The sequence below is a fragment of the Equus quagga genome, chromosome 12 (assembly GCF_021613505.1).
Source record: "Equus quagga isolate Etosha38 chromosome 12, UCLA_HA_Equagga_1.0, whole genome shotgun sequence".
Taxonomy (NCBI): Eukaryota; Metazoa; Chordata; class Mammalia; order Perissodactyla; family Equidae; genus Equus; species Equus quagga.
This window is the reverse complement of record NC_060278.1, coordinates 5,349,427-5,593,219: the sequence shown is the minus strand read 5'-3', so window position 1 is coordinate 5,593,219 and position 243,793 is coordinate 5,349,427. Positions and strand designations below refer to the sequence as shown.

Sequence of the window (243,793 nt, the reverse complement as noted above, 5' to 3'; positions counted from 1 at the left end):
GGCTGTGAGAGGCCTGAGTTGCTTCCTCCTTTGGAGATGCTGTGGTCTGGGAACACATGATCAGCAAGACCAAGTACTTCTCAAGTACCTAGGGCAGCCTGGTACTTCCTTGACTTCTCTTCCCGGATCCCCCACACATGCCCTTCTGGTTGATGGGCAATGGTCTGTCCTCCTCCTGCCCCAGGCTATTGGTGGTACTGCAGTCTCAGTTCAGATGTCCAACCACGAGGGGACCACATTGCTGGGGTTGATCGCCACTGGAAAATTCTTACACCACAGCTCAGACATGGGGGGAGGATGGCACAGCCTGTCCAGCACCCTCAGGCTGGCCAGGAGGCCGGCAGCAACCTCCCATCTGACTCTGGGATGGTCCTGGTGCACATCTGGAACGCGATTCCCTTAAGAAGGATCATGACGTCAAACGAAATATCCCTTTGTCAATACAAAGGATGTGCTGTAGTGCTCTGCTTGGCTAATAATGAGACAGCATTAATGAGAAAGAATTGGCTAATTATTGCTCAAATCACATGTAAAAATAAAACACCACTCTTTGCTGGACTTTGGGGAAATGTCTAGAAGGATTTGGGCTCGTCTTAAAGATTTATTAATACCTGGACATATATTGATGTGAGGAGAAAAGAGAAGGAGCAGGTTATGTAGAGTTGATATTGGTAAACAGATCTCCTAGCAGGTGGGGGGCCCGGATGTCAAGACATTGGCGAGGGCTGGCGGGTTCCTTCACTACAATCGCCTGGCCTGTTTGGGCTCATTTCTGGTGCTATCGACCTAGTTGCTGACTGCTTTATAAATCAAGAGTGATAAAAGAGGCTGGCATCAATATTACATGTCAAAGACCGTGTACTTTAGGTCAAGAAAGAAATGCAAAACACAATCCCCTTTGTAAAAAAAATCAGAACATTCTGAGTAGCAAATTTGGGGTTGGCATTTATCGCTCAGCGCGGCAGAGCTGTTCAAAAACCCTCCAAAGCAGACAGTGGGCAGCAGTCCTCCCGGGAAGAGGAGGCCGTTTTCTTTTGACAGCTCATTTGCGAGATCTTAATTATCCTGGAGGTTTCCGGAGTCGTTTGTTTATTTAACAGCAAAGTCAGGGAAAAAGTCAGATGGAGCAAAATTACACAACATTCAAGTCCCTAGAGGAGAAAAGGCAAGACCTTTGCGTTGTTTCTATAAATTATCTGGGGAATCATTAAAACTAACTTTAAGAATAAGGAAGCTTGATCAGTGGCCCCTGCCTGCTCATTTCTTCTCTGACGGCTTACCTCAGCATTTGCTCCTGAGTTCTGTCAGCCCAAAGGCAAATTCTGTCGGAAGCCCCTTTTCCCTTCTGACAATTAATACAGAGGTTTCATTTTCTGCTCCGCAACTTCTTAGCTACCTACCTCTTTGTGACCATCAAAGCATCAAGCTCTTGTGCCAGGGAGCTGGGCTTCCCTACCATCAGCTAACCTGATGCTGAACAAGCACTGTGCCCCAAACCGCCCACGGTGGCCCCTGCTTCTGTGCGTTATCATTTTCCTTCCCCAAGATGCGACCATTCCCAGGGAATGCTTTTTCACAGCTGGCAGTAGACATGCAGAGCCTAGAGGCACTGAGCCCCAGAGACCTCACAAGTCTGCTTGCGCCATGCCTGAAAAGTGTGCTCATCTTACGCTGGACTGAGGGGAAATGCAAGGGTTTAATTGGTTCTGACTTCAGGATTCAGATCCTAATTTTCCCTGGAGGTGTGTATCACAGGAAACAATATCACAAAAGCCAGGGCCTTTCTAAGCCACTGAAATCAATCCAGTTTCACAATCATTTGTAATGGGACAATGTAAGAGGGCATTCAAACATTTAATTACAATATTTTGTAATTGTTAAATCACCAGTGACATTACAGAATGCTCTTGGTGACCAGATACTTGATATATTTCTGTGTAGAAGGCAGAAATGCTAGGGCAAAATGAAGTAATGGTAACACCTTTTCTCCTCCTTAATATTCCCCAAAAGGGACAAATTCAGATAGATAATTTGACTTGATTGTTTTTAATTACATTGTAAACATTTCAGAAAAAATCTAGGATAAAGGTGAACGCAAGTCAGTTGGTAATAAAAATGCAGGCTCCAATTCTTCTTGGATGACAGATTAAATGAGTTCAATATATTCTTGCTCTGTGGAAAACACGGAACGTTTAAAACTGCAAACAACTGAATTCAATTAGCAGACCTTGTTCAAAACGGCTTGGAGACGCAGAGGGCAAGGAAGCCATATTACCCCCACGGTTGAACGAGGAAAACCTCGCAGTTTGTGGCTGATGTGAAGTGGGGAGAAATGATGTAAAATTGGCCCCTGTGTTTTTCCATCCAGCCATGTCTGGCAAGCAGATCCACTAAGATATTCAGCTGCTAATGTTTTCAATCCCTCACCTTACATAACCCCTTAATTCATCAGAAAGATAGAAAAGTGGAGAAAATACATTCAGTGTTGAAAGATGGACTACTAACTGCATTGCTTTCAAATGCAAGTAAATCCCAATGGTGAAGTTCAATTCCAAATTTCCCTCCCTAGTAAATCGCGTCAGCAATTGTCAGTGGGCCTCGCTGGTGCCCTGCTCACCACCTCGGGAGAGCAGGTCCTGCGAGAACCCCAACCTGGGCTAACGTTCTGAGCTGGTGATGTCTTCTCCTGTGGTGAAGGGGACACCCATTTGTTTTAGGAAGAGTGGGCCTTTGCCTTGGTGTTCCAGGGACGGATTTTTGTTGCTTAGCACGGCCATTTCTTTTACAGCCCTGCAACTGCATAAATAGTGCCGTTCACACATTTAATTGCTTTGACTAGTCTGAGCCCGCTCAGACCCTGTTGGTCACCTGTACTGTGTACTGGTCCTTCCTTTGTCTAACTCGTTAATCAAGTTCCATGGAAGAAACAGCACGAGGTCCTTGAGACTGACGAGCACAAGTTACTTAGGAAACCAGAACCCTGAGCGCGTTTCCTCAACCTGGATAGTGGGATGATTCCAACAAAAACATTCAGTGGGGTCTCCTTGTGCCTGCATTTAATTTCCGAGAATTGAACCACCTGTGCTCCCAGATCAAGCGGGTGGGCAATCCAGGCATTGACAACATGGTTTCAATAGCATGGGCCCTGCTTCCACCCCATCCTATTCCGTGGGCACGCCGGCCAAGCCAGAGACCAGAGGCATGGCTGTGCGGTTTCCCACCTGTGAGTGGGAGCCCCCCACTTTCATCCTGGGAATGTGCAGGTTGGTTTCCTTTTTAAATTTCATTCTCCAGCCTCTCTCTCTTAATTGAAAGTACCGTAAACTTGCATTTACATATAATCTGTTAGATACCATGTCACTTGTACTTTGTAAACATCACTCGACAGCATTGTATTCACAAAACCCAGGGTAGTGTGCTTCATGGGTGGAGGTAAGTTGACAGTTTATGGCTTTCACCCTCCTTGCGGAGGTTGGAACTCGGGTCCTTGGAAGATATGACTCCACCCTATGCTCATTTGTGTGAATCATAACAAGAAACAGAACCATGCTCCCAAAAGGCGAAGGGAGCGGCTCCTGTGGGCATTCAGGGTGCTGGGCAGAGAAGGGGCTCATATCAGTGTGTGGGGCGGGGGGCTAGGGAGGTTTTGCCTGGGAGGGAAAACTGACACCCACTGCAGTGACAGCCCCAGGATGGAGCCCCCAGATGCAGAAAGCCCACCCAGAGGTGGTCGCGGCTGTCACAGAGCTTGCAGGCTGCTGGGAGGACTGAGTCCGGCATGGCACTGTGTGGCACAGCTCCCAGCGCCTTCCCATTGAGCTTGACTCAAGTTTGGGTAGAAAGAGGGTAAACAAGGAATAAAAGGTGACTGTAAGAAACTGAGGGCTAATCTCCCAGCTAGGGGCACAATAAAAATCTGCGTCCCTGCTTGAGGAGGAGGGCTCAGCCTCGGGTGGTTGACGTGGAAGCACAGCTGCGGCCTCCGAGGGAACGGTTCCATCATTGGCGACCACATGCAAGTGGTCAGATGAACAACTGGGCAGATGGAGAGGCGCGGCCAGAGCAGAGTCAGGGGAAGCCCCCAGGAGCAGAGGAGAAGGCAGGTTGCGCTGGGCTGGGAGTGGGAAGGAGGGTCGGCGCCAAGGTGGATCTCAGAGCCAGAGATGAGTTCTTTTCATCCCTGTTCCCTGGATGCTCAGGCCTGTGAAACCATGGTTGCACTATAAATATTGGTCTGAAAGGGGGAAATAAGATAGTCCATGGTATATGGGGGCGGTAATTTCTGCATGCTTCAGATCCAACAGACTTTTGAGGGGTTGTTGGTCTTTTCTGAGTCTTATTGTAATGGTCTTCTAGAAGAATCATCCATTTAAGACATTTTCTCAAAGCTGGTGCTGAATCTGACAGAAAATATTGGGATGACTTAAGAGCTTGCTGCTGGCTGCCTCACACCAACATCAGACCGCACTTAGTAGGAAATTGGCTGGCACTAGCTAATAATGAGATGAGTCAGCCTTCAGTGCTGCCCGAGTGTGAAAGCTTTAATTCAGACCTCACCGTGTGGCAGAGCCTACTCCCTCTCCCGAAGACTAATGTGGTCCATGCAAATAGCCTGCCAGCCACAATGCATAGAAAGAGAGCCATTAGCCTGTTTTCCTGAAATACGGTCAAACACACTTACTTCAGGAGAACTAGCTCTTTCATCTATCCCCTCTATCGGCCTTGCCACCAACTAAATTCAGTGGTTTCTTCCCTAAGTTAAAAGACTATTAATGCTGGAGTATGCTTAAGGTCTTCCTGAATCTATTTAAAGTTTCTTGTTACACTAGAAGGCCTTTTGCTATTTCTGAATGGATTACCTGTGACACTGACAGTCCTGCAGCCCCGGATACTCCCTTATCCCCAGAAGAGAGCAAATCTTGGGTTGCAACAGCATGATTTCCCACCTATTGTCTCAACTCTTTAGCAAATCACTAAGTCTTGGGGCCCAGAACTTTCTCTTCTGGGACTGTCAACAAGGAGGCCAATTACTGTCCATTATAGCAATAGATTTTATGATGTGGAAATTTTCCCAATTGTGACTGAACTGAAATCGCCAATTAATCCCACAGGACCCAGAAAAGCATGAGTCCTTTGTGAAACTGGAGTAATCTTGCCCTCTTCAACAATAAAGGCCCTCAGAGATAAAGCAATTCTTACTGTAATTATTATTTTCCATAAAGATGATGCACATGTTTGAAGCAGTATCTTAGTGCACTGATGAAAATCATAGCAAAATGAAAACATCCAATTGTTAGCTAATATCTGCGAAGTCTTTTCCTCTTAGTGGCTATTATCAATGGGAGAGCCAGACCCAGTTCTCCTATCCATGTGCAAGTGGAAAAGTACAGCTTAGAGGCCGCAGCTCCCCGATAAACCCATCCGACTGCAAGTTTGGAAGATGCCCCAACCGGAGCGGCTCTGGGCCGGGCTGGCTCTTCGGGCAGCATCCCGGAGCGGGTGTGCTGGCGGTGCAGTTCAGCGCGTGCGTGTGGGCTCGCAGGAGCTCTGCGTCGATTTGGAAATCTCCCTGGAGGAACTGTGCGTAGTTCCATAAACACTTTTTTGGCAACTTGGGACAGAATTAAGCTGCTATAAAAAGGGGAAACAGACCTATTTTCTTCAAGCCAACATAGCAAAATTGAAAAAGAGGGACCTCTGAGGAATGCATGCAGGAGAATGTGAATTAACTAGGTGTTGCCTTTGAATGGTTTGGGCCAAGTGACAGCTAAGTGAAAAGCAGAATTTCCTCTTCACAGAGGCCCTGGGTATCTCACATGGGGAGGGGGGCAGTAGCATTTGTCAGCATCAGTTAGAGACCTGGTCTAATTTCAGAGTCAGTCCCTAGAGAGATGAAGGAAGGACAGGATCCCTGAGAAGTCGGAGAGGCCCTTTCTCTGACTGTGCTCTACCCCTGTGACTCAGTTATCCTGAAGGCCTGGCGAAGGCAGGGCCTTCAACAGAAAAGTGAGGTGAGGTCACACCCATATACTCAGAAAACTGGCCAGATGTGGGCTTCATAGCAAGAAGAGGAGGATGGGTGGAGGGTGGAGGAAGGCCATTGCTTCCAACGCTGCCAGAACTTGCGTCTTCTTCAGAGGCCTCGATTTCTGCCATATCATTTTCCTTGAATTAGGATGAGAAATGAGAGTCAATTTGAAACCCAACCCAAATCCAATGAATTGGAAACTCTAGTCAAGTGAAACTTTGAAAAAGGGTCTCAAAACTTGGCAGTTGACTGGGGTGAGCCCCCAGCTGAGCAGCAGTGTCTCTTGGTTCCTAAGCAAGGGCCTTGCCCTTGTCCAAAGGGGCACTCAAGAGCCACCTAGGGCGTTTCTGGAGAGGCACCAAAGGGCCTTCCTATTGGCCACAGGGTGTCTAAAATTCCCAGCATTAGTCATCCCTTTGGCTTGAGGCTACCCTTCAAAAGGTCTATAAAATGCAAATTTGTGGGAAGAGATGCGAGTCACTCAGCAAGCCCCTGATGGCAGGGACCTGAGGGACTGGGTGACAGCCTAGGGAGGCCACAATGGGATAGGGGCAGGGTCAGAAAATCTAAAGTCTATAGCAGTATATTTCAGATTTGCTCATTAGAGGATCATGAAATCAACTTAGTGCAAGGTAGCCAGAATTTAAGAAAGAAATGAGAACATACCAAAATGCAGGGGGCATTATCATGTACACTGTATTGTTTTATGAAATCAAACTCTGGTCGTGATTGTAGGTACCTCTGTCTCTATATGTGTGCACGTGTGTACTGGGCCGAGAAGATGCCCTTCTCCCCGTGCATCACGGTCTGTGCAGTACGATCAGGCAGCAGCGGCTCAGGTGGGGACTTCGTGTGGGCCCCAAAGCTGAGGGGTAAGAGGCAGTTTCCCTCTTTCACGGTTTCGCTGAGAGACACAGCACAGCTGCAGCTTAATGCGGTGGGGACATCTTTTTCAATTGAAAAAAATAAGACACAGCAAAAACATTCCGATAATGTAAAACTGTGTCCCTCCTTCCCATGCCCCTACCCCTTTCCTGAAGTGACCTTCCAGAAGTTTTCTGTGCACACACAAGCATGTGTCTCTCCCTTCTCTCCCTCCCTCTCTTCCTTCTCTCAAAAAGCCAACGAGAGCACACTATCCTGGTTCTGTGCCTTGCTCCCTTCACACCATGCATCCCTCAGCACGTGAAGGACCATCTCGGTCTTCTGCGCTGCAGCACGGCAGGCCATCCTCTGGTGTATGGTAATTCTTTTACCAGCTCTGATGGACATTTGCGTCCAGTCTTTTGCTTCTTATAAACAACACTGCAGTGAACGCCCTCACACAGCTGTCTCTGCCTTTGTGCAGCAATATCTACATGATCTATCGGACAATTCCTAGAAGTGGAGTTCCAGGGTCAAAAGGTCTGCGCATTTTAGATTTTGATAGGCAATGTCAAATTTGGTTCAGTCTATTGAGGCCATACCAAAATATTAATGGCACTTTGCTGCCTGGACACTGGAGCCAGGACCTCTTCTACTTACCATGCCCCATTGGGCCGTCCCTCATCAAAAAGCTCCTCACGCCCTGTCTTGACATGGTACTCCTACCCTCCTGCTTCCTCCACCCCGCCCTTTATTTCAAGAAAGAATAAACACCATTCAACTGACTTAGTCTTCTTGGATAGTTTAACTTTCTTTGGGTGTAACCATTGTCAAAAAGTCTTGGTTCAATGAATGTCTTATGAAAAATGTAACGGTGCTGTAATTTGGATTAGACTAGGAAAAGGCATGTTTTAGTTTCCTCAGCACAGACTCTTAAATATTACTTCCAGATACAGCCAGAGCTATGGGATGGTTACACAGCTCCAATGTTGGAGCCACCTGGGTCTCTTCCATGGCCAAATTTTTGAAGTAAGATCTGCATTACAACTCAGGCAGTAATCAGATCAAGTTCAATGCTCTGTTTCTGCAAATGCCTACAGAACACCTGGTGGTCTCCTTGCAACTCCTGGGTGGAGATTAAATTCCTATTTAACAACAGAAGGTAAAATCTTTTATTTCTTTTGAGTTGTACTTAGTGGATGTTTGATTTATCAAAAAATGATCGATTATAATGCTAATTGCTTGCAATTTTGTTTTTGGAACATACTAAAAGAGGAAATATTGCCCTCTTATTAAGATGAATTCTTTACTGCTAAGCTAACCAAGGGGTGGGGGGCAATTTTGAAGATGGGAGCAAGTTTCACTAAAAAAAGAAAAAACCCTGCTTAGCTTCACATCAAAATTAGAGCAAGCAATCTTTGCTCCCCCTTTAGTTGTCACATTTGGTTTCCTTCAAAAGATGGCGATTTGTCCCAAGGTTAGGCAACACACTGAAACATTTTCACACTTGGGAGTTTGGAAAATGTGATGTTCTGCTAACATCTGCATACGAAACACAAATTGAAAATATGCTTGCAAAACTGTGGTTAGTGTTTTATTATGGGGATAACCATGACCGAATATGAGATACAATACATTTCACCTCCGAAAGGAACAATCCTGAAGAGGTGGATGTAGCTAAAATATATACTGGATTGCACCACAAGCCTAGATAAGCTGCTGGCTGTCCAGTGTCAGGGAAGCCAGCATCAAGTTGAAGCTAAAAACCTGTTCTGCTGAATCCCAGTTCATCCTGGCCAGGGCACTCTTCCTCAGAGCTCAGTGAAAAGGGGAGACTGTAAAAGACGTACCTAACAAAGCATGTCAGCAGCTTGAATGGAGCAAACCAGGCCAGATCTGAAAATTCCAATAAATAAATGAAGCTGAGCATTTATAGCCAACAATCATGTCACTGGAGCCACAGAAAACTGGAGCCGTGCAGCTGGGAGGGGGGAGTGTGGAGCCAGAGAAGGCAATGGAACGCGCCCAGGTTTGATTATTTATGGCGTGCTGATGAAGAGACAACTTTCCATATGAGGAACAGCTTAACAGAGGAACAGCCAGGCTAAACCAGGAAGAGGCCCAGAGAAGGAGAGACGCACAAGGGGACACGAGTAAAAATGACAGCTAATAAACCAATACAAATCTAAAATGCTGTAACTTTCAGAAATAATTTAGGGCCAAAAGAAAAGGAAAAAATCTCATTTTGCTGGCCTTGGGACAACTTTCCAAGAAGCAAAAGACATTAAGCAAAATGCTGCATTTAAGACCAAATTTGCCTTGATGCCTTCCTACCTATAAGTTTGGTTGCTCCTAGAGCTGGCTTTATTAATAAAAGGGAAGTAGCAATTCTGTTTGTATTTAGCTAATTTTTTTGACAAATATTTTTTTCAACAAATTTTTTTCCAACAAATATTTATTGTATTCTATCCCACATCAGGTGTTGGACCCTGTGGGGCTACATGCTGAACAAAGACACAGTCCCTGCCCTCAGGAGGCGTGTAGTCTAGCGTGGGAAGAGACAAGTCCATCGAGAAGGTCAGGACACGGGAGTGGGCACTGTGGGAGCGGCTATGTCAGGGTGAAGGAGGGGCAGAGGGGGGGCAGCCACAGGGAGGAATATGAAGCCCAAGGTGGAGCCTGGAATGGGAACAATTTAGTGAATTTTGCTTTTTCTCTATTGATTAAATAGACACTTACCAAACCTCCTTGTAATCCAAATCCCAGTTTATTTAAAAATGAAAATATACTTTTCATGCAGAGATGCAAATTTCTATGGTTCTCAGTAGTTTTCATCCTTGAATCCTGGATTTGAGGCTCCCTCAGCTGTTGTAAATGGTCTTTCCATGATAGCACACACCTCTTCTTCCAAGTCTGGCCGAAAGCATAGTAAATATCAGCCACCAGGTACTCCGTGGCCCAAGTGTGCCGGCCATTTTCTTTGTGTCTCGTCGGCTCTTACAACAATGCCTTGCGGTGGGATCCTCAGGCTCACTTCACAGATGAGGAACAGAGCCTTCGAAAGGTACTCTCTCAAGGTCCCATGGCGTAAGCATCACACCACTTCTGCACCTGCCTCTGGGTTAGGTAGTAGGTTGGGACTATGCCAACAACATGTCTACACCCAAAGGCGGCTCATCAACTAAGACCCACTGGCTTATCAATTCGAGCTGTTCTCAAAGTTATTTTAGCTATATACTCCCTCTTTTCTACTCGCTCCCCAACTGGAGTTCCTCTTCCCACCGTTCTCTCTGAAGAAGTGCTACTATTAAAGGCCAGAAACTCTTTATCTTAGGTGACATTGGGGCTGTTCAGCTGTAATGCAGGGAGTGTTTCTAGAAGCTAAGAACTGTAAGAAACATTTGATTCTCAACAATGCACACATACAGGCGTCCTGTGAGGCCTCTCTGCATTGCAAGTTTCCTTCTCGCTGAAAAAGGTTTCCTGCAGATGAGTGCCCGTGCCCCGCCCCCACAGATCATGCCCTGCTGCCAGGGGGATGCAGCCAGAGCACTTAGCCTTGAGCCAATCACATCTTCTCCCCACCTCTGCTCTCTGCCCCATTCCCGACTCGCTACTTTCCAGGCACTATCTGTCCTCACTGCAAGAATACGTGGTTAAACGCTGGCCACAGGTAGGTGTCTCCACAACCCTGGGGACTTGACACTTTCCTTTACACGCTGGGTGGAAGCATTCTGTCCCAACACCTTTGCCTCCATACAGACTCCAGAATGCTCCTCTGTCCTTGGCCAACTGGCCAGTATTTCAGAAATGCCGCTTAGCTTCTAAGGACTGAGTGGTCTGTGAACTATTTTGTAGTTTGAATTCAAGCAGTATTCTTGATAGGTCTCATTTTTTAACGTCCTCAAGGCCAATCTTCCCAAAACAAACTGGGTACTGCACTGAAGGGGAAAGCTGTTTTACTACTAACCCAGTTCTGAAAATACCAAACAGTGGAGGTCTGACGTTACCTCTTTGAAACAGGGTAAAATGCGATCAATCGATAAACCACGGCAAAATCTTTCAAAAATTTCTATCCTTACCCTCTTATTCTCAAATTTATAAAACTATTTGTAAAAAGCCAAGGATTGAGTTTTCTCTTTTTGTACTATTTGAGCCAGATCATGCCTATGAACACTTGCTTCTAAAACTAGATATTAAAAAGATGACTTAAAGGGCTGGCCCTGTGGCACAGTGGTCAAGTTTGGTGTGCTCTGTTTTGGCAGTCCAGGTTTGTGGGTTTGGTTCCCAGGCATGGACATAAACCACTCGTCAGCCATGCTGTGGCAGTGACCCACATACAAAATAGGGGAGGATTGGCTCAGATGTTAGCTCAGGGCTAATCATCCTCAAGCAAAAAGAGAGGAAGATCGGCAACAGATGTCAGCTCAGGGTGAATCTTCCTCAGCAAAAACACCAAAAAGACAAGACTCACTAGCCTATCAATTAGAATTTAGTTCTTCCTCTGTTTAGGTTAACTTCCTTTAGCACAGAAGAACGTTATGACGATGCCTGGGCCTAGCTTCGGGCAAACAGAGCTGGCTACATACACGGTGCTTTCATCCAAAGGCTGAAATTTTAGTAGGATGACTGTTTAACTCTCCTGTTCTAAGAAAACGATTTTGCAGCCAGGATGGCCAGAAACGTCAAATGGCAACTTTTCTGATTCGAGGTAATTTCACAGGAACTTAAGAGGCAATCATTTTACTCTTGAGTTTCAAAGAGAACCTGGACTTGAAAGGCACAGTTGCATCTAAAATTGATCAGCGAGCGACAACCCACTGAAGTTACCTGGGAGGGAGGGAAAGCAGCTGAGACACCTAGACATCTGGACTGAACTATCCAGTTCACTTTCCAGCTTGTAAATTTTCTGGCCCAAAAGACTATTTGAAAATAACCTTTAACCAAAAAAGTAGATTTTTTTATTAGCTGAAGTACTAAAACATTTTTGATTACTTTGATATGAAACACTATAGCTTTAAGACTTACCAATAGCTAATCTTCAAGGCAATGTGCATTTAAGAAAATAAAATTTTAAAAAAACTAAGTCCTGAAAACATGGATTTTAAATTTTGGTAGATGAGAGAACACTATTAAATATACTGCTCTACAGAGCATTCAAATAAGGCAGAGACTTTGATAAATATCAATAATACACTATGGTTGAGATGGAAATGGTTTTGTCACCTAGAAATTTATCACATTTGTTGATCTACTTAAACAGAAAACATATGAACAGAAAACACACACACTCAAACACATGTCTTTTTACTGAAAAGTGTATTTTAGGAACAGCCTATAATCTTTTATATTTCAATTTCCAAATTTTGATCTTTTTACATATTTATTCTGAAATAAAGTCTAAGACATTAACAGTACACAGAATTTTAAAATAAACTGCATATGGTTAGAAAAATATGCATCAAGGGCATAGATATATGTCATAAGAAAACAAACTATGTACAAACATCCCTTCTGCTCATTAGTGCTGATCCTAACTTGTTTGGTTTCTGTAATTAAGCACCACCATAAAACTCAAAGCTTCGAGAGAAAGGTGATAGCAAAACTCTCTTTAACCTCGCTCTCGCCCAGTGTTTCATTTCTCAGTTTTCGGGGACAGCTCCACCTCTCCCTGGCTGGAGAGCGCGTTTAAAATCGTCCAGAGTTTGGGAGGGTCCTGACAGCTGTGCTGCTGTTCCCAGTGCAGGAGGAGCTCCTCTTTCCTTCCCAGAGTCTGTGCACAAAGGACACAGTGGAAGCCCCGCTGGGACCGAAGGAGACCGGGGCGGGGGCTGGGACACCCAGGGCCCCGGGGCTCTTCTTCTGGCTCCCTCGGAACCGGCTGGCCTCCTTCACTTTTCATGAGCACGCCCACGTCATTCTGACGATGAACGCAGAGCTGCTTTTTCAATTTAGGAAACGCACGTACATCCTCGTCGGAGGGACAGTGTGCAGCGGGCTTTCTTCTTTCGGGACGATGTTTCCAGTAAGGAGCAGCCTGTTTAACCAGTTCCTCCTGAGCTCCCTTGTTTCCTGGTAAGATCTCCTCTTGTAGCCTGCCCTGAATTTCCTCTCCATGAACATAAAGTAAATGGAACTTTATTTCAGCGAAAGACTGAGCTGTGATTTGACAGCGGCCACATTTGATTTGTAATTTGACTTCGTCAGCCTGGTTCAGAAGGAGGTCTTCTTCCAGGTGAGACTTGTTTTCCCTGAAAAAGGGGAAAGAGTCCAGATAAGATTTTGTAGAAAAACACAACTGGAACTTTTCCTTCCAGCTCTTAGGCTTCAGGGACCTAGAATCCCCACAGTGATGGGAAGGACAAAGGACGGAGTAAACGGAGCACGGACAAGACAGGCCATGGTGAACACCAGCTGTCACTCCTGCGTGGGGCCACACATTTCTCAAGCTAGCAGGGTCATTTTAGTAAAAGACAGTTTCCCTTTCTGCATCTCCCCAGAGGAGCTAACTGTCCTTTGGTTACCGTAGGAACAGGTGCAATCACCATGGGAGTCGGGTAGGACCAACTGAAGCGCTACAGGAGCACACTTGGTCCGGTTGAAGGTAACTGTCCCACGCCACCACTGCCCACCCTACCCTTGAGCAGTGAATGCAGTTTGGACATCTTACCTAAAATAAAAATGCACTACAGGAAAACAATTAGGAAGTGAGGTTTCTTTAGAAAAATGGAGAAACTATAGAAAAGCCAGGAAGAAACAGGACAGGCAACCCTTATTTATTTATTTTTTGTGAGGAAGATTGTCACTGAGCTGACAGCTGTGCCAATCTTCCTCTATTTTATGAGGGACGCTGCTACAGCGTGGACTGACGAGAGGTGCTAGGTCTGTGCCTGGGACTCGAACCTGCGAACCTGGGGCCAACGAAGTGGAGCACACAAACTTAAGCACTATGCCACCAGACTGGCCCCAGAGCACTCCTTATTTTAATGATTAAGAGTAAGCCAAAATTGAATAGAAAGTATTTAGAACAATTTAGGACAATTAAGAATGACAAGGGACAGAGAATCCAAAGTGTTGGAAAATGCTTAATTTTCATGGTGCTGATGAGAATCCATTTCAGTGAAGCTCCCTCTGTCACCTGCTGAAAAGGACAGACTGAGGGCATTTCCCTGGTTTGCTTATTGCTCTAAGACCGCCTGCCAGGCTTTCAGAGTGCTTAGCTTGTTTATTTATTATGCTAGGAAGCAGTATCTGCACAAGGGAATGACACAGGAAAAAGTGAACCTTGCCTGAGAGGAAAAATAGGGCCAATGTAGAGGGTCAGGTCTGGGCACCTTAGGGTCTGGTCAATGCAGCAGACCTATGCTGCGTCCCCACCATGTGTCACGCCATGTTCCAGGGCAAACGATGCTGTTTAGACATAAATTCTGTGGACGTGCTTATGGGGAAAATTACTTGTAAAGAGTACCAGGAACTATACACAATATTTACTATTTCATACTTCCAATCCAAAAACAATCTCTCACCCAACTGTCCCCAGCATACCTCAAACTGGCTTGCAGGGGTTAGAGTAATTAAGATCATGACTGATCAGAACCGAGGTCATTCTTCACAGAACTAGGGGCAGGAGGAGCTACCTTATGACATCCTAACCTGAGGGATGCTTCCGCAAACCCCCCTTGCTGAATGCGAACCTCACCTGTCCCCAAATGCAAACAGCCTTCCTCCCAGGCTGTCACCCCGCCGGCACTCACCTCTCCACCGACCCTTCCAGCGCCCGTACGTTCACATCTTTGCTCTTTGCCATGTCCCCTGGCAGCAGGTCGCTGGGGGAGGGTTCGGTGCTGATGACAACCCTATGCACTTCTTTTAGATGGCCAAAATAGACTCTGACGTGACCAAACACTTTTGCACAAAACTCACAGCACACGAGCTTCTTCAGACGGTTCTCCCCGTGATGGAGTTTCATGTGTGTGCTCAGGCTGCCAGAGCGTACGTACGCCTTGCGACAGATCCGACAACTGTATGGCCGTCTGTTCGTGTGTGTATTCATGTGCTCTCGAAGGTGCTGTTTGAACTGGAAGTGGTGGTTACAGACGTGACATCTGTGCCAAGGCTTCTTAATGCCAGAGAATCCATTTCTGAATGCAGAGCTGGGCTTGGCGGAAGGGCTGTCATCCTGCTTACAGCCGAGATATTGAGGAGTGAGTGAATGGCTGAACAGAACGTCCTGTGCTATCCTGCCGAGCGTGTGGGACTGCACTGGGGCTGCAGGAGAAGCCAGGGGGGCCAAGGCTGGCATGACGAGGACAGGTTTAGGCATAATGCTACGGTATTTCTTCATAGCCCCAGGTTTTTGATCTCTGGATTCCTGGGGATCAGTTTTCACTCTTTCTTTACCATCTTTACACTTATTAATGACACATTTCCTCCTTTTTCCCTGAAGCGCCAAAATTTCATCTGGTACCTTCCGTTTTCTTCCTCTTCTCTTTGCTGCCCCACCACTGAGTTTTGGTTTGTGGCTGAGATCTAGCTTGGTGGCCGGACAAAAGGCACTTTCACAGGGACTCTGCTTTGACACCTGTGGGGCAGGGATCTTGTTGGCGATTTTGGGGACTGCATTCAAGCCTTCTGTGATGGAGGCTGTCTTATCACAGTCTGCCCTGAGCCCAGGTAAAGAAAACTCTGTGATGTTAGCATCTGATTCACTTCTGTAAGCCTCCGTGCTTTTTATTCTTGAGTAGGGGAAGATGGGCAGTTTCCCTTTGGGGACTGAGGAGATCAGCTGAACTGCATTGCCCAAAACGGCTGGTGCTGAATTGGTCACGGCTTTTGCAAGGTCCACTTGCTCATTCTGGTTTTCACTGGCCACAGCAGAAGGCTTACTGGGTATTTTCTTGCTTGCGAAGTTTGCCTTCCCTGAAATCTGCACGAGGCCCTGCTTGGCAGAGGGCTCCTCTGGTGTGGATGATGTTGGGGTGGCAGCAGGGTTTGGATCTCCGTGGTCGTTGGTCACTGGAGGGCGAGAGTCTCCGTGGCCACCTCCATTGGTCAGTGCAGCCGCGGTGATGCTGGCGGGGGCGTGGTCTAGAGCCAGCACGGGCTCGGATGGACTGGGTGTGTGTGGGGGCTCTGGACGGTCAGGTGGGCAAGGGGACGTTTGGGTCTGGGCAGGAGGTTTGATACAACCACTCTCAGAGGTGCTCAGAATGGGTTTCTTTCTTGATCCTTTGTTATTTCTCGGGGGTTGGTATCGAGGAATAGGCAGTTTAAGGTTTTCAGGCAGGGGCAGTCTGGGTTTCTGGACTGGCTGAGCTGAGGCAACATGCGGCAAAGCAACAAGAGAAAATGTCCCCTCCTGGCCAGAAACCTGCATCAGAGCATAATTCTGGGTGGGCATCCCCAGGGGCTTGGAGTTGATGGAAGGTCCTGGATTCACCTGATCAGAGAGTGACGGCGAATGGCATGATAACACTCTGGGTGTTAGCACTTTGGGCACAATTTTTGGTGCAATGGTCCTAAACTGACTCTTATTCTGCAAACCCTTACCACTCTGAATTGTTCCAGAAGGAATGTTTGATTCACCTGCAATGACAACACAATATAAAAAGTCACTGCAGTGTAACTGTCCTGTTGCTGAGAGCAGAAAGAAGCATCTTATCATTCACTCTGCCTACGAGGCACTCCGAGACTCAGCCCTCCCCCACCGGGCAAACGCCTGAGTTCCTCAAGATCTAGCCTGAAGGTCAGCCCCTGCCCCCTTCCAGGGACTGACTATTGCATAACATTGACCACGTGCCAGAATAATTTATCTGTTTGCGTATCTCTACTACTAAACACAGAGCTTCTGGAGAGCTGGGACTGTCTCTCCCCGCCTTGTATTCTGCAAGTCCATCCTCTCCATCTACCTAATGCCCACTCATCTTGACAGGCCAGTGCCACCCCACCTCCTTTCCTGATCTCCTGAGCTGCAGTCTCTCCTCTGGTCACCTCCTCTAGTATGTTCTACTGTGTATTTTATTTATTTTGCATAGATGTCTTGTTTTCCCTATTCAACTTAAGCTTTGTGAGTGTGAAGTCTGTATTTAATTCATCATGATATTTTCCACTGTATCTTCAGTGTGAAACAAATGTTTCTTGTATCAAACTCGTTTTTCACTCCATTTCGGGCTACACCATCTGACCCACTGGCAGTGGGATGTGTTTTACACAGTGGATGAATTCCAGACTGAACGCTAGCTTGGTTGCTGTTTCCCATGTGACTTGTGAATTTCTCCTCACACCTTTCAAACTGTTTATGTGCGTTTTTGCAATTAAGTCACCAGGATTAAAAAAGCTGAGGTGACACCTTAAAAAAATGTTGCAGAAAAACAAAAAGATACAATGTGATAAGTAAAGATACAGAGACAACAAATAAAAAAAATACATGAATCACACAAAAAGCACCTTCTATGAGGCTAACAGGCACAATTTAAACTGACAGAATAACACTTCATACACCCCAGATTTATTAGGCTGAATACAGACCAGTTACAAGGACTCTAAGAGAAGCATTAAGGACACATTTCATGCATTGCTTCTAAGGACAGAATCACCTATTTTATTCCGAGGCCTCTGGGTCAGAAGGCCTGGCTGCAGGAAAGTTTCCCATCTCTAAGTACCTCCTATTCGGCAAACTTCAGTTCCATGCCTGCTCACCAGGTACCTGCACTGTTCTAGGGACTGGCTATTGCAGGCTCACAATCCCCTTTCTGAAACCTTAAGGCCAGACACATTTTGGAATTTACACTTTCACATTTGAGAAAAGCAATAATAAGCAGCATACACCAAATGTTACGTGACACCCAGCAGAGTCTGCAGAGCACCCGTAACTAGGCCTGCTACACTTCTGCAGCAGCATATATGGCATCCACAACAAGCGGGACAAATGAAGACTTCCAAAGTCTTACTCCAGTTTAGGTTTTGCCTCTGAATGAGTTTTCATAGCCAGTGATAAAATTTTCTGTTTTCAGAGCTTTTTAGATTTTGGAGTTAAAGGTAGGGGACTGAAGAACTATTTGCTTAGGGGATACCAAGGACACAAAGATGAACAGACATGATTTCTGCCTCAGGTAGCTGACAAGCTGGTGAAACTGACAATTCACAAGATTTTTTTAACCAACCGCAAATTTTCTATCTACAGGTAGCAAACTAACATTTTAGCAGAAAGCTGATTCTTTCAGCAAAAATGACATTTTGCAAATATACAAATAAGTAGCATAGTAAGAATAAGGTTGAAATGTTTACTGACCAACTTATTTTAGAAAGCAACCATTGGTGGAAAAAAGATTGTTAAACACATTTCACATGGTAGCTTGCATTAGAGTAGGAAGAAAAAAGTCGAGTGCTATGATCTGGGAAAATCAGATGAGGATAACTATGTCATTTGTTATCTTCCTTTTCACTTTGCTATCGCGAAGTGCAAGGGTAAACTGACTGCTCAGCCACCTCGCGACAGTCGCCCACATGGGGCAACTACATTCGTTTCTTCTTCCTACATAATTTATTTTTTAGTTCTATTTTCACAGCCTTTAAATTGTCTATCATTTTAAGCCTCATCCTCTCTTCTTTTTGGAATAATACCGGAGTAAGTTGCGAATAAATATATTAAATCAGGATTGAGAGAGTTGCAGAAAGCTTAAAATTATGGATAGCTTTTGGTTACCTAGAGACAAGGCTTCTTAAATAATTATACTAACAAGAACAATGGTCTTTGTGTCTACACAACAGATTGGGTGTGAGGAAGGAAGAGAAGAGACAACAGTGGGTCATTTATCTCTAGTTCACACTCCTACTAATTGATTGAGCACAAAATATTTACCACAAGAAGAGCTAGAAGAAAGACTATTTTGTCCTTAATCAGTCATAAATCCTCTTGAAATAATATGTGACAACAAGACATCACAGCACAAGACATATCACCTCACTGGTCTGCTCAGACTGTCCAATTGCTGTTCATCTCACAGCCAAAGCCAGAGGCCCTGCAATGGCCTAAAAGGCCTCAGGACCGCCCCTGGGAACCTCTCTGCCTTGTTTCTTCACCCGCTCCCCTCCAGCCTCGGTGGCTCTCTCCTGTTCCTTAACTGTGCCACTCGCCCACTCCTGAGTCTCTGCACTTGCTGCTTTTACTGCCCGACGCTCCTCCTCCGGATTTATCTCGAGTACTTGCTGCAGCATTTTCTTCACGTTTTGCTCAAATGACCTCTTTCCAGGGAGCTCTTCTCTGACTGCCTTATTAAACTGTACGCCTGTTCTGAACGCCTGGGCCCTCTGTCCCATTTGAATTTTCTGTAGCACACTTGCTCCATCCTACAGCTTACATGATGGTCTGCTGTCTTCCCTCACTGGAGCGAAATCCTTCAAGGCAGGGAGTTTGTGTCGTCAGGACCCAGAATGGTGTTGGGCATGTGGTAGTGATGTGGATTAAGGCTGCCCCAGGGAGAGAAGCCCAAGGTGACCTGGCCTACATGCCGATCTATATGACCCAGTGGATTTTTATGGTATGAATTAGGGCTGCCCCAGGGAGAGAAGCCCAGGGCATCCTCACCTACATGCCAATCTATATGGCCAGATTCGTATCTAAAGTTATATGACCGCACAATAACCAGACCCCATCTGCACTGAAATCATTTAACGACTTTTTACATCATCTTTTCTTTTTCCAGTAAAAATAAGTCACGTACCCATGCCTTATAAATTTAGCCCTAACACTCAACTCAGGGCAGCAGCTCTTTACTGCCCATGGGTCCTGTCCCCATGCTATTCTATACTATTCTCTAAATAAAAGAGCACTACTGCCAGACCTTGAGAGTCCAAGAAATCTTTATTTTGACTCTTTAGCTCGCCGACGCCACATCATTTCGAATTCAATAATTATTTGTTGAATTTGTAAGTGGTAATAAAGTGATTAATGGCTGAAATAAGGCATTTACAGATTGCACTTAGAAAATTCTAAAAAATGAAAAAGAAAAAAGTACACAGTTTAAAAGCAAACTCAAACACTTCCATATTTTGAAAATTGAAAAAGAAATAGCAGATATATCTCTGGGACATTATTTTTTTTCAGTTATTTTGCCCACTGCCAGAATAAGGGAATGGGTTGGCACTATGATAAAACCCTTCAAGATAAAGGGGATAGGTGAGGCCAACTGACTGACCATCTGAGGAAAGAATAAGAGACAACAGTAAATCATGCTGTTGGGGGACAAACTAAAATAGTCAAAGAGATCAGGAAGCTCTGAAGAAGAAAGTGCTTTAAAGAAACCAGACTTACAGAGCAGAGAAAAGAGAGCAATTAGAGTGAAGAGGAGACGCACAGCCACAAAGGGAAAACTGGACCTCGCAGGCAGAGAATGGTCATGTCAACATGAAGAAGAGCAGAAATAACAAAGAACAGAAGATGCAGCTGAAGCAACAACCCGTGGTCAAGGTCACCTCACAGTCTCTAAAGACTTCAGTTGGGAAGGGGCTTCCTATTTTTTTATGACCGAGTGTAAGAAAACAACCCTGACAGTTAAGGTTTCCAGAAATGAGACTAAATATACTTTATAGAGCCATTCCAAAAGGGAATGGGCTAATTATGATGCATTTAAAGGTAACGTGCTTCGATTGATCTTCAAAAGTTTCTACGTTATAGTGGAAATAAAATCACACAGGAAGAGCAAAGATGTTCAAAGGAAACGGAGGCTGTGGTCTGGGACCAAGGGAATCTCGTTAGGGTAACTAGCTTCCCCAGCAGGGGAGAACACTGCTCAGTGAGCAGCCTTGGCAACCTGAAACCACAGACTCCCAGACGACAGGTGTGGAGGCTGCCACACCACTCCTTCTCCTCAAGTTCCCTGCCATTTAAAGAAGGGTATACTGGGGTAGAAGAGCTTATCAGTTGGCTTCATGACCAATAATCAAGAGCTAATCACAAGAAATCTGTGGGGTGAAAAGATAAGGCCTTTGAGGGTAAATTCAATGTACTCAGGCTCGCTTGGATCTACTGGGAAGTACATACAAGGGTGACAGTCTCCATGAGGGTGGTATTGAGTCCCATTTCCCAGGCAGAAGGGGGAGCTCTCATGCAGTACCACTGGAGGTCAATTACAGGAAAGACAGTCAATTATAGACCCAACAAAAAGAAGTCATCAACAGGAAGAATCATCAATTACAGACCCCAACAGGAAGAAATGTGCATTACATCCCAAATAGAAATGACGACCCCAGCAACTCAGCCAATGAGAAACCATTACCACCCTGAATTCTTGCTTTTCTCCAATGGATTTTCATTCAAAACAACCGTTCCCAATTTCCTCCTTTTTCCCTATAAAATAATGTTCTTCTCCTTTGATTGTTGGACTTGCCTATGGCAAGCATGCAGGTCCTGAATTGCAATTCTTTGGTTTTTCCCAAATAAACTCATTTTGCAGTTAAAATAATTGGCTGCTTTGGGTTCATTTTTAACAGAATGAAGTGATGGGGAATGATATTGATGTATTACAAGAAATGCAAGGTGGGAGAAAGAGGCAAGGCCACAAACACAGAAGAATAAAGTACCCCTAGGAATTATTTAAATGTCCTGCAACAGGGTACTAATAAAATAATCATCCAACCATCACATAATATCATGTAGCAGTAGAAAAGAAGAATGAGTTGGACTGATATGAAACACTCTCCAAGATGCGACACTTATAGTATGCTATCACTTGCATTTAACAAAAACACTGAGATATACACACAAATATATTCCTATGTATGCACAGAATATCTCTTAAAGGAAACAAAAGAAACTAGTATTAGTGGTGACCTTCAGGGTGAGGGCACTGAGGAGCACTAAAAGGTCAGGATGGGAAAAATCCTTACTTTCCACTCTCTGTGCCTGGCACACAGGATGTGTTTATAAATATTTGTTGAATGAATAAAAGGAAAACAAAAGTCTCCATTTTGAATCGATTTTAAAAAGGGGTTTCTTTTGGGATATCTGTGACGGGTAAGTGTGTCTGCATAAATGACTGTATCTAGATTACACACTGAGAGTGGCTCACGTTTTCTATTTTCTTTGCCTACTTAATGACAAGAATTGCTAATAATAAGGGAAGCAATCTAATAATCTGACAGGCAGTACATAACTAGCCCCCAAAGTTAAGCACTGAGAAGTATGAGAGCTCATTACCTCCTAAGGACAATTGAGTCCTGAGAATTATTCGTCCAAATATTTGGCTCTTTAGGATAAAACAAGGCAATTTGCAATAAAGGTCACTTATGTTAGAATAACTACAGGGTTTTTTTTTTTTTCTTTTTAAAATATTTTGAACAATAGGAGTCTTTAGAGAAGCTGAAAATGCCATTAAATTTTTAAAACGCTAAGATGGTAGGACTGTAGGAAGTCTTTCTTGGCAGTGTGGCTACAACAGCGGTTTATTCCACTACACATTTACAAGGCCTTTCAGACAGTGTGATCTAAACCCTCGCCTGTCACCTACTAAATTACGGATCTCATAGAACTGTGCACTAAATAGGAAGGAGAGATTTCCACTGACGTTCATAATTTCTGGAAATCCTGCAAAATCACCCATAACACAGTTAAAGAGACGGAAAGGACTCTCAGGCACTAAACGTGGATTTTTATTAACTGAAAACATAAAGGGCTCACTCTGTAAAATTAATTTTGCACAATTATACAATGCGAATACTTAGGATTTTAAATGTGGGCTGTTTTTAATATGTTAAGCATATTTAAAAAACTATTTTGAAAAGTGACATTTACAGTTGGTGATAAATTGATCTAACTGTGGATTAAAGGGAAATGAGGAGGATAGAGTCCATATTATGGTCTAGAATCCACGCTGGGTCTTTTCATTGAACTCTCACACAAACTCTGCAAATAAATATTATTTTTCTCCTTTCACAGATTAAGAAAAATGAGGCTTAAGGAAGTTAAGCTAAAGTCGACCCAACCTGGATCTGTCCCATTACAATTCGAAGCAATAACCTTCTCTTTCACACTCCCCTCAAAAGGAGGAAAATTATAATATAAAGTTGCCCTAATTAATTCCAAAGTATAATATTATTTCTGAATTTTAAGGAGAAAAAACAGAAAATTTGCAATAGAAATGGCTTGTCATATCCTAAAACTTTGATTACCATTAACTGATACTTTCTTTCTGAAAGCCTGCTTATTAGACAGAACTCATGAAAAATTAATAGTCATTCTAAGATGAAAGCAGATTTTTAGAGTTGAATTTGCCATTTACTATCCATAGGATTCTGACAAATCTAATAAGCTTGCCAGAGATTTGTTTAGAGAAAGTGCAATGTGGGTCCCCCTCCTCCATCACCACCAAAACACGTGATCTGATGGATATGGCTGCAGGGCAGAGGCCGCAGAAGGAAGAATGAGGGCTCAAGGGTACTAAGTGCCTACACCTATGCCAGCTTGATCAAACCGTTTCACAACACAGCTGGCATGGACAATATTAAGAGACAAGTACATTCGGCAGGCAATTCTCTAGACGGCCACAAACAACTCCCTTCCTGATTTCCACTGGCAGAACCAAGGCCTACTTCGTTGCTTTGAAACAAAGTTATTCCTGGTCGTCCCTTTGTTGGCTTGGGCAGAGTTCCTTTATTCCATCTGTTGGGATTCACAGGCCTACTGCTGAGCACGGAGAAGAGAGCAGGTAGGGCAGGAGACAGACTCCTTGCTCCTGAAACAGGCTTCCTGGATCCAGGCTCAGAACAAAAGTGCTGCCAAGTCTTAGCCACAAAAGAGCCAAAATTTTTAGGTGTTATTTAGGTTTTAATTTTATTCAACTGAAAAACTCTATTTTCAGTTTTATTTGTTGGCATCCCTGTTCTCCCTCCCACTTGGCTTTCAAATAATAAATTCCAGTTTGGGTTCAAACTGTTTCCCAAGATGGTCTCTGGTTAAAACAAATATGATAAACTCTGGAGAAGTCTGAGATAAAAGAAATGCCTCAAAACACAAGGGAGCTCAACTTAATCTTGCTGAAAAACCTATAAACACATTTAGCCACTGCCTACCCTCTCCCCAGGGCACTGTCCAGCCTCTGTGGCAACAGAGTCAACAGAATTTATTGAGCGTGGACCGTAGTGAGCGCCCTGTAAAATGTACTGGCAACAAGCACAAGTGTTCTTTTGTTTCTAAGGGCTCAGGATGCCAAATATCATTTCTAGTGCCCATATCTGTAGCACTAAGACCTCCAAGAGTCATTACATCTGGGGCACAAATTTCAGGAAATTTGACACTATATAAAGGAAATAAACACATTCCCAACTGGGTATCTTGTATTGCGAGTCTAGTTTTGCCCATTCTCCTTGGCATACTTGCTCTCCTCTGAGCTAGCTCCCTGCCCTTCCTCCTGTAAAAACACCAGTGATACCCAGGCACCTTCCATTCAGCACGGGCCTCTGAGAGCTGTCTTGCCAAACAGTGAAGTTACCTCCCGGTTTAGCAAGAAAGGGAATTCCTGCTTTCTGAGCACCAGGGTTTCTTTATTTCCTGGCACTTACCAATACTGTTTCTTAAACATGATTCCAATGATAGGGAATATTTTATGTGTCAGATGCTGAGCAAAATATTTTACATGCATTATCTCATTTAATCCTTACAATAACCTGAGTTAGGAATTACTGTTATGTACATTTTACAGATAAAGATTTTGGAGCTGGTAAGTAACAGCGCTGAAACTCAGACCTTGGCCCATGTGACTCCCAGGGCTCTTCCCACCTCTACATGCTGATGGTAAGCTACTATGCATCGTTATGGCCACTGTCACAGTCTCCAGTGGAAGGAGCATGGGTTTGGGGTTCAGACAGACGTGGTTTCAACTCCTGGCTCTGTCCTGTGGCTTGGGAAAGTCACTCTTTGAGCCTAAATGTTCTCATTTATGAAATGGGCATAAAAGTATCTGGCTACAAAGGTCACTGTCAGGATTAAATGGAAAAAGTACCCCTGAAGGTGCCAGGGTAGTGCCTACCACAAGTTGGTGCTCAGCAGACACTGGTTTTCCACTTTCTCTTGGCAAAAAGTATGAGGTTCCTGACATGGAATCATACGGAAATAGTACTGAATCCTTAAACTGGTGTTTCTTTTTTGAGAGGTAAATGAAGGTAAGAGGGAAGAAATGGCTATTGCTTGTGAATAACGCTCCTGATAAAATCATAAAGCATTTTTTCTTTCATGCCTCTCCCCTGCCATCCACTCTGGGAGTTCAACTTTCCCTACATCTGATCCATCCTATTAGGCTCTCTTACTCCCTGTCCCCAATTTTTGCAACTCAGTTGACAAGGTGCTAATCAGATGAACAATTCTAGTGAATAGGAGTTAACATGTGCATTTTAAAGAGCTGTTTTATGGGGACACTCTTCCCTCCTTTTCTTTATATTGAGTATTGATGCTAATTGTTGTTGCTCTCAAACCTAGCAGGAAAGAAGGCACCCACCCTCGTAGACAGTTCATGGAGTAGGAGTGAGCCCAGGTCTCAGTGGCCTTGTGAGGAATGGGGCCTAGAGTAGGACTAAGGATGCTGGTCACATCTCTGGAGGACGGTGAGAGCAATGGCTGTGTGATTTCTCCATTCAGAAGAGAAAACATGTGGACTCTCACAGAGGGTAGGGGCAAGACAACCTGAATTTTGAAAGCACTTTCTTGCAGATTTCAGTATTTTGTGGAGGAAATCAGGATAGCTTGAATATAGAAAGAAAAGTTTGGCACCAAAAGAGGTACTGCAGCCCATAAAGCTGAATAAATTAGATATGTAATATATTATAAAGCAAGAAGAAACAAGCATTCTTTATGGAAGAATTTAAAAGCTATTTACCTAAAATATAAATGGCAATAAAAGAAAAAAATAACATAATGTGGTTTGTTAAATCCAAGTAACTAATTATTCTTTTTGAGCCATACAATGTCCCAAATGAAAATAAAACTGAAAAAGCTCTATCATTTAAAATATATTTTCATAATTTTCAATTTCAATGAATTTCCCCTTCATTTTAATGAATCCCCCTTTTATCAGTCCTTATTTCTGGGAGGAATTGTTTTTAATTTCAAGTGCTTCTGATGAAAAAGAGTTGAAAGCTAGATGAAATATTTTTATTTTTAATACATTTAGAAAGATAAAGTTATCTTTTTGTAAAAACAAAATTGTTACATACACAAGATTTTATTCGTTATTATAAAACAATCAATCTTGTATTTTTACCCAAATCTACGAATGACTGAGTAACACAAAAATTTAACCAAGAGCTAATGATCTATGGGGAACACAAAGCAAGACAAAGAGAAACTTTTGAAATACTTTATTAACGCCATCCTCCCATTATTCATTTTGCTGTTAACATTACTAGAACTGTTAATATTCAGTTGAGTCAGAGAGCTGAAATTGAGAAGAGCTTGTTAACTGAACTTCATCAAGGTAAAAGCAGAGAATCACTTCATTTGACATGCTATCACCCATAACAAATACCTGTGCACACTGTCTTTCCAGGAGATTCTGACATTTTCTGTTTCAGCTGCTTCTCAGGCCTGGTGAGCATGGAAACATCTCCTGCAAAAGAGCTGCAGTAAGCTGCACAGATATCTCACAGCAAGAAATCTTCCACCAACAAATTACAAAGCAGCCCCTTCTTTTTTAATCTTCTATTTCAATATCAGTTGGAACAGTTAAGCATCTGGGATGACTAACAAAATGACAGTTGGTGAAGAAAACCTTTTCCTTCATGGGATAAACAGAAAGATAAGGTTTCAGCACCAGAATGTGTAGTCAGTTGGAACAATTAAACTAGGACACACACAGAAGGTTGGAAGGTTCTTGCCTTCGGTCAAAACACCAGGATTATGAAACTAAAGTGGGAAAGACCACAATGTTTCAAAAACAGCATAATTAAGAGCAAGGGACTAGAATCACAAAGATATTCTTATTTTTATACTGTAATTTCAAAAGTAGATTTACTTTATATACATACAACAGGCATTTTTGAGTGTGTAAAGTGCAACTTAAAAACTGAAATAATTGTTCCACTGCTTTATAGCATAGTTTTACAGATGCTTCATCTTCACTTCTGATTTATCTTCAACTCACAGTGATTTATAACATTTTTTGCTGCAAGTTTTCCTGTACCTCAGCTTTTATGTCAAATAATTCATGATTTGTAAGTATGACTTCAGACCATGTATTCCTTTGTTATATCAATAATTATTCCCTAAAACTCCTGCTTGGTAAGTCTTGACTGTTACTTCTTTAATCAAGGCACACCTTACCTTAACATAGAGAGACCCCCTACAATACTGACACTTTGAAGAAAGTAAAGAAAAAGACGATGAAGCACCAGGCACTGACTGGTGCTGAGGTAACTGGATTTGTGGTGGTTGCCTTTGTGAGGCTGTATGAGTTAACCGGCATACACAGATTCTGAGGTACAGCTCATGTAATCGATGCTGACCTGAGCTACTACAAAGAGCGAAGTCATCAGAGTTTGAAAGTTGTGGACCACTATGGACTCCTTTTCTTCTGAATTCTGCCTGGCTTCTCCTCCATTAATACCTTTATTGTTCTTAGGGTGACAACTTCAAAACCTGGTTGAAGGAAACATTTACTCTCATTTACAGGTTAGGAGCATGTAAGAGTTAACTCTCCATTTTCCTTTAGAGATGGAACGATTCGCAGTCCACCTGCCTGCCTTCTCTTTTCCTTGAAGCTGTGCACGTTTGTACACGTGCACATGGGGAGGTACTTCTGGTTCTGGAGCTGGCTTCATGGCTGATCATCCATGCACATCCCCAGAATATTGTGGGTTCACACCACTGCTGTCTTCCTACAGCACCTACCCTGAGCGGCTCCACCCTGTGCTTTCCACTCCTGCTGCCTGCTGCCTAGTGCTGGAGAAATCTAACCACTGTGAACACTGGACAGCATTACACATTTACGGTTTCCAGTCTCGAACTGCAGACCTACTCCACAATGTGCGTCTTCTCCCTAACAGGCTCCCCTCACTTCCTCACTGGAGCTAGCCCAGGTTTCTCCTTCTACCCGACCCCCACCTTACCCCACCGAGCCCCACAGCTCTTTCTCTTGCCATTGTTTTTTGGCATTGACTTTGCAATGGAATGAATATTTGTGTCCCCTCAACATTCATATGTTGAAATCCTAATCCCCAGTGTAATGGTATTTGGAGGTGAGGCCTTTGGGAGGTAATTAGATCATGAGGGTGGAGCCCTCATGAATGGGATTAGTATCCTTATAAAAAGACCCCAGAGAAGTCTCTCACCCTCTCTCCGCCATGTGAGGATACAAGGAGAGATGGCAGTCTGCAACCCAGAAGAGGGCTCTCACCAGAACCTGACCATGCCGCTACCCTGATCCTGGGCTTTTAGCCTCAAGAACAGGAGAAATAAGTTTTTGTTGTTTGTAAGCCACTGGCACTTTGTTACAGCAGCCTGAAGTGACTAAAACCTCATGGAGAACAGAGAGGTCCTCAAGTAGGAACTCATTCACCATGGCTTCTTTCTATTTCTACACTCTCTTCTTTAATTATACAACACAAATAAATTTACCTTTTCTGGGGTGGGGGAGGGTGAGGAGTGAGAAGCCCTATCATTCTATGCAACATCCACCTCAAGTCCTGAAACATTAAAATGTGCATCTCAGAGTAAGGAAATGGAGTATTCCCAACCCTGTTCTGGACCCCACACTTATCCGCAGGCCCTCGCACTGCCTCAGGGACCCTGTACCACCAGTGGGCTCCCCAGCGATTAGGGAGGCCGTCCCTGACCATCCTATCTAAAAGCAGCTGCTCAGCCCCCTGCAATCGCTTGCTCCTTTCTTTCTCTGCTTTAATTGTCCTCATGGCACTTATCCTTATAACGAGATTATATTCTCTGTCTCCTCCCACTGGAATGTAAGCTCCAAGAAAGCTGGGGCTTGTTCTGTCCACTGCCGGGTCCCCAGTCCCTAGATATGTGTCTGGTACATGCAGTTGCACAGTATATTAACTACTAAATGTGTGAACTCTCAACTGTATTGTCGTTTTCTTCTTTGTTTTAGCTGAACACACACACACACACACACACACAACACACGCAAAACAACAATAGAGTCCTTGGGCTTGATCTCCTCCTTAAGTTACTGTCCTATCTCCTTTTCCTCATGAGAAAATTTACTGTAGATAGTGTATATGTTCCTGTTTCTGCTCATCAACTCCTATTCTTTCCTCAACCTCTCAAACTCTAAACTCCATGATGAAGTACTGCAAGTCCCTGTGTCAGGAGTCAGACGCAGTGCTTAACGTAGTATCTCACTTAATCCTCTACCAGCTCCTGACATTAACATCTCCAGTCTACAGAGGTGGAAACTGAATTATTTCTTGCAAGGTCACAAAGCTGGTGAGAGTTGGATTTGAACCCAGGTCTCTCTGGCACCAAAGCTGTTCTCCTTCCATTCCAATACACTGAACTCTCAAAAGTGTTCTGCAGTTATTCCATTTATATGTCAATCTCCTCGAGTGGCTGGTGAGTGCCACATAAGCCATCTCTATGTGGAGAAAATAAAGATCTTTTTGACTAAGCTTTTCCAATCAGAGAGCCTAACTGTCCAGAGAGGGAGAGCTTCCTTTTTTAACAGGAATCTATAGCACGGTTGCTGGAGAGGCAGTTAATGAAATTTACACGGAGTGAGTCCCTTTGCAATGCCCTAGTGCTTAAAAGCCAGGCTCTCACATGAGCAGCCTTCTTTTACAGAGCTCCTGGTGAAGAAATCAGGCTTATGCCAAATGTAACTTTTTTAAAGGAACAATTACACAATAAATTTATTAACACTTTTTTTTAAGATTGGCACCCGAGCTAACGACTGTTGCCGATCTTTTTTTTTTTGCTTTCTCTCCCCAAATCCCCCCAGTACATAGCCATATATCTTAGTTGTGAGTCCTCTAGTTGTGGCATGTGGGAGGCTGCCTCAGCATGGCCTGATGAGCAGTGCCATGCCTGCGCCCAGGATCCGAACCAGCGAAAACACTGGGCCGCCGAAGCGGAGTGCGCAAACTTAACCACTTGGCCACGGGGCCGGCCCCTATTAACACTTTTAGGGACTGACAAAAAGTTCTTTTATGATAAGCAAAAATGATGGAAAAAAAATCATTACTCAGGTCTTTAATAATTCTGCATATAATATAAATTTCCTAGATATGTTCGAATCCTATCCCATTTGTTTCTAAAACTGGGGTCATTGGAGAACACTAGGACTGAATGAAAAAGTCTACAAATGCTGAAAGAATTTCTAAATTCTTTATGTGGCAAGTCCTGCCCCTTTAGTAAACTTGAAAAAACATGGGTGCTGTGGGATACTGTTCAGATCTGGGGAATTTTCCTTTTTTGAGGGGTGGGGCAGGCAGTTCCTCAGGGAAAACAAGACAAATTGCATTACCTGTAAGAAACAGAGCAGAGGCGGCTTTGGGTCTTCCATTTACTACTGGAATGAGCCTGAGCAAGATAATAATCCTTTTGGCCTTAGCTCCTCCACTTTAGTAAGAGAGGATCACACTAGATTGTTTCTCAAAGCATGGTCTGCAAACTCTGGGGAGGGTCCCAACACTCTATTTTTGTATGAATATTAAGACGTCATTTGCCTTCTCCATGGCGTTCACCTTTACACATGCAGTGATGGGCAAAAGAGACAAAGGGCACACGTGCTCTGGCACCTTAGCCTGAATGAAGGCAGTGACAGCAGCTGCGTTCTTCACCACCACACTCACTCAGCAGAACAACGAAAAAGCAGTATAAAGTTTTAGTTTTATTCCACCTTGATCCTCACATGCCTTTTTAAGATTCTGTGTGATGAAAAGGCTCCCACTCATCGAGCACTTCTGCCGTATGACGGTTGCCCTGAGGAAAAGCACTTGTGCAGTCAACTGTTTGAGCTGTGGAGCGGAATTAGCTGCTTTTTTCATGGAATACCATTCTTACTTGAAAGAACATCTGACAGACATATGTTGAAAGAACATAGACTTGGGTATTTGGCAGACATTTTCTCAAAAGTGAACGAATGGAGCCTGTTATTATGAGAAAAAACATCTGACAGTAACTTGCCAGGGATAAAAATCATTCTTTCAAGCCGCAGTTAGAATTTGGGAAAACTCGAATCTGTCACCAGGAGCTTAAAGCTTCCCAGTGCTTAATGGTTTTTCAGATGAGACTGGTGGTTACATTAACAAATATGATTTTAAAAATAGTGTCTAAAATGACACTTACAGAAGATCTGCATAACTCAGTGAACTAATGTTTTCTCAATGCCCAATGCCTGATTTTACATGGATGGGTAAAAGACTCATTCAAGCGTAAGACAGACCAAAATGTAACAGGACACAAGAAGTACAGTGACATAATTTCAAATTCCACATTACAACTCTAAGAAGTTACCTGATTCATTTAAAGTCAGCTATAGTTATCTGACATGTTTTGGTATAGTAGCAAAGAAAAATATCCACAATTATCTGAAAAGACTATTAATATAGTCCCTCCTTTCCCAGCTACTGTAAAGCTGGATTTTCTTCAAATACTTCAACATAAACAATGTATCACAACACACTGAATGCAGGACCAGATATGAGACTCCAATTGTTTTCATGAAGCCAGACTTTAAAGATACTTGTAAAAAACGTTAAGTCAATGCCATTCTCACTGGGTTTTCTTTTGGAAAATAGAGCCAATTACATTAAATATGTTATTTATGTTAAGCTTTAATAAGCTTATTATTATTTTAAAATGAATTCACAAATATATATTTTTTCAGTTTATAATCTTGAATATGGCAAATATCAAATAGATATAACTGACATAAACAAATGTTCTTTAGAGTCCTCAATAATTTTTTTGGAGGAAATACCTTATTTTCTATATTAATTGTGTTAGACAAAATCTCCACAGAAACTTAAAATCCTATTTTAAGTTTAATAATGTGTTGAAACGTGGTAGGAGAGTTCAATGTTTAAAGAAATCATGTTGTAAATCCTTTATATTCATGAAGAATACTTTTGCCTGATGATTGCCTATCTTTTTTTTACTTGATCGAAGGTAAGTTTTTATTTTTTTAAATTGAGGTAACTTTGGTTTATAACATTATATAAATTTCACATGTACATCATTTATTTTGACTTCTGTATGGAGGGCACTGTGTTCACCACCAAAAGCTTACTTGCCATCCATCACCATACATATGTGTCTCTATATCCCTTTTGCCCTACCCTCATCCCCCTTTCCCTCTGGTAACCACTACTCTGTTCTCTTTGTCTATATGTTTATCTTCCGCATATGCGTGAAATCACGTAGTTTGTCTTTCTCTATGTGACTTATTTTGCTTAGCATAATACCTTCAAGGTCTATCCATGTTGTCACAAATGTCTGGATTTTATCCTTTTTTATGGCTGAGTAGTATTCCACTGCATATATATATCTTCTTTATCCATTCATCTCTTGATGGGCACTTAGGTTGTTTCCAAGTCGTGGCTATTGTGAATAATGCTGCAATAAACATAGGGGTACATAATCTTTTTGAATTAGTTTTTTCGTGTTCTTTGGATAAACACCCAGAAGTGGAATAGCTGGATCATATGCTAGTTCTACTTTTAATTTTTTGAGGAATCTACATTTTGTTTTCCATATGGCTGCACTAATTTACATTCCCACCAGTAGAATATGAGGGATCCCTGTTCTCCACATCTTTTCCTACACTTGTTATTTCTTGACTTTTCAATAATAGCCATTCTGATAGGCATGAGGTGATATCTCATTGTGGTTTTGATTTGCATTTCCCTAATACTTAGTGATGCTGAACATCTTTTCATGTACCTGTTGGCCGTCTGTGTATCCTCTTTGGAAAAATGTCTATTCAGATTCCCTTCACATTTTTTTATTGGGTTGTCTGTTTGTTTTTTTTTTGTTGAGTTCTAGGAGTTCTTTGTATATTTTAGATATTAACCCTTTACTAGATATATGATTTGCAACTATTGTCTCCCAATTGGTAAGCTGTCTTTTCATTTTGTTGATGTTTTCCTCTTCTGTGCAGAAGCTTTTTAGTTTGATGTAGTCCCATTTACTTATTTTTTCTTTCATTCCCCTTGCCTGAGGAGACATATTCAAAAAGATATTGCTAAGATGGATGTCCAAGAGTGTACTGCCTATGTTTTCTTCTAGGAGTTTCATGGTTTCAGGTCTTACATTCAAGTCTTTAATCCATTTTGAGTTAATTTTTGTGTATGGTGTAAGACAGTGGTCTACTTTCATTCTTTTTTTTTTGGTGAGGAAGACTGGCCCCGAGCAAACATCTGTTGCCAATCCTCCTCTTTTTGCTTGAGGGACATCGTCCTTGAGCTAACATCTATGCCAATCTTCCTCCACTTTTTACATGGGATGCTGCCACAGCATGGTTTGATGAGCGGTGTGTAGGTCCACACTTTGGATATGAACTCACAAACCCCAGGCCGCTGAAGCGTAGTACATGAGCTTCACCACTATGCCACTGGACCAGCCCCTACTTTCACTCTTTTGTATGTGCCTGTCCAGTTTTCCCAACATCATTTATTGAAAACACTTTCCTTTCCCCATTGTATGTTCTTGATTCCTTTATTGAAAATTAGCTGTCCCTAAACGTGTGGGTTCATTTCTGGGCTCTCAATTCTGTTCCATTGATCTGTGTGTCTGTTTTTCTGTCAGTACTATGCTGTTTCAATTGCTCTAGCTTTGCAGTATACTTTGAAATCAGGGAATGTGATACCTTGAGCTTTGTTCTTTCTTCTCAGGATGGCTTTGGATATTCAGGATCTTTCGTTGTTTCATATAAATTTTAGGATTCTTCTATTTCCATGAAAAATATTGGGATTTTGATAGGGATTGCATTAATCTGCAGATTGCTTTAGGTAATAGGGACATTTTAACTATGTTTATTCTTCCAATCCATGAGCATGGGATATCTTTCCATTTCGTTGCGTCGTCTTCGATTTCTTTCAACGTCTTATACCTTTCAGTGTACAGGTCTTTTACCTCCTTGATTAAAATTTATTCCTAAGTATTTTATTCCTTTTGTTGCAATTGTAAATGGGATTGTATTTTTGATTTCTCTTTCTCCTAGTTTGTTGTTAGTGTATAGAAACATAACTAATTTTTGTATGTTGATTTTGTACCCTGCCACTTTACTGTGCTTGTTTATTATTTGTAATAGTTTTTTGGTAGATTCTTTAGGTTTTTCTACATATAAAATCATGTCATCTACGAATAGTGACAGTTCTACTTCTTCCTTTTCAATTTGGATATGTTTTATTTCTTTTTCTTGTCTAGGACTTCCAAAACTATGTTGAATAAGAGTGGCAAGAGTGGGCATCCTTGTCTTGTTCCTGTTCTTAGAGGGATAGCTTTCAATTTTTCATCATTGAGTATGATGTTAGCTGTGGGTTTGTTGTATATGGCCTTATTATGTTGAATTACTTTCCTTCCATACACAGTTTATCATAAATGGATGCTGAATCTTGTCAAATGGTGTCTCTGCATCTATTGAGGTGATCATGTAATTTTTATTCTTCATTTTGTTAATGTGGTGTATCAAGTTGATTGATTTGTGGATGGTGAACCATCCCTGTATCCCTGGAATAATCCCACTTGATCGTGGTGTATGATCCTTTTAATGTACTGTTATATTCAATTTGCTAAGATTTTGTTGAGGATTTTTGCATCTATGTTCTTCAGCGATGTTGGCCTGTAATTTTCTTTTTTTCTGTTATCCTTGTCTGATTTTGGTATCAAGGTAATGCTGGCCTCATAAAATGAGTTAGGAAGCATCTCCTCCTCTTCAAAGTTTTGGAAGAGTTTCTGAAGGATAGGTATTAAATCTTTGAATGTTTGGTAGGATTCACTGGGGAAGCTGACTGGTCCTGGACTTCAGTATTTTGGGAGGTTTTTGATTTTGTTTCCATCTCCTTACTAGTGATCAGTCTATTCAGATTCTCTATTTCTTCCAGATTCAGTTTTGAGAGATTGTATTATTCTAACAATTATCCATTCCACTTATCCATTCTAGGTTACTCAATTTGTTGGCATGTAGCTTTTCATAGTATTCTCTTATAATCCTTTGTATTTCTGTGGTACCCATTATAATTTCTCTTTTGTTTCTGATTTTATTTGAGGCTTCTCTCTTTTTTTCTTAGTGAGTCTAGCTAAAGGTTGTCAATTTTGCCTATCTTTTCAAACAACAGCTCTTAGTTTCATTGATCTTTCCTATTGTCTTTTTAGTCTCTATTTCCTTTATTTCTGCTCTGATTTTTATTGTTTCCTTCCTTCTACTGACTTTGGGCTTCATTTGTTCTTTTTTTCTAGTTCCTTTAGGTGTAATGTTAGATTGTTTATTTGAGACTTTTCTTATTTCTTGAGGTAGGCCTATATTGCTATAAACTTTACTTTTAGTACTACTTTTGCTGCATTTCATAGACTTTGGTATATTGCGTTTTCCTTCTCATTTGTCTCCATGTATTTTTTTATTTCTCTTTTGATTTCTTCACTGATCCAATACTTCTTCAGTAGCATATTCTTTAGTGATTTTTCCATCTTTCTTCTTCACAAAAATTTGTGATTTTTCCAGCTTTCTTCTTGTAGTTGATTTCTAGTTTCATAACATTGTGTTTGGAAAAGATGCTTGATATGATTTCAATCTTCTTAAATGTATTGAGACTTGTTTTGCTTCCCAACATAAGGTCTATCTTTGAGAATGTTCCATGTGCACTTGAGAAGAATGTGTATTCTGCTGCTTTTGGATGGAATCTTCTATATATATCTATTAAGTCCAACTGGTCTAATGTTTCATTTAAGGCCAAAGTTTCTTTGTTGACTTTGTCTATCCACTGATGTAAGTGGAGTATTAAAGTCTTCTATTGTTATTGTGTTGCTGTCAATTTCTCCCTTTAGATTTGTTAATAATTGCTTTATATACTTTGGTGCTGCTATGCTAGATACATATATATTAGTAAATCCTATGTCTTCTTGATGGATTGTCCCCTTTATCATTAAATATGGTCCATCTTTGTCTTTTCTTACCTTTTTAGGCTTGAAGTCTATTTTGTCTGAAATAAGTATGGCTATACCCACTTTCTTTTGGTTGCCATTTGCTTGGAAAGTCTTCTATCCCTTCACTTTGAGCCTATGTTTGTTTTTAGAGCTGAGACGGGTCTCCTGGAGGCAGCATATTGTTGGGTCTTGTTTTTTAATTCATCTAGCCATTCTGTGTCTCTTGATTGGTGAATTCTATTCATTTACATTTAGGGTGATTACTGATATATAACGACAGTACTGCCATTTTATCTTTTATTTTCTGGCTCTATATTTCTTGATCTATATTTTTATTGTTTCTTTTTCCTTATGTTCCTGTCTGACATTTCAGTTTGGTGGTTTTCTGTGATGTGTTTCTCAGTTTCCTCCTTTTTTATGTTTTGTAACTCTGTTCTGAGTTTTTCTTTTGTGGTTACCATCAGGTTTGTATAAAAGGTCTCATAGATGAGATAGTTCTTTTTCTGCTGATAGCAGCTTATCTTCATTTGCATATGCAGGTTCTGTCCTTTTACTCTTCCTCTTCCATGTCTTTTTTGTCACAAATTATCCCTTTTTGTGAGTTTGTTATCACATTGAACTGGTTATGGTTTTTAATACTTCCTTTCCCTTTAACCCTTATTGTTATAATTAAATATTTACTAACCTATTCTGATATAGAGCTTCAATTTTCTGATTCTGTATGTCTCTTTATCACCTTGCTTAAAACTTTGTACACCTTTGCCTTTTCATTCCAGGTATAAGAGCTCTTTTCAACATTTCTCATAAGACAGGTCTAGAGGCAATAAACTGCAGCAGCTTTTGTTTGTCCAGGAAAGCCTTTATTCCTCCTTTATATTGGAAAGATAACTTTCCTAGATTAAGTATTCTTGGCTGACAATTTTTATCCTTTAATATTTTGAACATATCATTCCACTCTCTACTGGCCTGTAGAGTTTCTGCTGAGAAATCTGCTGATAGCCTAATGGGGGTTCCCTGGTAGGTTAATGTTATTTTTACCCTGGCTGCTTTAATATTCTTCTTTTAATCATTGACCTTTGGGAGTTTTAATATAATGTGTCTTGGAGAGGTCTTTTTGCATTGAGATAATTAGGTGTTCTATTAGCTTCATGTCTTGTACATCCAGTTCCTTCCCCAGGTTTGGGAAGTTCTCAGCTATTATTTCTTTAAATAAGCTTTCTGCTCCCTTCTCCCTCTCTTTGTCTTCTGGGATACCCATTATCCTTTTGTTGCTTCTTCTAATGGAGTCAAATATTTCTTGTAGAATTTTTTCATTTTTTAAAAATCTTAATTCTGTCTCCCACCTGAATCGTTTTTAGATTTCTATCTTTGAGCTTGCTAATTCTCTCTTCCATATGGTCTGCTCTATTTCCAATGCTTTCTACCATTTTCTTCATTTCATTTATTGCGTTCTTCATCTCTAGAATTTCTGTTTGCTTCTTTTCAAGAGTTTCAATCTCTTTGACGAAGTACTCCTTCTGTTCACTAATTTTATTCCTGAGCTTGTTGGACTGTCTTTATGAGTTTTCTTGTAGCTCATTGAGTTTCTTCATGACAGCTATTTTGAATCCTCTATCAGATTGCAATGTTCCATGACTTCAAGTTTGGTTTCTGGAGATCTGTCATTTTCTTTTTGTGATACCATGTTACCATAATTTTTCATGGTACTTGATGAGTTGTTGACCTCTGCCAGCACATTTGTAGTAGTGAACTACAAATTTTTTATTTAGGTAAGCCTTTGTTTATTTTGATTCTGAGCTACTTCTGGTTGTATATGAGAGCCAGTGATTTCCACCCTCCACTGCCTCTGCTAGAGGTGTCATCAGTGCCCTCCGTTGTGCAGCTTGTGCCTCTGAGGTTGCTTACACCTTGTTGCTGCTGGTGTCGCCGCAGTCATTGCTTTTGGCACTGGGGTCAGCAGGCTGGGGAGGGCCTCTGCTGTTTCTGGGGTCACCTGGATCGTGGGTTTCCCCACCATGAGAAGGGGTGGGAGATGGTGAGATGGGAACTGGCGTCATGGGCACCAAATCTGGTGTTGGTGGGTTCATAGGTGATGCTATCATTTGGGGGGGAGCTGCTGCTACCAGGCTCTCTGCAGCTTTGGGTGCTACTCTGGCCAGGGGGCTGATGCTTCTGTTGCTGCTCCTGTTGCTGCTCTTGGGTTTTTTGGGGGTGCTGGAACCACGGCTGTTGGGGGTGCTGGGTTCACAGGTTTTGCCACCACTGCTGCTGGACAGGCTGGCAGTGCAGGTGCTGCCAGCACTGCCATGGAGTTGTCCCTGGGTCACAGGCACTACTGTGGTTCCTGAAGCCTCCAGTTGTAGATGCCACAGTGGTTCCTGGAAGCTCTGGTCTCAGGCACTGCTGCCACTGCTGAGATACCAGGGTCTTGGATGCAGACCCCGTTGCCAGGAGGGCCAGGGTTGCAGGTCCACTGCTGCTGCTGGAGGAGGGGGAGGGGGCTGGGTTGCAGATGCTGTAGTGGTTCATGATGCCTCCAGGTATGTGTGCTTCTTCAGTTCCTGAGGCCTCCATTCACAGGCATTGCTATGGTCCCTAAAGCCTCTGTTCATGGGCGCCACCACAGTTCCTGGAGCCTCCGGTCTTGGGGGCCACTGCCACAGCTCCCCTAGTTCCATTGCCTTCATGAGGTCCAGTCCACCCACCCTCAGATGTATCGATGTATGGATCTGTCAGGTGTTCTGCTGTGCTGTATAGAGGATCCTATCTTGGTCTACAGATGTCCTACTGGTTGTAATGGAGAGGAGAGAGACAAAAGGAGCAACTCATGCTGCCATGATGCTGTCACCGGTAGTGTCCTCAATAATTCTTAAGATTGTAGAGGGGTCATGAACCTAAAAAGTTTGAGAACTGTTGAACCAGATGAAATCTAAGGTCCCAGCTCTTTTGAGATTCTAAGATTTTTTTGTTGTTTAAAACAAATCTGGAAATGTCTTGCTTTTGGTTGATAAGTTTTTGTTTCCTTCACCTTTGTTTCCCATGAGAATATAATATGACAGATCCACAGGACAGAGTTTCCAAAATAAAGTATTTAAAGGCAGTTTATCTTAATGAAAATATCAATTATAATTAAAATATCACTAGTTGGAAATGTTAGAATACAGCTTACGTATAATAAAATCCTTGACAAAAATCTTAAAAATATTTAAGAAATATCATCATAAGATTCTCTTGGTAGTATACAGTCTTTTTTCAAAATAAAGCACTGTTTTTAAAGACCCTCCTTTCAACAAAATGCATTCAAAATCATTTTTAATTACCTTGTTAAAACCAAAATAATCATAAGCTGCTGTTTCTAGTGTAAGATGAATGTTGGAATTTCTATAAATGTTTTTAGGATTTTGGTGCCAATTAGTTTAAAGACAAGAACAATACGCTTACTCTATTAAAAGCATTACTGGATTTATGGATTTCTATTCCTATTAGTATTAGATCTTTATAAACAAAAAATGCTTAGCCTATATTTTTGGCTTGTGTAATATCTTAAATACTCCTGTCAAACTTCTTTGCTTTTATCCCTGCTCAACTCATCACACAAACCATCTGCATAAATAAAGATGTAAGCATCTGCTATATGGCAAATGGTCTCAGGGGCAGATGTTTTCATCCTTGTGTTCATGTCACTGGGGCTGGATACATTATTTGAACAGATGTACACAATCTGAAAGTGTTGTGTCCCACAGTGAAATGCCTCCAACTGCTTTCTATCAAAGTTCCTAAATGCTATTTGCACCTGCATTTATGTTAATGATATAAAGGCAGCACGGGTTCTGACAAAGTGAGATGTGATGCTATGAAATATATTTACATGGTTAATTGGAGTTTCTGAGAAACTGCTGCCAAATGGTCACACTGACATTGATATGTGCCCGAGAAGATTATATGATTAGTAGCCTGCTTTTTAAGCAGTGGAAATATGGCTATTTCAAACAACAAGAATACTCATAATCTGATTTTACTAATAAGAATATTCCAAACTCTAGTAGTTTATCTCAAAATAGGAAAATGACTTCCAGTATAAGGTCTACCTAAAAAGTTTTAGGCCACCCAGGTCATTTTCATTTTGTTCTACACATAAATTTCTATAGATACGTGCATGTTTTCCATTTGTACTTCTGTCAACAGCATAACGCACTAATATTCCACAGTGGTATTTTGTAGAGGTTATTACATTGGAAAGTTCCAATTTCCAACATTAAGGAGTTAACCAAAACCAGCTTGAAAATGTCAATTTGTACTTGGTCTGCAACATAAAATGGTACCCAAAGTCCAAGAACAGTATTTACACACTAGTTACGATCAAAATGTTTCCATATGAATGTCACATATTTGGAAACATAATATTTTGGTAATGCATAGGGAATGTTTTTTTTCTCCCAATAATGAGGTCACAAAGCCATGTTAACCACTAAAATGCAAAGTATCAAATTACAGTGGTTCTCCTTGCTACTGTGCATTCAATGTGAGGGTTGAAGAGCTAAAGAATTTGCAATAGCAGTTGTCTTTGCAGCTTACTGAGCTAAGAACTTGTGGTCACTTTTAAATAATAGACTACTTTATTAACTTGACACTGATAATATCAACTTTTTATAAAGTTATTATATCTGAGTTAAATGTTACCCCAAATAAGTTTTATTCTGCAAATTATTCTGAGATTTATATTGTGCTTTAAAAGAGTTTACAAGGTGTATTCATCAGTTAATCCTCATTATTCACAGATTCTGTATTTGTGAATTCACCTGCTTGCTAAAATTTACTTGTAATCCCCAAATCGATACTGGTGGCACTTTCGTGGTCATTTTTGGACATGCACAGGCAAAAAATCTGAGTCACTCGATGTGCATTTCTCAGCAGTGGCCAATGCTCTGCCTTGTTTCAGCTCTTCTACTATAAATAAGTGTCCTTTTTGTGGTCTATTTAGTGCCACATTTTTTGCATTTTTTTCCTTTTTGTTGCTGATTTCACCATTTAAAGTAGCCTTCAAGTATAGTGCTGACATGCTATCCCGTGTTCCTAAGCATAAGAAGACTATGATGTGCCTTATGGAAAAATATGTGTTCGACAAGCTCTGTTCAGGCTTGAGTTATAATGCTGTGTCTGTCGGGTTCAGTATTAAGGAATCGACAATATATATTAAATGAGGTGTCTTTAAACAGAAACACATATAAAGCTGGGTTCTGCATTGATAGTTGATGAAAATGTTGTGTTGTGATCAGAGGCTCACAGGAGCCTAACCGTGTATTTGCCCTAGAAGCGATGGGTCAGTGTTAGCTAATTCAGTGTTCACGGTGACTTTATAGGATGTAACTACTGTGAATGACAAGAATCGACTGTACTTATCTCATTTGACTATTTCAGGGCAAGAATAATTATCCCCATTTGAAAGAGAGAGGGACTGAGGCTCACTGATTTAGCCAAGATCACAGAGCCTAAAAAGAAGGGCAGAAGAATAACCAGTGCTCAAGCGTCCAGCTCTTAGCTTTGTGTTCTTTCATGGGACTGAGAGGAGAGTGGAGGAAACCAAGGGGGAGGACGAGAAGAGAAAATAGGAAAGGAGCTCAACAAACAGCTTGAATACCACGTTTGAAAGAGTGAAACTGTAGTTTGATAACAAGAGAAGCCATTTTTAGGTTAAATCCTCATAAAAAGTAAACTCCTGCTTGGACAGGCAGCCCGGCTTTATTAACTGAAGCTGAGCTGTAGGAGAGCAGAGCTTAGTTTGGTTTTCCCTTTTTCTCCTTTGCTCCTTGCTCACTGCCTCTCCAAAGACAATAAACATTTGTTAAATGAACACATACACCTGAGAACTCCAGCTTGGTGTTTCAGTAAAAAGCAAAGATTAAAATGTTTTCACAGCAACTAAGTAATATGATGTTTTTAAAAAAACATTTGAGAGTTTAAAGCATTTTCAACAAAATTTTATATGCATTTGAAAAACCACTACCAAAGACAGAAAATTCATCAGGAAGTTTATAAAGAACCTAACTGATACTCGGAGTGTAAATAAGTAAGATCATTTTTCTAAACTTTAAAAAAATATGAATATTAACTAGAAACCCCAAGTGTTCCTTATCTGAGTTCTAAAATGCTATATTCACTAATACCAAAACATTTATGTCTGAAAGATGTAAGTATATATTTTTACGTCTATAAGAAATGAGAATATATTTTTAGGCTGTGCCATAATTATTTTAAAAACATTTTATTGAATCAGAAAATCCAGGTTTTTTCTTTTTACAGATCCAACTCTGAATTCACATGATAGACAGTAATGGCCATGGCTTCACACTTAAATAATGTACAGGTTTAGAGAACTAGTAGGAGCTGTGCAGCGCATACTCACTAACTGCCATGGTTCCAAAGGGGTCACTCAGACCCACTGGGTCTTGCCTCAAAGCCTCTGCTGTCTTCTCACCCTCATTTATTATTAGTCTCATTGAATAAAAATAGCACTCACAATTTGAAAACTATGTTTAAACAATACCAATCAATACCAATATTAGAACGGAGCTGAGAAAAGTGTCAGAAGACTTGTATAGGAAGACCTTCGACTTGCAGCACACTTGCCGAGGAAACGGCACAACTGCATGGTGCACGGCTCGAGAACTCTGAACGCCTCCAGGAAAACACAGCCTCCCTGCACTTGAACGAAAACTCTTTCTTGAGCAATGAACTGGGACTTATCTTAACCAATTGTGTGGGGACTTAAAGTTCATCCTGCCCTTTTCAAGGTGCAAACTTCAATCCTTAATTGGCATCAACCACAGTGAACTTCTTTCTGGCACAAAAAAACATAAATTGTTCCTGTCAGAGAACTATTTGGCAAAATTGCTCACTTGTGTGTTTCCTTATCTGGCAGGTATATAAATTCACTTGCATTTCCAATCACTGTATCAGTTTTGTCTTTCCTTCAACAAATTTCAAGTGGAAGTTACAACAACTGTAGTTTACCTTATGATGTTGTTTTCATGCCTTTTTTTCAAAAACATGGTTTATCACTTGCTACAATTTGCTATTTTCCAACACAAAATATCCGTTCTTATATTTCTATTAGCTTATCATTTGGAAAACAACAAACAAAAAAATAAAGTTATGGGAAAACCATAAATCCCCAAATCCTGAATGCATGAGAAGATAGAAAATTGTACCAAAATAAGTCTAATGAAGTTCTGGAGATTCTAAATGTAATACTTTCACACAGACAGGAATAATGACAATACTAAATTATAATGAAAAGCTTTTAATATAGTACAAATTATCCTCAGAGTGATATTACAATATTAAATCTCTTCATCCAAAATTAGAAAACATTTAAATAGAAGGCACTAGAATTTCTAATTAGTTTCCTCTAGTTCTTTCCTAGCTTTAAACTCACATCTTGTGCTGAGCAAATGTCATCTCCTCTCTGTTGTGTTTCCTGACCAGCCTCAGAACTTCTGGCCTAACTAACTGTCCCGTCATCAGGTTCTCAAAGTACGTCCTACTCAATCCTAGCACAGAATTTATCATGCTTTATTCTAGTTAATTGCATATGTCTGTTGTTCTAATAGGACTTTGTTTCATAAAAGCACAAGCTCTGTCTGATTTACTTTTGGATCATTTATAGCATCCGACACAGTTCCTAGTAAGTATTACCTTGGTGATCATTAAATCTGCTTCTACCACATGAAATTTTGTTAAGAGATCATATGTTACGCAGAAGATTTTCCCTAAGCCTCGCATCTCTGCTGGTGATGTTCTACCTGAATTTCATACACAAATGTGTATAATACGTGTGTACGTGTTTACAAGTCTGAAATTCAAAAGTACCATAATTTATAGACAGCCATCAATGGTTTGTTAAATAAATCACGCACCATTTAATTAACAAATGGTATACACCCAGGAAACTTCTCACAAATGATTATGTTTGATGACAGAAATATAAACAGAATCATAATTAACAAATGGTATACACCCAGCAAACTTCTCACAAATGCTTATGTTTGATGACAGAAATATAAACAGAATCATAATTAACAAATCTGGTATTCTTCTTTGTTAAAATATATTAGTAGTAATCCAGGACATGCACAAAGCATTTGAATGGGTAAATGAGTAAATTAATAAAAAGTAGGCAACTCTTAGACCTCATATGTACCATGCTATTTTTCCTTACTGATGCAATTTCCCATGATATAAATTTAATTTCTGCCTACTTTGGTTTAAAATAGCTTTAAGTATTCATATATGTAATTAAGCTTAATATGTTTGATCAGATAGGAAAAAGGGAAATCATCTAAAAATAGATTAAAAACACTCTCTATAAATTTACGATGTGACACAATGGACAAATAGCGAATTTGGATTTTGATAGATGTGGGTTCCAATCCTGGCTCACTTAACTGGTTGGTGATCTTGGTAAAAGTACCTAATCTCCCTGAAGCTTTAAAATAAAGATGATATGGAACTTATCGTGAGGATTAAATAAAACAAAGCATGCAATGTTGTAGACAGAGTGACTATCACCCAGGAGGCACTTGATTGAGTTCTTTTAGCTATTATATCGCTTTCTCTGTCAAATTCCAGGTTTGGGCCTTAAGCATCTTTGGTCCCAGAAAAGACTGATGAGAAATTTACCAGAGGTATGAAATTTGTAGCTAGGCTTGAAGGCACCTTATTTTCTGGCCAAGTCAAGAGAGGTAACTAGGCTTATGTAACAGCCCAGAAATGTAGACACAAAAACAACACAAAGTAAACCTTGGTCACAAGCAAAGGAGGCAAGAGATGTGAGTGGTGACATGCTTTCCATCCCTCCATCAGCCAGAAACCAAGCGGCTCACTGCTCAGTCACTCGCACACACTCATACCCTTTTAGAGCTGGAAAAGAATGTCTAGAAATCCTGGGTTTATTATCAGGGAAACCGAGGCTTAGGGGCAAAATAACTTGTCTGAGCTTCCATAGCTGGCTGGAGGCAGATCTAGGAAAGGAGCCCAGCTTTTCCAACATTTGGTCCAATACTCTTTCTTCTAAGCAGTCATGCCTGTCCTTGCTTGCTCAGACGAACAAGGTGATACCAGCCAGGACAATGAATTTCCAAACTCTTGATCAGCTACCTACTGTACAAATCTTCCAAAGGATACACACCAGAAAACACTCACAGGAAATGTACACTTTTTCCTTCTAATTAGGGTTTGCTCTCCTCCCTCTCATTCCCATCTCCTTTCTTGCCCCAGCATTCGGGGCCGAATCTTGTGCAAGTCTCAAGGACTCTTACTCTCCCTTTGGCCCAAGGTCTGGATGAGAACCAAGCCAAGGAATGTGACCAGTGTTCACTTCCCATGGGTCCCTCTGATCATGCTTGGCTTTCTAAGACCAGTAGGTATCCCAAGCAGGAGGCAGCCATGCTCATTGTACCACCTTCACAGATGGAGAGAGCCCAGCTATTAAAAACAACCATTAAGAGCAACAGCAACTATCACCTTATAAACACTTACTACACAATTAGCAATATGCTGGGTGATTTAGATATATTATCTCCTTTAATCTCCACGTAACCTATAGGGTAGGACTTACTATCTTTATTTTATAGATTTATAGATAAGAACGCTGAGATCAAGTGACTTACCTAAGGTTATGCAATTCAGTGGTAGAGTTGAGTTTCTAACCCAGAGTTCTTACCAGTTACGATACTACCTCTCTTTTCTGTAGAGAGGAGAAAGAGTGTTTGCTCCAGTTAAACGTTCTTTATAGCAAATTCCCTCCATTCACTAAGTTACATCCTCCACTGAGGCAGCCCCATTTTACATCATTAAAGACATGATTTTCTCACACACACATCAAAACTTCCTTCTGTGCAGAAGAGAAGATGTAAGAGCAAGGGAAACACTTGAAATTCCTCCTAAACAGAGTTTGTTCTTTAGTGAGGAAGAGTTTAATTATTTTTTATTCAGAAGGGACTCTATCTCTACCTGTAAACTGCTTTTCTGAAAGTTCAGGGAGCTCCAATTAAAAAAATCATGATTTTCTTTCAATAAATCATACAGGGGGAAATGGTTTTCTTTAGGTTTCTTTTTAAATGGGTATGGGAAGAAACAGGTCAAATAAATACATAAGAAAATATGCATTTGCAATATCCTTTCTCTGTCTACATGTGTGTTGTATGTGCGTGTGTGTGTGCATGAATATGTATCCATACACATATTCTTCTCACTAAGACACACGTGTCATTCTGCGTCACTAAATCCAGTACTCCGTAGTTGCTCTTGATCTATCAGCGGCAGCAAAGCCAGCGACTGTGCTGGCTCTGGAAGTTCCGTGTGGAACGAGACAGCCCTGCTCTTAAGGAGCTCTCAGTAACAGAGACATGTCCTTATAACCCAGGAGCCATACATATTCAAGTAATTTACCAAAGGAAATCAACTTTCATATATAATTAGAATTTCTGTTCTTAGTTCCAAGAAATAAGTCACCCTATTGTTAGAAGATAGGGTCATAAAATTAACAATTAATTTATAACACACACATTACCATTTTCCTCAGCATGGCTTATCTTACCTTGATCTTTTGGTGAAACTGATAAAGAATTCTGCATTCTGATGTATTTCACTTGAATAGAACTTCCCTAAAAATAACCAAGCACAAATAATAATTAGAACATAATTGAGATGCCATGTTAATACATACAAAAAATATAAATTATAAGCTTTTTAAACAGTCTATTAATAACTATACCTTGTTTTATTGCACTTTGCAGATATTGTATTTTTACAAATTGAAGGTTTGTGGCAACTCTGCATCGAGCGAGTTTACTGGCACCATTTTTCTAACAGCATTTGCTCACTTCAACTTTCTGTGTCACATTTTGGTAATTCTCAAAATATTTCAAAATTTTTCATTATTATTATATTTGTTACTGCGATCTGTGATCACTGATCTCTGATGTTACTATTGTAATTGTTTCGGGGCTCCATGAACTGCACCCATATAAGATAGGGAACTTAATCGATAAATGTTGTGTGTTCTGACAGCTCCACTAACCAGCCGTCCGCCCATCTCTCTCCATCTCCTCAAGCCTCCCTATTCCCTGAGACACAACAATATTGAAATTAGGCCAATTAATAACCTTACAATGGCCTCTAAATGTTCAAGTGAAAGGAACAGTCGCATGTCTCTTACTTTAAATCAAAAGTTAGAGATGATTAAGCTTAGTGACGAAGGCATGCCAAAAGCTAGGCCTCTTACACCAGTTAGCCAAGCTGTGAATGCAAAGGAAAAGTTCTTGAAGGAAATTAAAAGTGAACTCCAGTGTACACACAAATGATAAAAAAGCAAAATCACCTTACTGCTGATACAGAGAAAGTTTTAGTGGTCTGAATAGAAGATCAAACCAACTACATCATTCCCTTAAGCCAAAGCCTAATCCAGAGAAAGGCCCTAACTCTCTTCAATTCTATGGAGGCTGAGAGAGGTGAGGAAGCTACAGAAGAAAAGGTTGAAGCTAGTAGAGGTTCGTTCATGAGGTTTAAGGAAAGATGCCATCTTCATAACACAAAAGTACAAGATGAAGCAGCAAGTGCTGATGCAGAAGCTGCAGCAGGTTGTCCAGAAGATCTAGCCAGGATAATTAATGAAGGGGGCTACACTGAACAACAGATTTTCAATGGAGATGAAACAGCCTTCTATTGGAAGAAGATGCCATCTAGGACTTGCATAGCTAGAGAGGAGAAGTCAATGCCTGCCTTCAAGGCTTCAAAGCACAGGCTGACTCTCTTGTTAAGGGCTAATGCAGCTGGTGACTTTAAGTTGAAGTCAGTGCTCATTCACTATTCTGAAAATCCTAGGGCCCTTAAGATTTGTGCTAAATATGCTCTGCCTGTGCTCTATAAATGCAACAACAAAGCCTGGATGACAGCACATCTGTTTACAACATGGTTTACTGAATATTTTAAGCCCACTGTTGAGACTTGTTCAGAAAAAAAGATTCCTTTCAAAATACTACCTGGTCACCCCAGAGCTCTGATGGAGATGTACAAGATTGATGTTGTTTTCATTCTGCTAATGCAACATCCATTCTGCAGCCCATGGATCAAGGAGTAATTTCAACTTTCAAGTCTTATGATTTAAGAAACACATTTCGTAAGGCTACAGCTGCCATAGATACTGATTCCTCTGATGGGTCTGGGCAAAGTCAACTGAAAATCGTCTGGAAAGGATTCACCATTCTAGATGCCAGTAAGAACACTTGTCATTCACGGGAAGAGGTCAATATCAATAACAGAAGTTTGGAAGAATTAACAGAAGAAGTTTGGAATAATTAACAGAAGTTTGGAAGAAGTTGATTCCAACCCTCATGGGTGACTTCGAGAGGTTCGAGACTTCAGTGGAGGAAGTAACTGCAGATGTGGTGGAAACAGCAAGAGAACTAGAACAAGAAGTGCAGCCTGAAGATGTGACTGAATTGCTGCAACGTATGATAAACTTCAACAGTTGAGGAGTTGCTTCTTATGGATAAGCAATGAAAAAGTGATTTCTTGAGATAGAATCTACTCCGGGTGAAGACACTGTGAAGACTGCTGAAATGAGAACAAAGGATTTAGAATATCACATAAACTTAGTTGATAAAGCAGCAGCAGGATTTGAGAGGATTTTGACTCCAATTCTGAAAGAAGTTCTACTGTGGGTAAAATGCTATTAAACAGCATCGCATGCTACAGAGAAATCATTCATGAAAGGAAGAGTCAACCAATGCAGCTAACTTCATTATTGTCTTATTTTAAGAAATTGCCACAGCCACCCCAACCTTCAGCAACCACCACCCTGATCAGTCATCAGTCAGCAGCCATCACATTAAGGCAAGACCCTCCACTAGCAAAAAGTTTATGACTCGCTGAAGGCTCAGATGATGGTTATTATTTTTTAGCAATAAAGTATTTTTAAATTAAGATATGCACATTGTTTTTTTAGACATAATGCTATTGCACACTTAACAGACTACAGTATAATGTAAACATAACTTTTCCATACACTGGGAAAGCAAAAAATTCGTGTGACTTGCTTTATTTTGATATTCACTTTATTGTGGTGGTCTAGAACTGAACCCACAATATCTCCAAGGTATGCCTATAATAAGAAACGAAATGAACTATTAAGAAACTGATGTTTTTATCTTCTTCTCATTTTTATACAGATAGGATTTTACTGAACGTATTGGTGTGGGCTTGGAGAGGAAAGCAATGGCACATTGAGAGATGGGTATTATCTGCATCTCTGCCCTCATGGAGTCAGGGAAATGTGCAAGCAGGCTAGGTTAAGGTTCTCTAAAAATGCTCTGCCTGATAATTTTGTTTCACATACTCTGTTTAAGAAGAAATAACTAAAATGTTTAACAATAGGGTAAAGGTCATATAATTGCAATATAATCCTTTGATGAAATATAATTCAGTCTTTAAAATGCAATTAGGAAGACTATGTAGCAACACAGAAAATGTTGATGATATAATGCATTGGATGAATATACTAAATGACATACACACTGGAATTACAACTATATAAAAAACAAAGGCACAGAAAATGCACGGCAGACAATAAGCTCATACATATATTGGCATTGTGTTTGGTCATGGAATTACAGGTGTTTTCCCCTACATTTTAGCTATTTTCCAAACTGTCTATAATATGAGGTTCCATATTAATAAACTATTTGAATATAAAAATAAGACAATTAGATTTATTGAAAAAATATAGGTAAATATTTTTATTAGCTTTCAAACTACAAGTGTTCCTAAGCATGACACCAAAGACAGAAGCCATCAAGGTAAAGACTGATGAATTTTTCCAATTAAAATTTTAAATGTTTTTTAAATAGAAAGTTAGGCAAAATTAAAAGGCACAACTTTTGCTTCCAGCCTACACTGAGTAATAAGAGACCAGATTTGCCCTCTTGCCTGAAATAACCAGTTTAGACTGTTAAAAGACTGTACTTGCCAATTTGAGGATCCAATTCTCTATGAAATTGCCTAAAAGCAAGTATAGTAAAAAAAAAAAAAAAAAAAAAACATAGATAAAGTATAGGAAACAATATTTCAAAACACTAGACATCAGGTCACAAGGAAATCTTTGAGAGACAGGAAACAAATGAGATGAGCCCTATGACTATGTTGTAGGAAGGGAGAACCCTAGTGGAGATTCACAGAGTAATGGAGAACAGAGAGCTAGAGAGAGAGAGAGAAATGAAGTATTCCCCATCAAGTATTCATTGTGTCTTGATCAGCACATCCAAGTAAGGAAACTACCCGAGGCCAGGGAAAGATCCAAGATGCTCAACACTCACAGAAGGACAGGAATACCGCCTGTTTCTGCCAGCCAGACTGAAAATTCACAGGAAATTGGGTAGTACAAAGAAGGGTCTTGCCTTAGCCATCAAGGGGAAAAATTAGTCCTAGACTGAGCATTTCTCTGGTTTCAAGATCTAAGGGATCGAACTGTTTCCAAGTGTCTTAACCGTGTATCAGAACAAAGCTCAAGAATATTTATAGAAATACAAAAATATCCATCACCCAACAAAGCAAATTCATAAGGCCTGACATCTAATAAAAAATCATCAAGCATACAAAGAAGCAGGAAAACATGAGCCATAAAGTAGAAAATAATTAAAAGTGACCCTGAACTGACACACATGTTAGAATTAGCAGACAAGGACATTAAGTCTACAATTGCATTTCACATGTTCAAAAAGTCAAGCATAGAGAGGAAAGATATAAAAAAAGACCCAAATAAAATTTCCATAAATGAAAACTATAATATATAAGATGAAAATAATCTTGATGGGATTAACAGCAGACATGTCAGAAGAAAATATTAGCAAACTTGAAGGTGTAGTAATAGAGATTATCCAAAATGAAACTCAGGAAGAACAGATTTTAAAAAATGAACAGATCATCAATGAACTATAGGACAACTTCAAGCAGGCTAATATATCAGTAATTGGAGAGAAGAGAGATGGAAGGACAGAAAAATTATTTTAAGAAATAATGCCAGAAAATTTTCCAAATTTGTGTAAAGCTATAAACACACATCCAAAAATCTCAAAAAACCTGAAGCACAATAAACATAAAAACTACACCAAAGCACATCATGACCAAATTGCTCAAAACTAGTGAAAAAAAGAACATTTTAAAGGCTGACAGAGGAAAAGACACATTACATATAGAGGAACAATGATAAGCATGACAGCAAATTTGTTGGAAACAACGCAACTGAGAAGACAGTGGAAAAACATCTTTAAAGTACTGGAAGAAAAAAATCTAGAATTTAGAATTCTATGGCCAGAGGAAGTATCTTTCAAAAATAAAGAAGAAACAAAGACATTTTTGTACATACAAAAGCTTGAGGAATTCATCACAAGCCCACTCACACTATAAGAAACACTAAGTAACGTTTTTTAGGCAGAAGGAACATGATACCAGATTAGAATATGGATCTACATACAGGAAAAAAGAATACCAGAAACGGGAACTACATGGTAACTATATAAGCCTTTTTTCTTAATATTTAAATCTCTTTAAAATATAACTAACTTAAATAAAAAAAAATGCAGTGTGGGGTTTATAACATATATAACAAAAAAATGTATGATAACAATAGGACAAAAGTTGAGAGGGGAGAAATGGAAGTACATTATCCTAAGGTTCTTATACTATTGGTGAAGTAGTATAATATCACTGGAAGGTAGATTATGATAAGTTAAACATGTATATTATACACCCAAAAGCAACAACTAAAACCACAAAGCAAAGAATTTTAGCTAATAAGGCAACAAAAAAAATGGAATCATAAAATACTACTTTTCAAGGGAAAATGAAAAATGAGAACAAAAAATGGATGGGACAAATAGCAAATGATAGATTAAATCTTAAATCATATCAATAATCATATTAAATATAAATTATCTAAATATCCCAATTAAAAGGTACAGATAGATTGGATAAAAAGCAAGACCCAACTATATGTTGGCTATAAGGAAGGCACTTTAAATATAAAGACATAAATAAGTTACAAAATAGTAAAAGCATGGAAAAAGATATATCATCACATAGCACTAGTCAAATGAAAGGTGGAGTGGTTATATTATTGTTAGGAAAAGTAGATTCTAGAGCAAAGAATATTACCAGGCATAAAGGAGGTGATTTCATAATTATAAAAAGGTCAATTCATCAAGAGGCTATCACGATCTTAAACATTTATACGTCCCTAATAACTGAGCTTCAAGATACATGAAGCAAGAACTTATAGAAGTGCAAGGAGAAACAGACAATAACTAATAATCAATAATCCATAAAAGAAGCAGACAGAAAATCACTAAAGATATTGGAGATTTGAACAACACTATAAACCAACGAGACCTATTGACATTTATAGAACATCCCACCTAACACAACAGAATATGCACCGTTTTCAAGTGAACATAAAATATTTATCAAGACAGATCATATTCTAGGCCATAAAACAGGTCTCAATACACTTAAGAGAATTCAAGGCATATAATGTATGTTCCCTGGACCACAATGGAATAAAAGTAGAAACCAAAAGAATACAAATATTACCTGGAAAAGTCTCCAAATACTGTTTAACTAAATCAAACACTTATAACATATGGGTCAAAGAAGAAATTAAAAAGAAAATTAGAAAGTGTTTTGAACTGAATGAAATGCAAACACAACATAACAACATTTGTGTGATTCCATTAAAGCAATACATTGGGTAAAATTTAAAGCACTAAGCATCTATATTAGAAAAGAAGATAGGTCTCAAACAAACAACCTCAATTTCTACCTTAAAAACTAGAAAAAGTAAATTTAACCCAAAGTAAGCAAAAGAAAGAAAATAAGAGGTCACAGAGGAAATATATGAAATGGTTAACAGAAAAATAGATAAAAATCAATTAAATCAAAAGCAGATTTTTTGAGACTATCAATAAAATTGATAAACTTTTAGCTCAATTGTTGAGGAGAAAGAAGACACAAATGGTCAATTTCAGGAATGAGAGAGAGGTGACATCACTACAGATACAATCGCTATTAAAAAGATGATAAGGGATAATTACAAACAACATTTTGGCAATAAATTTGATAATTTAAGTAAAATGGACAATTTCCCTGAAAGATACAAACTATCAAAGTTGACTCAAGAAGATAGCCCTTTATTTCCAAAGAAACTGAATTTTTAGTTAAAAATGTTCTCTCAAAGAAAACTCCAGGCCCAGATGGCTTCTTTGGTGAATTCCACTGAATATTTAAGGAAGAAATAAGATGAAATGTACAGTCATGCACTGCATAATGACTTTTCTATCAAGGATGGACTGCATATACAACGGTGGTCCCATAAGAATAGCACCATATAGCCTGGGTGTGTAGTAGGCCATACCTTCTAGGTTTGTGTAAGTCACTCTATGATGTTCACACAATGATGAAATCACATAACACATTTCTCAGATTATATCTTTGTTGTAAGCGATGCATGACTGTATACAAATTTTTACAGAAAACTGAAAAAGAGAGAATTCTAACTATCTAATTCTACGAGGCCAACATTATGCAGAAATCAAAACCAGACAAAAAATCATTAGAAGAAAAGAAACCTCTAGAGCAATATCCCTCATAACATAAATGCAAAAACTATAAGTAAAATTTTAGCAAATCAAATGCAACAAGAGAACACATCCTGACCATGTAGAGTTATCCCAGGAAAACACACTTGGCTTAACGTTCAATTCATTATAATTCACCATATTAATAAACTAAAAAAAGAAAAACTACGTATCATCTCAACAGATGTAGAAAACACACTTGACAAAATCCAACACGCATTCCTGATAAAAAAATAAAATTAAAAGAATAAAACTTTTAGAAAACTAAGAATAGAAGGGAACTTCCTCAACCTGGTAGAGGTTCTCATCTGTGAGAAATCTACAGCTAACACTGTGATAAACAGTGAAAGACTGAATGATTTCCCTTTACGTTTACAAACAAGAGAGGGATATCCACTCTCACCATTTCTGTTCACTATCGTATTGGAAGATCTAGTCAGTTCAATAAAGCAAAAACGAATAAAATCCATCTAGATTGGGAAACAAGATATGAAACTGTCTATATCGACAGATGGCGTGACTGTCCACACAGAAAATTCAATGGAATCTACAAAAAGGCTCCTCAAATTAACAAACGAGTTCAATAAAGTTGCAGAATACAAGATCAATGTACAAAAATCAATTATATTTCCTATGCTAGTAACAATCAGAAATTAAAATAAATCAGAAATTTAAATTTAAAATGCCATTTGTAACAGCATCAAAAATATTAAGTAATTAAGGGTAAATGTGATAAAAGATGTAAAAGAATTACACACTGAAAACTACAACCTTGCCTCCTGACTAACCCTTGGAACTTCCCCCTGTGGCCCTGAATGCATGCATGCCCCTCCTCTTGGGAACTGTAAGTAATAAATTCTTTTTTCAAAGGCAGTCTGTGTCTGTAACATTATCATATCTGATTAAAACAAATCCCAGACAAATTTCAAGAAAATACAGAACATTAACATCATCTCAAAAAGTTCCCTCATTACCTCAAAAAGTTCTCTGTGCTCTTTTATGGTCAATCCCCACCCCAATCCCTGGCCCTAGGCAATTACTGATGCTTTCTGTAATATAAACTAATTTTGCCTGTTCTAGAACTTCATATCATTTCACGTAAATCAAACGGTATGTATTCTTTTCTTGTGTGTATCATTAGATCATTCCTTTCTATTGCTGAATGATATTCCATCCTATAACCATAATACAATTTGTTTATCCATTCACCCATTGATGAGCATTTGAATTGTTGCCAGTTTTTGGCTCTCATGAATAAAACTGTTACAAATATTTGTGTCCAAGTGTTTGTGCAGATAAACACGTTCCTATCTCTTGGGTAAAAGGCTAGGAGTGAAACTGCTGGGTGATATATTAAGCGTGTTTAACTTTATAAGCAATTGTCTGTTTTCCAAAGTAGTCATACCATATATCATTGATTTTAGAAAACCATCTCTTCTAAGCAATGATGGAATTCATATTTCCAAGATCTTTACATAAATAAGAGGACCTAAACACCTTAACACTCAATACTGTCAAAATAATAAAAGCTTATAGTACATCAATTCTGACTAATAGTAGTATTTATCATTTGCTTAACTGTAATAAACACTTATTCCCATCTCAATCTGTCATATTTAAGAAACAAATAATAAAATTCTTAAATTGGAACTAAAGGATTACAAAAGTTGAAAGATAATCTACAGAATAAATTTTGATCCACTTAGAAAATTCTTAACTGCTTGCATTAATATTTGTATTAATATAATGTATTAATATTTGGCGATCTTCCTTTCCTAAATGGTTGTATACAGCTAATGAGTTCAATAAAAAAGCACTTCTTTAATTCAGATAGCTCTGAACGTCAGCCACTGACAGTAAAATTCTTCACAGAGTCTTCCTAGTGACTAGCTTAAGACCCTCCAAGGCAACTTCTTTTCTAGGTAGAGTCGGGGAAACTTTGGGAGTAATCCTATTTCCTCTAATTTTTTAGACCTGTTGTTAAGGTGGTCTCATCAAATGCTCACTACTGTTCCCCAAATGAAAAACCCTAAAAGACTAGACTGACTCAATTTTTAGGATTATGTTTCTGCCTAATTTCAAGTACACAAGAGTTAAAATGTTATGGAAGGATCAGTGAATTGAGTGGGGAGGTAGATGGTTTGACTGAAACATCTTACTTCTTACCTTGGACAAGTCATTTAATCTTTTCCTCCATTTCCCCAAACTAGAAAAGGAGAGATGATAACACTTAACCCATTTGGCTGAAGAAAAGATTAAAACTAGATGCTATGCGTTGAAAATACTTTGTAAAAAAAACTGTTCAAAAAAGCAGGATATTACATATGTTAATAAAGTTCTCCAGGATCGTTTCAAAAGAAAATAGTAACTACTATCTTTGGCATTTCCAAGAAAAAAAAAAGGGAATATACTAGGATATATTTAGAAATACAAACATTATTTCCAACTGTAAGATGTAATCAGTTATCCTCATAAAATGCTTGCACATACAGATTACTTGTGTTGTTAACATGTTACGCATACGGCTGGACTAGGCAGGTTACAGTGTTTGGGAGGGCATTTTTCTACCTCAGTAAAAATCTATGCAGGAAAGTATGTTCTCGCTTTAGACACTCATTTCTTTTCTCTTTACAGGTTTTCTGTAAAATTTCTTTCAACTCCTGTGCCTCTAATTACAACTCTATATTTCTAGTTCCCAGGTTCCAAGGTGAAATGTTCTCTGCTTACATTTCTCCAGTTGGCTACCTGCAAACTAAATGAAGCTCCTGCCTCCTCTGAAGTATTTTTCAAAGCTCTCACCTCCACTCCATCCCCATTACTGCCTTAGGTCAGGGCTTGCTGGTATCACAACAGCCTCTTAAACTGTCTTCCTGCCTCCCGTCTTGCCTCTTTCCAATCTATTCTCTATGATGCAGCCAGAACAATCTTTCCCTTTTTTTCAATTAAAAATTTTAACTTGTTTCTGATTTATTGAGGTATAAGTGACAAATAAAATTGTACATTTAAAGTGTACAATGTGATGATTTGACATATGTAAACTTTAAGAAATGATTACCACAATCAGGTTAATTAATATATCCATCAGCTCACATAGTTGCCCTTTTGTGTGTGTGGTAAGAACAGTTACGTTGTGGTGAGAACAGTTAAGGTCTACCCTCTTAGCAAACTTCAAGAACCCAACGTGGTACTACCAACTATAGTCACCACGCTCTACATTAGATCCCCAGACCTTACTCATCTTATCTTCCCCAGAGGCAAGCACTCTCAATTACTAGAGCTAATTCTTCTGGTATTTCTATCTCCATATCTGTCAATAATGTACTTATAATCTTACTGCTTGATTGTTCAGTTTTAGGCAGTATCTATTGATGTCCCACTGTGAAGGATGAAGATTTATCTCTATTTCTCTCTCAATCAACAAAAATCTTGCTTAATAATTTTTCTGAGTATAGGATTCCAAGTTGAAATTTAACAGCATTGTTCCACTCTCTTCTGGTTTCCAATGTTGGTGTTAAGAAATCCAAAACTATTTGTGATCCTTTGTATGCAATCTGTTTTTATTTTTTTCTCTATGGAAACGATGTTTAGAAATTTCACAATGAAGTGAGTCCATTGTCATCCATTTGTCAAGTGGGCCTTCTCAATCTGGAAACTTGTATTTCAGATCCTGGGCTATTTTCTTCAATTATTTTTCTGAGATTTCCTAACTTACTTTTCTCTGTTCTTTTTACCTTGAACTCTTATTATTCAAATGTTTACCCTCCCTAGATGGTTATACTTTTTTTTTCTTTTCCCATGTTTTATCTTTTATTTTTGTCTTTTCTGGAAAAATTCCTTATCTTCCAGTGTTTCAATTGAGTTCGACTGTCATCTTTACCCAATAGCCCACGAACGGTCTTTTTAATGCAAATCTAATCATGTTTTTCCCATGCTTCAAGTCCTTCAGTGGCTCCCTGTTGTCCACAAGATAAAGCCCAACCTCTTTTACACAGCACGGGAGGCCTTTCACACACTGGCCTGTGTAGTTATCACCACTACATTATTAAGAGCTGCTTCTCAGAAGTCGGCCAAATAGGCCAGCTCTCACACGCCTCCATGATTCTTCATGGAAAGGCCTTCTTCCCCTGTCTTGCTATATAATTCCTACTCAACTCCTTTGCAATGTCTGCCTGGCCAATTCAAGAAATTCCTATTGATCTGTCCATTATCTTCCAACACACTTTGCCTCATTCTTAGCATGTAGCATCTCTTTAAATCTGTCAGTTTTCCCTTTAAGTTTGTGAGTTTCTTGAGGGCAGGGACAATGCTATATTTATCTTTATATTTCCAAACCTAGAAGTGACTGGTACATAACAAAGTTTAATAAATGTTTATTGAATGAATAAATGTCAATAATCCTGTAAAAACAAGAGTGTGAGAAATTAACAATACCTGCACAGTTCCATAGAGTGCTTTTCATACCATTTAAATCTTTTATTTTCAATAGATAACTTCTAAAATTCTGAGTCATTTTTTTAATGAATAGTGATTTTTGAAATCTGAAGCAATGTCTTATTAATTTTGCCATTACTATACTTTTCCATAAAGTGACAGATAATTGACTAAGTTAATTTTTTCAGTAATAAATTTCCTTTGATCTCTACAGATTGCTTGGTTGTGTTAAGGACTGAACCACTCCTAAAATGATTTTAAAATAATCCTAAGTAAATGAAAAAATGTCCTGGTTTCTTCAGTTTCTCTAGTACCAGGCTTGGGGCTTTTCAGTACATCAACACTGTTTTAAGAATCATCAACCACAGATAACAAGTCTAAGGAAACAATGATTCCCAAGATTATCTATAAACAGAATATATTGACAATGCTGCTTTCCTGTTAAAAGGCCCTAGCACATTTTAGTTAAGTTTAAAAAGACCCAAGTTTTAGGCAAGTTTTAACAAACAGACATCCTTTCATTTCTCATTTATTCAAATATAAAAGATGCAGATATAAGAAAAATGTTTGGTTCTTTCTAAATCAAAGAGAGCATTTTTGGAATTTCTAGCCTGGCTTCTCAATGCTAAAAGAATGAAGAAGTTGTTCAGGCCAGTGAGGTGACCATGATAATGAAGATGAAAGCATTTCAAAAAAGAACTGAACCATCTGGTAATAAATGACACTCAGCAGTAAAACAAATACCATAAAATAAAGAGTCTGTCATTTACACATCCGTGATATAGATACCTATCATGAAACTGTTCATTATTTCATTCCCTTCAATCAGTCTGGCTGGTGGCGTTTCAATCAGTTTGGATTTAATTTATTACTTTGAAATGATCATATTTCTATCATTCTTACTCTTCTCTTGTCTACACTGACAAAATCATCTGTAAACTAAGCAGGTTTAAAGAAAATTGATAAAATTTTTTTTTTTTAAAGATTTTATTTTTTTCCTTTTTCTTCCCAAAGCCCCCTGGTACATAGTTGTATATTCCTCGCTGTGGGTCCTTCTAGTTGTGGCGTGTGGGACGCTGCCTCAGCATGGTTTGATGAGCAGTGCCACGTCCGCACCCAGCATTCGAACCAACGAAACACTGGGCCGCCTGCAGTGGAGCGCACGAACTTAACCACTTGGCCACGGGGTCAGCCCCAAAACTGATAAAATTTTAAGATCATTTTGGATTCCTCACATTCCTTTTCTCTCAAGTTTTAAATGATGAGTTTTGGGTTCATCACCATAGACCCATTGGCATACTCTGAACCAACTCTATTTCCACCTCCTGACTCTCATCCTCAACTACTCACAACACTGTCAGTATGGTCCATTTCTCTCTCAGCTCTGCTCCCATCTCTAGCTTTTTCTTTCTCTATAGTTCCTGCATTAAGTTAAAATCTGATCAATTAGCTAACAATAACTGTTCAATTAAAGGAATACCCACTTCTCTGCTCTATTTCCTGCTAACTTCATTCATGCTTTATATTTTTTGATGTTCTTGTGGGTGTGTGAACTGCTGCTTAACAAACGATTCTGGTGATTTTTTGTCCTCTTTTGAAATTATTCAAACTTGCATCTTCTCCTTGGAGCACTCTAGTCACAGATTTACCTTTTCAGCATCACCTAAATTTTTTTTATTCCCTGCCCCTGATGGCATTTTTCTAACACTTAGGTTAACACAAAATGATGACTTCCAACATGGAAAAAGCTAAATAAAAATGAACAAGCCTCCCTTTCATTTCATAATCCCAATTCCCCTCCTCAGAGGCAACAACTGTTAGCACCTTTGTGGGTACCCTTTCAGAAACAGTCTGTGTGTATATTACCTAACATGTGTAGAAATATGCTCTATCTCCTTTCTGCCCTCCTCAAATTAGAGCAGATTGTACATGCTACTCTTTTTTCATTTAATATATTTTCAAGAGCTTTCCATATCAGCACTTATGGATCCTCTTCATTCTTTTTAAAGACTGTATAGTATTCGTGCATGGAACCCCAATTTATTAACTAGTCACCCACTGACTGACAATGAGATTACTCTCGGCCTTCTGGTCTTAGGAACAAGGCTGCACTGTGCACTCTCATGCATATGTCTTTGCTAAATGTGCAAGTCTATCTGCAGGATGAAGTCAGAGTCAGAAATTTCTGGGCTGATTTAAAATTTTTATGGATATTGCCACATTGTCATTCAAAGAAGCTGTATTGATTTATCCAATAATGTATGAAAGTACCTCAAATCACTATTTGCAAAAACTGCCCCAGGAATTTTTCAATCAACTGTCTAAAAGCTTCCGAGACTCTAGCATGCCTAGATACTTTTTTCAACTCTAGCTGAAAACACAAACTCTGCTGTTTGTTGAAATACACAAACCCTGATAATAAAATGAAAACCAAGTTTCACATCTTAAAGATTTAGAAGGGTGACTGTTTATGGGAAGTCCCTGACAGACTAGAAAAGGGAAAAAGAGTGAGTTGTAAGAGTCCTGCTGCCCAGCATCCCCCAAAGGAGGCGGGCATTACTATCACAGAGCAGGGCCCATTCGCTGGTGTCAGCACATTCTTCCTATGGAAATGAAAAGACTAAGTGATTTCCTAATTGAAAAAGGCAAACCAGATAAAATAATATGAGGGAAAAAATCCTACATATATGAAAAACTAGCCTTTAAAAAATGTTTTTCTTTTCAAGACATTACAGGATGCACAGGTGTAGTTTAAAAAATAATTTCATGGTATAAAAATGGTGCTCCTTGGGGGCCGGCCCGGTGGCGCAGCGGTTAAGTGAGCACATTCCGCTTCGGTGGCCCAGGTTGGCCAGTTTGGATCCTAGATGCGTATGTGGCACCGCTTGGCAAGCCATGCTGTGGTAGGCATCCCACATATAAAGCAGAGGAAGATGGGCACGGATGTTAGCTCAGGGCCAGTCTTCCTCAGAAAAAAGAGGAGGATTGGCAGATGTTAGCTCAGGGCTAATCTTCCTCGAAAAAAAAAAAAAATGGTGCTCCTTTGTCTAATATGAAATGGTGTCTTGACTGAGGTGCTACCAGCTGAGGATCAGGTGAACCCAATTAACCCAATTTTTACTTGTCTGTCCTAAGTGGTTTATTTTAGATGTACACTACTCCCTCAATCCTTTAGGGTACACAACATGAAAAAACCATAAACAGGCTATAAAGGTCATGACATTAATTTTCCTGTCACTCTCATGCTTTAAATAGGCATCAAAAAAACTAAAAAATCTTGTCCTCTGGGAAGGAAGGCAAATCTGAAACTAATTATGGTAGTTATTATTGTAATACTATTAAATTAAACACTGTGACCCTAGCTAAATTTATTTTGGTACTTTTTGTTAACGAATAAAACTTTCCAAAGAAGATTACTGCATCCTCTCACAGAGCAAAATGACTCACTGGAGGACTAGTAGAACAAAGCAACCGCTCAAAATCCTAAATGTTTACTCACCTAAAGCTTAACTAAGAAGTTTAATAAACATATACGGAACCTTCTGCAGAAAATGCTCTATCTGTTATAAAGCTTTATTTAAGAAGAAAAACTCAACATGGGTGGAGCCAAGGGACTTAACTGTCACGGGCAGTTTTCATTTGTTTGTTGTTGTCCAACACTTCTCCTGTTTTGTGGTTCAGGTTCCCACCTCCTTATCAAGACCTGGCCTGGGCACCAGGTGGGACAGGAAGCTGCCTAACCTGGCACTTGGGATGTATTAGCTGTGTGTGTCCCCTAGTGCCCTAAAACTAGAACAATACCCACACTGACTCTGTTTGACTTGTTTCAATACTTACAAATGCTGGAGGAGAGATGAGGGCAGAGGACAGTGAGTGATGAGTTTGGGTGGGCGGAAAGGAAAATTAGGCAAGGAGAAGGACAATGTACCAACATCCGTGTGGGACTAATGAGCAGGGAAAAGATGAACAAGCAGCAATCACAAAAGGAAAAGAAAGTGGGAGGAAAAAGTACAATGGCAACATTATTTTAAAAGGAGAAATGGCATGTGAAGAAAAAATCACTTAAATTCCAGTTTGTTTAATATCTCAGAAGACACAGAAAACAACTGAAGAACTAGTTCTAGTTCTTGATGCACTCTATTGCAGTTAGAAAAGATACTTACAGGATATTTCGTGCCTTGTTGATAGTTTCAGTTTTTAATTGAAGTAAAGCTGATATATAATATTATGTTAGTTTCAGGTGTATAGCATAGTGATTTGACATTTACATACATTACAAAATGGTTCACCACTATAAGTCTGGCAACCATCTGTCACCCTACAAAGTTATTACAATATTATTGACTATATTCCCTATGTTGTATATTACATCCTTGTGACTTATTTATTTTATAACTTTGTTTGTACCTCTTAATCTACTTCACTTATTTTGCCCAACCCCACCCACTCCACTCAAGCAACCACCAATTTGTTCTCTGTGTCTCTGAGCCTGTTTCTGTTTTGTTTTGTTTTCCAAATTCCACATATAAGTGAAATCATATGGTATTTGTCTTTCTCTGTCTGACTTATTTCACGTAGCACAATACCCTCCAGGTCTAGCCATATTGTTACAAACGGCAGGATATCATTCTTTTTTTATGGCTAAGTAAAATCCATGTATATATACGTACCACGTCTTCTTTATCCACTCATCTATCAATGGACGCAGTATGGCAGTTCCTCAAAAAATTAAAAGTAGAATTATCATACGATCTAGCAATCCCACTTCTATATATATCCAAAAGAAACGAAAGCAAGATCTTAAAGAGATATATGCACACACACCTACATTCATAGCAGCACTAGTCACAATAGTCAGGAAGCAAGCCAAGCATCCATCGACGGATGAATGGATAAACAAAATGTGGTATACACATACAATGGAATATTATTCAGCCTTAAAAAGGAAGGAAATTTTGACACGTGCCACAACATGATGAACCTTGAGGAGATTATGCTAAGTGAAATAAGCCAGTCTCAAAAAGACAAATACTCTGTGATTATATTTATATGATGTATCAAGAGTAGTCAAATTCACAGAAACAGAAAGTATAACAGTGGCTGCCAGGAGTTACGGGGAGGGAAAAATTGGGATTTATTGTTAATGGGTATAGAGTTTCACTTTTGCAAGACAAAAAAATTCTAGAGATTGGTTGCATAACAATGTGAATATACTTAACACTAGTGAACTGTACAGTTAAAATAGTTAAGATGGTAAACTTTATGTTATACGTTGTTTACAATGTTTAAAAAGTAAATGTGATTATACTACTGATAAAAAGCATAGACCTTGTAAACAATTAAATTTAGGTGAAAATGGCAATCATTCAAGGTGTTGTAAGTGTGCAAATCTTTAACATTTATTGGAAGCACACTGGACTTTAGCCAGGCATATATTTTTTTAATTGTGAAGAAAAATAATAAAATTAAAGAATGTTTACAAAATATACAATATTTATACTAGACTTATATCTACGTGAAAGAAATGATGTATTAAGAGATTGTATAATGTTTTACTAGTCGTCTGATGATAGAATATCTTCGTATATAGCATTATACACGGGACTTCTGTGTGTTTTTTGAAGGAACATATTGTGTACAAAAGTAGTTACTGCCTGTAAACAGGAAGTACCAGCCCAGGGCTCCTCAGGCCATAAGCTTGTCAACACAGCCACTCTGAAGATTGGATCTGGTTCATTTCTTTTATTTCCCCAAAACATGTATCACCCCATGTTCTCTGTGAGTTTATCCGAGAGGCAGGGGGTTTCCAGGCAATCTTTGCTCATGAGGCTACCTTAATATTAGCAACTGGCAAAAGACCCAGTGTTAAGGAAAGTGCCTCAGTAAATAACATCTTCTCAGTTCCAGGTTGGCTCAGGTGAGGTCCCCTCTTCCACTTCAATCCACTGCCACCCTGGCCATCATCCCCGCTCCACTTCCCAGGCTCTGGCATGATGGAAATTGAGTGGAAGGAATCAAGTTAACCCAAGCGGTTCCAGATTAAATTAACTGTAGGCGTCTCAGAGATTAACCATAAATCCTTTTATCAGATTTGAGATAAAAGCAGCAAGGCCATTTACTCTTGGGCTCCCCAAGACCTAGGTCGGTATTTACAGCATCAACAGCAAAACAAGCAGACATGGGTGGGTGGAGGTGGGTGGGGGTGGGTGGGGGCGGGTGGGAGGCAGTGATCTGGGGTATGCAGGGCCTTGCTGGGCTTCTCCTGGGACCATTCAGTTTCACCTTAAGGATCTAGAACTCTGGAAAAGATTGCACATCTACAGATCATATCCTCTAACAATCACACAGCATGAAATCCAAAATTGAAATACAACTAATGGGAAATCTTTTCTCACTTTGGTACACAATCTTAAATACTTACATTACAAAATCAATTGGTTGACGCTGTAAATTCACTAAACATTCAGTTTCCCTACAAATGACTAGGTAGGGGGTTAATTTTAGTCTAAGTAAGTAAAGGCATATAAAAATAAAAGGATGATTTCAAAGGATAAGACACTGCAAAGGATGGCTGCCTCTGGAAAGAGAACTGGGAAGCACATTTGGGAGGGAGACCGACATACCACTGTCTTCTCTTTTGTAAGCCTTTTGAATATTTTGCCTTGTGGATGTAGTACTTAAAACAGCATTATCAACAATAAGAGAAACAAGAAGAATGAAGCAATCTAGAGAGACAGGTGGTTCTCAGCAAACACTGGCAGGGAAAGATGTCCATGAAATAATGTTAAGTGAAGCAAATTGTGGAACAGTGGGTATACTCTGATCCCATTTGTCTTAAAAAAAAAAAGTTGTATTCCCACAGAGAAACATCAGATTGTCAACAGTTACCTTTAGGACTTGGGTTGGTGGAACTTCCCCTTTCTCTTTGTAGAGTGTGTGTGTATGTGTGTGTGTACACACATACATATACACATAGTGTATATATATACATATATAACTACATAACTGTCTATCTTTATGTTAAAAACAATAACTGTTCTAAAAGAGAAAAAAAACCTAGTTAGAATCAACTCAAAAAACACCTTTCCGTTTAAGAAGGATAAATAGATATTTTGATTTTCAAGTGGTAATTAACAAACTAAACAGTAGTCTTTTTTCGCTTTGCATTTTCCTCATCCCAAATTCACAGTGACCATTACACTTAAGTAATTTTCTGTGAAAATCAAATGTACAAGGTTCATAATCAACCATCTAATATGTATCAATAAACAGCAATCAGTAGATTGCGCCTCTATCAGTTAAGAGGGACATTAGGTGTACTTTCTTAAACTTCTTGTTTCAATACTTTTGCTAAACTCAAAATAATTTCAGCTTAGTAACAGAAAATTAAAGATGGATTTTCAAAGTCAGCTTAAAACTAAAAAAAAAAATCCAAAGAAACAAATTCTCTCACTTCCCCTGATTAGTTTAGGTCTTCTTAGCCTATGACCTCATTGCACACTTTAATTCTTTCCCAACACTGATCATACCCATATTAATTTAATGTCTGTCTTTCCCAACAGACTCAAAACCCTACAAGGGCAAGTCCAAGTCTGTCTTGTTCCCATCAGCCCCAGAGCCTTGAAGGGGATAAGTCTTTTTTTAAAAGTATTTGATGAACATACTTTGAAAGATAGGAACCTAAACAAAATGAGTTGCAAGATTCACAGATACTCCAGGGCCAAATAGATCCTAAATAAAGATTATGTAACCAACCAAAGAAAAAAGATCCATATCATAGTGAAAAAGAGCATAACGACAGAAGAAAAGGTTATTTGCCTAAATGCTCAGTGTGACAAAATCAAAGCATATGTTCTCTGAGTACAACTGCCAAAAGCCTCCAGAGTTTTGGCTATCTTATAAATATTAGGCTCTGAGTCACAAAGCCAAAGCCTTGAAAAAAATAACCACAAATAACTTCTGAAATGGGATTATAATACTATACGCTTAAGGTATGTTATCTTTGAAAAATTCACCATATTAGCAGATTGTTTAAGAATTCACTATATTTCAATAATCTTTTAATAAGAATGATTGGATGGCAAATAGCCTTAAACACACGCATGCGCACACACATGCACGCACACACACAGTTGGGCTTTTGACAATTCTTGAGAGGAATCCAAATCTTAATAGTCTTTACTGAATATGTATGGTTTTTGGCATGTCTACACTTACGCAGTCTACTAGAGTTGAATTAAGTCTACTCATGAACTTGTATGCCAGTTTCAACAGACGTTTAACCAAGGTGGAAAGTTATACTTTTACTAAATCGAAACAAAACAAAAGTTTTTTGGCCACAAGAATAACTAATTAAAGTCATGTGCTTTCTTCTGTGAGCTTACATCCTTTGTCAAAGCAGGATAGTGTAGGCATGTGTTCATTCATTCACTCAACATAACTAATGACTAAGAACCTCATAAGCCAGGCATTAGAAAACGTTTTCTATCAAAGGCCATCTAGTAAATATTTTGAGTTTTGTGGGCCCTTAAGCCTCTGTGATGACTACTCCTTTCTGCTATTGTAGCTTGAAAGCAGTCAGACAATATAAATGAAGAAATGTGGCTGTGTACCAATAAATTTTCAAAAATTTATGGACATTGAGACTTGAATTTTATACAGTTTTCATGTGTCACAAAATATTATCTTCTTTTGATTTTTTTTCGGTAATTTAGAAATGTAGAAACCATTCTTACCTTGCAAGTCATACAAAAATAGGCTCACTTTGGCCTGTGAGCCATAGTTTGCTAACTCCTGACCTAAACCAACTCTTTAGTAACCTGGTTTAAACCACTTACTACCCATGTAACCTTGTCCTTACTCCACCAAAAAAGCCCAAACAACAAACAAAATTTTTTAAAGAGATCATAACTTAATTACAACATCTTAATTTTCAAGTGGGAGTTAGAGAGCCATTTTATTAGTATAACAATAGCGGCAGCAACTAATATTTATTTTGAGCTCACTACACCCCAAACAGTGTTCTAAGCATTTCAAATGCATGCTAATTTATTTAATTCTCACTACAGCCTTGGGATGGGTATTTTATGATCACCATTTTACACATAAGGAACCAGGCACAGAGACATTAAGTAACTTAGCAGCTAATAAATAGTGAAACTGAGGTCTGAGGACAGGCACTGGGTTCTGCTCTTAACCACAACTGCCTCTAACGTCAAAAATTTCCCCACTCTGTAGAGAAAAGGGAACCTTCATACACTGCTGGTGGGAATGAAAACTGGTGCAGCCACTGTGGAAAACAGTATGGAGATTTCCCGCAAAATTAAAAATAGAAATAGCATACAATCCAGCCATCCCACTACTGGGTATTTGTCCAAAGAACTTGAAATCAACAATTCAAAAAGATTTATGCACCCCTATGTTCACTGCAGCATTACTCACAATAGTCAAGATGTGTGAGCAACCCAAGTGCCCTTCCAATAGATGAATGGATAAAGAAGATATGGTGTGTATACACACACACACACACAATGGAACACTACTCTGCCATAAAAAAAGACAAAATTGCCCCATTTGCAACAACATGGATGGACCATGAGGGTATGATGTTAAGCGAAATAAGCCAGACAGAGAAGGACAAACACCACATGATTTCACTGCCATGTGGAAGATAAACAAATACATGGACAAAGAATAGATTAGTGGTTACCAGAGGGGAAGAGGGTTGGGGGAGGGTGAAAGGGGTAAAGGGGCACATATGTATGGTATGATGAAATCTAGAATATTAGGGATGAGCACAATGCATTCTATACAGAAACTGATATATGACAATGTACACCTGAAATTACACAATGAAATTACACATTATGACCTCAGCAAAATAACTGAAAAAAAAGAAGCCCCCATTCTTTTCTTAAAGGTCCCATTTCAAATGACAATTCTCAGAAATTAAAATGCACAGTAGAATAGGCAGGGAGACGCCTTTCTTGTAGCAGTTACAGTATAACTTAAATCACACCCAATTTGCACGATCTGTTTTCTTCACCAGGTCTTTACCTGTCAGTCAGGTCTGCATGCTGACATTCCAAATCGAAGTGGATGCCCAATAACTAACTCTTCAATGGTCATATGGAAAAACTTTTAGGTTACAGATTAAAATTTGTTTCAATGTAGTCTTAAATTGCCAAGGTGGCTTTCAGAAATTATAATAAAACACTTATCGTTCTACATAACTGCAGAATAAAAACATCTTTGAAAAACTTGACATTTTAAGACTTTGGCTGGCCAAGGAAATAAGAATTGCTAAAGCTGAATCCGTTCCAGTTATTCCTCATTGGAAGGCAGTTACTTGCCAGAAAATTATTTCAGAGTCTATTTTCATTACTTACATCAAAATGAGGACACTTAAATGACAGATGATCTCTACAGCATTGGGGATCATCAGCAAAGCCAAGTAAATTACAGTGAGACACTGAGGATGTAGGCTAGGACAAACGAGACTCCCTGAACAAAATTCATCTGGCAAATATAAAAAAAAAAATTGTCTAGTTTCCTCAACATCTTTTTTACTTTCCCCAAATATTTGCTGTCAGTAAACTGCATCATTCTATATTATGTGTGACTGTGTTAGTAGGAAAGAACTATTTCTCAACAGAAAAAAAAATCCACTCGTTACTTGAAGGTGTTCCTAACAAAGTGTATACTGAAGGGGAATCGCTGGCTTAGAAACGGACTTCCAACACTTTCACTTTCAAAAGTCCAACATCTAGGAGTCACGCCTTATACCTCTCTCCCTCACTTCTCATATCTAGGCTTTGACCAAATTGTGTCAATTTTACCTCCTAAAAAGCCCTCAGATACACCACTTTTCTCATCTTCACTGCCAACTACTTGGTGCCAGTTGCTCTATCATTCCCTGCCAGGACCACTGAATACTCTTTTAACTGCTTCCACTCCTGCTCCTTCTCCAACCAACACAGCCACAGTGATGTTTTCAAAACACTCATTAGAACATGCCATCCCAGAATGAAAACCATTAGAAGCCATAACATGTCCATGAGTTTTTGCCCAATCTAATCTGGGCCTGCTTCTCAGTTTCATTCTGGACTCCTTGCCCTCATTTCCTGTGTCCCAGCCACACTAGCCTTCCTTCAGTTTTCTGAACATACTGAGGCTGTTGACAGTCTCAATACGTGCTGGTTCCCCTCCCTGTAATGCTGCTTTTCTTCTTAATAACTTGGATTCATCCTTTGGCTCTCAAGACCATGTCACCCCCTTAGGAGAACTGTCTCTGACTAGTCTGGATCAGATACCCCTGGAATAAGTCTTTTCCCTCAGAGCACTTATCACAATTGTAATTTTAGTCAGATAATGCCTAGTACCCCCAACAGACAGGAAGCTCTGGAAGGTAGGGCTCACATCCCTTTATGTTCATATGGTTCATATGGCACAATAACAGAACACCTAGGAGGAGCTCAGTTAGTATTTATTTATATTTGTGATATAATTCACATACCATAAAATTCACCCTTTTAAAGTATACACAGTTTAGTGGTTTTTAGTATTTTCACAAAGTTGAACAACTATCACTACCATCTAATTTCAGAATATCCCATCACCCTAAAAAGAGAGCCAGCCCTGATGGCCTAGTGGTTAAAGTTCAGCACACTCTGCTTTGGCAGCCCACGTTCAGTTCCCAGGTGTGAAACCACAGCACCTGTCTGTCAGTAACCATGCTGTGGTGGTGGCTCACATAGAAGAACTACAAGGACTTACAACTAGAATATACCAACTATCTCCTGGGGTTTTGAGGAGGGAGAAAAAAAACCCAGGAAGATTGGCAACAGATGTTAGCTCAGGGCGAATCCTTCCCAGCCAAAAAAACCCCCTAAAAAACCATATCCAATCACCCTAAAAAGAAACCTCATACCCATACCCATTAGCAGTCACCCTGTCCCCTCTTCCTGGAAATCATTAATCTACTTTCTGTCTCTCTAGATTTGCCTATTCTTGAAATTTCATATAATGGAATCATACAATATGTGGCCTTTTGTGTCTGACTTCTTTAAACTTGGCATAATGTTTTCAAGGTTCACAAAAGTAGCAGCACTGAATGAATACACCACATTTTGTTTAGCTATTCATCAGTTAATGGACATTTGGTTTGTTTCCATCTTTTGGCCATTATGAATAATGCTGCTATGAACATTTGTGTACAAATTTTTGTGTAGATATACTCATCTCTTTTGGGTAATATACTTAGGAATGGAATAGGTACATTCATATAGGTTTAGGCCAGGTCATAGCATAACTCTATATTTAACCTTTTGAGGAACTGTCAGACTGTTTTCCAAAGCAGCTATCTATTTAATATTTCCACCAATAATTTATAGTGTCCAATTTCTATATTTCCTTACTAGTTAATGCTTATCAGTAAAGAGCTAATCCTTAGACTGAACCTATAGCGACAGTAATAAAAATGGAAACTTGATTCAAATGGATGTAAGCTTCAGTGTTCTTATGGGAAAATTAGGAAGAATAGTCCCTAACTCTTTGCTGTGTGTGCTGGCTTATGAGAACAAATATGAGTGAACATGTCCCAGAAGAGGCTTACAAAAAGGCAGGTCACTATGATTTTCTCTAAATGACTCTTGATTCTCCTAATTTAAATTTGCCTTGAGCCTTGCTCACACAAATGGCACTTACAGATTTATAATGTTTGTCTATTACTGGTACAGTCATCCTAATGGTTGTAACGTGGTATATCATTGTGGCTATTCTCTAATGACTAATGATGTCCAGCAATGTTCCACGTGCTCACTGGCAATCGGTGTATCATCTTTGGAGAAACACCTATTTAAATCCTTTCCCTGTTTTTAAATTGGGTTATATTTGTTGTTGAGTGGTAGGAGTTCTTTATATATTTTCGATACAAGTCCCTTAGCAGATAAACGATTTGCAAATATTTTCTCCCATTCTGTGGGTTGTCTTTTTACTTTCTTGATGGTGCCCTTTGAAGCACAAAAGTTAAATTTTGGTGAAGTCCAACTTATCTTTTCTTCTGTTGCTTGTACTTTTCATTTCAATCTAAGAAACCATTGCCTAATTCAAGGTCATAAAAATTTCAGCCTGTTTGCCTTTCAGAGTTTTATATCATTTTAGTTTTAGCTCTTATATTCAAGTCTTTGACCCATTTAAGTTAATTTTTGTATGCAGTGTGAGGTAGGGGTCCTCTTTCAATCTTTTGCATGTGGATATCCACATTGTTCTGAGACCACTGGCTGATAAGACTATTCTTTCCCCTGCTGAATTGTCTTGATACCCTTGTTGAAAATAAAATTACCATAACTGTAAGGGTTTATTTTGGACTCAATTCTACTCCATTGATCTATATGTCTATTCTTTCGTCAGTATCAACCTATCTTATTTCTTGTAGCTTTATAGGAAGTTTTGAAATTGAGAAGTATGAGTCTTCCTTTGTTTTCTTTTTTAAGATTGTTTTGGCTATTATGGATCCCTTGCATTTCCATATGCATTTTAGGATCAGCAGGTCAACTTCTGCAAAAAAAGGCAGCTGGGATTTTCATAGATTACATTGCATTTGTTGATCAATATGGGGGTACTGCCATCTTAACAATGTTAAGTCTTCAAATTCATGAACATAAAGTATCTTTCAAATTATTTGTCTTTATTTTCTATCAACGTTTTTATATTTTGCCGTACAAGTCTTGCACTTCTTTGTTAAACTTATTGCTAAGTATTTTATTCTTTCTGAAACTACTGTAAATGTAACTGTCTTCTTGATTTCATTTTTTGATTGTTCACTGCTATGGTACATAAATACAACTGATATTTATACTGATTTTCTATCTTTCAGCCTTGCTGAACTCATTTATTAATTCTAACAGTTTAATAGATTCCTTAAGGTTTTCTACATACAAGGTCATGTCATTTGCAAATAGAAAAAGGTTTACTTCTTTTCCAATTTGGATGTCTTTTATTTCTTTTTCTTGCCTAATTGCCCAGTCAGAACCTCCAATACAATGTTGAGCAGAAGTGGCAAGAGAATATATCCTTGTCTTATTACTCATCTTAGGAAGAAAGCTTTTAGTCTTTTACTGATAAGAATGATGTTAGCTGTGGGGTTTTGTGGATTCCCTTCATCAGGTTAAAGAAATTCCCTTCTGCTTCTAGGTTGTGAGTGTTTTCATCATAAAAGGGACTTGGATTTTGTCAAATGCCTTTTCTGTGTCTATTAAGATGATCACATGGCTTTTCTTTATTCTATTAATATGATATATTACATTGATTTTCATATGTTAAGCCAATCTTCGTTTCTGAGATATATCCTGCTTGGTCTTTGTTTATAATCCTTTTTATATGTTATTAGATTTGTTTTGCTCGTATTTTGTTGAGGACTTTTGCATCCATATTCGTAAGAGATATTGGGCTGTAGTTTTCTTGTGTTGTCTTTTTCTGGTTTTGGCATGAGGGTAACATTGACTTAATAGGATAAATTGGGAAGTATTTTCTCCTCTTCTAATTTTTAGAAGACTTCGTGAAAAACTGGTAGTAAGTCTTCTTTAAATCTTTAATAAAATTCACAAGTGAAGCCATCTGGGCCTGAGCTTTTCCCTGTGGGAACTTCTTTGGTTATAATTCAATCGCTTTACTGTTATAGGTTCAGATATTCTATTTCTTCTTGAGTTAGTTTTGGTAGTTTTTTTCTTTTAGGAATTTGTTCATTTGTTCACCTAATATTTTGGCATACAATTTTCCCTGGTATTCGTTTATAATCATTTTTCATTTCTGTAAGTTTGGTGGTAATGTTCTCTTTCATTGCTGATCTTAGTAACTTGAATGTTCTCTCTTGTTTTCTTGGTCAGTCTAAAGGCTTGTCAATTTCATAGATTTTTTTTTAAAGAACTTTTGCTTTCAATGATTTTGTTTATTCTTTTTCATTCTCTATTTATTTATGCTTTTTTTTTTTTTTTTTTTTTTGCAGGGAAGGATTCGCCCTGAGCTAACATCTGTTGCCAATGTTCCTCTTTTTTCTTTCCTCCTCAAAGCCCCAGTGCATGGTTGTATATCCTAGTTGTAGGTCCTTCTAGTTCTTCTATGTGAGCCACCACCACAGCATGGCAACTGACAGACGAGTGGTGTGGCTCTGCAACTTGGAACCAAACCTGGGCTGCCGAAGTGGTGAGAATGCCAAACTTTAACCACTAGGCCATCAGGGCTGGCTCCATTTATTTATGCTTTAACCTTTATTATTTTCTTTCTTCTGCTTGCTTTGGTTTAGTTTGCTCTTCTTTTTCTAAGTTTTTAAGGTGGAAGTTTCAGTTACTGATTTAAGATCTTTCCTTTTTTAAAAAAAATGTAGGCATCTAGAGCTATAAATTTCCCTCTCAACACTGATTTCTTTAGCTGCATCCTATAAATTTTGGTATGTTGTATTTTAGGTTCATCTACAACAAGGTATTTTCTAATTTCCCTTGTGATTTTTCTTTGACCCATTTCCTATTTAGGAGTGTGTTGTTTAATTTCCACATATTCATGCATTTTCCAAATTTCCTTCTGTTACTTACTTCTAATTGTATTCTGTTGTGGTCAGAGAACATACTTTGTATATTTTCAATCCTTTTCATGCTTACTGAGACTTGTTTTATGGCCTAAGACATTGTCTATCCTGGAGAATGATCCATATGCATTGGAAAGAATGTGTATACTGCTCCTGTTGAGTGGAGTGTTCTATACAGGTCACTTAGGTCCAGTTGGTTTACAGCGTTGGAATGAAACCTAAGCTGTTCTGGTGTACTTAAGAGGGTGCTCATCTTTTTAAGTGTTCACTATTCCATTTAATATCACCCTAATGAGAAGAAGTAGGTACAGTTAAGTCCTCACTCTGGATTTGCTCTTAAACACATCTATTCTGAAGAACTCTAAGGAGAGCAAAGTAGGAAATAAATATAGCTGTTCCACCTTTCCTGATTAATTTCGTATCTGTCTCATGGCTTTGCTGTTAGCGCCCATTGAGTTGATTCTGACTCCTAGCGACGCTGTGTACAGCAGAGCAGAACTCTTCCCAGTCTTATCTTACCATGCTATATCAGATAATGCTCCACTGCTATTCACAGGGTTTTCATGGCAAATTTTTTTGGAAGTGGGTTTCCAAGTCCTTCTTCCTAGTCTGTCTTAGTCTGGAAAATCCACTGAAACCTGTCCACCATAGGTGACCCTGCATAGCTTTTAGCATCACAACAATACACAGTTGTCAGCAGGAAAACTGACAGACAGGTAGTGTGGTTCCCTGGCTAGGAAATGAACCTGGGCTGCAGCCAGTGAGAGCACTGAATCTTAACACTAGACCACCAGGGCTGGCTTCTATCTCATGGGTATGGTGTAAATAAATTATTGCAAATAAAAAAAAATTATTATAAGTGCAAAGTGAAATGTGAAAATGTTATTTCAAACAGCTAATACTGAAATTTAATTTGCCCAAGCACCTTCTGAAAGGAAGATCATATCACTTGGTACCCAAAAATAAATTTTATGATTAAGAAACCTTGTATATGAAATATACTCTAGGAAGTAGTATCCACTGCAGACTTTTTTAAAAGTAGGCCTTAAGTGGCAAATCTGGAAATTATGACAACTATATCAGTGTGCAAAAATTATCTTATAAAACCTTTTCATTATTCTATGAGGTTTGTGGTTATTTCCTCAAAATGTGTAGAAGATAAAATTTGTTCATTTTCTTCAACATACTTAGAAAAGCTAATTAGATTTTCAAACTTAAGAGAAAAATACAAAACTATTATTTACATATCATGAAGGCCACATGTACATTTATTGGAAACAAAAGACACAGTATTTGGGATCTTAAGCAAAATCCATAAAGATATTTACCTTATTCTACTGTACGATACAAAAACTTACCACTTTAGTAAAGAACTAAGATTTCTCAAAGTATATGTACATGAATATGATTTAAATAGTGACTACCTAAATTATATGAAGTTATAAATCCAAAGACATACTTAACTTATGGTTTGGGTTTTTTTTGATGATTGGCCCTGAGCTAACATCTGTTGCCTATCTACGTCTTTTTTTTTCCCTCCCCAAAGCCCAGTACTTAGTTGTATATCCTAGTTGTAGGTTATTCTAGTTCCTCTATGTGGGATGCCACTGCAGCATGGCTTGATGAGAGGTGCATAGGTCTGCGCCCAGGATCCAGACCCACAAACACCAGGCTGCCCAAGTGCAGCACGTGATCTTAACCACTCAGCCACAGGGCCGGCCCCTTTTGGTTCTGATTATTATGTAATCAACACACAGTACTTCACATAATATCCATGAGCTGCTACTAAATCAGTGCCATCTCTACTTGGGCAACAGAAAAATTAGACTCCAAAAATACATCAAAAGTCTCCAACTGAACAAAATGCAGAGCTCCCGGTTCTGGGCTGAGATTTTATATTTCTAAAAAAAACCCCCCAAATTCCAAACATTATACCCGAAATGAGAAATCTCAGAAAATAACTTTGTACTTTAATTTTCTTTTCCCAGTCCTCATTCCTACTCACTCTTCTTCATTTTCACTCTGAACAGCTACCCTTATATCATGCATCCAGCTACTGAAAGAAATAAAATCATTTTACTTCTTAATACTGCATGGTGAATCATTTTCAAACTTGTAGGAGGTAGTGTTAGTGATGGAGGGGTGCTTTCCATCCCAAATTAATGACATTAACTACGTGATCTAACTAAGTGAGAAAAAGTTAAGTTCGGCAAAGGTATTTTAGAAGGAGCTGTGGCTTATCAGGTCATGATAACCACTATGGAGCACAGGCTTGAATCTAAAAATATATTTGTCATGCTGGTACATCATGCCTTCCTCCAATTTTGATAACCACATCACAATACATCCACACAACTATGGTACATATACATGGCAGGGAAAGCAACAGGGATGCAAAGAGATTCTGAAACTGTCTTCATGACCAAAGTAAAGGTAGTGGCAGGCACATTTATTTTTATTCATGGTATGCCCAGCTAGATCTTCTTTCACAATAGTTCCTGAGGCTCCCCGGGCACAGGGACTTCTGGAGAAGCAAGGTCTTAGAGGTCTCTGCATTCTACCCATGCCTGGGACGCAGTGGATGCAGAAGGACCGAACGCCTTCTTGAAGATCTAGAGCACAGTTACCAAGTGCAAGAGTAGGGAAGAAGACTCAACTGAGGCTACAGGGAAAGGAAAGAGGAAAGATCTTATTTACAGCAGTCATAGGTTCTAGACAGCAAGATTCTCCGGAGAGAAGGATGGAGAACATCAGGGTTAATGAAGACAAGAACTGACGGGTGCTTAGGAAGAGACGAGAGGGCTATGCTTCAGCAAATGCCCAGAACTCTGTAGCTCTCCAGTATATGTCTAGAAGAATCTGGTAATGACAAAACATCTTTTCCTCCACTCCCAGGAAAAAAAGCTTCCTACAATCACAGGTGGGCAAAGAGGCAAGATAGAGTAGCCGACGGCTGCAGGCACTTCCAAATCTGATTAGATTGAAAAAAATAAAAACCTATTCAGTATGAAAGATTCTCAGCAGGGCTTTGGTAGCACAGAGTATGAAGAATCTTAATCTTACAAAGGGAGCAAAGAAGGACTTTATCTGTTAGTCTTGACACACCACTCAATTTTGTGAATCATTGGTTTCAACAGAATCTTTATTTTTACTTTGGTAAAAAATACTTAGATCTACAAAAAACATTACCTTTTTACCTAGAATATTCTTCATAAAAATGATGAAAATAAAATATAATTTTTAAAGTATCTTTCTAAGAATTTTTATGTAAACGTTGTTTTTCCTAAGCTAATTCTAAATCAATAGTTAAAACTGAAGCTATTGTATTCAATGTATCTTTCCTATCAAAAATCAAGATTAAAATTTTGTATATTCTAGAATTGAAAACATTTAGGGGAATCACTACAAAAGTCTCAAAATCTTAGAGTAATGTGGTTCCAGTAAATAGAAATTTTCATAATTTAAAAAATATGAAAGAATAAATAAATATAATACATCAAGTATGATTCATACTTCTCAGTTAAACAAAAAGTTTAGTTGGGTAAAAGAAAGTAATTCTCTTGGCAGGTCACTATTATTTCAAATAAGAACACATGTATTTAGCAAAAGTTTTCAAAAAAGTATAAAGTTTTATTAAAAATCCTTGATCAAATAAAACGTGTCCCACAGTATCAGTAGAGCTGCAATATCTGGCACTTTTTTACTATTTATTTAGTGAGTACCTGCGGGGTACACACTCAGCAGATTGCTTAGATAGAAACAGGTCCTGTCTTTAAAAATCTAGTTGAAAAGTCTTGCTGGTGAAAAAAAGGTCTTCTACGATAAACAAAATGTGAGATAACACATGAAGCACCAGAAGACTCTTTTGATAAAAGAATTTAAATCACCACAAATGTTTCGGTTTTTTCAGTTGTATTGAAGTACAATAGACAAAGAAAATTGTAAGATATTTAAAGGGTACAACGTGCTGATTTCATATATGTATACATTGTGAAAGGATTCCCCCATCAAGTTAGTTAACACAACCGTCACCTCACATATGTACTCTTTCTCCCTTTTTGTTGGTGAGAACATTTAAGTTCCACTCTCTCAGCAAATTTCAATTAAACAATACAGTGTTATCCTCAGACCTTATTCATCTTATAACTGAACGTTTGTATCCTTTTACCGACCTCCCCCTATTCCCCGACACCCCAGACCCTTGGCAACCACTTTTCTACTCTGCTTCTGTGAGTTCAACTTTAAAAAGTTTTTTTTAGTTCCACACGTAAGTGATACCATGCAGTATTTGTCTTTCTCTCTCGGGCTTGCTTCACTTAGCACAACGTCCTCCGATTCATCCATGTAGCCAAAAATGACAGGATTTCCTCTTTTAAGGTTAAATAAAAATCATTGCATACATATACACCATATTTTCTTGATCTTTTCATCCCTTGATGGACACTTAGGTTATTTCCATACCTTGGCTATTGTGAATAATGCTGCAATGAACATGGGAATATAGATGTCTCTTCGAGATAACGGTTTCATTTCCTTTGGATATATTCCCAGAAGTGGGATCGCCAGATCATACGGTAGTTCTATTTTTAATTTCCTGAGGAATCTCCATATAGTTTTCTATAGTGGCTGTACCAGTTTACATTCCCACCAACCACATACAGATGTTCCATGTTCTCTACATCCTCACCAGCATTCGCTGTCGTTTGTCTTTTTGATAACAGCCATCCTTACAGGTGTGAGGTAATATCTCATTGTGGTTTCCATTTCCCTGATGATTAGTGACGCTGAGCACCTTTTCATGTATCTGCTGGCCACTTGTATGTCTTCTTTGGAAAACTGTCTATTCAGGTCCATTTTCCATTTTTTTTTTATTGAGTTATTGATAGGTTACAATCTTGTGAAATTTCAGTTGTACATTAATGTTTTTCAGTCATGTTGTAGGTGCACCACTTCACCCTTTGTGCCCACCCCCCACCCCACCTTTTCCCTGGTATCCACTAAACTGTTCTTGGTCCATAGTTTTAAATTCCTCATATGAGTCTAGTCATACACAGATTATCTTTCTCTCGCTGGCTTATTTCACTTAACATAATTCCCTCAAGGTCCATCCATGTTATTGCAAATGGAATGATTTTGTTCTGTTTTGCAGCTGAGTAGTATTCCATTGTATATATGTACCACATCTTTATCCATTTGTCTGTTGCTGGACACTTAGGTTGCTTCCACGTCTTGGCTATTGTAAACAGTGCTGCAATGAACATCGGGGTGCATAGGACTTTTGGGATTGCTGACTTCAAGCTCTTTGGATAAATACCCAGTAGTGGGATGGCTGGATCGTATGGTAGTTCTATTTTTAGTTTTTTGAGGAATCTCCATACTGTTTTCCATAGTGGCTGCACCAGTTTGCATTCCCACCAGCAGTGTATGAGGGTTCCTTTTTCTCTGCAACCTCTCCAACATTTGTTGCTATTAGTTTTAGATATTTTTGTCATTCTAACGGGTGTAAGGTGATATCTTAGTGTAGTTTTGATTTGCATTTCCCTGATGATCAGCGATGATGAGCATCTTTTCATGTGCCTATTGGCCATCAGTATATCTTCTTTGGAGAAATGTCTGTTCATGTCTCCAGCCCATTTTTTGATTGGGTTGTTTGATGTTTTGTGATTGAGTTGCGAGAGTTCTTTATATATTAAGGATATTAAGCCTTTGTCAGATATATGACTTGCAAATATTTTTTCCCAGTTAGTGGGTTGTTTTTTTGTTTCAATCCTGTTTTCATTTGCCTTGAAGAAGCTCTTTAATCTGATGAAGTCCCATTTGTTTATTCTTTCTATTGTTTCCCTTCTCTGAGAAGGCATGGTGTCCGAAAAGATCCTTTTAATACTGATGTCAAAGAGTGTACTGCCTACGTTTTCTTCCAGAAGACTTATGGTTTCAGGTCTCACCTTTAGGTCTTTAATCCATTTTGAGTTTATTTTGGTGAATGGTGAAAAAGAATGGTCAATTTTCATTCTTTTACATGTGGCTTTCCAGTTTTCCCAGCACCATTTGTTGAAAAGACTTTCTCTTCTCCATTGTATGCCCTCAGCTCCTTTGTCAAAGATAAGCTGTCCACAGATGTGTGGTTTTATTTCTGGGCTTTCAATTTTGTTCCATTGATCTGTGCACCTGTTTTTGTACCAGTACCATGCTGTTTTGATTACTGTACCTTTGTAGTATGTTTTGAAGTCAGGGATTGTGATGCCTCCCGTTTTGTTCTTTTTTCTCAGGATTGCTTTAGCAATTCGGGGTCTTTTGTTGCCCCATAGGAATTTTAGGATTCTTTCTTCTAATTATGTAAAGAATGTCATTGGGATTCTGATTGGGATGGCGTTGAATCTGTAGATTGCTTTAGGTAGAATGGACATTTTAACTATGTTCATTCTTCCAATCCATGTACATGGAATGTCTTTCCATCTCCTTATGTCGTCATCCAATTCTCTCAGAAAGGCCTTGTAATTTTCATTATATAGGTCCTTCACTTCCTTAGTTAAATTTACCCCAAGGTATTTTATTCTTTTTGTTGCGATTGTGAATGGTATTGTATTCTTGAGTTCTTTTTCTGTTGGTTCATTACTGGAGTATAGAAATGCTACTGATTTATGCAAATTGATTTTATACCCTGCAACTCTGCTGTAGTTGTTGATTACTTCTAACAGTTTTCCAATGGATTCTTTGGGGTTTTCTATATATAAGATCATGTCATCTGCAAACAGCGAGAGTTTCACTTCTTCCCTCCCTATTTGGATTCCTTTGATTCCTTTTTTCTTGCCTGATTGCTCTGGCCAGGACCTCCAGTACTATGTTAAATAAGAGTGGTGATAGAGGGCATCCTTGTCTTGTTCCTGTTTTCAGGGGGATGGGGTTCAGTTTTTGCCCATTGAGTATGATGTTGGCTATGGGTTTGTCGTATATGGCCTTTATTATGTTGAGGTAGTTTCCTTCTATGCCCATTTTGTTCAGAGTTTTTATCATAAATGGCTGTTGGATCTTGTCAAATGCCTTCTCTGCATCTATTGAGATGATCATGTGGTTTTTATTCCTCAGTTTGTTGATGTGCTGTATTACGTTGATTGATTTGCGGATGTTGAACCATCCCTGTGTCCCGGGTATGAATCCCACCTGATCCTGATGTATGATTCTTTTGATGAATTGCTGAATTCTGGTTGCCAAAATTTTGTTTAGAATTTTTGCATCTATGTTCCTCAGTGATATTGGCCTGTAGTTCTCTTTTTTCGTGGTGTCCTTGTCAGGTTTTGGTATCAGCGTGATGTTGGCCTCATAGAATGTGTTAGGAAGTGTTCCATCTTCCCTAATTTTTTGGAATAGCTTGAAAAGGATAGGTATTAAATCCTCTCTGAAAGTTTGGTAGAATTCCCCAGGAAAGCCATCTGGTCCTGGGGTTTTATTCTTTGGGATGTTTTTGATTGCTGTTTCAATCTCTTTCCTTGTGATTGGTCTGTTCAAATTGTCTGCCTCTTCTTGAGTGAGCTTTGGGAGATTGTAGGAGTCCAGGAATTTATCCATTTCCTCTAGGTTATCCATTCTGTTGGCATATAGTTTTTTGTAGTATTCTCTTATAATCTGTTGTATTTCTGCAGAGTCTGTTGTTATTTCTCTTCACTCATTTCTGATTTTGTTTATTTGAGCTTTCTCCCTTTTTTTCTTTGTAAGTCTGGCTAGTGGTTTGTCAATTTTATTTATCTTCTCAAAAAACCAGCTCTTTGTCTCATTGATCCTTTCTACTGCCTTTTTCGTTTCAATAGTATTTATTTCTGCTCTGATTTTTATTATTTTATTATTTTATTATTTCTCTCCTTCTGCTGACTTTGGGCTTCATTTGTTCTTTTTTCTCTAGTTCAGTTAGGTGTGCTTTAAGGTTGCTTATTTGGGATTTTTCTTGTTTGTTAAGATGTGCCTGTATTGCGATGAATTTTCCTCTTAATACAGCTTTTGCTGTATCCCATATGAGTTGGTATGGCATGCTATCATTTTCATTTGTTTCCAGGTATTTTTTTATTTCTTCTTTAATTTCTTCAATGATCCATTGCTTGTTCAGTAGTGTGTTGTTTAGTCTCCACATCTTTGTGCCTTTCTCAGCTTTTTTCTTGTAATTAATTTCTAGCCTTATACCACTATGATCCGAGAAGATGCTTGTTATTATTTCAATTTTTTTAAATTTGTAAATTTGTCTTGTTTCCCAACCATTTTCCGTTTTTTAATTGGGTTATTTGGTTTTCTGCTATTGAGTTATATGAGATCCTTGTATATCTTGGATATTAATCCCTTGTGGAACACGAGGTGTGCAAACATTTTCTCCCATTCTATGGGTTGCCTTTTCATTTTGTTGATGCTTGCCTTTCCTGTGCAGAAGGTTTTTAAGTTGATGTAGTCCCATTTGTTTATTTTTGCTTTTGTTGCCTTTGCTTTAGTTGTCATATATGAAAAATCATAGTCAAGACTAATTTTGAGGAGTTTACTATGTTTTTTCTAGGAGTTTTATGGTTCCAGGTCTTAATGTTCAAGTCTTTAATCCATTATGAGTTGATTTTTGTGTATGGTGGAACATTGGGGTTCAGCTTCATTCTTTTGAATGTGGCTATCTAGTTTTCCCAGCACCATTTATCAAAGAGACTATCCTTTCCCCATTGCATATTCTTGGCTACTTTTTCAAAAAATAATTGACCATATCTGTATGGGTTTATTTCTGGGCTCTCTATTCTGTTTCACTGATCTATGTGTCTGTTTTTATGCCAATATCGTACTGCCTGAATTACTACAGCTTTGTAATATAGTTTGAAAACAGGCAGTGTGATGCCTCCAGCTTTGTCCTTCTTTCTCAAGATTGCTTTGGCTATTCAGAATCTTTTTTGGTTCCATACAAATTTTAGGACTGTTTTCCCAATTTTCCTGAAAAATGCCATTGGAATTTTTATAGCGATTGCATTGAATCTGTAGATCACTTTGGGTAGTATGGACATTTTAACAATATTAATTCTTCCAATCCATGAACACAGAATATCTTCTTATTTATTTGTGTCTTCTTCAAGTTCTCTCACCAGTGTCTTAAGTTTTCAGTGTATAGCTCTTTCACCATCTTGGTTAAACTTATTCCTAAGTATTTTATTCTTTTTGATGTTATTGTAAATGAGATTGTTTTTCAATTTCCTTTTCTCATAGTTTATTATTAGCGTATAGAAATGGAACTAATTTTTCTTCATTGATTTTGTATGCTAAAACTTTATTGAATTTCTTAATTAGTTCTAACAGTTTTTTGATGGAGCATTTTGGGTTTTCTATATACAATATCATGTCATCTTCAAATAGAGACAATTTTAATTCTTCCTTTCTGATTTGGATGCCTTTTATTTCTTTTTCTTGCCTAATTACTCTGGCCAAGACTTTCAGTATTACGTTGAACAAAAACGGCAAGAGTGGGTATCCCCATCTTGTACCTGATCTCAGAGGAAAAGCTTTCAGCTTTTCACCATATAACGTTAGCTTTGGGCTTGTCATATTACGGCCCTTATTATGTTGAGGTACATTCCCCTTATATCCACTTCGTTGAGAGTTTTTATCACAAAAGGATGTTGAATTTTGTCAAATGCTTTTTCTGGATCTACTGAGATGATCACATGATATTTAGCCTTCATTTTGTTAATGTATATCACATGGACTGATCTGCAGTTGTTGAACCATCCTTGCATCCTTGGAATAAATCCCAGTTGATCATGACGTATGAACCTTTTAATGTACTGCTGGATTCAGTTTGCTAATATTTTATTGAGGATTTCTGTACCCATGTTCATCAGGGATATTGGCCTGTAATTTTCTTGACTCATAGTGTCCTTATCTAGCTTTGGTATCAGGGTAATGCTAGTCTCTTAAAACGAGATTGGAAGTGTTCCCTCCTGTTACATTTTTTGGAAGAGTTTGAGAAGGATTGGTACTAATAATTCTTTAAATGTTTGGGGGAATTCACCAGTCAAGACATCTGTCCTGGACTTTTTTTTGTTGGGAGGTTTTTAATTACTGATCCAATCTTCATACTAGTGATGGGTCTGTTGAGATTTTCAATTTCTTCATAATTCAGTCTTGGTAGGTTGTATGTTTCTGGGAATTTATGCATTTCTTCTAGGTTGTCCAATTTGTTGGTGTATAATTGTTCAGAACCAATAAAATATAACAAAACTTATGGGAGGCACCAAAAGCAGTTCTAAGAGGTAAGTTTGAGCAATAAACACCTATATTAAGAAAAAAGAAAGATCTCAAACAAACAAGCTAAGTTTATACCTCAAGGAACCAGAAAAAGAAGAACAAAGCCCAAAGTTAGTAGAAGGAAGTAAATAACAAAGATCAGAGTGGAAATAAATGAAATAGACTAAAAAGACAATAGGAAAGATCAATGAAACTAAGAGTTGGTTTTTTGAAGAGATAAACAAAATTGACGAAGCTGTAGCTAGACTTACCAAGAAAAAAACAAAGAGGACTCAAATCAATAAAATTTTAAATGAAAGAGGAGACATTACAACTCATACCATATAAATACAAAGAATCATAGGACTACTATGTACCAATGTTTGTTTTTAAAAAACGTGTTTAAAATTTTCCACAGTACAATACCTTACACCTTGCCTCTCTCTATGCTTTAATACTGACCTCATTCCCAGGAGAAACAGACGCACAACAGAAGAGCTGTAAGTAGAGCAGTCTAAATCTTTCTCTGTATCCTACATCCTCATCTCCTCAAACCCTGCAACAGTTCAGAAAAGAGTATTTGTGGTCAACTAGGAATCCCACTTTCCAGACATTTTGTAAACATAAGAGCAAGTATCCTTGATGACTAACACTAAACCTCTCCCATTAACAACTCAAACCTTCAGTACTACGCTCTTCTCTACTCCCTTTTTCTAGACCACTTCACCTCCTTTCCCAGAAACAGAAGTTATCTGATAAAGTCACTCACCCTTCTGGTATTACATACAACCTACTTACATGTGCTCTTGTCCCTCCTACATTTGATATGACACAATAGAGGGGATGCCCTTCCTCCTTCCCAAGGCCACGCCCTCTGCCTTTGCCTTGAATCCCATTCTCTCCTATTTTCCCAACAATGTGAAAATATTATTCCTTCTCTCGCTTGTATATTCCTCTTCTCCTTAACTGGATCATTTGTGTTGGTCTTTAAACAAACCCAAGTGTGCTCCATTAAAACAACAACAACACATACAAAACCATTTGGCACCACCTCTCCCTCCAACTATAGTCCAATGGCCTGTCTAGATACTCAGTGTCGCAAAGAAACTTCTCTAGAGTTGCCATTTCCACATCTCCCAACCTCCAAGACTACTTTTGCCAGTCATCAAGAGCTTCTCTTCAGCCCTCATCTTATTTCCTTATTCATACCCTCTTTTCTCTTGGCTTCCATGAACCAAAAGCCTCTGTTTTTTCCCTTCTGCCTTTCTGGCAATTCTTGGTCATTAAATCTTGCAGCTCCTCAAGGCAAACATCAGGTCTCACTTTATATTCTCTCCCTAGGAGACCTCATCCATATCTACAGCTTTATTTATCACACTTAAGAAACACAGGCATGGGGGCCTGCCCCATGGCTGAGTGGTTAAGTTCATGCACTCCGCTTTGGTGGCCTAGGGTTTCACTGGTTTGGATCCTGGGCGCAGACATGGCACTGTTCATCAGGCCATGCTGAGGTGGCATCCCACATGTTACAACTAGAAAGACCCACAACTAAAATATACAACTATATACTAGGGGAATTTGGGGAGAAAAAGTAGAAAAAAAAGATTGGTAACAGTTGTTGGCTCAGGTGCCAATCTTTAAAAAAAACAAAAAAGAAACACAGGCACAAGGGTAAGGAGACTTACTTGTGTAACAATATGCTGTATGAAAAGAATTAGTTGGGTAATCATATGCTGTTTGAAGGGAAAAAAAACTAAATAGCAAATCTGCTGGAATCAGAACAAGGACCTGTCTTGCATGGTATCAGCTACTGGTATTTTCTCCAATCTTGCCAGCTTTTATTTGAATGAGTTATTGTTACAGAATAGAATGATCTTTTCTTTTCCTACTAGAAATATACTTTCAGTATACAGGTGGCAAATTTATCTGGTCTTAGTATGTTAAGACATAGACAAATCCAATCTAAATGACTAAAAGGACACTTACACTTACTGTAATTTTAATTAAGAGGTTAATAGCAACAATGTCTTAAATACCTTTTAAACTGATATTTCAATTATCTCTTATCACTTTATGTGTAAGTACGTGTGTGAAAACTAAAAATCAAAATAGAGTTTGATGCAATACCACCCAATAAAAAGGAACAAACCACTGCCACACTCAACAACTTGGATGAATTCAAGGGAATTATACTGAATGAAAAAGTCAATCCCAAAAGTTTATACACTCTAAGATTCAATTTATATAGTATTATTGAATTGATAAAATTATAGAAATGGATAACTGGTTAGTGGTTGCCAGGGGTTAGGGATAGGAAGGTGGGGTAGGTGAATGTGGTTATAAAAGGGCAACACGAAAAATCCTTGACAACTGTTCTGTACTTTGACTGTGGTAGATACAAGAAGCTATACACATGATCAAAAGTAAACAGAAACTAAATATATACATACACAAATGAGTTCAAGTAAAACTAAGGAAATCTGAATAAGATCTGGATTGTATCAATGTTAATATCCTGGATATTACCATTTTGGGGAAACTGTGTAAAGGGTACATGGGGTGCATATTATTTTTTATAACTGCAAGTGAATTTACCATTATCTCAAATTTAAATGTTTAATAAAAACTAGCTTTAAGGTGCTTACAGCACATTCTCAAAGACAGTTATTAGATTATTCATCCATGACTACGGAATTCCAAATTTTTAAAGGAGTTTTCCTCCAGTATATCCACATTCCACCTTAGTAAGTGTCAGCCCACGAAGAAAGGCAGATTTAGGCAGACAAAAGGAGAAATATCTTGAGGTTGTAAAGAACACAGTCAAAACATACTAATATTTTAAAAAGTAGATCTTGAAGTGTACTTGGAAGTTTGAGATCATAATGACATAAACAAGTATTTATGACTTGAGAAAATCTGCCTCCTTTGGTACTTTGAAGTATTAAAAAAAAAATCACACAGAATTAAATTACAAAGCTCACACACTTGTTTATGCAGCTGGTCTCTTTTAAAATCGAGGAACTTTAAACCTACAATTCTAATAGGCTTACTGGTGACACCCCAATCCTTTGAAAAATAAATGAAATATCATAAATCATCTGACAGTTCTTAAGCTTAGATTTTTATCATCACTCAGATGCTTTAGAAATAAAAAGCAGTATGAAAGGATAGGATCTTGTTTGGTGCACTATAAAGTTTAAGATAGAAAATAAATCATACTATCAAATGTCATTTAGAACCCTAGGTTCAATATGTAGAATTGAATTGGCATGATATTCTTGGTCATTCTTATGAGAATTCATGTAAGTAGAATAGCTTTTCTTACAAAATATTTCAGAACTCTGGCACTTCCTGTGATAAATGAAGCAATAAGGCTTTGGAATTGTAATTGGGTATATTTAAGTACTTCATACAGGCAACCAGACTGTCAACTTGCTCGATGTCTAGCACCATGAATTTATTATTTGGCACCCAAATGAATGTTTTAATATTTATAAAGAGCAAAGGTTGGGGTAAGCCCTTTTAATTTTAAGCTACAAATTTAGGACCACATTATAGCTACAGAATTCAACCTTTATTTTCTGGCGAGTTGATTTAAGGAAAAATATTCACAGATATTGCAGAGAATGTTGAAATGAAAAATATATTAATACCCTCAAAATGTTTAAGATTCAATCAAAGAACAATAAGATCTAGGTGTTAGCTACAGCATCCTGAGAATTTTTATCATAGTTAAGTTTCAAGAAAATAAACTATCAGAGACATTCTCCATGACCTGATTGTAAAGCAAATTTAACAATTGGTCAATGATCAGTTCAAGTGACATTCCAAGTCATAAAAGTGTGCCTTCAGAAGTCCCACAGACTAGCATTCGGCGAGTGAGGTCAAAGCTGGGCCTATATAAGACTGTAAATATCCTGGGTTTAAGTAGTTTTTCCACTTAATTTTTAAGATAACAGTCATCAAAACAGTAGCCTCCAAGAAAGAGCTTAACCCATGTCCTATCCCCATCAGGCTGTGTACAGGCATTTGATAAGCATTTGAATAAATGACTAAACTAACGATGCGAGAAAGCCAATTTCTTATATCTTGCATATTATATTGTTGCTAATGAAGAATTCTTAAAGATTATTTAATTTTAAAAAGTACATTTTGTTTCCCATGAAGTTATTATTAAATATTGAATACATACCAAACAATATCTTAACATATGTGTAAGTTATAAAGAAAAATAATAAAATGAACACCTATTTTCCCACCAGCCAGTTTAGAGAATAGAACATTGCTGGTGACTTTGAAGTCACTTCTAGGCTTTTTCCATTCCAATTCCAATCCTCCTTGCTATGCCTTCTTCCTAACTACCCTGAATTATTGTTCTTTACTTTGCTTTACAGTGTTACTGTATGTATTCCTAGATTGCTTACTTTTCCAAGATTTTGGATGGAATTCCATTGGTTGGAAAAAGTATTCTTATATGTTATGAGATTCATCCATGACGTTATGTTTGAACATAGAACAACATATGCCTTCTCTTGTTGATGGGTGTCTGAGTTCCTTCCAGTTTTCTGGAATATTGCTATACATGTTTCTCTGTGTACATCTGCAAGTGTTTCTATGCCTCAGAGTGGAATTGTTGGGTTGGTATATGCACAAGTTATTAGATGACGACAAATTGTTTTATATGTTGATCCAATTTACATTACCACTAGCAAGGGTAAGAGAGGTCAGGATGCTCCACTTTCTTGCCAACATTTTTACCAATTTGGTGGATGAAAATAGTATCTCCTGGGGATATTTTTTAAAGCTCTTTTTTCTTTCTTTTTAAGTCAAATTTACACAAAATGAAAATCATAAATTTAAAGCGTACCATTCCATGAGTTTTTACGAATGTATATACTTTATAACCCAAACCATTACCATCACCTCAAAGAAAGTTCCTTCATAATCCTTCCTGGTCATTCCCTGCCCCATCCTCTAGAGCCGACCACTCTTGATTCTTTTCCCTGATAGGTGGTTTGCTTGTTCTAGAACTTCATAAAAATGGAGTAATATATTGTATGTACTCTTTTGTATATGCCTTCTTTCAGTTAGTATAATCCGTGTTGTTGTAGATATCGGTAGTTTGTTTCTTTTTATTGCTGAGTAGCATTCTATTTTATGAATACACCACAGTCTGTTTATCCATTCTCTTATTGCTGGACACCTAGGTTGTTTCTAGTTTTTGGCTATAATGAAGCTACATGTATACATACTATGTACTTCTCATGAACATCTTTTTTTGTAGACTTATATGTTCATTTTGTGGGCAAATACCTAGGAGTAGAATTGCTGGATCATCAGGTACATTTACGTTTAGCTTTATAAGAAAACTTCAGATGTTTTTCCTAAGAGGTTGTACCATTTAACTTTCCCACACAATGTATAAGAGTTTCAGTTGCTCAACATACTTACTAACATTTGATGTTATCAACCTGTTTAATTTCAGCCATTCTGGTAGGTATCTCACTAACGTTTTCACTTGCATTTCTCTGATGACTAACGATATTGAGGACATGCATATTGGCCATTTGAATATCTTTTGTTGTGGAGTGTTTATGCTATAAAGTGTCTTTTCAAATCATTTGTCCCCTATTCCCACTTTTTTGTTTATGATTGTGTTTTTATTATGGATTTGTATAAATTCTTTATCCATGTAGTCCTTTGACAAATATGTTTTGCAAATATGTTTTCCCAGTCTGTGGCTTGCCTTTTTGTTTTCTTAACAGTATCTTTTGATAAGCATACTTTTTTCTTATTTTGATAAAGCCTAATTTATAAATTTTTTTCTCTTATGGTTATTGCTTTCTGCATTTAAATCGTTACCTACTCCCAAGTCATGAAGGTATTCTCTGAATTTTTTTCTAAAAGCATTATGCTCAACTTTTACTTTTAGTAATATGATCCATCTCAAATTAATTTTGTACATAGTACAAAGTAGGAATTGAGGGTTTTTTTTCATATGGATATCCAGTTGTCCCAGTACCATTTATTAAAAAACTTTCCTTTCTTCACTGGGTTGCTTTGGATCTTTGTTGGAAATCAAACGACCAATAACTGTGGGTCTATCCTGGCCTCTCTATTCAGTTGCAATGATCTATTTGTTGATCCTTATGGCAGCACCACACTGTCTTAGTCATTGTAGTTTCACAGTTATGTTATGAGGTCAAGTCCTCCCAGTCAGGATTTTAAGATTGTTTTGGATATTCTCAGTCTTTTTCATTTCCATACAACTTTTAGAATCAGATTGTCAATTTTACCAAAAAAAGCCTGCGGGATTATGATAGGGCTTATGTTGACTCTATAGATCAATTTGGGGAGGACTGTCATCTAATTGAATCTTCCAATCCACGAATGTCTTCTCTCTTCATTTACTCAAGTCATCTTTAATTTTTCTCAGTAACGTTTTATTGTTTTCAATGTAGAAATTTTGCATATCTTTTGTTAAATTTACTCTTAAATGTTATACTTTAACTAAAAATGGGAAATAGGCTTATTATTGATAATCTTAATTCAAAAACATTCATTTATTAGGGCTGCTTCATCATATACTCTCTTTGGAAATATTAAATACATCAGAATTCTGAACAATTTTGTTTACCTGTACATAGTATATTCTGCAGAGTAAGCAAGATAAGAATTTCTAAAAATGAAACAAAGACTCTACAACTTGGTAGTAAAATAAAGGAAAGGATATAGTCTAAGAGCATATATGCTGAAAGTAGGATTGGGAAATTTGCTTAATTCACTCTCACTCTAAGTATATTCTGTGATGGGGTAAGAAGGGAGTTAGACATATGATCACTTCTATCTGGAGTTACACTGATCCTTTAAGCATGGAACTCTTGTTACCTAACTGTTCCAAAGCCAACTTTTCTTTTACTTCTGGCCCACATAATCATGACTAAGGGCTTCAAGAAGAGTAGAACAAGAGTATTTAGCTTTGACTTTTCTTTTACTTCTGGCCCACACAATCATGACTAAGGGCTTCAAGAAGAGTAAAACAAGAGTATTTAGCTTTGACTTTTGAGCAGACCTAACTCAAGCTCTTTGTCCTCTGCTAAAGACAGGCCTGTATCCAAAGGCTCTTAGGTTCCCCACCTGGCTTTCTCTCTACTACAACTTGTTTGTTTCACTTCTTCCACTTCACTGTTCTTCCTTTTCCTCATTCTCTGCTTCTTGTTGACATCATTAATTTATTTTCCAAATCTTCACTATCTGATTCTTCAGACTTCTGTATTTATCAGGATCTGAGAGTGAATAGATTAAATCCCTCATCATCACCACTCCAACCCTAAAAGGCATCCCTCCATTCATCTTTGGCCTTTGCTTGCCTCTTGCTGGCTTCTCTTTTGACTTCCCTTTTTAGAAGTCTTTTCTCCATATGCTTTGCCTAAACTTTCCTCCCATACACTTCTTGGTCAAATTTGTCCTCTTGCCTGAAGCCTTTCTTTTGTCTTATCAAGGTTGATACTACTATGATCCTCTTCCTTAATATCCTTCACAATGAATTTCCACATTGGTGGCCATTGGTGAACCAACTTTCCTTTATCACTAAACATTTTCTTATTCACTTAAAAAGTCTCATTACTTTTTTGTTTCTGTGACTTCCTTAATTTTCTGTGCCTCACCAGAACAGGCTGAGTTTGAGGGCCTTTTGTTTTTACCACTTTCTCTTCCATTCTCCCCCTCATCTGCCTCTCTTCCTCCACCACTTCCCCAGCTTGTACTCTTCCTCTTCTGCTTCTGGTCTCTTTCCACCTTACTAAAGGATGGACATTTTCTTATTGAAATAAGCTCTAAATTCTTCCAGTTAGTCACTGGTGAGGGACAGAGCCCTAGGCTCATTAACAATTCTTTGGTCAATTGTTTCCAGTTTCTGAAGAAATCTTATCCAAGGTGTCACAGCAAGACCAAGAGACATAGCATATTTGGATAAAGGTAACTTGTTCAACTCAAATACTTCTTAATTCTTAATCAGATATAGTAACATATGTAGGAAACAAACACACCTTTGAGTGCCTTCTTTTAATTGTTAATCTTGGGCTAAAAATGCCTTCAGTTTTTTTCTAGATGTCTCTAAGTTCTTCTGGATTAATTTTTATTCATAGGCACTTCTCAAGAAGTTGCTGTACTGTCCTTTTTTCTTCTGAGGGAAGCAAAATTAATAAAGCTTCATCATCTACTTGGCAGGTCTATCTGATCTGTGAATATGAGTTGGCTTCCTGTGGGCAATCAAACTGAAGAACCCAATTCATGGCCTGAATATCAAACATCCTGGCTGCAATACCAGCAGCAAAGAGCACTGTTAGCTCTCTGGCAGATAAACTTATAAAAGGCTTTCATTTTTCTCATCTGCTGCTGTCAACCACAGGCATCAAGAATAGAAATACCAGAGTATAGGCATTAGAAAACTCGGTTTAGATACAACTGGAAAAAAATTATAATACTCTTCTTCAGATGGCTTCTCAAAAAGGAATATAAGGTAGTTATTTTTTATTACAGCTCACAAACTACGCAGTTTTATTCCAAAGTGACAAGGGTGATATATCTTACTTTTCTAACCAACCCAAATACACTCAGTTTTTCCAATTCAAGCATTCAAGGTCTTTTACAGATTTTATTTGTTTTGCCTCAAAAAAAGCAAAGTAAATGTCTTTGGGGAAGATTTTTGATAACAGCATTCATAGTATTAGCAAAGTCCATGACCAAGATTCTCCTTCATCATGAACTAAACTTTGGAGATCTTTCATGAAAACTTACTGCTTCATCCTTGTGTTTAAGAAGTCAAACCGTACGCAAGCAAGTAGATTTATGTAGTTGATCTTCTTAAATATCTTATCTCAGATCCTTTCCACCAATGATGAGATTGTTGAAAAGTCATGATTCTTTCCTACTTCTCAGAAAACCCAAACACCTGAGAAATAGATCAGTTCTGTCATAGGTAATATTATCAGAACCCACACTCCACTTGTCAAAGACTATTACAGATGATAAAAAGTTTCCAGTACTGGGACAGAGAAAGTCAAAGTCGTGCCAGATCCCGTTCTGGCAACTCCCTACATCATTATCTTGCAAAACTAGGTTAAAAAAAAAAAAGTCTATCCTCTAGTGGTATATCAATAAAGTCTTAAAGGAATAATTTCTGAATTTTTTTAAGTTCAAAACTATTTGCCTGTTGACTTACACTTGAAGGATTATTTGGACAGATATAAAAATCTATGTTACCTATCCTTTTCTCAAAAATCTTTTAAGTATAGTCCATTTTCTTGCATCAAATGAAATCCGAAGTCAATGTAACTTCCTCCCTCATAAATAACTTGACCTATTTGCCTGGATCCCCAAAGGAATCTTTCTTTACCTCTGAGGTCCAGCAAATTTACTAGGCCCAGACACACAGTATGCCATTTCTATATTCTCTAGTTGTCTTTTATTTCAGAAAAGATTAATCTTTAAACATTAGTTTTCCTTCATTGGATTGGGTGTCTTGCTGTACCTATGATGGATCTGCTCTACCTGTCTTCTAAATCAGTAGTCTACAAATTGAGGTACATTTGGGACTACATAAAGACTTCCAAGAGATTATGTAGGCACAGGTAGTTTCAAGGCAATCAAATTCCAGATCCTCAACTTCCAACCTTCTTACTACTGATCTTTCTGGGAATGTACCTGCAGCTAAGGTATCCCACTAGCCTCTTTCTCATTCCCTCTTCTCCTTCACAATCACTCTTTTCCCACTTTACAAAAGAAATTCATACCACTCACTAATCCTGTCTAGTACATTTCCCTAGAATATAAAAACCCTCCACGATGCCAAATCTATAAATCTTCCTTTAATCAAAGCACTACAATAAGGATTTGTTCTTTACTCATCATATATATATGATATATATACACACACATATACATATAACATATATTTGATTAAGAAATGGAGTATGTGGGCCCACGTTAGTATATTATAAATTCAGATGTACAGCAGAATAAAGCAGTAGAGAGGGCTTTTTTACTTAACGATCTTACCTCTTCCATACCCTTATTATTGTAAAAGAATCATCTCAACTCTGGAGACTTTAGTGAGCACAAAGTAAAGAACAGTGAAGGCAGCAGTATCTTATTGTATCCAGGCAACACATGGTAAGGCTCTGTGCCATACCTATTTATCTGTATTAGAATGAGAATTCAGCTGTGTGATGGTTGTCATGGAGACATACATTAACATATTTACTTGAGTTGAAAAATCAAGTTGGACTTTTACTGACAGAAGGAAGCCTGACTTGGAAGAAAGGTTTGAAATTGAAGACTAGCTTTGTCAGTTAGATTAAATGGCAACTATTTTCCCTAAACTGAGTGATCTACGTTTATAGCTGCAGGTTTTGATAAAAATATGTTTCAGACATATGTTAAGACAAAAACTTTCTCTAAAAGCTCATTTTATATTGGCAAATACATATTAAAATTAATAAGTGTTCCCGCATAACCTTTTCTAAGTATATTGGGTTAAACAAGGTGCCTCTGAGTAAAATAGTAATAAGTATAACAGTAATTTGATAAACCTTAGTTAAGCCTTTTTGATAAACTTCCTCAAACTGAGAAAGCGATAATAAATCCCTCTGCAAGTCAGCTGGTTTCCAATTCTTAGCACTCTACAAATAATTGAGAAACTGAGTTGTCAGTAGATAGATCATTAAAATAATTTATAGATCACCTGATTTCCAGCACATAACTCAGAAGGATGAGAAAAGTTAATAAATGATACAGTTCTGGCATACTGAAAAAACTGGTATTTTAAAACTAAAGGTGTTACATCACTCTTTTAGTATATTTGACTTGGCTCACCTCTCTCATTTCTACTCTCCATGACCTCACTATTTTTCTGTACAATCCCTCTTCTCTTCTACTCCTTCCAATTTTGTTTTCATGGCTTCTGATTTTATAATTAAATTTAATTATAATGATTAATTTACAACTTATAATTTAGCCATTTCCCATTTTGTGTATGATATGAAATAGGAATCCAATATTATTCTCTTTCATATGAGCAACCTCTTGCCCCAGCACCATATATTGAAAACTCTATCCATCCTTTTCCTCATTGATCTACAATACCAGTTTTGTCATAAATTGAGGTTCCATACATAGATGGATCTGTTTCTAAATTCTCTATTCTTTCCATTGGCCAATTTGTCTATCCTACACCATACATTGGCTTAATTATTATAGTTTTATATTAAGTCACAATATAAGGCAGAAAAAAACACTTTGTTCTTCAGGAGTGTCTTTGTAATTTTTGGACCACTCCTCTTCCATTTAAATTCAGAATTATAATGTTAAGTATCACCAAAATAAAAATAAAAAAATAATAATAGAAGTAGTAATGTTAAAATCCCAAACTCTCTTAGACATGTGCTTCCAAGTGCATAGGAAATTACCATCTCTGCAACATTAAGTCTTCCAATCCATTAACACAGTGCTTCTCTCCATTCAACTGCATCATAGCTAATGCCTTTCAATAAAAGTTTAAAACTTTCCTAAGAAAGGTCATAGACATTATTTGTTAGATTTATTCAAATGTTATTTATATTATGTTGCTATTGTAAACTATATATTTTTAAAATTACATTTTCTACAGTAACTTCACTGTGGAGAAACCCAACGGACATCACCTAACCAAAAGATCATGGTTAACATTACCAGCAATGTCATGTTGATATGATGTGATATAATCATGAGAAAACATCAGACAAACCCAAACTGAGCTCCATTCTACAAAAGATCTGACCACTACTCTTGAAAAGTGTTAGGTCCCTGAAAGAAAAGGCCCCAAAATTGCTGCAAATTGGAGTAGACAAAAGAGATACAGCTACCTGGAATTGCTCCTGAAACAGAAAAAGGACATCAGTAGACAAACTGGGAAAATCCAAATAAAGACAGAGTTTAGTTAACATTAATATACCAATGTTAATTTCTTAGTTTTGAAAAAATATATCATGGCTATGTAGGATGTTATTATTTCAACATAAAATGTATTTTAAAATTACATTCTGTTTTGTGTTCTTGTTGCTGCCGGTCTATAGAAATGCAGTTGGTTTTCCTATATATATATATGTATATTTTTTATTGAGGTCATAATAGTTTATAACATTCTAAAATTTTAGGTGTACATTATTATTTGTCAGTCACCATATATATGTTCCCCCTTACCCCTTTTGTCTATACCCCAACCCCCTTCCTCTCTGGTAACCACTAATCTGTTCTCTTTGTCCATGTATTTGTTTATCTTCCAGATATGAGTGAAATCATGTGGTGTTTGTCTTTCTCTGTTTGGCTTATTTCGCTTCACATTATACCCTCAAGGTCCATCCATGTTGTTTCAAATGTGACAATTTTGTCTTTTTTATGGCCGAGTAGTATTCCATTCTATATATACCACATCTTCTTTATCCATTCATCAGTTGACAGGCTCTTGGGTTGCTTCCACTTCTTGGCTATTGTGAATAATATTGGAATGAACATAGGGGTGTATAAGTCTCTTTGAATTGTTGATTTCAAGTTCTTTGGGTAAATACCCAATAATGGGATAGCTGGGTTGTACGGTATTTTTAATTTTTTGAGAAATTTCCATACTGTTTTCCATAGTGGCTGCACCAGTATGCATTCTCACCAGTAGCATAAGAGCATTCCCTTTTTTCCACATCCTTTCCAACATTTGTTATTTTTTGTCTTGGTAATTATAGCCATTCTAACAGACATAAGGTGATATCTCATCGTAGTTTTGATTTGCATTTCCCTAATGATTAGTGATGTTGAACATCTTTTCATGTGCCTGTTGGCCACCTGTATATCCTTGGAAAAATATCTGTTCAGATCCTCTGCCCATTTTTTGATCGGGTTGTTTACATTTTTGTTGTTGAGTTGTATGAGTTCTTTATATATTTTGGCCACTAACCTCTTGTTGGATATATGATTTGCAAATATTTTCTCCCAGTTGGTGGGTTGTCTTTTCGGTTTGTTCATGGTTTCCTTTGCCTTGCAGAAGTTCTTTAGTCTGATGTAGTCCCATTTGTTCATATTTTCTTTTTTTCCCTTTGTCTGAGTAGATTTGTTATTTGAAAAGATACTTCTAAGACTGATGTCAAAGAGTGTACTGCCTATATTTTCTTCTAGGAGTTTTATGGCTTCATGTCTTACTTTCAAGTCTTTAATCCATTTTGAGTTATTTTTTGTGTATAGCAAAAGACAATGGTCTACTTTTATTCTTTTGCATGTGGCTGTCCAGTTTTCCCAGAACTATTTACTATTATTGTGTTGCTGTTAATTTCTCCCTTTAGGTCTATTAATAGTTGCTTTAAGTACTTTGGTGCTGCTGTGTTAGGCACATATATATTTATAAGTGCTACGCCCTCTTGGTGGAGTGTCCCTTTATCATTATATTCTGCCCCTCTGTCTCTCATTGTCTTTTTTATCCTGAAATCTACTTTGTCTGATGTAAGTATGGCAAGACCTGCTTTCTTTCTTTGGCCATCTGCTTGGAGTGTCATCTTCCCTCCCTTCACTCTGAGCCTGAGTTTGCCCTTCGAGCTGAAATGTGTTTTGTGGAGGCAGCATACTGTTAGGTCTTGTTTTTCAATCCATCTAGCCTCTCTGTCTTTTGATTGGAGAATTCAATACATTTACATTTAGAGTGATTACTGATATGAGGGCTTAATGCTGCCATTTTATCTTTTGTTTTTCACTTATTCTGTATATCCTTTATTTCTTGTCCCATGTATTTATGACTGCCAGCTCAGTTTTGTGCATTTTCTATGATGGTTTTCTCAGTGTTCTCTTTATTTATCATTTTGTGTCCTTGTTCTGATTTTTTATTTAGTATTTACCATAAGCTTAGTATAAAAGATCTCATAGATGAGACAGTCTATTTTCTGATAGCTTCTTCTCTCCTTAGTAGTTTCCATCCCTTTCCCCTTCCCCACATTGTTGTCACAAATTATTCCATTTTGTGTTGTGAGTTTGGGATTAAAATGAAGTGATTACAGTTACAGTTGTTGCTTTCCTTCCCTTTATCTTTAATGTTATAATTAAGTGTTTGCTAACCTGTTCTGAATAGAAGGCTGCAATTTTCTGATTTTGTCTGTTTTTCTCCTTGCTCAAGGCTTCAGGTGAAGGAGGAGAGAGAGCTAAGACTGAAAAGAAATGAAGAAATTCTTTGAGAAATATCCACCTCCATTAGGAAATGCAACATAAGGATTGTGGGTATTCCCTGTAAACCCTGTCTTTTCTTTTTTCAGGTATGAAGGCCTTCTTGATCATTTCTTGAGGTGGGTAGTCGTTTTGCAATGAACTCCCTCGGCTTTTGTTTATCTGGGAAAGTTTTTATTTCTCCATCGTATCTGAAGGATAGTTTTGTTGGATAGAGTACTCTTGGCTGAAAGTTTTTGTCTTTCAGTATTTTGAGTATATCATTCCACACTCTCCTAGCCTGTAAGCTTTCTGCTGAGAAATCTGCTGAAAGCTTGACAGGGGTTCTTTTGTAGATGAATCTCTTCTGGCTTGCTGCCCTTAATATTTTTTCTTTGTCATTGACTTCTGCCATTTTTAATAATATATGCCTTGGAGAAGGTCTTTTTACACTGATATAATTAGAAGTTCTATTAGCTTCATTTACATGTAATTCCAGTTCATTCCCCAAGTTTGGGAAGTTCTCAGCTATTATTTCTTTGAACATGCTCTCTTCTCCCTTCCCTCTCTTCTCCCTCTGGAATACCCACAATCCTTATGTTGCATTTCCTAATGGAGTTGGATATTTCTCAAAGAATTTCTTCATTTCTTTTCAGTCTTAGCTCTCTCTCCTCCTTCACCTGAAGCATTCTATATTTCTGTCCTCTATAATGTCAGTTCTGTTTTTAAGGATTCTATGTTTTTTATCTCATTCATTGTGTTATTCATCTCTAACATGTCTGTTTGGTTTATTTTTAGAGTTTCAATCTCTTTTGTGAAGCATTCCCTTTGCTCATTAATTTTATTCCTGAGTTCATAGAACTGTTTTTCTGTGTTTTCTTGTAATTCGTTGAGTTTATGATAACTATTATGAATTCTCTGTCATTTAAACTGTAAATTTCCATGACTTCAGGATTGGTTTTTGGATACTTATCACTTTCCTTCTTGTCCAGAGTATAATGTATTTCTCTATGCTTTTTGATGGGGTGGATCTTTGCCAGTGCACAGTTGTAGTATCTGGTCACAGATTTCACCTGCCACCACTGGGGTTTGCAGGAACTGTGTTTTCTGAGCCTGCTGCATCCCCTGACAGTTGTGCCTGTCTGTTGGAAGTTGTGCTGATAGGGCTCTCTGTGTCTGGCTGTCACTGCTTCACACACACAGGTGCAGGCACTCTGGTGGGGATTCCTTGCCCTTGCCAACTGGCCAAGCTTGTGCACCCAGCAGGATCAGGGAGCAGGGGGTGCTTTCTTTCCCACCTGTGCCCCCATTCTGCATTCAGTGGAAGCCTGCCTGGGCTGCTTGGCTTGGTGAGGGTGACCCTGCAGTCACTTAGTCGCTTCAGTGTGGAGTGTTCCCATAGGCTGGGAAGCAACTCCAAGAGCAAAAGCATTCCCATGGAGGGCTGCCTTTTTCTCTATCTCCTCTCAGAGTTGTGTACCAGCTGCTGTGTGAGGTCCTGCACCCTAGATTGCTGCCACTGGGGAGGGGGAGGAGATCCGCTTACCTCCTTCAACTGCTTCCCTAGGGATCCAGTGCTCCCACCTTCAGACATACAGCTGCGGGGATTTCTCAGACATCCTATTGTGCTGTGTGGGTGTCCTCTGTTCATTAATGAATGTCGTTTTCATTGTATCTTAGGGGGGAAGAGCCTAAGAGAACAGCTCACTCTGCCATGATGCTGACATCACTCTCTAGCTTTCCTATATTGATTTTATATTCGAAAACCTTGCTCAACTCACAAGTTAATCCTAAGAATTTAGCTGTAGAGTTCTGGAAATTTTCTATATAGACAATTATGTCATTTGCCAGTAATGAGAGTTTTTCTTCCTTTCCATTTCTACATCTTTTCTTTTTGGTTTTCTGCCCTCATCTTACTCTGCTGGCTAGGATCTCTGGTACAATACTGAATAGAATTAGTGATATCAGGGATTTTTACCTTTTAAGAGTTAAATTGTATCTATTGATGCCAAGAGATGATTTTAAGTTCATCAGAATAATCTAGGAAAATAAGTTGCTTCTGCTTTGACATGTCTACCATAGAGAAAGCAATACTATTCTTTTTTTTAGTTTCAAATATTAGTGTTTATTCAAAAAGCATAAAACAATATATAACACAGAAAAGGAAGCAATATGAAGACAAAACAGAAAAGCAATATGGCATTATGTTATTAAAACAAGATAAAAGCTGTGACATTAGCCTTGTTAACCTGTAGACAATTAAGATCATCCAAACTGTGCTTTTCTCCTGTCACAGTGTGGACCTGTCATTGAGGAGTGGCTGTCCAGCCATATTCTACATTTCCAAACCCTTCCCCCTTGTACCAGATGTGGCTTTGTAACAGTTCTCCTCAAAGGAATGTCAGTGGAAGTGACTGAATGTCAGTTCTCAGGTTGAGGCTTTTCAGAAGCAAGCAAGGTGTGTTCATGCTCTCTCTCCCCAGCTGCTGGAGGACTCAAAGGCCCAGTTTATAAGGCCACCTATTGATCAAGAATGCTTTCACTGCACTGTTTCATTAGCAATAAATACAGTTTAATTAGGTTTAAGCTATTGTGTTTTTGGAGTCCATTTATTACAGCAGTTAGCTTTCCCTAACTAACATAGAAAATGGTATCTTTAAGTGGGGTATATACCAAACAAAAAATCTAATATGTATGGCAACTTCTTTGCAGCTAGACAGCAGGAAATGAAGAAACTGAGTAAAGGATGGTAAGACAGTTATGCCATGCAGTCACAAAACACTTAATAAAAATATTGCTTGCCAAAAGGAATCCCTGGTGATAGAAGCCAAAAAGTGGTTGTCTTCAGGAGAACAGGCAGGGAATTAACTGGAAAAGGGCAACTATCTGGAGTAATAGAAATGTTCTATATCTTATTTGGGGTGGTGGCTTACACAGGTGTATACAATTGTCAAAACTCACTGAACTGAATGCTGAAGAACTGTGTTTTTACCGTATGTAAATTATACCTCAATTTTTCAAAATGCCTGAGATAGCTTCAGAGGCAGAATGAGTGTCTACCAAGTCTATGGCTATGGGGAAAAGAGATGGAAAACAGAATATTAGAATAACAATATCAGTTGCTGCATTTATGGAGAATTTACAAAAAAGAAATGTGCACAGGCAAGAACTGACAAGTCTGAGAGTAGAAACGAACAATACAGAATCCAGAAATTTGGGGGCTCCCAGGTTACAAAAGCTGACTGCTTCAGGATTTTACACAGTAAGAGAGAAGACTGAAAAAGGCTTTGAGCAAAAATGGCCTGTTACGTTTTCTCAGGTAAACAGAGGGAAGTCAGCCTCGCTGCAGATCAGGTGAAATATGTTAGCTTCCCATGAAGCCTATTTCAAATGGCCATACAACAGTGCTCAGTAGGTGGAGAGTGAGGAATAGGTGTAAGGAAGCAAAGGAATAAATTAGGTTTGGGATTTTTTTGTGTAGTTTTTGGCTAGAGTAACCATATAATTTACTGTCCAAACTGGGATAGTTATGAAAGTGAAAGAGGGCATTATTACTTAACACGCACAAGAGATACAAACCAAGACTGTCCCTGCCAGACTGGGACATGCACTCATTGTATTACTAGCAAATGGAATTAACTACAAGAAGATACATCAGGAGCCAGCTAAGTTTCTGAGGGAATAACACTGCCAAAAACCCCACAAGTCTTGCCTATAAGCTTTAACGGAACCTTAATATAATGCTCAAGTTGCCAAAATTGCATGGGCAGAAAGTAGGAAACAAAGGTTATATAGCCTCCAAGGAGGGGGAATTCCCCAATGTCCACATAAATGTCACAGTGGAGGAAAATGGGCAAGGAAAACCCTTCCAGAAGGCACAATCAGGTCCTGGAGAATAATGAACGATGGAGTTCCTTCTACAGAGCAGGATCAGAGTCCATCAAGGGACATCTTCTACTCCAGGCAACGATTCTTCAAAATGCTTCTTGCCATCCCATGTTTGTTGTCACTATCAATATTTCTAATTCTAAATGTTCCCTCAGCACTGGGAAATTAAACACAAACTTGCAATTTTCTAATTGGGCCTAATGCAATAAATTATAGACACTGCACGTAATGTGACGGTGGTGAGAATAAGCCCAAAGAGTCTTTGCAAAGATCACTGAACTGACTGCCAGGAGGCCACGATTCTCATCCAACCTTTGCTATTAACTGGGTGACCCTGGATAAATCATGATTTCTCAGACCGCAGTTCCTTCATTTGTAAATTGAGTGAGAGGATGCCTTCCAGCTCTATAATTCTAATTTAAAATTCTTGACCTCACTGAGCCAAAAGAACTACAAAAATCCTCTACAAAATGTCAATACCTGGAGAATCTGTAACAGACTAGATGGTCTGGTTTTTATAGCAAAAGCAACTCAGCACAACTCTAAAAAGTTATATTGGCAAGAAAAACTGGCACTCTTTCATTTCTTGATTTTTCTATATTATTTTGGTTTCATTATAGTACATTAAGCAGTAAAATATAACTTTTTTTAAGTGGGAAAAGACAATTGCCTTGCATTTCATTAGGCTTTAGAAACTAATCCAAAAAGAGGAGAATTCCACTCCTAACTAAAAATTTCAATTCTTATGTAATATTTACAGACTAAAATATAGAATGTTTTAAAAATCCAAAAGCAATTTGGAAAAGACTTTTAATATAAAAAAATACCATAATAACATTTTATTAGTTATACAGTCAATAATAATATTCACTGAATCCTAAAAATATTTTTCAAATAATTAAAATGTGCAAAATATGTCTGCTGAAATTCAAATTTTGATGTTCCCTCTAATTTTTACAAGAAAATAGTATTCAGGACTCTGTCTCCTTTACTGATAAAAGACAAAGCAAAAACTAATATTCTTATATTGATACTTTGTTACTCATAATTATTTACCTTTATACATGTAAAAAGTAAGAGCCAAACATTTTAAGATTTTCTCACTTCAAATCACTGAAGTTGAGACAAATAAAAAATGGCAAACATTCTGCAAGTCCTGCTATCACATACCCTAGTTTCATCCATGAGATTCTAAATGAAGCACATTTATTGATTGTCACTGACTACAAAACTATGGATAGATGTTGGACCACCATGTAAAACAAGAAACATCAACTCCACAGTACTTGAGAAAAGATCACTTTAATTATCTGTTGAGTGAATTAGTGAATCAAAAAAATGAGGAACCAGACAGAATAAGCACCATGAAAATACCCCAAATCTCTGAAACACAAATTTGCAGAGGTACCTCAGATTAAACAAAAATTTAAATAAATTTAAATAAGGGAAGACTTTTAAGTGAAATATTTCAAATGTGCTAAGGAAACTATTCAGAGATATTTGACAATAAATCTCAGATAAAGGAAGATTTTTTTATGATTAAAAAGGGAAGCTTTTTTACGATAAAAATTAGGCCTTTAGAGAACACTTCACAAATTTAGTTGTTTCCATATCAGTTCTAATGTTGAGACGTCTCTGGTTTGTATACGACATTTTTTTTTCTTCTTTGGCAACTTTAAGGTTTCTCTCTTCCTTCTGTTCTAGAGAAATGTCTTATATTATTTCTTTGATAGTTCTTTTCCATTTTCTCTTGTATTAATGAGTTACTGGACCGCCTGGATTATGTCTCTATTTCTTCCTCATATTTATCTTTCAACACATCTAATGAACTTATTCAGCAATCATATTTCTAAATTTTATGAGTTATTTCTAGTTCTCTAATTTTCCTTTCCTTTAATTCTTGTTTTTTAAAGATTTTATTTTTTTTCCTTTTGCTCCCAACCCCCCCCCCAGTAAACAGTTGTGTATTTTCAGTTGTGCGTCCTTCTAGTTGTGGCATGTGGGATGCCGTCTCAGCATGGCTTAACGAGCGGTGCCATGTCTGCGCCCAGGATTCAAACCAGCGAAACCCTGGGCCGCCAAAGCAGAGCGTGCAAACTTAACCACTTGGCCACAGGGCCGGCCCCCTAATTCTTGTTTTTAAAAAAGATGCTGTTTTCTATGCAAAATCTTCTCACATTTTCAAAGATAATAATTACAGTTTGTTTCCTAAGCTTTCTACTGCTGTCTCTATAGTTTTTGTCTCCTTAGAGTTCTTTGTTTCTTTACTTTCTCTCTGCTTTCATATTGGAGGCATTCCCGAATATCCGGTGATCCTTGGCTGACTATTCCTATTTAACTGTAAATATAAGTAAAGCAAGATGGCAGCTCTGTCTGCGGAGTTGAGCTTGTTGAAGGTGAGCTTCACCAAAGAGCAAGTGGACAGCAAGCTGACTTCTCTGTGGGGGAACCACTACAGGTCTTTCTCTGGGACCATTCAGTTTCTAGAGAGAAGCCTCCAACATCCTATTTGGGACTTAGAAGATTGATCCTGGTGCTCTAAGAAAAGCGCAGACTTTCATTTAACTCCATTCTCCACTCTTCTGGTGTCCTGAGCCTAGATTCTCTGTAGTTTCAACCTCTCCAGAGAATAAACCTTCCATCTTCTAGGGTGTGGGAAAAGTAGTTATCTGGCTGGGGTGAGATAAAGACCTGAGTGTCCAACTGGTCCTTTTACAGACTTGCAGCTGAACATCTGTTTCCAGCCCCAGGCCTTACCTCCTCCTTCAGCCTAACCGGACATCTCTAATCACAGAGCCTTCTAAGGTTCTGCAAGGCAAAACTTCCTGTCCCTGGTACTCTCCTCTGTAGAAGGTCTTAGGTTTTTGCATTCCTCTACTAAGTCAGTCTCATACTTTCTGCGTTCATATTCATGGATTAGAGTTACTGATGTCACCTACTTTTTATCAAAGAGTTGAAAGTTTTGCTTCTTATTTCCTTTGTTTTGGATGGATGTTTTAATAGGAGAAGGCAGAAAGTTCTTTATTTGCCATCTTAAAATCAGAAGTTACAGTCTCTAAATTATTCCACCTCTCATTTGTAACGGTTTGAACTCATTACAGTTTTGGTCTGTGGAGCACACATCCCCATCTCCCTTCTTCTAATTCCTTTGGAGAAAGCCTCCCTCACTCCATGAGGCCCCAGTGGGGCTTTCGATCGCTGGCCATGCCCCTCTACTGCAGCATAGGAAAATACACCTGAGGCTGGTCCACCAGAGTATCCCATTCCCTGGGCCACAGTGATTACTCCTCACATGTGGGGTTAGTCAATCCACATCTTCTGTGAGGCAGAAAGATGGATGTTGGGCCTGAAAAGTTCTCTTTCTGTTGGAATTACTAAACTAGGAAGATGATAGTCTCAAGCTGCTGGTGGTCACGTTACCGATCACATGCCTATCTGAAGGATGATGAATAAAGAAACCAGCAGAGCTGAAAAAGAGTCCAGATGAGATCATTTGAGTTCCTGGCTGCACCATGCCTGAAGCCAGATGCACCTCTGGAAACCATAATTACGTAAACAATGAAGTTCCTTTTATTTTCATAAGCTGGCTTGAGCTGGCTTTCTTTCACTTGCAATCAAAGAAGTCCTGATGAATTCATCATTTGATCAAAATGTTCTAAATTGCAAATACCTGAACTATAAAACACCACTTCTTTGCCAAAAATTAAATAGCCTAACTTCTTTTATTAAAATAAAATCACAAATCATAAATAGCATACATGTATGTACCTTCTACCATTTAGGTAAGATACTTTGATTTTATTTAAATATTCTCATGTTTTCAGGGTAACAGTACCTTTGAGAATGAGGCATATACATTCTGCAGTACTACAAACCAATGGCCACTAACCTACAGAACAATTTTCTTCTACATACTTCAAAAAGTCTTGTCATTTCTTTAAACCTTTTCTATCAGAGTTCCCAGTTTTTAATAAAACTCCAATTGTGTAGTTATCTTACATAAAGGCTATGTGGGGAAATGAAATAACATATCTCAAAATATTTGCTCTCTTAGGAGGAAAAGTACGACTTAAATTCAAAGAATTCGTCAGCCTCAATCTCTGACCCAGAAACTAGAAACCAGGATAATTTCAACCCAAGGATTTATGGGAAGGAGGTAGATGGTAACAACATGTTTCCAAGGAGACAGGCAGGAATGTTAAGAAGTCACGTGTTCCTTGGACGCTCTCACTGGAGTGACTTCCCCACTATTATCTACAGGCCACTGTGCTCGCCAACCCAACAGCCAATGTCTCAGCTTCTGGGACTGAAGTTCTCACGTGGGTCTTTATCAGTCTCACATGCATCTAGAGGCTAGGCAGGTAATCTAAAAGAGAGAGGAGGCTAAACATTTTTAATGTATTACAATTATTTTGTTTGCATTAAAAACTAAATCTTATTAAAATTCCAGTCTCTGTCCTTTTTATTGTTTCAAGGTTTGTTTTTTATGCACCATTTCTAGCTACTATTGTGCCATAAGGGTATCTTAAATGATAATTTTTTTGGCACTGATAGTCCTGTATGCACAGAAATTGTGTATGAGCAAGAGCTAATAACAATAATGATAATAATACTTCACTTTACTGAGCATTTAGTATGGGCCAGGCTCTGTTTGAAGTGCTTTATGTATATTTCCTCATTTCATCCTTACTTCAACCCTAGGTGGCGGGTACCATTATCCTCGTTTTATAGATGAGGGTGTGGAGGCACTGAGAGGGGGAAACAGCTTGTTCAAGATCACACAGCAAATAAGCTGAAAATAAGAATCCAGGCATTCTGTCTCAAGGATCCCTGCTCTTAAACTTTTACTCTGCACTCCACAAAGAAATACACCATCTGTTGTGAGTTGAGTTGTGTCCCTCAAAATGTTATGCTGAAGGCCTAACTTCACCTGTGAAGTCACCTGCGAATGTGACCTTACTTGGAAATAGGGTCTTTGTAGATGTAATCAGGTTAAAATGAAATTATACTGGATTAGGGTGGGCCATAGTGTAATATGCTGTCCTTATAAGAAGAGGAAAATCTGGACACAGAGGGAAGACAGTCACGAAAAGATGGGGTCAGAGAGTGGAGCTATGCTGCCACAAACCAAGGACACCTGGGGCTACAGGAAGCCTCGGATCCTCCCCTAGAGGCCTCTGAGGAAGCAGGGCCCTGCCAACGCCTTGATTTCAGACTCCTAGCCCACAGAAGAGAGAGAGAATAAACCCTGTCATTGAAAGTTCCCAGGTTTGTGGTACTTTGTTACAATAGCCCTAGGAAACAAACACACTGTCTTTCACTCACACTATCAAGCTGTGATTTCCAATTTTCAGAGAGATCAGTATAAGTAACATTTAACTTCTCTCTTAATTCTATTTAAAGAAAATCAACTGCCAGGGGTGGGGCTGTGCCTGAAAGGCAAAGCCACCCATCTAACAGAGGTAATTTCTATTCCGCTCTAGCTCATTACTGCCACATGGAAAGGCAGGACCAAAGTTGCCAGATCTTACAGGTTTTAAGAGAATCCAGAAATCTGGATTTGTACATTAAATTAGCTAACAACAAATCAAATTAGTAACTAGTTAAAATAACACTAATTAATAACTAATTTATGTTTAAAACAATTACGTTAAAACAAGTTAAAACTTGTGCAAGCCAAATGTGACATGGACTAGCCACAATCTCTGTTTTGTGTGTTTGCTTTGCTTTCTACGTCTATTTTTCCTTTCACATTACTTGACCAGCCCTAACCAGAGACCTCATCCGCCAGATCTAAAAGCAGGCACAGCGCAGGCACTAGGAGCCATGTGGAAGTTAGCATCTTAGGATGAGGGAACCCTCTGTGGATGTACTGAGTGCGGCAGATGCAGGGGAGTACCACACATTTATGAATCCAAGGCTGAACAGGTACATTCTTCTGGATCCACATCTGAAGTCTAACACTGTTCCTTTATTTTGTCAGCTGAGCTTCCTAAGGAATTTGTCTTCATCAGTCCAATGTATAAGAGATGTAGAGCTTTAACTGGGTAAAGGTTTTGGATAAGCTTAAGACATGACGTTGGTACTTCTCAGACTCAGGGCCACTTCATTCATAGCACCATCCTTATTGTTTAATGAGTTCCCTAAATCGTTTATCTCTTATATGTATATGTGAAAGAAGCATAGTGAATTACAATAGGTCACAAGTGACTTTCAGTGTTCACCATTCTCTAACTATAAAACTTGTCCAGAAACATGGAAACATTTTTGAAAAGCAGTTTTACAAAATGTGACTTTATTACTCAGGCTTATTCAAAAACCTCAAAAATATAAAGAATTGTTCTGAGAATGTTGACATCAACTCTAGTCCAGTAAGTCTCTACTGCAACTTAGCAGCATTAGAATCTTCTGAGTACTCACGAGCTATGAACATTTCTTCAGTATCTACTAGAGTTCAGACCTATTTGACACAGTATAGAAACTGATGATTGCTCTGGTAAGTGAAAGGAGGTACCTGATATGTTGCCAGGACTCTCTCTGCTACACTGAGATATTAAGTTCTGTGATGCAGTTTGGCACACCATGGCAATTAAGACTTGAAAAATTGATCAACATTATTTGTGGAATGTTTATAGAGCAACATTAAGGAAGTGAAATAACACAAAATCTGTCCAAATCATCTCATTTAATGCTTTGGGAGGTTTTTTGTTTGTTTTGTGATGGAATTAAAAATCTCTCAATCTTTCATTGGTTTTTATACCAATAAAATCATACAGAAATTTCCTAGCTCATTATGCTCAAAATAATCCCAAATGGTCAGTAGAGCAGGTTTTATCCCTGTATGACAGATGAGGAAACTGAAGCTGAGAATGTTAAATAACTTATTCAAGGTTGTTAGTGACAGAGGTAAAGCTTATACTCAAACCTCCTGATTGTGAGTTCACTGATCATTCCCAACAAATTAAGACTTATAAGACCAGGCTGTTTTAGACAGTTGGACAGCCAGACCTGGGATCAAAACCTAAGTTCTTTTGCTGACTGGACTTCTGACCTCAGATAAATTTTTTAAACCTCCCTAAATCCCAATTTCCTCATTTATAAAACGGAGCTGGAACGACAAAATTCATAGAAAGAACATGGCCCAGGGTAAGCACTCAACAAATGTTAGTTCTCTTCTTCTCCTCCCCTCTACAGGATCCTCAAATCTAGCAGATCATCCATTCTCTGGTTAAACATTTGGATGATTAGTGAAGAACTTAGTAGTCAAAGAAAAGTAACTCAAGGGATGTGTAGATATTGATAACACAAAAATAAATTCATTGTCACAGGCAAAGAAGACCATAACAGAAATTGTTGTCATGCACGTACTATTATAGAGTAGCCAAGAGAGTAGTGTTTTTGTTTTTGTTTGTGAGGAAGCTAACATCTGTTACCAATCTTTCTCTTTTTGCTTGAGGAAGATTGGCCTTGAGCTAACATCTGTGCCAATCTTCCTCCAGTTTGCATGTGGGACACTGACACAGCATGGCTTGATGAGCAGTGTGTAGGTCCAGACCAGGGATCTTAACTTGCAAACCCTGGGCCACCAAAGTGGAGCACACCAACTTAAACACTATGTCACCAGGCTGCCCTGAAAGTAGTTCTTTCGAAAAATCCATGACGTTGAGTCTTTTTTTAAAGGGACAGGTCACATCAAAACTTCCTGCCTTGAGCTTATTCTCTGCCATCTAATAAACAAGGCTCATTGTTTCCAAACATAAAATACTCAAAATACACCAAAAAGGTATGAAATGTTTCCAAACTATAGTGAGGCTGAGACTCCTGAGTGTGGGTACCTTAGCAGCTGTCATGTCCCACATCGGCCAGGAGTGAGAGTCACCAGGATCATCCAGCTTGTCAGTGTCACAAGAGAACTTAACTTCTGACTCCTTTACATCCACTCTGCTGGCTCACTTGGGTGAGGGTGGGGTGGGGGAGCTCATGGACCAACACTAGCAAGGGATCGGCCTGAACGGGAGGTCAGGGGCTGCACTCACTGCGGATGTGGGTAAGAGAGAAGCATAAGCTCAGAGGAAGCACAGATGCTGTTGTCAGGAGGCATGCATAGGACCGCTACCAGAAAAATTAAGCAATTATCAAATTTGATGCTAAAAATATTTAAATGAACAGCATGATTTAGAATATGTCTTCAAATTTCAACTTAATGCTCAAGAATTGTGTGCCAAGAACTATGGTATATATGTGACTCCAGCTCTTGGCACAACCCTGCAGAACTGAGGCTGTTATTGCATATGTGGGTGGTTATTAAATGCTTTATAATGATTATGTTAAAGGTCATATTCCTCATACATATAACTTCACTTATTATTATGAGTTAGATGTGTACATGAGTAGACAATGGTCTCCTTCCATTAAATGCAAACTGGCTGAAATTACTGTTTAAGTTGCCAGGTTGTAAGAGAAAAGAGATCAAATTAATGAGGGTGAAGTTGTATAATCAGTTTATAAAACAAATCATGTCGAGGTCAAGGCTGACATCATCAACTCCCACACATCTAAGTAAACTTAAAAATGTGACTCTTCTCTTTTTTCCCCACCACCTCTGCTCTAATTCAAGCTGTTTCTTATTTCTCTTCTATTCACATGCAGTTGATGAATTATTTATCTTGGCAAACACCAATTTGATCATGTCACCCATCTCAGAAACCTGTGAGAGCTTCCCACTGCTTGAGGGACAGAGGCCCAAGTCCCCAGCAAGGCATTCACGGCTCTCCGAAATCTGGCCCACCCTTCTAATTCAGTGGTTCTCAACCACTAGCAGAGCTTTAAAAGATAAACAGGCTTATGTCTCATGCTCCAGAAATTCTATTTATTAGTTCTGGGGTAAGATCCAGGGACTTTTATTTTTAAAAATATCTATGGATGACTCTTGTTCACTGCCAGGGTTCAACCACTGGTGTAATTTTCCCACCTATTATTTCACCCAACATGAACTAAACTTTCTGTTCCAGCCAGTAACGCTTTTGCCTTTGTTTGTGTGTTTCTAGTCCTCTGTTCATGCTGTTAATCCAACCTGGCATATCATTTCCTCTCCTGGCTCTTTATGTAAATCTTCACCATTCCTCTAAGACCATATGAAATCCCACCACTATCTGTACCACCAGGGTGAATCACAATGATATTGCCATTCTGATAATCCTAAGAGCATTTGTTACCTTCACGAAGTATATTATGGCAATTAATAACGTAGTGTTTGCACTGTGTTACTTTCATACTTCCCTCTCTATATTTCAGGCTCCTGGAGGGAAAGCAAACGTTTCATAATATCTTTGGTTCTCATTCCTTAGCCCTTGGCATTTACGACAGTACTAAGCATGAAGCAGACATTCACTAATGTGCTCAAAGCTTACGATGACTGAACAAATTAAATTCCCTAAAATTTATCAACTGTTTTTCTTATAGCCAGACAACATAAACTGTCAACCTCCAGGGTTGTTTATGCATACACTGACATGTTTTGCATGGGAAGCATTACTATGCCCATGTAGAAATGAGAGTCACTTAGTCAGAAAAACTGAGGTGATGTCAAATATAGGATTGATACCTATAGAAGTGTTTTTCCTATGTATAGAAGTATTTTCCATGTTTACATATTCAATTCTCATAAGTTGACAGAATAACAAAGTTGTAATAGTAAAACAGTTCCTAACCTGTCAATACCTGACTTAAAAATGACCCACCTTGGGGGCCGGCTCCGAGGCCAAGTGGTTAAAGTCCCACAGGCTCCCTCCGGTGCCCCAGGGTTCACGGGCTGAGACCCTGGGTGTGGACCTATTCTCCACTCCTCAGCCATGATGTGGAGGCATCCCAAGTACAAAGTTGAGGAAAACTGGCACAGATGTTAGCTCAGAGCTAATTTTCTTCAGGCAAAAAAAAAAAAAAGAGGACTGGCAATGGATGTTAGCTCAGGGTGAATCTTCCTCACACACACAAAAAATCATTAGAAGAGCACGTGTCCCCTTGCCATAATTTAGAACACATGAGTATAAGTAACCTAAAAGTAAATGCCTCTTATGCAAATATTGAACACTAAAAAGCTACTGGTGTGAGAGTGTCCACTATATTAGCCACTGCCAGAGCCCCAGCTCAGGCCCTCCTATGGCTCATGCTGCCCAGAAAGTTACTGTTCTACTTCTAGGGCATGGGAGATATGCTTCCATATCCACAGCTAGAATTTCTCTACAAAACAGTGGTATCCATGGTGGCCGCCTGTAGTTACAGCAGCAATGGGACTTATGAGTTAAACGGTCTTGGGAGGGCTGGCGGAGAACCTAACCACTATTTACAACATTGCTTTTGTGGAAAAATGCTTTCTGCATTCCAAACAACAGAATTAGACATGAACTGTTGGAATACAGTTTATTTCTTAGGGAACTGACTGTATCTTATTAATTACACTATGGTCAGCACTTTCCTAGGATAAGATGGCATCATGGAGGTCTGCCAGGAGTGCATAACAGGAATGAGTAGTTGCCATGCATATGGACTGTATGTGGCTATAAGGATGAAAGACAGAGGAGATGATGAGAGAAAGATCCAGGCACATTCTTAATTTATTAAACAAATATTTACTGAGCATTATTAAAGCCTATGCTGAATGCTGTGCGAGACAAAAATAAGTCAGCCAAGATCTTTGATTTTATAGTCCTTACAACCTAGGATGGGAGATAAGACAGACATACACACAAGTAACAAAGCTGCATGGTAAAATGTGCTATAATAGTAATAAAAATAAAATATTAGTTGAAGCCAGGAGAGAGAGGGAGAGCTAGTGCTTCTCGCTGGAGCTTCTAGGGAGAGGTTCACAGAGGAGTCTGCACCTGGGCTGAGCCTTGAGGGCTTGCACAAGGTTTCAACAGGCAGAGGAAACAGCAAGTGGGGAGCAGGGGACATCATAGAAAAACATCAAGAAAAACAGTACAAGTCAAGACACAGAGATGTGAAGAACACTGAGAGTTCAGAGAATAGGAAAGAGTCCAGTTGGCTAAAGTAGGGGATACTTTTAGGAGCTTGGGAGAGGGCTTTGAATGCTAGGCAAAGGAGCATAGATTCCATCCAACAGTGAATGGAGAGCCATTAAAGAGCTTTAAAATTCTTGAAGTGGTTCTACATGCAGATCTATCTGGCAGCAGAATACAAGATGGAAGAATAATAGTTGAAGTTGGTTGAGATGACGTTCAAAACTAGGTTTTTAAATAAATAAACATTTCTCTTTTTTTTTTTTTGAGGAAGATTAGCCCTGAGCTAACTGCTGCCAATCCTCCTCTTTTTGCTGAGGAAGACTGGCCCTGAGCTAACATCCATGCCCATCTTCCTCTACTTTATATATGGGATGTCTACCACAGCACAGCTTTTGCCAAGCGGTGCCATGTCCACACCCGGGATCCGAACTGGCGAAGCCCGGGCCACCGAGAAGCAGAACGTGTGCACTTAACCTCTGCGCCACCGGGCCGGCCCTAAACAGTTAAACATTTAGGGTTCAAGTGCTAGTTAATTACTGAGTATCTCCCTTTAACGACTGAGAACATATAAATCATTTAGAATAGTCATACAAAGACTTAAAAAACTGAAAAAAAAGAACATTAGCTACAATGGAAAAACTATTTTAAAAACATTAAGCGTAGCACATAGTCGGGACTTGATAGAAAATAAAGGATGATTTTGAGGTGTTAGTCTCACTTTAAAAATATCACATTTAAACATTATATTTTTGACAAGCAGATGAAAATTTCATAACAAATCATCGTTCCACTATTTTCCAAGAGCAGTGATTCAATACACAAGGTGACCATAAGATATCCTGAGAAATCTGAGAGCTGACAAAGCATCAAAGGCAGTGCACTTAATTCTTTACATTTTAAATCGATCTTGAGCTGATGCTAAGATGGATACGCGCAGACTTACTTGAAGTGATCTGACTTAGTAAATGTCTTCTAAACTTCAGATTTTCAGTACTGGATGAGACGTGGCATTCATCTTTATCTGAAAACAAATGTAACAGAAGTAGTCAAGTTGAAAGAATTGATAGGTAGCTTATAGAAGCCGATTACATGATTATACATTAAAAGACCATAAAAGAGTTATACGAAGTCCTATAAAATTGACATTACTTCTACTATGTATAATTTAAGAACCTAAGATGAAAATTTCAAGCCATGCTCAAAGATTTCCAAAATAGGAGATATAATACATCCCCTTCATATATTTAGACGTCAATCTCCTAAAATTCTGGAGAACATAGTATGAGATATTTAAGCCTGACTTACACTGAATTAAAATTTAGCCAATAATCAAGCCCTATTCACTACTACATCATGGAGAACAGGGAGAGATGAAGTTGAATAAGAGAGAGTTCCTGTACTCAAGGAACCCACAAACCCCAGGAGAGACAGACAAACATGAATAACTCCATATCAGTGCTGATATGGTAAGTGGTATAAGGTGCTACGGGATTTTGCGAAGGGTTAATTACTACAGGGAAAATATGGGAAGGCTCTGTGTTATGGACAGAATTAAGTCTCCCCCAAAATTCATGTGTTGAAGCCCTAATCCCAGTACCTCAGAACGTGACTGTATTTGGAGATAAGGCCCTGAAAGAGGTGATTAAGTTAAAATGAGGCCGCTAGGGTGGGCCTTAACTTAATATGCCTGGTGTCCTAATATGAAGAGATTAGGACACACAGAGAGACACCAGAGATGTGTGCACGCCATGGAAAGACACAGTGGAAAGTGAGAACACAACAAGAAAGCGCACATCTGCAAGCCAAGGAGAGAAGTCTCAGAAGAAATCAAACCTGCTGACACTTGTTCTTGGACTTCTGGCTTCCAAAACTGTGAGCAAATAAATTTATGTTGTTTAAGCCCCCTAGTCTGTGGTGTTTTGTTATGCAATCCTAGCGAAGTAACATACTCTGTAGAGGCGAAATTTAAATAGAGTTGTAAAGGAGATACAATTTTAACAATCAGATAAAGGTAAGGTTTAGAAATAAACAACATTCCAGGAAGAAACAAAAATGACTTTCTTTTAGGCATAGAGGCCACAATGTACAGTGCGAGCTCAGAACTAGTCAATACACTTCCATAATAAGAGTATAGTTTGCGGAGAAGGAAGTGAAGAGGTGAAGTAGGAAGCCGGGGAGGCAGGGAGGGAAGCAAGGAGGAGAGGAGGAAGAGGGACCAGGAGACTGACAGACCAACAGACAGAGAAGGACTGCGATCTGGAGTTCAGGTCATACTGTAAAAGGGGTTGAATACTACATTCAATATATAGGGTTTTATTTTACATATAAAAGGAGCCATCAAGGGTTTTCAGCAGAAAACCTTTCAAATCTGTATCTTGGAAAAATGACTCTGGTTTTGCAGTATGCATTACTGTGAGAAGACTCAGAAGGCAATGAGACCTGTTTCGTTACTGAAATAGTCAAGATAGGAAGAAACCAGGGCAAATGCAATGGAAATAAAAAGTTGAAACTTCAATGAAGATGTGCCTGAAAATGAGAACCAGAATAACCACCCCATCAGTTACATGAGACTGAGAAATAGAACAATTACCATCATTCAGTTATAGTTACAGTGGCAGAATGTCTCGGGCCTCAGCAGACCTTGCTCTTCAACCACAATCATGTGTTGTTTGCATCAACCATTACTTCAGTAAGTCAACCAATCCAAAGAGTCACCTCACTTCTGATATCTTACCCTAGAACTTCAGAGCCCTGCCTATACCCAACAAAAACCCTAAACTCATTTCTTCCACAGAGGCACCATGTCAGAGTCATCTGTGTGCCCTCTCTTGCTGCAGCAAGCCAACAGAACAGTTTGCTTATCTCCTAACATTATTTATTTGAGAAGGTGGCTTTCTACAAAATATTGATGTCCATCAATGGAGTCAAGGAAGAAGAGCAACAGCAGGGAATACCCTGTTCTGCCTTTTCAGGACAGAGGGAGGACTAAGAAGAACTTAACAGTTACTGGTGACCCTAGAAAGAAATTTCAGGAAGGCAATGACAGAGAACAAAAACTCCCAGCAACTGAGAGATTAAAGAACAAGGAGAAGAAGTGGAAGTAACTAGTAAATGTTACTCTTTTAAGAAGCCTGGCATTGTATAAAAGTGAAGCTGAATCTTTAACAAGATTTTTTGTTATTTCTATTGTTTCATTTTTAATGCTAGTAAAAGGAAGACATAAGAGTGATAAATAATGGAGCAAATTCAAGAGAAGATGGGGACAAGAACTCTGTTATGCCACGTTAACATGTTAAGCCATGTTAAAGAGAGAAACAGTTCTTTCTCTACATTTAGAAATGAAGGAAAGGTTGAGTGACGAATATAAATAAAAATTGTGTGTAAGGGGGTCAAGTTGAGGGAGTTAAGGTCCAATGGCAAGACCATCTATTCAAATAGAGAGGGAGAAGGAGGGAGGGAAGGAAAGAGAGAGAAGACAGTATTTGAATGAATACCTAAAGAAGAGAAAAAACATTGCTGGAGAAGAGGAGAAAGGAAAAGAGAGGCGGCTTTCAGTATTTGAGATCATGCAATGATTCTGGCTAATAGAACTGAGCAAGTTAAAAAATAATGACTTCTGAGTATCAGAAACTCAAAAACATGAATAAAGAGAAAAAGATCATAAGCACATAGTGTGGCATGGAGAGGACAGTCTCAAGTCTGATACCAACATGACTGAGGAAGCCGGCATGGGGTCCTGGAAGTCAACCAATAACATGAATTGGAAAGGGGAGATGACAGACTAAGATTTGGAAGAGAAGGAACTGATGAATAAAGGTGACACATGGATCACTGATTGACAGTGAAGAGCAAAAGAACACAGCAACCTTCCTTTAAAATCTAGAGTTAACAAAATTCAATACTTTTTCTTGAGATGGCTGTGAGAAAAGTGGCACTGTCTACGAAAACCAGGTTTACATTTCTAGGGAGGAGAATGAAGAAGAGTTCTGGGAAAATACCAAAGTTATAAAAACTGTTTCAAAATAGAGCAGGAGGTCCAGATGATATGAGGAAGTGGAGGTAGGTCAGCAGTGAAACTGTGGGTTCCACCTGAACTGGGTAGGTAAGAGAGCACAATAAAAGCAGGGCTTCACCTGGGTTGGTAATTAACAAAACAGCATTCCTTCTCTTTCTCTCTGCCTTATCTGTTTAGTAAGATAGGGCAAAAGGCCAGCCACATATGTCACCACTCTCTCACTCTCTCTTAACTTGTTCCCCCAAATGCACATACATTCTCCTCTCTTCCATACAGTAAACTCAACAGAGCCAGTTAAGTCAATCCAATTTGAATTGGTAGGAAGACCAGACCCAATTTCCCCATAAATAAAGTTGACATTTTTATTCTGAGTTATATCTACTTCTCAAACAGTTCAGATGTCGTAAGAAGAAAAACGTGGTTTAATTAATTGGTCCTCTCAAACTCCAACAACAGATGTGAATAAATGGAAATCAATCTGAAGGAAACTATATGGAAAGTGGATTGAGTGTAGAACTTGTCAGCCTCAGTGAAGTTTTAAATTTCCTAGAAACATTCAAAGACCTAATACTGAGACCCAATTCAGTTGAAGACTACTATTAGAGGTGAGGAGATTTCTAATTATGGATTCAACGCTTTTAAAAGATTAAGCACTACTCAAAATTGTTACTTCTTTTTGTGTCACTATGGTAAGCTGTATTTTTCAAGGAATTTGTCCATTTCATATAAGCTGTCAAACGTATTGACATAAAGTTGTTCATAATATTTTCTTATCCTTTAGATATTTCCTGGATCTACAGTAATGTTTCCTTTTCATTCTTATATCGCTAATTTGAGCTTTCTCTTTTTTTCTTATTAGGGATTTATCAACTTTACTAATCGTATCAAAGAAACAACTTTTGACTTTGTTATTTTCTCTATATCTTCGTTTATCATCAGTTTACTTCCAGTTTATTTGAATTTAATTTGCACTTCTTTTTGTAGCTTTTTGAGATGAAAGATTAGATCACTGATTTTCAAGCTTGCTAATAAGCATACGCATTTAAAGCTATACAGTTCTCTCTAAACACTACTTTAATTGTGTCGTAAGTTTTGACACTGATTCAATTCAAAATATTTTGTCATTTTTGTTGTGAGCATTTCTTTGACCCATGGGTTATTTAGAAGTGTGTTGCTTATTTTCCAAGCAAATTGAGGATTTTTTAATCTTTCTGTTATTTATTTCTAATTTAATTCCACTGTGGAATATATAGTGTATGATTTCAATCCTTTGAAATCTGTTGAGACTTGGTTTTTGGCTTGGCACATATTCTATTCTCACATAAGTTCCACGTACACTTGAAAAGATGTGCATTCTGCAGTCGTTGGGAATAATGTTCTATAAATAGCAATAGGTCAAGTTGGTTAAAAGTATTAGTTAAATATTCTATAACCTTACAGGTTTTCAAAAATCTGCTTGCTACATTAGTGGTTGAAAGAAGATTGTTAAATTCTCCAACTGTGATGTTGATTTGTCTACTTCCCCTTTGTGTCAATTTTACCTTTATATATTTTGAAGTTATATTGTTAGGAACATATAAATTTAGAATTATTTCGTCTTCTTATTGAATTAACACTTTTATCATTATAAAATGCTCCCTTTATCACTCATAATACTTCTTGCATTAAAGCCTACTTTATCTGATATGAATATATCAGATTATAGTGTTTGCACAGCATACCTTTTCTTTTCTCCCCATATCCTTTTACGAATGTATGTTTTGTGCAAACTATATATAGTTAGGTCTTTTTTCTAATCTAGTCCAAAAAAGTTTTTGGCTTTTAACTGGAGGACTAAGTCCATTTACATGTAATCAATTACTGATATTTAAGATATCAATTACCAATATTATTTACCAATATTACTGTTATTGGTTTTCTATTCATTCCATCTGTTTTTTCTTCTTTTCTTCTTCTCCTTTTGATTAATTCATTTTTTATTATTCCATTTTATCTCCTGTTTGTTAGCTTTTTGTTTAAACATTTTTGTAATTTTTTAGCAATTATTCTAAAGATTATAAATACTTCTTTGACTTATTGCAGTTGACTTTTACCACTTCCTGAACAAGACAAAAATATCAGTTTGAGGCCATTTACACCTACCCACCCTTTTTCTATTGTTTCCATATATTTTATGTCTATATATGTTTTAAGCCCCACAAGACAATGTCATGGCTGCTTTAAATACTCAGAAATCTTTTATATTTACTCACAGATTTATGCTTTCCTATGCTCTTCAATATATCCTGAGGTTTTATGGTTCCATTTGGGATCATTTTTCTTCAGACTGAGTAACTTCCTTTAGTATTATTGTAATATGGATCTACCTGTGACAAAGTCTCCAATCTTTGGTTTAAAAACATTTTTATTTTGCCTTCATTTAAAAAAAATTTTTATTGAGTATAGAGTTTCAAGTTGGCAGTATTTTTCTTTTCTGCATTTAAAATTTAAAGCTGTTATTCCACTGTGTTCTAATTTTAATAATTTATGTAGAACAGTCAGCCATCAATCTTATTGTTGCTCCTTTGAAGGCAGTGTGGTTTCTTTCGGTTGTTTGGTTTTAAGATTTTCTCTTTATATCTGGTTTTCACAAGTTTCACTATGTTGTACCTATGTGGTTTTCTTTACATTAATCTTCTTTGGGGGGGTCACTAAGATTTTTATGCTTCTTGAATCTGTGTATTGCTATCTTTCAACAGTTTGGGAAATCTTTGATCATATTTTCAAATATTGCTCTTGCTTATTCTCCCCTCCAGGGACTCCAATTACATACATGTTATAGGAAATGACTCAATCCCATATGTCTCCTATGCTGCTTTGTTCTTTCCATTCCTTTTTTTCTCCTGTGCTTTAGCTTGCACATTTTTCCATTGAACTGTCCTTGAGTTCACAGCTTCTAGTTATTTTTTGCAGTCCCAAGTAGGTGCTATTCAATTCAAATCTTAATTTCAGATATTATATTTTCAGCTGTAGAATATTCACTTGATTATTTTTCTATAGACTCAAACTTTCTGTTGACATTCCTCATCTTTTCATCCATTTTGTTAACCTCTTCCTTTGCTTCTTTTAATATATTTATAACAATTATATAATCCTTGTTTGGTAACTCCTGAATCTATATCATTGGTGGATCTGCTTCTGTTGTCTCTTCTTTGGACACGTTTTCTTTCTGACTTTTCACATGTCATATAATTTTTTAGTGCATTTTTAATATTGTGATGGTAACCACTATAAAACTGTAGTTGATGTTATTTTCTCCCAGTGAGGGCCCATCCTTCCCTCTATTAGACAGCTAGGGTGAGGAGCTGATCACTTCAACCTAATTAGTTTGCATCTGGTACAAAATATTTCAAAGGTGAGATCAGTTGTGTGTTTACTGCAGCTGCACTCTACCCCCATCCCATGGAGACTGTCTTCTAAACACTGCAAGATTGTAGACTTCATCATATATTTCCAGCTCAACTTCCTAGCTTCCCATTACTGCCTCAAGGCTCAGCAAACAACCTCATCAAAACTCCAACTTGTTTCTCTTTCCCCTAGTAGAGTCTCACTTCCAATAGCAAGCTTGATCCTTGGCCAGTATTCATTCTGGGAAAACACAATCAGGAAAGATGATTGCTAGCAATCTCAGCTCATATGGGCTCTTCTATTTCTGGAATTTCTATTCAGTTAGTCCTATTTGCTTTCATGGCTCTCTGAGGTGTCAAAAATATGACTGTCCTTAAGAGTGACAGAAATATTCTGAAACTTCTCCCATTGAGAAGTAGGCATATATGTCCCTCCCCCTCCTTGAATTTGGGTGACCTCTGTGGCTTCTCTGACCAATAAAATATGGTAGATATGGTTAATAAGAGTTAATAATATTGTATTGCATATTTAAAAGTTGGGAATTAGACATTAAATTCCTCCAGATTTTAAAGCAAGTTGTTTTAGCTACACTGTAAGGAAAAAAGAAAGATACATAAAAGGGCCTGAAACATGGCAGATACTCAAGAAATATTACTTCCTTCCTCCTTAAAACAATTCTGCAAGATGGTATTTATTGATTCATTCAAAAGTTATTTTTAGCACCCACATGTCAGTCTCTATTCTAGGACCTGGAGATAGATGCTGAATAAGGCAAACAAGGTCCTTAGGACATGGATAAGAGTGGGCTCTTATCTGTCTAGATTTCAATCCTCTCTTTACTAGGAAAAAAAGAAATAGTATGTTTGAATTGTCTCTTGATCACTATCCTAGAGTGTCTCTCTAGCAAGACTGCTTGGTTTGAACCCCTACTCCACCATTGTAACCTTAAACAAGTTACTTAGTGTCTTTGCCTCAATTTTCCTTACCTGTAAAATGGGGATAAGAAAACACTTCATTGCACTGCTTTATTGAGTTAAAAAATACAAAATACTTTGAATCATGCTTCGCATACAGTAAGCCGTCAATAAACATTAGCTATTTTGTTATCTGGCACATACCTAGATGTTCATTTACTAGTAATTATTGTTTTAAAGGTAATAAAGACTTGTTGAACTAAAAAAAATATGGTGGATATGACATGACACCAGTTTCTGTGCCAAGAACTTAAGACACTGACAACTTTAACTTCTTATATTGTGGAATACACTGAAAGCACTGAACTTCCATTAAATAAAGCCAATTAACTTGATATGTTAAAAAAATAAAACAGCTTTTGTTCTCACCAAGTTTTTCTATTATTTATCTGGTTTTATAATTTTCTATTTTATTGGTTTCTACTTCTTATATTCTACCTTTTACTTGCTTTGGGTTTATTTTGCTTTTATTTTCCAAGCTTCTTAAGGTGATAATTTTAGATCTTTCCTCTTTTCTAATGATAGTATTTTAAAGCTATACATTTTCCTCTAAGCACTGCTTTAGCTACATAAATATTGGTATGATGTGTTTTCACTTTCATTCAGTTCAAAGATAATTTTTAATATTCCTTTTGACTTCTCTTTGAACCATGTTTTATTTAAAAGTGTGTTAATTTCCAAATATTTGGGGGAGAAGTTGCAGATATTCTACTGTTACGTATTTCTAATTCAATTTAGTTATAGTGAGAGAACATACTCTGTATGATTTTAATCTTTTAAGTCCAACTGGTTAACAGTGTCATCCCAGATTTCTATTTTTTGTTTGTTTGTTTTTAAAGATTGGCAACTGAGCTAACAACTGTTGCCAATCTTTTTTTTCTCCCTTCTTCTTCTCCCCAAAGCCCACTAGTATATAGTTGTATATTCTAGTTATGAGTGCCCCTGGTTGTGCTATGTGGGACGCCACCTCAGTGTGGCCTGATGAGCAGTGCCATGTCTGTGCCCAGGATCCAAAGTGGTAAAACCCTGAGCTGTGGAAGCAGAGAGCACAAACTTAACCACTTGGCCATGGGGCCAGCCTCTCTATTTTTTTATTACTATTCTGCCTACTTATATATCAACTGCTGAGAGAAAAGTATTTGAAACTAACTGCAACAGTAGTTTTGTCTATTTCTCATTTCTGCTCTGTCAGATTTTACTTCAAGTATTCTGAAGCTCTGTTACTGGACTCACAGACATTTTGGATTGTTATGTCTTTTTGATGAATTGATTCTTTTATCATTACAAAGTCTCTCTCAACATCGCTAGTAATATTCCCTGTTCTGAAGGCTATTTTGCTGGATATTAATACACTCACTTCAGTTTTCTTAATGGTTAGTGTTTGCATTGTATGTATTTTTCGGTTCTTTAGCTTTTAAACTATGTGTTCATATTTGAAGAGGATTTGTTATAGACAGTATCTAGTTAGTAGGTCTTGCTTTTTTATCTAGCTTGATGATCTCTACCTGTCATAATTTATACAGTTGAATTTGTTATTTTCTATTTGTCCCAATCTGTTCTTTCCTTTTCCCATTTTTTCTTGCATTATTTGCAATTGAATAGTTTTCAGTATCTCATTGTACCTCCCCTATTGACTTATTAGACATACCTATTTCTTTTGTAGTTTTAGTGGTTGCACTGGTGTTTAAAATATGCACCTTTAACTTATCACAATCTAACTTCTAATGATATTATACCACTTCACATATAATATAAGAATTTTATAACAGAATCTACCTATTTCCTCCTTCCTGTCTTTTGTGCTACTGTCATCATAGTCTAACTACAGTAAGACTTCATATTGGAGAACGTAGGTGTAGGCACTCTGGTCGACAGTCCTAGCTAAGATTAGCTTTTGAGTTAACCTTGTCAAAGTACCAGAAATGTGATTAAAACTGTCTTGGATGCTCCAAACCAGCCCACCCTCTACCTGAATGCCACCAACTAACCTCAGCTAACGCTACATAAAGAATAACTACCAGCTGAGCCTACTCTTTTCACTGACCCACAAATTGTGAAGTACAATAAAATGGTCATTTCAAGATTATAAGTTTTTAGGTAATTGTTACAGAATTAGATAACCATAACAGAATTTGGTACATAGAAATGGAGTTTTGTAATAAAAATCTTAAAGCATGTGGCATTGGCTTTGGGGCCAGCTGGTAAGCAGAAGCTGCGAGGGCCTCAAGAAGACTATTAACGAAAGTTTGAAGGACATTAGTGAAAATGTTAACAGATGGAGAAATGACCACCTCTCTTACACGGTGGTGGAAAGTTTGCAACATGTGCCTTGCATAACACAGAAAAGAGAAAATATGCCCAGTAAAAAGCAGCTTGAACTAAGATTTCTAGGTAGAAGCCTGGGTTAGTCTCTTTCAGCCATATATAATAAGGTATGCACAGAGAAAGATGAGCTAACAAAAGAACTGTTTCATTTTTCAAGCAGAATTTAGAGGAAATATAAAGAATATAAAGGATCCAGGACTTGCTATTTTCAAAAATAAAACAGTTTCTTATCCCATTCTCTCCAGACAGAAAAGTAAGAAATAGCTTCACAATAAATATCAAGTCTAGGGCTGCACAAGCAAAGCATGGTTTCAGGCTAAAAATCTCTGGAGTGTGGCTGTAAAACACTGTGTTGAGACTGAAAAGTGATTTAAAGTTGTATGAGTTCAGTTCTAAGAATCTTAAGATTGTGCCTCTTAGACGCTCTCTTCTATATAAAAGCCCTCAAGGAATCTTGAGGGTGTGTCTTTTGGACTCTTTCAAGCAGACAAACCTCTAATAATCTTATGGATATTGTCTTATAATACCTTGACTCTGAGTTTAAAGTAGAAAAAAGCCTATCTCAGAAACAAACGTGGGGGTAATTTCTCTCTCATGGAGTGGATTATAATTTGATACACAGAAATCTCACAGTTTTTAAGGAATTCTGTCAGATTTGACTGAAAGGAGCAGCAAAGCACAAAATGAAAGTAGGCTTTTGGACTCTCAAACTTTTACAAGCAGGAAGAAACACTGGAAAGGATACCCAGGTGTAAACATGAACTGTTTCTTACAGAAAAGGAAAAATGACTCAGAATTGATAGGGTGAAGCTAGGAGCCATGAATAATCACTTACAGGGAGTAGAAAAAGCCCTAATAAAAGAACTGAGAACATCAGAATTTCAAAATTACTATGGGCCAATGAAAGCTACATGCCTCCTGTTTCCTCTCTTTTGAATGGAAGTATTTACTGCAGTTATTCTCTGCCTGCCTCTCCATTATATGTTGAGCAGATAACCTTCCTCTTCAGAGGATCTGCACCTGAGGAGCTTCCTGCACATCTGAACCTGATTTAAATGACAAGATCCTGGACCTTAAGATTGAGGCTAAAGCCACAGTGGGATGAGAATTTGGGGATTCTTGGAAGGGGGTGAGTGTATTTTGAATATAAGAGGAATGTAATCATTTGTGGCCAGAGAGCAGATTGTGGTAGATCAAAGACGGTCACAAATTCTCTGACACCTCTTCCATTGAAAGTGAGAGGGCTCTGGGACTGCTATGACCAACAAAATATAGTAGAAGTGATGCAGCGCCAGCTTCCAGTTTTAGCCATTAAGACACTGGCACTCTCCACTTCTTATCCCTTGCAAATCTCTCTAGGAGCCGCAAGCCACAATATTAGAAGTCTGACTACCCTGAGACTACCATGCTACAAAGGTCACGTAAACTTGGTCTTCCACCTCTGCCCAGGCACCACATACACGTGTAAAGATATCTTGTATCCTCCAGAGCAATCCATCCACCAGCTGAATATCATCCAATTATCTCAGTCAATGGAATATGGAAGAGAAAAATCACTCAGCTGAGACCTGCTTTAATTCTCAGCTCAGGGAATCATGAGCAATATAAAACAGCTGTTGTTTTAAAGCACTAAGTGTTGGGGCAGTTTATCATGAAATAACAGATCATTGCAACAGTGAGTTTTGTAAATTTATCTTTATTTAAGTTGTTGCAGGGGCTGCAATGTCCTGCCACCACCTTCTACAACCCAATTGGAAGTAGAAGCCTAAACCTAGATATCATTCAGAAGTAATGTGCAAAGTTATTATAAAGTAAAATTATTTCTTGGAGATAAAAAAGCCAACTTTCTCAGAGATATCATAAAACAAACAATTTTCTAAGCATCATAAATTTCAACTAAGTTATTGCAATTAAAACCAACCATTTTATTCTTACTAAACAAACTACTGTACATACATAAAGCCAAAAAATTCACACTCAGGTTGTCCTTTAGTTCATCTAACAAATGGTTATTTAGATATTTTCTTATGATTGAAGCAAGACTAGAATTATAAATATAAAATTAAGACTATTTGTAGTTGTCTAAAGCAGTGATTTTAAAACATAACATAAAGAAATAACTCACTGTTGAGATAAATTATGAAGTATAGAATAATAGCTGTTACTAAAATGATAATATACACATCTATATACATATATGAATGTATATGTGTGTGTGTGCACACTCATCTGTTTTTAAATGGAGGAGTGCCCTGTGCCAGTATGTTTACTGCAGTATTATAACAGCTAAAACCTGGAAACAATTTAATTATATATTAATTGGAACATAGCTAAGAAGGAGACAGAGAAAAGAAAGGAGATTTTTATTCTATATACTTTATACCTGACATATGAATTGAATTTTAGAAAATGTACAAGCATGTATCACCTGTGAAAATTTACCATGAAAAACACACCATTCGAAGCTAATGTCTATCGCCATGTTTTACTGTCTTTAGAGCCTGAATGATCCTTCAGTCTAAGCACTAGAGAACAGCCAAAAGAATTATTTCTCAGGGAGAATCATAACCCATTAACATATTTCTTTGGACTATTTCTATTCATAGGTGGTAGATAGTCTATTTGAATACTTTTCCTCCCAAGGCTTCCAAACTTTCATAAGAGGATGCCAATCCTACTCCTAACCTTGCTGGCTATTAGAGCAAATGGCTCCACATCTAACCTATAATTGAGAATAACTACAATCCAGGTACTTGCCAAGGAGTAAGGTGCTAAACTTACTGTTACTCGGTTTTTACCAAAACAGGACTGCTTCATGGCTATTTAGTCCATCCCTTCATTACTCTAAAACTGCTCGTCTAGATTAAGACATACCAGGAAAGAGCAGCATTCTTGACTTTGTCCTTTTACTGCTCTCTGTCCTATCCACCCAGCAGAACTGTGTTTAGTAAAGTGCTTTTGATGTTAAGCCACTAGACTGTGTGGAAGGGAGCTTTAAGAAACAGGTCTGGAGAAGAGGCTTCAGTTATTTACCACAAGGATGCTGTTGAGGACAGAGTTGAGTACATCGCACTATGACCAAAATGATACATTGTTCTTTGAATTTTAATTTTTAGGCTTCTTCTAAAATGCTGACAAATTTTGATCTTGTGAACACTAGAAAACATATCTTGTCTTATGAGAGGTCTCCCTAGAGAGCTTAGAGCAAAATTTGTGATCCACCTCAAGCAAATACAGGAGCGCTTATGGCATGTATTGTGTGTTCTATCCTTAGTCCATCTGGCTCATTTTTATCAGTCCTTTTTTTTTTTTACAGTATTAAGGTACAATTTACATACCATAAAATTTACCTGTTGTAAGGGTACAGTTCAATGGTGTTTTAGTCACTTTACAGAGGTGTGCAATCATCACAATCCAATTTTAGAACACTTCCATCACCCCCCAAAATTTCCTTGAGTCCATATGCAGTCAATCCCCTCTCCCACCCCCAAACGTCCTCTGATTTGCTCTATCTAGACAGTCTACAAGTGGAATCATACAATTTTTAGTCTTTTGAATTTGGCTTCTTTCATTTAGCATAATATTTTTGAGGTTCATCCATGTTGTAGCATGTATCAGTGTTTTCCTTTTTTCAATCCTGAATAGTATTCTAATGTATGGACATACCACATCTTATTTATTCATTTACTAGTTGGTGGACATTTGGACAGTTTCTCATTTTTGTCTATTATGAATAATGCTACTATAAACGATCACATACAAGTCTTTGTGTGGATATATGTTTTCATTTCTCTTGGGTAGATTCTGAGAAGCAGAGTTGCTGGGTTATATGGTGTGATGGTTAATTTTATGTGTCAATTTGGTTAGGCAAAGTAGCCAGATATTTGGTCAAACATTATTCTGGGAGAGTGTTTTCAGGTGAGATTCACATTTAAATTGGTGGACTCTGAGTAAAGCAGATTGCCCTCCACAATGTGGGTGGGCCTCATCCAATTAGCTGAAGGTCTGAACAGAACAAAAGCTGACCTCTCTGAGCAACAGGGAATTGCCCAGATGACTGCCTTCAGACTTCATTGGAGACATCCGTTCTTCCTAATCTTCCAGCAGACTGTCTTTGGACTCGAACTGCAACTCTTTCCTGAGTCCCCAGGCTGCCGGCCTTCCCTACCAGATTTTAGACTTGCCAAGCCTCCACAATCACATGAAGAAACTCCTTAAAATAAATCTCTTCCTATATATAGACACATCCTCTTGGTTCTGTTTCTCTGGAGAACTTAACACATATGGTAAGTTAGTTTAACTTTTAAACAAATGGCCAAACTGTTTTCCAAGGTGGGTGTAGCTTTTTACATTCCCACCAAGAATGCATGAGTTTGTGCTTCTCCACATCCTAGATACTAGATAGTGTCTGTCATTTTCACTCACAGCCATCTTAATGGGTATGGACTAGTATCTCACTGTGTTTTTATAATGTGTATTTTCCTAAAAACTAATGATGCTGAGCACATTTTCATGTGCTTATTAATCATTTGTATGTCTTTCTTGATGAAATGTCTATTCAGTTCTTTTGCTGTTTTTTTAATGGGGTTGTTTGTCTTCTTATTGAACTGCTGGAGTTCTTTGTAAGCTCTGGATACAGTCCTTTATCAGACATGATTTGCAAATATTTTCTCTGTGTCTTGTCTTTTCAGTTTCTTAACAGTGTCTTTTGAAGTACAAAAGTTTTAATGTTAATGAAGTCACATTTATCAATTTTTTCTCTTATGTGCCATGCTTTTGGTGTTATTTCTTACAACTCTTTGCCTAATCTGAGGTCACGAAGTTTCTTCTGTGCTTTCTTTTAGACATTTTATAGTTTTAGCTATTACACTTAGGTCTATAATTAATTTTTGTGTATGGTTGTTTTTTGTGAGGAAGTTCATTTTTTTGCATATGAATACTCAATTCTCCCAGAACTATTTGTTTAAAAGGTAATCCTTTGTCCATTGAATAGTCTTAGCAGCTTTGTGAAAAATCAATGGACCAGTAAGGGTTTATTTCTGGACCCTCAACTCCATTCTGCTGACCTGTATGCTTATCCTTATACCACTGCCATACTGTCTTTGTTACTGTCACTTCATAGTGAGTTTTGAAATTGGGAAGTAACAAAGTCCTCTCCAACTTTGTTATTTTATTCATTTATTTTAAATTTTACTTTATATTGTGAGTACTAATGAATATCATGTTAAATTCTTTCTGAGAGGATAGTTACAAATAAACACAGAAATAAAACTATATTTTAAAGGTATTTTCAAAAGAATGCATCCCTCTTTAAATTTGAAAGTGACAATCATTACTGTATTTCCTTAGGAGTAATTGTGAAGTTACGTCTCCCTCCTCCCCACAGCCATGTCAACAAACATTTACTGAATGCCTGCTAGATACGAGGCACTGTGCAAACTTAGGTGCTGAAGATACATAGACCCTCACTTAGCACATAAATAGAGAACGATGGTATTGCGTATTAATAGCCACAAAGAAATATGTACAAGATACAGTGGTAGCAAGGGAAAGGGATATTACTTTTATCTGGTCAGATTTACCTTACTTCATAAAATAAGCTTGTTTCTGAAAAAATGGTTGAAAATTTTTGGTTTCTTTTTTTTAAACAAACTGAGTTTTAAAACACCAGAGAAGCTAGTACTTACAAAAGCTTGGAGTTAGCAATCCTTTTATAAAGTAGAGGCTCTCTCAACTACTTAGGTCTTCTACTTCGTTCTTTCTTTTTAAGGTTACAGAAGGAATTTACACTAATGGAAAAATTCAAACAAAACAGAAGTATTTATAGTAAAAAGCGAAAGTCTCATTTTACTTCCAACTCACCCTACTCTTCCCCCTAGAGGTAAGTTCTGTTATGCTTGGTCACTTCTCGATGGCTCAGAGCTATAGAAGATGCAGAGAGTATGAACTCTTGAAATCCTGAGACAAATCTCACACCTTGTTTTAGATAGGAGCTTCAGCCTCTTTCCCACCAAACATGGCATCAGAATAGCCAGCAAGACTTGAAAATTATTCTTTTTCCTTCCATATCCCATCCTATACCTAGAAAAGGTGGGGCTTAAGAGAAAAGTAAACGTAAGCAATAGACCTAAATAACGTGTGTGTGTGTGTGTGTGTGTGTGTATAAACTTTCCAGTGACGATTCCTGAAACTTGTTCTACAGGAGATTTAAATAAGTGTTGTTAAAAACGAATGGAAGAAAAGAAGGAAGCTGGAGGGAAGGAAGGAAGACAGGCAGGCAGGGGCATTTCCAAAGTCAAATACACTTAGGAATTACTGGGTTAAGTAAAATAGCAATATCACTGAGAGGCTCTGACCTTTCATAAAATTAGCTGACCACCGAACTCTTTAATCATGGGTCACCAGGTAATATTTTGAGACTCTAGATCTTCACAAAAAATACAGTCTGGAAAACAAGCACTGGTTACAGCCCCCCTTCATTATCACACTGACAGCAATTCATACAATTGAACAAATGGGGATATTCAGAAATATGCACAGGGCCACACAAATTTGTTTGGCCAAAACACCAAAAAGACGAAGTCAGCAGACTGTCTTAAGGTTCCATCTTTACTATGTTGGAAAAACAGGTTTCATTTCTTTGCTACATTATTTTTCCTTTGGCTCTTTATACAATAAAAGAATAAAACTAGAGACAGAAGTTTGGCTCTGAAATTAAATGCACTAAAGTGTTTACTTTTAATAATAAGTAAATAAAATCAAAAGGTCTCAATACAAATTCTATCCATTTTTTAATTTGCTTTACAAAACCATATAGTTGGATTAAAGTAGTTTGGGATAGTAGTATAGTAATTGCTTTATTGAGAAGAACCTTTAAGAGGTTAATGAAAAATTGTTGTGAGATTATTTTTATCCATAGTGACAATAGCTCCCTATATTCGTGCAAGAAAATAGTAAATTTGGATCTATCTCCTTATATGTTAGACTTCAAATCAGGATATACTCAGTAGAGAGCACTGTTAAAACTTGCCACTGGGACTGGACGAGGCCTTGTTTACCCAAGTATAATCATGAACGATAACTTTTCAATAAATCTTATTCATGCCTTCCCGAATTTTAATTGGGTGAGAAATTTGGGAGGACTTCCTATTGAAGTGGATCCTTATGATAACTGAAAGAGCTGCTATATGTCCTTGGTAGAAGCTGTTCTGAAATTCCACTTCAGTAAAAAATGAGGAATAAATAATTCACCCATGGAGAAAAGTCTCTACCAGATACTTCAACTTTCTGTTGTTGTTGCTTCTTCTCTGCTGTTGGGAAAAGGAAGTGTGATAACTATCACCCATATTTATAAACGTCAAACTGCCTCACTCTATATCCAAACCCCAATCAATTCCTTGTTTAATGCCCGACTCTGGCTTCCTCTCTCAAATCTCTCACCACTCTCTAACTCAAGTCAAAATGATTTCTCCCTCCACTAAGCTACTTGATTCTTGTTCAGGCCTCTCACGTAGGATATAACCATATTTCATGTACCTTAAGTTGTTGTTTAACTTGACTACTGTACATGTCCTGTTCATTGAGAAATCTAAGGGACTTTAGGTGGCAGGACCAAGGCTGTACACAGATTTGGAGAACCCTCAATACCAGGCACCATGCTGTTTATATTAGCATTCTATAGGCATTTGTGGACTTACTGACCTTACTATTCAGTGCTTTACGATGATCCTAGGAATAGTTAATCCTTGGAAGAAAATAAAAGCATTTTTCCACTATGAGAATAATAAAAACTTATTGGTTTTAAGAAATGTTAATAGACTATTTATAATTTAAGTAACTTATGACTAAATGTCATTTTTTTTCTCTGACAGAGCAGTGTCATGGTTAGGCCAGCCAGGTGTAGCTCACTTAAGGACTCAGGCATAGAATGCTGTGAGGGAAGTAACTGTTTAATAATAAAGGACTTTGAACAGGATCCATCATGAGAGACTAGTAGGGTGACAGCAACATTATTACACATATATGGAACAATTAAGAACCTACAAAAGTAATTTCACAGTATAATTCATTCACTCAACAAACTGTTACTGAAAGCCTACTGTGTGACAGGCTCTGTTTTAGGCAATGGAGAACTAAAGGAGAGTGAGAAATATCAACCAGTCATGTTGGCTCTCTAAAGCAGAATCAAACAGAATCAGTCTAAAAATTCATCTACCCATCTCCATATAAAACCATATCACACATGGTTAAGGTCCATAAAAAAATACTTTATCTCACTGCTTTGAACAATGCAAATAGTTTACTTTGGCCTAAACACCAGCAAACTTAAATTATCCTGTAAATTCCTGCAAAGAGACATTGTTTCGTTTCTGTCCATCCTGTTGTTCCCAAGTTTTGCATGGGGACATAGAGATGTGCTACAAGCAATATGAGTAGACTTACCAGAGCTGTGTCCAAACAGAAGCTTGGTACCTGCAGTGAGGGCAGTGCTGGCACAGGTACTTCCTGTCCCTATCAATTCATCGGCAGCTGCTGACACATTCTTATGCTTCATAGGAGCATAACATTTTCTTCTAAAACTTAAGGGGGAAAGGCAAAAATAGAAAACCTTTGCCAACCACAAAAATGTATATTTAAAATATTGTGGAATAGAAATGAGCTGCTAGATACTTTTGAAACCAGAGGAAAAGTAGAAAATAACAAGTATCTCTGTATGCCCAACTACAGTCTTCTGAATTGACGTGAAGTAGAAATGCTGCTGCTTCAGCTAAGCCGGTTTACATCTGAGGCAACTTAAAACGATCTACCAATTGTGTAAGCTGAAAGTGAGATGGCAGGGTCAAAATTTATCCTTTTAGAATCAGAACCCGTTTTTCAACTGTGTTTTTAGAAGGAAGAATGCAATCTTTGCTAGAATGGGCTTTCATTCAACTAGAAATTCACTAAATCCAGAATCAGTAGATTCTAAAATCTATACAATTAACTTGACAACAAACTTGGATGCTAAATTTGAACTTTAATATGTTACTGCTCTGTTCTTGTTTTAAATCAAAACGATTTCTTCTGGGACTGCACAGGAATGAGCCTTTAGCCTACCTCATGGGGAAGGAACAATTTCTAGTCTTGAAAACAGGAGGTTCGCCTCCATGATCACCTGGGACAAACTTGGCCAGTGCAAGCAGGCTAGAAGGTTACAGGGGCCTGGGGATGTTTAACATCAAGAAAGGAATTACAGCTCAGCCAGATCAGAGGGAATTACACAGGAAATGCGAACAGTAACCCTTTCACATCTCAGTACCCGCTCCCACCGCCCATGATAAATGAAGTCCTGCTGGCGTCCAGCTATGCGAATATATAAGCCAACAGCAGAGGGAACTGGGAAAAAGGGAAAAAGCCATTTTATCCACACACACAGCACAACATAAATTCATAATGACATAAGATCATGTTGCTCCAGAAAACAGCCTTTAGCCTTTCTAATTGCCACGTGTGCACTGCAGCACTGCCTTATCCAACAGAGCCCTAAGTAAAAACGCCAAAGAAAGTTGAAGCATCAGGCGGGCGGGGGCGGGGGCGGGGGTGGGGGTAGAACAGTTGGCAGACTCGTCCTGAGCAGGGAAACGTGGCTCCTCTGAAGCTGACCAAACAAACAGGTCTCCACCCTGGCTTATGTTTAAACATCTTGTTCCTAGTCAGTCTGTAGGGAAAACATTCTTTCCACAATAAATAATATGCAATTGAATCAGAAATTCTTACTCCATTCCTTTATCTATTTTATGTAAAAGTTTCTTCAGTACTGTAAGGCAGGAAGTTAGAGAATTCAACTGCTTGTGAAATTTCTTTTAAAGAGTAGCTTAGGTATAGTCAAGGAAAGTTAAACTATTTCTCATAGCTAATTTGGAAAAGGAAATGTGACTGTACAGATCTCAGACTTCTTTAGAGACCCTTGGTTAGATCTCAAGAAAACCAACTACTCTTACATATCTGCCTCTCAGAGGAGGGGAAATACTCTGTTTCTATAAGCAGGTGAGTTTGAGAGAGATTAATTAAAAAACAAAAACCAAAAAAACCCCCAGAGTCCTCAGATAGTGAAGACATAGGTGGAGCAGCAAAATAAAATGAAGAAAAAGGTGGTATTTCCAATGGGCTAAATTTAAAATATTGTCTGGAGTTTCATTGGTCATTCTGACACAAGATTTAACTTTTTCCTTTGGTATAACTTCAGAATAGAGATGGTTTGCCACAAAGAGCAGGTCGAGAAATAAATGAAAGCGGGGGCCGGCCCAGTGGTACAGCAGTTAAGTTCGCACGTTCGGCTTCAGTGGCTCAGGGTTCGCCAGTTCCAATCCCCGGTGCGGACCCATGCACCGCTTGTCAAGCCACACTGGCAGGCGTCCGCGTGTAAAGTAGAGGAAGATGGGCAAGGATGTTAGCTCAGGGTCCATCTTCCTCAGCAGAAAAGGGGAGGATTGGTGGCAGATGTTAGCTCAGGGCTAATCTTCCTCAACAAAAAAAAAGAAAGAAATGAAAGTCAATATAGCGATAACAAAGCAAACCACCAACAAAAGCCAAAGGGTCAGCTTTTTAGAGCTATCCAGAATAGGAAACAATAAAACCAAAGGATTTTTTTTCCTAGTGAAGTGCCTCCTCCAAAGCACATACAATCTTCTTCAAGAAATAGTATATGCCAGTAGTGTTTTTGTACAATAAATGGCACATCACTCAAATGACAAATGAGATTTAAATTGCAGACTTCCTAGTTGTCTTAAAGTTAAACAACTGAGACCTAATTTCTCTAGCACTGACCCACAGATAGGCAGTCCCATCACTCTGCAACACACTAAAGGTGCCTGCTCTTTCCATGGCTTCTGAGTTACTATAACATTTATATTAGGAAAAACCTTAGCAGAATGACAGGGAACAAAATCACAAACTCCAAGTAATAAACCAGACTTATGATTGGGCTTCCAAGCAGGGATCAGTTCCTCACTATAGTGTGGACCCTGAAGGGCACCAAATGGAAATTCAATGGAGCTCTCTCTTCAGCTGGAAAGGGGAGCTTACTTTTAGTGCTTTCTAACCATTTTTAACACGTTTTTTTCTCATATACATAAAAACCTCATACCCTCATTGAATGTTATAGGAGATTTCAAAATAATTTAAGTATTATAAAAAGAAACCAAAGCAAGATAATTTCTGACTTTTTTTTCAAACACTGTCCCACTACAATAGAATTTATTAAAACATATTCTTAAATGGACAGATATTAATTAAAACTTCTTTACTTTTATCTTGAAGACAAAAAGGTCAAAAATGTCTATGAACACTAATGTACTAATGACAATGAAATGGTATGTATTGGTCCTTCAGCATATCTCCTCTCCTTGAGACTTACCATAGATGATCTTTTAGTTCTGACATTAGTCCCATAGAAATGCTGACTGATACATACAGGCCTTCAATATTTATTAAATGATTCAGCAACAAGGCTTCTTTTTCTATGCTAAAAATAACAGAGCCCTAATGTAGTACCCCCTTTCGAGTAATGAAGGATAGAAGCAAGCAGGTTAAGTCTTCAGTACAGAGGCAACAGTAGAAGAGGCAAACTGGAGAAGGCCTTGACAACAGTTCCGATAACGAAAGCAAGAGGAATATCCCCTAACGGGTGCATATTTGGACAGTACCCCACAACTTTACGAAGTGGAGGTTATCACTTGATTGAAACAGCATTCAGTGGCTTTTTCAAGGTCACACAGCTAGTCAAGCAGCAGAGTTGAGACTTAAACCCTTCTGACAGCTCTTCCATCCATTAAGAGCTCTTTACTTTGACATGAATTTTGAAAATATCTTCATCCAAACTCCATAATTGGGGTATATATAATAAGCACAACCTTTTTTCTCTCAACCCACCCAATATCACTCCCTTTCTACTAATTCCCATAAAAATTCTCAGAGTTCCCATTGCAGCAGCCTTTGTTTCCTCATACCACTATGACTAAGGGCACAATAAAAACCATCTTTCAAAAACAAACCTCCTTCCACCTAGCTCTTGTATCCTATAACTGTCCCCCCACATAAGGACATCATCACAGGCACAGGCTTTTAAAACCCTTAACTACTGAGGAAATGTCTGGGGTTGTCTGTTCTTCATTTAGAATGAGTCAAATGTGACACATACTACCTCTTCATTCCTAAAAGGTGAGCAGGAGTCACCCTCAGATTCCCAGCCTCTGGCTTAGAAAAGACTCCAGGGACTTGGTAGAGAAAGGCCAACTGCACAAGAATAACAAAACTAACGGAACTAAAAGTTACAGTCTTACCAATTTTTAAAAATGATTCTAGGGGCTGGCCCAGTGGTGCAGTAGTTAAGTTCGCGTGCTCCACTTCAGCAGCCTGGGGTTTGCAGGTTTGGATCCCGGGCACAGACCCACACACTGCTCATCAAGCCATGCTGTAGCGGTGACCCATATATAGAACAGAGGAGGATTGGCAACAGATGTAAGCTCAGGGCCAATTTTCCTCACACACACACAAAAAATTCTAAAGGTTTTATTTTTTAAGTCTTATTAAAGAATGATGAACTACTGGTATTAGTAATTTAATATAAATGTGGGGCATAATGAAGGTAGAATTTTATCCATACAAAATCAACTAGTTGTAGTCATATCTTATTAAGCTTATTATGAAGATTATGAGACTCAATTATATAAAAACTGCTATGAAAGTAGCACATGGTAACTACTAAATAAATGTTAGTTGCTATTAGTAACAACATTATTGAACTATTAAAAACAAAACATATATTGGAAGGCCATACTGAAAATGAACCAGGGGCTGGCACAGTGGCATAGCAGTTAAGTTCACACATTCTGCTTCAGCAGCCCGGGGTTTGCCGGTTCCAGTCCAGGGTGTGGACCTATGCACTGCTTGTCAAGCCATGCTGTGGCAGGCATCCCACATATAAAGTAGAGGAAGATGGGCATGGATCTTAGCTCAGGGCCGGTCTTCCTCAGCAAAAAGAGGAGGATTGACGACAGATGTTGGCTGAGGGCTAATCTTCCTCAAAAATAAAGAAACAGCAAACAATACATTCTTATTTTTATTTTATTTTTAACATCTTATTTTTAACATCTACACAAAACATAAATATCTGTTCTATGCACACAAATACATGTATATAAATATTCTGAATAAGATTTGAAAGAATAAATGGCAAAACGATGACCTCTGAAAAGACGGGATGGTGGTGGTCAAGGGAACTTTAATCGGATTTGTAATGCTTTTATTATTGGTTTTTTTTTTTGCTTGAGGAAGTTGTCCCTGAGCTAATACCTGTGCCAGTCTTCCTCTATTTTGCATGTGGGATGCCACCACAGCACAGCTTGATGAGTGTTGTATAGGTCCACACCCAGGAACCGACCCTGTGAAGCCCAGGCTGCTGAAGCAGAGCACGCAAACTTAACCACTACACCACTGGGCCAGCCCCTGTAATGCTTTCCTTTTTAAAACAAAAGGAAATATTTATGTATTGCCTTCTGTAAATAATATGAATTTTTTAAAAAGTAAAATAGAAAATATATTTTCTTATTAAGAATATATTATATTTAGATATATTAAGATAAAGTATTATCTTTGTCTCTTCAATTCCATAGTTGATTTCAGCATTACATAAAAAAGTTTTTTATTTGTAGTTAATGTGTTCAAATGAAGTTTAAAATCTCATTTTCATTATTTAGTAATACCATTCAAGCTTTATATTACACACTGCTTTCAATAATCTTCCTAATGATATTCCTAATTGCTACATTAAAAATACCTGCTTGTGAAAAAAGAAAAAAAAATGCCCTCCTTACAATTTTATTAAGTTTTAAAACTACTCAACATATTTAGTCAAGGTGCAAGGAGGCTTTCAAAGTCCGGGAAGCCATAAATCAAAACAGTTTTACATAAAAAGATAATCTTTCCCTCTTAATTTTTTATGTGTTTACATTTAATAAACCACATGCAGAAAGCAGAGTCCTTGATTCTTTTTAAGGCCAAAGGTTTGCCTATTTAAAAATCATCATAACAATTTCAGATGTCTTGAGGGTTGCCATAATTAAAAACCTCTCCTCCTAGGCTCTTCCTAACTTCTAATTCTTGTCTGTACCATACTGATGCTGGTTTTAAAATTCTAACTTTCCTTCTAGTTCATGACCATAACTTTGACTTTTTCATCCCATTCTTTTTTCCTTCAGATCATCTAGATTTGAGCCTATAAATAGTGGGCAAACCAGGTCATAAAAGCTCTCATTACCTCCCTCAGAGCAGCAAACTAGTGGGGCCTCCTGTGGTTCAGGCATGGAGGCAAGCCACATGCACCACAGGCCCAACCAGCCTGCACCCCTCAAATCTACAAATCCAGCTTATAAATTAAAGGCCCCAGTGTGAAAAGAGACCAACATTTCAACGGAGGAGAGATAAAACAGCCTCTTACTTGAGCAGGAGGACACTGGGCAGAATACGAAATCCCCACCTCAAAGAGCTGTGGGGTTCAGTGATTGTGGGAGGCTGTGTAATCTCTTTTAGAGATGTTTAAAATTCAAGAAAGCCCTTTTCTGAGAATTAATGGGGAACAGTGTTTGATCAAAAGGTATCTTCCTATAATTTCTAATAAAAAATTCTAGTTATGATTTATAGCTAGTACAGGGCAATTCCAACGTTAATAATAACATACAGCTTTATTTCTGGAAAATGAAAAGCACATGTATCGACAATGTTTTTCTCCCAGATGCTCAGCTGAGAACTCATTAATATTATAAAGTTGCTATACCTACAAAAATCTACAACAATGGTTCCTCCAGTAGTTGACTCCCTTAATTCTAGAAGTCTTAACGTAGCACCATGGTTAAGAAAATGAACTTTGAAGCCAATTCCCAGATCCACCACATGCTAGTTGTTACTAGTCAAGGTACTCGACTGCTCTGAGCCCCAGTTCCTGGGCTAATACTAACACCTACCTTACAGGATTGTTGCAAGGATTACATAACTTGTTAGACGTGAAACTCGAGCTGTGCCTGACACAGAATAAAGCATTGTAAAATTCTTGGCTATTACTATCCTTAACATCAGAAACGCATAGCTCTTGGAACAGACCTTTAAGCACAGCTTACCACAACCACGGAGGGGAGACCTTGAGACTGCTTAGTTCTATTCTTAGTACACACTTAAAGTGACCTGCATCCTTCTCTCCTGTGCATTCTAATTATTGACTCCTTCCTGTATGCCTCCACGTATCTGCTGCTAGATACCTGTTCACGCCTCTCACTCTGGACTATAATGCCTTGAGAAGAGGGACTCTCTCTTACCTTGTAGTCTCAACATCTAACATAGTGCCTCGCATTGAGCAGAGGCTCTATAAAAACCGAATGGAAACATAATAAAAACTAGCCCTTCATCTGTCTGTCTCCCTCAAGTTCCTGAGAACAGAGCTTACCGAACACTGATCTCTGTATTCCTAGAAGGGCCCACTAGACCGTGGCACTTCATAAAAACTTACAACCTACATTTTTTATCCAAGTTTCTAAGTTATTTTGAAATTTATTTGGACTTATTCACGGCATGTCTGTATTTTCTAAAACAAAATGCATTTCTGAAATGAAACAATTCTCTTTTTTACCCTAGAAGCTCTCGATAGAATGGGAAGTAAAACTTTTCAATGATTTTTTAAGTCCTTAAAGTGATGACTACAGAGAAGAGAAGCAACAAATGTCCTGTGCATGATGTTTTCCATGCCACTCTAGATGGAGCCTTGTCGGCGGCTCAGCCTCCAGAATCCAACCAGAACAAAGCCTTCCTTCAAGAGTCACCCTCTGACTGCTGTATAGATTTTATTCAGTCAGCACCATTTGCTAGCTGTCTCACAACTGTGACACGTTCATTATTTGAAAGCTCTCTCTGCCCACCACGCCTCTGACCATGCCCAGCTCAGCTTAGGACAAAAAGTCAGCTCGGGCAGCATCCGACTGCTGATCTTGTGAAACATGAATTCAGCGCTAGTAGCCTTTGTACCAGTCAGGAGCTCATCAATGAAAGATCTTCAGTGTGACCTTCAGTCTGATGCCTGACTGTCACCACACAGGGGGCCTACCTCCCAACATCCTCAATCTCAAGACACGCACATATCCTACTGGAAAAGGTAATAACCTTCTGGGAGTCTAGATAAATATCTTTCTCAGTTTTCTCAGGGAAAAGCAGTGATTTAACATTCCTCTGAGTCACTCTGTTACCAGATTACTTCCAGGTGTTATAATTGGGACACTCCACCACAACATGTGTCACTTACCTAATATTAGGTCAGAGCACAAATACACGAGTCACGTATGATCCCTTCTAATTCTCCAAACTCAAGGTAGTAAGATAAGTGATTTATTCCTCTTGACTTTACAAGATGAAATTCAGCTGACTTCTTTGCTTAATAAAATTAAAAATAAAAATGCTGTCAAATGGAAACTTCCTTGCTATCCCTGGTGCTGGTCAGTCATGGAGTTTTAAACTTAGAAAGGATCTCAGAGAGTCATCTTCCTCATTTAATAGATGTAGCCTGAGGCCCAGAAAAGTTAAGTGGTTTGCCATGGTCACAAAGAAAAACAGAGAACCACAGCTAGAACAAAGGTCTTCCTGCCTCGTCAGCCCATGTGCTTTCTACATAACACACTAAAATGAGCCTCTTGCCAAGAACTTCGCCCTGACCGCAATCCTGGAGAGGCTGTTCTCATCTCCACCTCACTCCTGACATCTTGGTAGTCCAGCTACACAATTATCTGCTAAAAAAATATGAGAAAGACAAGTCTTCCATCTCTAAAAATAACTTACAACATCACTGTTTTCTTAAAGCTATTACCCCGAGCAACTGCTACAGGCTTCTTCCTTCTACACTATTTCCAAGACAAGGCCAAGTGTCCTCTAAGACTCTGCTTCCCTAAATAGTCCTCAAGTATGTTTTGAAAAAACTGGGAAAGCCCCATACAAGCACTCCACTCATTTGAGAAGGTCACATGCCTCAGAGCATGTAGGGATAATGGCCTATCAGAGACTCAAGCAGCAAGAGGACAACTTCCGTCACTGAACAAGCATTACTGAAAATGCAAATGCCACACCCTTCCGGTGTCACTTGATACAGTGATTGACAGGGACATCTTAGAGGACAAGCTTACTAATAAATAACTGCTAATGTTCCCCCACCCACCACCATAAAATCCATTAAATCAATAATTCAAAACATATTCTGAATCTTATACTTTGCTATAGCAAATACCAAATACAAAACTTGATATTTTAATTTCAAATTTGACTTTTTCTGCTGCTTTTTTTCTTGGTCTAATGAGCAGGGAAATGGCCTGAAAGTGGGCAACAGGGAAAAGGAAAAGTGTGTCTTTTTAAGATATAATATAGAAATAGATCAAGAAAATAATGATAAGTAATGCAATATAACATAAGAATATATTTGTAATGAGTTTCTTAAAGTTCATTTCAATATATACTTGGAAAACACTGGTAATTTATTTAAAGTTGTGACAATCTTAGGGTTTTCATAATTTTTATGCCTATATAAAAATTAATGAAAGAAATATTTTACAAATTGTTTTAAATTACAATTTACTAATAGTCTGAGATAAAAATCTCAGATCATATTAATGAACACTGAGAAGAAGCTAAGCAAAACCCTATTAAATTTCTGATTTCATACTGAGGGAAAACAAAAGATCATCTCATTCTTGACTGTCAATTATAAATTCCATATAGATTTAAGTTTTCAAAAAACACTTAAAAATAATCCCTAGCAGATTTCAAAACAGGCTATATGCCTTTAAGATATATCATAAATTTTAAAAATCAAAACAAAATTAAACAAAGACAAAACTTTAAATCAAATAGCAAAAAGTTCAAAACACAATGGAAACAAAAAAGAAATTAAAACAGAAAGCTTAAAATAAGATCAATGAAGTAAAACCAATTAGATCAACTTTGACAATAAATACAAATGAGTTAAAATATCTATTAAAAGACAAAGGTTCTCATTAGGTTAAAAAATGCAATCCAATTGTACTCCACTTTTAGGAAACATATTTAAAATAAATAACAAAGAAAGGATTAATATAAGGAGAAGTACAAAGATGTACAGGGAGATATAAACTAAGGTAGCAATATTAATGTCAGCTAAACACAAAATACAAGGCATAAATTAGGAAGAAAGTCATGCTATTCTGATAAAATGTACAATCCTCAACTGAGACGTTGACAGTACATAATATATTAACAGAAATACCAAAACAAAAACTGACAGAAATGTAAAGAAAAATTAATCGAAGAAATCACTGATTTATATCTTTAAGCCTTCGATAGACCAGACAAAAAATAATTACAGAAAAGTTGAACAAAATATAGATAAATATTTAGGTATCTTATAAATAAGACAACTTCTTTAAAAAGCTGTGTGGAGCTTCACCAAAATTGATCATAAACTACTTTATAAAAACCTTAAAAAATTAGAAAAGCAGGGGTTGGCCCGGTGGCATAGTGGTTAAGTTCACATGCTCTGCTTTGGCAGCCTGGGGTTCATGGGTTCAGATCACAGGCAGGGACCTACACACCGCTCATCAAACCATGCTGTGGCAGTGTCCCACATACAAAATAGAGGAAGATTAGCACAGATGTTAGCTCTGTGACAATCTTTCTCAAGGAAAAAGAGGAAAATTGGCAACAGATGTTAGCTTAGGACCAATCTTTCTCACCAAAAAAGTAAAAAACTAGAAAAGCAGAATGCTGTATATCAATTTATCAATAATTAGTACCTAAAGTTTCAAAGTAACTTGTAAATTTGAGAAACATTCTCCTAAATAACTACTAGATCAAAGAAAGCTCTTGGCATGCAATCATACGCTATTTTAGAAATTATTTTAATTGGCAGGGGGAGGTGCGTTTCACTTGATCATTCAGGGACTCAGGCTGGCTCTATCATCCCCAACATGGCTTCCATCTCTGGACCTAAGGCAGTAGCTACACCTGATGTAACGTCCCAGCCAGCAGAAAGGGAGAAGAGAAAGTCTAGGGCAAGTGGCTTGTCTTTAAGGAGGTAACCTTATACACATCACCATCCAGCTCTCATTAGTCACAAAGCCATATCCAGCTTCAAGTGAAGCAGAGAAGGGAAGTTTCTCAACGGGCAGCCATGTACATACTTAGTAAAATCTATGGGTTCTATTCCTAAAAGGAAGAACAGACTCTAAGGGACATTGGTGTGTCTTCCACATATTCCTTCTAGTAAAAAAAAAATGCAAAGAACAATAAAACAAAACCAAAAATGGATTATTTGTAATTATTTTAGCTGGATTCTTCTTAGTGCCAAAGGCACCACCAAATATCAATTTAAAAAATTAGAAAGGCATATCAACCCATTCTAAGGATGCTAGGGTCCCATTCCATTACACTGAATCATAAACTAGAAAGCATATTAAGAATTCACCTACTCTTCTTTTTTAAGGATATTTAATTCAGGTATTATTGCTTATATTTTGCACATTGATTTATCCAAATGGATTTTTCAGGTCAACTCAATTTCAGCCCTACACAGAGGTCTTTTAACATTAGACACAAGTTAACCTTTTGCTAGCAAAATAACTTTCAGGGGCTGGCCCAGTGGCACAGCAGTTAAGTGCGCACGTTCCACTTCGGCAGCCTGGGGTTTGCTGGTTTGGATCCCAGGTGTGGACATGGCACCGCTTGACAAGCCATGCTGTGGCAGGCATCCCACATATAAAGTAGAGGAAGATGGGCACAGATGTGAGCTCAGGGCCAGTCTTCCTCAGCAAAACAAGGAGGACTGGCGAGAGATGTTAGCTCAGGGCTAATCTTCCTCAAAAAAAAAAAAACTTTCAAAATTTGTAGAGGGGCCAGCCCCACGGCAGAGTGGTTCAGTTTAGGGGCTCTGCTTCAGCAGCCCAGGGCTTGCTGGTTCGATCCCAGGTGCAACCTACACACTGCTCATCAGGCCATGCTGAGGTGGTGTCCCATATAGCACAACCACAAGGACCTATGACTAGAATATACAAGTACGTACCAGGGTTCTTTGGGGAGAAGAAGAAGAAAAGGAAAAGAAAAAGACTGGCAACAGATGTTGGCTCAGGTGCCAATCTTTTAAAAAAAATGTAGTATTTTTTTAAAAACAATGTTACTGAGGTAGAGTTTATACAGAATAAACTATGTACCTTTTAAGTGTACATTTCAATGGATTTTACAAACGTGTACATACATATAATCATGACCAGAGTCAAGATACAGAACACATTCAGCATCCCAAAAAGTTTCCTGGTGCCCCATCCTGGTTAATCACACTCCACTCTAAGCTGCAGCCAACAACTTGTCTGCTTTTTGTCACCATAAGACTAAATTTGTCTTTTCTAGCATTTCTGAGGTAATAATCCAGGGTGGTAAATGCAATCACACAGTTTGCATTCTTTTGTGTCTGGCTTACTTTACTCACTATAATGTTTTTGAGATTCATAAATGTTGTGTGTATCAGTACTTTATCCCCTTTTATTGCTGAGGAGTATTCCATTGCATGGACATGCCACACTATGTTTATCCATTCACTAGTTGATGGACATTTAAGTTCTTTCCAGCTTGGGGCTATTATGAATAAAGCTTCTATGAATATTCATGTACAAATGCGTGTGTGAACATATATTTTCACTTCTCTTGAGTAAATTTTTAGGAGTAGAATTGTTGGGTCCTATGGTAATAATATGTTTAACTTTATGACACATGCCAAACTGTTTTCTAAAATGGTTTTATCATTTTACTTTCCCACCAGCAATATATGAAAGTTCCATTTGGTCTACATCTCTAACATTTGCTCTTTTTTAATTTTTAATTTCAGCTCTTCTGATGAGCATACAATGGTATCTCATTATTGTATTGCTTTGCATTTTTCTGACATTTAGTGATGTTGAGCCTCCTTTCCTGTGCTGCATTGGCCATTCGTTATCTTCTTGTGCCTATTTTTTAAACTTGGTTGCCTTATTATTTAATAAGCTGTTAGAGTTCTTTATCTGTTCTGGCTACAAGTCATTCGTCATGTATATGTATTGCGAATATGTTCTCTCTGTTTAAGGATTGCCTTTTCATTTTCTTAACTATGTCTTTTGAAGAATAGAAGTTTTAAATTTTGATGAAGTCCCATTCATCAATTTTTTCTTTTACGGTTCATGCTTTTTGTGTCTTAAGAAATCTTTGCCTATCCCAAGTTTATCAATATTTTCTCCTGTGATTTTTTCTTACAGTTTTATAGTTTAGTCCTGTATATTTAGATCTATAACTCTTTTCAAGTTACGTTTGTACAGAAAGGAGGTAAGGGTTCAGGTTAATTTTTTTACATTTGGATTCCAGGTGTTATAGTACCATTTTATAAAAAGACTATTCTTTCTATATTAAATTACCTTGGCACCACTGTCAAAAAATCAATTGACCATATACATAGGGGCCTATTTCTGGATACTGTATCCTGTTCCATTGATATACATGTCTACCTTAGGCCAACACTGCCTTGATTACTGCAGCTTTAAAGGGGAAGTTTTAAAATGCAGAGAAAGTCTTGAAATCAGGTAGTGAAAACCTTCCACTACTGTTCGTTCTTTGTTAAATGTTTTTACTTTTCTAGGTTCTTTGTATTTCCATATAAATTTTCAATTTCCAATTGTTCACTGGTAGTATATATACATACAACTAATTTTGTGTATCTACCTTCTGTCCTGAAATCTTGCTAAATTCAATTACAAAATCTAGTTGCTTTTTGAAGATTTCTTAGCATTTTCTCCACAAATGATCACGTTTACTCCTATCTTGCTAATCTGCATGCCATTTGTTTCTTTTTATTGCCTATCACACTGGCTGGGCCTCCATTACAATGTTCAACAGACATAAGAAGGAGGTGGGTACACTTCCCTTGTTTCCTATCTTAGGGGGAAAGCATTCCATCTTTTGCCATTAAATGAGATTTTTAACTGGAGGTTAGGTGCAGATATCTTTTACTAGGTTGAGAAAGTTCTCTTCTGTTTCTAGTTTCCTGAGAGGTTTTATCATGAATGGCTGTTGAATTTAGTCCAATGCCTTTTCTGCAACTCTTGGCAGGATCATAAAGCTTTTTTCCCCCTTTTTTCCTGTGTGTGGGATCAGAATTGGCCACCCCAAAATGTGTCTCTTTGGCTTGATTTTTTTTTTTGAGGAAGATTAGCCCTGAGCTAACATCTGCCACCAATTCTCCTCTTTTTGCTGAGGAAGACTGGCCCTGAGCTAACATCTGTGCCCATTTTCCTCTACTTCCTATGTGGGATGCCTGCCACAGCATGGCTTGACAAGCAGTGCAGAGGTCTGCACCTGGGATCTGAACCAGCGAACCCTGAGCCGCCGAAGCTGAGCGTGTGAACTTAACCACTGCACTACCAGGCTGGCCCCTGGCTTGATTATTTTTAAGAACAAAAGACTCTGGAAGAAACTCTGACACCCTGCCCCAACAAACTGCCTAAAAGAATTTAAAATAGAAGGGCCTCTTCCAGGGAGGAACTAATACCATAAGATAACTATAACGTAACGTAAAACATGTCTCTCAGGTCACATAGTCTATAGTTGGCCCATTTACTTTTCCATCTCCATGTAAATTGCCTTCCTCCCCCTTGAAGTCCCAAACCACCTTCCCAACATCCTGCTTTGTCTTTAGCTGAAGATGATATTTAAGCTGGCAGCTCAGCCATTTTGTTGAGTTGCTCAGTTTTCCTGCGTTTCTCCCATGTATACATGTTACAAAGCTTTGTTTGATTTTCTCCTGTTATTCTGTCTCACATCAATTTAATTTCTAGGCCAGCTAGAAGGACCTAGAGCAGACAGAGGAATTCTCTTCCTCCCCTACACCTGTTAAAGTGATGACTTACGCTAGTGGATTTTCCAGTGTTAAACCACACTTGTATCCCTAGAATAAACCCACTTTTTATATACTGCTGGATTTGATACATTTTCATCTATAGTCACAAAGGACATTTGTTTGTAGTTTTCTTTTCCTGTAATGTCTTATTAGTTTTGATATTAGAATAATGCTGGTGTTCTAAAATGAGTTGGGAAGTGTTCCTTCTTTATGTTCTGAATTATTTCTTTAAATGTTTCAGACTTCATCAGTTAAAACATGTATGGGTCTGGGGGGCTTTTTTTGTTTTTTGTGGGAAAATTTTTAACTAGGAATATAACTTCTTTAATAGATATGGTGCTATTCTAGTTTTATATTTCTTTCTGAGTCAGTTTCAGTAATTTGTATCTTCCAAGGAATTTATCCATTCCATCAAAGTTGCCAAACTTATTTCCAAAAGATGTTTGTAATATTCCTTCTGTGGGTTTTAAATTTCTATAGACTCTGCAGTGACGTCCCTTCAATCCTGATATTTTAATTAGTAACATGTTTTCTCTCTCTTCATTTTTCTTGATTAGACTAGCTACAGGTTTATTCATCTTTTCAAGAGCCTGCTTTGGGTTTCATTCATTGTCTCTGTTGTTTATCCAATAAGTCATCAATTTCTGTTCTTCTCTTTATTATTTCCTTCCTTCTACTTACTTTGGCAGTATTAGTTTTCTCTTCTTTTCTAATATATGCATTTAAAGTTACATATTTGTCTAAGCATTGCTTCAGATATATCTATCTCACAAATTTTGATGTGATTTCATTCTGATTCGCTTCAAAAAATCATTTAATTTCCCCAGTTTTTTTTCCTTTAGCCAATGTGTTAATTAGAAGTGTGTGATGTATTGCAAACATTGAGGATTTTCAAGATATCTTACTAATATTAATCTCCAATTTAATTATGTTGTCATCAGAGGCCATACATACTCTGCATAGTTTCCATCATTTTAAATGTAATGAGACTTGTTTTATACACTAACTTATGGTGGTCTATCTTGGTGAATGTTACATCCGTACTTGAAAAGAATGTATATTCTGCTGTTGTTCAGTGGAATGTTCCATAAATGTCAATGAAGTCAAATTGGTTTATAGTGTTGTTAAAAACATCTATATTTCTCCTGATATTCTTTCTACTTATTCCATCAGTTACTGAGATGGGTGTTGAAATCTCCAACTATAATTGAATACTTGTCAATTTCTTCTTTCAGTTCTGTAACTTTCTGCTTCATGTATTTTGACAACGTGGTATTGGTTGCATTTAAATTTAAGGTTATTATTTCATCTTGATGAATTGACTCATTATCATTATGAATGTCCCTCTTTAACTCTATTAATACCACTTGTTCTGAAGCCCACTTTGATATTAATACAGCCAGTCCAGTTTTCTTATACTTAGTGCTTACAAGGTATATGTTTTTCCACCTCTTTTAGTGTTCTGACAACATTTCCAACATGGGGTGGGGGGGGCGTTCCCCCCACAACCAACAAAAAATTCTCAGACACAGGTAGGGTGTCTGAGAATTCAACTCAATTCTTACACTACCTACTTGGAGACAGCATCAGATTCCACAGGTTAACGGCTCAGTCCTACAAGACTGCCCCCCACTTCAGATGCCAGTGTAAGCCCCAGTTGTTAGGTGTGCTTCCCTATTCTCTGAGACACAACAGTATTGAAATTAGGCCAATCAATAACCCTATAAAGGCCTCTAAGTGAAAGGAAGAGTTGCACACCTCTCACTTTAAATCAAAAGCTAGAAATAATTAAGCTTAGTGAGGAAGGCCTGTTGAAAGCTAACACAGGCCAAAGGCTAGGCCTCTTGCATCAAACAGTTAGCCAAGTTGTGAATACAAAAGAAAAGTTCTTAAAAGAAATTAAAAGTGCTACTCCAGTAAACACATGAATAAGAAAGCAAGATAGTCTTATTGCTGACTCTATGGAGAAAATTTTAGCATTCTGGATAGGAGTCCAAACCAGCCACAACATAACCTTAAGCCAAAGCCTAATCCAGAGCAAAATCATAACTCTTCAATTCTATGGAGGCTGAGAGGAGAGGAAGCTACAGAAGAAAAGTTTGAAGCTAGTAGAGGTTCATTCATAAGGTTTAGAGAAAGAAGCTGTCTCCATAACATAAAAGTGCAAGGTGAAGCAGCAAGTGCTCATGCAAATACTAAAAAATGTCTTATTTTCATGGAATTTGTAGCATTTTAAAAACAAATCTATACTTTAAATGAATTAAGCTTTTCTGTCCTGTCTCCTTGCTCCTTCCTTCTCTGCTCCACAGTGAGAGTCAGGAACATCACTTACAGATTCAGGTTACTGACGTCTGAAGGCTGAGAAGACTGATCTTCCTCTAAAAACCTGCTGAGCACTCCTCACTGGGAGAGGAGGCGGCAAGGTAACGGGAAAGGGTATTTATTTTATGTAGATATATTTTTTTAGGTATTGAATACAAAAAAACAAAGATTTTGCCTCTCAAGAAACTTAAGCTGAATAGGTAATAATTATACCAGCAAATATTGAAAAGTAGGGTTTTCTACATGCATCCCATAATTACTCATAAAAAAGTATTTATTGATTACCCTTATTCTTAAAAATATTTGCCCTTTATTATTTGTGTAGATAGATGCACTAAACTGAAGCCCCACTAAACCATTAAACAGCTTATATATTTACTTCGAAAAAATGAGCAGATGTTTTGGGGGAGGTTGAAGAGAGGTATGTGGGTGGCAGGAAATAAATGTTTCCTCCAAGGCTAGGCTTTCATGAACAAGTTTGAGCATATAGTTATCTGAAAGTGTTAATAACTTTAATAATCATAATCTATATCTAAAAGTTATGCAGGGTTGGTAATGAAAATTGAAAAATGTCACATATATAAAGATAAAAATATATGCCATCTGTAAATCTATGACACAGAGGATAACAACTGTTAACATTTGGCATGTCTTCTTACAGAGTTTTGCTAAGCATACACATGCATACATGGATACATACATGCATACACTGATACATATATATACACACACACATATATATTTCCTAACTTAAATTGAGATAATGCAGACACCATTTTTGAATTTTCTTTTAATTATGTTATAAGCATAACTGAGAGTCACTGAATAGTCTTTAAAAACAAGATTCTTAACTAGGGACTGGACTAGGGTGAGATAAGTGGGGCCCCTAAGGTACCCCACTCACCTCTCCCTAGTCCCAGACCTGTTCTTTTCTTTTTTTTCGAGGAAGATTAGCCCTGAGCTAACATCTGCCGCTAATCCTCCTCTTTTTGCTGAGGAAGGCTGGCCCTGAGCTAACATCCGTGCCCATCTTCCTCTACTTTATATGTGGTACGCTTGCCGCAGCATGGCTTGACAAGCAGTGCATAGGGCCCCACCCGGGATCTGAATGGTCAACCCCATGTGCAAACTTAACCGCTGTGCCACTGGGCTGGCCCCCGGGACCTGTTGTTAACAAACATAAACGGATGGACTGAAATTCCTTGCTACTCAGTGTGGGATCCACAGGTCAGGAGCGTCAGCATTACCTGGGAACTTGTTAGAAATGTAGGATATGTTGGGCCCCACCACAGATTTAATCAAAATCTACATTTTAACAAGATATCCAGGTGATTCACAAGCACATTAAAATTTGGAAAGCAGTGCCCTAGTTTCACCATTTCTCCTATTATTAAACTTCTGTATTATTTTCAATTATTTTACTATGGTAACTAACACTATATAGGACTCCCATGCACATATATCTTTGTGTCCTTGAGTCATTATTTTATTAGGATGGACACATTAAAATGGGGATCCCAGGTCGCTATACTCTCTTTTAAATTTGTAACTTCTAACTTACAATGGTCTGAGAAACCAGTGAACCAGACTTCTTAGAATTAAGACTTGGAGAATTCAAGGATCAATATAACAAGTGATTATACACTTGGGTTTGAATCCCAGCTCTGACAACAAGCTGTGTAACTACAGACAATGATGCAACCTGTCCAAGACTTAGTTTCCTCATCTGTTAAACAGGGGTTATACTAGGATGTACCTCACAGGATTGCTGTGAGGATTAAATTAGCTAAAATATGTAAAGCACATAGAACACAGTAAGTGCTATCTATGTGTTTGCTATTACTATCAAGAGGAAAAATGAGTAAATAAAAAGGCTCTAAGTGAACCTAATATACCACTTTAAGGCCTGAACTTTGAAACATCATCTGTATGCGTCTTAAAAGCCTTTTTCATTTCATCCTTGATTCTTGGATCTGTCCTAAGCAGCTGGGTTTGACAAAAAGAAGTGTACTACATTTGAGAATTGTTTTTCCCTTTCTTTGTTCATTACTTCATTATTGGCTTTAAGAGGAGTATGGATATATTAGTCTTCTGCTAAAGCCAGGTGCAAAAATTGATCTCAATTGTCTAGAGCAAGAGAGGAAGAACCAGGACACATGTGCGATGCTCATGTTACCCTCCCAAGCAAGGAGATTCTGCTGTCCACTCTCCTCGTGGGAGGACGGTTGGCGCAAGTTAAGACAGGAATGTCAATACAGAGCAGCAGTTTTGTCTTAGTGAAATCAAAATAATAACCTGGAAGAAGGAGTCAAATCTAAAGGACAGAAATAGGTATTATGAGAAAGAGGGCAGCAAAGCCAGAAACACAGAGAAACAAGAAGAGGTTCAAGATGAAGGCATAGGAAGGAGTTCAAAGTCAGACCAGCACGTTCATCAGAATGCTGATTTTATCTGGTGTGCCAGGTGCACGCTGGGGTGGGGCAGGTCCGGCTGCTGAAAGAAGCTTCTCTGGCTGGAGGCAACTTTTAGATACATCATCCTATTATTTAGGTGCTAGCTACCAGAAGCAATCAAATATGAGACACTTGAGTATCACTGAGACCCTGAAAATCATTCTTTCCTATGTCATTAATTCCAAATTCCACAGTTCAGCAGTTAAGAGACATGAGTTTGCATAAACAGCCTTATTCAGGTCTAACTAAAAGCACTTATAACTTAAAGATCTCTATCACTTAAATCATATTTTTGCCTAAGAGAAGATAAGGGAATGGCTGGACCACCCTCCATGAAACACTCAAACACGGTCATTACCTCTCAAAAAAGCTTCTTGTATAAGAGTAAGGATAAGGTGAATTTTCCATTTCTAGCAAACTCTGACCAAAGGCTATTTTCAAATATTGTGCTCGTTACTTCTGAGACTCAGTGAATCTTTTTAAATAACTAAAATGTATTAGGGAAATTGTGTATGTATGTATTGTTTATTTTAGACCAAAGATCAATCAAAATAAATTTTAAATAAAAAATGAGAGAAAGAAAAACATCTCAAACTAAATTCCTTAGATGCGGACTTGGCCAATCTGACTGGAAATCAACCTTGCTAGTAGCTCTTCCTTCACCTGAAATATTGGAAGGTTCCACCTATAGGAGCTTTATGTTTTATTGGTGGAAGCTTCCCAATACAAATACAGGAGGAAGAATCTGAGGAGGACTCTGAGAAGACTTGCTCTGAAAAAAAGAAGACTCTAAAAATTGATAGGATCTGAGTTGGGAAGACCTTAGAAAACAACTCCCCTCCTCTACTTCAGCACATTTTCCCCACAACAGCCCGGGAGGTTGATCAGCCTCAACTTGCACACTGTCAGTGGTGGAGAACACACTGTCTTACTACGAAGCAGCCCGGTCTATTTTCATGCAGATGTAACTGTTATATCTAATCATTCCAGTGCTCACTAAACTGAGCAGAAATCTCGCGCTCTCTGTGACTTCTCCCCATTGTTTCTGGCTATGTCTTTCTGCAGCTCTCCATCTCTAGTCCCTCTGACACTGGAAAGCAATTCAAATTACAGAAACCTGGAATAAGAAAACTAACTGTAAAATTTCTAGTGCGACCTCTCCCCCTACAAGTGCTAGAGAGCCTTGGATATGCACTTTTCTTCTCTAAATCCACCTCCACTGGTACCACAGGCTGAACTGACTGGAACGAGGGTGTAGGGTGGGGGAGCTGGAGGGATTCAGCTGATTCCAAATGGACTTGGAGGATTTAAGAAACAGCAAGAAGGCAAGTCTGACCAGAGCAAAGTGAGCACGATGGAGAACGGCAGGAGATCAAGTCAGCAGGCTTTGCAGATAGAGTCATGACATACAGATAAAGTCATGCAGGGCCTGGTAGAACACGCTGAGACTTAGGGTTTTATCCTGAGTGTGCTGTGTAGCCCCTGAACGGTTCTGAACAGAGGAATGACAGGAACCATTTAACATGTAAAAAGCGAGACAAAACACTTCTCCCATCTGGAGAACTACTAGAGAGGGACAAGGAGGAGATAAGGCAGGCCCGTTAGAAGATTATTACTATCATCTTAGTAACTTACGACAGTGACTTATATTAGGGCAGTAGTGGGGAGAGGGGCAGCAAAGGGGGATTTGGGATATATTTTGAAAGGAGGGCATACAAGCCTTACTGATGGGCTGGATGTATGAAGGGTATGGAGGAAAGAGAAAAGTCAAAGACGACTTCTAGTTTTTGGTCCCAGCAACAGGGTGGGTCATTTACTGAGATGAAGAAGGAGGCAGGAATAGGTTTTAGCAGGAGAGTTCAAGAGTTCTATTTCAGACATGTTAAGTTTGAAATGTTGATTAGACTTTCCAATAGAGATGTTGAATAGGCAGACATAGATATGAGCCTGGAGCTCATGGGAGAGATCAGGTAAAGAAATAAATGTGGGAGGACAGACGGCATTTAAAGCAAGGGATCACGTGAGATTACACAGAGAATAAATGTGGAAGGTGGCCAAGGACTGAGCCCTGACGAATGCCAACTTTTGAAGACCGTGAAGAAGAGGAGGTAGCAAAGGAGACTTTGCAATTTTATGTGTATTTCACGCTTTAAAGCGTAAAAGGGTCTGAAGATGTAGAGCTACAGAAAGACACAGGCAGAACCGCTGGGGAAGAGTTACAGGAGAGAGGTTTCTGCTAAGTTTAATGAGCGCTATGGTAAGTTGGTAACATTATTATTCTTCCTCAAAAAGCAGTTGGAATTATTTTATGTCTACAAACTACAAAGTCCACAGCCAGCCATCATAATCTTCTTCAAAAATCACCTTTCAAAGTCATGTGCCTACTCTATTTCTGACTACTGACCTATTGACTGAGTCTGGATAGCTGTATTTCACGTCAGCTGCTCAACTGCCCCATCCCTGGCCTCTGGCATGCGTCCTAGATTCTGGATCCAAGTTCTCATCTCAACGAACAACTTCTAGTTGTCCAACACTGACCAGGAGGCATGTTGAGATCATGTTCCCAAGAGCTGCCAAAAGTTCTTGGCATAGGATCAATGAAGCATACAATGAGTGAGTGTTCAGCAGTTAATCAGGTGGCAGAGAACAAGTGACATGTTAGAGAACTGTAGAATGAGCCAGATCAAGGTTGGAACAGGGAACTGAAGACTATACTCCAGGATAGTCATCCCAGGAGAATCTGCTCTAGGTCACCCGGTGTGATCAGACACTCTTTTTACCCAGAAAAGTTGACGTAAGCTAAAGTTTACCGTGTGTCTGTGGATTCAGGATTTCCCAGAACCTGATAACATTGTAAACCAAACTGTAGGTACTGCACACCATGGGCACTCGTTCTTTCTGCCCCATACCGTCAGGGTTAGCCTGGAGACATCTGTTACTCTCCCAGCCTCTTCTGTAAAGGGAATTCCAGCCTATCTCATAGAAGTTTGTGAAGATTAAATGGGATCATTGTAAACAAAGTATCTGGCACATAGAAAATGCTCAATACATATAGCTGCTGTCATTTATACTTTAGATGACCACAAAATGACAGTCGGCCAGCTGAATGGTAAGCATATCTCTAAAAACAACACTTTTAATGCTCTTTTAGCACAGAAGAAAAATAAAAGGGCTCTTGTTTGATTTTTATGTGTGAACTATTATATATCAATGGAATTTAAACTTGTCCTGAAAAACTCTCCTCTATTTTTCCAAACTTCCTTACCAAGGTTAGCACAATCATGTTACACAACTAAAAAGTAAAGATGTAAATTCTCTTAATATGAGATTGATAACACAAATTCTGAATAAATATCGTCAAGCAAAACAGAACTCTCAAGTCTAATAATTATTCTGCAAGAGTCATTCAGGTCTGGGTCTGTTGTTTTAAATGTCTATATCCTTTAAGTATAACGTATTTCTATTTCCCTTTATGAAATTTAAGTTTAACTAAAATCACTGAAGTTGGCAACAGAAGCAGGAAACCATTTATAAGACCAGCATGGCTATTTTACTTTTATTAATGAAAAGTTATATAATAGTTTCAGCAAACTACAGAGTTTCCTTCTTATAGTCTTTTAATATTTATAGAAATTTAAAAGTTATACTGCTAGAGTTCATTTGGGAAACTGAGAATTTCTATTATCTGACAGTGATCAATTATTTTATCTCAATTACAGAGAGGCTATTTCAGAGCTATGCTCATCTTTACTCATCCTCTTTAACAACAGGTCAACTGTGTCTAGTACTTGACCTAGAAGCTCAAGTAGGTGTGACTGAGCAAAACTACACTTAAGAGGGTCTCAACTCCAAAACACTGAGCACATTACTAGCCTTTTTGCCTCTAACAGTACATTAAAGAAAAGAAAAAGAAAAAGAAAAAAAGTAGTATCCTGGGAATCACCTAAAGGGCCTGCTTGTGTTAATAGAAAATGCTGTATTAAACTACCGAAGAACACACAAATACCTCAAAGGAATCAAAAAGCAAGTCTGTAACCAAGTACAAGGAGAAGCTCACGGACACCATGCCAATGTAAAAGAAATTAAATTCCACACCTCTTATGAACTGAAAGATAAAATCTACAGTCGCATATTTCCCTGCATCTTTATTTCATGGAATATGGATTTTTTAAAGGTAATGAATAATTTTGATTTTTCAAACTATTACACAGAAAAGTTACCTCTAACTATAATTTTCAAATAAATAAACCTTGATTTTTTTCTGCTTTTAAATAAATCTTTATTTTCGAATAATTTTAGATTTACAGAAAAGTTGCAAAGATACTACAGAGTTCCTGTATACTCTTCACCCAGTTTCCCTTAAAGTTAACATCCTACATAACCATGGTTTTACAAAACTGAAAAACTGACGTTGGTACATTACTACTAATTAAGCTAGAGACTTTATTTGGATTTCATCTGCTTTTTCACTAATGTCTTTTTTCAGTTCTAAACCCAATCTAGGGTACCACATTGCATTTAACGATTTTTTTTTAGTGCTTTAAGTTTTGTAACATGGCAAACCCATGTGTCTTATTAACAATGTCCTCATTATAATTATTATAGAAAATAAACCTACAGCTTCCTGGAAAATATGATTTACTGATATTAGGGAAATGTTACATTAAAATTCATGTAAAGATGATATTTCTACTGTTTTATTGAGAAGAAAAAGAGGTAAATCACTGAAATAAGATATGCCCCATTGCCTACTTTGTCAGGAACCTATGAGATAAAATTATTTAATGCTTCAGAAATATCTTTTCAAAAAACACTTGTCACTTACCTATCTCCCACAGCTCCAGTAGAGTCATAAGACATATGGCAAATTCTTTTAATTAATCCTGCAATAGAATATAAAGTATTATTATAATCATATTCAGATAATCCATTTTTATCAAATATATGTAAAAACTGCCTTCCTTTCATTCCCAACTTTTATTGTTAATTGCTGTATGATATTTTTATTAAGATAACAAAAGAACTAATTTAAGGGAGAATAAGTCCATAAATTTATTATATGTCTTTAGTTTAAAAATGAAGACATGCAAAATTTAATAAAGGTTTTAAGATGAACAGAAAATGTTCTAGAAAAAAAGAAATGCCACAATGAATAAAACTGACTAAGAAGAATGCTTCACATTCTTTTCCACGTGCATAATGCTGCGGCAATTACTCAACAGTCACAAACAAGTGAATCATATTGACAGCACAGCCTTTTTGATGGGAAAATAGTAATCAAGACCTTGGGGTTAAGAGATTTTTAAAAAGACAAGTGTCTGGTAAAGTGTCCATGTGTGTCAGTTTGCCTGAGACAGTCCCAATTTATGTCTATTATCCCAATGTCCCACTCAATTTATTATTTGTCCCGGATTTTCCACTTTCTAGTGATTGTTTTTATGGTAGCATTAGTTAGCCAGGACTTTTACTGCCAGGCTCTGCCACGATCTCATCGAGCAGAGTCGATGCACGTGCAGTGACCCCAGCTGCCAATTTAACATGTGGTTAAATCTGAAAGACCCCGAGCAGTAAGCCATCTCTGGAGGGCCGTAACTGACACCTCTCTCAGACAGCACCCACGCCACTTGCAGGGAAAGAAAGTGCATTCAGACAGCAGCTGGGGACAGCTATTCCTTCAACTTGGTGGCAAAGAAATACTGGAGGAAATATTCAATGTCGCTGCCCCTGCTCAGACATCAATTTAAGAAAAGCAGATGAAAAAGATGTTTTATGTATTACTCTGTAAAGCATGACTTTTCATCTAGATCAAATGACTCTTCCTTAAGTTTATCTCACTCAGTTCTGAGCACAAATCTTGCTCACACAGACAAAGTTAAGTCAGAGCCGTTATTTTGTTGGCTCTATTAGCAGAAGAAATTCACACTTAAATGATGCCAGTTTTCTCTCAGTGTCAGGAGATACATCAAATAGAAAAATCAGTTAATTCCAATAATAGTTTGTTTTCATCCAATTTATGGAATCAAAAGTAAAGCTTTTGGAAGTTCATTTTGTAGAAGGTGAAACAACCGATGCTGTCATAACTACCATTTAAAGTCAGTCAAAAAGTTCAACAACAAAGATAAAATTAGTCAGTTTTCATTATTCACAGTAAATAAATCCTATAAAGTCACCATGAACCCTGAATTATCCAACAGTAAACCATTCTTCTTAGAGAAAATACCAAGTTAATTTCCTGTGAGCCTCTGGCCACAACATTTTCATCAACTGATCAAACATAACCTTGTTTTACGTGTGCTTCTGTCTAAAGACACTTTAAATTTAATATACATTGCTGATTCACCAACATTGAACTCAGTCAATAGTGCTACTCATGCCTGGATGACGCTTATTTAAAACATGTATTTTTCTCCACAAAATACATCACACCACAGCCTTCTTGCACTTAGAAACAACCTACAGCACTTCAGCACTATGCCTGGGAGCCATTTTAAACAGTGAAATCACCAACAAGAAGCACAAAAATGCAAAAACTGTGGCACCACGAAAAGGACACTTGTTTACTGTATAAGAGCTGACAGAAAAAGGAAAAGAAGTGCCTTGTTTTATCTCAGCTGGGAACATGTATGTTGAGCAATCCAAATTTTTTGTCACTATGCAAATGTCTGTGAATGCCTACAAAAGCGCCACGAGTGCAGAATTTGCAGTTACAAATAAATTTTTGTGAGTAGAATTCACAAAATGGAATCTGCGAATAATGAGGACAGACTGTATTTGTTTTTACAGTAATAACACAAATACAATTTGGTCAAGCACGGCATCACAGAGTAAAAAACAATGTTCCTATTTAGAAAATTATGGAACAGAAATAAACTTGGAGATGGTTGTGATTCACATATAATTCACAACTGTGCCATGTGAACTGCAATATACCACCAAGCAAAGGAGAAGCAAATACATTTCGCAACCACATCTACTACAGATGTGTAGTCTAGCAAGCACAATTTACAAATATTTAAACACGCACATCGTTAAAGAAACTGAACTAAAATATTTTTTGTGACAAAGATGATGTTGAATAAAAGTAAAATACATCAGCATGGCAGTACGTTTTCTCTGTTTTGCTACTTGTCTTAGAAATCTTTAGGGCTGTTAACATTTGCTTCGTAAAATCATCAACAGCACTGTGCTTTTTCCATCGAGCGCTCTATATCTTGGCTGCACTTTGTTCCGTCATTTGGACACTTTTAACGCAAGATGTAATTTATACAGAGAACCTACTTTTTTACTTAGATAAGGTTATACTATGTACCGGGATGAAATAAACTTCAAAATGCTTACAATGCAGCAGCATCTAAATTCAGTAGACTATTCAAAAGACTTATAAATAGATAGAAATTATTGGACAGGCTTTGTCTCATAAAAGTTTTACTGACTAAAGGTACTCTAAATAAAGTAAAAAGAAAAAACCAGTTACTTGGGAAAATTTGGGGGCTGGAATATTTTCATATTAAACTATTTAAAAAATCAAAACTCATAATAATCTAAATTTATTAGAATTTGTTTTGAACTTGGGTACCTCAGTACCGACAGAGATATTATATTCTCAAATTTAAAAATATGATTTACAGTGAATAGTAACTGTTGAAAATAATCAACAATTTCAAATTTAGTAACTATAAAATGAAACTTTGAAGACTATAATCTTATGAAACAATTAAAAATAGTACAACCATATTTCAAAACTACATTTCTTTCAGAAAAATACAGAGACCCACTATTAGATACAAATTATGACTAAGAAACCAAATAATGTATGTGAACTTTTACTGAGAATTCTATTTATGTTCTTTTTAATGTTGAGAAAATCAGTATGGAACAATTTTGTTTTGCTTAAATGTACATGGAAATATGTTAATATCTTTTAGAAATAAATTTATTTTTAAAATAACTTCTTAGAACTATTTTATACATTCACCAATAAAAACAACTTGCCAATCAACAAATAAAATTATATAATTTTATTATTTTTTAATACTCCTTATTGTCAAAAGAATCTCAGTTTGGCAATAAATCAAATGGTAACCTAAGTGTGATGGTTAACTTTATGTGTCGCCTTGGCTAGATTACGGTGCCTAGTTGTTTGGTCTAACACTAGTCTACACATTGCTGTGAAGGTCTTTGTGGATGTGACTAACATTTACAATTGATTGATTTTAAATATAACAGATTACTCTCCATAATTTAGTGGGCCTCATCTAATCAGTTGAAGGCCATAAGAGTAAAGACTGAACTTTCTCAATTCCCAGAAGCAATTCTGCCTCAAGACTGTAACATAAAAACCCAGTGTGAGTTTCCAGGCTGCTATGATGCCTTGCAAATTTTGGACTAAAGATTGCATCATCAACTCTTAGCTAAATTTCCTGCCTGCTGGCCCGCTCTACAAATTTCAGACTTGCCAGCTCCCACAATCATGTAAGCTAATTCCTTAAAATACACACACTCCTTCTCTCAATCTGTCTCTCTCTTTCTCTCTCTATATATATACATCGCATCCACAAAAGATGTGATAGTCTATAATCATATATATATATCCTATTAGTTCTATTTCTCTGGAATGTCTGACTAATACACTAGGTAAGGGAGATTAGAAGGCATTAAGGAACTCCACCCAATGGAAGGTGTCCCCTGATAAGAGCAGAAAGTGAAATGGCTTTATTTTAGGAAGCATGCAATTGAAATCACTACCATCACCTTTAAAGAAGAATAAAATCCAGATTCTAGGGCCACACATTCCTATACCAGAATGACACCAAATAATCCAACCACCCAGCTTTTAAAGAACAGGGTCCTGTCTTACTCCTCTTTGCACCTCCTTTCTAGTGGGAGTCTGAGATAGGGAAGGTGCTCTAAAATGTTGCTAAATAAACGGCATCTCAGAAGACATCGCTAGTCCTCAACGCTCTAAAGATGGTGAGGGTGTATACAAAACTATGTCTTTTAATGTTTTTGGTAATCATAATGGTTCTAGTAGCACTAGTGTCATCATTCTGAGATTGTTGCATGTGTAATATGGCATAAAAATGAATGAATAATTATGGGATTTTTCTAATTCTATAGTCACTTGTGGCATAGAGAAAAGGAGATACAGAAGGAAGATTTAAATGCAGTATAGTCTAGAGGTTTTTTTGTTTTCTTTTCTTTTATTTTGTCTCTGCTTTATCTCCCCAAATCCCCCTGGAACATAGTTGCACATCTTAGTTGCAGGTCCTTCTAGTTGTGGCATGTGGGATGCCACCTCAATGTGGCCTGACGAGCGGTGCCATGTCCACACCCAGGATCCGAACCGGAGAAACCCTGGGCCGCCGCAGCAGAGCACGCGAACTTAACCACTCGGCCACGGGGCTGGCCCCTAGTCTAGAGTTTTAATTGGAAGCATCAATATAAGTTTGTGAGGAACTTTCATTTTATCTCAAATATGAGCATAATTTCTGAGCTCTGTTTATAGAAAAGGCCTAGAAACACTGACCAACCCAGTATCAATGAGCATCCCTTAGAGACCAGGGCTTCGTAAAGAAACAGCTGATTCTAGGGCTCAGGAGCCAATTTTGAAAAGCTCCCACTGGCCAAAGATAGAATAATTTTAGCTTTATTAATGACACTAATTGAAACTGATTAAAATCCATCAAATATGTTTAATTCTAAGCGTCCATAATATTTTTTAAAACTTGGTCACTTTTAAGAGATAAAACAGTGCTAATTATCTTAAGAACCATTAAATCAAAGGAGAAAATCAAGAATTTATTCTGTCTTTCCTTTATGAACTGTATCACTGAGTAATACCTAAACTTCATCAACTATGGTAGCATTCTTCAAGCCACATACACATCTAACAGTAAAGAGTAAAAATCTAACTGGGCTAGGAGGGTATAAGCACTACCTTTGACCAATAAGTGGCTTATGCTGACCAAGGGGTAACCCTTAGGTAGTAAGGCTAAAAGAAAAAAACAAGAAAATAAATTTCAGCAGGGACATGAGAGGTTGTACACTATGGGGAAATATATACTTAATACAATCAGCTCAGGCAAGTCACTAAAAAATAAATAAATGATTAAGGAAACAACAACACTAACCCTCAGCCCTGAGGTTATCAGTACACAAAATACAATACATTATCTAAACCACAATATGTTATTTAAAACGTCCAGTTTTCAACAAATATTGCAAAATGTGCAAAGAAACAGCAAAGTATAACCCATTTGCAGGAAAAAAGGCAGGCAATATAAACTGATTTTAAAGAGACCCAGATGTTAGACTTCAAATCAGCTACTATAAATATGTTCACAGAACTAAAGGAAACCATGGATAGAGAATTAAAGACAAGTATGACGACAATATCTCATTAAACAGAGAATATCAATAAAGATATAGCAATGATTAAAAAAACAAATAGAAATTTTGGAATTGAAAAGTACAATAACTGAAATGGCAAATTCACTAGAGGAGCTCAGCAGTAGATTTGAACTGACAGAAGAAAGAATCAGAGAGCTTGAAGATACAGGCATACCTCATTTTAGTGTTCTTTGCTTTATGGTGCATCACAGATATCGCTTTTTTTTTTAAGATTTTATTTTTCCTTTTTCTCCCCAAAGCCCCCATGTACATAGTTGTGTATTTTTAGTTGTGGGTCCTTCTAGTTGTGGCATGTGAGATGCCGCCTCAGTGTAGCCTGATGAGTGGTGCCATGTCCGCGCACAGGATTTGAACCAGCGAAACCCCGGGCCGCCGCAGTGGAGCACGCAAACTTAACCACTTGGCCATGGGCTGGTACCCAGATATTGCATTTTTTACAAGACCTTCCACCAGCAAAAAGATTATGACTTACCAAAGACTCAGATGATAGTCAGCATTTTTTAGCAATAAAGTTATTTTTTAATTAAGGTATATACATTGTTCTGTTAGACATAATGTTACTGCATACTTAATAGACTACAGTATAGTGTAAACATAACATTTATATGTACTGGGAAGCCCAAAAATTCGCGTGACTCATTTTATTGTGGTGTTCACACTATTGCAGTGGTCTGGAACCAAACGTGCAATATCTCTGAGGTACGCCTCAGAGATAAACAGATTATGCAGTTTGAAGGAGAGGGAGAAAAAGAGAATGAAGAAAAATGAACAGAGTGCCAGAGAAAAAGAGAAAGGAGTAGCAAAAAGATTTAAAGAAATAATGGCTGAAATCTCCCCAAATTTGATTAAAACATTATGAATGTACACAACCAAGAAGCTCAATGAACTACAAACAAGATAAATACAAAGAGATCCACACCTAAACACATTATAGTCAAAATGCTGTGAAACAAAGACGAGAAAATCTTGAAAGCAGCAAGAGAAAAATGGCTCACCACCTACAAGGGAACCCCAGTAAGATTAAAAGCTGACTTTTCATCAGAAATAAAGGAGACCAGAAGGCAGTAGGATTAAATATTCAAACTGCTGAAAGTAAAAAACTTTGAAGGAACAATCTTATATCCAACAAAACTCTTTCAACAATAAAGGTGAAATCAAGACATTCCCAGAAAAAAAAAAGAACAGAGAATTTGTTGCTAAGAGATCTGCTTAATAAAAAATACTAAAGAGAATTTTACAGGCTGAAAGCAAATGACACAAAACAGTAACCTGAATCCACACAAAAAACAGAGTGAGAATAAAGGGAATTATGTATATAATTATAACAGACACTATAATTGCATATTTTTCCCTTTTCTTCTTGTAACTGACTTAAAGATTAACCCAATAAAATAATATGCATACAATTGTATTCTTGGGCTAATAACATATAGAAATTTTACATATTTGACAACAACAAAATAGAGGAGGCAGGTGAGAACGAGGGTGTATTGGAGTAAAGAAATAACACCAGATAGTAACTGAAACCCACAGGAACATATAAAAAGAATGAAAAACAGAAAAGTTAATATAACTAATTCTATAAATATGTACTTGCTTTCTTCTCTCAGCTTCTTTAAAAGACATAAGATTATATAAAGTAAAAATTATAATAATATATTGTTGGATTTTCTACAATATATAACATGTATAACAATAGTAGCAAAAAAAAAAAAGAGGGGGCAAGGGAAATGGAGCTAAACAGGAGGAAAGTTTATTTTGCTAAAAGTAAACAAAACTCAGAAGTAGATTATTGTAAGTTAAGATGTATATTATAAACCCAGGAGCAAACGCTAAAAAAAATGCAAAATATGTAAATTAAAAATTATTAAAGAAATTAAAATACCACATAGGAATATATTCACTTAATTCAAAAGAAGGCAGTAAAGAAGAAAAGAACAAAAAAGTCATGAGACCTATAGAAAACAAAATGCAAAATGGCAGATGTAAATCCAATCATATTAGTAACATTAAATGTGAATAGATTAAACAACCCAATCAAAAGGCAGGGATTATCAGGTTCTGTTTTTTTAAAAGCCAACTATATACTATAGACTGTATACCATCTACAGGAGATACATTTTAGGTTCAATGATACAAACAGGTAGAAAGTGAAATGATAGAAAAAGATAAACTACACAACAGCAACCATAAGAGAATCAGACAAAATAGGTTTAAAAAAAAGAAGAATTGAAGGAATAAATAGACCATTCAAAAATGATATGGGAGACTTCAATATCCCCTTTGAATATCAGATAGAACCACCTGGAAGAAAATCAACAAGGAAACAGAAGATTTGAACAAAGCTATAGACCAGCTAGACCTACAACACACCACCCATCAACACAATACACGTTCTCCTCAAGGGCACATGAAAACTTTCCTAAAATAGACCATATACTATGTCATAAACAACCCTCAATAATTTAAAGTGATTATAATCATGCAAAGAATGTTCTCTGACCATAATGGAATGCAATCAGAAATCAGTAATGAAAGGAAATTTTGGAAATACACAAATATGTGGAAATAAAACAATACACCGCTAAACAACTAATGAGTCAAAGAACAAATCATAAAGGAAATTTGGGAATTCCTTGAGATAAGTGAAAACTAAAACATAACATACCAAAACCTACAGGATGCAGCTAAAGAAAGCAGCACTTGGAGGGAAATTTAAAGCTGTTAATGCCTATATTAAAAATAAAGATCTCAAATAAATAAGCTAAACTTCCACCTTAAGAACTGAGAAAAAAAGAGCAAACTAGACCTAAGCAAGCAGAAGGAAGGAAGTAATAAAGTGCAAACGAAAAGGAGAACAGAAAAATAAGAAAGAAAATCAGTGAAAACAGAAGTTGTTTCTTTGAAAAGATCAACAAAATCAACAAACTTTTAGCTAGAGCAACCAAGAAAAAAGAGAGGGAACGCACAAATTACATAGCTATTGAACAAAAGGACATTACTACTGACCACACAGAAATAAAAAGTACTGTAAAGGAATACTATGAACAACCATACACCAACAAATTAGATAACTTAGATGAAAAGGACAAATTCCTAGAAAAAGACAAAGTACTGAAACTAACTCAAGAGGAAGTAAAAACTCTGAATAGACCTATAACAAGTAAAGAAATTGAATTAGTAATTAAAATGCTTACAACAAAGATTAAGCGCAGATCCAGAGGGCTTCACTGGTAAATTCTACTAATCATTTAAATAAGAATTAATATCAATCTTTAACAAAGTCTTCCAAAAAGAAAAAAGAAGAGAACACTTCTCAACTCATTCTACAAGGCCATTATTACCAAAACTACACAAAGTATCACCGGAAAACTACAGACCAATATTCTTCATGGATATAAATACAAAAATCCTCAATAAAATACTAGCAAACCAAATCCAGCAATATATAAAAAGTATTATACACCATGACCAAGTAGGATTTATCCTAGGAATGAAAGATTGGTTCAATATACAAAAAAGTAATTGATATAACACACCATATTAATAAAATTTTAAAAAATAATGAAAATCACATGATCATGTCAATAGACATAGAAAAAACATTTGCCAAAATCCAACATGATCTTATCATAAAAAGCATTCAACAAACTAGGAATAGAAGGGAACTTCCTCAATCAGATAAAGGACATCTATGAAAAACTCACAGCTAACATCATACTTAATAGTGAAAAATGGAATGCTTCCCTCCTAAAATTAGGACAAGAACATGATGTCCTATTTCTTACCACTTCTACTCAACATTTCACTGCAGGTTCTAGCCCATGCAATTAGACAAGAAAACAACAGAAAAACTAGCATCTAGACTGGAAAGGAATAAGTATAACTATTTCTATTCATAAATAACATAATTTTGTATATAGAAAATCCTAAGGAATCTGCTAAAAAAAAACTATTAGAATAACCAGTTTCAGCAAGGTTGGAGGATACAAGAATAATACACAAAATTCAATTTATTTCTATACAATTATAATGACCAACCCAAAAATGAAATAATGAAATTAAGAAACAATTCCATTTTCAATCACATCAAAAAAAAATACTTAAGAAGATGTTTAACAAAAATAGTATAAGACTTACACACTGGAAACTACAAAAAATTGTTTGGAGAAATTAAAGACAATCTAAACAAGTGGAAAAAAATGCCATGTTCACAGACTGTTAAGACTTAATGTTATTAGGATATCAATACTCCCCTTATTGTCTACATACTCAGCACAATTCCTATTATAAGCTGAGCTGCCTTTTTTGCAGAAATTGAAAAACTGATCCTAAAATTCATAAGGATATGCAAGGGACCCAGGATAGTCAAACAATCTTAAAAAAGAAAACAGAGTTGGAAGACTCACACATCCCAATTTCAGAACTTACCATACAGTCGCAGTATGCAACACAGTATGGTACTGGCTTAAAGATAAACATGCAAAACAATGGAATGGAATTGAGAGTTCAGAGACAAACTCGTACACTTATGGTAAAATCTCTACAAGAATGCCAGCTGAAACAATTTAATGGGAAAAGTAGTCTTTACAACAAATGTTCTAGTGGACAACTAGATATCCACATGCAAAAAATCAAGTTAGACCTCTTCCTTACACTATACACAAAAATTAACTAAAAATGGATCAAAGACTTCAATGTATGTGCTACAAGTATAAAACTCTTAGAAGAAAACATGGCAATAACTCTTTAAGACCTTAATTTGGATTAGGCAATGGTTTGTTAAACATGATACCAAAAGTACAGGCGACAAAAGAAAAAAAAGGTAAACTAGGCTACATCAAAATTAAAATCTTCTCAGCTATAAATAATGCTATCAAGAAAATGAAAAAAAATCCACAGAATGGGAGTAAATAATTGCAAATCATGTATCTTAAGAGGGACTGGTATTAGTCATAGAGAACTCTTGTAACTCATGAATAAAAAGATAAACAGTCATTTAATAAATTTAATAAAAATTAAATAATGGGCAAATGATTTGAAAAGATGTTTCTCCAAAGATTTACAAATGGCTAATAAGCACATGAGAAGATGCCCAACATCATTAGCTACCATGGAAATGCAAAGGAAAACAGTTCATTTACGTCAATTTGCTATTCAATGAGATACCATTTCACACCCATTAGGATGGCTATAATCAAAAAGAGAGATAATAACAAGTATTGATGAGAATGTGGAGAAAATGGAACACTATACATTGCTGGTGGGAATGCAAAATGGTGCAGCCACTTAGAAAAACAGTTTAGCAGTTCCAAAGGTTGTAACATAGAGTACCATTTCACCCAGCAATTCCACTACTAAGTACCTACTCAAGGGAAATGAAAACATAATCCACACAAAAACTTGTACACAAATGTTCATAGCAGCATTCTTCATAATAGCTGCTAAGTGGAAACAACCCAAGCGTCATCAATTGATGAATGGATAAACAAAATGTAGCATATCCACACAATGGAATAGTATTTGGCAATAAAAAGGACTGAAGTACTAATACAATCACTCTCCATATCCACAGATGCAGAACCCATGGATACACAACGTCAACTAAGGAACTTGAGCACCCTCGGATTTTGGTATTGGGTGGGGAGGTGGAGGAGGGGAGGTGGGGTCTTAGAAACAATCCCCCACAGATACTGAGGGACAACTGTATATGCTACATCATGGACGAACCTCAAAAAAAGTATACTAAGTGAAAGAAGTCAGACACAAAGACTATTTATTGTGTAATTCTATTTATATGAAAAATAAGAATAAGCCTATCTATAGAGACAGAAAGGAGACTAATGGCTGCCAGGGCTGGGGTGATTGGGAGGATGGGGATGAGGAGTGACTGCTAATGGGTATGGCTTTCTTTTTGGTGTGATGAAAATGTTCTAAACCTAGATTGTGATGATTGTACAACTCTGGGACTATACTAAAATCACTGAATTGTATACTTTAAATGAGTTAATTTATGACATGGGAATTATGTTTCAATAAAATGTTTTTATTTTGGTTAACACCAAACTATAGTGTCTAAGGAAGCAAACTGGATCTGCAAATTATAAAAAGAAAAATGCAAGTGATTAGTATGAAAGTTATGAGAATGGTTACTTATGGTAGAAGAGAGGGATATGATTGACACAGGACACATGGAAGTTTCAAAGGTAACAGACAAAGTGCTATTTCTTGACCTAGGTGTTACTGGCATTGTAATAATTCATTAAAGCATACATTTTATTTGGGTGGCTTTCTATATCTGTGTTTTACATTCTTTTCTTTTTTTTTCTTTTTTTGAGGAAGATTAGCCCTGAGCTAACTGCTGCCAATCCTCTTCTTTTCACTGAGGAAGACTGGCCCTGAGCTAACATCCACGAAGAGATGAAGAGCCATCTTCCTCTACTTTATATGTGGGATGGCTACCACAGCATGGCGTGCTGAGTGGTGCCACATCCGCACCCGGGATGTGAACCGGAGAACCCCAGGCGGCCAAAGCGGAATGTGCTCACTTAACCGCTGCGCCACCAGGCCGGCCCCAAGACTTTCTTTTCAAAAGAACATTTTTTGATTTTTTTAAAAATAGGAATTTGAGATTATATGCTAATTATCTGACTAAATTATTAAGACGATGAAAATATCCTATATCTGTACTGTCCAATATACAATTATCAAGCACTTGAAATGTGGCTAGCATGATTAAGGAACTGAATTTTTAATTTAATTCTAATTTAAATTCAAATTTAAATAGCCATATGCGGCTGGTGGCTACCACATGGACAATGCAAGTTTAGAGCATACAACTCTATTTTTGAAATTGAACTGAACAGAATCTATTTTGAAATTTTTGGCAGATATATATTTTCCAAGAACAATGGATGAATAAGCTAACCTTTAAAACATTAAAAATAAAATTTATATATCACAGAAATGGCAGTTTTGTGACAACTACCATTTGTTTTCAAGTCTGCATAAACTTCTCAAAGAGCAATGAAATAAATAGGGCCTAGCATCCTTTTACATATATATCAGAAAAGTTTGAAATCAGATGTTCTCCTCTTACTGGATAGAGTTCTTAACATGCCAAAGAACTGTAACAGCAGCCGTATTTCCAGACTTCATTCAAACTCTCAAGAAAATGAAAATAGCAACCTAATTTGAACATTACTCAAATGATTTCTACAACTTATCACCAACCCCGACCCCTGCCCTATAACAGACTCTAAGAACCACTAATTCCACCAGAATCTTGAACAAATCAAGTCTAAAGTGTTTCCGTTACCCTCCAAATTGTTTCCCAGTCCTAAATTCTCCAGATTCAGTTTTATGATCAGGTTCTCTCACTAAAGAGTGTCCTTGACATTCAATCACTCGACAAACAATTATTGACCAATTACTAAGTTATATCAGGAAAGAGATGAAAAGTAGAATCTTTTCCTCAAAGAAATCATAGTCTAGAGGGGGGCAAGCACTAAACAAACCTCTAGCATTGAGCAGTGTGTTTAAGTACCATTTGCATTTCTCTATGGTTGAACAGAAAAGGAGGATCTAATTCCCAGATACAGAAAAGGGGCCGGGGAAGCGGCATGACAGTAGAGGCCTCCCTGAGCTCAGTCTTGAAAGGTAAGCAGGAGCCACCAAAGCAGTGAAGGAGAGAGAGAAGTGTTTCAGGCAAGGAGAAAATGTACAAAGGCACCAAGGCCCAAGAGAACTCAGAACTGAGGCCAGGTCAGCAATGAAGCCCAGAGTGGCGGGGGCCGAGAGAAGCAAACGCTAGACAGATGGGAAGAGACCCAATCCTGAAGCCCTTCGTTTGCACTGGAGTCTGGATTTTATCTGGAAGGTGCAGGAGGCCAAAGAATTTTGAGCTCAGGAATAATGTGATCAGACTACCATTTAAAAGAACAAAAATCACTTTGCAACAGTATGAAGTATAAATAAGAGAAAGTCTGAGATCCGAGCAGGAAAAGCACTTTAGAGATCATTATAACAGCACAGGTGAAAAGAAATGAGGGTTCAAACTAAAGCAGAGACTGTAGTGATGGAGAGAAAATGATGCACTTGAGGGATACTTACAGTATGGAACATCAACTGACTGTATATGGGGGTAAGGAGTAAAGAACTAGGGGGAGTTCCAGATTTCTTACTGGAGAAAAAGAACACTGTCATTCACCAATAAGAAAAGAATACAGGCGGAACAAGAAGCATAGGCTTGAGAGGCAATTTTGAGTTTTGAAGCTCAGGAAGAAAGCAGTAATTAGTAAAATCAATAATATCAAATGTCTCCAGGGAGTTTAAGGAACCTCAAGTCTACAGGTCCCATGTCAGACTTACTGAATTAGAAACTCTGAGGATGAAACCCAGTGATCTGTATTTTAATCACCCTTTGGATAATTCTGGTGTATGCTAAACTTGGAGAACCACCGGTCTTGCCAAACGCTACAGATAAAACTGGCAAAGGATGAGGGAATCGGGTGAGCACTGATGATACGAGAAGGGGAAGTTTATTATTAGGAGGAGCAGAATCCAGACTACAAAAGATTTAAGAATAAAATGGAGGAAAAGAAAGAGAGACAGCACATGTAGACCACTAAGCTTGAAGATAAGGAATGAGAAGAGAGACAGACTGAACATAAAGGTGAGAGAAAATAATCAAGAAAATAAAGTCCTCCAAAAGGTAGGAAGGGATTGGGAGCCCAGGCAGAGGAACTGAGCTTGGAAGGGTAGGGCAGGCACTGCAGTTGCCTCCCGGTCTACTCTCCTTCCTGGATAACAGAATCCTAATTTTGTTCTTCTCCAGGAGAGCTGGAAGGCCATGACTCTTGACTAGTCTAAGCCAATCTTAGGACTTCTATACCTCTTGCCACTGACTGGTTTAGAAATGGCTTATATCATGTAAGTTGGCTAGTGAAGTCAAGTCTGCTGGGAGACTTCTGGGGAAGATATTTCACTCTTAAAAAAGACATAAGAGAGATGCTATAGCCTGAATGTTTGTGTTTCCCCCAAAATTCATATGGTGAAGCCTAATCCCCAATGTGATGCTATTTGGAGGTGGGGCCTTTGGGAGATAATTTGGGTTAGATGAGATTATGGGGGTAGTACCCCCATAATGGGATTAGTGTCCTTATAAAATGAGAAAGAGACTAGAGCTTTCTGTCTCTGCCATGTGAGGAAACAGCAAAAAGCTGGCTGTCCACAAGCTAGGAAGGGGCCCTCACCAAGAATCAAATCTTCAGGTACCTTGATCTTGGACTTACCAGACTCCAGAACCACAAGAAATAAATATTTGTTGTTTAAGCCACCCAGTCTACAGTATTTTGTTATAGCAGCCCAAACTATAAGAGACACCTTCTTTTCTTATAGTCTTGGATGCCTTGATATGAGGATGTAAATCTTGGAGCTAAAGCTGGCTGCCTTCTAGAGACCAGGAGGAGACAAGCCTGAGGACAAAAGCTAACTCATCTATGACAGCAGAATGGAAAGACAGAAAGATCCCAAGAGCCCAATGACAGCAGTTAGCTGACACCTGAACCAACTATAAAACCATCTTTCTTCCAGATTTCTAGTTATACGAGATCATAAAATTTACTTATTATTTAAGCCATTTTCAGTCGGGTCTTCTGTTACTTGCCAGCTAAAGGATTCTAACTGATATAGAAAGAAAGGTATGTTCACTGAGACAGGTGTGGATGAAATTAACTTTGCCTAGTGGAGACAGAGGAATTTGAGGGAGTTTCAGCCTGAAGTTTCACTTATTAAACAAAATGAAGCTCATATAGATCTATTTTATAAAAGGACTGGCCTTAACAGCTCTTTTCTGCTTTAAAAAATCTAGTGTTTCTAATGATAACAATAGCTATTAATGAAGAAGATGATGATGATAAGCTCATGGTTATTAAAGTATTTTTTAAAAGCAGGCATTTTATCCTTGTATTGTTTACCCTTTGCATTCCATTTGACTTCCATAGTGAAACCATACCAATCTCTTTTACTTTCTAACAATTTTCAAGTCCATTTCATCTTTCATACTTTCATAGTATATAACACTATACCAAAATATAGTTTACAGAAGGAATCTTTAACTTTGAAGAACAAATACTCTGAAAACCAAAAAATTTATGAAAAGATTTCTATTTTTATTTCCACACATTTTCTAAATCTGTTCAGGAAAAGAAAACATTTCAACCACATCTGCGGAATGATACCTTTGATTCATATCAGAGGGTGGAAAATCAACACTGTAGCCACATAGATAAACACCAGACAAAGCATGATTTGAGCACAAATAACAAAAAACACTACAATTGTGTGCCTTTCCAAGCAGTCCCCAAATGGTGAGAAAAATTTTTTGCAAGTTAACTTCTAAGACAGTTTTTGAAGCCCAAAACATTTTTCCTATAGAAACAATGTTACTATGAGTCATTCCATTACTAGGAATAATAAAAGCCTTATAAAACCATATCATAAGACTATTGTTTGAACTACACCCAAGCAGAATAATACTTTTTCCTTTGGAAAATACATCATTTTCTCCCTCCACCCTCTACCAAGTCCCAGGGGAACGGGCCTAGTCATGGATTCTGTTCACCTCTCCAACGCCCTCTCTCTTCACTCTCTACTCGCCACACTCTGCCACACTGTACTTCCTCAACCTGCAGGGCCTTCTCCTCTCCAAGTCACTGCTCTCATGCCCTTCCTGTCCGCTCCTTGGTCACCTCCACTCAGCCGTTTGGTCTCAGCTTAAATGCTCCTTCCTCAAGAAGGCTATCCCTTGTCCCCACACTAGTCATGTGTCTCTGCTACACTTCCCCACCACAGCATTTATCACACTTACTATAATCACTTAGCCTATCTCCCCTATAATCTTCATGTCGGGGTTACACTTTATTTGCCATTATTTTAACCCCAGAGCTTAGAAGAGTGGCTGGCATTTTGAAGATGCTTAATACATATTTGTTTGTATAATGAATTTTCACAAGAGAAGAGAATTTTCACAATGCATTTTTAACCTGATCTGTGGAATATTTAACCTGATCTTATGCTCATTACTAAGGAAAAAAGAGTCCAAAGAAGACGTCTCCACTTCTGAATACATACCTACAGATTGTTCATGGGGAGGAGGTTACTATCCAACTTCTTCCCCACTGCTGGTTTATAAAGCAACTTAAAGGGATCATCAAAATTCTAGCAAACAGGATTATTACCTTTTCAAATGCAGCTGAAATCACACTAAACCATCGTGTACTCAGTTACAAAATTTTGCCATAAATTACACTCATAATTACACTTTCAGTGATCATGTTATTCCATCACCTTGACATATTGTAGTTCATTAAAACATTCACCAAATTTCAATAATTTAGTTCAACATTGACTGAACAACTACTGTGTGCCAGGCCCTGAGGCACAACTGACCACCCCTAACCTCAAGAACAGCCCAGTCAAGGGGCAGGGTTTGACTCATACACCCAGGACTGCAGTGCAGGCCTAAGTGCAAATGAGCGGGCAGCTCACCAGCAGCGCTGAGTTGGTCAGGACGCCCCCTGCATCCCACTGCAGCTCTCAAGGGATGAGAAGTCAACAGGAGGTCAGATGGAAGAGGGAGAAAACACATACACATGGCCAAGGCATAAGAAGCTGAAATCATACATGTTCAGAGACAGGCAGTGGCTGGGAGTAGCTATAGCTCAAGAAACAAATAGGAGGGAATGACCGCAATACCTTAAAACCTCACCAGAACTGAGAGTTACTTTAAGTTTCAGTACTTTCGAGAGAAGAGAAGGGGTGACTCAAGATTGATTTAAAATGCATTTCTTTGATTACCATGATGATGAACATATTCCCACATTATTATTAAATGTATTACTCATTATCTGCTAAAATTCTCTGTCCACTTATGTACTAAATCTTGATTTTTTTTCCTCATTAAGTTTGAGAGAGTTCTTCAGGTATTACAGATATTAACCCTTAGTCATACTTGATATGAACATTTCCCCCAGTCTATTATTTTTTCACTGTGAATAAGTCTTAAATTTTATATATTCAAAACTGTTGTTCTTTTCCTTGGTGAGTTTTTCATTGCTCCGATACTGAGTTATTGATCTTTCACAAATCTGATAAATATTACATTCTATTTTCTACTTTTTCTGAAATTTGATTTTAAAACTACTTAGCTCTTTAATAAAAACAAATTTAGCTCTGGATAGCAGCTAGACCTGATCCAGGCACGATGTGCATAAACACGCATATATAACCGCTAACCGTCCTCTCCCAACCCTGCTCCCACTCCCTCTGCTAGAAGATAGCTGGGAACTCCCTTTCTTCCAAACGCATTCATTTTCATTCAAGTCCTCCTACATAACAATGCTGGGAAGAAGACAGCTGGAGTAGCTGTCCTTTGCACTGTCTTTAGAGATGGCCCTGAGACATCCACATACTCTATGAAAGAATTAAGAATTAATATTTTAAAGTACATATCAAGGTCAGAAAACACTTAAGGGATGCATCAGCAATAAAAAATCAATGCTGACTTTAAAGTGCTGGTGGCAATATTCACTGCTATATCTTCTAAGCCCCCCAAACTAGAAACAAATAATCTAAGGTTTCTTTCAGGGCCTGGCATGACATAGCCTTTTGACTTCATGTTATGGAAGGCAATTTTCAAATTAGAAAAGGGGTCCTAGTTGAGTGGTTTGCAGTTGAGCATGTCTGACTCCCATGGGGAGTTTGGAAATTGGAGGGGAGGGGCACTTTTCAGATGTCAAAATGAGGGAACACACATTGTTACCGGCAAGGAACCAGGCCTTGTGTTTCGCAACGTACGGGCAATCTTGTAAAACAAAAACTCGTCCCACCCCAAATGCCAACAGCCACCTCACTTCAGCTAAGAGCCTTACAGCCCAAAAGGACCTGTTTCCAATATCTAGTAAAGACAAGTCTCCCGACTTCCATTTATTCTATCTATCCTGCCATAGGTACATGTTGTCCAGTGGGAGGGCCAGCCCTGGGAAGACTGCGAGGTAGTCCTGGATATACGGATGTCTTGCTTACTCCTCCTGTGGGGTCTTACTTTACTTCCCATTCTGGCCTGAATTCAAGTAACATCCCTGCAAGTTAATGGCCTTTGATTACTCTCTTCTCACTCTGCTCAACCAACACCTGTTTCCTGCAAGTTTTCAAAAAATGTGTGATAAACAAATCACACTAAGATATTACTCTCATGACAATACATTGCTTCCTCTTCTCAGGGACATTTGAATTTAAGGCTTAAACCAAAATACCACGTCTTACCATTTCCTCTATTACCACCCTGGTCCAAGCTACTATCATCTTTTTACTTATTACCACAGTAGCTTCTTAACTAGTCTTCCTGCTTCAACTTTCCAACTCATAGTCTATTCTCAGCAAAGATCTGACCTAAGTGAGATCATATCATTTCTTAGCCCAAAATTCTCTGAGAGCCCCTAGTTCACTCAGAATAAAAGCCAAAGCATCTCCAACGGCCTGCAGGGTCACGAATGATCTGAAATGAGGAAAGCTGGAGGAAGAGCATATCAGGGAAAAGGAACAGTAGTCCATTTTGGTCATGTTAAGTTTGAGATGCCTAAGAGACATTCAAGTGGAGAGGCCGAAAAGGTGTCCTCCCTCAATTCTCAGAAGAGAGGTTTAGGCTAGATAAGCGGTTCTTGCCTATGGGTGATTTTGCACCCCAGGAGACATCTGGCAACATGCAGAGACATTTTTGGTTACATGCCTGGGGTAGAGGGGGTTCTACTGGCATCTGGTGGGTAGAGGCCAGAGATGCTGTTAAACATACTACAATGCATATGAAAGTCCCCACAACAAAAAACAATCCAGTCCAGGGCCAGCCCTGTGGCAGAGAGGTTAAGTTCGTGCGCTCCGCTTTGGCAGCCCTGGGTATCACCAGTTTGGATCCTGGGCCCAGACATGGGATCGCTCATCAAGCCATGCTCAGGTGGCATCCCATGTGCCACAACTAGAAGGACCTACAACTAGAATATACAACTATGTACTGGGGGGCTTTGGGGAGGAAAAGAAGGGAAAAAAAACAAAATAAGATTGGCAATAGATGTTAGCTCAAGTGCCAACCTTTAAAATAATGAGATAAAATAATCCAGCCCAAAATGTCACTAATGCCAAGGTTGAGAAACCCGTGCCTAGAATTATAAATATGAAAGATTTGTTCAAATAGATCATACACAAAACCAAAAATGCCAAGTAAGAAAAAAGAGGACTAAACTTTGAGGAACTCCTCTTTCAGAAGTCAGGTAAAAGTGGAAGAACCAACACAGAAGACTGAAAAGTGGTCATCCAGAATGGGAAAAGGAAAACCAGGAAAGGGTGTGTGACAAACACCAAGAGAAGAGTGTTTCTGAAAGGAAGCAATACTCAACTGTGGTCAGCCGCATGGAGAACCGCTAAGATCTTGGTCAGGTAACAGGGTAGGGGTAAGCAGTTTGAAAGAATGGAGGAGGTATGCTGTGGGGAGAGAGATAATAGAGGCACTCGGGGAGGCTGCAGGGCATTTTCCAGGCTGCTAAGTATATCACTAAAGTGAAACCAACAGGCAGGTAGTTCCCTCATCCAGTCCTGAAGCTTTGCCAGATAGAAGAGATCAAAGAGGTGCAAAGGAATTGAGGGAATTTGCAGGAGAGTAATTTAACTGAGGCAGCCAGGCTGATAAGGAAGGAATTGATGACAGAAGGGAACTGATGAATAGAGAGAAATGGAGGTTAATGAATGGGAAGTCTTGATAAAGTGATAAACATTTTCCCACATCAATAAATATACTTCTCTAACGTGCTTTCCATTGCTCCATAATAACAGCCTATTTCTTGATATTATGAAAGTAAATGTGATTTTACTTTAATAAGAAAGAACTATGGGGCTGGCCTCGTGGCCGAGTGGTTTAGTTCGCACGCTCTGCTTCGGCAGCCCAGTGTTTCGCTGGTTCGGATCCTGGGCGCGGACGTAGCACTGCTCATCAAGCCATGCTGAGGCAGCATCCCACACAGCAGAACCAGAAGGACCTACAACTAGAATATGCAACTATGTACTGGGGGAGAAGAAGAAAGAAAGAAAAAAATGATTGGCAAGAGATGTTAGCTCAGGTGCCAATCTTTAAACAAAAAGAAAGAACTATCTACTATCTGGACACTCTCGCCATCCTGTTTACTTTTCCAGATCAGGATCAAATGGCATTTATGGAAAAGGCCATCTTATTGTGAAAGATATACTAAGTAACAGACATGGGTTAAACTATCAGCTCCTTCATTTACTAATGCTGTGACCTTGAACAACTTACTTAACCTCTCTGAACCTAAATCTCTTACCTAATAGATTGTGGTTGGCCGAAAAATGCACCCTCCTAAGGACGTCCATGTCCCAATTCCTAGAATCTGCGAATATGTTATGTTACATGGCAAGGGGGAGTTAAAGCTGCTAATCAACTGACCTTAAAATAAGGAGAGTAACCTGCATTATCCAGGTGGTCCCAAAGTATCCACAAGGGTCCTTAAAGGCAGAAGAGGGAAGCAGAAGAGTTAGAACCAGAGAGACGGCATATGAGAAAGACTTAACCTGCCATTGCTGGTTTCAAGACAGATGGAGGCCGCAAGCCAAGGAACGTGGGCAGCCTCTAGAAGCTGGAAAAGACAAGAAAGCTGATGTCCCCTAAAGCCTCCAGAAAGGAACGAAGCCCTGCCGACACTCAGTAAGACCCACGGTGGGCTCCTAACCTCCAGAACTGTAAGATGATAAACTTGTGTTGTTTTAAGCCATGAAGTTTTGTTAATTTGTCACAGCAGCAATAGGAGACTAATACACAGGTAAAACGAATCATCTTCCCAAATTGTGCAGATTAACCAAGATAACGTATATATATATATAAAATGCCTAACAGAATGCCTAGCACATAGGAAGCTTTGAATAACTGCTATTGATATTATTAGTGTTAATACTATTAATAGCACCAAAACCAATAGGAGTCAACAGAAAGAATACTGTCTCAGTTCAAGAACTTACTCAACTCTGTGACCAAAGTTATCTTAGTTAACCTCTGTAGGACTCAGTTCTCTCACAAAACAAAATGAGAAGACCTCGAATAGATGACTTCTGAAGTTTCCGCCAGCTCTAAAATTTTATCATTCTAAAATTTAATTCTTTAATGACACATTCTATTTATTGTTAACTATTCAGAAAATCCTATTAAATAAAAAATAGTAAGCCAAGCAGTTTTCCTTTTATGTTTCAACATTTTCAGGATTTTATATTGCTGAGTTATAGCCTTATAAAGTTGAGTCACTGCATAAAAATCACAGACCGACAAGCAAGGAAAAATATCTGTCATCCTGCTACTATTTAAAGACCTTATAATCAAGCTACAACAATAATAGTATCTTCTTAAATACATTCCCATATATGACCTCGTTTATTCTTTTTTAACAGCTTTATTGAGATATAATTCATATACCATACATTCACCATTTTAAAGTATACAATTCATCGGTTTTAGTATATTCCCAGAGTCGTGCAACCATCACAACAATTTTAGACTGTTTTCATCATCCCAAAAAGAAACTCCCTACCCAGGAACAATCACCGCCCCCCATCCCATCCTCCAATCCCCACAAAACACTAATCTACTTTCTGTCCCTATGGATTAGCCTATTCTTGACATTTTACATAAGTGGAATCATATAATATAGGGCATTTTGTGTCTAGTATCTTTCACTTAAGCATAATGTTCTGAGATTCATCTGTGCTGTAGCATATATCAGTACTTCATTCCTCCTTACTGATGAGTAATATTCCATTGTACGGATACATCACATTTTGTTCATCCATTCACCTGTTGATGGACATTTGGGTTTTTTCTATTTTTTAACTAGCAGGAATAATGCTGCTATGAACATTCACATACAAGTGTTTGTGTGGATGTATGTTTCCATTTCTCTTGGGTATACACCTAGGAGCAGAACTGCTGGGTAACATATGGTAACTATGTTTTAACCTTTTAAAGAAGTGCCAAGCTGTTTTCCAAAGGCTGCTCACCTTTACATTCCCACTAGCAATGGATGAAGGTTTCAAGTTCTCCACATCATTACCAACACTTATTATCTGTCTTTGATTATAGCAAACTAATGGGTGTTAAGTGCTATCTTTTGTAGTTTTGATTTGCATACTTCTATGACTAATGATGTTGAGCATCTTTTCATGTGCTTGGTGGCCATTTATAAGTCTTCATTGGAGAAATGTCTATTCAGATCCTTTGCCCATTTTTTAATTGGGTTATTTGTCCTTTTTAATATTGAGTTGTAAGAGTTCATTATAAATTCTGGATACAAGTCCACTGTCATATATAATTTTCATGTATTTTCTCATATTCTGTGTATTTCATCTAATCTTAGTGCAGCTACTTACACTAAATAAACAGATTCTGCGCTGCTATCCCCATTTTACAGATAGAATTGGCATGTTACATGATTAAACAGACTTAACAACAGGGAAACTCAAAAAAAAACACTTACAGCTATGCTACTGTTTTTACTAATTTAAAGGGGCCATATATTCAGAACAATATTGTAACGGCAAACCCAGGAAGTCTTTCTCGTTCAAGCCAGATGCTGTCCTGTATCTACAACCAGACAATATTATTTCCACACTTCTATCAAAGACGGCTCATTCAGTCACTCAAAATACAGTTATTAAGTGTGACACTGCAGGTGCCATGCTACTTACTCCTAGCCCAGCATGCATCAGTGAAAGTGACCAAACCGATGCCCTCAATAGTCTTATAATTTGGTGGTGTTATGCAAAATCCCTAGCCCTAAATCAATTTCTTAATGACAAAGAAATTTTTTATCTTAGTACTTAAAGATCCACCTTCAACTCAGAGGAAACATTACAGATTTTAATGCAAGTGATATCCCTTTTGTTTTTAATCCAAAGTGTAAAACTTATTTTGTGGCCCAGGACAACCTTGTTTTGAGTATTGGCCTTAGTAGGCCATCTCCTTGTTCATATAAATCCTTTTTTAATGCAGCAATGCTTACTCTAATGACATTTGTCCAAATGAAACTTGACTAAAGGAAGAAAATACTCATATTTTTACCTTTAACCAGAAAAGCTTGACGGTTCAGAGTCTGTATTATGGCCAGTTCCTACTCCATGGTGAAGAAAAATGTTAGAGTAGCTCCATTAAACATAAAAAAAAGTAGAGAACTACATATCTGACAACCTAAAAAGGTAGTTCTAACCTTGTCTATCAAAGCATTCCCAACGCAGAGCAGAGGGATCGAACAATCCCCAGAAGACTGGAGGCATAGCCCTAAGTGGCCCAAGCAAACTTTTCATTTCTTGATCTTATGTTTTTTGTCCTTAAAGAGTTCAAACAAATGTTCCATTCTAAACTACAATAAGTCTTTTCTGTTGTTAAAAAAACATTTAACATCCTTAATTAGGGTCAATATAAGAATTTGCTGGGAAGGACAGACAGAACTTACAGCTTATAATTAGAACTACACTAATTTTTACTGTGCAAATTTAGTAAATTAAGTACCAGCCAGCAAGTAAAAGTACCACTTGGGAAGATGCACCATGCCCACCTCATGGCTGTGAGTGCCCTCAGCACACTGTTCTGTAACTGTGTGCATGCTGCCGTCTGGCCAGCTAGGTGACTAAGGATTAAGAAGGCACAGGCTGAGCTGGGACAGCATGACCCGAGGTGACCCCATGGACGCCTGCTGCAAGAGAGGCAGCATCACAGTTCAAGGCCAGGCTTTTCCCCACTGTGACTTGAGAGGCTGGGGCTTTTCTGGAGGTGTCTCGGGGTTGCTTAGAGGGGTCAGAGAACAGCTGTAAGTGGGCAGAGCACTTCTATTTCTCTATTCTATTTCTCTATTTCTATTTCTCGACTTCTATTTCTCTCATCTTCACCTGTCTTACATAGCAGACTTCCATGAAAGTTTTCTGAAGACTGAAATCAAACTGCGGAAAAAAGTCTGAAAACCTAAATTGAGAGGAAGTCTTGGCGCAGCACACAACAATGTGCATCAGATCTGAAAGACAAGGTGAGGACCAAATGGGAGAATGAATAATGAAACTGGTGAGGAGCAGAGTCAAAAACAGGAAAGGGTGCGGTATAAGGCAAGGGTCGGGGTCAGGCCTTCATCCACTGAAAAGAATGCCTATTGTGGAGTGGGTGCGTCTGCTTAAAGCAGCAGCAATGGGATCCGTCACCCAGAAGCACCCAGCTGCTGAAATCTCAAACTCCAAACGCTGCTTGCAGGCCACAATCTCTTATCCTTCTAGCTCTCTACACTCCTCACCTCCCACTGCCAATCAATTCTCCACAAAGCAGCTAACTCGAACCATAAGAAAAGACAGTTACTCCCCTGATTCGAATCTTCCAGTGACTTTCCCATGACACTTGAATAAAATCCTAAATCCTTCTGGCAGCCCTAATGTATCATGACTCTCATTAATCACCCCTCTCCTCTGGGCTCCTGCTCCCCAGTGCTCTGGCTGCTTCTCAGGCAAGCTCCCAGCCAGGGCTCGGCCAGGATGTTTCCTTACCCGGGATGCTCTTTGCAAGGCTACGTCCTGACTACATTCGACTCTCTGCTCAGAGGTCACCTCTTCCAAAGCCTCTTCCCGTTCACATTATCATAAAATAGCAGATGCATGACTCTCTACCCCCTTACTCCTCTTCATTTTAACATGTTTTTACCATGTGAAGTTATATATACAGATATGTTTGTTGTCTACCTCCCCACCAAAAGTAAGCTCTACCAGGGCAGGGACTTTGTTTTGATCTAGATAGCCACACCACTCAGAACAGTGTCTGGAAGACAAATGCTCAATATTTATTGAATGAATGAATAAGATAGATATACTTGATCTTAAGTATGTTTAAGCTTCCAGTTTTTCCCTGACTCCTTTCTCTACTTTTTTCCTAACCCATCAACCATGCTCCAAGCTTCATCTCTGTCCCCTATAACCAGGATCTAATTGCCCAACTTTGCCCACTCTCTTGCCTAAACTCTCAACTTTCTCGCTGGCTTGTCCTTCCCCTAAACCAATCTAAGAAGCTACTTCTTCAGTGCCACCCCCCAATCATCTAGAGATTACTGCTTTAAAAAGCCCCAACCATGAGGACCGGGGACTCTGCAAATGCACAGTCTCCCATCTCTGTAGGCCCTTACTCACTGCTGCCCATCAATCTTTTTTGTGCCCCCAACAGGCTCCCTCTCTCACGTCCCACAGAATTCATTCCAGACCTGCATCACTTTCTTCAAGCTTCCTACCCTCCCCTCCACTCAGCAAGTGACATCATTTCCACAGAAACAAAAGAGAGGTGATTAGGTCAGACTCCCTCAGTTTCCTCTTACCACCTTCCTGGCAGTGCAGAGGAAGGATGTCCCTCTTCCTGCCCAAAGCTAACCTTCAACCGGAACTCGAGCCATCCAGCCCACGTCCTTAGGGATCTGATGCCACGTCTATCCACTTTCCCCTCCACATCTTCAACTTCTCTTTCTCTTCTGACATTTCCCCCACTGCATATATATGCTTAAACCTCTCCTATCATAAAGCAAATAAAACTAATACATTTCCCTAGACATAATGTCTCTCTCTTGCCACTGTCCTATTTGTCCCTTGCCCTTCACAGCCAAGCGTCTTGAAGGATAGTTTAAACTATTTCTACCACCCCTCCAAATTCACTACTTAACCTTCTACAATCCAGATTTTGCCTGCAAACACAAAACTACTCTCTCGAAAATACAGATGACTTTTCAACCGAAAATTCATTCAGAATTTACTAGGCCTGTCAATTTAATATTGACATCCTTAATCTTAAAATGCTTGCCTCTTGGCTTCAGTAACGTTAGTCTTTCTTGGTGTTCTACGTTTCTGGACCTTTCTTCGCAGTCTGTGTGATGTGAGAAAAGCCTCTACACACGGTGTAGCAGTGCAAAGTACAGGCTCTGTCTTAGTCAGCTCAGGCTGCTGTAACAGAAATTTATTTTCTCACAGTTCTGGAAGCTGGCAGTCTGAGACCAGGGTGCCAGCACACTTGAGTTCCAGCAAGAGCCTCTCCCTGGACTACAGAAGACCGCCTTCTCACTGTGTCCCCACATGCAAGAGACACATGGTGTTTCTGCCTCTTCTCACAAGGGCACCAGGTCCATCGGATCAGGCATCTATCCTGATGACCCCACTTAACCTTGATCACCTCATTTAACCTTAATCACCTCCTTAAAAGTCTTACCAGTCCACAGCAGCAAAAAAAGTGAAATTTTAAGTATGATAAACTTGAATGTTATGTAACAACTGTGCAAGAATAAGAACTCTAAAGCGACAAAGAAAACGGATATCACAAGAAAATATCAGGATACAAAATTTTATATAAATATGTAAACATATGCATATGAAATAAAAAGGAATATATCATAATCATAACAGGAGTGATGTTCAAGTAAGAGTTTATTTCTAAACTCTTTGTTAGACAATTCGAAAAGTAAATTTTTAAAGAAAGAATATATAAACAAAAAGCTTCAATTGGAAAAAAATCACAAAGAACAATTCCAAATCTGACTTTCTACGTCTGTTTCCTGCTTACATCATTGCCATCTGTATTAACTAGGATATAGGCTAAACTGCTGTAACAAAACCGAGAATGCAGTGGCTCAAATAAAAGAGGTTTATTTCCCTCTCACGTAAGAGTCCAGGGGCAGACAAGTGGTCTCAGGAATGTGGACAACTCTCCTCAGTCCAGAGACTGAGGTTCTTCCTCTCTTGTCCCACCACTGGAGGGGGCGCTGTCCTTGTCTGTATGACAGAAGCTGGCTCACCAACACCTCATTCATGGGGATGGGGAAAAAAGAATATGACAAACAAGGAGCTTTTTAATACAAATGTAGTTTACAAGTTGCACACATCACTTCCACTCCCATCCACTGGTCTAAACTTAGACATACGGCCTCATCCGACTACAAGGAGCCTAAGAAATGCAGTTTCTATGTAGGGGTTATGTGCCTAGCTAAATGTGGGAGGTGGGAGTGCATCCTTCTTCCCACTCTGGAAGAGTTATCTCCTTTCTAAAGGGATAACGTAAAGCCCCATCCAGTTACTGGATTCAGCTCAAAGTCTAGGATTTCTGAGTGATGCACAACCTCTTCAACAGGTAACGATGTGGCTCTGTCCCAGCCCGGTGACCTACAAACTAACGGACAAGTAACCTTTGCTCTCCACCACCACCACCATCATACCCAATAGACAATGGAACGCAAATAAAATGAATTTAATTAAGTCTTCTATTCTGAAAAGAAAAGAATGGCAAATACATATTCTTAGCAATGATGAAATACTGCTGGACAGGAATGGCAAAGAATCCCCACTCTACCAGGGAAGCAAGTCCCTTGGTTAAACTTGTTCTGTTCTCTGGGGTGATCCCCTTTGTCAGTTCGTCTGATGGAGCGTGGTTCTGCCTCTGGAAGATGCTTTTTTTCCATTATCCTTTCTGGCCATATATGAAGTGGACACGAAAGAGTATGCACTCCAAAAAGGTAGCAAAGAGCTGGGGGTCAAGCAAATTTAGGGGTCAAGGGTTGCCTTAGGTGTCAAACAATGTCAAGCCATCCCAGGCTTTTGCAAGCCAAACTTATGGCATCTTTGACAACACAACCTTCTCAAAAATTCAATAGGTCTGTTTGCCTTCAGTCAGAGCCAAGTGAAAGTAACCACAACCAAATATTTAGTCTGGTCATAGATATAAACTTGTCATTTCTCCTCTTTTATTTGCTGGCCTCTGTGACAGATCTCTCTCTCTTTCCCTCGATTTAAGGTAGCTACCTTGAGGTCATCTGATTTACAGGAGGATTATATCATCACACCCCATTTACAACAGAGTAGGCCATGTGACTTGAGATAGTCCTTCCTGCCTTGACTGATTTCAGCCTCAACAATTTCATTTGCTTTGGCCAATAAAATATGAACAAAATACATGCCACTCCAAGCAGTTGGTTCTGCCATGTCTCTTTTCCGTCTGCCATGGAATAGCAATGTCCCCCAAAGGCCTATTCCTTTGGCTTGAATAACAGAGCATGTGGAACAGAGCTACAGACATGTCACAAGTAGGAAATAAACCTCTGTTGTAGGGAACTGAGACTTTGTAACCAGAGCTTCACCCAGCTTAACTGATCGGTTCAGGTGGGAAGCTAAATCCTTAATTTGATCCTTGCCTGGACTGGCTTCCACTGTCAGCCAAGAAATTCTAATGAGACATTCCTGAGGATGAATCTTACCTCTTGCTGTTTGAGAAGCAATTTTTCCAACCCTGTTAGTACTCCAAATTACTGTCCTTTCAGTCAATTCAGAGCACAAGCCATGGGCAGAGAGAAACTCCTTTAGCAAAACACACTCCCTTCCAACTCTTATTGCAAACTAGCTAACCGTTCCCTTATCTCACACCGTCTTGCAGCTCCTTGCTAGAGCAGCAAGGAGTAGTGAACTCATTTTAGCAGTCTTTCTAACCACTTCCCTGGAGGTACGAACTAGATAGGCACATTGACTGCCTTCCAAGTTATCAGAGGTGACAGTTTCCCCTAAGGTTTTGCTGCAGCATAGTACAGGTCACCAGTTTTCTAGCCTATAACATAGTGCCCACTGCCTGTCGACCAACCACTCAGCCAGTGCCCTGCATTTTATAGCTTTTCATTATGCAAACACCCCACTTCAAAACAACAGTTTCGGCATTATATGGGGTATGGGGTAAGCTGTTGTGACAAAATGATGTAAACTACAGTGGCTCAAAGAAGAAAGAAGTTGATTTTCTTCCTTAAAACAGTGGAGAGATAGGCAGGTGCTGGGAGGAGGAGGAGTAGTTGGTTCTGCTCCACAATGTCATCCAGGGACTAGGATGATGAGGGATGGCTCTACTCTACTCATCAAAGGACTCCTATCTCTGGGTTCAAGGCAGTGCTTGCCATTATACTTGTTGCCGTCTTCCAGTCAGTAGGAACAGGTCAAGCACCTTATCTTTAAGTAGATAAACCAGAAGTTGCACCTATCACTTTGGCTCACATCTAACTGGCCCAAACCTAACTGCATAGCCATACCTACAGGCAGGGGAAGTTGAAAAATACAGTCTCTAAGTGGGTAGCCACGTACTCAGCTAGACCAGAAGGGTCTGATACTACAAGACAGGAGGAAGAACTAGATACTGCACAATTATTAGCAGTCTGTGCCATACCTCACACAACCTATTCTCAATAGAGGATTTTTTTAAAAGCATATTTCAGACCGTGGCACTCTCTGTTCAAAACCTCTACTGGCTTCCTACTTCAATTAGCATAAAAACCAAAGTCTTCACCTGGCCTACAATCCCCATGCAATCTGCTCCCCTCACTACCTCCTCTCACCTCATCTCCTAACACACTTCCCATAAAATAAACATCAAATGGATTAAACATCTAAATATGAAAGGTAATACTATGAAACTAATGAAAGAAAAAGGATAATACATTTGTGACCTTGAGTAATGAAAGATCTCAAAAGTATAAACAACATGGGGGAATTCTGATGGAAGTGAGTCCATCAAAATTAAAGACTGGTTATTCAACAAAGGACACTACATACAAAGTTAACAGACAGACAAAAGACTGGAAGAAAATGTTTATAACAACAACAACAACAAAAAAAAGGGATGTAATAACTAGCATATGCCAAGAACTCTCTTGAAAAATAACAAGACAGAAAATTTGGTAAGAGACAGAAGTAGTCAATTCACAGAAGAAAAGATCAAGTTGTCAGATAAAAGTACAGGATGCCCCATGAAATTTGAATTAAAGATAAACAATGGAAAACATTTTAGTATAAGCATGTCCCAACTATTACATAGCATATACTTATACCATAAATTGTGGTGTTTATCTGAAATTCAAATTTAACAGTGTCCTGTATTTTTATTTGCTAAATCTGGCAACTGTAGGTGAAATCCATATGGCTAATAAGTAAATGAAAAGAAGCTCAGCCTCACTAGTAAATCACAGAATTGCAAATTAAACTATGAGGTACCATTTTATATCCATTATATCAGTAAAGCCTAGAAAATAAGGCTTTTACTGAAGAGTAGTATCTAACTCTTGTTTTTTTTCCATTTTACTACAAAAGACTACCTAACCCAAGACTCCTTCTTGATCATATCACTAGGTAATAAAAGCTCAACTATTCACTGCACAGCCAGAGAGAAAAAACACATTTCAAATCTATTATTTCATACTGTAGATAGCACAGAAATAATCCCAGTAACCATATGCAGGCATCAAAGACAACTTTTTCCTGGAAAATTCAAGTACCTATTTAGTATAAATTTATAAAATTTAAATGCTGAGGATAAAAGCACTTGAGGATCATTTAGTAGTTAAACAACCACTCTTTCATAAACAATATCATAATATTCATTTTAATACTGGGTTAGTCTTAACCTCTTACAGTTAACTATCATAGCAGGTCAGAAACTTGGACTATAAACCAAAACAAGAATCAGCTTCATGTCTTCAAAAAGCTCCGACATAAAAATGGTCTATCTAAAATGCAAATAAAGCTTTATCACTGAATAATAGCTATCTGGAAGTCAGCGAGGTGAGACACAAAAGCTCTGGGTTAAGAAATAGGGGCTGCATATAAACACAACAGCACCCACTCTTTTTTAAATATTATCAGCTTATTTCATATGTAAATAAAGTATATGGAGTATTTTAAATAAAATTTCAACACAAAAAATAAAGTATACTAAAACTCATTTTGCCTTCTCTAACTTCTAAGACAAAGAATGCCCTCTGAGCTTCTTCTAACATCTCCGTAGGAAAGTATTTTTAAAACTAAAATATTACTGTGAGAGATCAATTTAGAAAAGATCTACTTTTTGTCACAGTTCTGGTAAATAGTCATAAATAGTTCTTTATTTCATTCTAAAGAATAAAAATATTCTACAACAAATGTTAAACCAAAATACTTTATATAAATTGTACTATGATATAATAATTGTGGTAAAATGATTCACAGGTACTCAAATGATTCAGCCTACCTTATATAAAAGACATGCAATATAATCATTAAACTTCTAAAATGTTGGTAAGAATAATTGCTAGTTAATTTTCAAAAAGTAATCACTTCTAGATGTATCTCTAACTATAGCAAAAACAGCAAACTTTTAGATCTATAATTCAGTATTCATCAAGACTAATTTTGGCAGGCATGTGATACAACACACTCCGACAAGACAGAAAAATAGACATAAAAGTAACACAGCTTTCACCACAATGTTTAAAGCATTAAAGTATTTCCATAAATAACATATTACCTTTTTAACCACATATAAAAATAATCCTTGAAGCAGCCCGGGTCCCAAATATCATATAATCCTGAGACTGGTAGATAGAAAAAAAATGATATTCATTGCACTCATTTTTTTTTTAAGTTTCAGAAGAAAGGTAAAATCAAAACTGTTATATTAGCACAACTGCTAACATAAATGATTGACATAAATGTGGAAAATAAAAAGTACCTATTCTCCAACGTCAAGAAAGGAAAAGATTCTTCTTTGGCTCTTGTCCCAAGGTGGGAACAAGTAACCACAGAACTGGTTTTAAATATGCCCCAACCAATCAGCTTTACACTCTACTCAACTTTTCCACTTAAGTACACAGCTGAGAAAGTTGGCCAATGAGCCGCTGCCCCTCTTCAGTACCCTGGCTCCTCAAAGCTGGCCAGTGCCTAAACTCCAAGTTTAAAGTCGGCCAATCTGTAACTCTCTCTCTTTTGAAAGAAGCCAATCCTAAAACTTCATGCTTCCTCAAAATCCTATCAAAGTACATCCCTGCCTGTTAGGAGGACTATATTCTGCAAGTATAGTTCTCCCTTGCTTAGCAAGTATGAAATTCAGCTTTGTTCCAGCCACACTTGTATGGTGGCCTCTTCCCTCAATAATACAATAAATATTACGGTTACTTTGATATTAGCATTTTTCTTCATGGAGCGAAGAAAAATATTTTTGTAACAATAATTCAGTTTTATGGAAAGTTGGGAATCTTCACCTCTTAAGTCTAATTATATTCCTTCTTGCCCAATACACAATTGTACTAACAAAGGTGTCCTTTTCCTTCTCTCAATCCCAGACCCACAATTTCATACTATCAATGGTCCAAATTCAGCTAATGGATGTATTATATGAAACATTAAAATTCCCAACTACTGAAACTTACATCAAGAATTGAATATCATCAAATAATCTTCAAACAAAATGATAAGTGGTCAAATATCTAAGTAGATATTCTTTCTGATCTAATGGAAATGACAGTGTGGCTTGGTTTTATAAGATCTGAAAACCTAGATTCTAAATCCTATCTTTGAAACTGATTTATTGGGTAAACAGATAATCTCTTCTTAAATTTTCCAGTCTAGAAAATAAAGTGACTATCATCAGCTCTGACCACCTCACAAAAATGGTACACTCATTTAGAGTAAGACGAACTCTGTTTCAGAAAGGAAAATAAAAACCAACCATTATTTATCATTTTGTTTGTTGTTAAAGTCAATCAGTCAGGTTTAGGTCAGCATGGAGAAAAAGTAAGAGAAACAGCCTCACATTTGACATGAAAGATGGCTAAAGAGAGTAACATGGATTCTAATTAGAAAACTAGAATGAATGGGAGTCCTACCCCAAATGTAAATCCCTCTATTACGTTGGCAAAGTAATCACGCCAGGTGGGTGCCTCACCCAAGTACACTCAAACACAGCAGAGAGCCATCTCTCTGGACTGCTTTTGAACTTAGTGTTCTCAAAACATAAATTCTAAACAGCAAGTAATGCTACCTTATGGCTTATCAAAACTCAGTGAAGTTTCCACTCAAGTCCAATCAGAGTAGGATTACAAACACTGAATTATGAATTGATTCAAGCAACAACATGAACATTTGACTAGGTGTTGAAGGAAACCAGAATATCACCCCAAAATATGCCACTTTGACATACTGGTTATTTTGAATTAAAGGTACTTAAGAAATAGCAGGTGCAAGGACACTCTGACTCTCATTTTTTCTTCCTGAAAGCAAGAGATAAAACTCCCACAGGAAAGGTACCCTCCCTGTACCAGGAGGAAGAAAGACATTCTTACCGCCAGAGATGAGAACTGGGGACTGAGAAATCTTGTTAAACTAACCCTTATATTCCCAGTTCCTAGTTCCTTAACTTCATCATTTACTGCCCCTAGCCCAAACCCCTTTGTCTTGTCAAATCTTCACGAATTTGTTTCTTTGCCTAAAATGTATAAAAGCTTCCTGCTCTGGTCACTTCTTCGGCTCTTCATTCTCTTATGAAGGCTCCCATGTACATAAAAAAGTTTAATAAATGTGTATGTTTTTCTCCTGTTAATCTGTCCTATGTCACTTTAATTCTTAGGCCCAGCTAGAGAGTAAAGGAGGGGAGATGAGAATTTTCCCTCCCCTACAGTGTCAAGAGACCTACTTAGTTAGGTTAGGCATAGATTTGGTGAATTATCCAGAAACTGTCAAATTCACTAGAGAAGAATACCTGGAAAGGTAGCACAGCTCAGTGGCAATAATCAAAACTCTATTATGAATTGGGCGACCTTGAATAAGTTACTTAATATCTCTGAACCAGTTTCTTCATCTATAAAATAGAAATAATAACCCTATTTCATAGGACTGTCAGGAAGATTAAATGGGATAACAATAACCGATAACTTTAAAAATGTCCTAAGCATCAAAACCTGAGTCCTAGATTTGCTTTTGTCACCAATTTGCTATAATACATATGGCAAGTCATTTGATCTAAGTCTGTTTCCTCATCTGTCAAATAGTGAGGGTAATGCATGTCCTACACATTTCATGGGGTGTTTATGATAATCACATATGAAAATTAATGTGAAAAGGATTTCTGAAATACATAAACAACCATGTAACTATGAGATAGTTAATTCAATATGTACAAAACTGAAGGGGATTCATATACCAAACCTGTTACAATCCAGGATTATATAATGCCTGGATTAAATTAGTTTTACTAAGAAAAAAAAATTCCATGGCTAAAAACAAACTGAAAACCCTAGACACATTGGCAACCAAAAGAAATCAAGGCTATTAGTTACAAGAATTATTTTCCATGCAATTCTAAGCAAGGAACCAAATTAGCTCAGATTTCCAACATACTAAAAGCAGTTCAACACAATCCTTTGTACAAGTTAGGTGTTTGCCACATACAACTACCACCTCAACATCTAAAGTATCAAAAAAAAAAGAAAAAGAAATATATATTTCAAGGTTTCTCAACAACAGTAGCACTGACATTTTGCACTACTTTTTTTGTCAGGGTTGTCCTATGCATTGTAGGATACTGAGGAGCATCCCTGGCCTCCACCAACTAGATGCCAGGAGCAATGACCCCTAGATGGTTTTGACAACCAAAAATGTCTCCAGACATTGCCAAAGGTCCTCAGGGTGAGCTGGGGTAAGGGACACAATCATCTCCAGTGGAGATCCACTGAGCTAAATCCATAGTACTCCATCCCAGTGTTTAGCTCACATTTCTCTCTCTATAGCTTGGTGGCTTAGAACGCAGCTTGAAACCAGCAGTTTTACAATATAAGTTCTGCAAATAGAACGCTGCCTATAGGACAGCAATATCTTAAGAAGAATTATAGGTATGGTGGGGAGTTATGGTTAAATCACCCCTTCCACCAACATGCTGTTCTTGCTTAAGCTTCTCTAAGAATTTTCTTCTTGGGTGTTCCCCTGGGGCGACAACTTGGTTAACTTATCACTAAAGGTTAGTCTCCACCCAGACTTACTAATTATTACTCATTAGTTTTTATGTGGGGGAAAAAAAAAATCAAGCCTCATGATTTTAATTTCTAAGCAACTAATCTGAAATGAATCAAAATTAAGTGCTACATATCTATTTAAATATATTCAAACATTTACAATGTTAAGTAAAAGTACACAAACTAATATTCAGTTATTACTAATATATGATGTGTGTATATATGCGTGTATATATATATACATATATAGATATAAGTTGAAAGTAATATGCAAAAATAAAAGAAACTACAAGAAGCAGAATTTTAAGAATTATATTTAATGCCCACTACATTCCATCACTGGGCTAGACACATGGTTTTCCACAAGAAACAATTTCCATATATTTACATTTGTACTCTTAACATAAAGTAGTTTTTAAATTTGCTTATGTAAATACAAATTTTAAAAGGAATTTGGATTTTATAAGTTATATAGGATGCTATATTTCATCTGGTCAGTGTTAGAAAGAGTGGCTTCTGTTGTCTTTAAATAGGAGGTCTTACCGTTCTGGCTCTGCTGCGAGCTATCTGACACAACTGAAGAACCATCAACCTGCCTTGCTAAGCCTGAACTTAAAAAAGTGACAAAGCCCCAGCAATCAACAGGCCATTTAAGATGCAATTCTACTTTACAATATCTAATGTTCTTAAGGAAGCTAACTGCAATTGTAGTATAAAGAAATATTAATCATTTCAACTCCATTAAATTTAGGAATGCCACAAGAGCAGATTTAAAATTTGTGAACTGCAAAATGGGATGGCTCATCTCTACATTTATATTGGTGGAGGGTTCCTGTTTAGAGTTATAGTGGACTTGGTCTTCAGATCAACTCTCCCACTGAAAGCTAAAAAAGCTAAATAAAATATAATTTCATATATTGTAGGGGCTGGCCCCGTGGCCGAGTGGTTAAGTTCGCGAGCTCCGCTGCAGGCGGCCCAGTGTTTCGTTGGTTCGAATCCTGGGCGCGGACATGGCACTGCTCGTCAGACCACGCTGAGGCAGCGTCCCACATGCCACAACTAGAAGGACCCACAACGAAATATACAACTATGTACCGGGGGGCTTTGGGGAGAAAAAGGAGAAAAATAAAATCTTTAAAAATATATATATATATAATTTCATATATTGTAAGAAAAAAACTCAGAAATTAACCATAAAATCTACAATGGTGTAATTTTATACAATGTTTTAATGGTTCGAGTTTGAAACACTCATGATAGGAAGTAATAAAACTGTGACAAATGTGCTAAGGTTGTAGTACATCCTGAAAGCGATCTACAGAAATAAGACACTTACTTTTGTGTATATAGTTCTAGTTTCTATGTTCCACATATAAGAAATGTAATCTATAATTCCACCTATGCCTATCTCGTCAGATCCCCTTTCTATGACAAAAAATGTATCTCAAAGAGATGATCAGCAGCGAAACTCAAACTTATCCGAATATGTGGAACTTTGGCGTGATACACTTCAACTGGTGGAAACCTGCCGAAATACTTCACACAGCCCCTCCATCACTCTGTTATGCAAGCTGCAACATTCAAGCCAACTCCCTTATTTCACTAGTGAGCCCTGTCAACACTGAGGTAATAGAACTGGAAAAACTCATCACTCTACAATGATATTCCAGCATTAAAACATATTTCATTTGGTAAAACTTCTATCGTTGCCAAACAAAACTAATGCAAATATAGTAAAATATGCAAGATTTGGGGTAATTCTTTTGTTGAAAAGGACTCTTAGGGAGCCTCAAATTCAGCCTGCAATTGCTTAGGCATTCTTTAGCTCCTTTGACCCTTTCATGCCCTATCCCTCGAGTATATGGGTGCAGGGGGCTGCAGGAGGCCAGAAGGAACTAATCAGCATGCATTTATGCACTCAGTCTACTATGCTTTTATTCCCACAGGTTTTTCCTCATACTCTGCTCCTCCAGGAAGAGCACTATGTTTTATTCATCTCTGAACTCCCAAAACCTAACCAAATGTCCTGCATATAAAGTCATCCCTAACATCCACTACACAGCAGGCACTGGATTAGGGACAAGATACAGAGAAATAAAAGACATACAGACTTCATCCTCATGGAACCTCATGGAAGGGGAGATACTGAATATTGGCTGAGTGAACAGAGTCAAGCAATGGAAGGCCAGTTAGCACAGCCCCACTGCCTATGTTATTTTCTCCCACTGCCAACCAAGGGTTAGATGAGGAACAAAAGCAGGCTTTCTCTTCAGAACTATGAACGTGTCTCTCCAGCCCTGACCATTCCCCTGAGTTTCATATTCACCTATCCAACTGCCTACTCAACAAGTCCACTTGGAAGTAGTTACAGGGACTAATGCATGGACTCCAAAGCCAGACTGCTTGAGTCTGAAGCCCACTCACAAGTTGGAGGACTTCAGGTAAGTCACTTTTAACTTCTCTGTGCCTCCGTTGTCTCATTTGTGAAATGGGGACCATAACAGTTCCTAGCATATGCAACTGTTATATGGATTAGATGAATTAATATATGCAAAAGTGCCTAAAACCCTGCCTGGCACACAGTTTATGCTCACATAGTGCTTACTGTCATTACTAGCACTATCACTTCTGTTACTTTAACAGGCATCTAAACCTTGTCCACGACAGAATTTGTGATTTTCTTCCCAAACCTCTCTCTCCCTTCTCAGTAAACAGCACCACTATTCTCCCAGTTGTTCCAGCCCAAAACCTAAGAAGTCATCACTTCTCCCTTTTCCTCACATTCCACATTCGTAAGGCCACACCAGCAGCTCTACCATCAAAAGTATATCACGAATTCCACCACTTCCTATCATCTCTATCACTACCCCCGTTAGCTCAAGACCCTCCATTGCTCCCCAGGGAACAGCAACAGCCCTCCAGCTCCCCATTTTCAATACACCCCACGTCATGACCCTACAATTCTTCATCCAATAAAACTGAAATCAGATGCTCTTCCCCTGGTGTAAACCTTCAGAATATGCAGAATAGCATCTTTACTCACCACAGCCTACAAGGGCCCCCACGTCTGCCTGGCCCCCCGACATCACGCGCCACCACTCTCCCCCTTCCTCGCTGTGTTCTAGACACTCTCGCCCTGCGATGCCTTGGCCACCTCAGGCTTGTCTCCACCTCAAAGCATTGCTACATGCTGCTCCTGCTGCGAGGCGGTACCGTGTTGTCCTTTGGGGGCACTGACTGAAGTCAGACTGCCCAAATTCAAATACTGTCTCTACCACGTTTTAGCTGTGCAACCTTGAGCTAATTCTTAACCTTTCCGTTTGTCAGTTTCCTCATCAATAAAAATGGAGACTTTATACTTACCTCCTAGGGTGGCTGTAAAAATGTAATTTAGTGTTTAGAAGAGTGCATCACATACAGGAAGTTCCACTAGTGTCTACTGCTGTTACTATTCCTGCCTGAAATGTTCTCGCCGCAGGCTCTTCCTCTCACTTCAACCGATTCAGGTGTCAGCTCCTTAGGAAGGCCCTCCCTGGGGGACCCTATCCAAGCCCACCTGCCCTGTTGCCCCACTGTCAGTCTCCTACCTTCCTCCCCTTCACCGAGCTCATCACTATCTGAAATGATACCACCTACTCATTCTTTGTCGCCTATTTCCCCACAGGAACATGAGCTCCACTAGGCTGGAGACTGTCTTATTTGCTCTTCTCTTCTAGTTCTGACTCAGAACCTGACTTCTGAACCCACACGCCTCTTAGCCAGGCCAGGGGACCTACGCTAACTTCTCAAGAACAATCCCATAGACAGCCTTCCATTTTCACCCATGATCTCACTTGATCCTTGAAAAAGCAACAGCAGATATATCATCATCTCCCATTTGAGACGGAGAAAGTAAGTTCCAAGTTTGGGTGACTTGTCTTTGGACACAAAGCTACTAACAAGTGGAACAAAAATTAGAATCCCTGCTTTCTGACTCTAAGGTGCCTCAACCTAGGAAGGAAGGGTATTACGCCCCCGAACTGAATTTACAGAAATGTGCTCTCTCAATCTCCCGTATAAATACACCCTGGGGTGTGCACAACATTGTTCCCTTCAAAGTTTCTGACAAGTACTTGTCCCTGAATTTAAGAAGTATTCTAATACAGCACTAATCATCAATAATGTACTAACCCCTGGCAGGCCAAGAAATCCAAGCAGTCAGACTGATGATCGAATATCCAAGCTGACGCGCCCACAATCCCTAAAACTCAGTGTATCTCTGCTGAGTTTTATGTTCTAGTTCCAGCACGCTAAAAGTTTTCTCAGCAAAACCCACACGAGGGGGCCTGTAATTGCTAAGAACATTGTGATAACGTCACCAGTTATTTCTTGATCCCTGTTCCACCAAGTTCGTTGACAAGAGGTCAGATGCCCATCAGGCTCAAGCGCGCTGTCCATGATGAGATGGGGGATGGGGAGAAGGGGTGAGAAGGCAAAATCGGGAAAAACATCCCTCCCTACAAAACCTTTGTCAATGGCCACTGGCCACCACATTCTCAGAATACCGACTAAGTTTCCTCGTAGCAAATTTCCATGCTTGTGTCACCTCACGTGCTCTCACAATGTTCCCGGTCCCGTGGGAATAACAGGGAGGCCAACAGCGGCTTTACCTCCCTTTTACACAAAAAGGAAACTGAGGCAGCAAGTGGTTATCTTTACAAGTTGTCCTCAGCGATCTGGTCACTTGCGGGACCCCAAAGGAAGCCCGGATATGGAGTCTTGTAGAGAATCCTCCATCCTCGACTTAACGTGTCAAACTCTGGGGCTGGGGAAGCTAAGTCCCTTCATCAGGAAGGAAAAACCAGGCTTCCCCATTTGGACCTTGCGCGGCCGGCCTCGCCCGCCGGCTCCCAGGGGAGAAGGCGCGGGCCCGTGCGGGGCGCGGCCCCACCGCCTCGCACGCCGGGCCCCTCCCGCCGCAGAGGGCGCGCTCGCGCCCGGGCGGGCACCTGTCCCCTCCCCACCTTCGGCGGCTCCGCGGACCAAGCAAGGGTCCGACGCCCCACAGCCACTAACAGCTGGGGACCGCCGGCAGCAGGGCGAGCGCCGCAGGCCCAGTGGGCTGCAGGAATCCTCCGAAACTTACAGTTTTCCTACAGCGTGCGCGTCACGGCGAGGTGACGTCACGGGCCCCGGCGTTCCGGGAGGTCAGGCCGCAGGGCGCGGACCACTCGGCCCCACGGCTCCGCCCCAGCGCGCCGGCGGGAGGGACGCCCCTTTGCTCAGCGGCCCCGCCCCCGCCGTGGAGCGCTGGGCGCAGGCGCGGAAAGCGCGGCCGCCGCCTGGCGGGCTTCGCAGGCCGGGACGCTTCGGGCGGGGGCTGCTTTGCTGGAGCTTCGTTTAAAGCGTGTGGCGGGGGTTCAATAGAAGGGGACGAAGACCCCCGGGAACACAGCAAACAGGCTGTCGCCCAGGTGGTCGGAGTGGGACGCCAGAGTTGTGAGGTAGATTCTCCGCAGACATTGCCTGCCTTCCCTCACGTGTTCGTTAAAAGTTCTCCACGTGTGGAATCAGCCGTTTGTTCCCCATCAGGTGCCGACGGGTCGTCGGTCGGGGGGAGCCCCCTCTCCCACGAGCCCTCGCTCCGGCCCGGCCCCGCCCCGCGCGGAGCTGCCCCGGCTCGGCCCCGCCCCCTCGAGCCCGCCCTTCCGGCTCCCGCTCGGGACTCGGCTGGGTGCCACCTGCCCCGCCCTCTCCCGGCGCCGCCTCCAGCCCTTTCTGTTGAGAGTGTAGCCTCTCCCCTTCCTACTGGATTTCCCGTTTGGGCTCAATGAAGCTGCTTACAGACTACGGTTCACGTCTGTCAAATTTAGCAAACGGCGATGTGTATAAGCAGATAGGTACGCTTCTTCTCTGGAGCCAAGTTGCCGCCGCCCCCGCTCACGTGACGACCCCTTCCTGTGCCCGACTCCGGTCTCGGTTCTTCTGCGCTCTTAGGACCAGAGGAGCTCTGGTTAAAAGATGGCTCAGTGGAAGGAAAGACGAAGGCTCCAGGAACTGACAGTGTATTAGATTATTTCTGTCTTGTAGGATCCTTGTATTACCTTATAAGCAGAAAAAAAGTAAATGTTATCCTAAAGAGTAGCTCAGAAAAATCTCTTGGGGGAAAAAAATAAAGAATGGGAAAAACAGGCCTTGGAAATAGACCCTAAGGAGGAAGTATTGAAAATAGCAAGGATTAGTGTTAAAAACTTACTTGGAATCGTGACAAATGGCTAGGTCAGTCATGGCATTTTGCCAGGCAGCTCCAGTGTAAATAAAGCCTGAAACAATGGTTTGTTTACACACTCATTGAAAATATTGTAGTATTTTCATAGGAAAGAGTGATGACGGGGAATGTTAGCCTTTAACTCTTGACATCTGAGCAGGTTAAAAATAAACACCTGTATCATTCAGGAAATGTCTACTTAAGTTTTGAATAATTTCTGATTGGGGTAATATTTTTACATTTTATCTTACTATGACACCATACAAGGTTTTAAAGATCATTATCAAGTAATGTAAGAAATTTGTAAAGTCTGTACGTAATTTTAACTGTGATAAGGTTTTCATTCTCTGGAGCAGAGTTATAGAAAAATTAGCACTTTTCTAAAGTGCTGCACGTTTTTAAAATAACGATACAATCGTCCCCCCTTTTCCATGTTTTCGCTTTCCACGGTTTTGGTTATCTGAAGTCAACCACAGTTCAAAAATATTAAATGGAAAATTCCAGAATTAGATAATTCATAAGCTTTCAGTTGGAGCTGTTCTGAGTAGGGAGATGATATCTCGCACTGTCCTGCTCCTTCCCTTTGTCCAGCATAGCCACCCATTGGTCACTTAGCAGCTCTCAGTATTGCTGTGCCTGTGTTCAAGTAACCATTATTTTACTTTACTTGGGGCCGTAGCCCCAAAGTGCAAGAATAGTGATGCTGGCAATTTGGGTATGCCAAAGAGAAGCCATGAAGTACTTCTTTTAAATGGAAAGGTGAAAGTTCTCTACTTAATAAAGAAAATTGTACACTGAGGTTGCTGAGATTATAGTAACTTTTATTACAATATGTTGTTATAATTGTTCTATTTTATTATTAGGTATTGTTAATCTCTTTCTGTACATAATTTGTAAATTAAACTTTATCAGAGGTATTTGCATAGGAGAAAACATAGTATATATAGAGTTTGGTAATATCCACAGTTTCAGGCATTCCCTGGGGGTCTTGGAACATATCCTCCGAGGATAAGAGAGGACTACTGTATTTATATTTTTCCTTGCAAAACAATAATTTTAAGAAAACTTTAAATTGTTAATTTCATTATTTACATGTTATAAAGTGTTTTATGTATGTTATCTGAAAAATTGGAATTCTTTTTTAATGATATTCTGGGTACACATATGGGAGTGTCCCACGGATGAATGTCATCTGTCATTTTTTGGAGTGGAAACGGTTAAGGAGTATGCGTCAAACGCATTAAATGTTTTTAGTATAGAATAGTTTTGCTGCCACAAAATGGTGTGATAAAATACATTCTTTTATTCTCATCTTATTATTCAGTATTTTTTTTCTTGATACCTAAATTTTTTTTAAAAAATTAAAAAACCTCATATATTGCTAGATTCAGGAAGGAAGGAACTTGGCCAACAAGAGATTGACAAGCAGAAAGGGTACCTAAACAAGAAGAGGAACCCCAGGGAATGTCAAGTAGAAATTTGTGGGGAAATATACAATCAGCTTTAGTCAAGTTTCTGTAACAAATTGGAATCTGATCTACATGAAAAGCCAGGAGCTAGGGTCAAAAGTGTGTTGATATTAGAGAGAAGAACTCTAAGCGGAACTGCTTTCTTTAAGAAAATAAAACCCTGGACCTTCAAGAGTTAGCTCTGGAAGGACTGAGGACCTCCATTCGGACCCTTGGGATTTCAGTTTCTCCTTGTATTTCTTTCACTTTGATATCTGCTACCCTAAGCAATCTGGCTTCCAGAGCCTTCTACTTCCATGTGCATAACTCTTCCCTCAGTTCTACTTAGCAAGCTGAAAAAAGCTAAACCTTAACACTGGGGGAAAACAAGAGATCGAAATATAATGGCTAATATTTATTAAGTGTTTATTTGTGCCAGGCACTGCATCATCTCATTTAATCCTTGCAGCTGGTTGAGGTAAGTGCTGTTGTCATCTCCATTTTACACTCCAGGCAAGCAGGGTGCAGGAGACTAAGTCACATGTCCCATGTCACATAGCCTCTGAGTAGTGGAGTCAAGATTTGAACCTGTACTCCAGAACCCATAGCCATAACCACTCATCTGTATCGAGTTTCATATTACAACGTACAAATAATTCAAGAAGCAGAGACTTAGAAAATCCAAGATATGTAAATTCTAACTCCAAAGACTGACCACAATGTACAGATATCTTCTTCACTATTCCCAGCCTGTCCCTGAATGGATGCTTCTATTTCATTTTTTAAGGTGCTCATCATGCCCCTCTAAATTGATTTTGTGACCCATTAGTGGATTGCCACTCTGAAAAACACTAATCAGAATCCAAAATATAAAATATCACATTGTATCACATGTAGTAAGGGTAATTTTTCCTAAAACACAAATTTTGAGAAACTACTGTTTTGGTAAGATGTGTGTATTGAGTTGCTATCTTAATATATTTCTTACTATGGATCTCAATCAAAAAGTTTTAAAAAGTACAGTTATAACCACCAGTTGCCTAACTTTCATGCGTATTTCGCCTTTCAGAATCAAGACCAAGGGAAACAAAATCCCACTCGGCAACCCCCACGCATCCCTCTCAGCGCCCGGATCTGGTCTGAAAGATCTGTTCCCAGGTAATTGACATAATAATCAGGTCACTGTTACATCCAGAAAGGCTCTTGTCTCCAGCACAAACCCAAGAGAACTTAATATAAGAAACACTCATAAAACAAGACAGAATAAAAGAGGGGTTGTTCTGAGAAAGGAGCAGAAATAGTAAGCAGGTTGATGGAAGGACTATCTGGGACAGAGATTGGAGAACTATGGAGGGATGTATCTTTAATAACCACGCAGTCTTACACATGTCTGCTGTTACACATTTTGCAAAGTATTTCACATCTCATTTTAGCACCTCTTTCCCTCTATCCCTTTACTTAGCTAATTCTCCCCATCGTTTTGACCTCTCCTTGGCAGGAACTTCCTCAGAGAAGCTTTCCCTAAGCTGTCTTTGCTCTTAGCCTTGGAATTATTTTAATTTCCTCCTTTGCTGGACTGTAAGTTCTGTGAGAGAAGGGACCATGTTGGCCTCATTCAACCTCAAATCCTCTTCTTGTAGCTGAGTCCCCTACCCTCGGTAAGTGCTCAGGAAATATGTGTAGAGGAATGAATGGATGGATGAACTCAAATTCAAAGACTGGATAGGTTTCTTACTCAAGATACTAGTTGCCTTCTAAAACGGGGGCACTGCGTTAATAGAAATAATACTGAGAAGGAATATCCTTTAGGTGGAAAAACATTTTGAATGATGATGCAGCATAACATAGCTAAACACTGAACAGGGTCAGCTCTGTGATTATATGGGTACTTTAGTGCAAGTCCAATGACTTCTCCAAACCTCAAAGGGGTGAGGCTCACTAAATGTTATTCGTAGTGAATGTCCTAATAGGGTGTTACCCCTTGGGGACCTCTGGGAAATCAGGACAGGCCACCTGGAGCCTAATTTGCATGAAGTCCCCTGAAAGAAACTGTCAGGCACTGGGGGATAGCAATTAATCCTCTTAAACAAAGGATGTCAGACAAAGGCTGCCCCCAACGACAAGAGGGTGAGATCGGGGAGTGAGGAGGGAAATGGAAGACAAGTAACTAGTGTCATTGCTCTGAGGAGCTGAGTTCATGATTGAATACAGGGCCAGGTGCATGTTTCTGAGTATAAAGCTGAAAGAAGCAAGCTGCCTTTGTGGGTGTGTTGGGATCGGAGGGGAGGGGAGGAAGGAGCAAGAGAAAGAAGAGGGTGTCAAAAAGATTTACAATTCCTCAAGGGCAAAACCTTGCCTACTACAGCACAGCAGACAGGCTGTAGTAGATATTCCAGAACAAGGCCTCTAGGTCTTTGTGAATTCTGTTCTTGCTCCCTGGAATCTATTTTCTCCCTTATCTCTTGGAAAAGACGTACTCTTTCTTTAAGTTCAAGTTCTGTCATTAATTACCTCTGCTAATAATAGCCAACCTTTATTGAGCACTTACTTAGATCTAAAGCACTGGTGAGCATTTTATGTGAAATCCTTATTTAATCTTCACAGCTCTATGGGGTAGCTAATGTTATCACTTCATTTTCCAGATGAGGGAAAAAGTGAGGTTGAGGGACTTGCTCTGGATCACATGGCTTAAAGTAATCTGACTCCCCAGTTCACCCTTAAACGTGTGGGGTTAGATCCTCTCTTCTCTTTGCTCCTTAGCACAACTTCCATAGCACATGACATTTAAATCTCTCTGAAATCAGAATGCATCTTAAAATTGGAAGGATACCATAGTTTAATTTTTTCTTAGAGGTACAAAAGATAACGGTGTCTCTTATCACTGATAGCTTCTTCGATTTAATGACACATAGTATACTGTTTTATAATTACTTCTGCTTCTTTCTCTCCCACTAAGCTATGGATTCTTTGAAGACAGAGATGGATTTACTCAACTTTGTGTCCTTAGCACCTAACACAGTTCCTGGCACATAAAAGGCATTTGACAAATTCCTTGACTTCAGTTGAAGAAGGGATGTCATCTCCCTGACAGGGTGACAAGATGGGTACAATGGAGGAGGCAAAAGTCATGACTGTTGTCACCAAAACCCTTGGTTATCCCCAAGGCCCTGATGGCCTAGGAAAATAAAGTCACAACTTCTCTGAGCATTATCCCAGTTAAATTGTCTCTGGCTCTAAAGGAATGTAATAGAGCCCACTGGCAATTAATTCAGCATGCCTCTTTTCTACTTGACAAATCGTCATTTATTATTTTACCCTTCGTGTTGGGTTCAGGCAATTTTTAATCAATTAAAGCAGTTATATTAAGGCCAAATTAAAGCAAAATTTTAAAATCTGATTTTGCAAACTCAGATCCAGTTGCATTTAAACTTTAAACTGGAGATGGTACTCAGCTCACAGGGATGTTTGATTTGGTCGGTGTTGTGTTTTTAAATTTTTAGATTGAATATCGGAAGATACATTTAAAAACCGAGCATTTTGGCTTCTTCTAAAAGATCAGAAGCTCTGATGATATTAGCCCCCACTCACTCAGGGCATCATCGCTGAAGTGAAGTGGCCCATTCAGAAGCCCAGGTGTTCCCCATTTTCCCATCACCCCCACCTGGGGACTATTTAACCCACCCGCCTGGCCACTGAAGGCACTTGAGTTTATAATGGATCTTGACAAAGCAAAGGGCTTGATCATTTAAGCCTTTAGCTTACGAAGGATCATAAAACCTGCAAAATGAACAGCTTTGCCCAGAAATTCAGTAATGCTCTAAATGAATTAATGATTTTCAATATGCATATTTCCCCCTACAAATAGATTTTTCACAACTTTTATATCTGTCTTCTACAGAAGAAACTTTTTTATGCATTAGGGATTTCCCAATAAGATACTTCTTTAGGGTATTTAAACAAAAGAGAATAATACTTAAGAAAAAATGAATTGCAAAACACAAGATTGGGTTCACAGTATGGCCTGGTATATGGGGCTGTTGTGTTGATTACATTCACATGCACTCTTACCCAGGAGAGAGTCACAAAAGTTTCTTTCCTTCAGCCTCTCTCTTCTCGTGTAATACACAGGAGACGAGAGGTGAATGCTGATTAATTATCACGTTCATGTTTTCTATACTACAAATGGTAGTCACAATCCCTTTACATTATGTTGAAAAGTAAACTCTGAGGTGATATAGAATGTGGGTATTTAATATCTATTATTTTGGCGAGATTCTCTTGTCTGGTCATACAGTATGTACTGCTATTGACATTAGTCAGGAGAAGGTTTGCTTGCAAGTGACAGAAAAACCCCAAGATAATAGGCTTAAACAAGACTGAAGTTTCTTTCTTTTTTGTGTAAAGATGTCTGGACATAGGCGATCCAGGGCCAGTTTGCCCAGGGTTGTTTCAGGAATTCAGGCTCTTTCCATCTTGTTGCCCAGTCGTGCATGACTTACATTCCCAAAGCCAACTCACAGACCAAGATGGCAGCCTAGCTCCAGTAATTCCCCAGTGTACAGGAAGGAGAAGGTCCAGAATGTTCTGCAGCTTGTACACCTTAAATCCTACTTTTTTCCAGTAAGCTTTTTTTAGCTAATTAAGAGCCTACACTGGTAACTTCTCTTCTAAATTCACTTAAAACTTACTTGTACTAGACTTCAATCATTTAAGTATATTAACATGTATTTATATTATGCACAGTCTCATCATCTCTGTTATCATGATTGTTCTTAAATCTAGAACAATGATTCTCAACCTTGGCTACATGTTAAGAGTTGCCTGACAAACTTTAAAATGAAAAACAATTCTCAGGTGCTGCTGCTGGTCCGGGATCTGTGCTTGGAGAACAATGTCAGAGGTGAAAGAGGGACGGACAGTTGGGGAGTGGGGTGGGAAGGTGTGGAGGAGGGGGATTCACACCAATTGTAGGTTCTGTCAGCGGCTCATGTGTACACAGGGCCCTAAGGAGTATGAGTGCCCAGGGAAGCCAAATGATAGGAAGCCCAGCTTAGGATTCTGGAAAGATAGTCCTGAGGCCAGACTTGATCCAGAGGCGTGACGCTTCATATCTGTGAGTGGACTACACAGGCCCATGGGCAAGGCTGACCAGGAGTGGCAGTCACCAGGCTCTTCCCCATCGTTTTGGGGTTTGTGTACAACCCCAAGGGAGGGAATAGGAACCAGGAAAATGGTAGATGGATATATAGATAGATAATAGCATTTTCTGCCTCTCTAGCATGGAAGCCAAGTCAGATTGGATTTAATTTAGAAAAACTGACTTTTGACTCAGGTGTCGTGGAACAAAATTGGGGACATAACAAAAGCTGATATAAGTGCAGGGTATACCTCATATTTGATAATGCTTTATTGTTATATGTATGTTCTCAAGCTCTACTTTTTATCTGACTGTAGCTACAAAGCTTCCCTTTAGAGTGAGTGCAAAGCAGACAGGTAGAGTAATGTCAGTAGAAATTTAGGCTGATAGCAAGAGTCCAGACACAGATACAGTGCAACCCTCACTCAGAGATGTTTGTGTTTTCTGTCTCTTACAGTTGAGAGAAATGTCAAATATTTTCCTAGCTAGACATTTTCCTTGCTATTAGTATCTTCTTATTTATAGAAGCAAAAAATGGTTTTCTTCTCTTTAAAATTTTCATTCTTGCCATATGTGTTCAATTAAGTGGGCACTTATTACGTTTTTACTTATACTCACAAAAAAAATCCAGGAAAAGAGATGCCCATTTTGTATTAAGTTTCTTTGAGTTTTTCATTTCTCTCTTACTTTTAAGGGATACTTTTTATTTAAAATATTATATTATCCTTGTCACATAAAGTAGACCAGTTTCTTAATGTGGTCTTGGTGATCAATTTACTAGTAGCTAGGGCATTAAAACTATAGTTGTCGAATTCCTAGATTGCCCTCTCTTTGAATAAAATTCAGCCATTTGGAAAAAACACAGAACCTGGTACATTGTCAGTCTTCATTCAGTGAATGAATGCTGAAGGCTTTGCAAAAGGACTTTTTCTAAGAAACAGGAACTGAAGAAAATAAGGCCTGGTGGCCATTTAAATGCTACTCATTTATTTTTATATTTCATTTTTAGGGGTAACATAGAATAAAATTCAGAAATAATAAATGTACAACTCCATGAGTTTTAAAAATATATACAGCCGTATGCCAACTACACAATTATGATGTATATTGTAGAAAATTCCCATCACCCAGAAAGTTTCCTTGTACCACTTTGTGGTCAGTCCTCTCCTCGACTCTGGTGCCTGGTACCAGTGGTTCTTTTGCCTTTATAGAAATAAATTCATATAAATAGAATAATATAGTCTTTTGTGTCTGGCATCTTTTACTTAGTACATTGTCTTTGAGATTCATCCATATTATTCTATCAATAGCTCAAACCTTTTCTATTGCTGAGTAGTATACAATATTATAGATATATCACGATTTATTTATCCATTCACCTGTTGACGGGCATTTGAGTTGTTTCTGGTTTCTGTCCATTATTGATTAAATAGCTATAAACTTTGGAGTACAACTCTTATATTTTCATTTGTCTTGGATAAATACCTTGTAATGGGGTTGGATGTCCTGGTTAGTGTATCCTTAACTTTATAACAAACTGCCATGTTTGCTTTACAAAGTGGCTGTGCACTTCTACTTTCTTATCTGCAATGTATGAGAGTCCTAGTTCCTTCACATTCTCATCAACATTTGGTATTGTCAATCTTTCAGCCCTTGTATTATTTATTTTCTAGTGTTCTATCTAAGACAGCTTGGACTAACCCAAGGTCACAAAGATTTTTCTATTTTGATTCCTTGTAGAAGTTTTAAGGTTTTACCCTTTATATTTAGGACTATGATCCATTTTGAGTTAAACTGTTGTGTAGTGTGAGGCAAGAGTTGAGGTTCTTTTTTCTTCCATATGGATAGCCAATTGTTCCAGCAGCATTTGTGAAAAGACTGTCTTTCCCCCATGAATTACCATGGTACCTTTGACATCATCCTTTTTCACAAAATCCCATCTGATCCCCTTCTAACCAATCTTTCCTCACTCAAGACCATCCTTCTCACTATGGTCAGGTTTAAGCTGAAAAATAATAATAATAATAAAAACAATAAAACCCCTGTAGTAGATTATATGATGCATTCCTCAGATCCCTCTTCAGGATGGAGACACTGCTTCCAACTGCTGGATGTGTTGGTTGGTGATGGCTCACAGCTGTGTCCCTCTCCAGGAATTGCTCTCACCTACAGGAATCAAACTTGCCCAAGGTTACCCCTCCTCCCTGGGGTACAGCTTGCATCCAGTGACTTCTCAGTGTGGGTAAGAAGGCCTGGCTGCCTGGCCTCAAGATGGGACAAATCTGAAAAGCCATTTCAGCTTCAGAACTCCCCATGGGATCAGCTGCATCAGCTGCACCTGCGATGCATCTGCACCACGGTCTAACTTTCCCTCTTCCCACCCCTCCTTCCCTTCACTCCCTAACAGGTACTGTTCCCAAAACCATTCCCTGTATGAATTGCTGCATACAAATCACAGGGTTTCAGTGACTATTTCTTAGGGAGTCTGACCTTTGATAGTCTTAAAGCTGATTGTGTCATTTCTCTGCATAAAATCCATTGCCTACAGACTAAAATATTAACTCAATTTGGCATATGAAGGCTTTCATAGGCTAGCTCCAGTCCTTCTCTCTCTCCTTGGCACCTCTGTCACCATTGACTTTGTCCATCAGGCAACTTCATATATCTATATCCCAAAATTCCCCATATCCATTTCTTTGCATATGGTCTTCTCTCTGCCAAGGATAAATTTTCCACCTTCTGTTAACCTTCTGTTCTGCCTTGGATCAGGTGTCACCTCCCTGGGAAGACTTCTTGTTTTTTCCCCACAGTACCATACAGCCCTTTATATAAGAATTTACTGTCTAATATTGAAACTTTCTTGTTTACCTGTCTGACTTCCTACTAAACTGTGAGCTCCTCTTGGCAGAGACTGGATCCTGGCCCTGCGCTATCTTCAGTGAATTATAGCTTTTCAATACAGCTTTGGTGAATGAATGAATAATAAATACCAAGATAAGCAGGGCACTGTAAAAAAGTATTAAACATTTGGAAATTTTTGCTATCCTTAGTTTCTGGTATCTTATATCTACAATATCATGTATCTTTTGTAACAGACTGTAATTTTTTTTTAATCTTTTTTGAATTCTGGACTACCATGTTGACCAGCAACAAATCTAGACAAACACTGCAAGATGAAAGGAAATCCAAACCTCGGATCTTTAAAGTTAGTTCTGTTTATTAAGAAAAAAAAAGAAGACTGGAGAGGACTGGGGGTGGAAACACCAATGATTTCAGGAAAAAAGGGAGGGCGAGGCAGAGAGACCTGATTAAATTGAATTGGCTGGTGAGAGACTGGAAATTTTCCTGCCATTCCCAAGAGGCTTATTTTTTATCTTTCTTTTTCACACTGTAAAGTGTCAAATTAAATTGCAAAGTTAATTCTCATCACTGAGGAAGGGATTCTAAATGTATTAATTAAGGATTACTGGGCATTTTAATTTTATTCATGAGAATGAAAACTTTTTAATAATTAAACAATTATTTGTTCTCTTTCATGTGTTTATTTTATTGTAGACTATTACAGGTTAACATCAGTACTTTCGACTGTAGGTTCTAGAGACTTGGGTGACTATTTTAAAATAAGAGCTGTGCTTATTGATATATTTGATGTCATCAATTATGATACTGGAGTTCCCTTGAGAAATTAAGTTCTTCTTTATTCGAGGATGAAGTCCTTAACAGGATGAGGTCTCATCTTGCAGGAAACCATGAATTCACTGTGGAGAAGAATGATTTGGATTTTGTTCTGGTAGAACATGAAGTACCTTTTGAATTCTTTACTGTCTCTTTCAGTGATTTATCTTATGCATGAAAATAATCTTTAGCTTTTTGCAAAACAGATGAATCTATCTTTATAGAAATTGAACAGTTGTTCTGCAAGAAAATCTAAGAAGAACAAATTGATTTCTTTTTGGTGAGGTAACAATGTAAAAACAAGGTAAAATAAAAATACGTATCTTTGACTAAAACGTCAGGTATTTAAGGATTGTGTTAAAATTCTTATTTTCAACAGTGAGGCCTTCATTGAAAAAGTTGGAATTGTTGTCTTCTTTACAAATAAATGTTGAAGAGGTTGCAAATTCTAAATTATGAAAATGTAATCTGAAAATTAAATTATAACCAATTTAAAATTAAAGAATATGTTTATTTTTACAGATTTGCTTTGCCTTTTAACATTTAGTTTGGACCTCTCTGCTGCTTTCTCTCAGTAAATAAGCTACTCTAATTCATAGATAATATTTAAAAATATAACTGCATAGAAAGGAAACAACGTTGAAAATTATGGTGCTTCAAGCAAAACTAAATTATAGTGCTTCAAATGGCACCAACAATCAGAGATGTTTTTAATTAAATCATGGGTTTTTACTAACAAAATACAAGCTTTAGCTTTTTATGTATGGACAGAGAAAATATGTGTGTAGACTCACATTGTCCCCTTGTCACCTTGATGGACAGAGATTATTATTAACAATAGTGTAATACAGGCATCCAGAGAGTCTGGAATTCTGTCTCTGTTGAGATTTAGAGCCTGACAGTGGGGAGCAGCTGTTTCAAATTTAAGAGGACAGGAGTGAGTTAGCGACATTTTGTGAGAAATAAATGAGCCCTCAGCACACATCAATTGCTGGTAAATTCAGAAAATGATTCTTCCTTGAGCAAGAAAGCAAGATAGGAAACACACCTGCAAAGACTTATTTTCAAAACAGAAAAGATATTGCTCTGGAGTTGAGGCATTTGCTGAAGTTTCTCCATTATTTTCACCTTTTCCCCCCATTTTTTTTTCACTCAGAACTGTCTCCTGATTTCAACCATTTTCATAAAATCTTAGAGATTTTGATTTAAATAAAACAAGACCCAAAACTTCACAACTCAAAAATGTCAACTTCAATTTTAAAACCTAAGTAATTTTCCATGGAAATTTGCTCAACATAATTTTCTTCCTTTGGTCTGCTTTCTTTTTTTTCCTGTGAAAATAACACCATTTTAAAAATAGTGAGACAACAAAAATCCAACTAAAACCACCAAAAAACAATACAAAATTATAAGAAAACTGAACAGTCCTTAAGCCATACCCTAAACAGCTGCTAATACCAGATTAAAAATATAGTATGTTTTACGCTTTATCCTGTGGTTGGCATTCCAGAGAGTTGGTGAAAAGTTTTGAACAAACCTCTTCTTTAAGTCAATTGTGTGAAATGTTAAACTACAATGTTAAACTACTGTGATAGTTCTGGTATTTTTAAATATCACATAATTGATGTGAATGAGAAAATCTGTATTTTTTAATAAACCTAATTTAAAAGAAAAACAAATTTGTCCAAGTTGCCATTTTAATTTCCTGAAATAGATCCTTGTGTTGGTCACTTAACATCCTATAAACTGTTATTTCTTATTTTCTTGTCTTTAAATCATAATTCAAGAAAATTATAAAACAAAGAATCTATATTCAGAAATAAAGTAAAAACGCAGACAAAAATATAGGACAGTAATGTAGACTGTACTTAATATAATCAAAGATAGCTCTATGTCATAATTCACTTCTAAAATTAGATGACTGTCATCAAAACAGCTCCATGTATTTGTGATTTTCACCACTTTGTATAGGTTTTTGCCATCATCAGGAGTATGATACACACACACACAGAGAAACCACATAGGCTAAGGTAAGTAAACTGAATTGAACTGATAAAATGCATTTTAGGTCACTTTCAGGGCACATAATAAAATACAGTCTTTTCTCAGATAAATCCAGCCCAAGCCTTATAAAACTACTGTGTTTTAGTAAAAAATATATATGTCAATTATTCCTTATAATGAAAGTTAAAGTTATAAACTTTAGGGTAGTAGGGAAGGAAAAAAAATTAATAATATTAAAATAATTCTTATTACCATGGTTTGTATTACTGCTTCCAAACATGACATGAGGACGTGAGAAAAAGATCCTTTGTGATTATGATCATAAATGTCCAGTCGTTACCTCCTGACCACATAAAATAGAACCTAGAATTAAAACAACAACAAAAACAATAGGTAAAACCGCAGGGTGTCACTTCAGTTGTGTTGCCCTCATTTTGATGGGTTTTTCTTCCTATTGCTAATGGAATTGAAAGAAATTTGTCCTACACTATTATTTCTCTATAAAATTTTGGTCTGCCTATGGTCTCTACCTTCTATAGCAAGATCGTTGGTGGTAGAGGATACATTTTTACTTTATTTATCTGCCAGTATTTTGTTGGGGATATGGAAGATCTTTAAAATGCAATTTAAAAAACACACAAATAAATGATAACATGTCCTTATACTTAATCGCAAAGACATAGTAACAGCTGCTTTGAAGGGAAGGATTCAAGCAAAGCTAAATCATAGAAAATAGTTGCCAAATCCTTTAGCTGGTGCCTTGAAGGGTCAACATTATAACCTTTGATGTCTAGTTCAAGTTTTGAATCTGTGGGAGCAAAGCCTTAGAAGTCCTAAAACCCCAAACCATGGAAATCCAATTTTGACTTAAATAAAAAGCATTTTGTTGAAAATGGTTTCATACATTAGGAATCCTTGATGCATATCTTCTAGTAATTTGTCTTTAATCTTCTGGAAAAAGAAAGAATTTTGATATAATCTACATCACAAAACACAAAGTAACTCAAAAGTATACAAAAGTAATTATTGCTATTAACTAAATGTTGGAGAATTTTAAAACTCTACAAAGAGATGTTTAATGAGACAGGATCAGCAACAATTTAAAAATTGCCAGAGTTCTGAAATGAACACTTATGCCTAGAAAAATCTAGTTGAATTAATATTAAATTTACCTATTGTTATGTATTTTAACTTCTTACAAATATTTTTAAATGTGTGAAATTAGAATTTGTATTACAGAATAAATGTTAATTTTTCAAAAAGTAGACTTACTTTAGATCTGTTGTGTGTTTATTAATTTAACATACATCAATCACATATTCTTGCCAGATATTGTGATATTGACTATATAGGAGAAAAATATTAGTAAGGCATTGGTTTTCAAGGATCTTTCAGTTCAATAGAGGCAATAAGATAGTAGGAAACATAATAATAATGATACAAGATATAAAACTCTAAGTATTGCTCAGTTTCAGTTATGAATATAAGTTCTGAATAAACATTTGGCAATTCAAACTTGACCATGTAGTTATAAGCCACAACCAGGTAGGTTTAAGTGAGTTATTATATACAATAAAGTTCTTAGAACATATGTAGTAAGCACTACAGATGTATTAACTAAGTCCCTTCTTTCTTTTCCAGCCTGGGCCCTCTCTGCCCGTGAACTCTCTATCCACAGAGTTTAACAGGGAGCCAACTTGCAAAGCAAAAACATGGTTTTCAGAGTTTCAGCCCCAGCATCATAAGCAAAGCATCAAAGGGTAGGTTTGGAACTAAAGGATAATAGTTTAATAAATGGCATATTTACTATCATAATCATTACTATTCAACATTGTTTTGGAGGCTCTGGCTAATGCTGAAGGTAAGAAAACAAAATAATCAATATAAATACTGGGGGGAAAAGGAGACAATTCACTTTATTTGCAGATGATGGTATTATACCTAGAAAACCCAAGAAACTGTATTATTTTTTAAAATAAGAGAATTAGGTAAGGTGGCAGAATATAAGACAAATGTACAAATATCAATGGATCTTTCTTTCTCTGTATTTGCTGTATCAGTTACCTTTATGTAAAAAACAACCCTAATATTGCAGTGGCATAAAATAGCAAACATTTATTTCTCACTGACATTCCATGAGGGCTGAGGGTTGGTGTTGGGAGACGCTCTTCCATGAGTCTCTCATGTTCCTACATGTCTTGCTGGGTGTGCTAAGCCTTTAAGACCCTGATCATTTTTTACCCAGCCATTTCTCAGGGATGTGTCTGCAGTAAGCAACCTTCACAGAGGAGGTAATTTCTACCTTTGGGGCAAAGAGTAGGCTTGCTCACTGATTGCTATGAAATGATGGGATTTCAAGGTCAGTCTTCCTCTCCTAGAATGCAACCTACTATGTTTTCAGGCATCTACATGGGCCCCTTCACATGTGTGGGAATGTGGGAATGGAGACTCAGGGAACCCACACAAACATGCTGACACTCTGGCTACTGTCTTTTGTCTCTGACCCAGGAGTTAAGTGTTTTCTGTCAGCATCGATGAAACTGGCAAGTTAACATCTTAGCTTGAAAGTAAGGTAAAATATGAGACTCTTCACAATTCTTGACAGTTGGCTGCCGCTTTGCTCCAAGCTATAGGTTGGCCACAGGTCTGCTTCGCAAGCATTCTTGTTCCAGGATCTAGTCCAAAGGCGCAGCCTCTACTCGGACGCTTTAATGCCAGAGAACAGAAGCTTGAGAGGCCAAGTACATCACACAATTAAATTTAAAGCTTCTGTCTGGATGTGTTTATGTCATACCCACTCACATTCATTGGCCAACACAAGTGACATGGCCACCTCAAATGGGGATAGGAAGTATGCTTCGTTCTAAGAAGATATTGCAAATTATATCTAACATAGATGTATAATCCACTTACCATAGAGGGAGTAGATAATGATCAATAATACAACCTACCATCCCAGCAATAACCGGTTATATGTAACAGGAAAATAAACTCTTTTTCAAAACAGGAAAAATAACACCTATAAAGAGAATAAATTTAACAAAAAATCACAATATCTTTGTGAAAACCCTTTTTTCGTTTTTTTAAAGATTGGCGCCTGAGCTAGCAACTGTTGCCAATCTTCTGGGTTTTTGGGGGTTTTTTTCCTGCTTTTTCTCACCAAATCTCCCCAGAACATAGTTGCATATTTTAGTTGTGGGTCCTTCCAGTTGTGGCATGTGGGACACCGCCTCAGCATGGCCTAATGAGTGATGTCATGTCCGCGCCCAGGATCCGAACCGGCGAAACCCTGGGCCGCCGAAACGGAGCATGCGAACTTAACTACTCGGCCACGGGTGGGCCCCAAAAACCCTTTTTTCTTGAAAGACATAAAACCTCAATAAATGAATGTATGTCATGTTGCTAGATGGAAATATAGTATGATGAAACAATTCCTTCTCCATTTTAATGTAAATTGAATCAAAATCTTAGTTTTTGGTGTTCTTTAAAATGAAAATGAATTATATGGACCAAGGGATTAACCATAGAAACTAAATGATAAAGCAAGTTGCAGGAAAATGTGCAATATAATTCTATTTTTATAAAATAAAACACTACATAATCGTGTGTTAATATAAATATGAATCTATGTCTTTGTAGGAGCAGAAAGAATAGGGTAGATAGATAACTTGATCTACCTCAGTGGGATGAGTTTGTAAGCGACAAGGGGAATAATTCTTTTTTCTTTTTATATCTCTGTATTGTTTGACAACAGAGTTTAATCCAATAGCAAATAAGAACAGAGAATCATAAAACAAATATTTGGCTTATTGGCCTCATATGAGGGGAAACTAGGCAGTCACCTCTGCCATCAGCATCACTCTACTCTTCAAAACCAGCTTGGCACTCTTGAAAAATACTCCTCATTAAAGACAATTTTTGGAGGAGCCGGCCCCGTGGTCCAGTGGTTAAGCTCGCACGCTCCGCTTCCGGGACCCAGAGTTTCACTGGTTCGGATCCTGGGCAGGGACGTGGCACCACTCATCAGGCCACACTGAGGCGGCATCCCACACGCAACAACTAGAAGGACCCACAACTAAAATATACAACTATTACTAGGGGGATTTGGGGAGAAAAAAGCAGAAAGAAAACAAAGAGAAAATTGGCAACAGTTGTTAGCTCAGGTGCCAATCTTTAAAAAAAAAATTAAAAAACAAAACAAAACAATTTTTTCCTATAAGACAACTGAGGATGGCAGCTAAATACAAATGTGATGAGGCTCACTTATACGTCAAGGTTAGATCCAAGTGTATTCCAAACAACAAGGATTCAACTTAAAAACAATAATCAAAGGAACTCTATCTCAGCTTTAATAACATTTAAATCAGATTTACACAAATCTTTTTTCTTTCTTTCTTTTTTTTGAGGAAGATTGGCCCCGAGTGGACATCTGTTGCCAATCTTCCTGTTTTTGCTTGAGGAAAATTTTCCCTGAACTAACACCTGTGCCAATCTGCCTCTATTATGTGGGACACCACCACATCATGGCTTGATGAGCAGTCTATAGGTCTGTGCCTGGGATCCAAACCGTGAACCCCTGGCCACTGAACTGGAGTGTGCAAACCCAACCACTACACCACCAGGCCAGCCCCACATAACTTTATTTTTGTATAGGTAGATCTTATTATTAGAGTGCAATTCTCTGCAACCTATAGTATTAGATAGTATCGGAATGTATTAAGAAGAAACCATAATGGCTGTGAAGATTTTGCATAAAGTAATCCTTTTAATCACTGGAGGCCCCAACTTCACAACACTGGAGAAATTCTCAGGGAACTATGCATTGTGAGTACTGCTAGCAGTTTATCAGAGAGGATATTTTGAAGCTGTTCTGGAATCTTTCTTTCTCGCGTGCTGTAGTCAGACATTAGAATGTCTCACCTGGTGACACCACACTTTGAGTTTTGCAAAAGATCAAATCCTTGCTTTTTCTTACCATTAGTTTGATGCATCTTATGAGTGCCCCCAAGAACCATGTGCTAAACCGTGTGTTTCTGCGTGGTTTGTGGTTAAAGGTGGTGTGGAGGCAAGGAAGCTGTTTCTCAAGCCTTTGGGCCTACAACCAAACCTAATTGTGTCTCTGAAGCCCTGTTAAAATTCTTCTGAACAAATGAGATTAAAAAGAATTGGTAGAAATCTGCACTGATGATGCTCCAGCAGCATGGAATTCATAGTGAGGAGTTCAGCAGGGCAGGAAAATCAGTTATTCAGAGCCTGCCCAGGAATCCGTGGGAATTATTCCTACTATTACCAAAGGAGTCAACCCCATAAAAAGTGCTAGAGTATGTGCCTTACTGAGTGAATACTTGAATGTGCCTGATGAAGTTGTTGTGTCCTATCCTCAAGTTTATTAGTTATCAAAAGGAAAGATACTTAGCTGAAGACTGCAGGAGCCTTACTTTTAGAACATCAAGGAAGTTACCAATTACTTCAAAGGTTTGAAACTAACAACTTTCTTTAGTGCTTGGCGTATTTGGCAGCTTGGTTTGGAATTTTGTATATGGAACTTGGAATTTTAAGAGATAAACAGCAATATCAATGCATGTTAAGTATACTTCAGGCAATTATCACCAAAATCCAGCTACAGGGATAGCAAATTGATGTTAAAAAATGGTCCCTTCTCCTTCTCACTTAATTTTTGAAGCTGATTTCAGGGAAAAAATATAAAATATCAGCTAGTCTTGCTGCAAGATAAATTCAGGTAATATTTTCCTGATATTGTGGCAGAAAATTCCATTTGGAAGTTTGGGAGGAAATTTTTACTACTAACATTTCGTAATTGCCAAATGGTCCCCAAGAGGAGATTTGAGAAATCAAATTTGATTTCATTGTACCTTCCAGAAAATAATTTGGAACAATTTTGGATAAAACAGATTTTTATTTTACCCAAAATAAGTGAGCAGGCCTTGCAGCCCTCATCCGATTTTCATTGACTATGTTTGTGAAACTTTTTTCTTTAATTTTTGTATTTCTGGCTATGAAAACAAAGTAGCATGATAGGCTCGATGTTAAAAATGGCCTGTTTTGTGTTCTTGTTTCCAAACTCCCTTCCAAACTCTTGATGCCAAAGAAAGCTTAAGAGCAGGCTCAATATGCACGCAAAAAATTAAATCTTGCTTCTAAAATGCAATTGCTTTATGTATTTTAATTGTGATATTCAATTAATTCTAGAATTTATAGTGGAAGCAAAGGAAACCATGGTTTTGAATAAAGAGAGTAGGTTAAAATGGTTCCTGCCTCATTTTTTGCTACTTCAGGGAATATACCTTTCTCTGTGGCAATACAGAGCTAATTGCTAGTCCCTGTCTTCACTGGGTATTTTATGCTCATATGCCTTCTCAGATTATGCTTTCATCCCCTAAAATTCACTTTTCCTCAATTTATCTGCTAAGCTAATTCCTCTTTGTCTTTCAAATCTCAAATCAAGTAAGTCACTTGCTCTAAAGAGCCTGGTTCGAAGGGAATGGCCTTTCTTCCATCCTCCACAGCGCCCTACCCCACCTTCTGTCCCTGCATTTTCCACAAACTGTGTACTCCATGGTGCCCAGGAACATATTTTCTTTGATTTTATGTGTGCAGCACTTCTCAGAGTGTCTGCTGCATGCTAGTCTCTCAATATATGTTGGTTGTCCAATACTTGTAGATAAATATATGCAGGTATTCATGTCAGAGAGAATAGCTAGAGAAGCATCAATGATTAACTAGGTGGTAGTGATAGTGGGCAGTCAGGAAAACATTTACAGAAGAGGTCTCGCCAAACAGGATTCTAAAACTAAATAGGCTATGCCATATAGAGGGGTAAGGTGAAGGAAGCTTGAGGGGAGAGAATCTCAGATGAGGAAAGAGTGTGTATAGGAAGGAGAAAGGAAGGAAAAAAGGAGAGAAGGAATGAGGGAAAACGAGAGTGAAGGAATTAAGCAAAGAGACAAAGAAGAATGAGGAGGTTTCAGGCAATATGGAGCAGTGGGGACTGTGGTAAACTGGAGGGTACATGCCTCATTTAAAGAGGGGAGCCATTATCAGGCTTTGATAGATTCTTTTCATGTGGGAATTTGGAACCTAATGTTATCATTTTTTTAAGAGAAGCTAGAAATTGCATATGAAATCTCCCATTTTTTGGACACTGGTAAGTAACTTGGTCTTAACACAGGCTAGAAACACACATCCTTGAGCTGACTTTGTCTAACGACTTCTGTTTTGTGCCAGTAACAGGAAGCATGTAAACTGTGGAGGACAAGCTGTCTTGACACACCAGGTCCGTGGTCAGGTGGTGGTATGGGAATTACGTAGGAACATCCAATTTATCTCTGTGGCATTTCCTCATGAGCGCACTTTCTTATGAGAGTGTGTCCTCGTTGCTGTCATTCTCTATCAGTGTGAGAGCACTGCTGAATTTGTGGGGAACCCTGGGAAATTTCACACTCCTGAGTGAAATGGAAAGATCTGGAAAAAATCACTCTAGATAGTTTAATTTCACATTATAAATAAATCACTAAGGGAGAAGATGAAAGGGAAACAATAAAAGGCCCAAGGACAGAAGTTTTGGGGAACACTTACATTTAGAGCAGATAAAAAGGGAGAAAGGGAAGAAAAATAGAAAGAAAGGGAAGTTCTAGTGAGGCAGAATGAGGAGAGTTTGCCATGGAAGCTGAGGGAGTAAGGCCAATGAGATCATTTACTACAGTTATGCTGAGGTTATTTAGCACATTTGTTTTTATTAATAAAATGACATGAAAAGTAATTTTAATGACTATTAAATTATTTCTTCAGCGTTCTTTTGTGTGTAGGTTCAAGAGTTAACATTCCCTGACAACAGGGTCTGAGAAAAGAGATTTGAGGCCAGTTTCACATCTGCTTTACTTTAACCTTTCTCCACAGGAAAACGGTCCTGATGACTTTGCCCAGTTTTTAAACTTGGAATTGTCTTACATGGAACTGAAAAGCCCTCGCACACAAGGAGATTAATCTCACGGTGTTGAAACTTTTGGAAACCTGGCATGGAATTTTCTTCGTAGATTTGAAATTCAACTAAGAGAGATCTACAATTAGTAAACAAATATGGGGAAGTGTTCAACCTCATTAGCAATCCAAGATATACAAATCAGAGCAGCAATAAGATAACCTTAATAGTTTGGAATAGTGCTGGTTTCTAGTGCTGGCTGCCTTGCTGTTACTTCTACTTTGAAATGTTGCTGGAGGTAGTACAATTGAGACAAACCCTATAAAAAATAATTTGGCAATGCATTTCAAGAACCACAAAATATCCTGGATCTGTATTTTTTGAAAATGAAATTGGAATCTACAAAATAAGAAAAAAACTATATGCATAAGAGTTTTAGATAGTCAGTGTACCTGGAACTGCTGTTAATTAGTTCAGTAGATTGTCTGAGGTTTTGTGTCCCTTAGACGCAGAGCCTGCGATGGGGATCATTGTGCAGTGATTTCGTGAGAGTGCTTGCAGGTAAAACCTAGGAGTGAGTGAGGGGTCCAGGATGGGGCTGAGGAAGAAACGAGGTGAAAATGAGGGTTCAGATGAGATCTAGTTTCAGCCCAAGCCCAGGGGGAACTCTGGAGTGTGAAGAGCCCCATAACATTGTCCCACCTTGAACGAAGGGCCTGGCCTTTTGCACAGTGCCAGTCTTTGGAGGAGCATCATCTCTAGGGGGAGAGTGTAATCTTTCCTGCATTTCCAGGTGAGGCAGCTCCTGTCAACCCTGGAGAAGAGTTCAGTTCAGAGCACCTGGAGGATGGACCCACTGGCCTGGTAATGGAGGTCTGCACTCCTCACCTCACCGGATTGGAGAATATGATTGATGTGTAGAACCCAGTTCAATTTATGAAGTCTAGTGTTCACCCAGGGCAGATCTCCTGAACTTCAGTTAGGTTTACCAGCCTAACCTTATCCCTTCGTCTTCTGGGAACAGCGTGCCCCTTTATCTGAAAATTGCTTCTTCCAGCGGGAGCTGCTAGATTGTTTCTCCAATATATCCCATCTCCTTCTCTCCACTCTGCCTTCTACCACCACTTGGCCGTAGATGAAAACCAGAAACAAAAAGGAGACCTTGGTATGTGAAAGGCAGAAGTGTGGCTTTTATTGGTTCAAAAGTTGGGGAGTATGTCTGTTTTTCTTGTTAGTGCCAACCCAGTGTGTCACAGTAACAGACGGGTGAGTCAGCAGCTTGTCCAGTCTCCTTCAGGAGCATCTGTCCTGTTCTGCTTCAGGCTGTGGAGTGTGTGACTTTTAACCTAGAACCCTTTGAATGGCACGGGTGGTGGAGAATTAGGCTATTCTCCACATATGGTCTTCTCAGCTTTAGTTTCCACTTCTAATCTTTTTGTTTATCTTCCAGGGAATTTTGAAGAGAAATTGGGAGGAATCTTAAAGCTAGCAGGAGTGGCCAGTCTTCTGCCAAGTTCATTCAGAAGAGTTTTTAAGTGGAAAAAGAAAAAGTATTTGCCCATTTGAGAACTTTTTTTGAGAAGTCTTTTAAATTGATGTCTTTTTACTAAAGACTTCCTGTTTAAACCAGATACTCTTATTTCTACCTACACTTTAGAAATGAGTGATAAATATGCAAATTCAAAAGTAATAAATGAAAATCGCTGAGGTTTTTTCCACCTAAAGCCTTAAAAATATTCAAGAGATGAAGGCATTGAACACAGCCTGAGATGACAGAGAAGCACAAAAATTCAGGAAGACCTGATGTGGCCAAGTGCTTATGTTCTAGTTCAGATCCCTGTTCTACCACTGAACGTCTGTGACTTTGGATAAGATCTTCCCAAGCCTCAGTTTCTTCAACGATCTAATGGGAGTGGTATTTCTTTCCTCCCTGGGCAGCGTGGTGGTGCAGAGGGCAGGGAGGTCTGTCTTTTAGGTTCTCAAGTCCGACCGCCTGGCTTTCAACGTTGACTTCGCCTCACACTAGCTGTGTGACCTTAGGCAATTAGCCCCTCTGGCCTCAGTTTCCTTTCCTGAAAAAGGAACATAATAAGAGTACTTACCTTCCGGGGGTGACTGAGTCAATACCACTGAAATGCTTAGAAGAATACTTGACACACAGAAAGCATCAAAACAACATTGGCTGCTAATTTGTTGGAAATTTTTATGACTTTTAAATAATGTTTGCAAAGAAAGTAAATATGTTCAATAACTTCTCTAACAAGGATTTGATCTGCATGTATTTCATAGCATGGGGGGTTATTCTGTATGCACATCAGCTAAGTTTTCCAGTTTGATGTCATCATCATTTAGAACAAATGAATCACATATCACATGACAAGACAATGGAGGCCTTCTATGTGGAATATTGACAGATAGATCTCTCTAAGTTCGTATTATTAATATGGTGCATCTTCTTTCTTCATTTCTTTTTCAAGGAATATAAAATATTCTCCTATCTTAGCATGATGGGTCATACTGACACCACTGAAAACAAAACAGTCACTAAGAAACAGGTTTTAATAAAATTTGCTCTCCTCTTTAAGAATGACAAGAATGGAAGGAAGAGAGGGAGGGGAGAAGAGAGAGAGACTGTGAAAGTGAACAAATGGGGCATAAAAATAAAACAAAATAAAGTAGTTTCATAAAAATATTACCAATATGTGGCTCAGGGACTGAAGTCTAGATGGCGTCTCCAATTGAACTGAGAAACTCATAGACTCTGAATCACTGCGACCCAGGATGAAGGAGTATTAGAACTCCATCCCATCTCCAGTCAAATGAACATCTATGTTTTCTTTTTGGTAATTTCAAGACTTAAAGTGAGGACTTGAAATCCATTTACCAAGATAATGTAGACACATAGAAATTTAGTGTTGAAATGTGTCTTCAAGGTAATGATGATGATACAGGTGTTTCTGCTCTAATGTGTGATGTGTTCTCTTACAAGCCTTTGCGCTTTGCACAACCCCGGCTAAGGTAATTGAATTTATAAAGAAACAAGGTTGGAACAGGCTACTTGAAACTATGCAACTTTGTAACCAGAGCAGTATAAAAACAAAAATTGGTTCCTGGAACAGTAACTCAGGAGCCCAGTTAGGCAGCTCTCAGAGAGTCTAGAAGATGCCTCAGTGAACAGAACGGCAGTGCTGGCAACATTTCCATTAGAACAGAGCTGGCAGGGTTGCAACAGTGCAGGTAGGAGAGGCTGGGGGCTGCCATGAAGAAGGTGGCCCCCAGGGCCCAGCTACCTGGCCCGCCATGAGAGCCACAAAAGGCTAGGCTTTCCTTCCCGGGGAGGGTGCCCCAGAGGCTGGCGATGTTTATTTCTTTAAAAATACAGTTTATAGGTTCCTAGTGCCAGTGTGGTACTCAGGCTGTTTTCTTTCTCCTTTTATGCTGAAGGTTATAATTCTATCGCTGCTGTAACAGTGCCCCTTGCCCGGAAGAAGATGATGAACCAGTGCAATTTTCTGGTCCTGCTAACATCATTCCCTATTGATCAATTTCATTGTGAGTTAACTTATATTGTAGGTTATCAAATGTGACCATAATGGTGTTCAGAAATTTTATACATTTTTTAAAAAATTATGAAGCAACTAAGAAATACATTGGTTTTGGCTATCTGAAAGAGAGCTACAGTGTGAATTAAAGTGTTGAAGATCTTTGAGGGAATTGAGAAACACATGAATGAGAGAGCTGGAGGCAAAATAGTAATAGTAAGGCTTAATACTTAGACAATGTCTAATACATTCTGGCACATTCTAAATGCTTTTTATGGGTTAACTCAATCCACACAGCAGTCCTTATAAAGTAGATTTTTACTACCTCCCTTTTACAGATAAGGAAACTGAGGCACAGAAAGATTAAATCACTTGCCCAGGGTCATGTAAGTGGTAAATTGGGATTTGAATCCAGGCCTCCACTCCGGAGGCTGCACAGGTATCTGCCATACAGAACAGCCTTTCCAAAGGCTGCGATGGCTGCACTTGGACCTGGGGCTCTGCCTGCAGTCTCCGGGGGGGAAGTCTGAATTAGGCAGGCGAATTAGGCAGGCAAAGCTCCTCAGACGTGGGCAGAGACACAAATTAAGAGGGAGAAGCTGTGGGGAAGTTTTTGTCACCCGAAGAAGGAGGAATGGAGAGTGTGCTGGACAGACAAACACCACAGCTCCCTGGGCTGGTCCACTTGTGTGCTGTCCTCTACCGCTTCTTGTTCTTACAGATGTCAGCCCCTCAAGTCCTGTGCTTTTCCATACTTTCATATCAGCCCTGGCTCCTGGGAGGAGGAGAGTGTGGCCTGATTTTGGTTTAAAAAAAAAAAAGTAGACGCTGGAGGAACAGTTGGACTGTTTCTCTAAAATATAGAGATGGAGCTTTCTGGGCATCTTTGGGAGTCCTAAAATCCAGCATTAGCATTGTCCCAATTTCCTTTCTCCAGGGGAGGTGGGGCAGGGGGCATGAAATGGATAAATAACACACTGGAGGGGCCACCCGGTGACTCAGCAGTTAAGTTCACATGTTCCGCTTCCCGGAGGCCCAGGGTTCACCTGTTCGGATCCCGGGTGCAGACATGGCACCGCTTGGCAAAAGCCATGCTGTGGTAGGTGTCCCATGTAGAGAGTGGAGGAAGATGGACATGGATGTTGGCTCAGGGCCGGTCTTCCTTAGTAGAGAGAGGAGGTTTGGCGGGTAGTTGGCTCAGGGCTGATCGTCCTCAAAAAAAAGAAAAAAAAAAAAAACCACACTGGAAGGGGAAGAAGGACTGTCGAAGGGAGAGCCCAGGAGTGCCAAGGAGGGTCAGCCCTGGGATCGGAGCATCAAGGGTTTGGGAGGCCCCAGAAGATCCTGGAGCCTCCAGGTTGTCATCCAGGCCTGGCTCCAGTTACGGGCGGAGGAGCCTGAGGAACGCAGTGGCCTGGACCTGGGACTTAACATCCAAGGGTCTCTGTGTGCTCATTTTACCCTCAGCCTGCTTCCAGCTGTTTCCAACTTCAGAAAGATTAAAGGATTGTTGCTTGCTTCGGGAGCTGGAGAGTAGGAGGCGATTTATGGTTGATCCCAAGGCTTAGGAGCCAGAGAAGGAAGGAAACCTTCATCCCAAGAAACAGGTGGGTAACGTGGAAATCAAAACAATGGGACAAGCCCAATAATTCTTGGAAAAAATTACTTGACCCAAGGCAAAGCGGCAGCCCAGAGGACGGCCATCTGGAGGCAGAGCCCCCACAACTGGGGGAGTTCCTTCTCTAGGAGCCGCTCACCAGGTACTGGGAGTAGCAGATGAACTTCTGTCATCTCGGAACTGTGGGGAGACCCAGGAGCCCCTGGAGCCTTTGCTCCAGAAAAAGAAACTGGAATCCCATGTGAGAACTGGAAGGCATTTTCTAAAAGAAATACTAAAGTGTATAAACACAACATAACAAATTAGAAACATGCGAAGGACCAGTTTTAGTTCAATCCAGTTAAATGATGAGGCAAATGGGAAAGATAAAGGATGCAACAGGAAAGGTGAACTGACATGTGTTGGAGGTGATTCTTGAGCCGCCAGGGATGATGTTTGGCCATGAATTTAGGGCTGGTGCTCAGGAAGTCCGTGTTTAACATTCTCTCTCTCTTCTGAGACAGAGATGGGAGGTGGGAGAGAGTTTGGAGATAGAAGGGAAGAAGAACCCGCCACGGTCTAACCCGGGAGTTAGGTACTCAGGTAAACGAGTCGGCAGAGCAGGGTTACATGGATATCTCCCAGGTCGCGTCCCCTCCGACCATGAGCATCAGATTCACCCGGTGTCCCAGTTAACAGGGCAGACTCCCGGGCTGCTCCCCAGACCTGCTAACCCAGGACTTCTGGGGGTGAGACCCAGGAATCAGTATTTTAACAAACACTCCAAAACTTTGACGTTTTTCTATATATTAATACTGGAGAACCACTGGTTTAGGTTTTATTATTTATTATCTAGAAATTTGGATGCCTGGATGATAAATGAGAACAACAATCCAATTGTTTTCCAGAACTTTGAAGACTGAGTATCTGTGAGCAGGCCATAGTGTTATAATTGAATAAACCTCTTTACAATTCAGTGTCCCCAACTCCTATTATCGCTATTTTGCTGCATGGTAATTAGGCATAAACTTGCATCTGTTTTCCTAAATATTACTTTAAAACATTTCCAACCCAGCATTTCTGCAGTCAGCAGGAGACAGAGAAGCATGAGATGGAAGAAAGTTGTAAGGACACAGCTAGAGAACACCAGCTGTTGCTAGCACAGGTCCAGGAGGTTAGGTGTGCTGTTTCCTACAGCTGGGATGCCAGAGAAAGGAGAAGTCTTAACTAATGTCCGTCTCTCCTGGATAGAAGGTGGAGCCAGCCACAAGTTGGCTTTCCTGTCCTATAGGGGTGTCCCCTTAAAGCCCTAGCCCCCTGATTGCCTCCTGGAAGCTCAGCACACTCATCGTTGGACTTCTCAGGGCCCTGCTGCTCCCTTTCCATGGCCTCTCTGGAGAGGGGAGGATGGTGAGTCAGCCAGCATGAGAGTACAGCAGTGAAGAGATATGCAGGAGGAGTCACGTGCTAGGAGGGGAGAGCCAGATGCTGTCCAGTCTAGACCTCTCATTTTGCTGGAGACAAATGAGACTATGAGAATTGAAGTGACTTACCTGAGGGCTCAGGACTCATATGGGACAGCTCTGCACCTTGAACTTGAGTTTCCTAACTCCTACACGCTGCTCCTCCTTGTCCAGCGTATGTCTGAGTTGGTTTAGCTCTGGTTGGGCAGAATGCGAGTAGGTGACTCGGGGAGATTGTATGGCAGGCACAGCTGGGTCTGTCAATAGCCTCTTGCCCTTTCCCACTCCATGGGCACCAGATTGCCCCTCCTAGGGATCACACCATTTTATTGGCATAGTCAAATCGCAGCTCACTTAGACTCTGTATTGATGGAAGGATCTGAAGTGCTTGTGAAAGCAACATCTCTTACTCTCCATTAGCTGATTCTGGAACATCACTTTTTTGACCCCCATTTGTTGTTTTCTAGCAAATGTTCTTAACCACTGTGGCCAAGGGGACCAAAATTAAATTCCAACATTGCTTTTAGTAACTTGAAAGGCTGAGGTAATGTAGCTTGGAAATAAAGCGAGGTTCTGGGGACAGACGTGACTACACTCAGTCCAGCCAGGCTCAATTTCCATGTGCTGAGGTAATCTGCATGGGCTGGGAACTTCCTGGGAGACTAGACTCTCGGCCCCTGTCCATAAGGACTGTGTTTCCAGAGAAGTTTATGGGTTGTACCGGCGTGTCCTCAAGTCTGTCAGAACCTTTACACTTCAGAATAGCCCTGAAGAGTCTGACAGAGAAATTTGGGGAAAAATTAATCAAAGCCCTTGTTACTTCTCCACCCAGTTGCCAAGTGTCACAGGAAACCATGAGGGCACATGTTTAAAAAAGGCCCATCTGCTGTTCTCTATCGGTGACCTTCATTTCAGCATGACTAAGTGGATGTGAAGGTGTCTAGCTGTCAGTTGAAACTGGTCCTTTACAAGAGTTTATCCTCAGTCTGAAAACTCCCCAGGACGTCACAAGAGTGTGCTTAGCTCCTGTCAAGAGATACTCCATTGCTCTACACGGGAAAGAAAGGCCTTCGAGTGCAAGTGGTTTCTCGCCAAGTACGAGCAATTTGGCAAGTTTACCAGGGCAGACAATTCTTCTGAACGTTGTCCTGGAATGGTGAAAGCTTTGACTCTAACGGTCTTATCCAAGAAATCCCCAAAGGTCCCACACCATCGAGAACTCTACATTTTTCTTTTTGGAGCAGATAAATGATCCTGTCAAGAATAGACCCCAAGGTTGCTAGGAGAAGAGAACAAAATTTCTAGTAGGAATTTAGTCATCACTTCACTCCTTTGCAAGAATGAAGGGAGAAAAAGGTGTTAGTGGCATGTAACCAAATATAATAGCTTCAGCTATGTGAAACCCTTTATACATCTTGGAATTTTTGAAGCTAAAGTTGTCTATGCCAAGATACACTTGGGCAATACAACCTGAGAAAACAAAGTTTTAAATAAAGCCTTCTGACATCTTTTTCTAATGACACATGCAATTTTGTAATATACCCAGCTTACGTCTTTCCTTCCAGCTGGGGAGAGCACAACACCATACACGTCTGGCCCCAAACCAGGAGGAAAGTTGGGCTTGGCCTCACCCCTCGATTCTCCGTGGCAGCTGGTCCAAGAGGCCTAGACACAGACAGAGAATTAATACATCACCCCCTTAAGCCAGGAGGTTTGGGGGACTTGTTCCTGATCCCTTGGTTTCTAAATATAAATACATGCAAAGACGGGTTGGGAATGGCTGATGCTGTTGTGAAGTCATTCTGGACCCAAATGAAGGTAGGATGAGCTATCCTTCATGTTTCAGAATTTACCGAGGAAACCCAAAGTCGTCTTTCTGTGGGCTGATCACAGGAAGATCTCCATTTTAGCTACAAGAGCCAAACTCAAAGTTAATATGATTTTCTACAGTTTAAATCTTCTAATTAAATACCTGAATTTGTTTTTTGGAAGAAAGAAAGCAGAACATTTATTTCGGTCATAGAAATAACCATATCTTTGGCTTGTATTAAAGATTGTTGGTCTCCCAAGTTCTGTTTGAAATTCACAACATGGGAATTGACAGAATTTTCATAAAAGCAATTGAAATTACAGCATCTCCATGAACTCCCAGGGTGTACTTCTATTAACAAAAGATGTTTTGCTTTACTCACACCTGCTCGGCTCTCCGTGGGGGCTCAAGCAATACACATTCCAATCGAGCAGCGTCAATAAAATCAAATAAAAATTAAGTTCCAAGGAATGAAAGGGAGATATACAATATTACCACACAAAGTGCATTTGAAAAGGAGCTGAGCTATTGGAACTGGCTTTTTAACTAGAAAATTCTTATAGAAAAATAGATTTTTCAACCATAAATCATACGATTTTGACTGTTGAATTCTCTGACAGCTTTAACACAACTTCCCCATTTCTGTGTGTGTTTGTGTGTGTTCATGTGTTTGTGTGTGAGTTCGTGTGTGTTGTTCATGTGTGTGTGCATGTGTGTGAGTTCGTGTGTGTGTTGTTTGTGTGTGTGCGCGCGTGGGAGGGGAAGAGACAGGGATGGGGAATGTTTGGAAGAGGCAGGAGAAAGGATAAAATAGAAATTTCTTTTTTCTCTTCACGTGTTCCTGGAAAGAATTAGGGGGCTGTCACAAAGTCTGCCTGAAGTAATGTGTTTATGCTCATTAGATTATGGTCTTAAGAAAAGAAAACTCATGTTTCTTTACTCTGAGTTCATGAAATCCCACTTCTCTTAAGAGATGTTCTGTCTGTTGGGAAATAAGGTAAGAACTTAATTCCCTCTAATTGCCAACACATTCTTATTTATACACAATATCAGTATTTCTAAGGTTTTGTTATTGTTTTTGTTCTGAGAGTCACAAAACATCTAAGGAGCTCTCTCTATGCAGAGTCTTCCATTAACAGTCACCCTCCCTCCGTACACACAAACGCACAGTGGCCACATTGAATTACAAGTAAAAGGCAAGGTCCCTTGCCTTTAAAGAGATTACTCCTTTGGGGGAGCATACATAAGTGACAGGAAAATTTCGTTTGTGAGAGGGAGAAGTTCCTTGTTATTTACAATTTTCTGGCTGCTTTCAAAGGAAGGAGGATCTCAAAGGGGGCCCTTTGCAGAGAGAAGTGATGGGTGTGAGGATGGCAGATGGGGGAGCCTTTGGGGAGTGAGCACTACGTGGGAAAAGAGCACATGGGATGGTGGGGAGGGTTGGGGCACATCCTGGGAGCAAGAAAGGCTGGCTCAGAGCTGTAAAGGGGAAGGAAGGAGAGCCAGGTGAGGCCCCTGTGGCCGAAGAGAAGCTCTGGGAGGGGAACAGAGATGTCCAATGGGGACTTTTACTGATTTTTCATTCATTCACTTGTTCAAACATCTTTACTAAGCACCTACCATGTGCCAGGCTCTGGGCTGGATAGTGGAGATGAGGCAGACACTAACCCTCCAGAACCTGCAGTGAAGCATCTCTCTTCTCACTGAGGCCTCTTGCAGGGGATTTTCTCTTGGAGAAAGCAGGGAAGTGCTCCGAGATGTTGCCAAGACCAGCTTGGGGTGAGAATCCAGGAGGCTGCCAGGGAGGACAGCCACACCTGCCTTACTCACATTTCAGAGGGGGTGTCCGTAAAGGAAAAACCCAATGAGTTGGCTCTTACTTGTCCCAACTGACTTGGTGACCAAGAATTGTAAGTATCCAAGTGTTGGAAGAACATACACAGCTGCTCAGGAATGTGGAGGGAAGGAAAGCGTTTGCTTTGGACGGCGTTAGTCACTTCTCAGTGTGTTAAGGTGGTTTTATTTAGTTAGCTTTTTCTTTCCCCTTGGTCTGCAACAGTCTCTGGGGTTTAAACTCCAGAGCAACTTTTCTCAGTGGAGGTGTCCCAGCAAACTGGTGGGTTGGAATGAGTCGTGAGGGGTCCAATAATTTCTTACTAATAATAAAGTTCTGATAGTGTGCAAATGAAGCCATCATAATTTTTAAAGTAAATATTGTGGAAACTCGGATACTTAAAAAGGCTGCCCCCATAAAAGTCTCAGTCTTCTCCGTTGCAGTGACACATGTGACAGTTTGTGTTTTCAGGCATGACCCAATGGGTGTTCCCAGCTTGGTGGCTGCAATGCCACCCCTTTCCATCCCATTCAAGAAGGAAATGCAAGTTGAATGTAAGAGACATTATTATCCCTTAATTCTAGTTTTGGGCTCAGTGGAAAGAGCACTGTGATTGATTGATAATGTCTGCCATGGATATGGGAAAGTGCTGTGGCAGTGCTTTGCTGGGATTTGCCATTTCAGGGTTAGATCACTCCTGTGGGTTCCATGGAGTTGTAGCTCTTTAGTTTGTTTTATGTTGTAGTCACCTGTTCTAGTCATCAGAAAGGTTGTATCTTACATGGTTCTGATTCATTCCTATCACCTAGCCCAGCCACGTCTTGCACCAAAGGGGGCTCAGTAGACATTGTTAGAATTCAGTTGACCTTATATACCATTTAGCCAAGTGCTCAAAACCTGTGTGCTCTCTTAACAATTATGGAAGAGTTTCACAAGGGTGACACCCATGTCACCCATATCCATATAACACTCAACAGAGAGTAGGTACACAAAATATTTTTCTCATTAATTGTACTAATAAAATATAATAAGTTTTGATCAACAATAAAGCTGCATTCAACCAGAAATTTCAGGGAGTACAATGTTATTACTGATTTTTTTCAGAGCCAGTGCTTTTGGGGGCCCATCAAGCATACGTGTCCACTTTCCTGATTCAGTAAACATGGCCCAAGGGACAAAATGGAAGCTGTGGAAGCATCGCATAGTCCTCATCTAAAGGTCATTTAATTGGGGGGGATTTAGTCAAGATCATACAAACTCAAGGCAGCCGCTAGAACTTGCTCTAAAAATCAATAAATAACCTGGGCTCTCAGTATTTTGTTGATAGTGAACTCTTTATGAAAAGACCAGGTAAAGAAAAGAAGAACCCAGTAGTTTAGGGTTCTGGTAAGCCAGGCACAGATAATTTTAGGTTTCTCTATATCTAGTTGCCCAAACATGGATAAGAGGTTAGAACCCTGAATTATTGAACATTTGATATAACGTCTACTCTTTCTTGGCTTGCAAGTATTAAGCCTGGCTTAATTGATTTAAAAATCTCACTTCAGGGGCTGGCTCAGTGGTGTAGTGGTTAAGTTCCTGTGCTCTGCTTGGGTGGCTTGGGGTTCACAGGTTCGGATCCTGGGCATGGACCTGGCACTGCTGGTCAAGCCACACTGTGGTGGCATCCCACATAAAATAGAGGAAGATTGGCACAGATGTTAGCTCAGGGCCAATCTTCCTCAGAAGAAAAAAAAAAGACTCACTTCCTTGTATTTCTGCTTCCTTAGTGCTTCATTCTTTTAGCATCTGAAAACAGTCAGTAACCATCCTGAAGAAGGCAGCACCACCTGTCCAATAAACTCACCCCCGGCTTGAAAAGTCATATAAAGCAAGCAAATAAATAACGATAATTACTATTGCAAGACTTCTGAATGAAATAATTCTTTTGAGAGGTGGTGTAATGTAGGGGTTAAAATCGTGGAATTTGGAGCTAGATTATCTAGATTCAAATTCTGGCTCCAACGTTTACAGGCTGTGCCCTTGGTGAGTTTTTAACCCCTATGCTTCACTTTCCTCATCTGTAAAAAACAATGATGTTCAGAAAATCTTGCATATTCTCCAAAGTGGACAGGGTGCCTGGAAAGTCATTACAAAGCATGGCTGGAACACCATGTCACCTGACGTGAAGTCATTAAAATCATCTTTCTGTTGCCCTTTTGTAATCAGCCAATTACAATTACTTTCTCTCTGAATATTGGACTGACTACTGTACATGCAAAGCTCTACTATGTATGACTGTTTTTTAATGACATAGGAATGAGGTCTGGTTCTCACATGTGCACACCCAGAGAAGGTCAATTCTCATGTACATGTGGCCTTTCTTCCTACATGATCCATACTGATGGATCAAATAACCAAATTCTAAAGTCTTAATGTCAGCAGTTCTTTAAAGTGGCTCAAAACTAACTTCTTACAGGTTAAAAGGTGATGTGGGTCTGGGATCCATTCCTGGAGGCAGAGTGAACCTAGAGGGCAGGCACTCCGGCATGAGAACTGGTACCAGAGAGAGGCTGAACCCTGGTTTAGAGCAGCCATGAAGCAACGTGATAAAGGGGCAGGTGAAATGTAGAGCTAAGGGAGGAAGCCAGAGATCAGCCTGATGGAAACTATATCAGACCACAGGTCAGAGGAGCAGGAAACAGGTCTAGGGCCATGACCTGGAACAATCAGGACCAGGTGGGGAAGGGGTGTGGCCAGCAAGATGGACTGAGGCAGATACTTCAGGATGCAGCCTGGGAGCACAGAGAGGATGTGGGGTACCTTTTGGATAGGTGCCAACACTGTGATGTGAGGATGGGCCTTCTGGTTTCAAGGCTCTTGCAAGTGACTTCACTTTCGGGTCTTCTGAGGTGCAGTATTTATATAATTTAGTATCTGAGTTAACAGGGAATTCCATTTCTTCAGAAACTTCACGTAGACTTTTTGAAGTTTGAGACTGAAGTGAGCAGGCCAAGAACTTGAACTTCAACACTTTCCTTTCTCCAGGCCTCCATACATCAATTGAGGATGCCTCTGAGAAAAAACTCCTTTGAAATAAAATTATGCTCTTAAGTTACATGAGCAACACTTGTGGGCATCACATAGTGAATGACCCAAGTTTGCTACCATGACAAGGCTGTGGTCGTACAAAGCTAAAGCCGTGCAGGCCAACCTCCTGCCAGCCGGGGTCTTTATTTCTGTCCTTACCGCATTCCCCTCTTTGTGGTCAATGTCATCCTGCCTTCTAAACCACTCACCTCATGAGTGGTAATAGCAAAAGCTGGGCCCACGTATTGAATCAGAGGTTGTGCTAACTCGTTTACATATAAGAGATGCAACAATCCCAAGGGCAAGTATTATTATTATCCTCATTCTATAGATGAGGAAACTGAGGCTCATAAAGATTAAGCAACTTGTGGGGCTGGCCCCATGGTGTAGTGGTTAAGTCCAGTGTGCTCTGCTTCAGCAGCCCGGGCTTTTGGGTTCAGATCCTGGGCGCAGACCTACACGACTCATCAAGTCATGCTGTGGGGGTAACCCACCTAGAAAATAGAGGAAGACTGGCATGGATGGTAGCTCTGGGCAAATCTTCCTCAAGCGAAAAAAAAAAGAGGAAGATTGGTGACAGATGTTAGCTCAGAATGAATCTTCCTCACCAAAAAAAGAGAAAGATTAAGCAACTTGCACCAGGTCACTTAACTGGCAAGCAGCAGACCTGGGAATTAAATCCAAGTCTGTTTTACACAATAGCCAGGCTTTTCACCACCCTGCTGAGGTTCTAGTAAGAATGGATCACAGCTACTGGTGGATTAATCACACCCAGTGAACATAAGTTTTAGGCAAGATGTTACTACTCTCAGGATTTATATTTTAAGATTTATATTTATATTCAATCATGGAACAAAAGTCTGTGTCCCAAATTAAAGGAACTGGAGGCAGCAGGAAGGAGAGGGCTAGGTGGTAGAGTGGGTGAGACTGCATCAGGCCAGGTGTGCTCCAGTTGGATTGATTATCCCGTTAGTAGGACCACAGTGCATAACCTGGAAGGGTCAGTTGGCTCTGACCACTTCTTCCAGAGGCTGGAGGGAGGATCAGCTTACACCGCCTGGGCCCTGCCAAACCTATTTTCAGAACCTGCACTGATTTGGCCAACTTTCTTAGCAACCTGCCTGTGGCCTGGAAGCCCCGAGACCTGAGGCAGATGTGTTCTCGGACACGCTTCCTCCTGCTGTCCATCCTCTGCCCTCCTCTGAACCTTTCCCCTGCCTCGGGCCCTTCCTCATCTGGCCCATGTGATGCTGCTGGTCATAATAACAGCAAACACTCATTCCATTTACTATCCAAACACTCGACACATCTCAACTCAGTTGATTCTATTTTCTTGAGCATTGTAGAGTTTTTTTCTAAATAATCCCCTCTTCGCTCTTATCCCAAAGTGCAGTCTTCTGTTCCTTATATCATTTCTTACTTCCGATAACATTGTTTTTGACAAGGAAGCGTGTCACTGGACTACGTCCTCTTGGTCTCAACAGAGGTAGAGTGTTGAGCTGTCTCCCAAATTCCCCGCCATCCCTGCCTTGCCCCTCCGCACTCCCGCTCATCTCCACAGCACCTTGCTCTGTAGCATGTGCTGCGTTTTCTAGGCCTTTCCAGGTGCTCGCCTATTTACTTACTTCTGTTTTCTCCCACTACTCTTCTTTCTCCTCCACCGCAAATTTGCAGAGTTGTGACTGTCCATCAGAATTGGCTCCAAATGTTACTTCTTCTGTTTATTTATCTTAAAGCACTAAGGTCATCAGCCCTGAAACTCGATGCTGGCCACAGACAAGGTCTCCTCTGCCTTCTCCCGGCTCTGCTGTTGACGAACTCGGAAATTGGGAATGACCATAGAATGGTGACACCTGAGCCCCGCAGCCTGTCACCCCCCCACACTGAGGAGGGTCTGTGGGCCATGCTGAGGCAGCTGCCTGTCTTCTCTGCTTCCCTTCCAGCCGCATCAAGCAAAAAGAAAGGCACTTCACAGACTTCAATGGACCTCCCAGGGCCACAGGACAAAACAAAGAAAGTATCTTTACCATAAGTCCCCATGAAAGGTGTGCCATCATTTTTGTGGTTTTGATGAATATGAGGTGTGCTGAAATTAGAGATTATAAATGTGGGAGCCGAGAGGAGATGACGTGGATTTAATAGAACAAACCACTACATGAAATCTGTCTTATTAAAGTTAATTAAAGGAAGTGGAAATGGCCGTCTATTAACAGAATCTAGCCCTCCAAGGAACGGTTTGTGAATACAAATGTACAGGTGTATGTACACACTTGTACATACATGTGGGTATCACGTGTGCAGATATATAGCATGTGTCTGCATTTATTTACAACACCTGCTTATTCCAATAGTGAGACCCAAAGGGATTTTTTCTGATTTGCGTGTTTACTCATACAAAGAACATTATAAAGGTATAGAATCAAATAACATTTCATCTATGGTTTGTGCATACTATTATTGTAAAGAATAACATTTTTTCTACATCAAAATGACTGGAACGCATATGCACACACAGAGTCTGACTGTCTCCCCATGTTGCGTGTTCTTCCCTCCCCTAGACAATCCACACAGGACATTGCTTTAAAAGGTCACTATTTAAAGACATTAAGGAATCTCTCACAGTCTTCTATTTTCCAGATCACTGATATCTTAAAACATCAAATATAATGAGGTTGTTTTTTTAATATTAAAAATAAAAAGATAAGGATAAAAACTCAAGGGAGAAATAATTACCCTTGCTATCTCAAAACATTTTGGAAAAAGTTGGTTTTGAATATAGCCTGTCAAGAGCTTTCTATTCACATTAAGCTCTCTGTTTTTTGTCTGCAAGCTCAACAACTGAATGGATCCCAGCACACACTGCCCACTCTTGCGGCTTTAGGAGAGCTGGGCCGCTGGTCCATGACTTGGGTAGGACTCCTCTGAATAGTTTCTGCTTCTTTGAGGGCTGAGCCCCTGAGGTGCATGAGCTTAAAGGACAATTAAAGGTGAAGAGAGAGGAAAAGCAGCAGCTTCTTCAACTGAGTTGTCTAAACCAAAAAGATGGCTTTTGAACCATAGCAAAGAGTTTGCAAATCAAACCACTATACATTAGTTTAGAATGTTAGCAATAGTCTCACATGGGTCTTACTTGCTATAAGCTATATAAAGTGTTTGTCTGCTTACCTATTTGTTTATAAAATCAGGATGTGAAGCTTTGAGGAGCAAAGGCAATGCCTTGAACCATACAGGGCACAGCACTGTCTGTGGATGTGGTAGCTTTAACCATCTTGCGTGCTAGCTGCATTTTCACATACTGGTGGTGGCAGCTCAAACAGAAACAACGGGTTTGAAGAGCATTTTGGCAACACGTAGTAAGAGTCATAATGCTTTTCGTCTGTCCTTTGACACAGAGATTAGTCTTCTAGGAATTTATCCTAAGGGAATGGAAAAAACAAATGCACAATTTCCACTGCATCATTATCTTCACAAGGAAAATCTTGGCCATAAAATGGAATGTCCAACAATAAGGAAATGGTTAACTAAATGAAGTACAACCACTGTATGAAAAATGGTACAGCCATTAAAAATGTAGGCTTTGTAGTAACACCCAAAACAAAGCTGTAGGTATGGGTGGTTATTAAGCTATTGGCCCCCACCTTGGAACCCACATTGCTCTGTGGTGCTGGAGCTGCAACTTGGCACACTAAATTTCTCCTTTGCCTGCTGGCTCCCTATTGGATTCCACCAATAGCAGGCACTGGGGGGAGACTGAAGACAAGAGTGGGGAGAAGGGTGGCACACTTCCTGTGTGCTTCCCGTCTTGTCAGCCACCTGGTGGCCCTTCACTCTGGATAGTGGTAGTTGGTTTCACAGCAGTTGGGGCCAGCCTCCAGCTTTTTACTCACGCCCAGAAGCAGCCTCATCACCCCTCCCCTCAAAACTATCAGCACTAGCGCCGGGGGATTCCCTCCCTGAGGTCTAGGTCTCAGTTCTGCAGCCCTCTCCCCAGGCTTCCAAGTTCTGATGACCTGCCCTCTTCCCTGTGTTCTGGCCCTCCAGGTGGGAGCTGCTTCCTGCATTGACAACGCCTGCCTCACTTCAGGGTCCCCTTTATGCGTTTTCAGTTCTCCAATCCCTGTTTAATCAATTTCTTGTATTAAATTTTCTCTGCGAGATAGTGTTGTTTCTACTTTCGACTGGTTTAAAAAAATCAGGGAATGGAATTGTATGTATATTGAATACAGCCATATAGAACTATGTAAAAATAGATACACTGGGAAAAGTATTGGAAGGAAATCTACCAAAATCCTAATGGTGGTTGCATTAGCCAGAAAGTTAGTCTTATGAGTGATTTTTTTTCTCCCTTCACCTCAACTTTCTAGATTGCTTGGTAATGTAGTTACATTACTTTCATAGTAAAAAGATACATTTATATACAAAAAAAGAGACGATTTGATTCCCAATAAGAGTATGCAGCCTGAAGAGAGTTTGGTCTGTAAAACCAGATGAATTATAATCTGAGTGATGAAAAGTGATTAGAAATGTGGACACAGTTCCACTGGGGGATCTTTTGTAAAACAGGAACAGCAGAGCCTGGGACGACTAGAGGGAAGTGAGTGACGTCACAGCTCTCCAAGAGGGGAAAATGGTGTGGTTCAGAAATAACAAGATGAGAGGGTTGATGCGCCTCTCCAGCAAATTCAGCCACAGCCTATGACATAGACGACTTGAGAACACTTGGAGAAAGCTGGGTTTACAGAGATCGAATGACACCAAATTTACTTCATTTCCTTTTTTGTTGGGTTATTATATGGACTGATTGTGTATTCATTCATTCATTCATACAACAAACATTTATCACATAACTACTGTGTTCTAGGAAGTGTCTTGGCAATGAAGATAGAAAGACAAGCTTCCAGTAGAAGAGACAGGTATACTTAGATGCTATCAACATATGTCCTAGAAAACAAATCCTTCTAATTGAAGCTTTTAATTTTACCCAGTAATGTGCAAAACAGACATCTGTACTTCGTACTTGAGCCTCACACATTATTGCCCCAACCCGACTTCTGGCGGAGGATGGGTTACGGGGACTGGGATGATGAGGGAGAGGGTTTGGGATAAGGCAGGGATTGGCATGGGGGGGAATGAGGTAAGGTTAGAGACGGGGTGGGGTTAGACACCATCTGGCAGCCAAAACACATAAAACCAGGCGGCATATGTTTTTCACAGTTGCTCATCTCAGCAGGGGCCATCAATCATGCTAAACAAGATGTCAGCTCATTCTCCTGATTTCACATGTATCTTGAATGGTCCACATATCAGATTCTCTGAATTCTCCCTTAAAGTTGCAGTGGTTAAATGCACTTACCTGCTAGTAATAGACAGATTTCACTGTTTAGTAATAAAATTCATTCCATTTTTAATATGGACACATGCTTTTTGGGCATTCTTTCTGATTTGGTTGTCCATATTGATTAAGTGTACATAAGACATCAGAATAGGGGAACAATTTGTCCATAATATGATCTTCTATTCTCAACTCAAATTTCTAACTGTTCTTTTGGTACTCTCTGTTGTATACACACATCTTAGTTAAAATTCTAAAACTCTTTTATAATGATGGTTGGAGGATAACACTAAAACCTCTTCGAGGTTAACCAGGTATAGACTTTAATATATTTTTATCCTTTTACCCCCTCTGATGATAAAGAGACATACCTATAATAATTACAAGCCATTTGGAAGTGAATAAAGTAGAAAGTGAAAGTTTCCCACAACACGCAGTGGAGGGTGTTAGAAATGGTCAGCGAGAGGGTTCCTAGCATGATACTGGTGATTAACAGTGATTTTACTTTCTGACGTGGCCAAATTAATAGGGATGCATCAAAATACTCTGCTGCAGGCAGGCAAGGCCTCCAAGCAAATCTTTGTAACAAAATGTGGTAAAGACTCTAGTGGATGATCAAGAAGAAAACAGTGAACATCAGGGCAGAGCTGGAGAGGGGTAGTGGGGGAACACGAGGCCAAAGGTTGGGGCTAACTCATGGCTCTGTGTTACCATGTTTAGCATTAAACAGAAAACAACAGTCAATTTATTTTATACTCCACCATATTTCAAATCACATAACATAGCCTATTAAAATGTATGTAATAAATGAAGAGAAAGTAAAAATAAGTTGTGAACAAGGGGCAAGAGAATTAGGGTCAGAAAAATAAGATTAACCTGTGAGTAAGGTTGGTCCAAAATCAATATTTGTTGAAATAATATACAAAAATATTTGTAGGAGTTCCTATGCATTTGCTGAAAATGGACCAGAAGTTTGGTTCCAAGTTTCAGGGACGTACAAAAAAAGAGAACTCTGATCACATTGTTAATTTCTTAATTAATTTGCTTAATTACTTAATTACTTAAATATATAAACCAATTGCATAAATAAAGTACAGCTCTTCCTGGTACTGAGACTAGAGACAATTTTTATCCCCTGGGTTCTTCATCAAGAAGGCACTGAGTAATACAATGGTAAGTGTCCCAATGGCCTTTTAAAGTAAAAATGGCAATGAGTTTTGTGAAGATATTTCTTACATCAGCTCTCAAGGAGGCTGGAGACAAAATACTATCACCCAATTCAATAAAAGAAACTCTAGGGGCTGGCCCAGTGGTGTTGTGGTAAGTGCACGTGCTCCACTTTGGTGGCCCGAGGTTCGTGGGTTCGATCCCAGGCATGGACCTACACACCGCTTGTTGAGCTGTGCTGTAGTGGTGTCCCATACACAAAATAGAGGAAGATTGGCATGGATGCTTAGCTCAGGACCAGTCTTCCTCACCACAAAAAAAAATTAAATTAAAAATAAAAAAACGTAAAGGAAACTCTATGGGAATAAAAGTTTCGTGGTATGAGTGTATAATTTATCTGGGGGAACTTTTAGAGCAGTAGTTCTTAATCTCTTCTGAGTTGTGGACTACATTAGAAAACTTTCTATTCAATCATTTTTAAAACAAATGTGTGTGAAGATTCTGCTCTACTCTAGGCTATGGCAGCCATGGAAATAACGCTGCCTGGATCTCCTGCTGTGGGAGACCCAGCTGCCTCCATTCTGGATCCACCACCATGCTAGCACCAAGGCTGCCATCCTCCAAGCTGCTCCAGATCCCAGTCAGTGACCGAGCACAGGAGAGGTGAGGGTGCCCCCCCGTTCCTGCAGGATGCAAGAGTCCTTCAAGGGGCAGCTTTGGCTCGAGGACCTCCCATGGGCCTGGCCAAAACTTTCTTAGAACTGTGCCATGGTCTGAGATGCTTCTAACCTGATCGTCCTTCCTTCCCTCTCTCCTTTCCTAGGGGTCAGACCTGCATTGTTGTCTAAAGGTTCTCCCTGCCTCCTGCTCCCTCCCCTTTCTTCTCCACAGGTATTTCCTCCAATAAATCTCCATGTCTGCTTTCCAAGTTGCTAACCTAAATGCACGGAGGGTTCAAGTTACCATAAGAGCGGGGGATCCTGCTCTCATGGAGTTCACATTCTAGGGGGAAAAGGCAGACTACAGACAAGGCAACAAATCTGTAAACTGAGATGGTTCCCGCACAGTTGGTACTCTGTACTAGCACTTAGTACTCTGAGGAAAACAAAACAGGGTTCTGTGATGGAGAACGGGGGGAAGCCTACTTTAGACTGGGCAGTGAGGGGTGGCCTCGTTTACTAAGTTGATATCTAAATGTCAGAGGCCCAGTGAGGGAGCCATGTGGGAGAAGGGGTTTGGGCATCCAAGGACTGAAGGTGTGTGTGGTGAGAGGGGAGAGAGGCTGGGCGTGTGAGTCCTGGAGAGGAGGTTGGATGATATGCTAAGTATCATAGGGAAAGAAAAAGCTTGGGTCTAATTCTGGGGGCCTTACAGACCTCCTAAAACTTATTATGGGATATAGAGTCAAATTATAAGTCAAAATTTTCCATAAATATTATCTCTCTCTTCTTTTAAAAATTACATTTGTTACTTTTGAAAACATGCTACATCTTTACTATAAAAAGTACTAACTATACAGAAAAATACAAAGTAAAATCATCACAAATCTCACTACTTAGAGATGACTATTGATAATATTTGTATGAACATCCCTCATGTTTATATATTTCATATGGATACAAATAGACATAAGTACATACTTTTATATATACTACACGTGTGTATTTACTATACACGCTTTTTATCACTCCTCAACATATTTCGGACATCCAAAATATTTTATTGATTCTGAAATGCCGTTTTTTACCTTTTGCACCCCTGGAGCGGGGCTGCGCCTTACAATCCACGGGGGCTGGCCAGGCAGCAGCTGTTGCAGACACAGTCACAAAAACAGCAAAATGTGCAGAATGGGCGTCCACGGCTTAGGAGAAAATTCATGAGTAAGAGGTGAGTTTCCTTTTAACCCTTAGGAACAAAATTATTGAGGGAGGAGTGTGGGAGGTGGTTTGTTGGACTTGAATCTGAAGTGGTTTATCAAGATTCCTGAGGCAGGAGTCAAAAGGTGGCCAGTTATACATAACTGCAAAGCTGGCTTAGGAACACAGTGGCTTTCTCTCTTTTATATATTCTTAAGAAATTCAGCATCCAAACAATCTGTCTTGATGGCATCAAAAAAATACATGGACATTGATGACTTTGAGTTAATGAGCATTCAGAAGAGTTGGACTCTAAAGGCAAAGACATTTTAGAAAGATATTAATTAATTCATTATGCCTATATTCTTCTTTCGTGTATGCACGAGAGTGATACATAATAAAATATGCCTAAGTCTAAAAGAGCTCATAAGTATAAAATAAAAAATAAGTATTAAAAAAAAATTCTAGACAAGAAAGCACTGTGTCTTTTAATTAACAGCCTTTCTTTTTCTTGCTTAGGAACACCAAATAATCATGTGTCTTAAAAATGATGGTATCTCAGATTTGACGAAATGCAATGGACTCTCCCTTTTTTGTGTTTAAGTTGCTTCATGTTCCACTGTGTGTTATAGTCCATAATTTATGTGATCAGTTCTCTATTAATGGACATTTGGGCCATTAAAATTTTTCACTATTATAAACATTGCTGCAGCAAATAATTTTGCGCATACATCTTTTCACAAGCGTGTGATTTTCTCCTTTGGGTAACGAGCCACATTTTTGATAAGTGTCACATTGCAGGGATTTTGAAATGATTCGCCTTGACTGGTTGTGCTTGGACTGCCACAGTTCCTGGACACCAGGGAAGGGCAGGCCAAAAACTTGTACAGTCGGTGAGCTGTGGGAGGGGTGGCAATCTCTGGAGAAAATGGAGGAGTCTGTTAGGGTCTTGTTCTGCCTGGAAGCCAGTCCGTCTTTTTTGGAGTAGCTTGAAGGGAGAAACTGTAGGCAGGGCAAGATTGACCATTCATTTATTCATTCGTTCATTCCATAATGCCACTCTTGCCAGCTAGTGCACTAAATGCTAAGATAGAAATAGTCTCTGCCCTGTGGGAGATGACTATAAGCCAGGCTAAGAACTTTGAACTTTACCCCACAAAACGTTTTTTGTTTGTTTTGTTTTTTAATCTCAAAAGCCTTAAAATAAGAGACTTTAAGCAGAGGAGTGTCACAATTGGATTGACTGAGTTTGTCTGAGTCAAAATGCCTGCCATTTGATAAAGTTGAACAGGTGGCAGAAATGGGAGCCCACCATTGGGACCCATCTGTCTGAAGGCAGGGGATCTCCTCTGAGAGTTACATTGAATCTGAGTGCTACACTGAATCTGAGCTTTGGAAGCAACTGTACTGTATGGGGAAATGTTGCTGAAACCCAGTTAGAACACAGAGGTGGGAGATGAAGAGTTCCTCCTTTTTCAGAATCCATCCAGCCTGGGTGCAGCTGATCTGGGTTTGTAAAGCTAGAAAAAGCAGCCTTCCAGATGGCCCACAGGACGGAGGTGCCGCGACATCCCTTATGTTCATTCCTTGTTAACTCAGCCTCATAACCCCTTGTCCTCAGCCTTTGCATATGCTGTTCCCTTTGCCTGGACAACTCCTCTTCCTTTTGGTCTGGCTAAGACCAGCTGATCTTTAACTCTCAGCTGTAATGTCATTTACTCCAAGAAACTACCTCCTAGGCTAGGTCAGATGCTGCTGCTATGTGCTCCTAAGGCCCAGTATGTCCCTATCAGCTACTTTGCATGCTTTAGAACAATTGCTTGAAGGGCCACCACCCATATGGTTGGACAGGTCAGGGGTTGCAGTGGGGCACCATTTATATTATAATCTACTTGAGTAATGTCCCCTGAAGTTGGCCAGTGCACACCCTGTGCAGCTGTACATCTCTACCCTGACTTCTAGTTTTGTTGTATGTCTTCCCCGTTAGATTGTCAACATTAGAAGTTCGTGTACCGTGATTTTATTCCCAACACCTAGCACTATTGTTGGTAACTATTAGTGCTTAAAGCTTTCTGATTAAAATGAACGTCTCCTTGTTAATGCATATAATGGTGAAACAGAACCTTCCCACCTGGATTTATCGTACTAAATTTTTCAAGCCAGTGTCTTTGTAATTAGATTTAAATTTGTAAGATCCTCAGTGGCATCTTTCCATGTTTGTTTTATATGCTGCTGTATTAACATGACTAGACTTTTCCCCATTGGTTTCCTAACAACCTTTATCAAACTGCTTACTGGAAGGGCAAGCCTCCTAATTGCAGGGACATGAGCTAAGATCACTAGGCGCTCAGCAGTCTGTTGGCAGAGGGTGAAAGGAGAAACTTCTCCATTGAGGTAATCCAGGACCAGGCAGATAGCAAAAGTTCCACCCAGCTACATAGGCTTCCATCTCAGAGCCCCTGTGCTCCCCACCTGCAAGGATATCTGGGAAATATCCTTTCACACATTGAAAATTCACAAAATTTCACACATTGCTGGTAATAAGGGAGAACGGACACTGAAGAGGGAACCAGCAGTCCTGTCACAGGCTCTAAAAGAAGGGGCTGCCAAATGCTGAAATGAAGGCAAATGACCACTTTATCCTCACCCAGTTCAGAACATCTACATGTAAAATAAAGGCTATCTATTGTGCTGGCCACTAGGGTTGAATAAAGGCAAATCATCCTGCACGTCTCTTCTCCCAGAGGTTCTGCATACATATAAGTTTGGAGAAACTTTCCACTTTGGTGAATATAACCATCTCTAAAACAGTGACCCCAAAGGAGGAGCTCCTCATTCCCCACATGGCTCTAAGCAGGACGCAGTGCCAGCCCTAGCATTCAATCCTCAGAGAGCCCCAAAGACTAATGATATGTGGAAACAGAAAAGATAATGTGCCCCTTTAAAGGGGTAACGTAAGAAGTCAGAAAAAATCATGTTCAGCTTCATCCTGAAACTCAAGCAAGCTACTTTCATAGTATAAACAAAACAAATAGACAAAACCCTACATGTGGAATGCCTATGGAGAAAAGGAGGGGAGCGTGAGTGAAGAGGCCGGGTTGGGCTCATGTTGGTTTGGAGAAAGCAGCAAGATGATCAATGGTCACATTTAGATGGCAGTTGGAAATATGGGACTACGATATGCTGACTGAGAGTTTCAGAAAATGGAATTGTTAGCTAAGAGAGAGCAGGAGTCATAGAATGGAAATAACACATTCTTGGAGGGTTTCTTACACTTACTGGCTGTATAAAACAACCAGAACTAAAGCCCTTCCTAGTCAACCCATGTCTTTAGGGAATCAATCAATAGGTAATAAAAACTGTCCATCCATTTGAAAAGTAAGAGGAAAATCTATAACTAAGAAACATAATGAAAATGACCTGAAATGATAAGTCTTTGGTAGAAAACATGCTAAAGATACGTGTGTAAATATGTCCTTATTCACAACATAATTGAGGAATGTTTTCTTCCAACTGAAATTAAATTTTGCAATTTTATACAACTCTGATGAAAAGACCGTTTATTCAATAAGAAAGTTATTTCTTTGCAACATTAATCATTTTAAACTCATGGTTTCTCCAGAGGGACAACCCTCACTTGGCTTTTCCATTTATATTATCTTTAACAGGAAACACACTCTTTGCTAGAGTTGTATCCTCACTAATATTGAAAGATGGAACTTAGAAATATGATGGGCTTTATGACTTCCCCGTGGGCACCATAATCACCAGTGAAAATGATGGCATTTGCTTTGAGTGCAATGAAAACTACATTAATGAAAATGACCAGGGTGAAGTGTACCTGAGTGCTGATGGAATTCAAGGAAAAAGGCTTATCTGTAAGCAGCTTATAGAACTGGAA

General features: G+C 38.7%; 1 protein-coding gene and 1 long non-coding RNA gene across 8 annotated transcripts; one reads left to right on the top strand and one right to left on the bottom strand.

Annotated features, from left to right (window-relative positions):
- Positions 1-12,200: 12,200 nt before the first annotated feature.
- ZNF438 (zinc finger protein 438) lies at positions 12,201-197,380 on the bottom strand. Of its 5 annotated transcripts, XM_046679420.1 has the most exons (8): positions 196,898-197,380; positions 156,291-156,348; positions 113,979-114,056; positions 62,767-62,815; positions 46,576-46,642; positions 26,407-26,487; positions 14,647-16,477; positions 12,201-13,143 (listed from the first exon to the last, which is right to left on the bottom strand). In XM_046679420.1, exons 5-8 carry the CDS (start codon positions 46,610-46,612, stop codon positions 12,528-12,530), a joined length of 2,565 nt encoding a protein of 854 aa, XP_046535376.1. In that variant the 5' UTR covers positions 46,613-46,642; positions 62,767-62,815; positions 113,979-114,056; positions 156,291-156,348; positions 196,898-197,380; the 3' UTR covers positions 12,201-12,527. The 5 variants fall into 5 exon arrangements, with proteins under 5 accessions (XP_046535376.1, XP_046535375.1, XP_046535377.1 ...); XM_046679419.1 differs by lacking the exon at positions 62,767-62,815 and having other exon boundaries at positions 196,898-197,379; XM_046679421.1 differs by lacking the exons at positions 62,767-62,815; positions 113,979-114,056; positions 156,291-156,348; positions 196,898-197,380 and adding an exon at positions 55,832-55,858.
- Positions 197,119-220,416, top strand: LOC124248854 (uncharacterized). 3 transcript variants are annotated; one of them, XR_006891159.1, is made up of 6 exons: positions 197,513-197,651; positions 200,537-200,625; positions 210,251-210,309; positions 211,925-212,043; positions 218,201-219,387; positions 219,673-220,416. It is a non-coding gene; the product is annotated as an uncharacterized LOC124248854 (long non-coding RNA). The 3 variants fall into 3 exon arrangements; XR_006891158.1 differs by lacking the exons at positions 197,513-197,651; positions 210,251-210,309 and adding an exon at positions 197,119-197,255; XR_006891157.1 differs by lacking the exon at positions 210,251-210,309.
- Positions 220,417-243,793: the final 23,377 nt, after the last annotated feature.

Excerpts from the sequence above, each read along its gene's own strand:
- ZNF438 (XM_046679420.1), bottom strand. The coding sequence starts at position 46,612 with ATGCAGAATTCTTTATCAGTTTCACCAAAAGATCAAG. Across the intron at positions 26,488-46,575 it reads AGTTTCACCAAAAGATCAAG|GAGATGTTTCCATGCTCACC; the intron begins GTAAGATAAGCC and ends GCTCTTTTGCAG. Across the intron at positions 16,478-26,406 it reads TGGAAAGACAGTGTGCACAG|GTGAATCAAACATTCCTTCT; the intron begins GTATTTGTTATG and ends TTGTCATTGCAG.